The sequence below is a fragment of the Oncorhynchus gorbuscha genome, linkage group LG02 (assembly GCF_021184085.1).
Source record: "Oncorhynchus gorbuscha isolate QuinsamMale2020 ecotype Even-year linkage group LG02, OgorEven_v1.0, whole genome shotgun sequence".
Classification (NCBI taxonomy): domain Eukaryota; kingdom Metazoa; phylum Chordata; class Actinopteri; order Salmoniformes; family Salmonidae; genus Oncorhynchus; species Oncorhynchus gorbuscha.
In genome coordinates, this window is record NC_060174.1 from 83,772,590 (window position 1) to 84,017,736 (window position 245,147).

The following is a 245,147-nucleotide window of genomic DNA, read 5'->3' on the forward strand; positions in this document are numbered from 1 at the left end:
CTCCATGTGTAACTCTGTGTTGTTGTCTGTTCACACTGCTATGCTTTGTCTTGGCCAGGTCACAGTTGTAAATGAGAACTTGTTCTCAACTAGCCTACCTGGTTAAATAAAGGTGAAAAAAAGGGGAAAAAAAGAATGTCTGCAGCATTGAAGATACCCAAGAACACAGTCGTCTTCATCAATCTTAAATGGAAGAAGTTTGGAACCACCAAGACTCTTCCTAGAGGCGGCTGTCCGGCCAAACTGAGCAATCGAGGGAGAAGGGCCTTGGTCAGGCAGGTGACCAAGAACCCGATGGTCAGTCTGACAGAGCTCCAGAGTAACTCTGTGTAGATGGGAGAACCTTCCAGAAGGACAACCATCTCTGCAGCACTCCACCAATAAAGCCTTCATGGAAGCCACTCCTCAGTAAAAGACACATGACAGCCTGCTTTGAGTTTGCCAAAAAGCATCTAAAGGGCTCTCAGACCATGAGAAACAAGATTTTCTCATCTGATGAAACCAAGATGGAACTCTTTGGCCTGAATGCCAAGTGTCACGTCTGGAGGAAACATGGCACCATCCCTACGGTGAAGCATGGTGGTGGCAGCATCATGCTGTGGGGATGTTTTTTCACAGCAGGGAGACTAGTCAGGATCGAGGGAAAGAGGAACGGAGCAAAGTACAGAGAGATCTTTTATGAAAACCTGCTCCAGAGAGCTCAGGACCTCCGGTTGGGGCGATGGTTCACCTTCCAACAGGACAACAACCCTAAGCACACAGCCAAGACAATGCAGGAGTTGCTTCGGGACAAGTCTCTGAATGTCCTTGAGTGGCCCAGCCAGAGCCCATACTTGAACCCGATCAAACATCTCTGGAGAGAACTTTAAAATAGCTGTGCAGCGATGCTCCACATCCAACCTGAGAGAGCTTTAGAGGATCAACAGAGAAGAATGGGAGAAACACTCCAAATACAAGTGTGCCAAGCTTGTAGTGTCATACCTAAGACTTGAGGCTGTAATCACTGCCAAAGGTGCTTCAACAGAGTACTGAGTAAAGGGTCTGAATATTTACCTAAATGTAAAAAAATTGTAAATTATCATTATTTATTTATTTAAACTGTTTTTGCTTTGTCATTATGGGGTATTGTGTGTAGATTGATGGGGGGGGTATTTAATCAATTTTAGAATACGGCTGTAAAGTAACAAACTGTGAGAATAGTCAAGAGGTCTGATTATTTTCAGATGATCCATCAATGTAAAGGTATGGAAACTAGAAGTGCCCAGAGAGACAGGGCAAAGCAGGAGAAAAAGGAGAGGAAAGAAAGATGGAGAGATGTTGGATAAGAACAAAGTAAAAGAGCCGCTCAGAGCTAAAACAGCAGAGAGAATGGTAGAAGTGAGGAAAAATAAGGAGAGGGTGAAAGCCCACCTTGTGGGTGTGGCGATGAAATATAACGAAAGGAAACAGAGAAAGAAACAGAAAAGGTGTTGAAAAAGACAACAACGAACTTCTTGATGGATGAAAAGTACATGAAAGAAAAGGCGGTCTCATGTATACAAAATCTCACTCCCCCTTCATTCTATTCGCTGTAGAGACATACACGGACCAATCAAATATTGCCATTGTTTGTTCTACCATATGACAGGCTTGTGGTTCACTCAAACAAAATAAACAAACCAATGACAGATAACAGAAACTCACAAAAACTCCCCTTTATCACACCCTGTGATGACGTGTAAAGAAAGTGCCGGAAGCGTTCAGTTGTGCCAAAATGGCTTATCAGACTGTTCAACAGGAATATTTACAGATTCCTTTTGTGACTCGGGCATACACAACTGCCTGTGTCCTGACTACCGCTGCTGTGGTAAGATATTTTAATTTAATCTGAAACACGTTCTTATTGGAAATGTAGATGGGTTAAGGGCTTGGCCGTGGATGTCAGTCTGCTAAGGTTAGCTGGTAGCTAACGCCGTCTCGTTGGCAAAACACTAGGAACCAAACGGGGAGGGACCTACCTGGATTTGTCCAATAGAAACTTTAGTTTTCGTTGCGAAATCAAACGTTTGATACCTGCTTGGACTAATGATTACATCCCAACAGTGTACGTCAATTAGCTACTGTAGACAGCTGTGTTAGTGTCGCCAAATTAACGTTCTTGTTTGGACTGTAGTTAGGCTGTCACCGACCTTGATAGAATTGATCAAATTTGCAAGGGTCAGTAACTAGCGCAGGTCTCCAACCTTTTTCTAGCATGAATTATACTTTTAAAAAATGAAACACGTCGTGAGCTACTCATTTATTTTCTATCTTTCAAAAGGCATATTGTTCTCTTCACTCCCCTGCAACTCTGCATGTCTTTAGTGTACAAGAGAAAGGAGTGCACTGTTTGTCAATATACCTGTTAAAATAATGGTTAATGAAACAACTATAATGGGTGCCCTATAAAATCTGTTATATATTTTCCCAAATTGTTATCTTAGTTTTATCTGATCTGTTTTGAGATTTTTGAGGGTGGCTTCACTCTCAAAATTAGAATTGTTCATAGTGAAACAATGAGGGGGTTCGAATAAAATGAGCACATTTTCATTTGTGTAATTACTCTTTAATTGCACATCTTGTGTGCTTTCAAATGTGCCAGTCTAGTGATGGTACTGTACTGCTTCTGCTCATTTCATGGCAAAGTTTGCAAATAATATATACAAATTATATACTTTCTCATCATAGACTAATGCCAGGTAAGCCTACTTTGCAGTTAACATTCAATTGAAGTTTTTTTGTGAAAGTATTTCTGTCAACCCACCAGACTGTTATCCCGACAACTTGCTTCTAGTGATGAACATTCCGTGTATTTTCTGTGAGGCGGATCATTTGGCTCTGTTCACATAAAGGAAACCTTCATTTGGCTCCCAAACGGCTTAGTTCAGTAGATCTTAGAAGTTGTTATTTTTATTTAACTAGGAAAGTCAGTTAAGAACAAATTCTTATTTACAATGACAGCCTGCCCCGACCAATCCCGGACAACGCTGGGCCAATTGTGTGCCACCCTATGGGACTCCCAGTCACAGCCAGATGTTATACAGTCTGGATTTGAACCAGGGACTGTAGTGATGCCTCTTGCACTGAGATGCACTGCCTTAGACCGCTGCACCACTTGGGAGCCAGATTGACCTAAAACCATGAACAAAAAAAAGTACATTCTAATTGAAAGCCTACAGTTGCCTACCATTGTCAGATTGTGAAATGTGAGTAAAAATACATTAGATGACCTGCAAAAAAAAAGGACACAATTTAAAAGTGACTGGACCAGAATGAGGCTCTCCTCACCACAATGCATTCGGGAACTATTAAGAACCTTAACTTTTTCCACATTGTTACGTTAGACTTATTCTAAAATGGGTTACATTTTTTTTTATTCTTCTCATCAGTCCACACACAATACCCCATAATGACATAGCAAAAACAGGTAAGCATATTAAAAATAAACAGAAATTGCATTTACATGGCCTCCCGAGTGGCACGGTGGTTTAAGGCACTGCATCGCAGTTTTAGCTGTGCCACTAAAGATTCTGGGTTCGAGACCCGGTCGTGACCGGGAGACCCGGCGCACAATTGGCCCAGCCTCGTCCGGGTTAGGGGAGGGTTTGGCCGGCAGGGATGTCCTTGTCCCATCGCGCACTAGAGACTCCTGTGGTGGGCCGGGTGCAGTGACACGCTGACATGGTCGCCAGGTGTACGGTGTTTCTTCCAACACATTGGTGCGGCTGGCTTCTGGGTTAAGCAGGCATTGTGTCAAGAAGCAGTGCGACTTGTCTGGGTTGTTTCGGCGGATGCACAGCTCTCTGCCTTTGCCTCTCCCGAGTCCGTACGGGAGTTGCAGCGACGGGACGAGACTAACTACCAATTGGATACCACGAAAATGGGTAAAAATATATATACACACACATACACAGTGAGGGGAAAAAAGTATTTGATCCCCTGCTGATTTTGTACGTTTGCCCACTGACAAAAATGATCAGGTTAATGGTAGGTTTATTTGAACAGTGAGACAGAAAAACAAAAAAGCATGTCAAAAATGTTATAAATTGATTTGCATTTTAATGAGGGAAATAAGTATTTGACCCCCTTCAAATAAACCTACCATTAAAATTAGATGGATAAAATTATATAGACAGATTTCTTTGTCAGTGGGCAAACGTACAAAATCAGCAGGGGATCAAATAGTTTCCCCTCATAACAGCCTTGTGTCTTCTTGGGTATGACGTTACAAGCTTGGCACACCTGTATTTGGGGAGTGTCCCCCACTCTTCTCTGCAGATCCTCTTAAGGTTGGAAGGGAAGCATCGCTGCACAGCTGTTTTCAGGTCTCTCCAGAGATGTTAGATCGGGTTCAAGTCCGAGCTCTGGCTGGGCCAGTCAACAACATTCGGAGACTGGTCCTGAAGGCACTCCTGCGTTGTCTTGGCTGTGTGCTTATGGTTGTTTTCCTGTTGGAAGATGAACCGTCGCTCCAGTCTGAGGTACTGAGCGCTCTGGAGCAGGTTTTCATCAAGGATCTCAGTACTTTGTTCTGTTCATCTTTTCCTTGATGCTGACTAGTCTCCCAGTTCCTGTCGCTGAAAAACATCCCCACAGCATGATGCTGCCACCACCATGCTTCACTGTAGGGATAGTGCCAGGTTTCCTCCAGACGTGACACTTGGTATTCAGGCCACTGAGTTCAATCTTGGTTTCATCCGTTTCATTCATTCTCCTGGTCTGAGAGTCCTCCAAGAGGGCTGTCGTGCCTTTTTACAGAGGAGTCCACTCTACCATAAAGGCCTGATTTGGTGGAGTGCTGCAGAGAAGATTGTCCTTCTGGAAGGTTCTCCCACCTCCACAGAGGAACTCTGGAGCTCTTTCGGAGTGACCATTGGGTTCTTGGTCACCTCCCTGACCAGGGCCCTTCTCCACCGATTGCTCAGTTTGGCCAGGCGGCCAACTCTAGGACGAGTCTTGGTGGTTCCAAACTTCTTCCATTTCAGAACGATGGAGGCCACTGTGTTCTTGGGGACCTTCAATGCTGCAGACATTTTTTGGTCCCCTTTCCCAGATCTGTGCCTCGACACAATCCTGTCTGAACTCTACGGGCAATTCCTTCAACCTCATGGCTTGGTTTTTGCTCTGAGATGTACTGTCAACTGTGGGACCTTTTTGTATAGACAGGTGAGTGCCTTTCCAAATCATGTCCAATCAATTCAATTTACCACAGGTGGACTCCAATCAAGTTTTAAAAACCTCTCAAGGATCAATGGAAATGAGATAAACCTGAGCTCAATTTCAATTTGTCTTTATGGGGTATTGTGTGTAGATTAAGGATTTTTTATTTAATCAATTTTTAGAACAAGGCTTGTAACATGACTGTGGGGAAGGGTTCTGAATATTTCTGAATGCACTGAACATACATGATCTTTTCTACATACTTTTATAGCTGGTTTTAAGTTAACACTGAAAGTGTTTTTCTATCTCCAATGCATTAACATAATTGTAAAAAAATGCTATTGTTCTTTTACATTTTTTGGCCCGCCCAACGATTTCAGTGGCAGAAAAATTCTGATATAGCCTACCTTTTACCTAACTACCATTTTGTATGCCAGATATGTCTTAATTGTGCGTTACATGAAAGGTCTAGGTCTATACAAGGGCCCAAAAAATCTTTAAATGGTTTGCCTGATTCAGTTTAATAGAAAGAATATCCAATTTTTCTTAAGTCCACAACACTGCTTAAACCATGTCTGGAGGCCACGTTTGAAATTTCGGGGGGGGGGGTGAATTTAATTTGGATGTAGTTATTACCCTTTCAACTGAGCTGCACCGGGGTCGAAGCGCCATCATGGTTAGATTAAGACACTGGAGCCGGCGCAAGATATGGGTTTGAAAACGTTTAATTGAACAACAATTAAGACAATTGATTGGCTTACACTGCCATTCCAAAATGGCTGCGGTGTCTACTACTAGCTGGCATGAGGATGAGAAGGGCATTTTTCCAGATAAACTAGCAGTATTTCAATCTTCTCAATGTATCAGTTTGGATAAAGGTCAAATTTGGAGTACCGAGGCTATCCCATTGCTGCATCGAGGTACTTTTTCCGCCTCCTCCGTGGCGTCTTAATTTAACCATGATGGCATTCTGACCCCAGTGCAGCTAAGTAGCGGCAGGGTAGCCCCGAGCTGACAAGGTACAAATCTGTCGTTCTGCCCCTGAACAGGCAGTTAACCCACTGTTCCTAGGCCGTCATTGAAGATAAGAATTTGTTCTTAACTGACTTGCCTGGTTAAATAAAGGTAAAATAAATTTTAAAAAGTATAAACAAACGTAACGAGTTGGAATTTGCTGGCTATTGTAAGTGCGAAGTATGCAAATCATATCATTCTACCAGGTACTTTGTAGTTAGCATTTAATTGAAGGTTTTTGGGAAAGCCTTTCCATCTCTACCAGAAGGTTATCATAGGCATCATCGCTAACAGTTACACGAAGTGTAGACATACAGTACGCGCGCACCACACACACAGACAAGAGCATTCCTGTGCCGAAAATACGAATCACCGATGCATATCAAATCAAGTTTTATTTGTCACAAGCCGAATTCAACATGAGTATACCTTACCGTGAAATGCTTACTACATGCCCTTAAACAATGACACTTTGTTCTTTTCTTATGATTAATTTGGGCAAGTTAATGCATTTTTTAAATAAGTTCAATACGTGTAATTGATTTCCTACTAAATTCAATAGCAATTAAAAAATGTATCTATTGTTGTATTCCGTTTTAATGTTTGGGTTCTGTGATTCTGTCCGCGTTCTCTGCAACAGATTCTATAGGGCCCTACTATACAAAACACCACCATAGATTTTTCAACTACCTTGTTCTTGGCAATTGACTTTTTCTTTATTCACGATTCCTCGAAAAAAGTGTCTTTAGAAATGTCAGTGTGCAGGTGGGTCTACAAAAATCTGAAAACCCGAGAGATATTAAATCCATGTTTTGAGAGATTCCTCTTGAATGTGTGTAGATATTTGTTTTGGACGCACTGTGTGGTGCGCTGTCATCTACTGGCAGCTAAAATGACGAGGGAACTCTGAAACTTGGATTGAATATCTGAGTTTTTGTAGAGCCACCTACAACTTGAGACTTTTCTAATATACTTTCTTAGTTCTAGATTCAGTAAAACATTTATCGGCGACTACGGGTTTGTAGAAAAATCTATGGCAGTTTTTGTATAGGGCTTTCCAAGTACGGAAACATGGTTATCACATCAGGCGTACAAACTGGTAGCTACTTTTGACCTTATTTAACCTCAGCATGCTAACCATAAAGTTGCAGTTTATTAACTGCTATTAAAAGGAATGTCAATAATTCCAAGATTGGTGGTTCATGGTTGACTTTACTTTGAATTTTCAGACGAGGTGTATAATCAGACCAGGTGAACTACTGATTGATGTTTTCTTTGCTCCCACCCTCAGCAATTAGAACTCATCACACCTTTCCAACTATACTTCAATCCTGATTTGATACTAAGGAATTATCAGGTGAGTACATGCAATCATCTGCTGTTTAGCTACTGTATCAGGTATGATCTTTTTTTTGTTTAGAGTTTTTAATCTTCGGCCTTCTGTGTAAATGTAGCAGTTCTTTTTTTTTTTTTTTTTTACTATGAGATGCAAGGTTGACTGATTTCTATGTTCTGTCTTGTAGGTATGGAGACTCATAACCAACTTTTTATTTTTCGGTCCAGTTGGCTTCAACTTCCTTTTCAATATGATTTTTTTGTATCCTTTTTCCGCTGCACATGTCTTGCTCTGAGTTTATTTGTGAAATTGATGTTTGCATATTTTTTTTCTTCCCCTTTGATTGGAAGCACTATGCTACTCATAAAATGTTTGTCTTGAACAAGACTAGCCATGTTTCATCAATTTGTAACCTATAATTAGACAGATGCATCATGATTAAGTGTTTGCTTTGCACTTGCCAGATTTCCTTAACTGTTGGCTTCCAGGTACCGATACTGTCGTATGCTGGAGGAGGGCTCTTTCAGGGGCCGCACCGCTGACTTTGTCTTTATGTTCCTCTTTGGTGGCCTTTTGATGACTGTATCCTTGTTCTGTTACTGTCATGGTCTTAGTTGCTACTGCAGGAGTCGAGACAGAAGTTGAGTTCAATACCACACAGACTTCATTTATTTGTCACATTCTTAGCAAGCTTCTGATTGAGCTCTTACTTGGGCCTACTGTTGTACAATGCTGTATGTGTGTACATTAAATATCTACAGGTGCCCTTATGAGAAGCTCTTGAGAAACAGTCACACCTTGCCCGCTGATTTATTTTCAGCTGTGTTTAGGCTAGTTGTCATAATTATCATTAACTGGTTGGCTGCAGTTAATAGCAGCATAACCTAAGTAAAGAGAAAATCAACTAAAATAATTCTGACTGTTTATGGACTGCAAAACACCCACTGTATGCCAATTCCAGCCACCAATAACTTTTTTTTTCTCAGTAAGCACATAGATATTTGGCACCTTTGTGAGTCTGGTGTTCTTGGGCCAAGCCTTCACCATCATGCTGGTGTACGTGTGGAGCAGGCGCAACCCCAATGTTCGCATGAACTTCTTTGGTCTGCTGAACTTTCAGGCGCCCTTTCTCCCGTGGGTGCTCATGGGGTTCTCTCTGCTGCTGGGGAACTCTATCATTGTGGATTTACTAGGTACCAGTCACCCTAACCACCATGAATCATTTCTGTAATGCATCAACGTTATTAATGGCTTTAAGATCCAAAAGGGCATTGCCTTATTGACCATTGAGGAGTGGGACCGGTACGATACCAGTATTGCGATACTCGTAAGTATCGTGGCAAGGGAAAAAAACACACAGTGGATTTAACTCCTTCAGGAAAACAGCCCTAATGTTGTCATCCAGAGTCACATTTATTTATTTCCCAAGCTATAGCTGTAACGGCGTCCGTCTGTTGTAAGAAGAGTCGGACCGAAATGCAGCGTGTAGGTTACTCATGACTTTAATGAAAGAAATACGCGGTACATGAAATAGCTGAACTAAATACAAACACAACAGAACGGAACGTAAAACTAATTACAGCCTATCTGGTGACTACAACACAGAGATGGGTACAAACACCCACGAAATACAAAGCGACCTCAGGCTACCTAAATACGGTTCCCAATCAGAGACAACGATAAGCACCTGACTCTAATTGAGAATCGCCTCAGGCAGCCAAGCCTATACCACACCCCTAATCAGCCGCGATCCCAATTAATACAAACCCCAATACGAAACACAACATATAAACCCATGTCACACCCTGGCCTACCCAAACATATAACATAAAATACAATGACCAAGGCGTGACAGAACCCCCCCCCCCTAAGGTGCGGACTCCCGGACGCACCTCAAGAGCATAGGGAGGGTCCGGGTGGGCGTCTGTCCATGGTGGCGGTTCTGGCTCGGGACGTGGACCCCACTCCATTAATGTCCTATTTCCTCCCTTTCGCGTCCTGGGATAATCCACCTTCGCCGCCGACCATGGCCTAATAGTCCTCACCCAGATCCCCACATAACAGAGGGGCAGCTCGGGACAGAGGGGCAGCTCGGGCAGGTAGTAGGTTCCGGTAAATCCTGGCTGGCTGGTGGAACTGGAAGAGTCAGGTTGTCTGGCCGATCTAGAAGATCATGGCTGACTGGCACTTCTGGCGGATCTTGGCAGACTGGCACTTCTGGCGGCGCTGGGCAGACTGGCGGCGCTGGGCAGACTGGAGACTCCGGCAGCGCAGGAGAGGAGACAGGCTCTGGCTGCGCTAAACAGGCGGGAGACTCCGCCGGCGCAGGAGAGAAGAAAAAGCGCTGGCTGCGCTGAACAGGCGAGGCGCACTGGAGGCCTGGTGCGTGGTGCTGGAACTGGTGGTACTGGATCGAGGACACGCACAGGAAGCCTGGTGCGGGGAGCTGCTACTGGAGGACTGGTGTGTAGAGGTGGCTCTGGATAGACCGGACCGTGCAGGCGCACTGGAGCTCTTGAGCACCGAGCCTGCCCAAGCTTACCTGGCTCGATGCCCACTCTAGCCCGGCCAATAGGAAGAGCTGGTATGTGCCGCACCTGGCTCTGCACCCGCACTGGAAACACCGTGCGCTCCATAGCATAACACGGTGCCTGCCCGGTCTCTCTAGCCCAACGGTGAGCACAGGGAGTTTGTGCATGTCTCCTACCTGGCATAACCATTCTCCCTTCTAGCCCCCCCCAATAATTTTTTGGGGTTGCTTTTCCGGCTTCCAACCACGTCGCCGTGCTGCCTCCTCATACCAGCGCCTCTCCGCTTTATCCGCATCTATTTCTTCCTTGGGAAGGCGATATTCTCCCGGCTGCGCCCACGGTCCTTTTCCGTCTAATATCATCTCCCAAGACCAGAAGTCCTTATATTGCTGCTCCTCACAATTAACAGGGAGAGTAGGCTCAGGTCTGACTCCTGACTCAGCCACTCTCTCTCTGCGCTCTCCCCAAATAAATATTTGCGGGTTACTTTCGGTTTTCGCTCTGCGTCGCCGTGTTTTCCTTTTAGACTCCATAAGCCTGTAGCCCTCTTCGCACTGCTGAAGCGAATCCCAGGCGGGCGCCTGCACTCTCTCTGGGTCGGCCGCCCACCTGTCGATTTCTTCCCACGTCGTATACTCCATGCCTTTACCTTCCATAACGTCCTCCTTTAGCTCCTGCCAGTTATCTACATCGTTGCCAGTTACACACTGCTCGGTCCGTGAGAGGTGGGTGTTTCTGTAATGGTGTTCGTCTGTTGTAAGACCGAAATGCAGCGTGTAGGTTACTCATGACTTTAATGAAAGAAATACATGGTACATTAAATAACTGAACTAAATACAAAAACAACAGAACGGAACGTAAAACTAATTACAGCCTATCTGGTGACTACAACACAGAGACAGGTACAAACACCCACGAAATACAAAGCGAACTCAGGCTACCTAAATACGGTTCCCAATCAGAGACAACGATAAGCACCTGACTCTAATTGAGAATCGCCTCAGGCAGCCAAGCCTATACCACACCCCTAATCAGCCGCGATCCCAATTAATACAAACCCCAATACGAAACACAACATATAAACCCATGTCACACCCTGGCCTACCCAAACATATAACATAAAATACAATGACCAAGGCGTGACAGAACCCCCCCCCCCTAAGGTGCGGACTCCCGGACGCACCTCAAGAGCATAGGGAGGGTCCGGGTGGGCGTCTGTCCATGGTGGCGGTTCTGGCTCGGGACGTGGACCCCACTCCATTAATGTCCTATTTCCTCCCTTTCGCGTCCTGGGATAATCCACCTTCGCCGCCGACCATGGCCTAATAGTCCTCACCCAGATCCCCACATAACAGAGGGGCAGCTCGGGACAGAGGGGCAGCTCGGGCAGGTAGTAGGTTCCGGTAAATCCTGGCTGGCTGGTGGAACTGGAAGAGTCAGGTTGTCTGGCCGATCTAGAAGATCATGGCTGACTGGCACTTCTGGCGGATCTTGGCAGACTGGCACTTCTGGCGGCGCTGGGCAGACTGGCGGCGCTGGGCAGACTGGAGACTCCGGCAGCGCAGGAGAGGAGACAGGCTCTGGCTGCGCTAAACAGGCGGGAGACTCCGCCGGCGCAGGAGAGAAGAAAAGCGCTGGCTGCGCTGAACAGGCGAGGCGCACTGGAGGCCTGGTGCGTGGTGCTGGAACTGGTGGTACTGGATCGAGGACACGCACAGGAAGCCTGGTGCGGGGAGCTGCTACTGGAGGACTGGTGTGTAGAGGTGGCTCTGGATAGACCGGACCGTGCAGGCGCACTGGAGCTCTTGAGCACCGAGCCTGCCCAAGCTTACCTGGCTCGATGCCCACTCTAGCCCGGCCAATAGGAAGAGCTGGTATGTGCCGCACCTGGCTCTGCACCCGCACTGGAAACACCGTGCGCTCCATAGCATAACACGGTGCCTGCCCGGTCTCTCTAGCCCAACGGTGAGCACAGGGAGTTTGTGCATGTCTCCTACCTGGCATAACCATTCTCCCTTCTAGCCCCCCCCAATAATTTTTTGGGGTTGCTTTTCCGGCTTCCAACCACGTCGCCGTGCTGCCTCCTCATACCAGCGCCTCTCCGCTTTATCCGCATCTATTTCTTCCTTGGGAAGGCGATATTCTCCCGGCTGCGCCCACGGTCCTTTTCCGTCTAATATCATCTCCCAAGACCAGAAGTCCTTATATTGCTGCTCCTCACAATTAACAGGGAGAGTAGGCTCAGGTCTGACTCCTGACTCAGCCACTCTCTCTCTGCGCTCTCCCCAAATAAATATTTGCGGGTTACTTTCGGTTTTCGCTCTGCGTCGCCGTGTTTTCCTTTTAGACTCCATAAGCCTGTAGCCCTCTTCGCACTGCTGAAGCGAATCCCAGGCGGGCGCCTGCACTCTCTCTGGGTCGGCCGCCCACCTGTCGATTTCTTCCCACGTCGTATACTCCATGCCTTTACCTTCCATAACGTCCTCCTTTAGCTCCTGCCAGTTATCTACATCGTTGCCAGTTACACACTGCTCGGTCCGTGAGAGGTGGGTGTTTCTGTAATGGTGTTCGTCTGTTGTAAGACCGAAATGCAGCGTGTAGGTTACTCATGACTTTAATGAAAGAAATACATGGTACATTAAATAACTGAACTAAATACAAAAACAACAGAACGGAACGTAAAACTAATTACAGCCTATCTGGTGACTACAACACAGAGACGGGTACAAACACCCACGAAATACAAAGCGAACTCAGGCTACCTAAATACGGTTCCCAATCAGAGACAACGATAAGCACCTGACTCTAATTGAGAATCGCCTCAGGCAGCCAAGCCTATACCACACCCCTAATCAGCCGCGATCCCAAATAATACAAACCCCAATACGAAACACAACATATAAACCCATGTCACACCCTGGCCTACCCAAACATATAACAAAAAACACAAAATACAATGACCAAGGCGTGACAATAGCACACTATTTTACATACAGCAGATTTTTTTTAAAGCACCAAAGAGTTTGATTTGCTTTGTCTTTTCATTTTTGCCAAAGAAAGAATATCGCGATACTGATGTAGTCACATCCCTAGTGAATTAACTGGTCAATGTACTCCCTTCCCTAAGGTATCGCTGTGGGTCATGTCTACTTCTTTCTTGAGGATGTATTCCCAAACCAGCCAGGTGGTGGCAGATGGCTCAAGACTCCTTTTTTTCTGTAAGTTTGGCCATTTAGAAGTCTATGGTTCTAGTACAGTCCAGGAATTAATGTATTATTGTCTTGCGTTTGAAACTGCAGTATTTAGGCCATGAGTCTGCCGAGAGATGGTAATGTTGCTGGAGAGACAGGGGGCATGTTAGAGTAAGCAATAGTTATTCTTATATGGATATTGCCAACATTAACAATGTTATAATAACCAATGTTTTGGCATGGTTTTAAGGTAAGCTGTCCTTGGAAAAGGCCATAAAAAATGGTTTGTTGATTGGTATGATGATTCTAGAAAAGGAAAGGCACATCAATAGCTAAAAGTAGAAATATACCATTCATTTATCAGATCAGCAATAGCGATGGGGGAAAAAATTGCTAGGTATCTGTCGCAATATTATTTGGATGATTATTTTGGAGGATTGGACGATGAAGTATTGATACTTTCACTCCAAGTATTGATTTGTAATAAATCTTATTTTTAAATAGTGAGCCAACATGTTTTCAGCCCTTTTATTTCCATGACTGATCAAAACTAATTTCTCATGCTCTCTCTGCAGCAGACATGGTGAGCAAAATGTTTGGAATTTCAAAACACAACAAAATCACAGGATAGAATCGTGATACAAATTGTATTGGCACCTAAGTATCGTGATAATATCATATCGTGATGTCCATGGCAATTCCCAGCCCTTATAAGCAACATACAGTGCATTTGGAAAGTATACAGACCCCTTGACGTTTCCACATTTTCCACACAGCCTTATTCTGAAATTGATTAAATTGTTTTACTTCCTCATCAATCTACACACAATACCCTAAAATGACAAGGCAAAAACAGGTTTTTAGAAACTGAAATATCACATTTACGTAAGTATTCAGACCCTTTATGCAGTACTTTGTTGAAGCGTCTTTGACAGTGATTACAGCTTTGAGTCTCTTTGGGTATGACACTACAAGCTTGGCACACCTGTATTTGTGGAGTGTCTCCCATTCTTTTCTGCAGATCTTCTCAAGCTCTCTCAGGTTGGATGTGGAGCGACTCTGCACAGCTATTTTCGGGTCTCTCCAGAGATGTTCGATCGGGTTCAAGTCCGGGCTCTGGCTGGGCCACTCAATGACATTCAGACTTCTCCCGAGCCACTTCTGCTTGTCCTGTTGGAAGGTGAACCTTCATTCCATTCTGAGAACCTGCCCCAGAGTGCTCAGGACTTCAAGGCTTTTACTGTAATTTTCTCTGTCCTGACTGCTTTAACGTAGGGATGGTGCCAGATTTCCTCCAGACGTGACGCTTGGCTTCATCAGACCAGAGAATCTTGTTTCTCATGGTCTGAGAGTCCTTTAGGTGCCTTTTGGCAAACACCAAATGGGATGTCATATGCCTTCTACTGAGGAGTGTCTTCTGTCAGACCACTCTACCATAAAGGCCTGATTGGTGGAGTGCTGCAGGGATGATTGCTGTCCCACTGGATGTCATAAGGTGATTGCACCAATTTGTAAGTCGCTCTGGATAAGAGCGTCTGCTAAATGACTTAAATGTAAATGTAAATGATTGTCCTTCTGGGAGCTTCTCTGATCTCCACAGAGGAACTCTGGAACTCTGTCAGAGTGACCATTGGGTTCTTGGTCACCTTCCTGACCAGGGCCCTTCTCCACCGATTGCTCAGTTTGGCCGAGTGGCCAACTCTAGGACGAGTCTTGGTGTTTCCAAACGTCTTCCATTTCAGAATGATGGAGGCCACTGTGTTCTTGGGGACCTTCAATGCTGCAGACATTTTTTGGTCCCCTTTCCCAGATCTGTGCCTCGACACAATCCTGTCTAGGAGCTCTACGGACAATTCCTTCGACCTCATGGCTTGGTTTTTGCTCTGAGATGCACTGTCAACTGTGGGATCCTTTTGTATAGACAGGTGAGTGCCTTTCCAAATCATGTCCAATCAATTGAATTTACCACAAGTGGACTCCAAGTTGTAGAAACATCTCAAGGATGATAATTGGAAACGGGATGCACCTCGGCTCAATTTCGAATCTCATAGCAAAGGGTCTGAATACTTATGCAACTTATGTCACTTGTTAAGCAACATTTTACCCCTGTTTAGGCTTGCCATAAGGGTTTAATATTTATTGAATCAAGACATTTCAGCTGTTTATTTTGGATAAATTAGCAAACATGTCTAAACTTCATAATTGTGGTATTTTGTGTAAAATTATGTATTTAATCAATTTTAGAATAAGAAACGTTTTTTTTGTGTGGAAAAAGTCAAGGGAGACCCCTTGATTTTTTTCCCCCACATTTTGTCACAGCCTGAATTTAAAATGGATGAAATTGAGATTTTGTGACATTATGTTTTTTAGAAATGTTTACAAATTAATAAAAAATGAAAAGCTGAAATGTCTTGACTTTGTTATGGCAAGACTAAATACAGTAAATACAGGGCACCCCTGACAATTTCCATGATTTCCATTTATAAATAATTGGGTGTTTGGATCAGCAATTTCATGTTGATCTATCAAATAACTGATGGACACAGTAATATTTCAGTAGTGAAATGAGGTTTATTGGATAAACAGAAAGTGCAATATGCATCAAAACAAAATTAGACCAGTGCATAAATTGGGCACCCCAATAGAAAAATCACATTAATATTTAGTAGAGCCTCCTTTTGCTAAAATAACAGCCTCTAGACGCTTCCCATAGCCTCTAATGAGTTTCTGGATGAAAGTATTTTGGACCATTCCTCCTTACAAAACATCTCCAGTTGAGTTCGGTTTGATGGTTGCCGAGCATGGACAGCCCGCTTCAAATCATCCCACAGATTCTCAATGATATTCAGATCTGGGGACTGGGATGGCCATTCCAGAACATTGTACTTGTTCCTCTGCATAAATGCACGGGTAGATTTTTGAGCAGTGTTTTGGGTCGTTGTCTTGTTGAAATGTCCAGCCCCGGCGTAACTTCAACTTTGTGACTGATTCTTCAACATTATTCCCAAGAATCTGCTGATATTGAGTGGAATCCATGCGACCCTCAACTTTAACAAGATTCCCAGTACTGGCACTGGTCACAGCCCCACAGCATGATGGAACCCCCACCAAATTTTACTGTGGGTAGCAAGTGTTTTTCTTGGAACGCTGTGTTCTTTTGCCGCCATGCATAACGTCCTTTGTTATGACCAAATAACAAAATCTTTGTTTCATCAGTCCACAGCACCTTATTCCAAAATTAAGCTGGCTTGTCCAAATGTGCGTTTGCATACCTGAAGCGACTATGTTTGTGGCGTGTGTACAGAAAAGGCTTTTTCCGCATCACTCTCCCATACAGCTTCTCCTTGTGCAAAGTGCGCTGAATTGTTGAACGATGCACAGTGACACCATCTGCAGCAAGATGATGTTGTCGGTCTTTGGAGGTGGTCTGTGGGCTGTTTGACTGTTCTCACCATCCTTCGCCTTTGCCTCCGATATTTTACTTGGCCTGCCACTTCTGCCCTTAACAAGAACTGTGCCTGTGGTCTTTCATTTCCTCACAGTGGACACTGACAGCTTAAATCTCTGCGATAGATTTTTGTAGCCTTCCTCTAAACTCTAATGTTGGACAATATTTGTTTTCAGGTCATTTGAGTTGTTTTGAGGCCCCCATGTTGCCACTCTTCAGAGGAGAGTCAAAGAGAACAACTTGCAATTGGCCTTAAATACCTTTTCTCATGATTGGATGCGCTTGTCTATGTTCAAGGCTTAATGAGCTCACCAAACCAATTGTGTGTTCCAATTAATCAGTGCTAAGTAGTTACAGGTATTCAAATCAACAGAATGACAAGGGTGCCCACATTTTTGCATAGCCTATTTTTCACATCTTGATTTAATTTCATAACTTAATGTTGCTACACTAAAAATCTTTGTCTGGACAATACCCCAGTACTCAGCTTTTATTAGAAAATGAATGGCATGCCACTGGTCATTTTCTGTGACGACAGAGTAAATTATTATGCAGCCTCAGGGGTGCCCAAACTTTTTCATACGACTAAGTTTAGGAGTGAAAATGTGCTTAAGTCACAAGTTGCATGGACTCACCGTGTGCAATAATGGTGTTTAACATGATTTGTAAATGAGTACCCCATCTCTGTACCCAACACATCAAATAAAATGGTATTTGTTACATGTTCCGAATAGAACAGGTGTAGACCTTACTGTGAAATGCTTACTACAAGCCCTTAACCAACAATGCAGTTCAAGAAAGAGTTAAGAAAAGATTTCCTAAATAAAGTAACACAATAACGAGGCTATATACAGGGGTTACTGGTACCGAATCAATGTGAGGGGGTACAGGTTAGTCAAGTTATTTTGTACATATAGGTAGGGGTAAAGTGACTATGCATAGATGATAACCAGCGACTAGCAGCTGTGTAAAATCAAAGGGAGGGAGGGCATGTCAATGTAAATAGTCCGGGTGGCCATTACATTCATTGTTCAGCAGTCATATGGCTTGGGGGTAGAAGCTGTTGAGGAGCCTTTTGGTCCTAGACTTGGCGCTCTGGTACTGCTTGCCATGCGATAGCATAGAGAACTGCCTATGACTTGGGAAACTGGAGTCTTTGACAACTTTTGGGCCTTCCTCTGACACTGCCTAGTATATAGGTCCTGGATTAGAGGTTGACCGATTATGATTTTTCAACGCCGATACCGATTTATTGGAGGACCAAAAAAGCAAATTGGTTTAAATAATGCAAAAACAAAGTGTAGGAGAGGAAAGTAGAAGTGCAACATGTGCCATGTAAGAAAGCTAACGTTTCAGTTCCTTGCTCAGAACATGAGAACATATGAAAGCTGGTGGTTCCTTTTAATATGAGACTTCAAGGTAAGAAGTTTTAGGTTGTAGTTATTATAGGACTATTTCTCTCTATACCATTTATTTCATATACCTTTGACTATTGGATGTTCTTATAGGCACTTTAGTATTGCCAGTGTAACAGTATAGATTCCGTCCCTCTCCTCGGTCTTACCTGGGCTCGAACCAGGAACGCATCAACAGCCTACCTCGAAGCAGCATTACCCATGCAGAGCAAGGGGAACAACTACTCCAAGTCTCAGAGCGAGTGATGTTTGAAACGCTATTAGTGCGCAACCCGCTAACTAGCTAGCCATTTCACATTGGTCACACGAGCCTAATCTCGGGAGTTGCTAGGCTTTAAGTCAAAAACAGCTGCTAGCAAACGCACAAAAGTGCTGTTTGAATGAATGCTTACGAGCCTGCTGCTGCCTACCATCGCTCAGTCAGATTGCTCTATCAAGTCATGGACTTAATTATAACATAATAACACACAGAAATATGAGCCTTAGGTCATTAATATGGTAGAATCCGGAAACTATCATTTCGAAAACAAAACGTTTATTCTTTCAGTGAAATACGGAACCGTTCCATATTTTATCTAACAGGTGGCATCCATAAGTCTTAATATTCCTGTTACATTGCACAACCTTCAATGTTATGTCATAATTACGTAAAATTCTGGCAAATTAGGCGGCCTGAACTGTTGCATATACCCTGACTCTGCATGCAATGAACGCAAGAGAAGTGACACAATTTCACCTGGTTAATATTGCCTGCTAACCTGGATTTCTTTTTAGCTAAATATGCAGGTTTAAACATATACTACTGTGTATTGATTTTAAGAAAGGCGATTATGTTTATGGTTAGGTACACATTGGAGCAACGATACGCACCGCATCGATTATATGCAACGCAGGACACGCTAGATTAACTAGTAATATCATCAACCATGTGTAGTTAACTAGTGATTATGATTGTTTTTTACAAGATACGTTTAATGCTAGCTAGCAACTTACCTTGGCTTAGTGCATTTGCATAACAGGCAGTCTCCTCGTGGAGTGCAATGTAATCAGGTGGTTAGAGCATTGGACTAGTTAACTGTAAGGTTGAAAGATTGAATCCCCCGAGCTGACAAGGCAGTTAACCCACCGTTCCTAGGCAGTCATTGAACATAAGAATGTGTTCTTAACTTATTTGCCTAGTTAAATAAAGATTAAATAAACGTTTTTAACATTTTTTTAAATCTGTGTCCAAAAATACAGATTTCCGATTGTTATGAAAAGTTGAAATCGGCCCTAATTAATCGGCCATTCCGTTTAATCAGTCGACCTCTATCCTGGATAGTAAGAATCTTGGCCCCAGTGATGTATTTGGCTGTACGCACTACCCTCTGTAGCTCCTTACGGTCAGATGCCGAACAGTTGCCATACCAGGCGGTGCTGCAACCAGTCAGGATGCTCTTGATGGTGCTGCTAGGTGTAGAACCTTTTGAGGATATGGGGACCCATGCCAAATCTCCTGAGGGTGGAAAAGGTGTTGTCGTGCTCTCTTCATGACTGTCTTGGTGTGTTTGGACCATGATAGTTTGATGTGGACACCAAGGAACTGAACTCTCAACCCGCTCCACTACAGCTCCGACGATGTTAATGGGGGCCTGTTTGGCCCACCTTTTCCTGTCGTCCACGATCAGTTCCCTTTGTCTTGCTCACATTGAGGGAGAGGTTGTTGTCCCGACACCACACTGCCAGGTCTCTGACGACCTCCCTTAGGCTGTCTCAATTTGTTGGTGATCAGGCCTACCACTGTTGTCGTCAGCAAACTTAATGATGGTGTTGGAGTCATGCTTGGCCACGCAGTCGTGGGTGAACAAGGAGTACAGGAGGGGGCTAAGCACTCACCCCTGAGGGGGCCCCAGTGTTGAGGATCAGTGTAGCAGATGCGTTGTTGCCTACCCTTACCACCTGAGGGCGGCCCGTCCGGAGTCCAGGATCCAGTTGCAGAGGGAGGTGTTTAGTCCCAGGATCCTTAGCTTAGTGATGAGCTTTGAGGATACTATGTTGTTCAACGCTGAGCTGTAGTCAATGAACAGCATTCTCTCACATAGGTGTTCCTTTTGTCCAGGTGGGAAAGGGCAGTGTGGAGTGTTTTACTCACATCGGCTACGGAGCGCGTGATCACACAAACCAACTCTCTTCCAGGGTCGTTGCGCCATCACCTCGGCTGTTTTACACCTAGGCCTATATCATTAGGATCAATAATTTCAAAGGTAGCATAAGTAGCTTATATAATATACCTTTCTCTCGCTTAGAGAAGTGCTTCTGTAAATTTTAATCACTTTCTCCCAGTGTCAACCAGCCCACGACACACTAGACAACCCTGTGACAACACCTAATCCAGCCATTGTGTATTGGAAGAATAATCATCCTTTTACATTTTTTATATTGAGATGAATTTTTTTAAATGTAAAAGGTTAATAACACTATTTTAGGATCATATAGGCCTGTTCCAATAGAGAACCTAGGCAGGTATTTAATTATATAATTGTTTATCCTAGCCCCATAAATCTAAGTTTTATCTTAAAAGGTAATCGTTCCGATTCACATCGGAGAACAAGGGCCGCACTCTTAACAGCTTTTAAGTCATATTAAACTTTAAAAAACAACCGTGGTATTTATAATGTACAATCTTCAAATTAAATAAAGAAAAAATCATAAAGAAAAAAGGTCAGCCTTACCTATCTTCTCCTTCCCCTAAATCAAAACATGATATTACGTCCATATAGTCCAAAGTTCCATGTTGCCTAAAAAGCATACATTCATCATACCCATTCTGCATTACCATAAGTCTAACCTCTACCATAAGTCTGACGACATGAATATAAAATGTAAAAGTTGTTAGTGCAACAAAAAAATTAAGTACAAAACAATGTTTTTGTAAAAAACAAATGGATCCATGTTTGTAGTGCGGTATATATATGTATATGTGTGTGTGTGTGTGTGTGTGTGTGTATATATATATATGTATATATATATGTGTGTGTGTGTATATATATATGTGTGTGTGTATATATATATGTGTGTGTGTATATATATATATGTGTGTGTATATATATATGTGTGTGTGTATATATATATATGTGTGTGTATATATATATATATATGTGTGTTCAAATTGATTTATATAGCCCTTTGTACGTCAGCTGATATCTCAAAGTACTGTACAGAAACCCAGCCTAAAACCCCAAATAGCAAGCTGTGTTGAATGTGTTGAAGCACATTGGCTAGGAAAAACTCTCTAGAAAGGCCAAAACCTAGAGAGAAACCAGGCTATGAGGGGTGGCCAGTCCTCTTCTGGCTGTGCCAGGTGGATATTATAACAGAACATGGCCAAGATGTTGAAATGTTCATAAATGACCAGCATGGTCAAATAATAGGTCTGGGACAGGTAGCACGTCCGGTGAACAGGTCAGGATTCCATAGCCGCAAGCAGAACAGTTGAAACTGGAGCAGCAGCACGGCCAGGTGGACTGGGGACAGCAAGGAGTCATCATGCCAGGTAGTCCTGAGGCATGCTCCTAGGGCTCCGGTACTCCGAGAAAGAGAGAATTAGAGAGGGCATACTTAAATTCACACAGGACACCGGATAAGACAGGAGAAGCACTTTAGATATAACAAACTGACCCTAGCCCCCCGACACAAACTACTGCAGCATAAATACTGGAGGCTGAGATGGGAGGGGTCAGGAGACACTGTGGCCCCATCCGATGATACCCCCGGACAGGGCCAAACAGGAAGGATTACCCCACCCACTTTGCCAAAGCACAGCCCCCACACCACTAGAGTGATATCTTCAACCACCAACTTACCATCCTGAGACAAGGCCGAGTATAGCCCACAAAGATCTCCGCCACAACACAAGGGGGGGCGCCAACCCAAACAGGAAGATCACATCAGTGACTCAACCCACTCAAGTGACGTACCCCAAATCAGAGAGATAGGTAGGAGCAAGCCCATGTAATGCTTTGTAGGTTAGCAGTAAAACCTTGAAATCAGCCCTTGCCTTGACAGGAAGCCAGTGTAGGGAGGCTAGCACTGGAGTAATATGATCAAATATTTTGGTTCTAGTCAGGATTCTAGCACTAACTGAAGTTTATTTAGTGCTTTATCCGGGTAGCCGGAAAGTAGAGCATTGCAGTAGTCTAACCTAGAAGTGACAAAAGCATGGATTCATTTTTCTGCATCATTTTTGGACAAAGTTTCTGATTTTTGTTACGTAGATGGGGAAAAAAGCGGTCCTTGAAACAGAGTAACGTAACGCAGAGTAACGCAGAGGTCCTTCAGTTTTATTTGAGACGACTGTACAACCATTAAGATTAATTGTCAGATTCAACAGAAGATCTCTTTGGGACCTAGAACAAGCGTCTCTGTTTTGTCAGAGTTTAAAAGTAGAACGTTTGCAGCCATCCACTTCCTTGTGTCTGAAACACAGGCTTCTAGCGAGGGCAATTTTGGGGCTTCACCATGTTTCATTGAAATGTACAGCTGTGTGTCATCTGCAAAGCAGTAGAAGTAAACATTATGTTTTTGAATGACATCCCCAAGAGGTCAAATATATAGTGAAAACAATAGTGGTCCTAAAACGGAACCTTGAGGAACACCGAAATTTACAGTTGATTTGTCAGAGGACAAACCATCCACAGAGGCAAACGGTTATCTTTCCGACGGATAAGCTCTAAACCAGGCCAGAACTTGTCCGTGTAGACCAATTTGGGTTTCCAATCTCTCCAAAAGAATGTGGTGATCGATGGTATCAAAAGCAGCACTAAGGTCTAGGAGCACGAGGACAGATGCAGAGCCTAGGTCTGATGCCAATAAAAGTTAATTTACCACCTTCACAAGTGCAGTCTCAGTGCTATGATGGGGTCTAAAACGAGACTGAAGCATTTAGCGTATACATTGTTTGTCTTAAGGAAGACAGTGAGTTGCTGCGCAACAGCCTTTTCTAAAATTGAGAGGAATGGAAGATTCGATATAGGCCGATAGTTTTTGAAAGATTTTCTGGGTCAAGGTTTGGTTTTTTCAAGAGAGGCTTTATTACACATCTGGTGAATAGAGAGCCGTTTATTATGTTCAACATAGGAGGGCCAAGCACAGGAAGCAGCTCTTTCAGTAGTTTAGTTGGAATAGGGTCCAATGTGCAGCTTGAAGGTTTATATAATAATAATAATAATAATATAATAATATATGCCATTTAGCAGACGCTTTTATCCAAAGTGACTTACAGTCATGCGTGCATACATTCTACGTATGGGTGGTCCCGGGGATCGAACCCACTACCCTGGTGTTACAAGCGCCATGCTCTACCAACTGAGCTACAGAAGGACCACATTTAGAGGCCATGATTATTTTCATCATTGTGTCAAGAGATATAGTCCTAAAACACTTGAGTGTCTCTCTTGATCCTAGGTCCTGGCAGAGTTGTGCATACTCGGGACAACTGAGCTTTGATGGAATACGCAGATTTAAAGAGGAGTCCGTAATTTTCTTTCTAATAAACATGATCTTTTCCTCAAAGAAGTTAATGAATTTACTACTGCTGAAGTGAATGCCATCCTCACTTGGGGAATGCTGCTTTTTAGTTAGCTTTGCTACAGTATCAAAAATACATTTCGGATTGTTCTTATTTTCCTCAATTAAGTTGGAAAATAGGATGATGGAGTAGCAGTAAGGGCTCTTCGATACTGCACCGTACTGTCTTTCCAAGCTAGTCGGAAGACTTCCAGTTTGGTGTGGCGCCATTTCCGTTCCAATTTTCTGGAGCTTGCTGCAGAGCTTGGGTTTTTTCTGTATACCAGGGAGCTAATTTCTTATGAGAAATGTTTTTAGGGGTGCAACTGCATCTAGGTTATTGCGCAAGGTTAAATTTAGTTCCTCAGTGAGGTGGCTAACTGATTTTTGTCCTCTGACGTCCTTGGGTAGGCATTGGGAGTCTGGAAGGGCATCAAGGAATCTTTGTTGTCTGTGAATTTATAGCACGACTTTTGATGCTCCTTGGTCGGGGTCTGAGCAGATTATTTGTTGCAATTGCAAACGTAATAAAATGGTGGTCCGATAGTCCAGGATTATGAGGAAAAACATTAAGATCCACAACATTTATTCCATGGGACAAAACTAGGTCCAGAGTATGATTGTGACAGTGAGTAGGTCCAGAGACATGTTGGACAAAACCCACTGAGTCAATGATGGCTCCGAAAGCCTTTTGGAGTGGGTCTGTGGACTTTTCCATGTGAATATTAAAGTCACCAAAAAGTAGAATATTATCTGCTATGACTACAAGGTCCGATAAGAATTCCGGGAACTCAATGAAAAACGTTTTATATGGCCCAGGAGGCCTGTAAACAGTAGCTATAAAAAGTGATTGAGCAGGCTACATAGATTTCATGACTAGAAGCTCAAAAAACAAAAACGTCTTCTTTTTTTTTGTAAATTGAAATTTGCTATCGTAAATACCTCCGCCTTTGCAGGATGCACGGGGGATATGGTCACTAGTGTAGCCAGGAGGTGAGGCCTCATTTAACACAGTAAATTCATCAGGCTTAAGCCATGTTTCAGTCAGGCCAATCACATCAAGATTATGATCATTGATTAGTTAATTGACTATAATTGCCTTTGAAGTAAGGGATCTAACATTAAGTAGCCCTATTTTGAGATGTGAGGTATCACGATCTCTTTCAATAATGACAGGAATGGAGGAGGTCTTTATCCTAGTGAGATTGCTAAGGCGAACACCGCCATGTTTAGTTTTGCCCAACCCAGGTTGAGGCACCGACACGGTCTCAATGGGGATAGCTGAGCTGGCTACACGGACTGTGCTAGTGGCAGACTCCACTAAGCTGGCAGGCTGGCTAACAGCCTGCTGCCTGGCCTGCACCCTATTTCATTGTGGAGCTAGAGGAGTTAGAGCCCTGTCTATGTTGGTAGATAAGATGAGAGCACCCCTCCAGCTAGGATGGAGTCCGTAACTCCTCAAAGGCCAGGCTTGGTCCGGTTTGTGGGTGAGTCCCAGAGAGGGCCAATTATCTACAAATTCTATCTTTTGGGAGGGGCAGAAAATGGTTTTCAACCAGCGATTGAGTTGAGACTCTGCTGTAGAGCTCATCACTCCCCCTAACTGGGAGGGGGCCAGAGACAATTACTTGATGCCGACACATCTTTCTAGCTGATTTACACGCTGAGGCTATGTTGAGCTTGGTGACCTCTATTTCATCCTAACATCGTTGGTGCCGACGTGGACAACAATATCTCTCTACACTCGCCAGTTTTAGCTTTAGCCAGCACCATCTTCAGATTAGCCTTAACGTCGGTAGCCCTGCCCCCTGGTAAACAGTGTGTTCGCTGGATGATTCGTTTTAAGTCTAATACTGCGGGTAATGGAGTCGCCAACAATCGTTCTCCTGTATATTGGGAGTACAGCGACTGCAATTAGAAGGCATCATGTTAATGTTACTACTTAGCTTCGGCTGTTGGAGGTCCTGACGAACCATGACCAGATAAAGCGTCCGGAGTGAAAAAGTTAAATGAAAAAAAGTTGAGTGAGGGAAAAACTTTACGGTTTTTACTTTTTAATTACCGTTTATATTTTTGGTTATCAGGTAGCAAAGTAAGGTTGGCAACAAAACGCACAGCAACACGTAAACAAGTCTGCAAGTTGTGACCTGAAATGGCGTCAGCAATGCAGCAGCAATATATTGGGGACTACTTCAACAGGAGGTAGCTATCACTCACCGCCACGTTGTAATCTTCGAGTCCTTGAACATTTGGTTGTTTACATATAATTTATCAACCACTAGATGAATGTTCTGTTACTCTGCTCGGAGCCTTTTGAAACTGGAGTACAGGGCACGTCGTCTCTCCACTATTTCACGAGGAAATTGTTCATTAATAGAGAATGGGGTGTTCAATTCCCTACCCTGTTGTAACAAGGCAATTTTCATTATGTAGTGGGTTAGCATGACTACGATCTGACGGGGCCATCCCTCTGCTCTGCCACCGAAACGGCGAGCTCTTTGAAAATCAATTGTTTCCACATGTTCGTCTGACATCTTGATTACGTTTCATGAACACCTTGACTTTTTCCCTCTGTTGACTGATAGTTTTTGTTCTCCTTTATTCCCATTTATACATTTTTTCATAATTATGCACGTTAGATATAGTAATTCAGCTTTCATTGTTTTATCATCATACCGTAGCCTCTCTGAAGTGTCTTTAAGGGAGTCCACGGTAGTTTTCAATATCTTATTTTCAACTCTTATTTCTCCCATTTTATTCCTGTAATCCATTCCTGTTTGAGGCCTCAACCTCCCCCAGTACCCCAGGCAATAGATCCAGTTTAACTGCTCGCTCATGCTTGTAAGTAATGCTCTATCTTCTGGAGACCGTTATAAAAACATCCCCTCCAATGTTAAATTTAGAATTTTAGACTGCGGCTTCCTTCCGGTTTCGCTCGCAAAACTCGAGGAAAGGTCTTCCCTTGTTCGCTTTGATGTATCGGTTTTATTTTTCAAAATTCTGATCAATAAATGGTTCCAGATTCTCTATATTATCCATAATGTTTGTTTTGTAGTTATCAACTAATCATTTTTTGTGTGATTAATTCATGGAACAAGCTGTGCTAGTTTACCACGCTACCACGTTATCAACACCTGTTTTAGTACTTAAGCTTCCCCTCCTACCCGATAGTCTCCAGATTTCCATCTAACTAAAGGCAATTTTAAAGTAAAGTATCATTTAACTTGGCATTTCAGCGGTGGTGCGCACAACAACAACGAGACATGCACTTAAATCCCATACATTAATCTGGAAATATAAAAATGTATTTTGTTTATTCTCGAAATATTGACACTTTTTAAAGTACTATCATGCAAAAAATAATAATCCAAGTACCACCTGTTTACAATTCAAGCTATTGTAATGTCACTTTGTTATGCATTAAAATTTGGAAAAAGTCCAGGGGTGTGAATACTTTCTGAAGGTACTGTATTATTAAAAGTATCTTAAGCATATTGTACCTCGTTTTGGTTTGTGCATATATAACCTGTCTGTTATTTTGTCTCTACCACAGTAAGATGCTGTTTGACACTCCAGAAGAAGATGCCAACTACAACCCCCTTCCCGAGGAGCGTCCAGGGGGGTTCGCATGGGGAGAGGGACAGCGCCTTGGGGGTTAACCTAGCCCCCCACCACAGGATCACTTTATTATGGACATTCCCTTAGCGAGACAGAGGGACAAACTTGGTCTTTAAAAAAAACGTATTTCTCTAGTTCTGATTGGAGAACGCCAGTATCCAACCAGAGCTTTTCTGAGATTGGTGTGTGGCTTACATCTCCCTCAAACTATTCTATAAGCCAGACTGTCACTTTAAGACCACATGAGGACGTAACAACAGCAAGGAACTTTTGATGGGGAACCTTTGGTTGTGTTGATGTTTGGCTTTATCTCTGGGGGAATATTGTCAATATGGGAAACTGAGGCAAAAATCTGAATGAATTCAGATCTGGGTTTTTTTCTTCTTCCATTTTACTTCAATAAATATATATAATTAACGTGTGGCATATATTGCTGGATATATTTTCTTTGTCAGTTTTTTGTAAGGTTTTCCATATTTGATTTAATTCATTAATGTGATTTCAGTCCCAAAAGAGTGCTTGGATGCACTAGGCATCAACCATGTGAACTCTTGCATAACTTACATATTGAATAAAAACACACATTGTTTATTGCAACTGTAGAAACAATTATTACTGTAACTGCAAACAAATCAAACTGCATACATTGCTTACCCTCCTCTGGTAGAAGACATTGCAGTGTATGGAAGGTTTCAGAACTTTAGTTCAAAGGGGCAATCTGCAATTGGTACACCCATTTTGGACTTTATATTCTAATTGATTCTTAAATAATATAACTTGTAAATCCCTCATGAGCATAGTTCAACTGTCAGAACCTAAAATATAGTCTACATTTTATACTCTATGGTCAATATTCATATTGAAACTACACAGCTTCTCTTTTTCTATACCTTCTAACTACAGCACAATAAGAGTTTCAATTACAATGTATACCCTGAAACACACCTAAATTGCGTTGAATTCTTGGTTGTAAGAAAGTAGACATTGTAACGAGATCTTCTTGGTAAATACCAGGCAGCTATACCAGTTGGCAGAGGGCTGAAGTAAAGCATTACCAAATAAATTAGTAAACATTAAAGCTGTATCAGATGAGGATAGTTGTACAGAACATCTATTTTGGTCTAGCAGGAGTATACATTATGTGCCACCACAGTGTCTTTTTAAAATAGGCTCTGTTGCCTCTGGCCTTATCCCACATCATCATAGTCCTCCTCACTCTGACAGTCTGCTCCGATGTCATCGTAATCCTCTGAGATGCTGTCATGACACACGTCCTGACACACCTCTGTCCCTGTGTGATGGTACGGCGGAGGAGGGGCCTCGTTATCTACTTTCACATTGTAGGGTAGCTCTGCAAGGTTCTCACAGTTTTTGATCTCTGGAAAGCAAAGACACATTGACAGTTGAAGCTGCCCAAAATATGTTTTCTTACTGTGGGCTTAAAGGTTCCTATTGTGAATGTTATACACAACAGCTTTATCCTTGTGTAATATTACTCACATTGTGTGCTCATGATTGCATTTCAATGCTCATCCCATGAAACCTGATGCTTACCGGGATAAGATGTGAGACACTGTGTCCTGGGTGGTAAAGGAGTCAAATCATCCTTCAGATCTTTGGGATGATATTTGCTGCTCCTGGATAAGGGAGAAACCCAAGAAATTAGGTGTCCACCTTGGAAAATGCTTTTGACAAGCCCCCTCTCATGTCCCCGGACTACTGAAAATCCTTAAAACAAATGGCCCTATATTGTTGATTAAAAGGTTTGAGGGGAATACAGGACCAAAATGTGGTTTTGTGTTAATGATGAGTCAACAAAATCACTCTATAAATATTCATTGAAATGTTAAATTACATCAACTGAATAGTGCAAGACACTTACTGGGCATAATACTCAGACATTGTGTGACTTGGCGAATTTGTATTATATTGTTCAGCAGCTGTAAAAAAAGATGATAGTTGTTGAGACAATGTGCACAGACTTTGAAAAAGATAGTTCATATCAACAGTGTCTAGTATAGTCTCTGTTGCCTCTGGCCTTATCCCACATCATCATAGTCCTCCTCACTCTGACAGTCTGCTCCGATGTCATCATAGTCCTCTGAAATGCTGTCATGACACACGTCCTGACACACCTCTGTCTCTGTGTGATGGTACGGCGGAGGAGGGGCCTCGTTATCTACTTTCACATTGTAGGGTATCTCTGCAAGGTTCTCATAGCTTTCGATCTCTGGAGAGCAGACACACACATTAACCATTGAAGCTGACATTGAACACACAAAAGGTGTTTTCTTACTGTGGGCTTAAAGGTTCCTATTGTGAATATTATAACACAACAGCTTTATCCTTGTGTAATATTAATCTCATTGTGTGCTTATGATTGCATTTCAATGCTCATCCCATGAAACCTGATGCTCACCGGGGTAGGATGTGAGAAACTGTGTCCTGGGTGGTAAAGGAGGCAAATCATTCTCCAGATCTTTGGGATGATATTTGCTGCTCCTGGATAAGGGAGAAACCATTGGGAGAAACCTGAGAAATTAGGTGTCCACCTTGGAAAATGCTTTTGACAAGCACCCTCTCCCTCCCCCGGACTACTGAGAATTCCTAAAACAACTGGCCATATATTGATTTTAAGGTTTGAGGGGAATTGAGGACCAAAGGTATGGTTTTAATTGTGTTAATGAACAACAAAACCAATCTCTATATAATGTCAATAAAATGTAGGTTACATTTTCATCAGCTGAAAACGGAATAGTGCAAGAGACTTACTGGGCATAAGACTCAGGGATTGTGTGACTTGGCCTATTTGTATTGTATTGTTCAGCAGCTGTAAAAAATATGATAGTTGTTGAGACAATGCACAGACTTTTAAATAGACTGTTCATATAAGTAGTGATGAAAATGGACCTGGAATTCTAACAACAGTGCTTTTAGTGATGTACACTGAACAAAAATATAAACCCAACATGCAACAATTTCAAGATTTTTTTTAGTTACAGTTCATGTAAGGAAATCAGTCGATTGCAATAAATTGATTAGGCCCTAATCTATGGCTTTCACATGACGGGGAATACTGGTATGCATATGTTGGTCACAGATACCTTAAAGAAAAGGTCGCGGCATGGATCAGAAAACCAGTCAGTATCTGGTGTGACCACCATTTGCCTCAAGCAGCATGACACATCTCCTTCACATAGAGTTGATCAGGCTGTTGATTGTGGCCTGTGGAATGTTGTCCCACTCCTCTTCAATGGATGTGCGAAGTTGCTGGATATTGGCGTAAACTGGAACACGCAGTTGTGCGTGTCGATTCAGAGCATCCCAAACATGCTCAATTAGTGACATGTCTAGTGAGTATGCAGTCCATAGAAGAACTTGGACATTTTCAGCTTCCAGGAATTGTGTACAGATCCTTGCTACATGGGGCTGTGCATTATCATGCTGAAACATGAGTTGATGGAGGTGGATGAGTGGCATGACAATGGGTCTTATCACGATATCTCTGTGCATTCAAATTGTCATCGATAAAATGCAGTTGTGTTCGTTGTCCGTAGCTTATGTCTGCCCATACCATAACCCCACTCCCACCATGGGGAACTTTGTTCACAAAGTTGACATCAGCAAACTCCTCACCCACATGATGCCAGACACGCTGTCTGCCATTGGCCTGGTACAGCTGAAACAGGGATTCATCCATGGCCATCGAAGGTGAGCATTTGCCCACTGTAGTTGGTTACAACACCGAACTGCAGTCAGGTCAAGACCCTGAAGAGGATGACAAGCGCGTAGATGAGCTTCCCTGAGAAGGTTTCTGAAAGTCTGACAGTCAGAAATTCTTAATTTGTGCAAATCCGGCCTCCCGGGTAGCGCAGTTGTTAAGGGCGCTGTACTGCAGCGCCAGCTGTGCCATCAGAGACTCTGGGTTCGCGCCCAGGCTCTGTCGTAACCGGCCGTGAGCGGGAGGTCCGTGGGGCGACGCACAATTGGCCTAGCGTCGCCCGGGTTAGGGAGGACTTGGTCGGTAGGGATGTCCTTGCCTCATCGCGCACCAGCGACTCCTGTGGCAGGCCGGGCGCAGTGCGCGCTAACCAAGGTTGCCAGGTGCACGGTGTTTCCTCCGACACATTGGTGCGGCTGGCTTCCGGGTTGGATGCGCGCTGTGTTAAGAAGCAGTGCGGCTTGGTTGGGTTGTGTATCGGAGGACGCATGAATTTCAACCTTCGTCTCTCCCGAGCCTGTACGGGAGTTGTAGCGATGAGACAAGATAGTAGCTACTAAAACAATTGGATCTCATGAAATTGGGGAGAAAAAAGGGTAAAATTTAAATTAAAAAAATTGTGCAAACCCACAATTTCATCAGCTGTCCGGGTGGCTGGTCTCAGACAATCATGCAGGTGAAGAAGCCAGGTGTGGAGGTCCTGGGCTGGTGGGGTTACACGTGGTCTGCGGTTGTGAGACCGTTTGTACGTACGGACACATTTTCTAAAATGACGTTGGAGGAGGCTTATTGTAGTGAAATTAACATTAAATTATTGGTAACAGCTCTAGTGTACATTCCTATCGTCAGCATGCCAATTGCACTCCCCTCAACTTGAGACATCTGTGGTGGCATTGTGTTGTGTGACAAAACTGCACATTTTAAAGTAGCCTTTTATTGCCCACAGCACAAGGTGCACCTGGGTAATGAGCATGCTGTTTAATCAGCTTATTGATATGCCACACCTGTCACTAACAGGGATGTAAACAAATGTGTGCACAAAATTTGAGAGAAATAAACATTTTGTTTGAATGGAACATTTCTGGGATCTTTTATTTACATGTTGCATTTATATTTTTGTTCAGTGTAATAGCATCATTGAAAAAACCTACCTTTCTTGGAGATACACTTGTTGATAAAGACAAAGATGAGGCCTATTACCAAGGATACAAAAATCATTCCAAGAACCACCCACAGCAAGAACTCTCGTAAAAGTGCCATTGGTGATCTAGTCCACTGCAAACAAAAGTGCCAAAATATACATGTAAGTAACTGATTATGAACTTCAGATGAATTTGAGGACCTCATGAATTCCAGAGAAATGGCTACTTGAAAATTTTTGCAAGGAATGTAAATCAACATTGTTCTGAATTTCAACTTTTCAATTCAGTTGTTCAGTGCTTTATTGGAAACATGAGGACTTTGAACATTTAAGTTTTGTTCTGAATCTCCATGGCATGTCACTTCCCCTTTTCTGAGCTGACCAAGTCATGTGGTTATTTTAGACTGCACTGTATATGAGCAGACAATTGTACTACATCAAAGGTGTAAGGCAAAAAGTGATTAGATTTTTCTCATAATATATCTCTGATTCTTCAGCTTTTTTGACTGTCAAGCTCAACCCTGAGCACCCTTACATATACACTACTGTTCAAAAGTTTGAGGTCACTTAGAAATGTCCTTGTTTTTGAAAGAAAAGCTTTTTTTGTCCATTACAATAACAACAAATTGATCAGAAATACAGTGTAGACATAGTTAATGTTATAAATGACTATTGTAACTTAAAACGGCATATTTTTTCATGGAATATCTACATAGGCGTACAGAGGCCCATTATCAGCAACCATCACTCCTGTGTTCCAATTGCACTTTGTTAGCTAATCAAGTGTGTTTAAAATGTTATCATTTTAAAAGGCTAATTGATCTGTCACGAGTCCGACCGAGGGTGGCTCCCTTTCCCGGTCGGGTGGCGCTCGGCGGTCGTCGTCGCCGGCCTATTAGCTACCACTGATTGTTTTTTCCTCCCCCTCCTTGTAATGTTTATTGTTAGCACCTGTTAGGGAGTCATTAGTTGGGCTTTATTAGACAGCCGGCCCGCCTGGTTCTTTGTGCGGGATTAATTATTGTGACCTTCGGTTATGTACTAGAGGAACGTGTTTGTTCCCGGTCGTGTTTCTGTTGTGCTGTTTTCGTCCCCGTGTTTGGGTCATTTGGTTTTGTAACACCCCGTGTTGCGTGAGTGCATTAAAGAGCACAGTATTGTAATCTCTGTTTCCTATGTCTGACTCCACCCACACCCACGACACCCGGAGCGTTAGATGATCATTACAAAACCCTTTCGCGTCGTGCCTAAGAACAGTCCTAGTCGTGGTATATTGGCCATATACACAATCCTCGGGCCTTAATGCTTAATTATATAATTGACAAATAATTTACATATAATTTACATATAATACAAATTCACATTTTAACTATAATGAATGTTAAGTTTTAAAATGTCTCATTAACCGTGTTAGCCACAGACACAGCTGGTAAATGGTACTAATTCACACTTATCTCTGTGACCAGAGCTTGATGTAAATTACCTCAGTTTATCAGACAACATTACATTTACATTTAAGTCATTTAGCAGACGCTCTTATCCAGAGCAACTTACAAATCCTTTCACAGCTGCATATGATTTTATAGAACAATGTGTCTAAATAACTTTCAACAATATCATTTTTATACACAATACAAAGATGTTGCAGGGTAGGCTATTGTTAAATGTGTATATTTATTATACTTTAACAGTAGATCTCAGCATACATGATAAATTAGTCCTTTATTTATTATAAACTACCATCACCAACAGTAATTATCATACAAAATAAACCTCAGCTTGCGTCTGTAGTTTATTCTTGTCATTTCAGTTATTTCATCAACACTAATAAAATAACAACAATATCACCTATTGTATTTATTTTACAATAATGTTCTATGGTCAGCACAGTTTTATAGTACGCTAGAATAAAATATTTTGAATACAAAGACGCATTTTCTTGTTCTTATGACAATAGAATACACTCAAAATGATAGCATATGCCTTACCTTACAAGGAAAGTCGAACAGCTGAAAACTAGGGTTGTGTGGGTCAATGATATTCTCACTTCTAAGCTGTGTACAGAAGATAGGGGAACTCTTATGGTGGCATAATGCATTTCTGAGATCTGCAGCCGACTCATTTCCTCTCAATCATATTTAAGGAACTCCCAGCTACTTCCCCCACCCATCACTCCGCTCCACTGGTTCAGATACTTTTATAGACCCTTTTGAGCTGTTGAGACCATGCAGAGTGTGAGGATGGGGGAGAAGGGGGGGGGGTGAGTGTATGTGTATGTGGCTGTTAATATTGTCTAATTTGTTAGCTAGTTTGTATGGATAGTTCAACAAGTAGTTTGAGTCAAAGTAATATTGTCTTGGGTGAAAGCACCACATACTGAATGGCATCACGACATCTAGGATGTGATCTCTCGACTTGTGCTGCGCTCGACTGGTGGTGCGTAGAAATGGCGCATTGACGTCAATTTGGCAACTCGTAAATACGACCTTCCTACTGGGAAAAATGCATGTGAACGCCCCTCCAATCTGTAATTATGACTAGGAAAATTGGGAATGATCTCTTGACCCCGATCTTTCCCACATGCTGAACTTTGACATCATGCACCACTGAAAATGGCAACAAACACAGTGGTCAATGGTGAGAATGGTTATTGCGTTCCTTCCAAGCTCTGAGCATGTGAATGCCCAAATCGTTCCTCTGTAGTAGGCAAGACGTTCCTCCGATCACTCCGACATGATATGAATGCGGAAAAAGAGTTTCCCCACTTGGAAATGATCAGAAGCAGCCAATAGGAAGCTCCATGCCAGGGGTGTCAAATGCCTTCGGTCTTCAATATATGGTTTATTTTATAAAATAGAAGTTTCGTAAGGCTTTGATTGTTAAGAGTGTACTGATACGAGTAGGACACGTGACATCCTAGCAAAATTGAGAAAGTCATAAACCCCGCCTATTTCTACATTGTATCTTCTTAAAATGTGATTTTAAACCTAACCACACGGTTAACCTTATGCCTAACCCTAATCTTGAATAAAAATAATATTTTTTACTATAGCCAAATATTTATTTTGTGGCTATGGTAACTAGTGAAAACCATTGTGTGTGTGTTGTTCACACGCGTATCTGCCCTCATGATCCCACTTGTTGATCTTGCCTCCTACCGACTGCCTTCCATTTTTGAATAAATGCATTTTCGTTGTTAGAGCGGCCACTAGAGTATGTTGTCAATATAATGGATAATCTGGGATATAGCCATTTGTGACTGTGGTAACTAGTGGAACCCCCCGATATTTATGTGGTAGTGTTCACACATGCGTAGTGTGCTGTTTCCCCCAATGACGTTGTCTTCCATGTAGCAAGCACTTTCAAGCAGGCTGTTTTCTTGGACACGCCTAGCTAGCTAGCTTTCCTCCAACACCGCGCCGGTTATTGCAATTCCATCCCCTGGAAACCATGGCCGACCAGGCCTCGGGATCCGCCCGGCAGCCCCAGCATGACGGTAAAGATTTGTTCTTTTTTGATAGTCTTTATGTGGTATAGTCTCGATTTAATACAGATAATTAAACGGCCTGTGAATAATCGGGCTCCGTAAGCACCATCACCCGACGTGTCACTCCCTCTCCCTGGACATTATTTCAATGTTCTCTCTGCTGGATATATTCATACATAGCGAGCTACACAGGCCCAAAACTAGATTTCCATACGTTGTTGGAAAATAAATAGACCCATGTTGGCGTTAGCTAGCTAGTCGAACGGTGTTGATGTTAGCTAACTAGCTAGTTAGCTACCACTATACCTGTCATTGTTGTTTTGAAGCCATTGACAGTAGGCGAGACCATCGACGCAGTGGAAACTGGAAAGGGATAATGCTGGCAGTCACATTTGTACAAGTATCAAACGTTTTCGAACAGTGTTTATTTAAACATTAATATTGTAACATTTAGCTAACGTTAGTTTTCCATCCCCTTGTTTGCTAAATGTAGTTAGCTGCATAGCTTTTGTCTACTCTAACTAACAGGGGACTATCCCATTCATAGATTCTAAGTGCTATAGCTCCTATTGCCCGAGGGAGTTTTCATTAGAGCCCGACGCTTGCTCTAAACGTTATTAACTCACATCGCTTGAGAAATAATTTTCAAAAAACACAAAAGGTTAAATTACCTCACACCTTTTTGTTAGGGTTAGTGTTCCTATGTCAACAATAGACTAATGAATACCAAAATATAGTTTTCGGATGGAATTTTTCTTTAACAACGTTTGATTATGGAAGAAACTGGGGAGGAAGTGTGTCTCCATCAACTGGAGGCACACACAACTTGTTGATCTGTGCAAAACGGCTACAGTAAGTGTTTTTTATTTTTAATATTTCTCGCAGATATGAAAGATAAGGGGCATATGTTTTAAAAAACGGTTTGAGTATTGACTATTCTACATGTTAAAATACCTTGTCTGAATTTGTAGTTAACCAAATGCGGGCGAATGTACATGGAGAAGGATTTTCGAGAGCGAGCAGGGGACATGGACCAATTTTGAGTTTCAGGCCCTAGCTAGTTTGCTAGAAGTAGCCACGCAGATACATCGTTGGCCAAAATGTATTGATAAATTCAGCCTATGACTGAATTCAATTTACAGGATTCTTGCAGATTTTGTCGAACTATCTACACCAGATCTTGCAATGGAGATAATGAGTTGTGTCAAAGGTTGTAATGTTACTGATGTCATCCCACTCTGAAATATGTCATGCTCTGCAATATGCACAAGCTGACATTGTCACACCTCTGTTCATTTTCACAGCCTCTGACTTGTATGCCATTTCTAGGAGTTGTCCAAAGTAGAGGTGCTCCATATCCGTCCTCAGTTTAGCACAATGTTTTTGGTTCAGTGTGTGTTTATAGCGACTTTGAGATTCTACTTCTAATGAAAAGTGCTATCTATATAAAATACTATTATTGAGGCTACATTCACCAGGTGCTAAATGAGTGCAATAACACATTTAATTGACTAAAGACAGGCTTTGCAAAAGGCAACACTGATCTGACGATTTTACCGCTTAGTATGGAAAATGCGCCGCAAAGCGCTACAGAGGTTTGTGTGGACAGCCCGGTACATCACTGGGGCAGAGCTCCCTGCCATCCAGGACCTCTATATCAGGCGGTGTCAGGAAGGCCTGAAAAATTGCCAAAGACTTCAGCCACCCATGCCATAGACTGTTCTCTCTGCTATCGTCTGGCAAACGGTACTGGAGCATCGGCTTTCGAACCAACAGGCTCCGAGATAGCTTCTACCCCAAGCCATAAGACTGCTAAATAGTTAATTACCTGGACAATCTGCATTGACCTTATCTTGCACTGATTCTATGCACACTCACAAGACTATATTCTGTTTATACACATTTACATACACGACTGTACAGACAAACACACACGCATACACACATGCAGACACATTCACACTCATCCTATGCTGCTACGCTATTCTTTATTTTAATTTTACTATTATCTATCCTGATTCCTTGTCACTTGACCCTGCCATTATGTACATAGCTACCTTAAATACCCCATCACCTTGTTATGGTACTGGTACTCCCTGCATATAGCTTAATTATTGTCTATTTTTATTCCGCTTGTGTTTCTATTTGTCTTAACTCTGCATTATTGGGAAGGCCTCATAACAAGAATTTCAATGTAAAGTCTACACCCGTTGTATTCGGTGCATGTGACAAATACATGCTGCCAAACATACCCTCGTAAAACTGACTATCCTACTGATCCTTGACTTCGGCGATATCATTTACAAAATAGACTGCATCCAATTTGCTGAGTAGTGTGTAGGAGGCTATCACAGTGCCATCCGTTTTGTCACCAATGCCCCATATACCACCCACCATTGCGACCTGAATGCTCTCGTTGGCTGGCCCTCGCTTCATATTTGTCACCAAACCCACTGGCTCCAGGTCATCTATAAGGTAAAGCCCCGCCTTATGTCAGCTCACTGGTCACCATAGCGGTAGCGGTACCCACCTGTAGCACACTCCAGCAGGTACAGTTGAAGTCGGAAGTTTACATACACTTATGTTGGAGTCATTAAAACTAGTTTTTAAACCACTCCACATATATATTGTTAACAAACTATAGTTTTGGCACGTCTGTTAGGACACCTACTTTGTGCATGACACAAGTAATTTTTCCTACAATTGTTTACACCCAGATTATTTCACTTATAATTTACTGTATCACAATTTTACTGGGTCAGAAGTTTATATACAGTAAGTTGACTGTGCCTTTTTAAACAGCTTGAAAAATTCCGTTAAATTATGTCATGGCTTTAGAAGCTTCTGTTAAGCTAATTGACATAATTTGAGTCAATTGGAAGTGTAAATCCTTGGGAGCAATTTCCAAACGCCTGAAGGTACCATGTTCCTCTACAATTGTACACAAGTATATACACCATGGGACCACGCAGCTGTCATACCACTCAGTAAGGAGATGCGTTCTGTCTCCTAGAGATGAATGTACTTTGGTGCGAAAAGTTCAAATCAATCCCAGAACAACAGCAAAGGACCTTGTGAAGATGCTGGAGGAAACGGGTACAAAAGTATCTATATCCACAGTAAAACAAGTCCTGTATCGACATAACCTGAAAGGCCGCTCTGCAAGGAAGAAGCCACTGCTCCAAAACCGCCATAAAAAGCCAGACTACGGTTTGCAAATGGGGACAAAGATTATACTTTTTGGAGAAATGTCCTCTAGTCTGATGAAACAAAAATAGAACTATTTGGCCATAATGACCACCGTTATGTTTGGAGGAAATAGGGGGAAGGCTGCAAGTTGAAGAACACCATCCCAACCGTGATGCATGGGGGTGGCAGTATCGTGTTGTGGTGGTGCTTTGCTGCAGGAGGGACTGGTGCACTTCACAAAATAGATGGCATCATGAGGCAGGAATATTATGTGGATATATTGAAGCAACATCTCAAGACATCAGTCAGGAAGTTAAAGCTTGGTCTAAATGGGTCATCCAAATGGACAATGACCCCAAGCATACTTCCAAAGTTGTGGCAAAATGGCTTAAGGACAACAAAGTAAAGGTATTGGAGTGGCCATCACAATGCCCTGACCTCAATCCTATAGAACATTTGTGGGCAGAACTGAAAAAGCGTGTGTGAACAAGGAGGCCTACAATCCTGCCTCAGTTACACCAGCTCTGTCAGGAGGAATGGTTCAACATTCACCAACTTATTGTGGGAAGCTACCATGTGGAAGGCTACCAAAGTATGTTTGACCCAAGTTAAACAATATAAAGGTAATGCTACCAAATACTAATTGAGTGTATGACCCACTGGGAATGTGATGAAAGACATAAAATAGTGATTTATTTCAGCTCTACTATTATTCTGACATTTCACATTCTTAAAATAAAGTGGTGATCCTAACTGACCTAAGACATGGAATTTTTACAAGGATTAAATGTCAGCAATTGTGAACAATTGAGTTTAAATGTAGTTGGCTAAGGTGTATGCAAACTTCCGTCTTCAACTGTACATTTCACTGGTACCTCCCCCAAAGATAATTCCTCCTTTGGCTGGCTTTCCTTCTAGTTCTCTGCTACCAGTGACTGGAACGAATTGCAAAAATCACTGAAGCTAGACACTCATATCTCCCTCACTAACTTTAAGCATCAGTTATCAGAGCAGCTTACAGATCATTGAACCTGTACATAGCCCATCCAACTACCTCATTCCCATATTTTTATTTAAATATATATTTTTGCTCCTTTGCATCTCTACTTGTGCAGAAGATTAATGTACATCTATCACTCAGGTTTATTTGCGAAATTGTAATTATTTTGCCACTATGGCCTATTTATTACCTTACCTCCCTAATCTTACTTCATTTGCACACACTGTATATAGACTTTTCTATTGTGTTATTGACTGTACGTTTGTTTATTCCATGTGTAACTCTGTTTATCTTGGCCAGGTCGCAGTTGTAAATGAGAACTTTTTCTCAACTGGCCAACCTGGTGAAATAATAATCTGTCCACCAGTTAGACCTCCATTTATTATATTATAAACAACACCAACAGGGATTATTGTTGAAGTGAAAACCAAGTGACCCTCAAATTGAGTCCTGCCTTGGCAATACCAAAAATGTAGTTATGGATTGCCCCTCGCAAAGCTCTGACCAAGTCCTTGAGGCCGATACGTAAAGCTTATTAAAGAGCAGTGATACTATCAAGAATAGTGCAGGTTTCTTCTTTTTTTCTTATCTTATTCAACTGTTACCATGCACCTGCAACAAAGATGGCTTAGATGTGCGAGTGCCTTTTGACTTTTCCCTTGAAATAAATGAAATCGCTGCTTTCAGGCTGGTTGTATTGCAGTGTGTAGACGAATACCCTTTTTTCCCCCTGGAAGTTTCTTTAGTGTTCTTGTTTTATAATTTCCCTTAGCGGTGCTCCAGCAGCGAGTGGCAGCCCTGGAGCAGGAGAGAGCTGACTTTGTCAAGCGCAAACAGCAACTGGAGTCTGAGTTCAACCAGAAACGGGCCAAGTTCAAAGAGCTCTACCTGTCCAAAGAAGGTGACTGTTCAATCTGCTGTCCGCATTATGCCATGTTGCTAATGGTAAACTTGTGTAGTTAGCTTCATGATTATGGACCCTGGTCTCCTGGAACATATCCAACCTTATCATGGGTTACCTCCTATATTTTCCTCACCGTTCCTCTCTTTCCTCACAGAGGAACTGAAGTGCCAGGCAGCGTCTCTGGAGGGGGCCCAGTCGGAGCTGAGCCGTGTACAGGCCCAGCTGGAACAGGCCCAAGCTGACATGGAGAACATCAAGGCGGTGGCCACTGTGTCAGAGAGCACCAAGCAGGAGGCCATTGACCAGGTCAAGGGACAGTGGCAGGAGGAGGTGGCCTCCCTACAGGCCATCATGAAAGGTACTGTAGCTAGGCTAACTCTACATTGCCTCCTCTGGCCCTAATTTTGCCATTCAGTATCTAGTTGGTGACTCTGTTGGAAGGATTCCAGTAGCTGTAAATAACCCATGTAACATTTCCTCTAGACTAGGCCTGCATGAAAGGCAGTCATTTTGATCCCATGTCATTGCCATGCTTCTGTTATAGAAGTAGCATCTTAGCTTGATACGCAGAATTGAACATAGAATAAAAAATGGTTAGCAAATAAAGTTTGTTAAATTGAGTTGAGTAGGTATCTATTAATGAGCCTGATTTGAAAATCCACTTCTACTCTTTACACTGAGGATCAGTTATGAGCACATTGACTGGTACTGTGTTATCTCCCCTCCCCCCTCAGACACAGTGCGTGAGTATGAGGTGCAGTTCCACCAGCGCCTTGAGCAGGAGCGTGCCCAATGGAACCAGTACAGGGAGGTGGTGGAGAGGGAGATGGGCGAGCTGAGACACCGCCTCTCTGAGGGCGGCCAGGAGGAGGAGAACCTGGAGAACGACATGAAGAAGGTTGGCTGGTTTCACACCGGGGGGGGGTGGTGTCATCAAAGTACATTCATCCTTTCATCAGTGTTGGGGTCACTTCCATTGCAATTCAATCAATTTAATAAAAACAGAAAATCTCCATAGAGAAGCCTTGAAGAGAATTGGAATGTGACTCGATTTGAATGTGTTTTCCCCAAGGCCCAGGAAGATGCAGAGAAGCTACGGTCAGTGGTAATGCCTATGGAGCAGGAGATAGCAGCTCTGAAAGTCAAACTGACTGTGGCAGAGGACAGGGTGAAGGAGCTGGAGGCCTCGAAGGTTAGTCAAAAGGGTCTGGAAAGGAAAACAAAGACTTTTACAACACAGACAAGATCGCCATGCTTATTTTATTAACAAAACAATCTTATCCATCCAAGATGTCAATTGCAGTATGGGTTATATCTAGACGACGGTAGGCTAGATTCAGCCGTGGGTCGATTTGACGGAGTGGATGGTCAGGGGGCGGTAACCTAATTATAATTTGTACACTGCAAATTGACCACAACTCAGCCTAAAAATAGATTTGTATTTGAAAATTACAATGAGACACGATCACATGTGTCTATAGGGAACAGATTTCCTAAATTAAACACATTTTTTTGCTGAATTCCTGGTTATTTTTTTATTTATTTTTTGCCCAAAACTAAAATAATAAAAATATCCCTTGCGGGCCGGTTTTGGCTCGCAGGCCACCTTTTGCTGACCCCTAATTTAGACCATTTGCAGAGGACCATGAATTTAGGATCATTATTTATGACATTTATAGACAAATAATCTAGGCAAAACTGTCTGAAGTGATACAGTGGAAGAAATACTTCCTAAAAATGGCTTTCATTTTAAATATGTCATTTGAGTTACTGATAAATGACTTGTTTTCATTCTGTAGGTAAAGGAGCTCAATCATGTCCTGGAAGCAGAGAAATCCTGCCGCACAGACCTGGAGATGTACGTGGCGGTGCTCAACACTCAGAAGTCAGTCCTTCAGGAGGATGCAGAGAAACTACGAAAAGAGCTCCACGAAGGTGACACACTCGTAAAGCTTTTTTTTTTTTAAGCAAGCTGTTAGCAGTTGATGTTATTCTTTAATAACACAGACCCCAAAGCAAATCAAGGGGATGAAAATAGGTTTTCAAGTAGGACAAATCATGTTTGGATGTAGATTGCCATTCTCCCCACAGAACAAAGGGACAGCATGTAGTTTTATAACCCAGCCCTTGCCTGTGGTTGACCAATTAGAATTCCTTGCAGTAAAACTGGGCCAATGGCCAAATACAAGTATCCTATTTCAGGCTCACTGTATAGACAAATTCCTCCCATTAATCCCATATTACAGAAAAAACACTATTTCCATTCATCTTTAGTACTCTATTGACTTTTAATCCTCTGTCTCTCGTATTCTAATGACCTCTTGTCCTCTCTCTGCGTTGTGTATTTCTTTCAAATTTTCTTGTACTGTCAAACATAAGGATAAGAGATGTAAGACATTTCAATACAGAAGTACAGCACATAATTGTCCCTTTTTTTCCCCTCTATCTCTCGCTATATATATATCTGTCATGTTATTTTCTTCCATGGTCAGTGTGTCACCTCTTGGAGCTGGAGCGGCAGCAGCACAACCAGCTGAAGCACACTTGGCAGCGGGCCAACGACCAGTTCCTGGAGTCACAGAGGCTGCTGATGAGGGACATGCAGAGGATCGAGAACGTGCTCTCTTCTGAGCAGCTCCGGCAGGTGGAAGAGATTAAGAAGAGGGACCAGGTACGCACACCTGGAGTCTGAAGGGGTGTGGGGGGGTTTAGTGGCCTGGGGTGTGTCTGGCCGTGCAAGATTGTATGAGACAATATATGAGGAATAGAGTAAATACTGACAGTGTAATGACAGACAATTTGACGTGATATTGTGTGTGCATGTGCTCTTATGGGAATGCCAGTCAGTTAAAAAGGCGTAAATACCCTGTCAAAGTGTAGTCCATTTATTGACATTGTTTCCCTCAGGAGGAGGATGAGAAGGAAAGGATCAGCCAGGCCAAGGAGCAGAACGAGGAAGACAGGACAGAAACCGAACCTTTAGAAGACTCATTCCTTGGGCTCAGTATTGAAGAGGTATGGATATGAGGTCACCAACACCTTACAGAGAGCACATGCCTCAGACACATGTGACCTTCTCTCTTTAAAACATTATCTCTTCAGTTCACATTGAATATGAAATAGCCATAAAATCTGGACATTAACTCTACATCTTTACAATGACTTTGGGTCTCGTTGAATGTATAAGGTAACCTCTCCACCTAATCCGCTGTGACAAGCATGGTCAATTGTAGTCTAAAATGCCATCTCCTTAAATATCTTGGAGAATTTCTTTAATGACACCAACATAAGTATTCCAGAAATTGGTCTAAAGCATGTGATTTTGTTCAAAGCACTATTCTCTGACAATGTACCTCTCATTTCCAGTTTTGACATCGCACTCACAACAAAAGCACATCCCCACACATTTTCTTTCTTTTGCTCTCTGCCATTCTGAGTCTCTGAGGCTGTGTTTATACAGCCACCCTAAGAACCCAAATCTGATTTTCTTTCTATATCAATTTTTCTTTTCTGACTCGCACTGTTTTGCATGTGACCCATATTAGATTTGCACACTGATGCAATGCTTATTTCCTGTCACTGGAAAAGATCCGATGGGAATGGGATATGTAAATAATTGGCAAAAGATCTGAATGGGCTGACTGTGAACGCAGCCTGAAGTGCTACTCCTCTACTTCTGATCATTACAACCATTCTCTCCCTCCCTCTCTTCTCTCCACCAGCCCCACAGTGCCCACGGCTCCATGCACTCCTTAGACTCTGACCTGGTGGCAGGGGGCCCTATGGACCTCTACAAAGACGGCCTTCGGAGGGTTCAGTCCACAGACAGCCTGGGTTCCTCTCCTGGTCTCCAGGGCCTGGGTGGCTACAACCATAAGGCCAAGTCGGCCAGCCACCTAGATGAGTCCGACTTCGGACCCCTGGTGGGGGCGGACTGCGGGGCCTCTGAGGGCCTGGCGGGCTTTGGGGACACGCTATCGGTCAGCTCCATCCAGCTGACGGCCGGCCACTTCCTACTCACCAAGGTCTTAAGTCAACTTTTTATTAGACTTTCATGTATTGAGTCTGTAAAACGATTGATCTTTTTAAATGCAGTTTTAAATAATGATTTGTTATGATCCAGGACCAGGAGAAGGCTATAAAGGCCATGACGCCGGAGCAGGAGGAGACTGCATCACTGATGTCCAGCATCTCCCACGCCCACGACACCACCTTCCTGACCCCGTCAGGCTACCGCCTGGTCAGTGACCAGGAGTGGAACCTGCTTCAGCAAGAGGTCAGACAGTTTCATACAGTGTTTTGGTTCATTTAAATTGTTTGATGTTTTGGTTGGGTTTTGTTTTGCAGTACAATATTGTCCACTATATGTTGATTGCATGGTAACCGTTGTTGGCTTGTAATCAATCCCTTAACCACTTTGGTTCAAAAGCACCAATAAGTATAATTTAGTACTAAGTACTGTATTTGTTACTATTAGGAAAATACAATGTAGCCTAGGTGTTGAAATAAAGTAAACAATAAAGTAAACATTCTTTACACTGCTATGAATTGTGTAAAGTTTAGTCTGCACACATGGACAGCCTGGGGTTTCCATATAAATATTTTGTAATTACCATGTGGTATTCCTCCTAACTTCATTCTTGGCTGTCTGTCACTAGGTGAAGAACGCAGGAAGGAAGTTGGGACGGCGGTGTGACATGTGCTCTAACTACGAAAAACAGCTGCAGGTCATCCAGGGCCAGGAGGCAGAGACACGCGATCAGGTAATGCCCTCTCTCATTCCCTGTGACACTCTATTACAGCTTAACTTTCTGTGATGTATACACCTGTCAAGGATACTTAAAGGGAAAGTTCCTCCCAAGATCAAAGTCATCTTTAGTGATATTTAGTCTTTCTGTATTCCATGTCATATGTTTGGCTCCCACTAAGCTACATGCATTAGAAGAAATCTGACCACAAGAATCCTAAATTAATGGGGTGAAAGAAAAAGTGCAAGTTCTGGTGCCAATCTTTCTCATTAATTTGTCTCCGTCTCTTTGATCTCTCAGGTAAAGAAGCTCCAGGTGATGCTGCGGCAGGCCAACGACCAGCTAGAGAGAACCATGAGTGAAAAACAGGAGTTGGAGGACTCTGTGAAACAGGGCAACGAGGAAACCACTGCAAAGGTCTGTCCTCCTTCAGCGCCAGCTGTGTCACCAGAGACTCTGGGTTCACGCCCAGGCTCTGTCATAACCGGCCGCGACCGTGAGGTCCGTGAGGCGACGCACAATTGGCCTAGCGTCACCCGGGTTAGGGAGGGTTTGGCCGGTAGGGAAATCCTTGTCTCATCGCGCACCAGTGACTCCTGTGGCGGGCTGGGCGCAGTGCACGCTAACCAAGGTTGCCAGGTGCACTGTGTTTCCTCCTACACATTGGTGCGGCTGGCTTCCGGGTTGGATGGCGCTGTGTTAAGAAGCAGTGCGGCTTGGTTGGGTTGTGTATCGGAGGACGCATGACTCTCGACCTTTGTCTCTCCTGAGCCCGTACGGGAGTTGTAGCGATGAGACAAGATAGTAGCTACTACAACAATTGGATACCACGAAAAATTGGTAAAATAAAAAAATAAAGGTCTTACACATTAATCACACTTCAGAATCCAAAAAGTGTCAAGGATAATAAAGCGTCAGGTAATCTTTATGCTTAGCTCTTTTGTTGTTTTGAGGAGTTATTTCTAATCTTTAAAGAATGTACAGTCGTGGCCAAAAGTTTTGATAATGACACAAATATTAATTTCCACAAAGTTTGCTGCTTCGGTGTCTTTAGATATTTTTGTCAGATGTTACTATGGAATACTGAAGTATAATTACAATTTCAGAAGTGTCAAAGGATTTTATTGACAATTACATGAAGTTGATGCAAAGAGTCAATATTTCCAGTGTTGACCCTTCTTTTTCAAGACCTCTGCAATCCTCCCTGGCATGCTGTAAATTAACTTCTGGGCCATATCCTGACTGATGGCAGCCCATTCTTGCATAATCAATGTTTGGAGTTTGTCAGAATTGGTTTTTTTTTTTTTCCCCCAGACTGATGGTAGCTGATGGTAGCGCACATCAGGACTGATGGTAGCTGATGGTAGCGCACATCAGGACTGATGGTAGCTGATGGTAGCGCACATCAGGACTGATGGTAGCGCACATCAGGACTGATGGTAGCTGATGGTAGCACATCAGGACTGATGGTAGCTGATGGTAGCGCACATCAGGACTGATGGTAGCTGATGGTAGCGCACATCAGGACTGATGGTAGCTGATGGTAGCGCACATCAGGACTGATGGTAGCGCACACTGACTTCTCCAGACAAGCTTTTTTCCGGATGCCCCAAACAATTGGAAAGGGGATTCATCAGAGAAAATTACTTTACCCCTATCCCCTTTGCAGAATATCAGTCTGTCCCTGATGTTTTTCCTGGAGAGAAGTGGCTTCTTTGCTGCCCTTCTTGACACCAGGCCATCCTCCACAAGTCTTCGCCTCACTGTGCGTGCAGATGCACTCACACCTGCCTGCTGCCATTCCTGAGCAAGCTCTGTACTGGTGGTACCCCGATCCCGCAGCTGAATCAACTTTAGGTGACAGTCCTGGCACTTGCTGGACTTTCTTGGGCGCCCTGAAGCCTTCTTCACATAATTTGAACCGCTCTCCTTGAAGTTCTTGATGTTCCGATAAATGGTTGATTTAGGTGCAGTCTTACTGGCAGCAATTTCCTTGCCTGTGAAGCCCTTTTTGTGCAAAGCAATGATGACTGCATGTGTTTCCTTGCATGTAACCATGTTTGACAGAGGAAGAATAATGATTCCAAGCACCACCCTCCTTTTGAAGCTTCCAGTCTGTTATTCAAAGTCAATCAGCATGACAGAGTGCTCTCCAGCCTTATCCTCGTCAACACTCGCACCTGTGTTGAGAGAATTGCCCTCATACAAACTGAGGCAGCAGACTTAATTCATATTTGTGTCATTCTCAACTTTTGTCCACGACTGTACAATGCTTACGGTTGGAATGTGGATAAATCAGGATACGTCATTCTTTTTCTGTGGATTGTATGTTCAGTTATCCTCTGGAGCATGTGGATTTCTTGCTTTTTCCCAGGTCGCTGCTCTCATGCACAGAGTCCAGGAGTCAGAGTCACTGCTTAAAACACTACAAGAGGCCTTCAATCAGGCCAAGAGGAACACACAGGAACAGATGGTGAGCAGCACTTTTCTGCTACAGCCTCTCAATACAGCCTCTGTTTGGGCCTCCGGTGTCTCAATAGTGTCAGTCTGTGCCAGAAGGCCTGTGTAAATAAAGTTAGCAGCAAAAGCATTTGAACATGCCATCGCTGCGTGTGCCTTTTTTTGATTTGGTGATTCAACCAGCTTCTTACTGTAATTACGAAGGATGTGTATCTTGCTGAAGAGGGAGCTAGTGGAAATGTGATGGAATGTTCTGCCTGATAGACGTTTGACCTCTAATCACACTTGTGGTCTCTGTCCTTCAGTCTGTGTCCGGCAGTTCCATTTGACAGTACATTGAAACACCAGGAGGAAACAGGATGATGCCACATGATTTGACTGAGTGCTGTTTTTGCCATAATCAGGCTGTGCTGATGCAGTCCAGGGAGCAGGTTGCGGAGGAACTGAGCAGACTGCAGAGGGACAACGACAGCTTAACAGGCAAACACCGACTCCACTTATCTCTCCAGCAGCAGGAGGACTTCAAACTACCCACCATGGTGCAAGTACGAGACAATCATTCACAGCCACCATTTTGAGAATTGCTCTCAGGTGCATCTCAATAGTCTAAAGGAGAGCCCTCTTCTTTTTTTCACACTAATTCATAGATTTACAGAAGAATGTCTCTTGACATCTGAATAATAAACAAGAGTTCATTGCAAGGACCATCCAGGCTCTTCATTTTTTCCCCCTGTGCTTACATGGCATTGACAAAGATGAAAACATCAGTAATATTCCACATTTAAATCCAAGGGGATAAGGTGATATGTATTTTATTCCTAGATTTAGTCAAGTCATTTTCTAACACTTTGTGTTCCAAATACATAGATTCTGCATAAATTATAGGAGTGTCATGTTAATGTTGTAGAAAAACAAAACACCTGGAATTGTAAAGATCTAGTAACGTTAGCAGACCTGCACAGAATCTGTCGTTCAGAACTGAAACCATCACCTTGACTGACCACGTATTATTTCACTGACTGGTTAATGAACTGGCAGGGAGAACATACTAGGGCCCTTCAGGGTGTTAAGGATTCTATAGTGTACTTGTTGACTGCTTTAACATGAACAAGTCTTTAGAGTGAAACCAAAACTTGATGAAAATGCAGTGTCTAAACTCTCGTAACCACCTTAATGGTTATTGGCGTCTTTTCCTTCCATATAAACTCGTATCTCAGTATTCAATGACATTTTTTTTTAATGAGGTATTGAAATAGGAATACGTTGGAGTAAATGAAGAAAACAATTAAATCTTGGAAGAACTGATAGTAACAAGTATGAAAGGGATGGAACAACTTGGTCTGAAATGTATGAGTAAGTCACCATACACATCTCCAAGTGCACGGTCCCCAGAAGCAGACGGCCGTCTGGTTCACACCATCGAGCTATTTACATGTTCATCAGGTACTTCTTTCACCATTCATATACCCATTGTGACTCACTTAAATTGGTACGTGCAACTATTTCTGCTCCCCTCTAGGAACTACAAGCCCTGGTGCTGCAGTTGCGGGAGGACATAGTTGTGGTGCGCACGGCTGCAGACCACCTGGAAGAGAAGCTGAAGGCGGAGATCCTGTTCCTGAAGGAGCAGCTCCAGGCAGAGCAGTGCCTCAAAGAGAACCTGGAGGACACACTACAGCTGGAGATAGATGGCTGCAAGGAGGAGATAGGTGAGGCTCACCTTCTCATTCCTTAGGCTTGACACATAAGGATAGATAGAGAAGAACCATAGATGTATATTTGACATACAGCTCTGGGAAAGATTAAGAGACCACTGCAAAATTATTCGTTTTTGTTGTTTTACAATTTATAGATATGTGTTTGGGTAAAAATGTTAATTATAGTTTTATTCTATAAACTACTGACATTTCTCCCAAATTCTAAATAAAAATATTGTTATTTAGAGCATTTATTTGCAGAAAATGACAACTGGTCAAAATAATGAAGATGCAGTGTTGTCAGACCTCGAATAATGCAAAGAAAATAAAGTTAATATTCATTTTTAAACATCAATACTAATGTTTTAACAGTGTTCAGAAATAAATATTTGGCAAAACTCTGGGTAATTCATGCGTCTTGGCACGATCTCCACCAGTTTTTCACATTGATGTTGGATGACTTTATGCCACCCCTGGCACAAAAAAAACATTTGTTTAATGGCTCGTGACCATCCATCTTCCTCTTGATCACATTCCAGAGGTTTTCAATGGAGTTCAGGTTTGGAGATTGGGCTGGCCATGACAGGGTCTTGATCTGGTGGTCCTCCATCCACACCTAGATTGTTTTGGCTGTGTGGCATGGAGCATTGTCCTGCTGGAAAAAACAATCCTCAGAGTTGGGGAACATTGTCAGGGCAGAAGGAAGCAGGTTTTCTTTCAGGACAATCTTATACGTGGCTTGATTCATGCATCCTTCACAAAGACAAATCTGCCTGATTCCAGCCTTGCTGAAGCACTCCCAGATCATCACCAATCCTCCACAAAATTTCACAAGACCTGGAGAACCCTACAAGCTACAGTGTCTCACACCTGCTGTGTGAGACACTGTCACTTTGTTGTGCTATAATCCTCATGCTCATTAATCAAGATATCTATTGATTAATGTACCAGATTTACTGAAAGTTTACATTTCATGTGTATGTCCTGGGCAGGTGTAGATGTTTATCTATGGCTCTGAGTTGAGCTATCTGGATACCTGTTGATTAACTGCTGGTGCAGAGTGAATATGAGCAATAAAGAATCTTGAGTTGTATTTAGTAAGAGCCAGAGATGCTAAATATGATGCTTAGCCGTCAGTTCAAACTTGTATGGCTTACAGTAGTTTCAGCGGTACAAATTACAGTGGAGTTAAGGGATAAAACATGTGCTGAGCAAGTGTTCAGCTTCACGGTCACATACTGAACCCATCAGCGCAACTGAACTCAGCTTCTCCACCATGAAATTGCCTGTCTTTTCCTTTGAATTTCATCAAAGACCCTCGTTCTCTGTTTTTCTCCTTTCCTTGTTTCTTGGTTGGTGACTGTTGTTCAGACATCTTGGAAGTTATGAAACACACTGACAAATCTTCTTTAGGCTGTTTGTGTGTTAAGGCTGTACATGTTGGATTAATGACCGTATGACACGGAAACTCACTCACTGCAGTAATGTTTATGAAAATGTGGCATGCCAGATTGGTATGGGAATGAGAGGATTATGGACATAGCACCTGTTATATGCTAGCATAGTCCAGTCATAGCCATTCACTTCAGTTAGCATGGTTATGACTAACCATGTAATACCATTAATATGGCATAACATCATAGCTTTCTTTTTTGTTTGTCTTCAGAAATGTTAATCAAACACACTGCTTAAAGTGCGGAAAAGTTGTTGAATTCTGGCCCAAGTTATGTACACTTGATTGCTCTGTGTGTTAGTCTAATAGCATGGAGGAGTATTTTGTTTGCTTGCTTAGAAACACACACCTCACACACCACTCTCCTTGGCAGAGGAGATTCGCACCCTTTAAGACAAGCCACACAGCACTAATGCATTATTCATGATTTGACAACTCATTTTCCAGGACCTGCATTAGAATTCTAGAACGCATGTCTTGGGTTGATGTTTTGATTACCATCATAATGACACTTTATGAATCTGTTTTTTTCTTTTCCCCAGCGTCATTATCCAGTCTGAAAACTGAGCTGGAGCGAGTGAAAGCTGAGAAAGAACAGGTACATGAACTGTAGGGAGACTGCATGAGTCACGCCTCTGAATGTGAAGTCAGCTTGTCTTGAGTGGCTGCCTTCAATAATGTAATCCCAGCTAAGGCCTAAAACCACTAGCTTGTTGGATTAGTAGTTGCTGTTTGAACTGTATGGAACAATATGTACAAATGTAGGTGTGAATGATTTATTTACCATCACCAATGTGTTATGTGAAAGCTGTTGTAAATTAATGAGGTTATTAATGAGCTACAGGAGGTGCAGGCTTTTGCTCAAGCCTCGCACGTACACACCTGAATTAACCAAGGTCTTGATGTTTAGTTGATTACTTGAATTGGGTGTTTGAGTACTGAGCTGGAACAAAGGCCTGTGCATCTAACCTTCTACCAGGACCAGGGTTGGAGACCATTGGCTTAACCTAATTGTTTTGCTCTGCATCGTAGTCTGTCTGTAGCGTAGCTGACGCACAGATCACGTGAAACAGCGAGAGCTGAGTCCCACTGGTCTGGGCAGGAGGCTGTTATAATTCCATATTCCGCTCTTATCAAGAGCTGACACATTGATTGTTTTTTTCCCCCATGGGGGTTTGAGACCTCTAGTTTGGGTTTGTAAATCAAACAGTTGTAATGGAAGGAGGTGACACTCCATGTTTGAGTGAGAAAGACACAGAGAACCTACTAGTAAGGCACAGCCCCCTTCATTATCAACACATCGTCCAAACAACATCAAACAGCCTCCCCAGACTGTGAAATCAGGACTTTGAGTTTGGTAGTAGACTGTTTATGCCAGTCGTTGATAATAACTGTGATGTACTCATTTCCCAGCTGGAGAGCAGCCTGGCAGAAAAGAGGAAGACATTAGCGAGTGTCCAGGGTCTGAAGAGCAGTCTGGAGGAGCAGCTCAGAGAGCTCACCACAACCAAGGTCAGAGGTCATTCACTGCTCAGACATATCACAGGAGGTTGGTGGCACTTTAATTGGGGAGGACGGGCTTGTGGTAATGGCTGGAGTGGAATAGGTGGAATGGTATTAAATACACAAACATGTTTCAGTGTGTTTGATGCCATTCCATTGGCTCTGTTCCAGCAATTATTAGTCATCTTCCCCACAGCAGACTCCACTGGCCTGTATGTTACAACTGGCCACTGCTGCTGTTTCTTTCTCAACTATCTGTGATAAGTCTCAGCATCGAGTGGGAGTAGTGATACTCAGTGTGCTGTGTGTGGTGACAGACGGCCCTGGAGGCTCAGGCATTGGATGAGAAGGACAAAGCCCTGCGGTTGCAGACGGAGCTGGATGTTAGTGAGCAGGTGCAGAGGGACTTTGTCAAGCTCTCCCAGACACTCCAGGTAGGGACAGTACTGCTGCTGGGTTACCATGGCCACTAGGCTCTCTGAGATCACAAACGGTGGTTACTCTTTAGCTTGGGGTGTTTAACATTCATAGAAAATGCGCCTCCAAAATATGTGTCCTAGGTTATATATGACTGTGCCTCTGTCTATTGGTAGGCAATGCATGCCTTCCCCTAGAATTGGAGGAACACTTACTTGCTTGTAAAATGCATAATAGTATTAAATCAACATTTGTGATGTAGATCTTAGCCATACCTTTCTCTTTGACAAATGGATCTGTACCTTGTCTGACCCATAGAAATAGAGTGAATTCATTCTATTTCTACAGTATGACCTTACACTTGATAGGGGGAGTCTGCATGATCGTGGTGTTACTATGGCAACATTACTCCAACTCTTATAGTATACCTCTTACCATGGCAACCATATACAGCACCTCATCAGTGCTCATTACACTATTTGATAGTGACTTATTTTACTGTATCTGATGTGCGCCATCTACATGGCTGTATGTGTATTTCTAGATCTAGTAAATTCAATATAAATAATTCACTCTTCCCCCTCAGGTCCAATTGGAGCGGATCAGACAGGCTGACTCTTTAGACCGTATCCGAGCCATCCTCAACAACACCAACTTGACTGACATCAGCCAGCTCCCAGAGACATGATACCCTTGGCTGAAACTCCATTCTCCCTCCTGCCCCTCATTTCCCTTTATCTCATTGGCCTAATGACATTCTCCCACCTTTCCAGGCCACTCCCCCACTTCTACCACCCAATTGAAGGGCTCCGGAGGGATAAGAAGGGTGTGGGTGTTTTTAAATGAAGTCTAAATCCAAGATGGAGGATATCTATCATTACAGGAGAAAAGGCCTTTTCTGTATAGGATTTGAAGCACACAAGGCAAGAGTGAAGGTGAACACTACTACTAAGAGGTTGTAAATAACTAAATGACTGTTTCCTGCAGAGTGGTAATTCTTGTATCTTTCCTGTGGTTCTACTGTAGACATTGGACTGGCCATATTAGCCCAACCAAAGGAGGAGTTTGTAGTCTTCTTCTAAGTCACTTTCATCTACAACTTCTCTTTCAGGTAAAGGGAACAAATGGATCCATACAATTTCTGCAAGTGGTTAATACAATGTTCTCGCTCCACTTAGTTTCTTACTTAGTCTTGCCCCCTTATGTTTACTGTTAATCTCCTTTTCTCTCTCCATGCAAGGGTTTTTCTGTATTTTTACTATTTAGACTTCAATTTTCCGATTGACTGACCTTCATGTCTTAAAGTAATGATGGACTGTCATTTCTCTTTGCTTATTTGAGCTGTTCTTGCCATAATATGGACTTGGTCTTTTTCCAAATAGGGCTATCTTCTGTATACCACCCCTACCTTGTCACAACACAACTGATTGGCTCAAACACATTAAGGAAAGAAAGAAATTCTACAAATGAACTTTTAACAAGGGAAAGGGGATACCTAGTCAGTTGTACATCTGAAGGACACCTGTTAATTGAAAGGCATTCCAGGTGACTATGTCAATGGAATGGATAATCTATAGAACTAACTAATTGACTAATTCTTCTGAAGGGTGGATTTTTCATGGTCTGGGATCACCGTTGACAATGTTCCTGTGATTACATTTTCAGTGTCATGCCTGAATGTTAATGGTAACTCATTGATGAAGTTTCTCTGACTTTTGTCCCTCTCTTGCTGAGAAAATGCACTCTTGTCTCTTTTTCTATTTCACTTGTATAGTTTTGTTTCTGGCTGCACCACAAATATTATTTTGAAATGAGGGGGCTTTGACCAGGATATGTCATTTGTAAAGTATGTCCACATTGAACACTACCTGATTCATCAACACTGTCCCTAGTGTCATGGAGTTTCTGTCACAACTTCTTGAGCATATTCTGAAGTTGCTTAAAGGCCCAGTGTTGTTAAATGTGATTTCTGCCCTGTTTTTATGTCATATTGTACAACAGCTGATGAAACTAACACTGTGAAAAGTGTTGTTTCCTGATAGTTGCTGGTTGAAAATACAATCTACACAGGACCTTCTAATCAGCAGGCTTGCATGGGTGGGGGTTTTGGCTTTCTGTAGTGACATCAGCATGTGTTAAATTGGTCAATAGACCAATAAAGAGTTGCAAACCTCTGTCAACTACAGCTGGTATTCAGTTTTCCCCTCCCCACTCAGACCACTGCCAGACAGTCCTAACAAAATTATTGCTAGAGTTTTTCCTAAAGTCATTTTTACCAATTTGAATGGAAATCTATTATAGTAAGGTACCTTATTGTTACCCAGAAATGATTTGATATGAATATAAAAATGGTTCATTTGAGCCTTAAGTGTAGGTGTCATGTTTCATTGGAAATGATGAATAATGTGAAATCTGACTCATGGTCAGGTTTTACTAGGTTTCCATGGAACTGGTTGAGTACTCTTCCTGTTAAATTAGATCCATGTTGGTTTCATGTCCCTTTTTTCTTGGACAGAACTGTCAAATCATCCTGACAGATAATCACTGAACCCTAAGTGGGCACTAGGAGATGGAATTATTGAATCAGAATTAATATGGTTTTGGCTATGATCATTACTAATAGCAAGAGCTGTACAAAATAGAGGTCGCTAGGATCAGAAAAGTTCACCAATATAATAACACACATTTCAATATGGTTTGTCACTCAAGCAATCGCATCAGGCAGTTCATATGAAAGAGAATGGTTGGCTTTGGGGAGAAACTTTCCACATTTGAATAATCTACTTAATACAGCCTTTTAGAAACACGTAATGCACCGTGAAGTATTTGCATTTTAATTTCTCTAAAGGAATGAACCTCTAGGCAAGGATTTTAAATGGTGGTAGTGATGGACTTAACAGTTTGTGGATTTAATTGTGTGTGTGGTGGGTAAAATGCGTTTTCATTCATTAGCTGAGGTGACCGTGGTGCTTACAGCACTTAGGGTTGCTCTATTGAAAATGTTTAGACATGACCGCATGATTTATTGCTTTTAACTGTTGTAAAACAATCATCCTTATAGGAAATGTTTCCATAACACTGAACATAATTCGACAATGTGATTTTTAAGGATACATTGAGATCATTGAATCTTTGACTTGCATGTACGACATCTGTATCAATTGGATAAATCTGTAAATGTCTTGAGTTTATCAGAATCTTGCTATGTTTTGAGAGGATATGAGTAAGGAAGTCAGATGAACTTGCGCTGAAAGAAATGAATGTTTATGGCTTGTAAAATGATTGATTCTGTGTAATATTGTGAATTCGGTTTAGACCTGGGTTCAAATACATGTGTATTTTAAGTATCAAAGCTCTATCATTATAGTGATAATCACTAGTCACTACATGTTCACCATACCCCATTCATTTCGAAGGAGTTGAATATCTGTCTATTACAAATTGAATTCGTAACAGTCAGCATTAACAAGGCTTTTTGGTTCTATCATTTCTATGGAATAATTTGTCTACCCTTCCCTTGAATAGTGCTGCTGTGTGTAATTGTCTTAAGGTCCTCAAACAACCCCTTTTATTTGGGCTTTGCATAAACAAATTTCTTGTGCTCCTACAGTTACTGAAATTCCAATGAAAAATGAGTGGCTTTCAGTTAAGACGTTTTAATTTAGGATTTCACTGTGGCGTAATGTTTCCTGCAGAACAGTCATTCTGATAATGGTGAGAGGAATCTTTGCAAAAAAGTTATTTTTGCATGCTTTGATTCTTCTGCTAGGGCCTCTTGCAAATGTATATACAGTACTGTGTACATTTCTGTATATACCTAATAAACCAAATTGTACTTTATAGAATGTGTGACTGTCTCTCAAACTCAATGGACCATTGGAGGGCAATCCTGTAAAAGGCTCTTAGTAGAACCCATAAAACACACTGGACAGCACAGCCTGTGAATTCCAGATACTTAGTGACTAAAATAAAATGGGAAATGCATCTTGTTCAGAAAACTCATGTTTGCTATGGAAAACTATTACTTGCAACAAATGAAATTACCTTTTTTTATAAACATTTCCCAACTTTTATTGTCCAGGTACCTGACTGTCAAGATTTGATTTAGTTATTTCTCAGATGGGATTAAATATTTTCAGCATGCTTTCTGGTTTTTGTTTAAGTTGACACCGAAGCACTTTTTTCCAACCTGAAAATGACCACTACCGGAAAAAGCTGGCATGCTAACCGGCTGTCAATGTTATTGCGCTAACGTTAATTAGCATTGGCTCGTGAAACTACCTCAAACTTTCTTCATACTGAATACAGAGACAATGGTATCCACGATGGTGGTGTTGCAAAAATACCCCAAAATATTTTGTGTACCCCCAGTTTTAAAAGATGAGTTTGCTACAGTTGATGTAAACTCAATGCATCAGAATGTATGGAGATTAAAAACTGCTGTCACCATGAGACCAACTCCCCTCCAAGGTGACAGCCCTGTAAATCGGCGAAGCTGAAGAAAAGATCTCCACCCAGACCAGTATGTGGGGCTAACAGTTCATGCGGGGTTAAAATGAACAGGTTTGAAAAATAGGTAGTACTGTACATGCATTACTTTTATTCTCCATATACCATTCATGTATATTTGTCTGTGTATAAAACCTTATGAAGACTCATTTATACAACATTTTCCCATTTCAATGACTGGTTCCAAAAATCTGACATTATGGCTGACAATGCCTTATGAGTCAGAGTTGACATGTCATGAGACAGACTATTTTAGCAAGTGTTGACTAACTATTCACAATAGCACTTCATTATTATTTTGGTTGTTTGGAAAGCAGTGGGATAGCTGTATATGAAGGATGGCTCCCTTAACGGTCTCAGAAACTGAAATGGTTCTTGATGTCCTTGATCTGTTTCATAATTTCTCCTATGTGCTCTCCCCTGGAAGAGAGGGAAATTACACTGCTGGATCATATTAAACAAGACTGAGGACCAACATTAAACAGTAGGGACAACGTAAAACATTTGGGACCATATCCAAACAACGGGTCAATGGGTATCATACAGCCAGCAGGCTGGCATAACACCCAGGGAAGAGCTGCTCATACTCACTGTTCTTTTATAACCTCCTGGACACACTTCCTCTGGTGCAAGTTGAGGGCAACAGTAGCCCTGGCTGGAGACACCCCTTTATCCATCTGTTTCTTCTTGGTACTCCTTCATATTTACCTGGGAGAAGATAAGACACTAGCCCAGTTATTACTGTGAACCAGTACGAGGCTCCATGAGTATGACGGAGACCCAAATAGGGCAGCTCACCTGTTTGATGCCGTTGCCCAGGTGACGCAGCTGGTCGTTGATAGTCTGGAGCTCTTTCTTCATGTCTTTCTCACTGTCAGACAGAACAGGCAGTTGACTGTGCAGACTGCCCAGAACCTGCTTCACCCTGGAATAGTTGATGTAATAGAAGCTCTGAAGCAGATAAGCCTTTTTTGAGAGAGAGTTAGTCAGTTCTTATGTTGCTTGGATGTCTGACTGTTTTGAAGACTTTAAAAACAAAATGTATAAACAAATGTAGACTTCTGAAACAAGCCATGAAGATTAGATTAGATTTGAAAGAGGAGTGTAGAGTGACTGGTGTATCTAGCTACCTGTTCATGGTGGCCTCCTGGCGATACTTGGCATACCCGTACTTATCAGCCAGACGTTCTGCAGACTCTCGCAGTCTTTTCCTATTGATAGAAAAAGAAACACAAGATGAAGAATAGCTCCAAAGTATATGAAATGCATGGTAAAGCTCATGAAGCCTCAGTACTTCCATCAATGTAATTCAAAGAGTTATGTTTGGCCTCTAATTGCATTATCAACCCCAGACTGCCAGTCAAACCAAATCAGTCACATCACATTAAATTACATATGAATGTGACCTCATTGAATAATCATATTATATGTACACTGGGAGTAAACAGGATAACAAATACACGTGAGCACATTTCTACCAATGCTGATATCTGATGCACTGTAAGACACACTGTAAGAATCCTTTTCCAAATCTGCAGCTACCACTACCTATTCTTCATGCAATACATGTCCCTGTCTTTACCTCAATCTGTAAATAGAAAAAGCATAGCATAAGTAAATATGCATTAGTATTACAATGTTTCATTATTTTAAGTGCTTTCATTAGCACAACTCTGAGTTGCTGTAAGCCTTGGGAGTGCATAGCTATGGCCATCAAGCACTAAGTTTATTTGGAAACTCTATTTACCTCTCCTCTCTGCACAAGGCCAGGTCCTCAAGCTGCTTGTTCCTCTGTCCTGTCAGCAATTTCACCCTGAAGAAGAAAAACCCATCAGCAACATGCTTCCTGACATGGCCGTGTCCATGGCCGTGTCCAATTACCCATACTTCAGTTCTAAATAGTACGCTTTTTGGGTATGCCTGAAATGTTTAATAGTATGTGACATTTTGAAAGTTTTGTATGCTTTAAATGACAGGATGTCATACTCAGCATACTTTTCATCAAGTAGAATTCACTGAACACATTGAGGAAGAGAATAGTATTTTCACGTTCACGTGTTTGACACAGCTGATAATTAGAATAGGGGAAGCGCTCTACAAAAATGTACGATTGGCGGGGAACTAACACGATTAAAATTTAGATGACGCCTTCTCAGTGTGGATGAGTAGTATGTTGATATGTGTTGCTTACTGCATACGTTTTTACACAAAGTACGTTCTAAATAGTATGTAATAATATTAGTACACAGTATTGAGTTTTAGTAAAAAGTAAGCAAGAAAGATTTTGTACACGGCATGTGTGTGTGTGTGTGTGCGTGTGTATCAGAACTACAACTACAAGTGATCATGTGTGTTGTTAATTAAATGTGTGTGTATTTATCTGTTAATGAGTGACATTGACCTTCTCTGCATCTCCTCGCGGGCCATATCCTGTTTGAGGATGTACTCCTCTCTGAACACCTGAGTGGCTCTGCTCAGCAGCTGGAGACACTGGAGGAGGGGACGATGTGTCCTTGTCCCCTGCTCTAAAAGCACAGGACAACACGACTGAGTCCACACAATAAACTAAGCATAATAGTGGTCTTTTTGTTTATCGTGGAAGCTGGGAATTCTGTAAAATGTGATCTAACCGTTATCAAGCCAGTTCATTGAGAATAAATTGTCATTCCAAAAACAGCCACAAGGGAGGATACTACATGTCAAAATGGCTCAGCATGATGCCAAAGCATGTTGCTATGGAGTCTAAATAAGATTCTGTACAAATCCAAGATCATCCTACAGGGGTGTTTTCAATGTACTGTGGTGCGTGTGTTACCTCAGCATGAGAGTATTGGTGGAGCTTCGGGCTAGGATGTTTCAAATGTGCTGCTCAAAGTAGTCGTTGTGCAATCCACGCAAAGGAGCGCTAGCTGAGCCTACCCCTGGGTAGAAACACAGCAGGAGAGGAGAGGAAGGCCGGATGGAACTCCTAGGACACACATAGACATGCACCATCAGCCTGTGACACACTTTCCTATCTATATATATTTTTTAATGTTTGGACTGATAATGCTCCCTATATAGGGTTGCACATTTTGGGGAATATTCAGAGGCGGAAACTTTCTGTGGGAATTAACGGGAATATATGCAAATTAACATGAATACCATTTAAACGTAGATGTTTTTTGCATTGGATATATTTACCATATCATATGGACAGAAACAAACCTTTTACCTTATCATAAGTAGACATAATTGCAAATGATTAAATCCTTCCAATATAATTAAAAACATGTTTTAGTTATGAATTGAACTTGAATTAAATGAGTTGACTCTTCACATGGGATGATTTCACTAAACAACAAAAGGGAATATTGAATGATCCATCGCATCTCCCAAAAACATTTTTAACATACATCAGTAAAATTATAGTCTAGAAACAAAAGCTTTGGTTATCTTCCTCTCAGGCTTCAATGTCTTATCCCTGGACATCCTCAATGTCCACCCCTTGAACATCAGACTCTGAGGCCTCATCTTCACTGTCACTTTCCAACCTTGTTGAGGATGGCTCGTTGTCAGGCTCAAAAAGCCTCAAATTTGCTCAGATGGCCACCAATTTTTCAACCCTTGGTCAGCCTGTTGCATGCTTTTGTGAGTGTGCTCCCAAACAAGGACTAGTTGCGCTCTGATGTGGCTGATGTTGGAGGGATTTTGAGGATGATGGAGGTAACAGGGGAAAGAGCCTCAGATCCACAAAGTCCTTTCCACCAGGTGGCTGATGAGATATGTTGGCACGACTGCCATATTGCATCTCCATCCCAAAGCCCTTGCTTGGAAATGTACTTCGCCAGACCTCCAAGAACCATGCATTCATCCAGGCCAAGGTGGCGAGACATGGTAGTGATAACACCATAGGCCTTGTTGATCTCTGCACTAGACAGGATACTCTTGCCAGCATACTTGGGGTCCAACATGTACGTTGCGGTATGTATGGGCTTCAGGCAGAAGTTTTCACGCTTTTTTGATGCATTTCAGAATTGCAGTTTCCTCTGCTTGGAGCAACAGTGAAGTTGGCAGGGCAGTACGGATTTCTTCTCTGTCATCTGCAAGCAGAGTCTGAACATCAGACAGGATGGCATTGTCTCCCTCAATCTGTGAAATGGCTACTGCTATAGGTTTCAGGAGTTTCAGGCTGCTTACCGCTCTCTCCCAAAATACATCATCCAGGAGGATCCTCTTGATGGAGCTGTCCATATCGGCAGACTGTGATATGGTAATTTCTTGGAAAGACTCCTTCCCCTCCAGGAGACTGTGAAACATGATGACAACACCACCCCAACGGGTGTTGCTGGGCAGCTTCATTGTGGTGCTCTTATTCTCACTTTGCTTGGTGAGATAGATTGCTGCTATAACTGGATGACCCTTCACAGACATAACCATTTCCTTGGCTCTCTTGTAGAGTATATCCATTGTTTTCAGTGCCATGATGTCCTTGAGGAGCAGATTCAATACATGAGCAGCACAGCCAATGGGTGTGATGTGAGGGTAGGACTCCCCCACTTTAGATCAAGCAGCCTTCATGTTCGCAGCATTGTCTGTCACCAGTGCAAATACCTTCTGTGGTCCAAGGTCATTGATGACTGCCTTCAGCTCATCTGCAATGTAGAGACCGGTGTGTCTGTGCTCTTGTAGAATACTGGTTGAGGGGTAGAGATGATGTAGTTAATTATTCCTTGCCCACAAACATTCGACCACCCATCACAGATGCTTGCAATACAGTCTGCTTTCTCTATGAATTGCTTGACCTTCACTTGAACTCTGCATCCAGCAAATGAGTAGATAAAGCATGCTGGTTGGAGGGGTGTATGCTGGGCGAAGAACATTCAGAAATCTCTTCCAATACACATTGCCTGTGAACATCAGAGGTGAACCAGCTGCATACACAGCTCGAGCAAGACATTCATCCGCATTTCTCTGACTACGTTCCTCCATTGAGTCAAAAACACTTCTGATTCCAGGAGGACCATGAGCTGTTGCTATCGATAAGGTGTCTGATTCATCATTTTCACCTTGAATAGAAGTAGAGGGACTTTTGTCAGAGGTTGCTTGTTGTGAGCACTGAGGGAACTGTATGAACTTGGCCAGATGATTCTGCACCTTTGTTGCATTCTTCACATATGATTTGGCACAGTATTTGCAAATGTACACAGCTTTTCCTTCTACATTAGCTGCACTGAAATGCCTCCACACATCATAGTGCTCGTGGCATTTTCCTGTAAAGATTAGGAAAAAATGAGTAAAAAAACAACAAATACAATTCCATGTACAGATAGATAGTTAAGCAGTTAGATTAAACAACTCTTTTGTAAGATAAATGTTTTTAAATGAAACATGTATGGAAACAGGTGAATTAACACTCCTCAGTTAGCAGGCTCAGGCAAGCTAAAACCCACATGGTAGCAAAACTAACTAGCAGAAAGTGTTAACAAGTTAGAAATGATTAAACACACTTTGCTGTAGGCTACTAGGATTTACTAATTAACAAAAAATAATGTATGTCATATAAAATATATTCACCCGTCACGACTTCCGCCGAAGTTGGCTCCCCTGCCTGTTCGGGCGGTGCTCGCCGGTTGTCGTCACCGTCCTACTAGCCGCTACCATCCCTTTTTCGTTTGTCTTATTAGTTTCACCTGTGTGTATTTTGGTTTAATTAGCTTCCCTATATGTAGTAGTTTGACCCGCCCTTGTTTTGTGCGGGATTGTTTTTTGTTACTCTGTTGGTTGTGGTTTCATGTGTGTATTCTCCGGACTGTTTGGTCCTGTGTTTGGGCTGGTCTGTTTTATGTGCCCTGTATGTTTGCGTGACCGTTTTTTTGCCAGAGAATAAATTACGATTTACCGAACCCTGCTCCCTGCGCCTGATTCCAACCCACCACTCCTAGTAGGCTGTGACAACCCCACCCAGTATTGTCATCAAAACTTCCCGGAAAGCATGCAGTCCTTGGCTCAGACAGTGTAGTAGTGTGGGCTCAATAGCATCTCATTAGTGTGCAAGATCTTGAGAATCAGCTGTACATGGGATAGAGGAGTGCACTGTACATGCCGAGGGTTGTAATTCCATTGAATTGGGGATAGTTTACCAAAATATGCCACAAGACCTAGAATTGCCTTATGTGTATCCCACAAAAAAGGTTCACTGTTATAAGCTAACTTTTTTGATGAATTTAAGCAAAAATTCCAGGCTTAACTTCCCATGGAAAACTTCCGGAAATTTAGTGGAAAGTTCCCGACCCTTTGCAACCCTACCCCTATATAATGAAATAAAAAAGAATAGTCTTTTGAACCGTACAGGAATCGTACAGGAGAGGCAGTAGTAGACACTCATAGGCGCTTGTAATGCAGATTATGGTGGCACCCAAAGACAGGTCAGACACAATCCAGAAGCCCCGTACTGGAGCTGACAAACTGTGGCCAAAGAGCGATAGAGAGATGTTTTTTTACATTTTGAGAAAACAACATTTACTGCCACGTTGACAATCTATGACAACAGTCCCAAGTTGATACTTATGACTAAGGAGTGCCAAGCAGAATCTCAATCTATTCAATGATGTCATATTAATATCTGGTGCCTTGATAGTTGTAGTGCTACCTTCTACTGAGAGGCCTGGTACAGAGGATGTGCTCTACGACGCAGCGGTGTTCAGCAGCCAGCTCCTGAAGACTATCCTTGTCCTCCTCATCTGTGGAGAGAGCATTATGGCACATCAGGCAAATTAATGCACTAACATGCACTAACCATCTCCGATTTACGTGGTAAACAACACATTTGAATTGACACCCCATATGGACATGAAGGCCTCACCTGACTGGAGGAACTTGTGCAGTTTGTTGAACCAAGTGAGGCCTACACTGTGCACTCCTGTCTCATGCCTGCAGTGGTATCTGTGCTGGCACAGGGGGTCTGCAATAGGGCATGAAGCAAGTTTCAATGAAACATAAAGAACACCACAGAAGAAAAAAGATCACATTCAAAGTACATTTGACAAACATGATGATGGGGTGTGGACTTTGATACACCGAGACCTGGTGAGAAGCATCAATGGATCCCATTACAGAATTAAACTATGTCAACCAATCAGCATGACTCACTCACCACTGTGCAGTCTGATTGGGCAGGTGAAGTCAGACTCCACAGGCGCCTCATCATCCCCAGCGGCCAGTTTGAGGGTAAGCTCCAGCTCCACACACTCAAACACATAGAAAGAGGGCACCACCTCCCAGCCCCGCATCCACCTCTCCACTGCCTGTCAATCACACACAGAGAAGAAAATTCCTCCATGGACATAGCGTGAGGTGAAATGTTCAAAATTGTACAGATATATGTAACGAATAGAGCCAACACAATTCCCTGTTCTACTGGATAGACAATCATATATGTTTATCACAGAACATTTCTATCTAAATATTCTGTAACGTTGTACTGTCTGTACTTACTCCTGTCTCCTCCTCCTCTGCTTCCAGCACCGCGCAGTGATACAGTGTGCCCATTTCCGTGGCGATGACCATGGTGTTGGGCACGCAGGGCAGGCAGAGCACGGCACAGTTATCCTCTGCCGCGGGGTACATGGGTAAGGGCCCACTGGGCTTACTGAGGCTACCTGAACTGAAAGACAGAAAAATAGGGTCTAGGAATGAGATTCAAATGAGATTCCTATTATGGATGATATTTTATTACATTTTCCTCAAACAGTAGTATAATATACTGAACAAAAATATAAATGCAACATATAAAATCTCCCATCAGCACAACAGGCGTATTTCTCTCAAATGTGCACAAATTTGTTTACATCCCTGTTAGTGAGCATTTCTCCTTAATAATCCCTCCACCTGACAGGTGTGGCATATCAAAAAACTGATTGAACAGCATGATAATTACACAGTTGCACCTTGTGCTGGGGACAATAAAATGCCACTAAAATGTGCAATTTTGTCACAACGCAATGCCACAGATGTCTCAAGCTGAGGAAGCGTACAATTGGCATGCTCACTGCAGGAATGTCCACCAGAGCTGTTGCCATAGAATTTAATGTGAATTTCTCTACCATAAGCCGCCTCCAACTTCGTTTGAGAGAATTTGGCAGTACGTCCAAACGGCCTCACAACCGCAGACCACGTGTAACCACGCCAGCCCAGGACTCCACATCCGGCTTCTTCACCTGCCGGATCATCAGGGAACAGCCACCTGGACAGCTGATGAAACTGAGGGGTATTTATGTCTGTAATAAAGCGCTTTTGTGAGGAAAAACTCATTCTGATTGGCTGAGCCTGGCTCCCATGTGGGTGGGCCTAAGCCCTCCCAGGCCCAACCATAGCTGCGCCCCTGCCCAGTCATGTTGAAATCCATAGAATAGGGCCTAATTCATTTATTTAAAAAGACTGATTTCCATATATGAACTGTAATTCAGTAAAATTGTTGAAATTGTTGCATGTTGTGTTTATATTTTTGTTCAGTATATATTTATAAGGTCAACTGAATAAGCCTCACCCTGTTTTATTCATTGGAATTCAATCAGACCAAGCCAGAGAACACAACTAACTGGAAGCCGACTCTGGCTTTCCCAGCCTCATACAAATCTTGGTCGACCGAGTCATCTGTTCTTTCAACCAATTGTCACGCCTTGGTCTTAGTATTTTGTGTTTTCTTTAATTATTTGTTCAGGCCAGGGTGTGACATGGGTTTATTGTATTGTTGTATTGGGGTTTTTGTAGGCATTGGGATTGTAGTTGATTAGGGGTGTGTCTAGTATAGGCTTGGCTGCCTGAGGCGGTTCTCAATCAGAGTCAGGTGATTCTTGTTGTCTCTGATGGGGAACCGTATTTAGGTAGCCTGGGTTTCACTTTGTATTTCGTGGGTGATTGTTCCTGTCTCTGTGTAGTTTCACCAGATAGGCTGTAATTAGGTTTTCACGTTCCGTTTGTTGTTTTGCTTTTGTATAAGTTATTTCATGTATCGCTCTTCATTTATTAAAGACATGAGTAACCACCACGCTGCATTTCGGTCCGACTCTCTTTCTACAAACGAAGAACGCCGTTACACCAATTGATTGTTCGAAATGTTAAAACGTGCATATCTCCATACATACAGTGCATTCGGAAAGTTTTCAGACCCCTTGACTTTTTCCACATTTTGTTACTTTACAGCCTTACTCTAAAACCGTTTTAAACATGATTATTTTTTTTACATTACATTTACATTTAAGTCATTTAGCAGACGCTCTTATCCAGAGCGACTTACAAATTGGTGCATTCACCTTATGACATCCAGTGGGACAGTCACTTAACAATAGTGCATCTAAAACTTAGGGGGGGTGGGGTGAGAGGGATTACTTAACCTATCCTAGGTATTCCTTAAAGAGGTGGGGTTTCAGGTGTCTCCGGAAGGTGGTGATTGACTCCGCTGTCCTGGCGTCGTGAGGGAGTTTGTTCCACCATTGGGGGGCCAGGGCAGCGAACAGTTTTGACTGGGCTGAGCGGGAGCTGTACTTCCTCAGTGGTAGGGAGGCGAGCAGGCCAGAGGTGGATGAACGCAGTGCCCTTGTTTGGGTGTAGGGCCTGATCAGAGCCTGGAGGTACTGGGGTGCCGTTCCCCTCACAGCTCCGTAGGCAAGCACCATGGTCTTGTAGCGGATGCGAGCTTCAACTGGAAGCCAGTGGAGAGAACGGAGGAGCGGGGTGACGTGAGAGAACTTGGGAAGGTTGAACACCAGACGGGCTGCGGCGTTCTGGATGAGTTGAAGGGTTTTAATGGCACAGGCAGGGAGCCCAGCCAACAGCGAGTTGCAGTAATCCAGACGGGAGATGACAAGTGCCTGGATTAGGACCTGCGCCGCTTCCTGTGTGAGGCAGGGTCGTACTCTGCGGATGTTGTAGAGCATGAACCTACAGGAACGGGCCACCGCCTTGATGTTAGTTGAGAACGACAGGGTGTTGTCCAGGATCACACCAAGGTTCTTGGCGCTCTGGGAGGAGGACACAGTGGAGTTGTCAACCGTGATGGCGAGATCATGGAACGGGCAGTCCTTCCCGGGAGGAAGAGCAGCTCCGTCTTGCCGAGGTTCAGCTTGAGGTGGTGATCCGTCATCCACACTGATATGTCTGCCAGACATGCAGAGATGCGATTAAAACCTGGTCATCAGAAGGGGAAAGGAGAAGATTAATTGTGTGTCGTCTGCATAGCAATGATAAGAGAGACCATGTGAGGTTATGACAGAGCCAAGTGACTTGGTGTATAGCGAGAATAGGAGAGGGCCAAGAACAGAGCCCTGGGGGACACCAGTGGTGAGAGCGCGTGGTGAGGAGACAGATTCTCGCCACGCCACCTGGTAGGAGCGACCTGTCAGGTAGGACGCAATCCAAGCGTGGGCCGCGCCGGAGATGCCCAACTCGGAGAGGGTGGAGAGGAGGATCTGATGGTTCACAGTATCGAAGGCAGCCGATAGATCTAGAAGGATGAGAGCAGAGGAGAGAGAGTTAGCTTTAGCAGTGCGGAGCGCCTCCGTGATACAGAGGAGAGCAGTCTCAGTTGAATGACTAGTCTTGAAACCTGACTGATTTGGATCAAGAAGGTCATTCAGAGAGAGATAGCGGGAGAGCTGGCCAAGGACGGCACGTTCAAGAGTTTTGGAGAGAAAAGAAAGAAGGGATACTGGTCTGTAATTGTTGACATCGGAGGGATCGAGTGTAGGTTTTTCAGAAGGGTGCAACTCTCGCTCTCTTGAAGACGGAAGGGACGTAGCCAACGGTCAGGGATGAGTTGATGAGCGAGGTGAGGTAAGGGAGAAGGTCTCCGGAAATGGTCTGGAGAAGAGAGGAGGGGATAGGGTCAAGCGGGCAGGTTGTTGGGCGGCCGGCCGTCACAAGACGCGAGATTTCATCTGGAGAGAGAGGGGAGAAAGAGGTCAGAGCATAGGGTAGGGCAGTGTGAGCAGAACCAGCGGTGTCGTTTGACTTAGCAAACGAGGATCGGATGTCGTCGACCTTCTTTTCAAAATGGTTGACGAAGTCATCTGCAGAGAGGGAGGAGGGGGGCGGAGGATTCAGGAGGGAGGAGAAGGTGGCAAAGAGCTTCCTAGGGTTAGAGGCAGAAGCTTGGAATTTAGCGTGGTAGAAAGTGGCTTTAGCAGCAGAGACAGAGGAGGAAAATGTAGAGAGGAGGGAGTGAAAGGATGCCAGGTCCGCAGGGAGGCGAGTTTTCCTCCATTTCCGCTCGGCTGCCCGGAGCCCTGTTCTGTGAGCTCGCAATGAGTCATCGAGCCACGGAGCGGGAGGGAGGACCGAGCCGGCCTGGAGGATAGGGGACATAGAGAGTCAAGGGATGCAGAGAGGGAGGAGAGGAGGGTTGAGGAGGCAGAATCAGGAGATAGGTGGGAGAAGGTTTGAGCGGAGGGAAGAGATGATAGGATGGAAGAGGAGAGAGTAGCGGGGGAGAGAGAGCGAAGGTTGGGACGGCGCGATACCATCCGAGTAGGGGCAGTGTGGGAGGTGTTGGATGAGAGCGAGAGGGAAAAGGATACAAGGCAGTGGTCGGAGACTTGGAGGGGAGTTGCAATGAGGTTAGTGGAAGAACAGCATCTAGTAAAGATGAGGTCGAGCGTATTGCCTGCCTTGTGAGTAGGGGGGAAGGTGAGAGGGTGAGGTCAAAAGAGGAGAGGAGTGGAAAGAAGGAGGCAGAGAGGAAAGAGTCAAAGGTAGACGTGGGGAGGTTAAAGTCGCCCAGAACTGTGAGAGGTGAGCCGTCCTCAGGAAAGGAGCTTATCAAGGCATCAAGCTCATTGATGAACTCTCCGAGGGAACCTGGAGGGCGATAAATGATAAGGATGTTAAGCTTGAAAGGGCTAGTGACTGTGACAGCATGGAATTCAAAGGAGGCGATAGACAGATGGGTAAGGGGAGAAAGAGAGAATGACCACTTGGGAGAGATGAGGATCCCGGTGCCACCACCCCGCTGACCAGACGCTCTCGGGGTGTGCGAGAACACGTGGGCGGACGAAGAGAGAGCAGTAGGAGTAGCAGTGTTGTCTGTGGTGATCCATGTTTCCGTCAGGGCCAAGAAGTCGAGGGACTGGAGGGAGGCATGGGCTGAGATGAACTCTGCCTTGTTGACCGCAGATTGGCAGTTCCAGAGGCTACCGGAGACCTGGAACTCCACGTGGGTCGTGCGCGCTGGGACCACCAGAGTAGGGTGGCCGCGGCCACGCGGTGAGGAGCGTTTGTATGGTCTGTGCAGAGAGGAGAGAACAGGGATAAACCGACACATAGTTGACAGGCTACAGAAGAGGCTACGCTAATGCAAAGGAGATTGGAATGACAAGTGGACTACACGTCTCGAATGTTCAGAAAGTTAAGCTACGTAGCAGGAATCTTAATGACCAAAATGATTAAAATGATACAGTACTGCTGAAGTAGGCCAGCTGGCAGTGGGTGCGTTGTTGACACTACACTAATCAAGTCGTTCCGTTGAGTGTAATAGTTTCTGCAGTGTTGCTATTCGGGGGCTAGCAGGCTAGCTAGCAGTGTTGTTTACGTTACGTTGCGTTAAAAGAACGACAATAGATGGCTAGCGAACCTAGAAAATCGCTCTAGACTACACAATTATCTTTGATACAAAGACGGCTATGTAGCTAGCTAAGTAGCTAGCTACGATCAAACAAATCAAACCGTTGTACTGTAATGAAAATGAAGTGAAAATGTGATACAACCTGTGAATGCGACCGGGTAGTTGAGTTCTATACAGAAGACGTTGGCTAGCGTTGGCTAGCTGTTGGCTAGCTAGCAGAGTCACCTACGTTAAGGACGACAAATAGCTGGCTAGCTAACCTCGGTAAATTAAGATAATCACTCTAAGACTACACACTCTAAACCTAAACAACACAATTATCTTGGATACGATGATACGATGATACGAAGACAGCAAAGACAGCTATGTAGCTAGCTGACACTAAACTAATCAAGTCGTTCAGTTGAGTGTAACAGTTTCTCCAGTGCAGCTAATCAGTGGACGTTAGCTAGCTGGCTAGTGAAGACTAGTGAAGACTACGTTAGGACGGCGAAATACGATAATTACGCAATTATCTTTTGATACAAAGACGGCTATGTAGCTAGCTGAGAAGAAATTGCTAAGATAAGACAAATCAAACCGTTGTGATATAATGAAATATAATGAAAAAGTTATACTACCCGTTGGAGCGACGTGCAGATGCGACCACTCGCTCCAACTTATACACAATACCCAATAACAACAAACTGAAAACAGGTTTATACATTTTTGCAAACTGAAATAGCTTATTTACATAAGTATTCAGACCCATTGCTATGAGACTCAAAATTGAGCTCAGGTGCATCCTGTTTCCATTGATCATCCTTGATGTTTCTACAACTTGATTGGAGTCCAACTGTGGTCAATTCAATTGAATGGAAATGATTTGGAAAGGCAGTCACCAGTCTAAATAAGGTCCCACAGAACAAAAACCAAGCCATAATGTCAAAGGAATTGTCTGTAGAGCTCCAAGACAGGATTGTGTCGAGGCACAGATCTGGGGAAGGGTACAAAAAAAAGTCTGCATCATTGAAGGTCCCCAAGAACACAGCCTCCATAATTGTTAAATGGTAGAAGTTTGGAACCACCAAGACTCTTCCTAGAGCTTGGGGGGAGAAGGGCCTTGGGGGAGCAGGGCTTAGGTCAGGGAGGTGACCAAGAACCCAATGGTCACTCTGACAGAGCTCCAGAGTTCCTCTGTGGAGATGGGAGAACCATCCAGAAGGACAACCTTCTCTGTAGCACTCCAATCAGGCCTTTATGGTAGAGTGACCAGACGGAAGCCACTCCCCAGTAAAAGGCACATGACAGCCCGCTTGGAGTTTGCCAAAAGGCACCTAAAGGACTCTCAGACCATGAGAAGCAAGACACTCTGGTCTGATGAAACCAAGATGGAACTCTTTGGCCTGAATGACAAGTTTCACATCTGGAGGAAACCTGGCACCATCCCTACGGTGAAGCACTGTGGTGGCAGCATCATGCTGTGGGGATGTTTTTCCAAATGCCAGTGACTGGGAGACTAGTCATGATTGAGGAAAAGAAAGGTGCAAAGTACAGAGAGATCCTTGATGAAAACCTGCTCCAGAGTGATCAGACTGAGGTGAAAGTTCACCTTCCAACAGGACAACAATCCTAAGCGCACAGCCAAGACAAAGCAGGAGTGCCTTTGGGACAAGTCTCTGAATTCCCTTGAGTGGCCCAGCCAGAGCCCGGTCTTGAACCCTATCGAAGACCTGAAAATAGATGTGCAGCAACACTCCCCATCCAACCTGACAGCGCTTGAGAGGATCTACAGAGAATAATGGAGAAACTCCCCAAATATAGGTGGGCCTCGTTTATTATGTTATTGGCTTGTTTATTGTTTACTCCATGTCTAACTCTGTGTTGTTGTCTGTGTCACACTGCTTTTCTTCATCTTGGCCAGGTCGCAGTTGCAAATTAGAACTTGTTCTCAACTAGCCTACCTGGTTGAATAAAGGTGAAATAAAAATAATTAAAAAATCCTCTTTTGGACTGCTCATTGGCCAGCTCATCCTCCACGGGAGTAGGGCATCATACTTTATGAATAAATGGCAAGTATTTTATAGTTTAAGGAGGAGTTTAAGTAGTTTTTCCCTATTTATGATTTGGCCACAAATACGAGTACAGGACGAGTCAACAGCATTATTTGGGTAGGAGTTAACGGAACATGAACTTTCAAAAGTTAGATTTTCACTGGACAGTTACTTTAAAAAATAAAATCTAATTTCTATGACGAAATGTGTAGAATTGCGACTCTAAATGCATTCTGCTAACTTTGCCACCGCTGCTGGAAAAAAAATATAGGAAACATTGGGTTCAGACAAGGCCAACGTGAAAGTGATTGCATATTGTGCCAGGAATTAATGGGAGTGGCAACTGACTGTAATTACACTGCAAAGACTATTCTATCTAATATAATTCGTTAAAAAAAACTTGTCAGAAAGTAGCTAGCTAGATGAACAACCAACCTTTAAACACGTTATCTAGTAATTTAACGTTACTCACCTGGTATATCACACTCTCAAAGCTGTCCTCTGAATTGAGCTGCCTCAGGTTTGTCGTGTAAAAAACACTGTCTGCGTCATCCCACAAGAATATGTCGCCATTGAAGTAAAATGTAAGACTCTTTGCAGTTCTTCTGCAATTAGCTTTGGGTTCCAAATCGAGTTCCTCTCGTAATTTATAACAAATATCATGACTTGGTAGCTCGCTTCGCCATCGCTCTCCAGCAAACGCAGCCATTGTTCCTGTCGTTTGAATATTACGATTTTAGAATCCTACCAATGAAAACCAACGAAAACTTCAGGATTCATTCAACTCAATAATCCAATCAGATCCAGAGGCAAGCTGAATGTGTAAAACTATTGGGAATTGGAGTTTTTACAACCACTGATATTGAAACGAAAGTTAGCTCAAGAGTTGATACATAGTAACAGCATAGTTGCTACAAAATGATGCTATGTAAAAACAGTCAAGGAAGTGAAAATGGTTGCAATATTCCATTTGCCAGACTCACACAGCATAACTGCACACTTGCCTACATACATTGAAAATGCTTTCAAATGTAAGGTACACCATGCATTTTTATTATTATTACTACTACACATTTTGGGGTATTTGGGAAATACAGGACTTCAGTAGGTAATTATAAAATACTGCCAAACAAAATTGTGGTAGAGGTTTATTACTGTTTATAACATTTGCTTATAAACGACAATGCCTTCCTGTGGTTGTCAGTGGCATTACATTAGCTGCAGACGTGTTAAGCATGTGTCCCTGCATCTTGTATTGTCTCCGCCAACAGAAACGTTCCGTTCTCGCTACACCGTCTGCTTCAACACAACACGCGCGTGCGGCTGTGCTATTCACTGCGAACGACATGGAACCAAATGGGCTTACAAACGAAGTCGTCTGAACTGCTTGTGAATGAATACAATGTCCAATTTTAAGGACACGAACTCTATCCCAGATGGGTACAGGGCTCTAAACACCAGTGAATTGCAGGAGCTTTTACAAGATGAAGAAAAAATGGACCAGATCGTCCGACTCAATGAGAAGGTATTTGGTTCTACAATGTGATAACTATCGAATAAAACCACAGTTTTTTCTAAATGTATCTGTCAGTTACATGTGGTTGATATTACATTTTCCAGACTATTAGGCTACATTCAAACTCAAATAGGTCTCAACATTATGCTCTCTGCTGTTTTCTATAGAGCGCGAAATAATTGCTTTGATGCCTCATCGTATGGCACATCGTGTAGGCTATAGGCAATGCATGCTTTATTATCCTCCTATGACACTATATTATTGTGCGTGGCTTCCAATGGGAAAAGCCTTTAATGTTTTCCCCCACGTTCTCCTTCAATCCGATAGAGTTTACGTGAATGTAAATAGTATGTACAATTGACATTGTTCACATTCCACTCGTTTTTTTACAGAATGTTTTTCCATACCAATCGACCTGAACAGGGAATTCCTGCTTGCCATACAGGACATGTTCAGTGAGCAGCAGGATCAACCTATTCAAAATGCTATAAAAGCACTAAAATGTTCATTTGAAAACATATAATCGGTCTCTCTGTCCCACACACATGCACATTTAAATGCAAATGCACCTCATTCTGTCATTCTGTCTTATTCCTCACTAGAACATCTATTCCTAAATATAATGTTAAATTACGAGGGCAGTTTGTTCTTGTTTTGTGATTGTGATTCATGGTACATAGCCCTCTGCTTGAACTCATCAGGTGTGGCATTCATTCTTGGACAGAGAGAAAATCGTTATTCATTTGGGACTGGATGTGCATGTGTCCAATTCAGATCAAGACATGACATTTGAAACCTGCCTCACTGCTGCAGCGAATGAATTAGAGAGATGTTTCCAAAGTGGTTGCATCTCACTGAGAGAGGCTATGGAATGCTCCCAGGGACTGGATAAGAATTACTTAGCTAGAGGCATGTAAGGGATTTCAGTAATGGTTGTAGTAGCAGCTGCATTCAACTTGACCAAGACATTTGATTGAACATACATTTACATGCAAGTGTTACATGCCAGTAATAAGCTAGGCAATATGATACTGTTGGTTAGTTGAGACATTCACACACAATTCTCATTTACAGTTTGTGTAACTAAACATCAGTAGGGTGTCTGGGTATGCCCCCCTCCCATTGTTTTTCTTGCAGTTGCCATTGTTAGTTTAATAAAGCCCACATATGCATGGTTGGCTGACATGTGAGCATGTGGTAGTGGTAGTTGAACTTATTGTAGGGGCTGGCTGCACAGCCCCTACGATCCACTGGTGAGCAGCGCTCCAATTCATTAACACTTTAGGGTATCCAAGGGCAACCGCTCTGAAAGCATCATTAATGGCACAATAAGATGGACGCTTGTGTATATAGCCCACCTCTCACTAGCTACTGGCTAGCTCCCTCTAGAGAATGTTCTCAGCCTCCTGACTGGCATAATTGCTATCCTCTACTGGCTCCATGGGATTTGACATGGGTAGGAAGCACTAAATGGGGAAATTAAATTACAGTCATCTGGACACTGTGACTGCTCCATTTGAAGACACTCAGACACTGAGCACCTCAGCTTACCACAAATGGCAGTGAAGGAGCAGAGCAACACTCAAGCCCTTTTCCCCCAAGATAAATCTAGCTGGTAAATTCTTGCAGATTGTACAGACTTGATGGAAAAGGAGCCAGTATCCTCACGCTGGCATATTAAATCATAACACATTCATCATGTTTGTATAATATATTTCCCAATATCAAATGTCAAACAATAATATTTTATACTTGGTTCACATACATTTTTATTGTATATCCAGTTTTTGTGTCTTCACAGAAACTGCCACATCAGTACATTTTCAGCTCGAGAAGTTCACACAACATTGTACTTCTTTCCAAATCTGAAGTGCCCTTCAAGTGTTTTTTGTCAGTGCCGGTGAATACTGTCTGGTGGTTTGCTTTACAACCAGTGCATCATCACAACCACAGTCCCAGGGGCTCCTGAACCTCCCGCTTGCTAAACAGGGGTAGGAGCAGCCACAGTAGGAAATGGAAGGTCTGATGCTATTCCTGTTTAGGGAAAACGCTGGTGATTATGAATAGCCATGGATGGCAGGGATTTGGAGTGAAATAAGCTATACAGTGTCCTTGTAGTCACAGGAAATTCAAGGGAGAACAGTGGAGATGCAGCGTCTTTGTGTACACCGTGCTTATTTTGACTCTGGGCCAAATGCTCCAGATTCTACAGAACATGGGGCTCTGATTGCCTTGCAAATGATCATTATACAAACCACAAGTGTGAGAGAGATGAACAGTAAGACACTTGTGAAGGGACTGAAGTAGCCCAGTGTTGAGGGAGACTTTTGAAAAACACTTGGAGCTAAATTACACTTTAGCAAAATCACAGGAACTGTTAGACACTGCTAGAATCTTTAGAGCACTTTCAAATGGGCTGCAAAGATTTGTGGTTTCTCTAAATTGCATGCGGGCCCACACAGTGTGGCGTCATAGAAGTAGTTTAATACCCTGTAGACTTTGCCATCTTGCCTGCTGTGATGTGACAATGCAGATATTTCAAGCTGTTCCGATGACAAGAATTAAGTATGCACAAAGAGGTGTGACAAGCATAAGAGACAGGATATTGGCCCAGATACAAAAACTAGAGGGGCTCAGTTTAGAAAGTTCGAATGCATTTGGGAATGGAAAATATACTCCATAAACCTACAATGAATAACTAGACAAAATGTTAACATTCAGATTATTTTACTACATGGAATGAGTGTTTTAAATATTTAATTCTCAATTCAAATGAATACAGAAGTGGAATGCAAGAAGCAAATACCTCACATTTGGAGGATTCGTAACACAGAAAGGAAATCCAACCTCAAAGCAAACACACACAAGTCAAAATGTGTTTAAACCTAACCCTAACCCTAACCCCCTAACCCTAACCCTAACCCTAACCCCCCCTAACCCTAATCCTAACCCCCTAACCCTAACCCTAAATCTATATATTTTCATTTGAACACATTTTAAAGTTACAATATTCTTAAAAGCAATCAACAAGTAATCCCAAAAAATGTAGCCTGTTGGGCATATACTTGTTCAGATTAAGTTGTCAATGAAATGGTATTGAAATCATTTATCACTCCACTAGATAATCCACATAAAGTAAATCTTGACCTGACAAAGAAAAATTGGTCAAGAAACAGTTCCAGGGAAAAGTGTTGGCACAGTATCTTGGGTAACATCTGTGGAATAAGTCACACATTTTCCTGATGACTTTCACCGTCAATGGTTGCTTTGAAAATTGTCACCTGGCCGGCAGTAAAACAGCAGATGAGATGTTTCTCGGGGTTGAATTGTAACCTCTCTGCATCAGATGGTCAAGGTAATCCCAGAGAGCTGTCTAAAACAAGATCACATATGCAGCTGTGATGTCCAGAGCCATGATCCAATTGAAGCCACAGTCTTTTATTCCCTGTGGCTTCCTAGTGGGCAAAAACTGGTTGAATCAACGTTGTTTCCACGTCTTTTCAATGTGATGACATTAAATCAATGTGGAAAACTGATTGGATTTGCAAAACGTCATCAACATAAGGGCATTGTGTTTTGTTCACCCAACTTTAATCCTAAATTCAATAACATGGTGAATTTGTTTGTTGATTTCACATTGAATTCACATTAGTTGACAACTCAACCAAATGTAAATCAAAAGACGTTTAACTGACATCTATGCCCAGTTGGTTGTGACTGAGATCAGTGGAAATCATATTTCAAGCTATCACTACTTCATTAGATTATGCATTTATCATGTTGTACAGTACATCCTCCACAGCGTATTTTTAGTAATTGTAACACACAGACATACTTCTCATTTGTGTATACAGTCAGTCAGTTACTGGTCTGAAACATTTGTATGTCCTTACATACCCAATCCTCCAGATGATGCTGAGGGAGAAGGCTGGGGGGCCCTAAGCAGTTCTGAGAAGGCCCCAAGCAGTTCTGAGAAGGCCCCTTCATTCATTTGAGAATGGGAGCCCTTGATAAAAAAGTCCCTAAGACTTTTTGTTCTTTTCCTCGATTTGATTAATCATTTAAAAAAACACAGATTAAAGCCTTGCTTATACATTGCACACTCCCCTCTCCTTTCAGCCTATCATAGCTAAATGAAATACTTTTTTCAAAGTGATTCTTCAACCTCGAAGTCTGAGACGATTAGGGGTTTAAGTATCGAAGGGGATATAAATGTATTTTGGACCCGCAAAGCTTCTTTGATTATTACAGTGCAAGGTTTGTAAAAAGCCTGATATGTCCAGCCAGACACATTCCACTGAACTGGATTCCTGGGAGCGATTACATAGTTTTGTAGTTGGCCAAAGTTAGAAACAGCCTCCTTCAGGCTGACTGCCAAGTGAAGCTTTTAATTAGCAATTGATTATCACCCTGAGCCAGAAGTCTTGAACTCAACCCTCTTCTCAGATAAGGTGGGCAATTTGAAATGTTCTCTCATTCCCTGTACATAGAACTTGCTCCAATTAAAGAAGAAGTCTTATCTAGCATCTTGCTCTGCAGTTTCAGCTTACAGGAATGGAAATATTTAATCAAAAGAAGACTTTGTTCTCTCCATTTTGGGAGGTGTGAGGTATACAATGTGCCTTTGCTTGGAGACCACTATGATTGGATCAGTGGTTTCTGACTTTCTCTGGCTGGGGGGTGGCATTCGCTTTGGTTTCCTGTTGCAAGAAACTCATGTGGTTTCAGTCGAGAAGTGAGGGTTATACGTAAACTCTGAAGTCGAAAGAAACCACTGTTGAGGAGCCATTGACTGAGCATTTAAAAACTGCTGCAAGGAAAGTCAGTGCTACACAGCTGCATCAATAGCAAAGATTACTATCAGTGATTGTGACTCAGTAACTTGGGAAACATGCCAATACAAGCTGTAGATAATAATCCTCCCACCTAATTCCCTTTGGCCACTCTGCAACAGTACGCCCTCTCAGTCTCATTAATTTTACCTCACTTAACTCCACTTTCTGATGTCACTGAGAAGCTCTTCCTCCTTGGCTCGTTTTCAGTCTAAAGCACTTTCAACTGACCCACTTTGTTGTGTGTTTGTTCATGATGCAATGAACATAAATTCTCACATTCCTGTAAGCAAATAAATTTCAAGTGGAGGCATGCCCCATGAGAGCCAAACTGCTTTGGTCATGAGCAGAGTATTAAGTGAGGCAAAAATCTCATTATCATTTAACAAAATAAACCATTTATCCTTGGTATACTTTGGTGAGCTCAGCCAGAGTTAACAATATCCCTGAGGTTTTAAACAGTGCAATTGGCAGCTAAAGAATTCATAATTTTACTTCAGGCAGAATAGCAAATCTCAATAAAAGCCTCCACGCTCTTTTGACTTCAGATAATTTGAGTTAACAGTGGGGTTTGTGGTTTGCCATCCTGTCTGTGCTATGCCAATGTCGTTTTAGGAACAAGATGGACGGAGCTACAGATGACAAGCCACAGAATCCCTTCATCATGCAAATGTGTTTTTCTCATTGGGTCTAAAGCGATGCATAAAATGCCACCGGACTCACCATTAGTCCTGACCGCTGGAATACTTTGCAATACATTTTCTAATTGTCCTTTCGTTTGGGGATTATTTCCATATATTGACACTTACTTAAATGCAAAATACATTTTTGTTTAATTGAAACCTTTCACCTCGATCAAACCGACAGCGCCATTGTGTTTTGGTTCACCAGAAGTACATACATTTCCAATGGAATGTTGCGTTTGCCTTGCACCATTGCATTGCAGGCAAACACAACCACCATTTATCCAATTTATGCATCAAATTGTATGCGTAGACTTGACAGAAATAGAAGCAAAAGGTAAATGTTGAACTTTTGTTGCACATACATTACTAGTCAAATGTTTGGACTCACCTACTCATTCCAGGGTTTTTCTTTGTTTTTACTATTTTCTACATTGTAGAATAATAATGAAGACATCAAAACAATGAAATAGCACATATAGAAACATATAGTAACCAAAAAAAGTGTTAAACAAATCAAAATATATTTTAGATTCTTCAAAGTAGCTACCCTTTGCCTTGATGACAGTTTTTCACATTATTGGCATTCTCTCAACCAGCTTCATGAGGTAGTCACCTGGGATGTAATTTCAATTAACAGTTGTGCCTTGTTAAAAGTTCATTCATGCATTTGAGACAATCAGTTGTGTTGTGACAAGGTAGGGTGGGTATACAGAAGATAGGCCTATTTGGTAAAATACCAAGTCCATATTATGGCAAGAACAACTCAAATAAGCAAAGAGTGTCAGATGTGTGCGTACTGGTAGCGAAGTCAGGTGCAGGAGAGCAGAGATTTGTGAACAGACGCACACTTTATTTAGGCAAAAGTGCAAAACGCGCAAAACAGTCACAAGTAATTATGTTTCACAATAAACATCTTTGTGAAAAAATAACATGGAAAAAACAAGCCAGTCTGGCGCGCGTCAACAATACACACGTAACACAAACAATCTTACACAAAGACATGATGGGGAACAGAGGAATAAATACATGTAGGTTGATTGGGGAATGAAAACCAGGTGTGCAGTGAACAAGACAAAAAAACAAATGGATACATGAAAAATGGAGCAGTGATGGCTAGAAAGCCGGTGACGTCGACCACCGAACGCCGTCCGAACAAGGAGAGGAGCCGACTTCGGCGGAAGTCGTGACAAAGAGAAACGACTGTCTATCATTATGTTAAGTCATGTAGGTCAGTCAATATGAAAAATTTGTGAACTTTTATTTTTGCAGTCGCAAAAACCATCCAGCGCTATGATGAAACTGGCTCTCATGAGGACCACCACAGAAAAGGAAGACCCAGAGTTACCTCTGCTGCAGAGGATAAGTTCATTAGAGTTAACTGCACCTCAGATTGCAGCCCAAATAAATGCTTCACAGATTTAAAGTCACAGACACATCTCAACATCAACTGTTCAGAGGAGACAGCGGGAATCAGGCCTTCATGGTCGAATTGCTGCAAAGAAACCACTACTAAAGACACCAATAATAAGAAGAGACTTGCTTGAGCCACAAGCAATGGACACTAGACCGGTGGAAATCTGTCCTTTGGTCTGATGAGTCCAAATTTGAGTTTTTTGGTTCCAACTGGCTTGTCCTGGTGAGACAGAGTAGGGGAACGGAGGATCTCTGCATGTGTTGTTCCCACCGTGAAACATGGATGAGGAGGTGTGATGGTGCTTTGCTGGTGGCACTGTCTGTGATGTATTTAGAATTCAAGGTACACTTAACCAGCATGGCTACCACAGCATTCTGCAGCGATACGCCATCCCATCTGGTTTGCACTTAGTGGAATTATCATTTGTTTTTCAACACGACAATGACACCTCCAGGCTGTGTAAGGGCTATTTTGCCAAGCATCAGATGACCTGAACTCCACAATCACCCGACCTCAACCTAAATGAGATGGTTTGGGTTGAGTTGGACTGCAGAGTGAAGGAAAAGCAGCCAACAAGTGCTCAGCATATGTGGGAACTCCTTCAAGACAGTTGGAAAAGCATTAAATACATTCCAGGTGACTACCTCATGAAGCTGGTTGAGAGAATGCCAATAGTGTGCAAAGCTGTCATCAAGGCAAAGGGTGGCTACTTTGAAGAATCTCAAATATAGAATATATTTGAATTTGTTTAACACTTTTTTGATTACTACATGATTCCATATGTGTTATTTCATATTTTTGATGTCTTCACTACTATTCTACAGTGTAGAAAATAGTGAAAATTAAGAAAAACCCTTGAATGAGTATGTGTGTCAAAACTTTTGACTGGTACAATATATCCACAAAATTTTGGATTAGATCATGGAAAAGTATGACTGAAGAATTTATTACGCACTATTGATGCAATGATGCTGTCGGTCTGATCGAGGCGTTAGTCTGTGGAACTGTCACTATTAATGACTCTACATGTATACATTTTCTTGCTGTGGTATGAAGATTCTTGAAAGTGTAAGCAATAGCCTTACTTTAGTCTTGAGTTTGGTTTTTGAACAACTTTAAAGGGCTGATATGTGAAGTAAGTAAAATGTTACTTCGCTAGTGCCAAGTCATCAACTGAATCCTCCCAGTGTGTATGCCAAAGCCACAAGCGTATCATGCGGTCCATGTGTAACATGAGTGAGGCTCTTGACTAGGAATTCAAAGTCCGCTATTTGCCAGAGGTGGAAAGTCACATTGGTTTGGGAATTTGGCCTGTAAGTTGTTTTTTTAACATCAATTTTTATTGATCTTGTTTAACACATCTTGACTTAACCTTCACATGAAATTAAGTATCAAATGCCCTCAGTTTTATTAACCCTGACTGGGAAAGTCATTTGATATATTCAATATTTAGTATAGACCTACTGGTTGAAGTTCACACCTTGGAACAGGTTTTTGTTCTTAAGTAACTCACCATCAAACATTCATGTATATACAGTACACCCTTGTTCCTTCCTGTGTTTCTGGCCCTCAATGACCCTGCTGTTTCTCACAGTTTCATACTTTCCACATTGACTAACCCCTTTGCTGTTGCTTTCTCTGCTGAAACCCTTTGAGAAAACATTTTCCAGCTCAATACATTTCAAACTCAGTGTGTAGAGCATTTCCTGCAGAGTGAGGTTAACCTTGAAGATATATTGTAGCTTGACACATTTTTTATTTAACTATGAATTCTGTGAAGGCTCAGTTGAGCAGATTTGTAAACATCAATCTTTAAATAGCTAAATAAATATGTACATTTCCAACTGTTATGCCAACTTTAAACTCCTATTTATCAAGATGCTATAAGTAGGTTGATACACATACACCTGTATTACTGGAATACTATTTTAAACATGGCACCCTACCATCACAGTCTGCTATTGATTCAGTTAATCCATTTACCTTTTCTTTGTGTGTGCTGAGCTGTACATTCTCAGGGTTCTGACTCCATGCCTGTCTCCAGTTTCAGGAGCTGCAGGTGGACAGAGAGATTCTGCTGACCTCCAACCGGAGCTTGGCCGAGGAGAGCCTCGCCAGGCGACCCCGCCTCAACAACGGCAAACTCCAGCTGGCTGAGAAATATAGGGATCTGACCAATCTGGCAACCGCCTGCTGGGAAAAACAGAGTCGGCTCGGTGAGTCTACATGTGACCAAGAGAGGCAGAGGAGAAAGGAAGATTGTCTCTGTTTCTGGGTGTACATGGAATATTGCTGTCAGCCATGAGTCAGGATTAAGAATATAAAAATACAACTGGATAAGAATTTATGGAAATATAATGTCTGTGTGCGGAGTGATCATAGACCAGGGAACGAGATTTTGATGAGCTGTTGTAGCTGACTATTTTTGAGGTAAGCTGCAAAATCTACAATGGTTTATTAATAACATCTAAACAACCCCAGGGTGTGTGCCTTTGTGTCTGTGGAAACACATCACAGAGAAACACTGTTCCATAACAACGCCCTAATGACGGCTATTTAATTTATGAGGCCCGCGCTGATCAGTGTCGCGACCTCTTGTGTGGATTGTTATTACATTTGACAGGTTGGTGGGTGAAATCTGCTGGCACTGTTGGGATCCAAACTCTGGACCTGGTCCATGCCCCTCCCCTCCAGTCCCGCTCATGGGTGTGAGGGGTGGAGGTGGGGTCTTGCAGAACTATCGTGTCCCCATGGGTGAGTTCAGGCAAAGGGGTTCCCACCTGGCTGTTCCATCTCTCTTTCAACACTAGCCAAGAGTAACCACTGGAGCATGTATGAAATAGGACTCCTGCTCCACATGAGCCTGTTTCATTTCCCAAACAGTTAACAGGGGCGCTCCTCTGCTAAGGGAGCTGTTTATTAAAATGTTTATTCTATTTGGCCAAAATGACTGAATATTTTGTTTCTCCTGGTTTCCTTCTTGGCAGTGTAAGAAGCTGAGTGTCTCACGGTCAGACAGACTCACACATCTCAGGGTCATCTTTGACTCGCTGAATCAAAGAACATGTTATATAAACAGACAAACAAATAAACAGAATAACATATTTTTTCTTATGGTACTGTTCATGCAACTTGCTGAGCTACCCTTAAGGCCAAAGTAAACTAGGCAGAAACCTCAGTACCCAAAGGAGCGCCATCACGCTAACCTCCTCGGGCTGAGTAATTGCATGGTTTAGTCTGCGGTGGCCCTCATTGCCTTACCTCGTGTTTTCTAAGAGACAAAGGGGCCCCTTTTTGGGGTAGTCCTTCCAAGACTTGAGAGAGAACTTCAGTCTCGCTGTCTTATCGTAGCCCTTTACATTCAGTAGAAAATGGCAGATTTGGGCACTAATACTGTAAGTGCTTAAAGTGAAACATAGTGGCTGTACAGTAACATGCTATACATGACGCCAGAGTTCTGGCTCTGCACTTCACAGCACTGTATGGGTTTTGACTGATAGAACTGCGCCCGACAAGAAGTTGTCCCTATCCCTCCCAGTAATTGGAGACATTTTAAAATGTTTTGGGTTGGCTGAGTGAGGGAAATGCTGTAAATTAAGTTTTGGAAAGACAAGACATTGAGGATTATAATAAAAAATACCACTTGGATGTCATAAAAGGAAGCCAAACACCCGTTTGTCCAAATGTACACTTCACATTTCCAAATCATAAAACTCATGTCATATACAGTGTCAAAGTTTATGATCACTATGTTTGATGTACAGCTACAAGATGACATAGCGGCATACCCTGGGTTGTTCTGAATTGAATGAGCCTATGTTTGTTTATTGTGAAGAAAATTTGCCGTGTCACACTTCACCTGAATGCATTCATGACCTATGTTCCCTCAAAAATGTTTATCACTGAGCAAATTTCAGGTCTGCTGAGCGCAAACATGAACGATGTGAAAACTTCCGGGACACATTTACTGTGGACACAGGCTGTACCCGCTTTAAGTGACAGTTTTAAGTAGGCTACTATGGCTATTTGATCATAATGTAGGACTATCAGAGTGGGCCACAATCAAAAACAATGGACAAAATGCATCCCATATCATTTTAACATGGAAATAGCTGTTCAATCTTCAGCCTACAGTAGCAGCCAATGTGTGTTCATTGTAGCTCTACATTCTATGAGACCTTTGAAAAGAAACATGCAGCGCTTGACGTTAACTTGTTTAACCACTTGTCCTTCAAATCATGCTACCCTCTGCCAATTGGCTACTTAGCTTATTCAAGCTTATTCAAGTCTCAAAATACAACACTGCACCTTTAAGACAAAAAAGCTCTTTACCTGACTTTCTTTTGAAAGATGAAATGCACACGTTTTGTAGGAAGCAATCACTCACCCATTGCTGACTACAACTTATCTGTAACTGGGTTAATAACTCAGTAACTAGCAAAGGATATGAACAAATGCACAACTGTGCATACTTCACTACATGTAGCTCCGACTTTGATCTCAAAACAAGCACATCCACTCAGGACCGCTCATGCTGTAAACACAGTCCAGCTCAACGTGAATGGCACAGATCATATATGGCAATCATCTATTTGTATATAGGCCTGCTGTAGCTCTGATTGGTTATGGCGTACCGGTCTGTGTAGAGTATCGGCCTGAGTGATGCCTGTCAATGCAATACAATCCTACTCAGATGCATTTCTCCCTACAACAAAATCTCTTGCATAGTTAGTTTTGTATACCAAGTCTTGCATAGTTCATTTTGTTTCGGTATGTTGCATTGAAAACGGCTAATATTGTGTTAATTTGATCACAATTCCCACAGTAAAGGGAAAAGTTGATAGTGTTAACTAACGGGAAAACTCTAGAAAGTTGAGTGAAGTTCAATCTCGTGTTTCTCTGTGCAGGTTTATATTTATTCTGCATTGCAGTCCCGTGGAACTGCGTACCCACACACAGTTTAGAGGGAACATTTCTCATGTCTCCTTTCTATGCACACCAAAATTATGATCTGTTTCTCTGATTTGCCTTGTGAAACCTAACACTGTAAGATCATATTGTATAACATAGCTAGTTATGTTGGCAATAGAACAAGCTTTCAAATCATGCCTACCTGTCCCAGATTGCCATTTATAATGGACAGTTTTTGGGATTGTGTAAACAACAGTAAATGTGTGATGGTGGGTTGTGTTCCAAAGGAAATGACTACAAGTGTGCTTGCTCTAGTTCCTCAATGGCACAGCTAGGAGAGCAAAAAAAAAGATTATTCTTTGAGTCATAAAAGTGAATTGACATTGCTTAGGAACTGTGCGCATTTGGAGACACCAGTTCGTCCTCTCATTCAAACCCTTGTAATGCTTTTGTCTTATGTTGCACCTATATAGACCAATTCCCACGAGTGTAAAGAGTTAAACGGTCATCTCTGTTTGAACTCCACTCGGCTCTTCAACAACCCGTGCTCAGCGCATTGCGAATGAATTATTTAGATTATGGAAATTTAGGGGATCACCAAACAAAGTCTAGATTAGCTATAAATCTCCCAGGTGCCCCAAATCATGCACTAGATATGAGGACAATTATAGGAATGAGATTGCAACACCTTCTAACACTACTTCCATTCAATCCTCACTCCCAACCTGCATTTCCCTACAGCCTCAGCCAGTGTTCTAGCATTCAAATCAACAAGGAGATATGAATTATTTGTTGACTTTAACACCCCCCCCCCAACTGTTGTACAGTCCAGGTGGTGCTGCTGGTGCTGCAAATCTACACTACAGGTCAGTTTTAGAATACCTACTCATTCAAGGGTTTTTCTTTATTTTTACTATTTTCTACATTGTAGAATACTAGTGAAGACATCAAAACTTTGAAATGTGTTATTTTATGTCAAATTCTTATTTACAATGACAGCCTACCAGGGAACAGTAGGTTAACTGCCTTGTTCAGGGGCAGAATGACAGATTTGAACTTGTCAGCTTGGGGATTAGATCCAGCAACCTTTTTTGGTTACTACATGATTCCATGTGTCATTTCATAGTTTTGACATCTTCACTATTAGTCTATAATGTAGAAAATAGTAAAAAAAACAACAAAAAAACTTTTGACCGGTAGTGTATATGAAAGGCTTTTGTCTGCTGCTCTCCCACTAGCTGGTAGTTCAAAGACAATGGCACATGACTGTGTAGATAGTTGCTTCGAAAAGCCTCTTAAGACAGACGGCCCACCCCTCAGGCTGGGTTTCTGCTGCTGTAACTGTGTGCAAACTCACCAGCTAATGGTCATGGGAAAGATTGGGCGCATCAATGCCAGCAGGAAACTGAGCAGTTGTCAGGGGATTTGGGGGTGGAAAGGGGCCTTGTCTTTGCTTAGCAGAGGCATGATGTTGACAGGGTGACAGTAGAGCTGCAACAGTGGGGTATGTTAGAGCTCTTAAATGCTTTAGCAGAGCAGCAGCCACTCGGTAGAGGAAGCCGTAAAACCCCTCTTCTTGAGCCTAATGGGTGAAACTCAGAAATATGTTACTTTTTCCTCAATTGGGGATAAAGCAGGTGCTGCTCAGATCCACAGATGTTTAAATCAGTTAAATTGGCGAACACCAATTTAGATTTTTTGACTAATTTATCCATATTATTTACAGAGGAAATCTCAAAAGCACCCGATTTAAATGAACCCTCATGTACAACAGGCATGTTTTGAAGTCAATCGTTCCTCCCCTTTTATCCCCATCTACAGCCGTAGCAGCTGTCCAATGATGGAAGGAGGGTGGAATGTTCACCTTCTTGTCAACACACACACATACTGTACCAACACTCCAGCTGCACCAACAAAGCAGGATGGTTGGGAGTCCGTCCTTCCTCCACAAAACATCTGATTCTCATTTGGCCAGAGGAGAGGGAAAAATGTGAAAAAAAGGAAGAATTCCTGAGGCAAGAAATCGCAGAAGAGTTACATTGTGTTCTGGCTCAAAGTATTGTGTGTATTGCGTAATGCAGCTTGCTTAGGGATGGAAGACATCAAGTGCGGAATGTGGTCAAGGTTGCTGTGGTCACAGGTGGACCTGCAGCCTTTGTCTGTTTGTCTGTCACTTGTCACATCAACTTCCCACCACCAGCTCACATTCTATTCTTTTCAGCATTACAATTGATAATTAGTATGTAATAACCTTATTAAAACCAGGTATAGAGTTTATTTGTTATAATTAATTGGTATTAGATTTAAAAAGTGATCGAATTGCTCCTGAATTGTAATGTTGTTAATGCATTTCTTCTGAATAAATATTTATTTAATGTACAAGTGAATAGGTTGGTTTCCTTTTAAGTTAAAATTTTGACCAATAAGGTAGATTGTTAAGCTGTGGCCAATGGGAGAGTTGACCTCGTTTAACAGGAGGCCTGGGGCCTGGGTGTTGGTGAAGAAAAACTATAAAAGATGATGATAAAAGTATAACAAAACCCACATCTACTGAGTTTTGAAGGGAAATACTGATATGATTTTATAATAGAGTTATTATTTTGTTAAGAAAGACTTAGTAGAGACTGAAGCTACTGACGTGCCGGCTCATCGTGGAGGTATTTGACAGTTCGAGGTTAGCCTAGCAACGTGCGAGACTTGGAGAGAATTGCTTGTGGAAGATTAACGAGTTCATGTTTCTATGGGATACGCTGCTAAGGAGTACTGTCTGCATTGATAGCTGTGCTTGCTGTGGATCTTGTGACACCTGCACGGAACTGCTATAAGTTACTTCACTGAGGAAATGTCTACAAGTAGTGAGTAACCACAACAGTGGGGTGCTTCAGGGACTTTGTGTGCAGTCATTTTTTTATAGCTCCAACACGCTCCAACGGGTTTAAGCAAGCTTGCAAGTAATTTGGACATGGGTAGTGCACAACTCATTGGGGTTCATTATTTGTATTTATGTTGATGTGGTACATTGAAAAGGTGGTAATATACATCTTGAACCTTATATCTGTTGCATCGGTGGAGTCATTTACTGTTTGTGTCATTTAATGCATCGGAAAGCATATCCTTATATAATAACATACATCTATAATCAGTCTATCTGAAGTTAATACCCTAATTGTCATCACCCTTGTCACGTGAGCTCCCTCTGCTCGTTATGGCGCACACCTGTCACCATCGTTCCTCGCACCTGCGCGACATCAGACTTACCTAGACTCCATCACCTCCCTAATTACCGTCCTTATATATATATATATATATATATATATATACCAAAGGGAGTGACATATATATATATGTGTCACTCCCTTTGGTTCCTTCCCCAGGTGTTATTGTTTCTGTTCCAGTGTCATGTCTGTGTGCTGTTAGTGTTTCTTGTTTTGTATTATATTCTGTTTGTTTTATTAAAACACACACCTCCTGAACCTGCTTCCTGACTGTCATCGCACATCGTTACAACCCTAGCGAGTTTACAATAGGGATTCTTATTGGAGATGTCCTTCTCACCTAATGTCCCATGCTGTTCAGATATTTTAAGTAATGCCGTGAGAGTCAAATTCGAGCTTGGTGAGAGGGTAACAGTAGTATTGACTTCCAAGTTTAGATATATTTCTCCCCCTCGTTTCAAATTACTGTCAGCACCTGAGGCTTAGGCTTATTTGTGGGATTCAAAATACCCAGAAGGTGAATTCAGAGTTGTTTTCCTTTGAGTTGTGAATTTTGTTTGCACACATTTGGGCTCTAAATTCTGACAGAAAGTAGGCAACAAATCTGATCTATGTATTTAGAGTATCTTATTTTTCTCTATAGACGACATTTGTTTCCGACCTCTGCAGAAAAGTATGCCCCTCTGATCTATCTACAATGTGGGCTCTTCCCACCCACAGATATCTTTCAGTGTGACTTGAGATACATCTGAAACTATTACAATAAATCAGGTCATTATACATGCAAACGTGAAAAGAAGCACCAAGACAAACAAAGCCCACTTCTCTGAGTGACCATGAAGCGCAAGGATTTTATTGGCCGCTTACACTCCTACGGCTTCAGACTGATTGGAAGCCAGCCACTTTAGTGCTAGGGTGTGAGATTGCACTGTGACTGGTGGGAGTCAGTAATTAAGTCAGTTTCATTTCGTTATGTGTGTTGGTGGGGGTAGTTATCAAAGTTGGATTAAGGCTACTGAACTCCCCTTACACAGACCTTACCACATGGGGGGCGAATGGGGCCCTTTGCAGGCTTTTGTACTCAATCCCCCTGGGAATCAAACCACAACTGCCAGATAGACAAAGACAGCCCTCACTTATGTGTAACAAATGATACATAAAGTAGTTATGTAACAAATGAAAACAGTTTTTCTCAACATTGCACATTCCAATGGGAATTGTGTACCCATAGTTTCACACACACACACACACACACACACACACACACGCACACACACGCACACGCACACGCACACACACACGCACACACACAGCTTTGTACAAGAGAGAGTAATCTCTGCAGCATGAGGAGACCTTCAGTGGTCTGAACAAGGATTTTTTTTTGCCCGCACCCATATTTAACTAAATTCTTCCCATGACCTTGACCTTTTCAAGATCTGTTAAATCTGACGGTGGTGGTGGTGGGGGGGGGGCTAATTAAACATGTTAGCATTGGCCTAATTAAATATGTTAGCATTGGCCTAATTAAACATGTTAGCATTGGCCTAATTAAACATGTTAGCATTGGCCTAATTAAACATGTTAGCATTGGCCTATGTAAGGAGCTTTACCTCCATTACCTCACACAGTGTAGGCCTGCTGTATACTGCCAAGTTGTCATAAAGACATTGCGAAATTATTTGCTCGATGTCAAACTTTTGGGGGAGCTGTAAGTAGAAAATAAAAATGCCCAACAAATGTGATATAGTGGTGAGCTGTGAAAGCACACATTGTTGGAAGATATCTAGAGACAAAATCCTTCACCTTTCAACTCGCCTGAAGTTGTAATCAATCTTGCTGGATTTGTGTTTTGAATTCTCATGTTATTTTTTGCTGATGTAGAGAAACAGTTATCGTTAGCTGCTGAAGGCACTAGAAGATGCTAACGGTGTTGCTATTGTCAGACTGTGGTAAAGTAAAGATGAAGCCAATCGGCTCCAATCCGGAGTGCTAGCACTGCTCTAACCTCCTCTGCGCACACACAGTCTTCTTGGATTAGAGGAGAGCTGAGAAACCATTCTGTACAAATCTCATTACACAAGATGCTGGGGCCTCATTTATAACCGTTTCGTAAGTTTCACACTAAATATCTGCGTGCGCCATTTCTGAAAAGAATACGTACATCTAAAAATATTGAGATTTATAAATTTGGCGCATGCCATACATAGGCTACGCATGTTTTCCGTTCTAAATCAGACCTGTTGTAAAACTGCTGTGCGTGTGTGTAACATGGTGGGTTATGTGTCCACTTGACACCACCAATTGTGCAAGTTCTCCCACTTTAAAAGATGAGAGAGGCCTGTAATTTTCATCATCGGTACACTTCAACTATGACAGACAAAATGAGAAAAAATCCAGAAAATCACATTGTAGGATTTTTTTATTAATTAATTTGCAAATTATGGTGGATAATAAGTATTTGGTCAATAACAAAAGTTTATCTCAATACTTTGTTATATACCCTTTGTTGGCAATGAGAGGTCAAATGTTTTCTGTAAGTCTTCACAATTAATTTGATCTATATTTCTGCTTTTTGTGACTCCTATCTTTGGCTGTAAAAATGGCTGTGTGTTTTTTTGACTTGGCTATGACCTAACATAATCATATGTTGTGCTTTCGCTGTAAAGCATTTTTGAAATTGGACACAATGGGTAGATTAACAAGATGTTTATCTTTCATTTGCTGTATTGGACTTGTTAATGTGTGAAAGTTACATTTCAAAAAAATATGTTTGAATTTCGTGCGCTGCCTTTTCACCTGAATGTTGTCGAGGTGTTCCACTAGCCTGCCTTAGAAAGGTTAATAAAACCAAAAGTTTACCTTTACTTGGAAGAGTTATAGTGTTGAATGGCCATAACAACCTAGCAAACATAGCATCACTTTCTGTTTGAGCTGGGTGTTTGAGTAGGGTGAACTAGTTAGCTGCATAGCTAAGTGAAAGTTTTAAAAAACAACCAAATAGCTCTCTCTCTCTGGTTTCTTATTCATTTTTAAATGAATACATTTGTTCAAAACTGTTCAACTATTAACTACTCCCCACATTTTATGCACTGCATAAATGTACTAAATTAAACTAGATTAAATGTAAATGTACTTCAGTACTAGATTCATTCTCTGATTCTTTGATTGGGTGGACAACATTTCAGTTCATGCTGCAAGAACTCTGATAGGTTAGAGGACATCCTCCAGAAGTTGTCATAATTACTGTGTAAGTCTAAGGAAGGGGGTGAGAACCATGAGCCTCCTAGGTTTTGTATTGAAGTCAGTGTACCCAGAGGGAGGACGGATAATATACACATAGAGTAATGAGGGGATGTAAATCAGGTGTAAATCAGAACGCCACCCGAACAAGGAGAGGGACCGACTTCGGCGGGAGTCGTGACAGGAGCCTCCACTGATTTAGATTTTTTTTTGTCACTGGCCTACACACAATACCCCATAATTTGTACAAATTAATTTGAAATGAAAAGCTGAAATGTCTTGAGTCAATAAGTATTCAACTCATTTGTTATGGTAAGCCTAAACACGTTCAGGAGTAAAACATTTGCTTAACAATTCACATAATAAGTTGCATGGACTATGTGTTAAATAATAGTTTTTAACATGCTTTTTGAATGACTGCCTCATCTCTGTACCCCACACATACCATTATCTGTAAGGTCCGTCAGTCGAGCAGTGAATTTCAAACACAGATTCAACCACAAAGACCAGGGAGGTTTTCCAATCCCGTGCAAAGAAGGGCACCTATTAGTCGATGGGTAAAATAAAAAAAAGCAGACATTGCTTATTCCTTTGAACATGGTGAAATTACACTTTGGATGGTGTATCAATACACCCAGTCACTGCTAAGATACAGGCGTCCCTCCTAACTCAGTTATCGGAGAGGAAGGAAACCGCTCAGGGATTTCACCATGAGGCCAATGGTGACTAAAACAGATACAGAGTTTAATGGCTGGAAAACCTGGTTCAGTTTGCTTTCCACTGGGAGATAAATTCACCTTTCAGCAGGACAATAACCTAAAACACAAGGCCAAATCTACACTGGAGTTGGTTACCAACTGAGTGACTGAGTTAACGTTTTGACTTAAATCTGATTGAAAATCTATGGCAAGACCGGAAAATAGTTGTTTAGCAATGATCAACAAGCAAATTGACAGAGCATGAAAAATTATAAAATGGGCAAATGTTGCGCAATCCGGGTGTGGAAAGCTCTTACCCAGAAAGACTCACAGCTGTAATCTCTGCCAATGGTGATTCTAACCTGTATTCACTCAGGGGGTTAATCTAATCAAGATATAATAAATAAATAAATAATGCAAATAAATGTTAGAATTTTTCTTCCACTTTGACATGACTGAATATTTCGCTTGCATGTTCTAATTGTAATGGCCGCAATAACTCCCTGCTAATTCACAATGATTTTCACACTATATTTCATATATAGTCATTTAACAGACGCTCTTATCCACAGCGACTTACAGGTGCAATTAGAGTTAAGTGCCTTGCTCAAGGGCACATTTTTCCTTCGAGTCTGCTCTGGGATTTGAACCAACAAACTTTCTGTTTCTGGCCCAACACCCTTAACCACTAGGCTACCTGCCAAATCAAGAATATACAGCCATCAACATACTGTTCTCCTGCACATCTAATGTGCTTCCTTGTGTCCATCGTCAGAATAAACACCCAATCAACTGGGATCGCTGGCTGGACAATCCTTTCTTTAAAAACATAACGCAAGAGTTACACTGGTGCCGAGACCAGTCTTCTTGTCTTTGCTGGACATCTGTTACATGTGAACAAGCATTAAAACTTTGCCTGGAAAACACCCTCCATTCACCTTTTATGGTGACAATAACACCCTCTATTTTCTGTATAATTTGGCACTATTGGAATTGGACCACTGCAGTTTGTAAAAGAAAGAGCAATGGCATATTTGATCACATTTCTGCAGAGGTTTGGGTGAACATTTATATATTTTACTGTGAACCTTTCCAACTAAACATGCATGCTGCCTATAGCGAGTGCCTGTCCATGCATTCTGAAAGATTGATTGCATATTGGAAACAATTTAAAAGTAGGCTACAGCCCACACTTCTATGCAAGAGGATGAATTGTTGTTCAATATTTTGTTCATCAATAGATTGTTGTGTTTCTATATCCTGCTTTGGTATAGGCTCTGAGATAAACATTTACATTTACATTTAAGTCATTTAGCAGACGCTCTTATCCAGAGCGACTTACAAATTGGTGCATTCACCTTATGACATCCAGTGGAACAGCCACTTTACAATAGTACATCTAAATATTTTAAGGGGGGTGAGAAGGATTACTTTATCCTATCCTAAGTATTCCTTAAAGAGGTGGGGTTTCAGGTGTCTCCGGAAGGTGGTGATTGACTCCGCTGTCCTGGCGTTGTGAGGGAGTTTGTTCCACCATTGGGGAGCCAGAGCAGCGAACAGTTTTGACTGGGCTGAGCGGGAACTGTACTTCCTCAGTGGTAGGGAGACGAGCAGGCCAGAGGTGGATGAACGCAGTGCCCTTATTTGGGTGTAGGGCCTGATCAGAGCCTGGAGGTACTGAGGTGCCGTTCCCCTCACAGCTCCGTAGGCAAGCACCATGGTCTTGTAGCATATGCGAGCTTCAACTGGAAGACAGTGGAGAGAGCGGAGGAGCGGGGTGACGTGAGAGAACTTGGGAAGGTTGAACACTAGACGGGCTGCGGCGTTCTGGATGAGTTGTAGGGGTTTAATGGCACAGGCAGGGAGCCCAGCCAACAGCGAGTTGCAGTAATCCAGACGGGAGATGACAAGTGCCTGGATTAGAACCTGCGCCGCTTCCTGTGTGAGGCAGGGTCGTACTCTGCGGATGTTGTAGAGCATGAACCTACAGGAACGGGCCACCGCCTTGATGTTAGTTGAGAACGACAGGGTGTTGTCCAGGATCACGCCAAGGTTCTTAGCGCTCTGGGAGGAGGACACAATGGAGTTGTCAACCGTGATGGCGAGATCATGGAACGGGCAGTCCTTCCCCGGGAGGAAGAGCAGCTCCGTCTTGCCGAGGTTCAGCTTGAGGTGGTGATCCGTCATCCACACTGATATGTCTGCCAGACATGCAGAGATGCGATTCGCCACCTGGTCATCAGAAGGGGGAAAGGAGAAGATTAATTGTGTGTCGTCTGCATAGCAATGATAGGAGAGACCATGTGAGGTTATGACAGAGCCAAGTGACTTGGTGTATAGCGAGAATAGGAGAGGGCCTAGAACAGAGCCCTGGGGGACACCAGTGGTGAGAGCGCGTGGTGAGGAGACAGATTCTCGCCACGCCACCTGGTAGGAGCGAGTAATTGCAGTAATTGATGCTGTATTTGGCAAAGGTATGTGACAGTTAATGAAAGAGAAAACAATAGCAAACCTGTCAGCAGAACGTTTGAATTCAACAATGTTTTGCTTTGACTTTCCCTCTTTTCCCCCTGCGAATTATGAAACATTGTCTAGGCTAGTCAAAACAAATTTCAATTACAGTAAGCTACAGTAGTAACATACATACTTTTGGTCATGTAGTGTATGTGGACACCTGCAACTCATTCCAAAATCATAGGCATTAATATGGAGTTGGTCCCACCATTGCTGCTATAACAGCCTCAACTATTCTGGGAAGGTTTTCCACTAGATGTTATAACATTGCTATGGGGACTTGATTCTATTCAACCACAAGAGCATTGGTGAGGTCAGGCACTGATGTTGGGTGATTAGGCCTGGCTCGCAGTCGGTGTTCCAATTTATCCCAAAGGTATTTCGTTGAGGTTGAGGTCAGGGCTCTGAAGGCCAGTCAAGTTCTTCCACACCGATCTCGACAAACCATTTCTGTATGGACCTCACTTGTGCACAGGGCATTGTGATGCTGAAACAGTAAACAGGAAAGACTGCGTGAATCATCACTCCAGAGAACGTGTTTCAACTGCTCCAGAGTCCAAAAGGTTAAATAAAATAAAATGTTATTGATCACATACACATGGTTAGCAGATGTGGTGGTGAGCTTTACACCACTCCAGCCGACGCTTGGCATTGCGCATGGTGATCTTAGGCTTGTGTGTGGCTGCTCGGCCATGGAAACTAATATCATGAAGCTCCCGACGAACAGTTCTAGTGCTGACGTTGCTTCCAGAGGCAGTTTGGAACTCGGTAATAAGTGTTGCAACCGAGGACAGACAATTTTGGTGGTCCTGTCCTGTGAGCTTGTGTGGCCTACCACTTCATGGCTGAGCCGTTGTTGCTCCTAGATGTTTTCACTTCACAATAACAGCACTTACATTTGACCAGGGCAGCTCTAGCAAGTCAGAATTTTGACGAACTCACTTGTATGTTATTTTTTTAAGGGGGTGGATCAGCTTTAATATTGCTGTCACGCCCTGACCTAAGTTATCTTTGTTTTCTTTATTATTTTGGTTAGGTCAGGGTGTGACGAGGGTGGTATGTGTGTTTTTGTCTTGTCTATGGTTTTTTGTATATCTATGGGCTTTGGTATTGTCTAGGTAAATGTAGGTCTATGGTGGCCTGAATTGGTTCCCAATCAGGGACAGAAGTTTATCGTTGTCTCTGATTGGGGATCCTATTTATGTTGCCATTTTCCATTTTGGTTTTGTGGGTTATTGTCTATGTGTAGTTGCATGTCAGCACTCATTATTATTAGCGTCACGTTCATTTTGTTAGTTTGTTTAGTGTTCTTCGTATATAAAGAAGAATGTATTCAAATCACGCTGCGCCTTGGTCTCATCGTTACGAACGTGACAATTGCGGATAGATTGTTGCTTCCATCAATGTAATTGTCTGCATCCTGTCCAATCCCCCATATATTTTGGGGATATATATATATATATATTAGTTGGAAGATTACATACACTTAGGTTGGAGTCATTAAAACTAGTTTTTCAAACACGCCACAAATTTCTTGTTAACAAACTATAGTTTTGGCAAGTCGGTCTACTTTCTGCATGACACAAGTAATCTTTCCAACTATTGTTTACAGACAAATTATTTCACTTATAATTCACTGTATCACAATTCCAGTGGGTCAGAAGTTTACATACACTAAGTTGACTGTGCCTGTAAACAACTTGTAAAATTCCAGAAAATGATGTCTTGGCTTTAGAAGCTTCTGATAGGCTAATTGACATCATTTGAGTCAAGTGGAGGTGTACCTGTGGATGTATTTCAAGGCCTACGTTCAAACTCCATGCCTCTTTGCTTGACATCATGGGAAAATCAAAAGAAATCAGCCAAGACCTCAGGAAAAAATTGTAAACCTCCACAAGTATGGTTCATCCTTTGGAGCATTTTCTAAACACCTGAAGGTACCACGTTCATCTGTACAAACAATAGTACGCAAGAATAAACACCATGGGACCACGCAGCCGCCATGCCGCTGAGGAAGGAGACGCGTTCTGTCCCCTAGAGATGAATGTACTTTGGTGCGAAAAGTGCAAATAAATTCCAGAACATCAGCAAAGGACCTTGTGAAGATGCTGGAGGAAACAGGCCCAAAAGTATCTATATCCACAGTAAAACAGGTCCTATATCGACATAACCTGAAAGGCCACTCAGCAAGGAAGAAGCCACAGCTCCAAAACCGGCATAAAAAATCTAGACTACGGTTTGCAACTGCACATGGGTACAAAGATTGTACTCTTTGGAACCAGCTCTACGTAAACAAAATAATTAGCATAGTCGGCGCTACACAAACCGCACAAATAAAATATAAAACATTCATTACCTTTGACCTTCTTCTTTGTTGGCACTCCTAGATGTCCCATAATCACTATTGGGTCTTTTTTTCCGATTAAATCGGTCCATATATAGCCTAGATATCGATCTATGAAGACTGTGATAAATGGAAACAAATAGCGTTTCATAACGTAACGTAATTTTTTTAAATTCAAAAAGTCGACGATAAACTTTCACAAAACACTTCAAAATACTTTTGTAATGCAACTTTAGGTATTAGTAAACGTTAATAAGCGATCAAATTAATCACGCAACGTAGTGTTTTCTATAGGGGTCCGTCTTGAAATACTGTCCGTGTATTTCTCAACCAAAATATCCGGTCGGAGACCGGAAGAAATGGGCTGTCTCTTGTTCGTTTGACCAAGAAACAAATCCTAGGCAAATGACAAGACTGTTGACATCGTGTGGAAGCTGTAGGTACTGCAACCTCAGCCATATTTAATGTCTTTCGCCCATAACAATGGGTTGAAGCGGCGGATGGATATATTTTTCCACTTTCAGTGATCAGATTTTCCTGCACTTTGCAATGAAACGCACGTTCTGTTAAAGTCACACCTGTGATTTAACCAGTTTTATAAACGTCTGAGTGTTTTCTATCCACACATACTAATCATATGCATATACTATATTCCTGGCATGAGTAGCAGGGCGCTGAAATGTTGCGCGATTTTTAACAGAATGTTCGAAACAGTAGAGTGTAGACTGAAGAGGTTAAAGATCATGAACACTTACCACGCTGCACCTTGGTCTACTTCTTCAGACGATCGTCACACTGGGAATGTGATGAAAGAAACAAAAGCTGAAATAAATAATTCTCTCTATTATTATTCATTTTTTTACATTCTTAAAATTAAGTGGTGATCCTAACTGACCTAAGATAGGGAATTTTTACTAGGATTAAATGTCAGGAATTGTGAAAAACTGAATTCACTTGTATTTGGCTAAGGTATATGTAAACTTCTGACTTCAACTGTACGTACTGTTTATAAATGAGACCCCAGGTATGCATTTTATCTGCCTCATCTACATCCTAAAATATTTCTGGGAACTCTACCAAACTTGTCAGAGGGAGGCATAGCAGATGTCAGCACAGTGCCTTTATGTTATAAAAAGCTTGAAACATTGCAAAGAGACAGGGTGACACATTCAGGAAACGTCACTGTGTGTCTCTTTGTGTGAAGCCCATCAAGCTCATTTTATCATCCCCATTCAAGAGGAGCAGCAGCAGACTGCAGTATTTACAGTATCTCCACATACCAAAGAGAACACCCACTGTTATGACAGGAAGAGTGTGTGCGTGTGTCTGGGGGAAGAGGGCTTTCATTTCGCTGAATAAAATGGTCTAGGAGCTTGCGTGCTTTGTCTTTTTCATCCTGACCTAATTTGAGAGAGAAGACATGTTGTGCTATGTAGGCATCCAAACCAGGCCAGGGTCCTGCAGAGTTATAATTTACTGCTGACCCACTGGCTAATTTGAGGGCTCTAATACACCAAGGCCTGCGACACCCCATCTGTGATACTATGACCTATTTGCGTAGCATCAGTATACAACAGTATGAACTTCCACGTTAGACGTCTTAATATGAATTCCCATATTAATTTGATAGGACACTACCATTGGAAAAAGTTAATTCCTGTGGACACATGTCCTTTTATTTTGATTTAACTAGGCAAGAACACATACTTATTTACAATGACGGCCTACTCCGGCCAAACCAGGACGACGCTGGGCAAATTGTGCACCGCACTATGGAACTCCCAATTACAGCCAAATGTGATACAGCCTGGTCCTTGCATTGGTGTCTATATGCAGTGCTGCAGGCATACCAGTCAGCAGTAATGCTATCTAATAGCCATTGACAAGAGACAATGTCAGCTGCAGTTCAATCATAAAATCGGTCTTCTTTCTGTTGGCTTGCTTGGAGAACAGACCTTTATACTGTATGTTTTACTGAAGGAGTCCAAGGAAGTGTTTATAATGTACTACATACTATTTTTCAAATGTGGTGTTGCCCCCCCATTTCCCACAGAGGTGGACCCGCTACCGCTAGTGCTATTGTGTTAGCCAGTTAGCCTTCAGGCCTGCTGAATTATTTCTGCCCTCAATGTAGGTCACATGCAGCTGCTCCTGTAGTGTTTGGATGTCTGTCTCCTCCCATTACACCCCAACATCTGTAGCACAGGTCATGCACGTGACACGCCTCACCATTTCCTACATGCATGGTTCTCACGTATTTATACTTCCGGCGCCGACAGAGATGGCCGCCTCGCTTCGCGTTCCTAGGAAACTATGCAGTTTTTTGTTTTTTTTTACGTGTTATTTCTTACATTAGTACCCCAGGTCATTATAGGTTTCATTACATACAGTCGAGAAGAACTACTGAATATAAGATCAGCGTCAACTCACCATCAGTACGACCAAGAATATGTTTTCCGCGACGCGGATCCTGTGTTCTGCCTTACAAACAGGCCAACGGAATTGATTCCATGCAGCGACCCCCCAAAAAAATGACTTCGTAAAAGAGGGAAACGTAGCGGTCTTCTGGTCAGACTCCGGACACGGGCACATCACGCACCACTCCCTAGCATTCTTCTTGCCAATGTCCAGTCTCTTGACAACCAGGTTGATGAAATCCGAGCAAGGGTAGCATTCCAGAGGGACATCAGAGACTGCAACGTTCTCTGCTTCACGGAAACATGGCTCACTGGGAAGACTCTATCCGGGGCGGTGCAGCCAACGGGTTTCTCCACACATCGCGCCGACAGAAACAAACATCTTTCTGGTAAGAAGAGTGGCGGGGCGTATGCCTCATGACTAACGAGACATGGTGTGATGAAAGAAACATACAGGAACTCAAATCCTTCTGTTCACCTGATTTAGAATTTCTCACAATCAAATGTAGACCGCATTATCTACCAAGAGAATTCTTTTCGATTATAATCACAGCCGTATATATCCACCCCCAAGCAGACACATCGATGGCTCTGAACGAACTTTATTTAACTCTTTGCAAACTGGAAACCATTTATCCGGAGGCTGCATTCATTGTAGCTGGGGATTTTAACAAAGCTAATCTGAAAACAAGACTCCCTAAATTTTATCAGCATATCGATTGCGCAACCAGGGGTGGTAAAACCTTGGATCATTGTTACTCTAACTTCCGCGACGCATATAAGGCCCTGCCCCGCCCCCCTTTCGGAAAAGCTGACCACGACTACATTTTGTTGATCCCTGCCTACAGACAGAAACTCAAACAAGAGGCTCCCACACTGAGGTCTGTCCAACGCTGGTCCGACCAAGCTGACTCCACACTCCAAGACTGCTTCCATCACGTGGACTGGGACATGTTTCGTATTGCGTCAGATAAAAATATTGATGAATACGCTGATTCGGTGTGCGTCTGGCAACATGACCGAATACAAACAGTGCAGCTATTCCCTCCGCAAGGCTATTAAACAAGCTAAGCGTCAGTACAGAGACAAAGTAGAATCTCAATTCAACGGCTCAGACACAAGAGGCATGTGGCAGGGTCTACAGTCAATCACGGACTACAAGAAGAAACCCAGCCCAGTCACGGACCAGGATGTCTTGCTCCCAGGCAGACTAAATAACTTTTTTGCCCGCTTTGAGGACAATACAGTGCCACTGACACGGCCTGCAACCAAAACATGCGGTCTCTCCTTCACTGCAGCCGAGGTGAGTAAAACATTTAAACGTGTTAACCCTCGCAAGGCTGCAGGCCCAGACGGCATCCCCAGCCGCGCCCTCAGAGCATGCGCAGACCAGCTCGCCGGTGTGTTTACAGACATATTCAATCAATCCCTATACCAGTCTGCTGTTCCCACATGCTTCAAGAGGGCCACCATTGTTCCTGTTCCCAAGAAAGCTAAGGTAACTGAGCTAAACGACTACCGCCCCGTAGCACTCACTTCCGTCATCATGAAGTGCTTTGAGAGACTAGTCAAGGACCATATCACCTCCACCCTACCTGACACCCTAGACCCACTCAAATTTGCTTACCGCCCAAATAGGTCCACAGACGATGCAATCTCAACCACACTGCACACTGCCCTAACCCACCTGGACAAGAGGAATACCTATGTGAGAATGCTGTTCATCGACTACAGCTCGGCATTCAACACCATAGTACCCTCCAAGCTCGTCATCAAGCTCGAGACCCTGGGTCTCGACCCCGCCCTGTGCAACTGGGTACTGGACTTCCTGACGGGCCGCCCCCAGGTGTTGAGGGTAGGCAACCACATCTCCTCCCCGCTGATCCTCAACACGGGGGCCCCACAAGGGTGCATTCTGAGCCCTCTCCTGTACTCCCTGTTCACCCACGACTGCGTGGCCACGCACGCCTCCAACTCAATCATCAAGTTTGCGGACGACACAACAGTGGTAGGCTTGATTACCAACAACGACGAGACGGCCTACAGGGAGGAGGTGAGGGCCCTCGGAGTGTGGTGTCAGGAAAATAACCTCACACTCAACGTCAACAAAACTAAGGAGATGATTGTGGACTTCAGGAAACAGCAGAGGGAACACCCCCCTATCCACATCGATGGAACAGTAGTGGAGAGGGTAGCAAGTTTTAAGTTCCTCGGCATACACATCACAGACAAACTGAACTGGTCCACTCACACTGACAGCGTCGTGAAGAAGGCGCAGGAGCGCCTCTTCAACCTCAGGAGGCTGAAGAAATTCGGCTTGTCACCAAAAGCACTCACAAACTTCTACAGATGCACAATCGAGAGCATCCTGGCGGGCTGTATCACCGCCTGGTACGGCAACTGCTCCGCCCTCAACCGTAAGGCTCTCCAGAGGGTAGTGAGGTCTGCACAACGCATCACCGGGGGCAAACTACCTACCCTCCAGGACACCAACACCACCCTATGTTACAGGAAGGCCATAAAGATCATCAAGGACATCAACCACCCGAGCCACTGCCTGTTCACCCCGCTATCATCCAGAAGGCGAGGTCAGTACAGGTGCATCAAAGCTGGGACCGAGAGACTGAAAAACAGCTTCTATCTCAAGGCCATCAGACAGTTAAACAGCCACCACTAACATTGAGTGGCTGCTGCCAACACACTGTCATTGACACTGACCCAACTCCAGCCACTTTAATAATGGGAATTGATGGGAAATTATGTAAATATATCACTAGCCACTTTAAACAATGCTACCTTATATAATGTTACTTACCCTACATTATTCATCTCATATGCATACGTATATACTGTACTCTATATCATCTACTGCATCCTTATGTAATACATGTATCACTAGCCACTAACTATGCCACTTTGTTTACTTTGTCTACATACTCATCTCATATGTATATACTGTACTCGATACCATCTACTGTATGCTGCCCTATACCATCACTCATTCATATATCCTTATGTACATATTCTTTATCCCCTTATACTGTGTATAAGACAGTAGTTGTGAAATTGTTAGTTAGATTACTTGTTGGTTATCACTGCATTGTCGGAACTAGAAGCACAAGCATTTCGCTACTCGCATTAACATCTGCTAACCATGTGTATGTGACAAATACAATTTGATTTGATTTATTTGAAGGTACATGTTCACACAGCTCTTGCCAGAAGAGGCTTTAATGTTGGTTTGGATTATTCATGTTCAGGCAATGGAGACATGAACGGAGGCGTAGGTGCAGAGTTGTCATGGGCTTGTTATTGGAATGTTTACTATGGTTTGTTGTTTTTGTGTGAACACGGCCTGTGGTGCTCTGTATAAATCATTAGCATGCTAAATCCATTATCATAGGTCAACTGAAGTGACATGTTAAAGGGAACATCTTGTGGAGACATGTTCAACTAAAACTATGCTGAAAACACCACTAATTGGCTGGACAAACAAGGAGATCTGTGTACAATTAGCTATTATGCATTTGTTGAATAATAGTAGGCCTGTTTGCCACAGCTGTTGGGCTGGTCTTTGCATATCCTGCATTTTTAGCTCCATCTGTCCAGAAAGATAGTGTCATCGTCCTTTCTCTGCTCCACGGTTACGCTGGCCAACTTGCCTGGGCGACTTACTACCCTGCGGCCGTAAACAAATGAGGGCACGTTAATATGATGACACGTTTCCATAGTAACAGCAAAGCTACACTTCAAGGGACAAGCCCCCATTTTTCATCAGCTGGGTTGAGCTTATAGATTGTGTTTGCCTTATTCCCCTGCCCCGGGGCCTACCGATGACACTGCAAACATTATTCAATGGAAGTGGAGCCTTGCTGTATGAGGATGCCTCTTTCTTGTGTTGACAGGCTGAGAGAAAAGCTAGAGGTTTTTCTTCATTTGAGCAAACCTCAATGTTTTTAAATGTTTAAAAATGGGACAACGGGACGTAGCGCAGTGTTGCAGTGTCGTTTTTCACCACAAAAGAGGCAGTTCCTTGTAATACCTGGAAATTGAGACACGGCGTATCATTCCTTGCGAATACTGAGGGGCAGTATTAAGTTAGTTTTGCAATGTAAGTCTTCCCTGTGTCTACGTCATATATTTTCCGGTATCCCTTCTGGTGTAAACACAGAAGAGATGGTCTGCTACTTCACTTCTACTACTTGCAAGCTTCCTTTTTTATGTTTTTTAATTTGAGATTTGCTTAGTGCAATTTTGTCTATGTCCAGTTTGGAGGAGCGTCTGTGCGAGTCGATGAGGCAATACAAGAACCTTTACAACCCTTCGATGCGGTTATATTCGGACAAGCCAGCAAAAGTCAACAGCTGGTGGATATCACGGAATTTGAACACCGATACTGATATCAAAGAAACATGTAGAAAGATTCAGAACTGGTATGTTCAGTCTGAAAAGTGAATTTGGCAAGAGGAGTGGGGCTGCTGGTGGTGTATGTCCCACCGATTCTCAGACAACTAGATTGTGTTCACGTGAAACATCGTCAGACAGACACCGATATGCCAGATACAGTATGTAGTCGTTATGCAGTGAGTCCTTTTGTACATTATGTGTGTGGGTGTTTGTGATCTTATGTTTAGCAGACCTAGTTAGAACATATGACATCAGCTTTTTTCTGGATGGGGTAAACTATGAGTGGGATATATTCAATGCTTGTGTTATAATAATGATGGCAAGTTCAAACATCAGAAAACAGATGGTGTGTTGTGTGTGTTAATTAGATTGAGATGTTTATCAAATCAAATGTATTTATATAGCCCTTCAGCTGATATCTCAAAGTGCTGTACAGAAACTCAGCCTAAAACCCCAAACAGCAAGCATTGCAGGTGTAGAAGCACGGTGGCTAGGAAAAACTCCAGAGAAAGGCCAAAACCTAGGAAGAAACCGAGAGAGGAACCAGGCTATGTGGGGTGGCCAGTCCTCTTCTGACTGTGCCGGGTGGAGATTATAACAGAACATGGCCAAGATGTTCAAATGTTCATAAATGACCAGAATGGTCAAATAATAATAATCACAGGCAGAACAGTTGAAACTGGAGCAGCAGCATGGCCAGGTGGACTGGGGACAGCAAGGAGTCATCATGCCAGATAGTCCTGAGGCATGGTCCTAGGGCTCAGGTCCTCCAAGAGAGAGAAAGAAAGAGAGAATTAGAGAGAGCATACTTAAATTCACACAGGACACCGGATAGGACAGGAGAAGTACTCCAGATATAACAAACTGACCCTAGCCCCCGGACACATAAACTACTGCAGCATAAATACTGGAGGCTGAGACAGGAGGAGTCAGGAGAAATCCATTTTATGAAATATATTTTAACTACATGGAGCCCATGGAGATATTTTAAGATTGCTTGCATTGTATTCTAATGTATTCACCATGTGCTTGTACTTGTTGGATGGCGGTGATGTTTTGGACAGTCCAGAGATGGAGATGAGGGCCCAACTACAGGTGGTTCATCGCCCCTTGATTCATCACCCCCCCCCCAGCCTGGTTCATCACCTGTCCGGCACCTCTCTCCAACACCTAGGCCCTTCTCACCAACACCCAACCCACTGTCCCGGCGCATCTGTGCCCTCTGCCATGCAACTCCATCAAATCTCCCCGACCCATCTCCCCGAGAAAGACAGCTGAGGATCCTTTGGACACTGACATTATGCAGTGGGTGGATGACTTAAAGAAACTGCACCAGGAGTTACAGAAACAGCAACAGAGTCCAGCAAAGGCCGTCTATGATGTCATGGTAAAATGGATGTCGTCTATTCCTGATCAACGTCTCCTGTTTGTCTCACTGCAAAAACGGTTTCTTTCTCATTCATACATACATTAGGGTGGTGGGTAATTTACTGGGGATTTGTTGTGCAGTACAAGTTTACTGTACATGAAATCAAATCCAAATCCATTTTATTGGTCACATACACATGGTTAGCAGATGTTAATGCGAGTGTAGCGAAATGCTTGTGCTTCTAGTTCCAACCATGCAGTAAAATCTAACAAGTAATCGAACAATTTCACAACAACTACCTGATACACACCGGTGTAAAGGAATTAATAAAAATATGTACATATAAATATATGGATGAACAATGGCCGTACAGCATAGGCAATAGATGGTATAGAGTACAGTATATACAGTTGAAGTTGGAAGTTTACATACACCTTACATGGAACCAAAATCGGTTGCGCGTGTGCGCCATTGTGCATAAATGTATTTTGTCCCCCTACACCAAACGCGATCTCGACACACAGGTTAAAATATCAAAACAAACTCTGAACCAATTACATTCATTTGGGGACAGGTCGAAAAGCATTAAACATGTATGGCTAGTTAACATGCACTTGCTAGCTAATTTGTCCTATTTAGCTAGCTTGCTGTTGCTAGCTAATTTGTCCTGGGATATAAACATTGAGTTGTTATTTTACCTGAAATGCACAAGGTCTTCTACTCCGACAATTAATCCACACATAAAACGGCCAACCGAATCCTTTCTAGTCATCTCTCCTCCTTCCAGGCCTTTTCATTTTTGAACTTATATGGTGATTGGCATCTACATTTTACCACGACAACCGGTAAAACATTTCATCTTTCAATCACCCACGTGGGTATAACCAATGAGGAAATGGCACCTGCTTCTATAAACCAATGAGATGGGAGAGGCAGGACTTTCAGTGCGATCTGCATCAGAAATAAGATGACTTCTATTTTAGCCCTTGGCAACGCAGATGCTCGTTGACGCCCGCGAGCAGTGTGGGTGCAATAATCAAATAATTGAATAACATGGATTTCTCAATTTATTTTGCGATGCTCGCGCACACGATGTATCCGGTCTAGTCAGCATTTTAGCCAAATACATTTAAACTCAGTTTTTTACAATTCCTGACATTTAATCATAGTAAAAATACCCTGTTTTAGGTCAGTTAGGATCAACACTTTATTTTAAGAATGTGAAATGTCAGAAAAATAGTAGAGAGAATGATATTTCAGCTTTTATTTCTTTCATCACATTCCCAGTGGGTCAGAAGTTTACATACACTCAATTAGTATTTGGTAGCATTGCCTTTAAATGGTTTAACTTGGGTCAAACGTTTCAGGTAGCCTTCCACAAGCTTCCCACAATAAGTTGGGCGAATTTTGGCCCATTCCTCCTGGCAGAGCTGGTGTAACTGAGTCAGGTTTGTAGGCCTTCTTGCTCGCACACGCTTTTTCTGTTCTGCCCACACGTTTTCTATGGGATTGAGGTCAGGGCTTTGTGATGGCCACTCCAGTACCTTGAATTTGTTGTCCTTAAGACATTTTGCCACAACTTTGGAAGTATGCTTGGGGTCATTATCCATTTGGAAGACCCATTTGCAACCAAGCTTTTGTTTCCTGATTGATGTCTTGAGATGTTGCTTCAATATATCTACATAAGTTTCCTACCTCATGATGCCATCTATTTTGTGAAGTGCACCAGTCCCTCCTGCAGCAAAGCACCCCCACAACACGATACTGCCACCCCCATGCATCACGGTTGGGATGGTGTTCTTCGGCTTGCAAGCCTCCCCCTTTTTCCTCCAAACATTAGGATGGTCACTATGGCGAAACTGTTCTATTTTTGTTTCATCAGACCAGAGTACATTTCTCCAAAAAGTACGATCTTTGTCTCCGTGTGCAGTTGCAAACCAGTCTGTCTTTTTTATGGCAGTTTTGGAGCAGTGGCTTCTTCTTTGCTGATCATGCTTTCAGGTTATGTCGATATAGGACTTGTTTACTGTGGATATAGATACTTTTGTGCCTGTTTCCTCCAGCATCTTCACAATGTCCTTGGCTGTTGTTCTGGGATTTATTTGCACTTCTGCACAGAAGTACATTGATCTCTAGGCGACAGAACGCATCTCCTTCCTGACCGGTATGACGGCTGCGTGGTCCTATGGTGTTTATACTTGCTAGGAGACAGAACGCGTCTCCTTCCTGACCGGTATGACGGCTGCGTGGTCCTATGGTGTTTATACTTGCTAGGAGACAGAACGCGTCTCCTTCCTGACCAGTATGACGGCTGCGTGGTCCTATGGTGTTTATACTTGCGTACTATTGTTTGTACAGATGAACGTAGTACCTTCAGGTGTTTGGAAATTGCTCCCAAGGATGAACCATACTTGTGGAGGTCTACAATTGTTTTTGGCTGATTTCCTTTGATTTTCCCATGATGTCAAGCAAAAAGGCACAGAGTTAGAAAGTAAGCCTTGAAATACATCCACATGTACACCTCCAATTGACTCAAATTATGTCAATTAGCCTATCAGAAGCTTCTAAAGCCATGACATCATTTTCTGGACTTTTCTAACCTGTTTGAAGGCACAGTCAACTTAGTGTATGTAAACTTCTGACCCACTAGAATTGCGGTACAGTGAATTATAAGTGAAATAATCTTGTATGTAAACTATTGACGGAAAAATTACTTGTGTCATGCACAAAGTAGATGTCCTAACAGACTTGCCAAAACTATAATTTGTTAACAAGAAATTTGTGGAGTGGTTGAAAAACTAGTTTTAATGACTCGATCCTAAGTGTATATAAACTTCCGACTTCAACTGTACATATGTGATGAGTAATGCAGGGTATGTAAACATTATATAAAGTGGCATTGTTTAAAGTGACTAGTGATACATTTATTACATCCGATTTTTTATTATTAAAGTGGCTAAAGATTTGAGTCCGTATGGTGGCAGCAGCCACTCAATGATAGTGATGGCTGTTTAACAGTCTGATGGCCTTGAGATAGAAGCTGTTTTTCAGTTACTCAGGTCCAAGCTTTGATTCACTTGTACTGAACTCACCTTCTGGATGATAGCAGGGTGAACAGGCAGTGGCTTGGGTGGTTGTTGTCCTTGATGATCTTTTTGGCCTTCCTGTGTCTTCGGGTGGTGTAGGTGTCCTGGAGGGCAGGTAGTTTGCCCTCGGTGATGCGTTGTGCAGACCTCACTACTATCTGGAGAGGTTTACAGTTGTGGTTGTGTACCAGGCGGTGATAAAGTTTGTGTGTTTTTGGTGACAAGACAAATTTCTTTAGCCTCCTGAGGTTGATGAGGCGCTGTTGTGCCTTCTTCACCACGCTGTCTGTGTGGGTGGACCATTACAGTTTGTCCGTGATGTGTACACCGAGGAACTTAAAAATGTACACCTTCTCCACTACTGTCCTGTCAATGTGGATAGGGGGGTGCTCCCTCTGCTGTTTCCTGAAGTCCACGATCATGTCAAACCTACCACCGTCGTCTGCAAACTTGATGATTGAGTTAGAGGCGTGCATGGCCAAGCAGTGATGGGTGAACAGGGAGTACAGGAGAGGGCTGACAACGCACCCTTGTGGGGCCCCAGTGTTGAGGATCAGCGGGGTGGAGATGTTGTTACCTACCCTCACCACCTGAGGGCGGCCCGTCAAAGTCCAGGACCCAGTTGCACAGGGCGGGGTCGAGACCTAGGGTCTCGAGCTTGATGACGAGTTTGGAGGGTACTATGGTGTTAAATGCTGAGCTGTAATCGATGAACAGCATCCTTACATAGGTTTTCCTCTTGTCCAGATGGGTTAGGGCAGTGTGCAGTGTGATTGCGATTGCGTCGTCTGTGGACCTATTGGGGTGGTAATCAAATTGGAGTGGGTCTAGGGTGTCAGGTAGGGTGGTGATATGATCCTTGACTAGTCTCTCAAAGAACTTCATGATGATGGAAGTGAGTGCTACGGAGCGGTAGTCATTTAGCTCAGTTACCTTAGCTTTCTTAGCCGAGGGTTAACACATTTAAATGTTTTACTCACGTTGGCTGCGGTGAAGGAGAGCCCGCAAGTTTTGGTGGAGGCTGTGTCAGTGGCACTGTATTGTCCTCAAAGTGAGCAAAGAAGTTGTTTAGTTTGTTTGGGAGCAAGACATCGATGTCCGCGACGGGGCTGGTTTTCTTTTTGTTTTTTATTTTCTTTTACCTTTATTTAACCAGGTAGGCTAGTTGAGAACAAGTTCTCATTTGCAACTGCGACCTGGCCAAGATAAAGCATAGCAATTCGACACATACAACAACACAGAGTTACACATGGAATAAACAAAACATAGTCAATAATACAGCGGAACAAAAAAAAATGTCTATGAACAGTGAGTTGAAATGAGGTCAAATAAGGGAGTTAAGGCAATAAATAGGCCATGGTGGAGAAGTAATTACAATATAGCATTTGAAACACTGGAATGGTAGATGTGCAGAAGATGAATGTGCAAGTAGAGATACTGGGGTGCAAAGGAGCAAGATAAATAAATACTGTATGGGGATGAGGTAGATAGCCAGTCTGTGAAAAGCCCATCTATGTACAGGTGCAGTGATCTGTGAGCTGCTCTGACAGCTGGTGCTTATTTTATATATATTTTTTTATTTAACCTTTATTTAACCAGGTAGGCTAGTTGAGAACAAGTTCTCATTTGCAACTGCGACCTGGCCAAGATAAAGCATAGCAGTGTGAACAGACAACACAGAGTTACACATGGAGTAAACAATTAACAAGTCAATAACACAGTAGGAAAAAAGGGGAGTCTATATACACTGTGTGCAAAAGGCATGAGGAGGTAGGCGAATAATTACAATATTGCAGATTAACACTGGAGTGATAAATGATCAGATGATCATGTACAGGTAGAGATATTGGTGTGCAAAAGAGCAGAAAAGTAAATCAATTACTGTGGGGATGAGGTAGGTGAAAATGGGTGGGCTATTTACCAATAGATTATGTACAGCTGCAGCGATCGGTTAGCTGCTCAGATAGCCAATTTGTAAGTCGCTCTGGATAAGAGCGTCTGCTAAATGACTTAAATGTAAATGTAATGTAAATGTAATGATGTTTGAAGTTGGTGAGGGAGATAAGTCTCCAACTTCAGCGATTTCTGCAATTCGTTCCAGTCACAGGCAGCAGAGTACTGGAACGAAAGGCTCGGAGACAGAACGGTGTTAGCTTTAGGGATGATTAGTGAAATACACCTGCTGGAGCGCGTGCTACGGATGGGTGTTGCCATCGTGACCAGTGAACTGAGATAAGGCGGAGCTTTACCTAGCATAGCCTTGTAGATGACCTGGAGCCAGTGGGTCTGGCGACGAATATGTAGCGAGGGCCAGCCGACTAGAGCATACAAGTCGCAGTGGTGGGTAGTATAAGGTGCTTTAGTGACAAAACGGATGGCACTGTGATAAACTGCATCCAGTTTGCTGAGTAGAGTGTTGGAAGCAATTTTGTAGATGACATTGCCGAAGTCGAGGATTGGTAGGATAGTCAGTTTTACTAGGGCTTGGCGGCGTGAGTGAAGGAGGATTTGTTGCGGAATAGAAAGCCGACTCTTGATTTGATTTTCGTTTGGAGATGCTTGATATGGGTCTGGAAGGAGAGTTTGCAGTCTAGCCAGACACCTAGGTACTTATAGATGTCCACATATTCAAGGTCGGAACCATCCAGGGTGGTGATGCTAGTCGGGCATGCGGGTGCAGGCAGCGATCGGTTGAAAAGCATGCATTTGGTTTTACTAGCGTTTAAGAGCAGTTGGAGGCCACGGAAGGAGTGTTGTATGGCATTGAAGCTCGTTTGGAGGTTAGATAGCACAGTGTCCAATGACGGGCCGAAAGTATATAGAATGGTGTCGTCTGCGTAGAGGTGGATCAGGGAATCGCCCGCAGCAAGAGCAACATGGTTGATATATACAGAGAAAAGAGTCAGCCCGAGAATTGAACCCTGTGGCACCCCCATAGAGACTGCCAGAGGACCGGACAGCATGCCCTCCGATTTGACACACTGAACTCTGTCTGCAATGTAATTGGTGAACCAGGCAAGGCAGTCATCCAAAAAACCGAGGCTACTGAGTCTGCCGATAAGAATACGGTGATTGACAGAGTCAAAAGCCTTGGCCTGGTCGACGAATACGGCTGCACAGTACTGTCTTTTATCGATGGCGGTTATGATATCGTTTAGTACCTTGAGTGTGGCTGAAGTGCACCCGTGACCAGCTCGGAAACCAGATTGCATAGTGGAGAAGGTACAGTGGGATTCGAGATGGTCAGTGACCTGTTTGTTGACTTGGCTTTCGAAGACCTTTGATAGGCAGGGCAGGATGGATATAGGTCTGTAACAGTTTGGGTCCAGGGTGTCTCCCCCTTTGAAGAGGGGGATGACTGCGGCAGCTTTCCAATCCTTGGGGATCTCAGACTATATGAAAGAGAGGTTGAACAGGCTGGTAATAGGGGTTGCGACAATGGTGGCGGATAGTTTCAGAAATAGAGGGTCCAGATTGTCAAGCCCAGCTGATTTATACGGGTCCAGATTTTGCAGCTCTTTCAGAACATCTGCTATCTGGATTTGGGTAAAGAAGAACCTGGAGAGGCTTGGGTGAGGAGCTGCGGGGGGGGGGGGGGGAGCTGTTGGCCGAGGTTGGAGTAGCCAGGCGGAAGGCATGGCCAGCAGTTGAGAAATGCTTGTTGAAGTTTTCGATAATCATGGATTTATCGGTGGTGACCGTGTTACCTAGCCTCAGTGCAGTGGGCAGCTGGGAGGAGGTGCTCTTGTTTTCCATGGACTTCAGTGTCCCAGAACGTTTTGGAGTTGGAGCTACAGGATGCAAACTTCTGCCTGAAGAAGCTGGCCTTAGCTTTCCTGACTGACTGCGTGTATTGGTTCCTGACTTCCCTGAACAGTTGCATATCGCGGGGACTATTCGATGCTATTGCAGTCCGCCACAGAATGTTTTTGTGCTGGTCAAGGGCAGTCAGGTCTGGAGTGAACCAAGGGCTGTATCTGTTCTTAGTTCTGCATTTTTTGAACGGAGCATAATTATCTAAAATGGTGAGGAAGTTACTTTTAAAGAATGACCAGGCATCCTCAACTGACGGGATGAGGTCAATGTCCTTCCAGGATATCCGGGCCAGGTCGATTAGAAAGGCCTGCTCACAGAAGTGTTTTAGGGAGCGTTTGACAGTGATGAGGGGTGGTCGTTTGACTGCGGCTCCGTAGCGGATACAGGCAATGAGGCAGTGATCGCTGAGATCCTGGTTGAAGCTTAAAGCTAGTGAGGGAGATATGAGTCTCCAACTTCAGAGATTCTTTTTTTTCAGGTTGCAATGGTGGGTTGTGTATGGGGCTTTGCTGACAAAACAGATGGCACTGTGATAGACTGCATCCGGTTTGTTGAGTAGAGTGTTGGAGGCTATTTTGTAGATGACATCACCGAAGTCGAGGATCGGTAGGATGGTCAGTTTTACGAGGGTATGTTTGGCAGCATGAGTGAAGGATGCTTTGTTGCGATATAGGAAGCCAATTCTAGATTTAATTTTGGGTTGGATGCTGAATGTGAGTCTACAGTCTAACCAGACACCTAGTTATTTGTAGTTGTCCACGTATTCTAAGTCAGAGCCGTCCAGAGTAGTGATGCTGGTCGGGTGAGCAGGTGCGGCAGGGATCGGTTGAATAGCATGCATTTAGTTTCCCCTGTGTTTAAGAGCAGTTGGAGGCCACAGAAGGAGAGTTGTTTGGCATTGAAGCTCGTCTGGAGGCTAGTTAACACAGTGTCCAAAGAGGGGCCAGAAGTATACAGAATGGTGTCGTCTGCGTAGAGGTGTACCAGAGAATCACCAGCAGCAAGAGCAACATCACTGATGTATACAGAGAAGAGAGTCGGCCAGAGGATTGAACCCTGTTGCACCCCCATAGAGACTGCCAGAGGTCCGGACAACAGGCCCTCTGATTTGACACACTGAATTCTATCAGAGAAGTATTTGATAAACCAGGCGAGGCAATCATTTTAGAAACCAAGGCTACCTATTGCGAATCTTTGGGAATCTCAGACGATACGAAAGAGAGGTTGAACAGGCTAGTAATAGGGTTTGTAACAATTTTGGCAGATAATTTTAGAAAGAGAGGGTCCAGATCGTCTAGCTCGGCTGATTTGTAGGGGTCCAGATTTTGCAGCTCTTTCAGAACATCAGCTATCTGGATTTGGGTAAAGGAGAAATGATAGGGTGGGTTGCTGTGGAGGGTGCCGGGCAGTTGACCGGGTAGGGGTAGCCAGGTGGAAAGCATGCCCAGCCGTAGAGGAATGCTTATTGAAATTCTCAATTATAGTGGATTTATCGGTGGTGACAGTGTTTCCTAGCCTCAGAGCAGTGGGCAGCTGGGAGGAGTTGCTCTTATTCTCCAATCCGTGATTGACTGAAGACCCTGTCACATACAGTGGGGCAAAAAAGTATTTAGTCAGCCACCAATTGTGCAAGTTCTCCCACTTAAAAAGATGAGAGGCCTGTAATTTCCATCATAGGTACACTTTAACTATGACCGACAAAATGAGGAAAACAATCCAGAAAATCACATTGTAGGATTTTTAATGAATTTATTTGCAAATTATGGTGGAAAATAAGTATTTGGTCAATAACAAAAGTTTATCTCAATACTTTGTTATATACCCTTTGTTGGTAATGACAGAGGTCAAACGTTTTCTGTAAGTCTTCACAAGGTGTTCACACACTGTTGCTGGTATTTTGGCCCATTCCTCCATGCAGATCTCCTCTAGAGCAGTGATGTTTTGGGGCTGTTGCTGGGCAACATGGACTTTCAACTCCCTCCAAAGATTTTCTATGGGGTTGAGATCTGGAGACAGGCTAGGCCACCCCAGGACCTTGAAATGCTTCTTACGAAGCCACTCCTTCGTTGCCCGGGCGGTGTGTTTGGGATCATTGTCATGCTGAAAGACCCAGCCACTTTTCATCTTCAATGCCCTTGCTGATGAAAGGAGGTTTTCACTCAAAATCTCATGATAAATGGCCCCATTCATTCTTTCCTTTACACGGATCAGTCGTCCTGGTCCCTTTGCAGAGAAACAGCCCCAAAGCATGATGTTTCCACCCCCATGCTTCACAGTAGGTATGGTGTTCTTTGGATGCAACTCAGCATTCTTTGTCCTCCAAACACGACGAGTTGAGTTTTTACCAAAAAGTTATATTTTGGTTTCATCTGACCATATGATATTCTCCCAATCTTCTTCTGGATCATCCAAATGCTCTCTAGCAAACAACAGACGGGCCTGGACATGTACTGGCTTAAGCAGGGGGACACGTCTAGCACTGCAGGATTTGAGTCCCTGACGGCGTAGTGTGTTACTGATGGTAGGCTTTGTTACTTTGGTCCCAGCTCTCTGCAGGTCATTCACTAGGTCCCCCCGTGTGGTTCTGGGATTTTTGCTCACCGTTCTTGTGATTATTTTGACCCCAAGGGGTGAGATCTTGCGTGGAGCCCCAGATCGAGGGAGATTATCAGTGGTCTTGTATGTCTTCCATTTCCTAATAATTGCTCCCACAGTTGATTTCTTCAAACCAAGCTGCTTACCTATTGCAGATTCAGTCTTCCCAGCCTGGTGCAGGTCTACAATTTTGTTTCTGGTGTCCTTTGACAGCTCTTTGGTCTTGGCCATAGTGGAGTTTGGAGTGTGACTGTTTGAGGTTGTGGACAGGTGTCTTTTATACTGATAACAAGTTCAAACAGGTGCCATTAATACAGGTAACGAGTGGAGGACAGAGGAGCCTCTTAAAGAAGAAGTTACAGGTCTGTGAGAGCCAGAAATCTAGCTTGTTTGTAGGTGACCAAATACTTATTTTCCACCATAATTTGCAAATAAATTCATTAAAATCCTACAATGTGATTTTCTGGATTTCTTTCTCTCATTTTGTCTGTCATAGTTGAAGTGTACCTATGATGAAAATTACAGGCCTCTCTCATATTTTTAAGTGGGAGAACTTGCACAATTGGTGTCTGACTAAATACTTTTTTTGCCCCACTGTAAATGTGATTGATTGACTTCCTGTACAATAGAAGAGGTTTAAACCCAGATAGCTTTTAGGGAATCACTTTTGACCTTCTCTCATTGGGTTAAGGTAGGCATAACTTTTCAAAATACCATTCCCAGATTCCTAATGATGTCTCAGATTTAATCAATCGACAGCCCATGCATCTCGTAAAAAACCGGGGAGCCACAATAGAGCAGGAGTCATGTGACAGCCCTCAGTTGTCTCTCTCCAGAATGAAAGGCCTCCCCCAACCCCCCATAGCCTAGCCTATACTGTATGTCCACATCACATTTCATTAATAACGCTCTATATTCCACACAGCCTGCTCAAGGATTTTTACCATGAGCCACAACCTTCTGGCCTGCAGCCCTGTGTATCAGAATTCCTGCGTTGCCATATAATGCTTACAGTACGAAGTACAGTTTCTAAAACTGCATATTTAAGGCTCTGGTCTTTTCAACAAGTGAGGGTAAACGGTAGACATGTTCTCTGCAATCCCTTTTGTTTTAATTATTATTTTGGGGTATAAAAGGACGGTCACTTGTTTGTTTTATCAAGCATTCAGAGAAGGTTTAGGTCAAATATATTTTGCTGAAGACATGTCCAACTATTTTCATTTCAGAGGTCTGATTTTGAAATGTTCATTCCCTGAAAGGTTATTTGTTTTTAAATGATTTAATCTCTCCTGGTTTCTCAGTGACTAAACCACCCTCAGTCTTGAGCTAGTCATAAGTCACTCTTTTGGTAGGCTCTTTTTCTTAACTGTTCCCTCTGTCACTGTCATTCCCTGTGAATAAATTATGTTTCTTTGTCCTTGCAGAGGCCGACATACAGAAGCACAGCCTCCAGACAGCACAGAATCTTCTCCAGGAAGATGTGGCGCGTGCTGAGGAACAGTCTGAGGTAAATCCAAAGCCTGAACTCTAATGTTTAGTCTTAGCATAAACCACTGAGTGTGTTCTTTGCATTGTCAGCACTAGTGTAGTATAATTGAAATGCCTCCATGCCAGTCAACAGCCAGGCCACTTTTGTTCATTCTGCACTCCGGTAAAGACGGACAGATTACTGCTTGTTCTAGGAATAGTCCATGAAACTCATGCACACTTGAGTATTCAAGAATGCAGGAGTTATGATCCACACTGTACTGGTTGCCTTATTCAAGTGAGATAAAAAAAAAATTTAAAAGTGTTTTCTGTGCACTATACTACATCTATCTGGTCACGATTTCAATAGAAATGTCTACAGTTTGAAAGAGAGCATTTGCCTCATCCTTTATATTTCAAAAGAACACGTTCTTTCAAATGTAAATTTGCGCATTAAACACACAATGTTATTGACAACCAGACAGTTAACAGAAATCCATACATGGGGATGATCCGCTCCATTTCCAAAAATGTCCACCTAGACTGCGCAATAGTGTAATCACTGTTCAAATCAATCGACAGCCCATGTATCCCAAGAGAAACCGGGTAGCCACAATGGAGCAGGAGTCATGTGACAGCCCTCAGTTGTCTCTCTCCAGAATGAAAGGCCTCCCCCAACCCCCCATAGCCTAGCCTATACTGTATGTCCACATCACATTTCATTAATAGCACTCTGTATTCCACACAGCCTGCTAAAGGGTCTTTACCATGAGCCATAGCACAGAACCCCCGCTATAACACTTCATCTTACTACGTGTGATATTCCGCAAATACCTGTGCGTGAAGGAAGACAGGGAATATTGATCATGTTTACAGTGCTGGGAATTGTAACACTCAAACACTGACATGGTTGAGTGGATTTACAGATATAGGCCTACCTTTGATGAATTATAGCATGTGCCTCCATTTACATAGATGTGTATATGTATATTCAGCTACTTTTTAATACGTACTGCAGGTTAACCGTCACGGTTTACTGAAAAATGTAAATACCTCAGTAACCTAAAGCTTCAATTTAATATAACTAGACTTAACAAAAATATAAATGCAATATGTAAAGTGTTGGTCCCATGTTTCACAAGCTAAAATAACAGATCCCAGAATTATTCAGTAAAAGCTTATTTCTCTCAAATTTTGTGCACTAAGTTGTTTACATCCCTGTTAGAGCTTTTCTCCTTTGCCAAGATAATCCATTCACTTGACAGGTGTGGCATATCAAGAATCTGATTAAACAGCATGATCATTACATAGATGCACCTTGTGCTGGGGACAATAAAGCACTACTCTAACATGTGCGGTTTTATCACACAACACAGTGCCACAGATGTCTCAAGTTTTAAGGGAGTGTGCAATTGGCATGCTGACTGCTGGAACATTCACCAGAACTTGCCAGAGAATTGAAGGTTAATTTCTCTACCATAAACCACCTCCAACATCATTTTAGAGAATTTGGCAGTACGTCCAACCAGCCTCACAACCACAGACCAAGTCCATAAACCGTCTCAGGGAAGCTCATCTGGGTCCTTGTCGTCCTCACCAGGGCCTTGACCTGACTGCAGTTCGGTGTCATAACCAACTTCAGTGGGCAAATGCCCACCTTCGATGGCCACTGGCACACTTGAGAAAGGTGCTCTTCCCAGATTAAACCCGGATTCAACTGTGCCGGGCAGATGGCAGACAGCGTAGCGTGTATGGCATCGTGTGGGTGAGCGGTTTGCTGATGTCAAGGTTGTGAACAGCATAAGCATAAGCTACGGACAACGAACACAATTTATAGATGGCAATTTGAATGCACAGAGATACCGTGATGAGATCCTGAAGCCCATTGTCATAAAATCAAATCAAATGTATTTGTCACATTGTAACTGTTTTCTTCCATTGAAGGAGAGGACCAAAGCGCAGGGTGGTTAGTGTTCATCTTATTTAATAATAAATCCAAACTGAACACTTCAATTTACAAAAACAACAAATGTGATAACCGAAAACAGTACCATGTGGTGTAAAACACAGACACGGAAACAATCACCCACAAAAACCCAGTGAAACCCAGGCTACCTAAGTATGATTCTCAATCAGAGACAACTAAGGACACCTGCCTCTGATTGAGAACCATACTAGGCCAAACACAGAAAAAACAACCTAGACACACAACATAGAATGCCCACCCAGCTTACGTCCTGACCAACACTAAAACAAGGAAAACACAAAATAACTATGGTCAGAACGTAGCAGATGTTAATGCGAGTGTAGCAAAATGCTTGTGCTTCTAGTTAAAGAATTTGTACAAAAAGATATATGAATGAGTGATGGTACAGAACGGCATAGGCAAGATGCAGTAGATGGTTTCGAGTACAGTATATACATGTCAGATGAGTAATGTAGGGTATGTAAACAAAGTGGCATAGTTTAAAGTGACTAGTGATACATGTATTACATAAAGATGCAGTAGATGAGTACAGTATATACATAGAGTACAGTGCATACATATACATATGAGATGAGTAATGTAGGGTATGTAAACATAATATTAAGTAGCATTGTTTAAAGTGGCTAGTGATATAATCTTTCCATCAATTTCCATTATTAAAGTGGCTGGAGTTGAGTCAGTTGAGTCAGTGTGTTGGCAGCAGCCACTCAATGTTAAGGGTGGCTGTTTAACAGTCTGATGGCCTTGAGATAGAAGCTGTTTTTCAGTCTCTCGGTCCCTGCTTTGATGCACCTGTACTGACATCGCCTTCTGGATGATAGCGGGGTGAACAGGCAGTGGCTCAGGTGGTTGTTGTCCTTGATGATCTTTATGGTCTTCCTGTGACATCGGGTGGTGTAGGTGTCCTGGAGGGCAGGTAGTTTGCCCCCGGTGATGCGTTGTGCAGACCTCGCTACCCTCTGGAGAGCCTTACGGTTGTGGGCAGAGCAGTTGCCGCACCAGGCGGTGATACAGCCCGACAGGATGCTCTCGATTGTGCATCTGTAGAAGTTTGTGAGTGCTTTTGGTGACAAGCCAAATGTCTTCAGCCTCCTGAGGTTGAAGAGGCGCTGCGGCGCCTTCTTCACGACACTGTCTGTGTGGGTGGACCAATTCAGTTTGTCTGTGATGTGTACCCCGAGGAACTTAAAACTTACTACGCTCTCCACTACTGTCCCGTCGATGTGGATAGGGGGGATGCTCCCTCTGTGGACTTCAGGAAACAGCAATCATCTCCTTTGTTTTGTTGACGTTGAGTGTGAGGTTTTTTTCCTGACACTACACTCCGAGGGCCCTCTCCTCCTCCCTGTAGGCCGTCTCGTCATTGTTGGTAATCAAGCCTACCACTGTAGTGTCGTCCGCAAACTTGATGATTGAGTTGGAGGCGTGCATGACCACGCAGTCGTGGGTGAACAGGGAGTACAGGAGAGGGCTCAGAACGCACCCTTGAGGGGCCCCAGTGTTGAGGATCAGCGGGGTGGAGATGTTACCTACCCTCACCACCTGAGGGCGGCCCGTCAGGAAGTCCAGTACCCAGTTGCACAGGGCGGGGTCGAGACCCAGGGTCTCGAGCTTGGTGACGAGTTTGGAGGGTACTATGGTGTTAAATGCTGAGCTGTAGTCGATGAACAGTATTCTTACATAGGTATTCCTCTTGTCCAGATGGGTTAGGGCAGTGTGCAGTGTGGTTGCGATTGCGTCGTCTGTGGACCTATTTGGGCGGTAAGCAAATTGGAGTGGGTGTCAGGTAGGGTGGAGGTGATATGGTCCTTGACTAGTCTCTCAAAGCACTTCATGATGATGGAAGTGAGTGCTACGGGGCGGTAGTCGTTTATCTCAGTTACCTTAGCTTTCTTAGGAACAGGGACAATGATGGCCCCCTTGAAGCATGTGGGAACAGCAGACTGGGATAAGGATGATTGAATATGTCCGTAAACACACCAGCTAGCTGGTCTGCGCATGCTCTGAGGACGCGGCTGGGGATGCTGTCTGGGCCTGCAGCCTTGCGAGGGTTAACACGTTTAAATGATTTACTCATGTCGGCTGCAGTGAAGGAGAGTCCGTAGGTTTTGGTTGCGGGCCGTGTCAGTGGCACTGTATTGTCCTCAAAGCGGGCAAAAAAGTGCTTTAGTCTGTCTGGGAGCAAGACATCCTGGTCCCCGACGGGACTGGTTTTCTTTTTGTAATCCGTGATTGACTGTAGACCCTGCCACATACCTCTTGTGTCTGAGCCGTTGAATTGCGACTCTACTTTGTCTCTATACTGACACTTAGCTTGTTTGATTGCCTTGCGGAGGGAATAGCTACACTGTTTGTATTCGGTCATGTTTCCGGTCACCTTGCCCTGGTTAAAAGCAGTGGTTCGCTCTTTCAGTTTCCCGCGAATGCTGCCATCAATCCACGGTTTCTGGTTTGGGAATGTTTTAATCGTTTCTATGGGTACGACATTGTCAATGCACTTTCTAATGAACTTGCTCACCGAATCAGCGTATTCGTCAATGTTGTTGTTGGGTGCAATGCGGAACATATCCCAATCCACGTGATCGAAGCAGTCTTGAAGCGTGGAATCAGATTGGTCGGACCAGCGTTGAACAGACCTGAGCACGGGAGCTTCTTGTTTTAGTTTCTGTCTGTAGGCTGGGAGCAACAAAATGGAGTCGTGGTCAGCTTTTCCGAAAGGAGGGAGGGGGAGGGCCTTATCTGCGTCACGGAAGTTAGAATAACAATGATCTAGGGTTTTACCCGGCCTGGTTGCGCAATCGATATGCTGATACAATTTAGGGAGTCTTGTTTTCAGATTAGCTTTGTTAAAATCCCCTGCTACAATGAATGCAGCCTCAGGATATGTGGTTTCCAGTTTGCATAGAGTCAAATAAAGTTTGTTCAGGACCATCGATGTATCTGCTTGGGGGGGGGATATATACTGCTGTGATTATAATCGAAGAGAATTCCCTTGGTAGATAATGCGGTCGACATTTGATTGTGAGGAATTCAGGTGAACAGAAGGACTTGAGTTCCTGTATGTTGTTATGATCACACCACGTCTAGTTAAATCATAAGGCATAACCCCTGCCCCTTTTCTTACACCTTCTTTACCCCTCTTCTTACCGGAAAGATGGTTGTTTCTGTTGGCGCGATGCGTGAAGAAACCAGCTGGCTGCACCGACTCCGATAGAGTCTCTCAGACAGCGTAGCGTATATGGCATCATGTGGGTGAGCGGTTTGCTGATCAAGGTTGTGAACAGAATGCCCCATGGTGGAGGTGGGGTTATGGTATGGGCAGGCATAAGCTACGGACAAGGAACACAATTTATAGATGGTAATTTGAATGCACAGAGATACTGTTATGAGACCCTGAGGCCCATTGTCATACCATTCATCTGCCGCCATCGCCTCGTGTTTCAGCATGATAATGCATGGCCCCCTGTCGGAAGGATCTGTACACAATTCCTGGAAGCTGAAAATGTTCCTGTTCTTCCATGGCCTGCATATTTACCAGACATGTCACATGTTTGGGATGCTCTGGATCAACGTGTATGACACCATGTTCCGGTTTCCAACAATATCCAGCAACTTCACACAGCCATTGAAAGAGGAGTCAGACAACATTCCACATGACACAATCAACAGCCTGATCAAGTCTATGTGAACGAGATGTGTCACGCTGCATGAGGCAAACTGTGGTCACACCAGATACTAACAGGTTTTCTGATCCACGCCCCTACCTTTAAAAAAAAAAGAAGGTAGCTGTGACCAATAGATGCATATCTGTATTCCCATTCATGTGAAATCCATAGATTAGGGACTAATGAATAGGTGGATCTGTCTCTCAAGTTTAGGGGCCTATGCCCACCCATGGCTGCGACCCTGCCCAGGCCATAGATGAATGAATTGATTTCAATTGACTGATTTCCTTATATGACTGTAACGCAGTAAAATCTTTTAAATTGTTGCATGTTGCATTTATATTTTTGTTCAGTGTACTTTCAGCTCGATACTACAACCTATACACTACCCAGCAAACATGCCCACATTGGCACGACATGGGCCCAATGTGGTCTGAAATATATATATAGGCTGGCTACATTTGGCTGAGGCAAATTTGTTTATCGGCTCCACATTGGCTCCAATGTGCGTGCATTGCAATGATGTCCAAGGGGGAAAACGATGGCAATGTCTGAATACCCATATTTGCATCCTAAATAGGAGGCCGTTTGAGTATGTGGAAAAATAAAGTTTAATAGTATGTGACATTTCGAAAATCTAGTATACTTTAAAATGCACGGATGTCATAATACTTTTGGCTTTGACAACAGCTGATCAATTAGATATGGGGATGCGCTACCGAAATTAATGAATAGCAGGAAACAACGCCATCACGCATGACGTATTTTCAGTATGCGAAAATAAAAATGTTGCATAGTATGTGAATTTTCTAAAAGCGAGTATGCTTAAATGCCAGGATGTTATGCTAATTTTGGCTCTTCATCTGGCATATCGGCATTGGAAGAGGTGGGCTGCGAGTAATAGTCCCTAGTTCTCTTCAAGTAGCCAAACAATACAACTGGGCTACTTAAATGGTGCCGAATAGCGATGTTTCTGCGTGGTGTTCAATAGTAGGCCAAGTAGTTTTTGTTCTCCTTCAAATTAACAAGATAATTGCATCGTACGTTTTTTGTTTTCTCATTGAAAAGTGTTTCTTGTTAGCTTGGCCTTTGTCAGAGCTTTAAAACAAAATAATAAACCATCTTTTGATTTCTGAATGTGTCAGCAGCGGGGACTCAGGATGTGGCTGCATTATTGATGTTAATCAATATAAAAATATAACATACACCATGATTTTAATATTGTTAGTTTTAGTTTTGTAGGCTAGGCTACGTATTTAATTATTTAAGAATGGATCAAGCTTCAGCAGTTAGTCTGATCTCGTTTCCAATTATCAGTGCTTTACATGCTGACCAGACCGGACACGTCGGGTGCACAGGCGTCGCGAAATAAATGTAGAAATCCATGTTATTCAATTATTGCACCCACACTGCTTGCGCGCCGCCAACGAGCATCTGCGATGCCAAGGGTTAAGATAGAACTCCTTTCTATTTCTGATGCAGATCGAGCTGAAAGTCCTGCCTCTCCCATCTCCTCGTTGGTTTATTGAAGCAGGTACCCACGTGCCATCTCCTCAATGGTTATAACCACGTGGGTGATTGAAAGACGAACTGTGTTGCCAGTGGTCGTGGTAATACTATGAAAGTTTAGATGCGATCACATATAAGTTCAAAGATGAAAAAGCCTGGAAGGAGGAGAGATGACTAGAAAGGATTCCGTTGGCCGTTTTATGTGTGGATTAATTGTCAAAGTAGAGGACCTTGTGCATTTCAGGTAAAATAACTCAATGTTTATATTCCAGGACAAATTAGCTAGCAACAGCAAGCTAGTTAAATAGAACAAATTAGCTAGCAAGTGCAAGCTAACTAGCTAAATTGCCATACATGTTTAATGCATTTCGACCTGTCCCCAAATTAATGTAATTGGTTCAGAGTTTGTTTTGATATTTTAACCTGCATGTCGTGATCACGTTTGGTATAGGGGGACAAAGTTTTATGTTGCTGTCTGGCGTTTCTGAATATGCGATGCAGCCGACTGTCTACGTTTTTCTGTGCAATAGCCTTTCGTTTTTAACATTAAAATGTTTTATGTGTACTAGGATATTTGATTTAATTTATATATAGTACCAGTCAAAAGTTTGGACACCTACTCATTCCAGGGGTATTCTTAATTTTTTTACTATTGAGATAAAGACAAGAGTGTGCAAAGCTGTCATCAAGACAAAGGATGGCTACTTTGAAGAATCTAAAATCAAAAAGATATTTTTATTTAACACTTTTTTTTCATTACATGATTCCATATATGTTATTTCATAGTTTTGATGTCCACTAGAATATAGTAAAATATAAAGAAAAACCTTGGAATGAGTTGGTGTCCAAACATTTGACTGGTACTGTATGTTACAGAACTATGGTTTCACTAATAAATATTGAAATTGAAACCAAATTCTGTTTCTGTCGTCAGTCCATTTTAAATAGGATAGATGGGCTACGGTTTATGTCGAATGTGATAGTCTGCCTATAACCAGCCTGAGTAGGGCCTATAACTACATTCCTATTCTATTCAGAGTTTAGATAAATTAATTGAATTGAAAATGAGCTATTATCAGGCTGGTTAATGCGATGCACGTCTGGAATTCTGACAAATCCACCCGCACTCCGCCACACACCTACTCAGCCAGTCAGGAGCCGCTACTGCGTTGTTTGCAGCCGTGGCATACTGCATACTTTTTACTAAATGGTACGTGCTAAATAGTATGCGACAATGACTACATATTATGCAGTTTAAGTATGTAGTACGCTAGTATGGGTATTCAGATATGGCCAATGTTGTTTTCAGTAACTTATTTGTTCTTGTAATATCGCACAGATGTGGCTAGCCCATCCATGAATGATTCCAGCTTTAAGGTATTTAGCAAAGACGACCAAGTTGTTGCTTTCATCCATACATTTTATTAGAGAAAATGTTAAGTCTAATATGTCACATGTACTTAAAGCTGGAATCCTTAAATGGTGAAACTGCCACATCCATTTGCGATATTACAAGAACAAAGAAAGTTACTGCAAACAACACTTTTTTTCCACCTCGGACATCATTGCACGTGTGCTAGAAGAGCACAATATGTACTGTATTTTTTTTTACCATGCTGCACGATGCTCCTCAGCTTGACAACAACAAAAAAACAATTACAGAGGTGGCGCGGCCAGTGGCACAATTTCACCCTACTGCGGATTCCATCTTTGTCTTTATAAAGACTTCAATGTTGACAGTGTACAAGATCAAATATTTTTGGCGTCACACAACAGAACACTCTCAGTAATGGTTGCACAAAAAGAACTGTGTGCAAACCACACCCCAAAATATTCTAATGAGCCTCTGCCTCTATATTATGAAGTAGCTAGGCTTGGTGTGGGATAGCCCATATTGGGCTTGGTGTGGGCTAGCCTGTGCACACCTTGCCAACTGCACAGGGCCAATGGAAATAGAGTCATGGGGTCAGTTTGCTGGGCATATATCGGTATGTTTTTACCCTTGTGAGAGAGGTTATTTTTTACCAGACAATTTGTGCGACCTCGACACTGTCCTAGGTGATAAAACATTTTTATTTGGCGAGGAACACATGGCGCAACACATTTATTGAGCATGATCCATTAGCAAGTGGTCCTTATAATCCTTAATTTCACAAACCCTTTAAGTAGGTGACCGAATGCATAACTGTGAACAGACTAGTCCTATACAGCACGTTCCCATCAAGAGAAAGGCTTACTTCCAGAGACTACCCCCCACACACAATCCTTCCTTCAGGTTTTGATTTATCCATGCAAGGCCGTCCAGCACAAAGACTTAAATAAACTGTGCTTCCTCCACCTCACACAACCCCGATTGATGGCTCCATGACTCAAAGTTGTTAGGTCAGCAGTCAGCCTGATTGATTGGGTGACCCTCATCATAATAGGACTGTGTTGAGTGATGGCTCTTAGCCAGCACTGAAAAAACATGGGTCTCTCAAAAATAGACGACCCTCAGGCCATTTGTTTATTAGATGGATTTCACACAATCTATTTCTCTAACGTATGGCAGTAAGGGTGGGTCCTTTTGTGTGTTCCAGCCTTCTAACACCATTTGGTTTTATGTATCGCCACACTATCTTTAGCGGCTCCCTGTTGAAGACGCCATATTTCAGCCCCAGAGGCTGAAGGTAATATCATAGTGTTGATTATGTCAAGCCCTCTACAGCTGGCAACTGTGAAGAAAGAAACAGTGTCCAGGGCAATTATGGGGGTACTGTGGGGACCATTTGCGCTGCTCCGATATGGAAGAGACACAGTAATGACCCAAGCCTTTTTCGTGTGCGTAGCTAGTAGCCTGTTAATTTAGTAATTTCCATTGGCTGTGCTCAGACAGAGGTTAGAGTGTTTGGGGAGGTGGGCTGTGCAGACTAGACTGTCATGAATTATTCACTCCCCCCATACTGGGCTAGATGGGTCTTCCATCTGCTCCCCATGACTGGGGGCACAGTTGCCGGTCAGACTGATTACAATCATTCTAGGGCTGTGCCAGTGGAAGTGTGGTGGACACTGTATTAATGGAAAAACACAAGTTATTGTGAAATCTACTTTTACATGTGGGGCTGTGTTTGAACTGTTCCCAGGGGTTGGGAATCCTTTTGATTTGAATTCTTGTCTCCTGATACCCATTTATTTGTGGGCCTCTGCTTTGCAGGACCTCCTGGAGAAGTTCATGGAGGGGAACGTGCCCCTGGAGGGGTTTCTGGACTCCTTCCAAAGCTCCAGGAAGAGCTACCACATCCGCCGTGCTCAGGCCGAGAAAATCCAGGAGCTCAACCGAGCCAAACGGAATTCCAGCAAACCCAAAAAGCCAGAGGAGCGAGAGGACAAGATGCGGGATGAGAAGCCGGAACCCCAGAGGACCAACGGCTTCATGGCCCAGGGCCCGCCCCGGGTCTTCCAGCTCCGCTACGGCCTCACCCCCGCCATCCTGCTTCCCCACTTCCCCCTACCATCCTCCTCCACCACCTCGGCATCTGCCCTGACCCACACCAGTCTACCTCCGCTGGACTCCCAGCCGGGCCAGACCCAAATCCTGAGCCCCAGTGCCCCGCTCCCTGGACATGGGCATCCTGTGAACCTACGGGTCATTGGACAGTTACCGGGAGGCTGGTCAACCAGACCGATGCGGTTACAGCAGCTCTATAGGCCCGCCCCTCACCAGCCTGAGCCTCCATACCGATAACTGAGGCATGGGCCCTAGAGGTCTCTCGACATGGAACCAAACAGTGGCTACCAGACTCATGCACGCAAAGATGGCTTTTGAAGCTTTTGTGGAATTGATCTGAAACATATGTTCGCCATCCATGACACAAAACGTAAACATACCTAAAATGGGATATAACCAGAAGCCATACAGCACGGAATAAGAGTAGTTGAAAGCAAGGGAGTAAATGAAACAGGGCATGGTTTTCATTTTTATTTGAATGTTACACTTCCAGGGCGTCACAGGGTTGTAAAGCACAGCTATGATAAGGAAATGTCACAAATGGACTAGTGTCTCCAGCTTGTCATAAAGGACCCCATTGTCCATCCATCCGACTGAGAATTGCAAGGCTTCTATGAAATGGCCTGGTGTCGTTTTGCTGATGATCAATAAAGTCCAAATCATGGTTTTTATTATTAACCTAAATCCTTGTTGTTACTTGTTTTATAGTGCGATCCAAGCAATACAGTCATATTTATGCATCTTTGGAACCATTTCCAAGCCATCTTTCTGAAATTGCAACACAAAGATTAACCAAGAACACGATATGTGGCAGTGTTTATGCAGCTTCCCTTTTCAAATGCATATTTAGTGTAGATGGTCTTCAAAAAATGGTGTTGTCACATGGATTTTTATTATTAATAAGAGTGGAGTGGATATGGGGAAACACAGTCATTGTGATCTTTGGCCCGACTCCCAAATAGGGCTACATTTTCTAAAAGGTCACCAAGATTCCGCCAGGACAGCGGAGTCAATCACCACCTTCCGGAGACACCTGAAACCCCACCTCTTTAAGGAATACCTAGGATAGGTCACCAAAATATGAGATTCTGTTCCACTGGATGTCATAAGGTGAATGCACCAATTTGATTCTGGATAAGAGCGTCTGCTAAATGACTTAAATGTAAATGTAATTCTCAGACGAAGTTGATTACCGTCACAAATAAACATTGAAGAGCACCAAACTCTGTGTTATTTCACAAACAGTGTGTGTTATTTCACAAACAAATGATTTACTATTTGAAATGACCAGCAACAAAGGCTGTTTATTTATTCTGATAAATGAGAAACTACATTTACATTTTAGTAATTTAGCAATGTTTTTATCCAGAGTGTGTACAGACATTTTTTTGTACTTTTTCCATGGGATTTGAACCCACAACCCTGGTGTTGTAAGCACCATGCTCTACCAACTGAGCCACACAGGATCTTTCATGATGTTTTTTTCTCCTCCCAACTGAGAGCATGTACATTTTATCTCAGTGAGAAAGCCAACCTTCTGCAGGCTGATCTTAGACAGCACATACTGTTATGATGTAATATGAAACAATTTATTTCCTTACTACCAGTCCAGCATATACTGTAAGTGCACTTTGGGGAAAATAGGATAATTAAGCAATAAGGTCCGATGGGGTGTGGTGTATGGCCAATATACCACGTCTAACGGCTGTTCTTATTCACGACACAACGCTGAGTGCCTGGATACAGCCCTTAGCCGTGGTATATTGGCCATATACCACACCCCATCGGGCCTTATTGCTTAAGGCTCCAAGGTGAGGGTGAACTTTATAGCTCAGATCTTGTGCCCTCTCATAGGAGAAGCCTGCCAGGGCAAGCCAGAGCGAAACCACCATGGCTTCACTGTGGTCACGAACAAGTCTTCCCCTATGTCCTCAATATGTTATTATGGCAATAAGATTGTACAGAGCTCATAAGTGACTTAAGGGCCTAGAATTAGGGGACTTTATTTAGCCCACATTAATTGTTTACCAGGCCTTTCAGCTCATGTTGGGAGTACTGAAGTTACTCGTGTTTTAACACTTGTGACAGTGTGGATTTGAATTCTAACCCAGATATTAGGCCTAATGATAATAAACAGCAGCTATCACAGAAAGTCTTTGTGAAAGGGAATGGTGTACATATCAATGTGGGGTTTCCATTCTGTTTCAGAATCACAACTAAAGCTTTTAGCATTTTGTCCAGTATAGTATCTTTCTCTTCCCTCCAAGGTAACTGAATACTCATGCATCTTTCCTGAAAATGGATGGGAATGTGAATTACAGTACATCTAATTGAATGTGGTGGTTTTTCACTAGCCAAAAACAATACTATTGACATGAAAAGCCTACAGCTTTTCATATCAGTGGATTGTGGTGGCAAGCGCCTCTACAAAATACCCAGTGTATGTCAAAATGTATCCGTGTGTATTCCATTGAAAATGAGCACTATATAACACTCAAGTCAAGTCAATTTCTCCTTTCTGCCTGTTGTGTATTTCACTGCAATGTCTCAGTACGAATGCGTGTGGCGTATGAAGATGACTGGGGCAGGCCGCTCCGAATAAGATCATGGCGTCTCAGTAGGTAAATGTCTACTTGTATGGATGTCTGGACACTGAACTGCCAGTGACCTGATTGCGTGAGGAGAAAAAAAACAGAGTCGGCGCTGTGTGTGGTGAAGCAAACTAAATGAGAGACAACATTGATTCGTTACAATACTTACATCACTTACTATGAATTCATTGACCTCATTATTTAAGCTTGGCCTACATCATTCAACATGATAAAATCTTAACACAAAGTAGAAATACACACAATGCTAAGCCTACAGTATATTGTAAATTAAAGACGTTGGCCTTGTACTCCCTGCAGGCGACACGCAGAAAGCCTGGTCATCTCTCGGTTGACTCACCCCCTCCATGGGTCATCTGGAGTCTCATCAGCCTCCTGTGCTCTCTCTAACAGGCCCCAGGGGCAACACAGTGGCTGGACAGAGTGGGCAAGGCTTGACAATGGGTAGTAGAACCACAGGCCTTGTCAAAAAAAGGAATGTTTCCTGCGCTCTTCAGCAACATTTTATGTCAACAACAGCTTTTGTCACTGGTGGTTTATCTGACAAAATTGCCCTCTGTCAATAGCTAATTTCTAACCTTTAGCTCTATGTCTTTGGGCAAGGAGTTTTATTTTAGAAGTACCCATGCGCTGGGCCTCCCGAGTGGCACAGCGGTCTAAGGCATCGCAGTGCTAGGGACGTCCCTACAGATCCGTGTGCAATCCCAGGATGGGTCACGACCGGGAGAATCGGCGCTCAATTGGGCCAGCATAGTCCGGGTTAGGGGAGGGTTTGGCCAGCTAAGATGTCCTTGTACCATCGTGCTCTAGCGACTCCTTGTGGCAGCCGGGCGCAAGCACTCTGACATGGGTTGGCAGCTGTACGGTGTTTCCTCTGACACAATGGTGTGGCTAGCTTCTGTGTTAAAAGAGCAGTGTGTCAAGATGCACTGCGGCTTGGCGGGACGCAACATTTGCCTCTCCCAAGTCTGTGCAGGAGTTGTGGCGATGGGACAAGACTGTAACTACCATTAGTGGAGAAAACGGGGTAAAAATAATAACATTTAAAAAGATAAGTACCCATGCTCACTTTCTCCCAGTGTTTTTTGTCCCTGCCAATTTAATCTAAACTCATCTAAAAGAAACGTCCTCCCACTGTCAACTGCATTTATTTTCAGCAAACTTAACGTGTAAATATTTGTATGAACATAACAGGATTCAACAACTAAGACAAACTGAACAAGTTCCACAGACATGTCAAAATCAAAAGTAATAGTCAGTATCTGGTGTGGCCACCAGCTGCATTAAGTACTGCAGTGCATCTCCTCATGGACTGCACCAGATTTGCCAGTTTTTACTGTTACTGTTACACCACTCTTCCACCAAGGGTAAGTTCCCTGACATTTCTGGGGGGAATGGCCCTAGCCCTCACCCTCCGGGCCAACAGGTCCCAGAGGTGCTCAATGGGATTGAGATCCGGGCTCGTCGCTGGCCATGGCAGAACAGTGAGATTACGGTCTTGCAGGAAATCATGCACAGAACGAGCAGTATGGCATTGTCATGCTGGAGGGTCATGTCAAGATGAGCCTGCAGGAAGGGTAGCACTTGAGGGAGGAGGATGTCTTCCCTGTAATGCACAGCATTGAGATTGCCTGCAATGACAACAAGCTCAGGCCGACGATGCTGTGACACCCTCCACCTCCAAATCAATCCCGCTCCAGAGTACAGGCCTCGGTGTAACGGTCAGTCCGACGATAAAAGAGAATCTGACCATCTCCCCTGTTGAGACAAAACCGCGAATCGTCAGTGAAGAGCACTTTCTGCCAGTACTGTCTGGTCCAGCGACTGTGGGTTTGTGCCCATAGGCAACGTTGTTGCTGGTGATGTCTGGTGAGGACCTGCCTTACAACAGGCCAACAAGCCCTCAGTCCAGCCTCTCTCAGCCTATTGTGGACAGTCTGTGCACTGATGGAGGGATTGTGCATTCCTGTCCCGCAGGTTTTTAAAATTTTATTTCACATTTATTTAACCGTGTGACAATAAACAACACAAGTGGGATAAACAAGCGTACAGTCAGTAACACAATAGAAAAATCTATATACAATGTGTGCAAATGGAGTAAGGAGGTAAGGTAATAAATAGGCCATAGTGCGAAGTAATTATAATTCAGCAAATTAACACTGGAGTGATAGATGTGCAGATGATGATGGGCAAGTAGAAATACTGGTGTGCAAAAGAGCAACAACAAAACAATATGGGGATAAGGTAGGTAGTTGGATGGGCTATTTACCGGTTGTCCTTTGTACAGCTGAAGCGATCGGTAAGCTGCTCAGATGGCTGATACTTAAAGTTAGTGAGGGAGATAAGTCTCCAGCTTCAGTGATTTTTGAAATTCGTTCCAGTCATTGGCAGCAGAGAATTGGACGGAAAGGCGGCCAAAGGGAGTGTTGGCTTTGGGGATGACCAGTGAGATATACCTGTTGGACCGCGTGCTACGGGCGGGTGTTGTTATAGTGACCAGTGAGCTGAGATAAGGCAGAGCTTTATCTAGCAAAGACTTGTAGATGACCTAGAGCCAGTGGGTCTGGTGACAAATATGTAGTCAGGGCCAGCTAATGAGAGCATTCATGTCGCAGTGGTGGGTGGTATATGGGGCTTTGGTGACAAAACGGATGGCACTATGATAGACTGCATCCAAATTGCTGAGTAGAGTGTTGGAGGCTATTCTGTAAATGACATCGCTGAAGTCGAGGATCGGTAGGATAGTCAGTTTTACGACAGTACGTTTGGCAGCGTGAGGAGGCATTGTTGCAAAATAGGAAGCCGATTCTATATTTATTTTTGGATTGGAGATGCTTAATATGAGTCTGGAAGGAGAGTTTGCAGTCTAGCCAGACACCTAGGTATTTGTAGTTGTCCACATATTGTAAGTCGTGCAGGCGGGTGCTGGCAGCGATCAGTTGAAGAGCATGCATTTAGTTTTACTAGCATTTAAGAGCAGTTGGAGGCCACGGAAGGAGTGTTGTATTGCATTTAAGCTCGTTTGGAGGTTTGTTAACACAGTGTCCAAATAAGGGCCAGATGTATACAGAATGGTGTCGTCTGCGTAGAGGTGGATCAAGGAATCACCCGCAGCAAGAGCGACATCATTGATATATACAGAGCAAGAGTCTGCCCGAGAATTGAACCCTGTGGTACCCCCATAGAGACTGTCAGAGGTCCGGACAACAGAACCTCCAATTTGGCACACTGAACTCTGAGAAGTAGTTGGTGAACCAGGCGAGGCAGTCACTTGAGAAACCAAGGCTGTTGAGTCTGCCGATAAGAATACTGTGATTGACAGAGTTGAAAGCCTTGGCTAGGTCTATGAAGACGGCTGCACAGTACTGTCTTTTATCGATGGCGGTTATGATATCGTTTAGTACCTTGAGCGTGGCTGAGGTGAACCCATGACCAGCTCGGAAACCGGATTGCACAGCGGAGAAGTTGGGATTTGAAATGGTCAGTGATCTGTTTGTTAAATTGGTTTTTGAAGACTTTAGAAAGGCAGGTCAGGATGGATATACAGTTGAAGTCGGAAGTTTATATACACAGGCTGGAGTCAGTAAAACTCGTTTTTCAACCACTCCACACATTTCTTGTTAACAAACTGTAGTTTTGGCAAGTTCGTTAGGACATCTACTTTGTGCATGACACAAGTAATTTTTCCAACAATTGTTCACAGACAGATTATTTCACTTATAAATCACCGTATCACAATTCCAGTGGGTCAGAAGTTTACTACATACACTAAGTTGACTGTGCCTTTAAACAGCTTGGAAAATTCCAGAAAATGATGTCATGGCTTTAGAAGATTCTGATAGGCTAATTGACATAATTTGAGTCAATTGGAGGTGTACCTGTGGATGTATTTCAAGGTCTACCTTCAAACTCAGTGCCTCTTTGCTTGACATCATGAGAAAATCAAAAGAAATCAGCCAAGAACTCTGAAAATGTTTATTGTATACCTCCACACGCCTGGCTAATCCTTGGGAGCAATTTCCAAATTGAAGGTACGACATTCATCTGTACAAACAATAGTACGCAAGTATAAACACCATGAGACCAAGCAGCCAACATACCGCTCAGGAAGGAGATGTGTTCTGTCTCCTAGAGATGAAAGTACTTTGGTGCGAAAAGTGCAAATCAATCCCAGAACAACAGCAAAGGACCTTGTGAGGATGCTGGAGGAAACAGGTACAAAAGTATCTATATCCACAGTAAATGAGTCCTATATCGACATAACCTGAAAGCCCGCTCAGCAAGGAAGAAGCCACTGCTCCAAAACTATCATAAAAAAGCCAGACTACGGTTTGCAACTGCACATGGGAACAAAGATCATACCTTTTGGAGAAATAGAACTGTTTGGCCATAATGAACATTGTTACGTTTGGAGGAAAAGGAGGGATGCTTGCAAGCCGAAGAACACCATCCCAATCGTGAAGCACCGGGTTGGCAGCATCATGTTGTGGTGGCAGCATCATGTTGTGGTGGTGCTTTGCTGCATGAGGGACTGGATTTGGGTGAAGGAGAAGCTGGGGAGGCTTGGGAAAATAGCTGTGGGGGTTGCAGAGCTGTTGGCCGGGGTTGGGGTAGCCAGGAGGAAAGCATGGCCAGCTGTAGAGAAATTGAAATTCTTGATTATCGTGGATTTATCGGTGGTGACACAGTTCCCTAGCCTCAGTGCAGCAGCCAGCTGGGAGGAGGTTCTCTTATTCTCCATGGACTTTACTTTTTGGAATTAGTGCTACAGGATGCCAATTTATTTATTTTTGAAAAAGATAGCCTTAGCTATCCTAACTGACTGTGTGTATTGGTTCCTGACTTCCCTGAAAAGTTGCATATCGCGGGGACTATTGGATGCTAGTGCAGTAGGCCACAGGATGCTTTTGTGCTGGTCGAGGGCAGTCAGATCTGGCGTGAACCAAGGGCTATATTTGTTCTTAGTTCTACATTTTTTTGAATGGGGCATGCTTATTTAAGATAGTGAGGAAATTACTTTTATAGAACAACCAGGCGTCCTCTACTGATGGGATGAGGTCAATATCCTCCCAGGATACCTGGGCTTGCTCGCAAAAGTGTTTTAGGGAGCGTTTGACAGTGATGAGGGGTGGTCGTTTGACCGCGGACCCATAACGGTTGCAGACAATGAGGCAGTGATCGCTGAGATCCTGATTGAAAACAGTAGAGACGTATTTGGAGGGTAAGTTGGTCAGAATGATATCTATGAGGGTGCCCATGTTTACGGATTTAGGGTTGTACCTGGTGGGTTCCTTGATGATTTGTGTGAAATTGAGGGCATGTAGCTTAGATTGTAGGACGGCCGGGGTGTTAAGCACATCCCAGTTTAGGTCACCTAAGAGAATGATCTCTGAAGAAAGATGGGGGGGAAATCAATTAACATATGGTGTCCAGGGCACAGCTGGGAGCTGAGGGGGGTATATAACAGGCGGCAACAGTGAGAGACTTTTCTGGAGAGATTAATTTTTTAAATTAGAAGCTCGAACTGTTTGGGCATAGACCTGGAAAGTATGACAGAACTTTTCAGGCTAACTCCTCCTCCTTTGGCAGTTCTATCTTGATGGAAAATGTTGTAGTTGTGGATGGAAATGGAAATCTCAGAATGTTTGGTGGCTTTCCTAAGCCAGGATTCAGACACGGCAGGGACATCAGGGTTGGCGGAGTGTGCTAAAGCAGTGCGTAAAACAAACTTAGGCAGGAGGCTTCTGATGTTAACATGCATGAAACCAAGGCATTTATGGTTACAGAATTCAACAAATGAGAGCGCCTGGGGACACACAGGGCCTGTGTTAGCCATTACATCACCCGAGGAACAGAGGAGGAGTAGGATGAGGGCACAGCTAAAGGCTATTAAAACTGGTTGTCTAGTGCGATATGGATAGAGAATAAAAGGAGCAGATTTCTGGGCATGGTAGGATAGATTCAAAGCATAATGTACAGACGGGTATGGTAGGGTGCGGGTACAGTGGAGGTAAACCTAGGCATTGAGTGACAATGAGAGGTTGCATCTCTGGAGGCACTAGTTATGCTAAATGAGGTCACCGTATTGTAACGGTTTTGACTTGAGGTTATTATTTATAGGGGTGCCAGGTAGGTTGTGCCTACCAGAGAAAACATTGGTTTCTCCTTTTAGTTTGGGTGGGAATGAGTCCCATCTGGTCCGTCAAGTCTACACCAATACAAAGGACTTATGTAAAAGTCAGGATGGAAATAAACTTTTCATAAACCCTTAAAACATTGGAAAGAACTTCAAAAACAACTATACTCTTTTGCGTGGGTTGTATTAACAACATCAATGATTACACACACATAATAATATAACACAATGAGTTCTGGTTCCTCCAGAAATGTCCTGTACATCGGGCCTAAAAAGAGTCCTGCCCGGTAGAGTTCAGGGAACTCAAGTGACTTCTGGCACGCAATGTTTGTCCGTTCATTCCGTGTAGCATAAACCCAGTATTAATCATACCATCAATAGAACAATAAGTTTACCACAGAACTTTAAAGCGTATCACTCTTAATAAGTCCTCAACTACAACTACACAAATCACAGTATACATCACATCCAAACAAATGAAATACCGTATACAAAAAGGTGGTAGTCAGTCGGTCAGTCAGACAATCCAATCCGCCAATAGATCTCCAGCGGAGAAAGGCCACGAAGAACGGAGAGGTGTAGTCCAGGGACGCAAAGAGTGGATCCGATCCTGGGTAAACTCTCTTAGGCTACAAAACACACGTTTAACGGCAACAAAACAAACGGAATAGGGGAACTGAGGGTTGAACACATCCTCAGTCACGTCTCCATCACAAAACCCCCACTTTTGCGCAGCTGATACTGGCTATTTAATTGGGAATTAAAGGGAAAGCGCCCTATTGGAAGGAGCTGCACTGAGACGGTTCAGAAAAATTCAGGGCCGTCACAGTATGTGTGGGAGATAGGACAAAAGAGGTATCCGAGGCATGTTGAGTGGGACTTGGGGCTCCGCAGTAAAATTAAACAATGATAACTACCCTAAATAACAGTATACAAGGCATATTGACATTAGAGAGACATAAAGCGAGGCATAAAGCAATCACAGGTGTTGATTGGGAGAACTAACTAAGACAACGGGTAAGACAACAACAGCTAATCAGCTAAGACAACAACAGGTAAAATGGCATTGAATGGGCAGAGAGGGTCAGTTAACTACACACAGGGCCCGAGTTCTGGGCTGGGGCCGACAGATATATAAAATAAACAAAATGGAGTACAGTGATTAAATGAACAGTCCAGCAGGCATCAGCTATGTAGCCAAGTGATCATAGTGATTTTCAGATGTACCGATCCTGTGCAGGTGTTGTTACACGTGGTCTGCCACTGCGAGGACGATCAGCTGTCCGTCCTGTCTCCCTGTAGCACTGTCTTAGGCGTCTCACAGTACAGACACTGCAGTCCTCATGCCTCCTTGCAGCATGCCTAAGGCACGTCCACGCAGATGAGCAGGAACACTGGGCATCTTTCTTTTGGTGTTTTTCAGAGTCAGTAGAAAGGCTTTCGTGTCCTAAGTTTTCATAACTGTGACCTTAATTGCCTACCGTCTGTAAGCTGTTAGTGTCTTAACGACTGTTCCACGTGTGCATGTTCATTCATTGTTTATGGTTCATTGAACAAGCATGGGAAACTGTGTTCAAACCCTTTACAATGAATATCTATAAAGTTATTTGGATTTTTACAAATTATCTTTGAAAGACAGGGTCCTGAAAAAGGGATTTTTCTTTTTTTGCTAAGTTTATTAGGAAGAAATACTCTTTTTTGAATTCATGAAAGCAGCATTGATAATGTTAGAAATATGGACTGATCAGGAACAGCAAATACTTCAGGTTTGAGATATTGACTTACATTAGAGCACAATGAATGCAGCATTTTGCTCTAGTCTTAACCTACCACACCCTAACATTGATGTGATCTTATAAAACGTGGTCATGTGTGGAATAATTACCATTTTCACCATAGTAACCCAGTCAATGCAAATGAAATGTTTTGGCACAGTGATTAGGTGGGCTTTCAATTTCCTTGAAGCTTAACTCCAGCTCCAATCCTTTGCATACACACCATAAAAATCATCAGCTATATTTCATAGTTGAATGATAAATTTGATCTATGAAAGCAGATTTGCCTTTTTCCTATGTACAGTATAGAGATTTAAGTCAGGTGGATGTTTGATGTTTAATGAAGGCAGAAATATTTATTTTCCCTTCAACTATTCACAGTATGGGATCAGGTGAAAACAATGTGTGCGCGTGCGATTGTTTATGTTGCTTATTAGCCCTATCAAATGCCCCTGTAGGGGTTGATGGGGGAGGGGAGTTCAGTCAAGTGAAGACCCAACGAAAGACAGGGTCAGTTGAAAGGCAACACAGGGAGAAGCTGTGATGTTCTGTCCAGACAGTTATCCGCCTTTGATCTTTTAGCAGGGTCTATCTGGTGAGTGGTTTGAGTTAGAACTGAATTTGAGGAGAGGAAGGGGCAGGGCCGATCAATGTCAAATTCACGAGAGCCGTATCAAATTAACATAAGCCCCTGTACCCCAAAGACAGGGGGCTGTAGAACAACATATAGTCCAACTCACTCAGTCTCCCTTTCTCTGGCTGATGTTCTCTTGCTTGCTAATCCCCAATTTGGCACCCATCTGCATGTTTTAAACATCCCATCGTGAGTGTGCTACATGTTACATAACTGGCACATCCCTGCTGACATTAAGATGCTGTGGGTGTAATAGGGAAAATGAAATCATTTTGACTAGAGCCCACACAACGCCTCCAGAGAATGCCACGCAGAGCGAGTGGCATAAACAAGTCCTGTACCCTAGAGAGAAACTCTATGGGAGGTTGGGGGGTCTGAGGGGTAACCGAGCAAGGGGTGAGTACAGTGTCCACTTTAGTCAGGGAGCTGTTGTGAGAGCTGCCACAGCCTATTAAAATATGGGCTGACATTAATTGAGGGGGTCTTCGAGTGCATTCACAAACCAGCTCAGACAGAGTTTACTGGGAGAAACCACCCCTGTTGCTTCCGGACCTCCCTCAACCTGTTAAGCATACATGTATACACAAACGCAGGAATGAACAAACACACACACACACAGTAAGTGTGTATGGTGTATGTGTGCCTATTGGGAGTTCAAATGTGTTTATATCTGCCTGGTTGACTCGACATAAACATTCTCCCTACGGTTGATGTGTAAAGGGGGGAAATATCCCTATTGCTCTCTGTTTAGGATGTAACCAGTCTAATTAATTCAGATGCAACGAGTTGATGCATTTTGAGTGTGTATCATATTTGCCTTGCGTAATTGCCGCTCTTGGAGGGACTGAAAGTAAGCCTAATTGAAACTCTGTAACACTGTGGCTTCGAGCATTCAGAGTATTTTGCATGAGAGTTGTTATATGCTTATTGTCATAACAGAGACCATCGATTGTGTGTTGGCTTTGGTATCGATAGGTGAGGGTGCTCTGTACTGAACAACGTGCATGATGTTGATGTTCAAAGTCTGACTAGGAAAACAACACTAAATATAACAAAATATTGCTATTATGGAAAGGAATGGCGTTATTTTTTTAAGGCTAACCTTACGCTCGCTCCTCTCCTGGGTGATGCTAATGCATCATCTTATGCCAACATGCCCAACAAGCATTAGTTGTTGAACAATGGCCAACAAAGAAATCATGCGTCAAGTAGGGGAGTTGGTTACATTGTCACAATAAATGGGATGTCATTTTTAAGGTGAAAGGGTTGTGGAATATCTTTTTCAAGGCAGGATCAAGCCAAGTCTCCCAAGCTTTTGCCTTTAAAGGGGCAAAACCACTGTTGAAACAATAACAAAGCGTTGCCCCCACCACTGTTTCTGTAAAAAGCTGAGGGATGGGGCTGGAGTAATGCAACCACTCAAATTCATAGACAGAGCTATGGATGTAAGTACTGTAAGTAATTTTGTTCACAAACATTGGAGTAAAACAAGCTTAGGCTATATTTTGGGTTCTATTTGGGTATGACTGTTGAACTAAAGCTCATGAGGCTAAAGCTCACTAAAGCTCATTGCCATCCTTGCACCTTTCTTAAATAATTCCCAACTTCTTCTAAAAAAATGAGTTGAAATAATAATGAATAACACCTTGTTATTGGAGTTTCTACATTGCAGAACAAATTGTATTTTTTGTAAACTTAAGTTGTAATGGAGACAAATGGCATGGACAAAATTATAATTATTGGCACCCCGGAGCTAGTACTTGGTTACACAGCCTTTTCCCATGATAACTGCAAACAAACACTTGTTTGTAGCCATCAATGAGCTTGCTACACCTTTGTGATTTGGCCCCCTTTTTTTTACCAGCAAACTGTTTTAATTCTTCAATGTTTGAGGAGTGCTCTCCATCAACTGCTGTTTTATGATCTCACCGTAGATAATCTGCTGACTTCATGATGCCTTGCATGTTTAAGTTCCACAGTACCAGAGGCAGAAAAGCAACCCCACAACATTATCAAAACTTCCCATGTTTGATTGTTTGAGAATTTCAATAAATGTTTTACAAAAATATATTTATTTCTGTAATGTTAAAAATCCAATAACAAGAAAATCCAATAATCAATTTCAATTTATTTTAGAATATTTTTTTTTTTACAATTAAGTGCAAGGGTGCCAATATATATGGCCGCAATTAGATATTATTCAAAAATCAGTGGGTACATATCATTAATTTATGTCCACAAATGGTAGTAGAAACTGAAGATTGGCCGATTAAACTAGGGCAGGGTTCCCCAACTGGCGGCCCGCGTGCCTAATTTGGTCTGTGGGTCATTTTACTTGGTCCCCAAGTTTTCTGAGCTGACATTTATTTTTAATTACATTTTTGTAAATTGTTGGACATAAAATACTCTAAAAACACCAGCTCCAAGTATTCACATGCACAATCAAGAGATATGGGGCAATAGGGTCATCTAGTGGTTAAAGTGTTGGACTAGTAACCCAAAGGTTGCAAGTTTGAATCCCTGAGCTGACAAGATACACATCTCTCGTTCTGCCCCTGAACAGGCAGCTAACCCACTGTTCCTGTTGAGATATTAGGCAGGCACTAATTGACTTGCCTAGGTTAAATAAAAATATGTGATTGTATACAAATATAAGCAAGTCTACAAATTATTTTTAATTATGTTCCGGCCCCCTGACCATCCGCTCAATAAATTTTAAAAAATCGGCCACGTGAATGTATTTGATGATCCCTGAACTAGGGGGAGGAGTGCCCCCTGTTGGCCTATCAAGACTTCTGCATTACAACTTTCTCAAGGAAGTGCTACTTTAGAATAACATTCTGCAAGGTAAATCAACTACCTTACTTTGAAAGAACATCGTTCATTGTGTTTTTCTATGAGTGCCTGCCTAATATACCAACAGTAAAATAATAACCAATTTAGCACAATACTAATGTATCGTTTCCAGGAATGCACCCACCAGTACGCTAGGCGGTGCTAAACCTTGTACTTACAAATCAATGTAGAAGAAGACAAACATCATATTCGAAAGATGGCGGTGATCAAGGAAAAAGATGGGAGACCAGGGAAACAGCCAGGAAAGGAATCGCAGCCTTTGATTATAGCCAAAACTCCAGCAGAGGAGCAACGCCTGAAATTGGAGAGATTGATGAGAAACCCTGTAAGTGGCTGGGGAGGTTTGGGCCTTTGAGGATATCTTCAAATGGCACATGTTTATCTCCACAGCTAGCCAGGCTAACGACATTAGCACCAGCGAATATGTGCTTAACGTTACGGTAGATAGAACAGTGTGACTATAGCAAGTATTTAGTTAATTTATCGTAAAAATCTATGAATACTCACGTATGTTTGCAGGATAAACCTGCTCCTATCCCAGACCGACCGAAAGAATGGAACCCCCGGGCTCCTCCGGAGTTTGTGCGGGATGTGATGGGTAAGCCTGCAATTTGGCGGATGAATTTGTGAATTCTCAGGTAGCGGCAAGGGCATGTACGATTCCCTTGTTTTGCTGTCCAAATAGTAGAGCGAACCCTTGCAAGAGAGGCGTATGGACGCATTTATCAAAAACACTAAAGCCTAAGCAATATGTTTTAAACCCACTGATGAGATATGTAATGAATCTTCTCCAGGCTCCAGTGCAGGAGCTGGCAGTGGAGAATTCCATGTGTACAGACACCTTCGCAGGCGAGAGTATCAGAGACAGGACTTCCTGGACAAGATGACTGAGAAGGTGGGCATTTTTTATTACGGGCTCCCCAAGGACACCCGACCACATCGTTTCTCATGGGAACCAATTTCTTTCAAGCGGTGGGGGTAACCACTAAGATTTTTAATAATAAAATGTTCTTGCAGCAAAAGATGGATTTGGACTATCTTGACAAGGTGTCAGATAACCAACAGGCAGCTGATGAAAGAACAGCCAAACGCAGGAAGAAAAGGTTGGTGCAGTAATCATGGACCCGCTAAATAAAATAAAAATGTATAGAGCATACATGGCCTTTATTCTTTGATTCTCTGCTGTAATCTGTATACCTGATGATGGTTTATGTTACACATATGTATGTGTATTTCAGGGAAAAGCTGAAGCAGAAGAAGCTTATGGCAAAAAAAGCCAAGCAGGATGCCAACAAAGGTGAAGGTAAAAGGAAAAAATGACATTTAAGTGATGGATTTTATTGAAACATGTTCCCCTCAGATGTTCAGAAGTGTGACAAAGAGCAAGTCCACAACTCGTCTTGCTATGGCCACCCTTACAAAAAAAAAACTTTTGAAACCACAGTAAAAGTGCAGTAACTGCTGTCGACTGTGGTATTTTGGACACAGTAATTGCAGTAGTAATTAAAACGTAGTAGTAAACGTATTTTGGATGCGGTATTTGCAGCATACTGCAGTTATACTACACTCTGACTGCAATATTTTTTGTAAGGGCAGTGCAAGAGCCAAATTGTACTTGCATATTGTGCTACAGAACAGGGCTAGGTTTCCCAATAGCATGGAATTTAAGCCTATGAGTGTTTTAATGATGCATTGTTTTGTTTTTTACAGACAAATATGTAACATGCGTTTCCCAAAAAATATTTTAATTTTAGTAATTTAGCAGAAGCTCTTATCCAGAGTGACTTACAGGAGCAATTAGGGTTAAGTGCCTTGCTCAAGGGCGCATTGACAGATGTGTCGGCCTTTTGGTTACTGGCCCAATGCTCTTAACTGCTAGGCTAGCACGTAGAGAATGCTCACTAAAGCCTTGTTCACACTGGCAGTGTGAAGTGACTCAAATTCTATTTTTGCATATTTAAATCTGATCTTTTTTCCTATAGTCTGAATAGCCAAAGAGCACTTGGAATCAGATATTTCCAGCCAAATTTCAAACCACTCATAAATAAATCTGTTTCCTGGCCATGCAACTCTTCTGAACAGTCAACTAGGTTGTTAAAACTTTACAAACAAATGAGTGATTTCTCGTCAGTTATCGTCACAGCTGTGTACATTCCCCCTCAAGCAGACACCAAGACGGCCCTTAAGGAACTTCACTGGACTCTATGTAAACTGGAAACCATATATCCTGAGGCTGCATTCATTGTAGCTGGCGATTTTAACAAAGCAAATTTGAGGACAAGGCTACCTAAATTCTATCAGCATATTGATTGCACTACGCTTGGGTGTCATACACTTGATCATTGCTACTCTAACTTCCGCTATGCATACAAAGCCCTCCCTTCGGCAAATCCGAACACGACCCCATCTTGCTCCTACTGTCTTATAGGCAGAAACTCAAATAGGATGTACCGGTGACTAGCACCATTCAACGCTGGTCTGACCAATTGGAACCCACGCTTCAAGATTCTTTTGATCACGTTGGCCGCGATATGGTCCGGTCAGCCTCAAATAACATTGATCTATATGCTGACTCAGTGAGTGAGTGAGTTTATAAAGAAGTGCATTGGAGATGTAGTTCCTCGGCATACACACCACGGACAAACTGAAATGGTCCACCCACACAAAGTGTGGTGAAGAAAGCTTAACAGCGCTTATCACCCAAAAGTCTGACAAACTTTTAGATGCACAATCGAGAGCATCCTGTCAGGCTGTATCACAGTTTGGTACGGCAACTGCACTTCCCTCAACCGCAAGGCTATCCAGAGGGTAGTGAGGTCTGCACAACGTATCACTGGGGGCAAACTACCTGCCCTCCATGACCCCTACAGCACCCATTGTCACAGGAAGGCCAAAAAGATCACCAAGGACAACAACCACCGCCTGTTCACACAGCTACCATCCAGAAAGCGAGGTTAGTACAGGTGCATCAAAGCTTGGACCGAGAGACTGAAACAGCTTCTATCTCAAGGCCATCAGACTGCTAAACAACAATCACTAACTCAGAGAAGCTGCTGCTGACATTGAGACCCAATCACTGGACACTTTTTAATGAATGGATCACTAGTCACTTTAAACAATGCCACTTTAATAATGTTTACATATCTTACATTACTCGTCATATTTTATACACGATGATTTTTGAACGTTCAAAGCAACTGGGATACTTCCAATGGCAGGCAATGACATCTTAGCTTACCACACAACTTTTGAGTGAGAAGCACTACCACCAATGACCCTATGCCACTGCATACATACCTGCCATTACCATGACAACTAGCGTAGCAATGTCCGCAAATGACTACAGTCTGAACACACAAATCCAATGTCTTTTCTGTTCGGACAGTCAGTATTCCAAAAGGGATTTGAAAAACAAAACTGTTTTGAGCATTAAGGCCTGCAGTGTGAACAAGGTTTAAGTGTGTTGTTGTATACAGAGTGAACAAAACATTAGGAACACCTTCCTAATATTGAGTTGCACTACATCCCCTTTTGCCATTAAAACTGTTGAGCATGATAAACCCAGCAGTGTTGCAGTTCTTGACACACTCAAACTGGTGCGACTGGCACCCACCATGCCCCCTTCAAAGGAGCTTAAATCTAGTGTCTTGCCGGTTCACCCTCTGAATGGCACCCATACACAATCCATGTCTCAAAGCTTAAAAATCCTTCTTTAACATGTCTCCTCCCCTTCATCTACCCTGATTGAAGTGAATTTAACAGGTGTAATCAATAAGGAATCATAGCATTCACCTGGTCAGTCTGTCATGGAAATAAGTGTTCCTAATTTTTTTCTGTGTATGTTAATATCGATAGGATCGAAAGAAGTCGACACTGCCTTCGGATCAGCTTTCTCTATTCACATTCTTACCCTCACATTAGAATGATTACACAATGCTGACAAATATTGGAAAAATAACTAAATGAAAATGATTTTAATATGATTGAAATATGTAGCCTATAAAAGCTATCTTGTAACATTAATGCAGTCATTGGTTTTCATTAGATCCTTTTTACATTTTTTTAACCTTGATTTGCTTGTTTATAACATTGCCATCTTCATATTTGTATTAAACTATGACGTTATCGACGGTCACAAAGAGACAGATATACAATTTGATCTGTGTTTGGCTGAGATCTTGTGTGTAAAGCATAGAGATACAAAGAGAAGTTCACTTTCTATCTGCCATTATGGTATCTGTGACAGCATGGATAGCACCATTGAGGCCATCTCAATTTTAAAGCAGTACATTTTCTTCAGTTGTATTTATTATGGATCCCCATTTTTTTTTTCTGGTGTCCAGCAACATAAGACAGTTACATACAGTTTAAAATACTACATCGCATTACATTTCATAATTTCCACCACCGCATATTTACAGATTGACATGCATATTATTAATGTTAACTCTCTATGTATATCCAAGGGCCAGCTGTGCTGCCCTGTTCTGGGCAAATTGCAATTTTCCTAATTCCCTCTTTGTGGCACCTGACCACCCGACTGAACAGTAGTCCAGGTGCAACACAACTAGGGCCTGTAGGACCTGCCTTGTTGATAGTGCTGTTAAGAATGCAGAGCAATGCTTTATTATGGACAGACTTCTCCCCATCGTAGCTACTGTTGTATCAATATGTTTTGACCATGACAGTTTACCTATTTGAACAAACATTAAAAAGGGATGGCTTAATGTCATTTCAACCATGATATTGAGACAAAGTCCTTCGGCGAAGCCTGTACAGCCAACTACACTTTTAATCGTACACAAAACCAAGGAGAAAAGCCAAACGTGTTGACTGTTTCTGGAGATACGTGAAAAACAAAGTAGGGAGTTAACATATTAAAGTGATAATAATGCATTTATTAATTAAACAGTAGCCCCAGTAGCAAATGTTAAAGGTGAGAGACCTGCCCTATGAACATGGGTCGTATTCATTAGGCACCAACCGGGGTAAAAACAAACTAAAACATGGAGGGACTAGGCCTCCCGAGTGTCGTCGCGGTCTAAGGCGCTGCATCGCAGTGCTAGAGGCGTCAATACAGACCTTGGTTCGATCCCAGGCTGTGTCGCAGCCGGCCGCGACCGAGAGACCCATGAGGCAGCGCACAATTGGCCCAGCATCGTCCGGCTTAGGGAAGGGTTTGGCCTTGTCCGATCGCGCTCTAGCAACCCTGGCGGGCCGGGCGCATGCATGCTGACTTCGGTCGCCAGTTGTACGGTGTTTCCGCCGACGCGTTGGTGAGGCTGGCTTTCGGGTTTAAAAAAAATTTTCAACCTTTATTTAACTAGGCAAGACAGTTAAGAACAAATTCTTATTTTCAATGACTGCCTAGGAACAGTGGGTTAACTGCCTGTTCAGGGGCAGAACGACAGATTTGTACCTTATCAGCTCGGGGATTCGAACTTGCAACCTTTCGGTTGGCTTGGCAGGGTTGTGTTTCGGAGGTCACATGGCTCTCAAACTTCGCCTCTTCTGAGTCCGTACAGGAGTTGCAGCGATGGGAAAAGACTAACTACCAATTAGATACCGTAAAAAATTGTCCAATAACAAACAGCCACCCAATTTGTTGCAGAGCATTTTGCTGTGGTGTGCTCTATTGAATAGAACCCTGTAGTTGCTGGCATGTGATGCCTAAGTTGCTAATCTTACTAATGGAAAAAATAATTTAAAGTAGTTGGCAATATCAGTGGGTTTTGTGATGAACGAGCCAGCTAATTCAATGAATGATGGAGCTTTTTGCCCAAAATGTCATTTTAGGGTGCTCCAAAGCTTTTTACTATCATTTGTCATTTATCTTTATTTCATAGTGTAGATTTAATCACATGATTTCTCAAATTGCAGTACAGTTGCCAATCAGTTGTGCAGACACTTATTTGCTATTCCTTTTTCCTCATCCCGCTCAGACAAACAATTTTTCAATTAAAATGTGGATTTAAGTTTTTACAGTATTTTTCTTAATGGGTGCATGCTTATTAGTAACTGGGATAAGCAATTTCATAAATGTGTCAAGTGCAGTGTCTGATTTCTGACCTGCCTATGCCTGACTGCCTCTCGCTTTCGCAAGATGCAAGAGTTTTTAATGTTTGAAGTAGCCTACGGCCACTATTCGGTCTCCTCTGTTGCAAAAATGCTGACTAGGAGTCGATTCTTAGGGAAATCTAAGCTTTACACCCAGAAATGGGAGTCGACACCGGGAGTCAAAGGGCAAGGAGTCGAGGAATCAATTATTTTTGGAGTCGACTCTCCACTTTTAGGTAGTGGTGAATGACTCCGGCTCCTGCTCTGACTGAAATTTGACAAAAACGGACCAAAATTAGCACAAGTGCTACAGCTGCAATGTCAGATGTGCGCACACACTAATTAACTGGGTGATTGATTATGAATGCATATGGAGCCGTCTGACAATGTATACTAACCTAAATATACAAGGCTAATTGGTAGGCTACGTCAGCCAAGCTGCCTAGGCAAATTGTATTTATTTTTGGAGTCTACTCTCCCACTACGGGGCGGCAGCGTAGCCTAGTGGTTAGTGTTGGATTAGTAACCGAAAGGTTGCAAGTTCAAATCCCTGAGCTGACAAGGAACATCTGTTGTTCTGCCCCTGAACAAGGCAGTTAACCCACTGTTTATGGCCGTCATTTAAAATAAGAATTTGCTCTTAACTGATTTGCCTAGTTAAATAAAGTTTTTATTTATTTATTTTTTTATAAATACACGTTGCTCACATACTTGATGTTTGCTAGCCTAGCATGGCTCTCGACTTGGTTTTTATAACGTCATTGATGACTTTAGCTTATAAATGTCCACATTCACCAAGATGATATTTGGTAGCTCATTTTAGCATAGTGGTGATTTTTAAGGGTGTATTTTACCATCTTTACAAACCAGAGAACGTGCAGAGTTATGCTCACTGTAGTACAGATAATGGGGGCATTTTGAAGGAGAGTGTGTGCGTTGGGAGGAGATGGAGACAGTTTGATATAAATGCATTCAGGTAGCAAAACGATTATCAATTTGCACTACTGAAATTGGGATAGTATATCTACTACTTGAATCAAGTTGATAACACATTAATTTGAGCAAATATATTTTGACGGCTTTTTTTCCATTCACGTCGGTTACACAATTGTACAATTAGCGTGCCAGCCCTAGTGCTGATCATTGCCTGATTGCTCCCAACCCATAGAAATCCCCACCCTCTTGACTACTTTTTAAATGGTGGAAGCCATCAATGGCAATCTCTATGCTAAAAGGAGTTACAGTCATCTAGAGCCCGCTTTCTACCTCATGTTGTCAAGTGACTTGGGAATGCAAAATATAATCTAACGACACACTTGGCTGTTCTACGAGTGGTCTGATGCATTTGTTAGATTACAAGTGCAATGTTATTAACGATGGTTTTGGGAAACCGATCAGAGATGTTAACGTTTCTAAACCCGTTCCAGTACAGTTTCTTAGTGGAAAATGGTCATGGTAAAAAGTTATGGCAGAAGAGACTGATTTTGACTATTTTTGGTGCCCCCTTTCTTTAGATTCTGAGAAGTCCTCCTCCAGCAGTGAAGAGGACGACCAGGAGAGGGAGGCTGAGGATGATGCAGAAGCGCCCAGTTTCGTCATGGGGAAGAGATGAATTCATGGCTCCGGGTCATGAGACATGCTCCAAGACGAAATTGAACGGTTGGACAACATCTAATACCAGTTCAGAAGTCAACACAGCCAAGCAACACAGCCTAGCTTTGATCAATGTCATGGATTTGAGACATTATCTGAGAGCGAACCAAGGGAGATAAGCCTCTGTTAGGTAACTGCTGTTCTTCCCAACTTGTGGTTATAGTTAGATTCTTTGAATTGAGGATGACAAAGCTGGGTTGTATTCATTAGGCACCAAATGGTCTGTAACAGGGAGGGACTACCTGAACTTGAAATAAGACTTGCTCGTTTTTGTTTTTCGTTGCAAAAACCTTTTGCTACAGTGTGCCCTGATGAATATGATTATCAAGGTGTTAATTTCATGCATGTCTCTACTTTGAAACTTGTGGTGTGATAGTGTCATTTCTCACATTTTATTTTATACTATGCTTGTGTATATATTTTTCATAAACATCTGGGAAGAATTGGGCCTATATTTGCTGTATTTTACCCCAATATAATCTTCTGGAATGTATTACTAAATGATAACCCAATTTCACTAGATATACAATTACTTTAGGTAGCACTTTCAAGCTATTTCCACAATGCTGAGCAGGACATAATACTCATAGGGGTCACTCCAATCATTCCACCCTCCATGTGAAATTAATTTGGGGAAGGATAATAGAATTGGTCTAGTATTTGTAACAAGAGTAGTCTAGTACTAGTATTTGTAGTCTTTAATGGAATGAGTTTTGAGCTAGTTTGCTGGTATGGCATACCTTTTGACCTTGACTTGCAAATCGGCGGTTCCATTGAACAACAAGATTGGTGTAATGCTTTATTTTCCTTCCTCAAATATGTGTATTGTTGGTTGCCAACAATCACCCACAGGACTATCACCCACAGTTACTCAGTTTTCACACCTGCCAGACCAGTTCGGTGACTATTGTCAAGGGTCCTCCAGTGACTTATCTCTACAGTTTTACATAGATGAGGAATCAGGTTTTGTCCTAATTTGAAAAACACATCCTAAACCGTTTAATCTCTGTATCAAGTCCTACAGTAAGTGTTTGACCTGAATAGGATAACTTACTTTTTTCCCCTACTGAACTTATGTGAAGGTTGAGTATACACTATATATACATAAGTATGTGGACACTTCAAATGAGTGGATTCGGCTATTTCAGCCACACCTGTTGCTGACAGGTGTATAAAATCAAGCACACAGCCATGCAATCTCAGTAGACAAACATTGGCAGTAGAATGGCCTTACTGAAGAGCTTAGTGACTTTCAACATGGCACAGTCATAGGATGCCACCTTTCTAACAAGTCAGTTTGTTAAATTACTGTCCTGCTAGAGCTGCCCCGGTCAACTGTAAGTGCTGTTATTGTGAAGTGGAAAAATCTAGACACAACGGCCCTGCCGCGAAGTCGTAGGCCACACAAGCTCACAGAACTCTGTCCTCGGTTGCAACACTCCTTACCTCTGGAAGCAACGTCAGCACAAGCACTGTTTGTCAGGAGCTTAATGAAATGGGTTTTCATGGCCGAGCAGCAGCACACAAGCCTAAGGTACCATGTGCAGTGGCAAGCGTTGATTGGAGTGGTGTCAAGCTTGCCGCCATTGGACTCTGGAGCAGTGGAACGTGTTCTCTGTAGTGATGAACCACGCTGCACCATCTGGCAGTCCGACGGACGAATCTGGGTTTGGCGGATGCCAGGAGAACGCTACCTGCCCAATGCATTGAGCCAACTGTATAGTTTGGTGGAAGAGGAATAATGGTCATTGTTTGGGCTAGGCCCCTTAGTCCTGTTGAAAAACAAATGATAGTCCCATTAAGCACAAACCAGATGGGATGGTGTATCGCTGCAGAATGCTGTTGTAGCCATGCTGGTTACGTGTGCCTTTGAATTCTATATAAATCACAGACTCCAGCAAGCATCATCACACCACCACACCACCTCCTCCATGCTTCACGGTGGGAATCACTAGGCTACCCTGGGGCGGCAGGGTTGCAAGTTCAAACCCCTGAGCTGACAAGGTACAAATCTGTCGTTCTGCCCCTGAACAGGCAGTTAACCCACTGTTCCTAGTCCGTCATTGAAATTAAGAATTTGTTCTTAACTGACTTGCCTGGTTAAATAAAGGTAAAATAATATAAACATGTGGAGATCATCCGTTCACCTACTCTGCATCTCACAAAGACAGAGGTTCGATCCAAAAATCTCAAATTTGGACTCAGAAAAAAGGACAGATTTCCACTGGTCTAATGTCCGTTGCTTGTGTTTCTTGGCCCAAGCAAGACTCTTCTTCTTATTGGTGTCCTTATTTTGTGGTTTCTTTGCGGCAATTCAACCATGAAGGCCCGGTTCACTCAGTCTCCTCTGAACAGTTGATGTTGAGATGTGTCTGTGACTTGAACTCTGAAACATTTATTTGGGCTGCAATTTCTGAGGCTGGTAACTCTAATGAACTTATCCTCTGCAGTGGATGTAACTCTGGGTCTTCCTTTACTGTGGCGGTCCTCATGACATCCAGTTTAATCAGCGCTTGGTTTTTGCGACTGCACTTAAAGAAACTTTCAAAATGTTTCGCATTGACTTACCTTCATGTCTTAAAGTAATGATGGACTGTCGTTTCTCTTTGCTTATTTTAGCTGTTCTTGCCACAATATGGACTTAGCCCTATTTGGTAAAAGACTATCTTCTGTATACCACCCCTACCATGTCACAACACAACTTATTGACTCAAACACAGTAAGGAGGAAATAAATTCTACAAATTAACTTTTAACAAGGCACACCTGTTAATTTAAATGCATTCCAGGTGGCTACCTCATGAAGCTGGTTGAGAGAATGCCAAGAGTGTGCAAATCTGTCAAGGCAAAGTCATCAAGGCATTCTTCTTTGAAGAATCTAAAATATATTGTGATTTGTTTAACACTTTTTTGGTTACTACATGATTCCATGTGTTTTGTCTTCACTGTTATTCTACAATGTAAAAATAAAAACCCTTGAATGAGTAGATGTGTGAACTTTTGACTGGTATTGTGTGTATGTGTGTGTATGTATATATATATATATATATATATGTGTGTGTGTATATATATATATATATATATAAAATTATTTTTTTTAACAAATTTAACCCCTTTCAGGGGGTTGGCACAAAACTACACTGACTTTTCCATTTAGTTACTTTACAGCCTTTTTCTAAAATTGATTAAATAAAAAATCCTCATTCATCTACACACAATACTCTCATGGAACAGGTTTTAAATATGTTATCAAATTGATAAAAACAATAGTATTCAGACCCTTTTGCTATGAGAATCTAAATTGAGCTCCGGTTTCCATTGATCATCCTTGAGCTGTTTCTACAACTTGATTGGAGTCCACCTGTGGTAAATTCAATGGATTGGTCATGATTTGGAAAGGCTGACACCTGTCTATATAAGTTCCCACAGTTGACTGCATATCAGAGCAAAAACCAAGCCATGAGGTTGAAGGAAGTGTTCGTAGAGCTCCGAGGTGGGATTGTCAAGGCACAGATCTGGGGAAGAATACCAAAAACATTCTGCAGCATTGAAGGTCCCCAAGAACACGGTGGCCTCCATCATTCTTAGATGGAAGAAGTTTGGAAACGCAAAGACTCATCCTAGAGCTGGCCGACTGGCCAAACTGAGCAATCGGGGGAGAAGGACTTTGGTCAGGCAGGTGACCAAGAACCTGATTGTCAGTCTGACAGAGCTCCAGAGTAACTCTGTGGAGATGGGAAAACCTTCCAGAAGGACAACCATCTCTGCAGCACTCCACCAGTCAGGTTTTTATGGTCGAGGTGCCAGACGGAAGCCATTCCTCAGTAAAAGGCATATGACAGCCCACTTGGAGTTTGCCAAAAGGCAGTTAAAGGACTCACAGAGCAGGAGAAACAAGATTCTCTGGTCTGATGAAACCAAGATTGAACTCTTTGGCCTGAATGCCAAGCGTCACATCTTGAGGAAACCTGGCGGTAAAGCATGATGGTGGTAGACGTTTTTCAACGGCAGGGACTGGGAGACTAGTCAGGATCGAGGACATGAATGGAGCAAAGTACAGAGATCCTTGATGAAAACCTGTTTCAGAGTTCTCAGAACCTCAGACTGGGGTGAAGGTTCACCTTCCAACAGGACAACGACCCTAACACAGCCAAGACAACGCAGGAGTGGCTTCGGGACAAGTCTCTGAATGTCCTTGAGGGGCCCAGCCAGAGTCCAGACTTGACCATCTCTGGAGAGACCTGAAAATAGCTGTGCAGCGACGCTACCCATCCAACCTGACAGAGCTTGAGAGGATCTGCAGAGAATAATGGGAGAAACTCCCCAAATACGTTGTGCCAAGCTTGTAGCGTCATACCCAAGAAGACTCGAGGCTGTAATCGCTGCAAAGGTGCTTCAACTAAGTACTGAATAAATGGTCTGAAAACTTATGTAAATGTAATATTTCAGTTATTTATTTTTAATAAATCTGCTAGATTGAGGTGGGGGAATGTAATCAATTTTAGAATAAGGCTGTAACGTAACAAAATGTGGAAAACGGAGAACACCATCGTGTTCGTGAGGGTCAAACATATTAGTTTGGTAGTCCAAATCATACCGATGTTTTCGTGAGAAGACCAAAAAATATTTTCACGGAATGTCTCATGGTCTGACAAATACCGCTGTAGCTTCCACAGCAGATGTATTTTTACTTCTGTAGCTCAGTTGGTAGAGCATGGCGCTTGTAACGCCAGGGTAGTGGGTTCGATCCCCGGGACCACCCATACGTAGAATGTATGCACACATGACTGTAAGTATTCATATGCTTTACAATCTGGATAAAAGCGTCTGCTAAATGGCATATATTATATTATTATTACTTTTTTTTATTTTACTAGGCAAGTCAGTTAAGAACAAATTCTTATTTTCAATGACGGCCTAGGAACAGTGGGTTAACTGCCTGTTCAGGGGCAGAACGACAGATTGGTACCTTGTCAGCTCGGGGATTTGAACTTGCAACCTTTCGGTTACTAGTCCAACGCTCTAACCACTAGGCTACCATGCCGCCCCAGATGCAGGAGGCAGCCATAGGTGGATGCAGTGGATTGAGACGTTTATCTCTAGTTTAAACTGACAGATTTAACCCCCTAAATACAGGTTGGAAAACCTGTATTCATATGGAAAATATTTTTACTTCACCTACAATCTGAGAGGAGAATCAATTACTACCCACTATGCACAGACGTCAATTCAACGTCTATTCCACATTGGTTCAACGTCATTTCATTGAAATGATGTGGAAACAACGTTGATTCAACCAGTGTGTGGTCAGTTGGTAGGTATAGTGTTCAGATCCAATTGGCATGACTGAACATGAATAGTGTGACCTCTCATACAGTTTGTTGCACAATAACATGACCTCACTGGTTTAGCCAGTATTAAGAAATCGGGCCATTATTTAATAAGTGCAACATGATCAAGATGACGTGTCTCTATTTAAAAATATATTGCTGCGAAGTTGGATAGAAGGTCCATAACAGTGGGCCTTGCTTTTATACAACCTTCTAGTTCCACTCAACACACCCTAAAGGTGAGTGTTGGAACGTTTCAGGGAAAAGCAGTATCTGTAAAACAAAGAGGATTTTAGATAAGAACCTTTTCTATGTCATTCTAATGATCAAATGCGCTTTTCTATGTATTTATCTTTGTCCTTTCACAGTTTTATCAGTCAACAACACTCCTGCAATAACACCTTCCAGCTTGGCTGGGAAACTAACATCCAATTCAGTGATACTGATGCCTCCAAGGTGTTACTTCGACAGTCTGAAAAATGTGTCCTGCTCTTCTGCTACCTGTGAAATATGGCTGGTACCGGCAATAGGTACAGGTATTGGAATTCTCTTTTTTCAAAGGAAATATAAAACCATATGGCACACAGGAAGAGCAATTGAACATTCTTACATCTTTGATTTATAAATAAAAAGACATGCAATGTCAACATTTTAGAAAGTTTGGGTGCACCGAAGTTACTACAGTATGAAGTACTTCACATACAGAAAGAACAAATAAAAAGGACAGAATTGAATTTGAGTTATTTCTTATTCTACATCCTTGTTACTGTTCAACAGGAGGCAGCACTTTTGACAACAAGAATTCCAACATTGACAATTGACAGCCTCTCATGATCTGACCACCTCTTCCAATGCCTCAAATAACTACCCCCCCTTGTAACAGTATACTCCAGGGCTGGCTCGGATGGGAACTGTTCCACTATTAACTGTAATGGAGTATTGCCTGTTGATTCCATTGCCAGATCAGAACCCCTCCTTCACCCCAATGCATTCATTGACTTTAGATCTAAGTTGAAGTACCATTTTGTGGATTCAATGCAACCAACCTTGTCATTGTACCTCTGCTTAACTTAAAAACAATACCATTGTCTATTCCTCCAGTGAAAAACCCTGACAGCATTAATGATGTTCTTGCGGGAAGGTCGGCGGCCATGACTGTCATAACATCTATTCTGTGTGCCTTCTTGGCCTTGCTGCTGCTGCTCATCATGATTATCTACATAACCTTTCCCAGTTGAATTTCATAGACATCGGGACCATTGTTGGGAAGTTCTATGTTCTGCCACATTATGCCCAAAACAGGTCCAGGAGTTGTGCTTGTTGGTTCATAATGGTTTAAAATAGGGATGGAGATGGTCCAGCTGCTGACGTGTGGATCTAAACTCAGCAAAAAAAGAAACATCCTCTCACTGTCAACTGCGTTTATTTTCAGCAAACTTAACATGTGTAAATATTTGTATGAACATAACAAGATTCAACAACTGAGCCATAAACTGAACAAGTTCCACAGACATGTGACTAACAAAAATTGAATGTGTCCTTGAACAAAGGGGGTGTCAAAATCAAAAGTAACAGTCTCTGGTGTGGCCACCAGCTGCATTAAGTACTGCAGTGCATCTCCTCCTCGTGGACTGCACCAGATGACCTTAGAGATTCCAAACAATGAGAGAAACTGAGTCAAAGCTTTTAACACCGATTTAGTCGTGATAGATCGGAGAGGATAGGCAGCAGGAAACCTAGTGGTCTGACACATCACAGTGAACAGGTAACTGCTACCCTTTTTAGAACGAGGCAGAGGACCCACACAGTCAATAATCAGATACTCAAAAAAGTTGGCTGAGTACAGGAATAGGAAACAATGGTACTGGTTTAATAGCTTGATTAGGCTTACCAGTTAATTGACAGGTGTGACAAGTTTTGATAAAATCAGAAACATCCCTCTTTAATCTAGGCCAAAAGAAATGTCTTAATATGCAATTGTAGGTTTTCCTCACCCCCATATGTCCAGTAACGTCGCTGTGAGAAGTTTCCAACACCAACTCACGAAGCTTAACTGGTACAACAACCTGACTAATTGCCTCCCCCAGAAAAACACTATCATGAGACACCCACTTTCTCATCAGGACATCCTCTTGGAGGAAATAGCCATGGGCGACATCTCCCAACTGTTCTACAGGCACAATTTGATCACGCAACTCTTCCAACGTGGGGTCATCCCGTTGCGCATTGATTAGATCTGAGCGGGTTACAGATAACGGGATAACAGGGAAAACAGTGACATACTTTGTATTATTATCATTAGTCGGCGCCGTGACCAGTTCGCCACGGCTCATAGAACGTGTCACTGCACACGCAGAGAACACCTCTGTGAAACTCTGTACACTCATCAGGAATCCCAACAAATGACGGCTTAGTGGAAACCACTAGAGATGGAAACACGACAGGCCATACACGCTCACCAGCCAAGTTATTCCCAAGGATAACATCGATACCCTCAATAGGCAACGAAGGACGCACACCCACAATAACTTCACCCTTCACCAGCCCACAATCCAACATCAGTTTATGCAATGGAACTGACAGAGTGTTCAAACCTATTCCCCTAATTAGAACACTATTCCCCGAATCAGTCTCAGCAGAAAAGGGTAACACAGACTCCAACACAAATGAGTCAGAGGCACCTGTGTCTCTCAGGATCTTCACTGGCACTAGGTCTTTACTTCCTAACATAGACACAAAACCTTCCATAATGAAAGGTAAATAGTCTGGATCAATATGGACTTTCACATTCTCCTGGGCCTGAGGAAATGAGTCATGAATGAACTGATGTGGAACAGGTGCAGCTAACGCAGTAGGCTTAGATTTAGCGTAAGCACCCTTTGACCTGAGAAGTGGACATTCGTTTTTCCAATAACCTGAACCTTGACAGTAGTGACACTCCTGCCCAAAGTCAGCTTTACCATGAGAGTCAGGTTCAACCCTAGTTGAATAGAACTCTGCCCGAGAACCAAAGTATCTCGGTGAGCGAAGCCCAAATCTATCCGAACGCCCCCACTCTTTCCGAATATGGGGCTCTGCAAAGACACTTTTGTGAGTCAACACATACTCGTCCGCCAAAACCGCAGCTTCAGCAACATTCTTTACTTTCTGTTCATTATTATACGTGGCAATACGATCAGGAATTGTGTCCTTAAATTGCTCTAACATAATCAGATCACACAGCCCTTGGAAAGTCACAACTGCAGAGGCGGAACACCAGCGATTAAACTGTAAAGATAACTGTCGCGCAAACTCAACATGAGTCTGGTTATCATCCCTTTTTAAAGTTCTAAATCGTTGGCGGTAAGCCTCAGGGACAAATTCATAAATCTGTAACACATCTGTTTTAACTTTATCATAACTGGCACTGTCGTGTACACTAAGAGCTGAATATGCTTTCTGCGCTTTACCAGTCAGCACACACTGCAACATTAAAGTGCGGTCAGAATCAGGCCAACTGCTAGCGTCAGCAACCCGCTCAAACAACGAAAAGAATGTCTCGGGGTCCCTTTCATTAAACCGAGGCAATAACCGTAAATTCCCAACAATATCAAATGTCTCTGGGGCACGACCAAAAGCGGAACTACCCCTAGGTAAATCTGGGTCACCTTCCCAAAACAAACTCCCCTGAGATTTTTCCTTCCCTAACAAACTCTATACGTTCTTGTTGCAACTTGATTTTAGCGCGCTCCATATCTTGTTTAAATGCCAATTCCTTTTCATATTTTACACGATCATGCTCTAGCTTCTCACGATCATGCTCCAGCTGTAACAAAAGCAGTTCTTTCTGCTGTTCAAAAAGAAGGCTACTAGGACTAACCGATGGAATGGCCATTGTAACGTTATGGGGAGACGACAAATCCTCAGCAGAGGCTGGCCCGGTGGTAACTTCAAGAACACCACTCTCCATCAGATTGGCCTTCAATATCAACCTAATAGAATTCTGTAGACGTTTATCACTAATTTCAACCTTGTAGTGTTCCGCGACCTTTAACAGCTGTTCTTTCGTACCTAAATCTAACAATTCCTCTGATGGAGAGCGAATGAACTCATCTACATAAGACGCCATAATCACACAAAAAAAAAATTCTCGCTCTTCCCTTCTGCTGAGCACACCAGACCACAACCCAGAATTGACAATCACCCTGAGCACCACAGAAGAGAGATGAGATACGGAGCTTCCCCAAAACCTACAATAACTCAACCCTAGTCTTCGTGCAGATTTGCGGTGGGAATTTATGCACTGTAGCCAGCTGGCAAGGAAATAGAACTCCCCAGTATACTGGCAAATTCCACCAAGCCACGGATGTGCCCCCGAGACAACTGCTCAGTCCACAGACACCACACAAAAATAACAAACATTAACCATGCCCAACATATTCCAAAATTGAAACACGTCGCTAAGCCTATCAGGGGAAAAAGGCTATAGCTCCGGGTAGCAAGTTCCACTACCGTACCCAAATCTCCCACCGAGGTATACAGCAGATTACTCACCTCAGACTGACGTCCCAACAGAAAGTAGAACAAGAGTTCAGGCTAGGCAGGGCCTGGAAACTAACCATTATACTCTCCAACACAGCACACAAACCAAACAACAAAGGCAATACTGGGCCTATCAAACTCAAACAAAATATGCAAACCAAACACGTACCTTCACGGTCTCCCAAACCAATAGTTCAAATATCCCGGATGAGCCCCCACTTGTCACGAACCGGCTCAAAGCCCGTAACAAAGGGAGACAACGTGGAGATAAGGAGTAACAAAATATATATTTAACTAAAGCAACCAAGGAAAATATACAATGGTGTGTGTAATCAGTAGTGTAAGTGAGTGTTTTGCATGCATGAACGTGAGAATGCAGGGTTTTGAAAGGTGCCAACACAAGCAAACAAGCAAGCAAACAAGCAAACAAGCAAACAAGCAAGCAAGCAAGCAAGCAAACAAGCAAGCAAACAAGCAAGCAAGCAACACAACAAACAAACACAACACAACACAACACAACACAACACAACACAACACAACAAACACAACACAACACAACACAACACAACACAACACAACACAACACAACACAACACAACACAACACAACACAACACAACACAACACAACACAACACAACACAACACAACACAACACAACACAACACAACACAACACAACACAACACAACACAACACAACACAACACAACACAACACAACACAACACAACACAACACAATCTACAAAGGTGTCAGCATGGAGAGAGTCTCTCCCATGAATGTGGAAAAGGTCCATTTATCCTGGGAGACACCTGGCCCAGGTGTTTCCCATGAAGCTGACGACCCTCTCAACTCCGCCCACCGGCATCCTAATAAGGAAACAAGAACAAAGACAGAATACGGCAGACAGAGTGGGAGGGTCTTCACAGTGCCCATAGCCAACGTTGTTGCTGGTGATGTCTGGTGAGGACCTGCCTTACAACAGGCCTACAAGCCCTCAGTCCAGCCTCTCTCAACCTATTGTGGACAGTCTGAGCACTGATGGAGGGATTGTGCGTTCCTGGTGTAACTCGGGCAATTGTTGCCATCCTGTACCTGTCCCGCAGGTGTGATGTTCAGATGTACCCATCCTATGCAGGTGTTACACATGGTCTACCACTGCGAGGACGATCAGTTGTCCGTCCTGTCTCCCCGTAGGTCTGTTTCAGGTGTCTCACAGTACAGACATCGCAATTTATTGTACTGGCCATGTTTGCAGTCCTCATGCCTCCTTGCGGCATGCCTAAGGCACATTCACGCAGATGAGCAGGGACCCTGGGCATCTTTCTTTTGGTGTTTTTCAGAGTCAGTAGAAATGCTTTTGTGTCCTAAGTTTTCATAACTGTGACCTTAATTGCCTACCGTCTGTAAGCTGTTAGTGTCTTAACGACTGTTCCACGTGTGCATGTTCATTGTTTATGGGTCATTGAACAAGCATGGGAAACAGTGTTTAAACCCTTTACAATGAAGATCTGTGAAGTTATTTGGATTTTTACAAATTATCTTTGAAAGACGGTCCTGAAAAGGGGAAGTATCTTTTTTTGCTGTTTATCTGGATTTGACTGTCCATTTCCATAGTCTGCTGTGTAGCATGTATCTAATATGCTACCTGACATGAATTGATTTTTCCAACCCTCTATGTCCTCTGCAGTTGCTTTCGGATGGAGAAATAGACCATCCAATTTCCATTATCATTGCGCATGTATGCCACTCACAGCTTAAAGGATCCGTCCCCCTATGTAAACCCTGCTTATGAGGATGAGCCACAGAGAACCACAGCCTCTCGTGTCCAAAATTCCACTAACCCAATTAGGCTCAAGAGCTACACTGACTATGATTTGCCAAAACCAGCCACAGAATTGTAGTGAGGGTTTGAAAGAGGAAAATGTTGCATTTAGTGGTCCATTCATGATCAATATGTTTGTGATATTACGGCTGGGGGAGAATGCAAATTAATAACTAGTTTGATGGCTATTTAGAGGTCTACTTTTGTTGTTTCATTAAAAATAACTTGAGTTGAGCCATGTTTAAAATACAATGCTGAATGTCACATATTATAGGCTACATGTATTTGGAGGCAATGATTGGGTGCACCAAGTGAATCAAGCTTATTTAACCTCATATTAGTTGTATTTTAATATTTTTACAATAATTAAAATAGAAAGGGAAGAACATAATAATAACAACCCATTTCTCTCATGTCCCCTATATGGCGTCATCATTACTGTGTAATGTGTAAACACACCTGGTGTGTTCAGATTTGCAGCATTCATGTACAGTAAGCCCCCAAGCCCTTTTGGGGCCGTAAGCAAAATGTTGTTCCCCATGGGAGAACCCTTTGAAAAACTATTTTTGGTTCCAGGTAGAACCCTTTTGGGTTCCATGTAAAACCCTTCCCACAGAGGGTTCTATATGGAACCCAAAAGGGTTATATATGGAACCCAGAAGGGTTATACCTGGAACCAAAAAGCGTTCTCCTATGGAGACAGCTGAAGAACCCTTCTTGTATACAAGTTTTAGATAGCTGGCTAGACTAACCTACCAACTGAATTTTTTTTAGCTGATATGGGCTACTTGATTGACTGTCAGTGACTGACATAACAAAGGGGGAAACTGTTGATGCACGAGAGGTCTTCTCTGGTCCAAAAAGTTGGTCCCGAATGGACCCAAGGACAATCAGACCCGCACCCTTACTGACTCAATCAATAAAAAAGGGGGGGGGACTCGGGCCCAAACAGAACAATCAGACCCAAACCCGAATGGACCCTAGGACAACCAGTCCTAGATCCCGTACCCTAACAAGTCCGGCTCTAGACCAGACCCGATTGGACCAAAGTGACAAAATTATGTTTTTCAGCCAAATTCTAACTTTCAGCACTTTGTGACATCGGCTGATGTAAAAAGGGCTTGATAAATACATTTGATTGGTTGATTGATTGCCCTTCTGGTTAACAATAGATATTTAAATTTTGGCTAGGCCTTCTATAACTCAATAAATTCACCTTATTAGCATAAAATAAATATGCTATAGGCAATGTAGAGCCATGGTCGGGTCCACTCGGGTCTGTCAGCTGTAGTTACATAGACCCAAGACCCGATGACAATCAAACAGGACCTGATCCAGACAGAGGGACAAGTTAGAATTCTGGACCTGGACCCGCTCGGGTCTCAGGCATTCTGGTTCAGGTAGACCTTTATGATGCAGAAACACATTTTGAAACATCACCTTGTGTATTCTACTATTCTAACTCTCAACACTAAGTTTTGTATATATTTTTGGTGGCGGGACCCAAATTGGCCGCCTATATCGCTTATGCATAGGTCTGGCCCTGAGTAAAAGTATGGAAGTATATTTTGTAGGAATGTATTAATCTTCTATTATGATTAGAGGTTTACGATTTTGTGGTTATAATTTAGCAAATTTAATTATACTTTTCAAGTTTTGTCCTTGACAAATGTTTGATAGCGTTTCTCTGGGATCTCCCACAGACTACTAATGTAACACCTACAGTTTTAGGGTACTGTACATACTTATACTCATACTGGCATTTATTTATTTTGTAGGAATTTATTAATCTTATATTATGATTGGACACTTACGATTTAGTGGTTATAATTTAGCAAATGTAATTATACTTTAAAAGTTTTGTCCTTGACAAACGTTTGATAGCGTTTCCCTGGGAACTGTTAACTCCCACAGACTACTAACGTAACACCTACAGTTTTAGTTCACCTGCACACACCACAGAGAAGGCACGGTAACTTACTGGAAAATATATTTTGTCAAGCGAAATACTAATAGTAGAAACATCGGGGGCACATTTTTGACAGTATCAACCCCAAAATATCTGCGATGTCTTGGACGTACATGTTATCATATACATCTATCTTAAGTGTAGTTATGTTCGGAGTCCGACCGCAAAGTAAGTGTTACAGCCAAGCCTATATGTTTCGGGAGAGGTAGTGATAACAAACATTGTCCAAGTTAATCTTTTAAATCTTTTAATATGCCGAATTTTTTTGAATAGACCTAATACTTTATTTTATTCTAACCACCCTTCACGTATAAACAGGCTATCATGTTGAAAGAATGCTCTTAATTTAGTTTTTATTATATTTAAGTTATTGAAAATAGGCTATCACTAATAAAGATCAAAGTGTTACAAGACCCAAATCAATGTTTGATGATCGTAAACAGAATACTTAACAATACTTTATAGCTTTATGTAGCCATACTGGTTAGCGTTTTTTATTAGCAGATTGAATGATTCGATTTGGTCTTATTGCTAAGCTAAAATTGATAAATGCTGTTGATGTAGAACAGGTCATAGAATCGTTTTTAGGGCAGTTTTACTCCATAAATTATGCTTTTGGGCAACATTAAAAGAGCCCGAACAGGTGAAGGATGGTTACTTGAATATAAGTGTTTGTTTTTAGTTGGATGTGAAATGTGTCCTTATTCCAAACATGCCCTTCAATTTTTTTCGAAAGGAAAAATTCCTCTTGGATGATAAATAATAGGATAGACTGGTTTTTCAGGGAAATGGACATGGTGCTTTCTCCTGCTCAGGGTGCTTACCCCCACATGTTTTACTTTTCAACCTTAAGAGATGTTTGCAGTGCAAATGTTGTCTGTATACACCATGGCCTAGCTCCTCATTGAGCCACTTCATGTGTGTGGGATTTTCACTATCCAAAACAAGAAATTAGATTTCTATGCACTTTTACTGCAGCATCAGAGATCAGTACAGCTAGTTATGATATTAATAGTCACTGTAGTGAATACAATTATCCATATGAAAGTAATGACAATCTGAGAAAACATAATTAGGCCTTTCTACAGTAATTATCATTTGAGCATGTATTGTCCTCCCATTGTCTGAGACTAGGGACAGATTCAATAATTTTGTAACATGACAAGACTGGGAGGAAAAACAAGAGTCATGTTTCTTATGCTCTCCCACAGATAGCATCCAAACCCTGTAGTAAAAAGTAGAACATCGTTTTCCTGTTCTGTTTGTGTAGTTGTGTCTCTGGATCATATTCCTGAGATTCTCCCCTATGAGGCAAGCGGCAGGGTAACCAGCACTACCATTGTGCTGGGCCAGCCTCTGTGCTACTTCAACACACTGACCCAGCTCAAATGCAGTCAAAGCACCTGTCAAGTATGGGCTGCCATCGCCTCTGGACCAGGTAGGTCTCAACTGGATGTGGCAAAGTATTTAAAGACATCGAGGGACCGTATCTTAACTTTGATACAATCATTAATAATGATTCATCCATCAGATTACAATTCCAGTGCAGCTAAATCAAAATCAAATCAGATACTAGATAGATGTACGATTGTCCAGCCCATTGATCATTTTGTCTTTTCTCATGGCCCTTTTGCACATCAGGCATCAACAACTTTGACATTGACAAGCTGGTAGCAGTACAGATCGTCAGTGCCTCTCCATACCCTATTGCCTTCAGCAGCCAGACTAATAGAATGTACTTTGTCACCAAATTGGGTCGCCCTAAGGACTTCCCCTGTGGCCAGTTGCCTGGCATCAAGTACTTCAGAGTAGGTGCGGAGGGCAACTGCACCAACACCAACTGCAATGGGATCCTACCTCCGGGTTCCACTGTCAGGTATCAATACCATAGCAATATACATCAAGGATGCTTTTGTCATTGACAGTCTTGAAAGCAACCGACTTTTAACAGCTCGGAATGTCTAAATCCCAACTAATTGAAAAGTATAATTGATGGATTTGTTGTGGTCTTTTTAAGGTCTGTCGTGTAAATGTGTATTTTCTTATTGTTCAGGGTGAAGTACATCCTCATTGATCCAGTCTCCAGAGGAGTGGTCTCAGAGTCTAAATGGTCATATCCCATTTTTCTAACATCAAGTAAGATAAAACCACTAAAATAAATTATGAACATTATTATTACACAGATATAGCCTATAATCAGCACAAGATGTTTAACGGTTGTTACACTTGGGGGAGTTAATAGCCCTGGCCTGAATTGAAAATGGTTTATTGTGTTCCCTCTTAAAGGCTAATTTTAGTCAGAGGTTAAAAAAAAACATTTTTTAAAGTATTCTCTGTCTGTGCAGCGAGGTCCTGGTCCTCCATAGATGAGTGGACAGGGAAGCGCTCTGGGGGAATGGTGGTCATCACAGTGATCTCTTCCTGTCTGCTGGCTGTCCTGCTACTGCTGCTGGGAGCTGTGCTGCTACTGGATGGGTGAGGCACACACGTATTTGACATTTTAGTCATTTAGCAGATGCTCTGATTGAGAGCGACTTAAAATTCATGCCATACAATACAATACCATATCCAGAGTTTACCCTGGGATGTTTTTCAGCAGCGGGGGCAAAGCTAGTAGGGGGATATTTGTTTTTGTAGAATGACTGTGAGAAGGTCAGTTCTGGTTACTTTTTGCAAAGGATATTCTATTCCAAAATGCATTAAAATGTAATTATTTTGTTGAACCAAACTGAAATATAATTTACACTTTAAAAGCATTATAACCTGTAGCCCAAGTGATGCAGCATATATGTTTTAAATAATTAGGCTGCAGCATATGGTTGCCCATCTAAATTTACCTAATTGAAAACCACCAAAGGACTCTGAATGCATCAAAAGCTTTTAAAATGTCTTTAATTGCCACTGCTCACTCTGTTTGCTACAAATATACATTGTAACTTGTCACTCTGAACTTAAAAGTGTGTGTGTGTGTGTGTGTAGTACATGCATGCATACATACATACATACATACATACATACATACATACATACATACATACATACATACATACATACATACATACATACATACATACATACATACATACATACATACATACATACATACATACATACATACATACATACATACATACATACATACATACATACATACATACATACATACATACATACATACATACATACATACATACATACATACATACATACATACATACATACATACATACATACATACATACATACATACATACATACATACATACATACATACATACATACATACATACATACATACATACATACATACATACATACATACATACATACATACATACATACAGTTAGTTGAAGTTGGAAGTTTACATCCACTTAGGTTGGAGTCCATTAAAACTTGTTTTTCAACCACTCCTTCTTATTTACAAACTATAGTTTTGGCATGTCAGTTAGGACATCTACTTTGTGCATGACACAAGTAATTTTTCCAACAATTGTTTACAGACAGATTATTTCACTTATAATTCACTGTATCACAATTCCAGTGGGTCAGACATTTACATACACTAAGTTGACTGTGCTTTTAAACAGCTTGGAAAATTCCAGAAAATTATCTAATTGCTTTAGAAGCTTCTGATAGGCTAATTGCCATCATTTGAGTCAATAGGAGGTGTACCTGTGGATGTATTTCTAGGCCTACCTTCAAACTCAGTGCCTCTGCTTGACAAACAATAGTACGCAAGTATAAAACCATGGGACCACGCAGCCGTCATAACACTCAGGAAGGAGACGCGTTCTGTCTCCTAGAGATGAAAGTACTTTGGTGCGAAAAGTTCAAATCAATCCCAGAACAAAAGCAAAGGACCTTGTGAAGATGCTGGAGGAAACACTCAGCAAGGAAGAAGCCACTGCTCCAAAACTGCCATAAAAAATCCAGACTATGGTTTGCAACTGCACATAGAGACAAAGATTGTACTTTTTGGAGAAATGTCTTCTGGTCTGATGAAACAAAAATAGAACTGTTTGGCCATAATGACCATCGTTATGTTTGGAGGAAAACGGGGGAGGCTTGCAAAGAACACCATTCCAACCGTGAAGAACGGGGATGGCAGAATCATGTTGTGGGTTGCTTTGCTGCAAGAAGGACAGGTGCACTTTACAAAATAGATGGCATCATGAGGTAGGAAAATTATGTGGATATATTGAAGCAACATCTCAAGACATCAGTCAGGAAGTTAAAGCTTGGTCGCAAATGGGTCTTCCAAATGGGCAATGACCCCAAGCATACTTCCAAAGTTGTGGCAAAATGGCTTAAGGACAACAGTCAAGGTATTGGAGTGGCCATCACAAAGCCCTGACCTCAATCCCATAGAAAATTTGTGGGCAGAGCTGAAAAAGCGTGTGCGAGCAAGGAGGCCTACAAACCTGACTCCGTTACACCAGCTCTGTCAGGAGGAATGGGCCGAAATTCACACCACTTATTGTGGGAAGCTTGTGGAAGGCTACCCAAAAGGTTTGACCCAAGTTAAACAATTTAAAGGCAATGCTACAAAATACTAATTGAGTGTATGTAAACTTCTGACCCACTGGGAATGTGATTAAAGAAATAAAAGCTTAAATAAATAATTCTCTCTACTATTATTCTGACATTTCACCTTCTTAAAATAAAGTGGTGATCCTAACTGACCTAAAACACTGACTTTTTACTGGGATTAAATGTCAGGAATTGTGAAAAACTGAGTTTAAATGTACTTGGCTAAGGTGTATGTAAACTTCTGACTTCAACAGTACATACAGAGTCAAATGTTTTCACACACCTAATCATTCAAGGGTTTCTTTACTTTTACTATTTTTTACATTGTAGAATAAAAGTGAAGACATCAAAACTATGAAATAGCACATGGAATCATGCAGTAACCAAAAAAGTGTTAAACAAATCAAAATACATTTTACAGTCTTCAAAGTAGTCACCCTTTGCCTTGATGACAGCTTTGCACACTATTGTTATTCTGTCAACCAGTTTCATGGGGAATGCTTTTCCGACAATCTTGAAGGAGTTCCCACATATGCTGAGCAATTGTTGGCTGCTTTTCCTTCACTCTGTGGTCCAACTCATCCCAAACCATCTCAATTGGGTTCAGGTCGGGTGATTGTGGAAGACATCATCTGATGCTGCACACCATCACTCTCCTTCTCGTGACACAGCCCTTACACAGCCTCTAGGTGTGTTTTGGGTCATTGTCCTGTTGAAAAACAAATGATATTCCCACTAAGCGCAAACCAGATGGGATGGCGTATCGCTGCAGAATGCTGTGGTAGCGATGCTGGTTAAGAGTGCCTTGAATTCTAAATAAATCACTGACAGTGTCACCAGCAAAGCACCATCACACCTCCTCCATGCTTCACATGGGGAGGTCATCCGTTCACCTATTCTGCGTCTCACAAAGACACAGCGGTTGGAACCAACAATCTCAAATTTGGACTCATCAGACCGAAGGACAGATTTCCACTGGTCTAATGTCCATTGCTCGTGTCTCTTGGCACAAGCAAGTCTCTTATTATTATTGGTGTCCTTTAGAAGGCCTGATTCAATCAGTCTCTGAACAGTTGATGTTGAGATGTGTCTCTGACTTGAACTCCGTGAAGCATTTATTTGGGCTGCAATTTCTGAGGCTGGTAACTCTAATGAACTTATCCTCTGCAGTGGAGGTAACTCTGTGTCTTCCTTTCCTGTGGCGGTCCTCATAGCGCTTGATAGTTTCTTCAAGTGCAGTCAGAAAAACCTTCAAAGTTCTTGAAATGTTCCGCATTGACTTACCTTCATGTCTTAAAGTAATGATGGACGGTCGTTTGTCTTTGCTTATTTTAGATGTACTTCTGTATACTACCCCTACCTTGTCACAACACAACTGATTGGCGCAAACGCAGTAAGGAGGAAAGAAATTCCACAAATTAACATTTAACAAGGCACACCTTTTAATTGAAATGCATTTCAGGTGACTACCTCATGAAGCTGGTTGATGCTGGTGCAAAGCTTTCATCAAGGCAAAGGGTGGCAACTTTGAAGAATCTTAGATATAAAATATATTTAGATTTGTTTAACAGTTTTTTGTTTACTACATGATTCCATATGTGTTATTTCATAGATTTGATGTCTTCACTATTATTCTACAATGTAGAAAATAGTAAAAAATAAAGACAAACCCTGTAATGAGTAGGTGTGCCAAACTTTTTAATGGTAATGTATATATTGAATTTTTTAAATATTTATTAGATTTTGGGGAGTGGCGTCAACATGCTAAATTATTATTGGGGATACACTGCTATACCATAGTAGCACATATCCTAGGAAATAGAATCTTCACCCTTCCTTGCTCAACACAAAAATGACTTCAAGGCACTGGCAGCATTGGGGTTAGAAATGACAAAAATGTTGTACTGACCTGAGAATGTGGTTGCATATAAACATGTCAGCCTTATGAGAAACGTTGTGCTTCCTGCCTTTCCCTTAACACAGTTTGGGATCATTCCGTGGAGGCCATGACATCACCACTGGACCTGGGATACTGGGACAATACTCATACTAACTTCCTCCACTCTCAGACCAGTACAGCACTCCTCAAGACATTTCTGTGACCATTGATGTGGACACTTCACTGTGCATCTAGCAGAGACCTAGGATGGAAAGATACATATGGTTAAACCTTATGTTAATGTTGTGATGCCATTTCTACATGAACATTGCCTTGCAAAAGTTTTCAGACCCCTTGGATTTCCTCACATAATTTTTGTGTTACAAAGTGGGATTAAAATAGATGTAATTGTCATTTTTTGTTAACAATCTACACAAAATACTCTGTCAAAGTCAAAGAAAAATGCAAACATTTCTTAATTAATCAAATGTAGATAGACGTTGCATCAGTATCCACCTCCCTGAGTCCATACACATTAGAAACACATTTGACAACGATAAAAGCTGTGAGTCTTCTTGGGTAAGTCTCTAAGAGCTTTGCACACCTGGAATGTGCAATATTTGCATATTATTATTTTCAAAATTCTTCAAGCTCTGTCAGAATAGTGGCTAAACAGCAATTTTCTTTCCATAGTATTTCAAGCAGATCTATGTCAAAACTGTAACTTGGCCACTTAGGAATATTCACTGACTTCTTAGTAAGCAACTCAAGTGTAGATTTGGCTTTGTGTTGTAGTTTATTGTCCTGCTGAAAGGTGAAATCCTCTCACAGCTTAACTCCATCCTGTTTAATTTTATCCTGAAAAACTCCCCAATATTTGCCGATGCAACCACCAAAATGCTTGAAAATAAGGAGGCAGTTACTCAGTGATGTGTTGCATTTAGGCCAGAAAGTGTATTCCTTTACCAGGTTAATGTCCTTGTCCCATCGTGCTCTAGCGACTCCCGTGGCGGGCTGTGCGCATGCACGCTGACACGGTTAGCAGTTGGACGGTGTTTCCTCCGACACATTGGGGCGACTGGCTTCCGGGTTAAGCAAGCAGTGTGTCAAGAAGCAGTGCGGCTTGGCAGAGTCGTGCTTCGGGAGGACGCATGGCTCTCGACCTTCACCTCTCCCGAGTCCGTACGGGAGTTGCAGCAATGGGACAAGACTGTATCTACCAATTTTGGGGTAAAAAGTCAAATAAATTAAATAATAATATTGGTCTGATCTAAGGGTAAGCTTTTCACCCACAGTAAGCAAATGGATTTTATATTATCTAATCTACCTATAAGACAGATGGGTTCCAGCAGAGCTATAATGCCTATTGAAAGTCTACACGCTCCTTGCACAGTTGTCACATTTCGCAGCCTTGAAAAAATATAGAAACTTTTCCTAATTAATTAAAAATCGTAGGTGAAGTCGGAGTTCATCATGTGGGAGCTCAGAAATGATAGACTAGTTTACCACTAGTAATTACGAGTTGGAGGGGTGTTTAAGTGAATTTTTCCCAGTCGTATGCTCGTATTTAAGAATTGACTAGACATTATGAACACAGCAAAAATATCCTCTGGAACCCTCTTCCCAATAGGTAATGGTCTGAAATTTCTGTGCATGTGTGAGATTCTCTACATTACGCAAAGATTTGAATAAGATTCTATCTACTTTGCACTACTGTTCGGGCAACATACAGTATATCATAAATGTTTTGTTGTGTATTTTACCCCCTTTTTTCTCCCCAATTTCGTGATCTCCAATTGCCTCAAGCACAGCGATGCAGTGCCTTAGAATGCTGCGCCTCTCAGGAGGCATTCCATTGTTTTTGTCAAAATTGCTCAAGCTCAGTGGTTGGGAATCATTGATGTACAGAAATATTCAAAACTTTTCTCTGATTTTCAAGCAGATTTAAATCAGGACTGAGTCTGAACCACTCAGGAACACTCAACAGCACTTGGAAAACCATTCGGGTGTGTCTTTGGCATTAAAATGTGTATTGTCTCGCTGAAAAATAAAACTCCACCCAAGGGTATATTCAGAAGTCTGAGGCAGGTTTTCCTCTAACTTTTTACTTGGGTTTTGCTTCTTTCATATTTCTTTTGATCCTAACAAACTCCCTTGTCCCTGCTGGTAACACGCATACCAATAACAAATCACCATCGCCCACTAATAAACGTGTAATTTTTGCAGATTTAAGTGTTTGAACAATATTTTAGCGTTTATAAATTAGGTATTGCTTAGACAATGAATATAGAACTTTGGATTTCAGCCCATCTCCAAGGAGACTGAGACTGATGACAGCGGAGTCAATCACCCTTCCGGAGACACCTGAAACCCCACCTCTTTAAGGAATACCTAGGATAGGATAAGTAATCCCTCTCACCCCCCCTTTAAGATTTAGATGCACTATTGTAAAGTGGCTGTTCCACTGGATGTCATAAGGTGAATGCACCAATTTGTAAGTCGCTCTGGATAAGAGCGTCTGCTAAATGACTTAAATGTAAATGTAATGATGCTGCTACCACAATAATTGAAAATACAGAGTATCAACAACATTACATTCACTCCGCATTACTGGACTGTATGAAAATATGTGAAAAGATGGAAGTTTGTGTTGAAAAAAATTACACTCCAAATAATATATTCTGTTTGCAACAAGGCTGTTAAGTAATACTAAAAGACAACATGGAGGAAGTGAACATTTAGGTCTAAATTTAAAAACTTCAGATGTGATGGGTTAAATCCAATACAACACAGAGTGAAACCTGTATTTTTAAGTATTGTGGTGGCAGCATCATGTTTTGGGTATGCTTGCCACCGGCAGGGACTGAGGAGTCTGAATATCTAACCCTGGGATAGAGCGGGACAATTGCACACATTTTTCTTCCAAAAACAGACCAGAATGGCTTTCCAAGTTGTGTTGCTTAGTGCTCCAGTCTCAGTCCTGACTTAAATTTGCTTGAAAATCACAGACAATGTTTGAATATTGCAGTCCATCAATGATTCCTAACCAAATTCAGCCTACTGAGCTTGAGCAATGTTGACAAAACCAATCGATATACAGTATTTTTTACTCTAAAAGTTGTGCAAAGTTAGAATCTTATTCAAAATGATTCACAGCTGTAATGGCATTCACAGCTGTAATGGCTGCCTGAGGTGCTTCCACCATCACAAAATATTAATGATTGGGTGAGAGAACATACACAATCAAGACATCATAGTTAAAAAAATAATAATAACAATTGGAAAATGCTCTATAATTTTCTTTCACTTTGAAAATGTCAAGTAGTCTGTGTAGATCGGTAGCAAAAGCTTTACCCGTTTTAGATCCCGTTTTAGATTTAAATTAAGGCAGCAAAATGTGACTGCACTAGCGACTGTATATTTTGTTACACTCCAGCACGATAGGCGGTGATAGGGGTACCTGTCGCGTTGAACTCAAGGGAAAAACTGAGAAAAAGAAAACGAAGGAAGTACACACGAGGAATCGTCAACGTTACCTCCTCGGGTGTTCTCTCCTCCATTGATGCCAATTTAGCAATTTTGATGCTATATTTAGCAACTTTTCAGTCTACCCTGACAACTTTTTTTCAAACAGCACCTAGTAACAAATTTAGCTACTTTTAAAAATGTATTTGGAACTTTTAGCAACTTTTGAAAAGTGACTCAAACGCTAAAATGCATTTCCCCCCTAAATGACACAAAAACGATTTTCTGTCACACACTCAGTCACATCACACGTTCCATTTGAAAATATATTTATTTTTTATTAACAACAAATCAATACATAAAGCACATGAGGGAACACAAGCATACATAGATTACAGACAATGTACATTCGAGCTAGGGCGTACAATAGCACATTACAATTACACAAGGACCTTAAGGGACATGCATATACTTACAATTCTAACAGCTTTTTTGTTAGTAGAGCATTTAACCGTCTTAAAATACAGTTCAATTTATTTTTGTAGGGCACGAAAATGTGGTTTTCTGTTTGTAAATTTGGCCAAAAGAATAATGAAATGAATTACATAAAAATGTTTCAGCTTATTTCTATTGTATCCAAGAATCCAAACAGTACATCTCTCCACAATAGTGTAAAATCTTCATAAATGTGTTCAATTATAAACCTACTGATGTCTTGCCAGTTTTCTTACATGCATATAATGCCAAAAAAAGATGCAACACTGTTTCTGGGTGGTCATTACAAAAGGAGCAATTTGAGTTGATGTTTTCCTTAAACTTCTTCATATAGTGGTTGGCAGGATAATATTTATGAATAATTTTAAAGGAAACTTCCTTAATTGTGTTAACAAGTATGTATGTGTGTGGCAACATCCAAACTTTTTTCAGTCAATTTGAGTAACGTTATTGTGTATTCCGCTCAATGATCACAACGTCATTTAGCAACTTTTAGCAACAAATCGACCTGCCTCCAGCAACTTCCCCTGAAAATCAGTTGGCAACACTGCTCTCCTCGCCTCTTTCTCAAAACCCATTGGATGAGAAAACCAGCTGGTCCAGACCTTCTGACCTGCTCCTCCAATGGGTTTTGAGAAGGAGGAGAGAGGACGCGAGGAGAGACAATTGAGATTCTCCCATTTTTTTTGTCAGTACAGTCATCTAGCTAGCTACAGTCATACAATATACGATGGCAACGTTTTTCGGAGAGGTTTTATCTGTTTACTCGCGTGCAGTCGAAGAAGACGACGATGATCTGGATGATGAAAACGAAGATGAGCGAATTCACAGAGAGATAGAAGAAAAGAGGTAGCTAAGCTAGCTAACGACTCACAAAGCTTGCTAACGACTCACAAACTGCACGCTATTGAGCTTTCAGTTTCAATTGGCAACACGTTAGCGAATGCTTTGAAATGGTTCGCGTTTGTAGCTTATGCAGTAGATGGCTTTTTTTTAAATAGCCATCGCTTGTCAATAAAATAACATGTCCTCTGTTCTCAACTGTACACAACTCATTTTATTATTTCAATACGTTAGTACACGGTGACTAAAGTGTAAAGTTTTTGACTGACTGGTGTTCTGGTTCAACAGGGAGGTCCATATTGTGTGGTGTCCTGAAGTCGCACAATCACTTGAGGACTCTGGCAGCAACAAATTGCAATGCTCAGACCTCATCATTGCCGTGGGCACTAATGCTGCAGGTAAGCTCTCGAGTGGCGCCGCGGACAAAAGCATGGCATCTGCATCTCGGTGCTAGAGGCGTCACTACAGACCATGTTTCGATTCCAAGCTGTATCACAACTGGTCGTGATTGGAAGACCCGTAGGGTGGCGCACAATTTGCCCAGAGTCGTCCGGGTTAGGCCGTTATTGTAAATAAGAATTTGTTCTTTACTGACTTGCCTAGTTAAATAAAAGCTCACCTGTGACGACTGGGGTGTATCCATTAGTCGGATTCCGTTGTAAAACGTTTTTACAACAGTTTACTCAACGCTCTTCAAAATGAAAAGCTGTTGAGTCCTGTTTTGTTCTTAAACGGAAGTTGTAGTTCAGTCACCTCTCTTAAAAAACAAAGTGACTGGCGGAAGGAACCCTATGGATTTCACTTTGGAGTATGGAAGATTTGGTCATTTATAGATGTGCAGCTTGTGCCAAGCGTTCTGCATACTATTGGGATGGACATGGCAACGCATGAAAACCATACTTTTAAAATGAACTACAACTTCCGTTTAAGAACTAAATGCAACCAAACAGCTTTCTGTCAAGTTTTGCAACAGAATCCGTCTAATGAATACACTCCTGGTCTAACTCTCTCAAGGAATGAAAATTCTCTCCTATTTTCAGGATTTCTGTCTGCATATGTGTTGAACACTGAAAGCTGGGATGCAGTGGGCCATGTGTCACTATGGAATGAGAGGAGTAGGGGCTCCAGTAGACAGAGCATTGCCCCACTGCCTGGAGAGCCAGCCTGTCTCTTCTACCGACACAGGGACAACCCAGCAGTGAGTGGCTGATCAAACACAATGCACACCAACAATTGCACATAGGATACACTTAAAGGTCTAAGCCTTGTCCAAATCACAACGGCCCATCGTTCAGAAGCCTGTGTTTGGACACTAGTCTGTTGCAGCATTAATCCATCTGCTCAGTGCCAAGCAGAGAGGCATATGGTCCTGTTCGTTGGTATGACTCAACCAGGGATCGATCTTCCAATTTCATAATGGACACTAACCACAAGGCCACTGAGTTGGTATACAAATTTAACTGAGACGCAGTGATGTGACGTTGCAACGAGCAGTAGGATGAACCGCAAATATTGCAGATGAGCGCTATGTCAGACGTTGTACTTTCCAAAAATAAAGACACGTGCGCTTCACACTGCTGCAATATTATAGCTGCGGGATAAAAACAGAAGTTAAGCCTTGCGCTTCACCTTCATAAATGTTTCTAGATTGCTGACTCTACCTTTAAAGGTGTGTTCCAGCAATATTTTCATTGCTACTGTAGTCAGTGACTCAGCGATTATAGCAGGTTCTGTAAAGCAGTGGTCACCAACCTTTCATGAGCTGCGATCACTTTGTCAAAATGCAGGCTGTGATAAAAAAAAATCACGACTTCATCCTAAGCCTATGCAACATTAACCTATCAAAATCAATTCTGTAGCAGTGAGGTTTGTGCATAGGCTATAAGCTCAATACATTCTCAATGCATATAGACTATTCTTGAATTGCCCAGCCAATGTCGTGCTTCTCAGACCATTTAAAAATATATATATTTCAAAACCTGAGGTATATGATCCCACTGGTAATATATAATTTGTAGCATTACTAATTGAAATAGTTTATTTTACTGGACTGATGGTGCCTGCATCTGATGGTTCAGTCTCAGCAGAGGGTGGGTTTTGTGAGAGGCTACCTCTGGTTTTCTGACTCATGCACCAATTCATGTTACTCGTATGATCAGAGAACGTGAAATAGGCTACTCCTCGATATTAGAAAGGCAAGCCGCTAATAGCGACACAAGTCTCGATACATTTTGTAGTGCGAGTGGATCAAATAAAATGTTATTCGTCACATGCGCCGAATGCAACAGGTGTGTAGACCTTACAGTGAAATGCATACTTACAAGCCCTTAACCAACAATGCAGTTTTAAGAAAAAATACCTCTGTAGTGGCTTGCGGTCGGAGGCCGAGCAGTTGTCATTCCAGGCAGTGATGCAACCATGGTGCAGCTGTAGAACCATTTAATGACCCATGCCAAATCTTTTCAGTCTTTTTAGGGGGAATATGTTTTGTTGTGCCCTCTTCACGACTGTCTTGGTGTGCCTGGACCATGTTAGTTTGTTGGTGATGTGGACACCAAGGAACTTGAAGTTCTCAACCTGCTCCACTACAGCCCGTCGATGAAAATGGGGGAGTGCTCGGCCCACTTTTTCCTGTAGTCCACATTCTCCTTTGTCTTGATCACGTTGAGGGAGAGGTTGGTGGCACCACACGGCCAGGTCTCTAACCTCCTCCCTATAGGTTGTCTCGTTGTTGTCGGTGATCAGCAAACTTAATGATGGTGTTGGAGTGGTGCTTGGCCATGCAGTCATGAGTGAACAGGGAGTATAGGAGGGGACTGAGCACGCACCCATGAGTGGCCCCCGTGTTCAGGATCAGCATGGCGGCTGTGTTGTTACCTACCCTTACCACCTGGTGCGGCCCGTCAGGAAGTCCAGGATCCAGGTGCAGTGGGGGGTGTTTAGTCCCAGGATCCTTAGCTTAGTGATGAGCTTTGAGGGCACTATGGTGTACACTGAGCTGTAGTCAATGAAGAGCATTCTCACATAGGTCTTCCTTTTGTCTAGGGGTGAAAGGGCAGTGTGGAGTGCAATGGAGATTGTATCATCAGTGGATCTGTTGGGGCGGTATGCAAATTGGAGTGGATGTAGGGTTTCTGGCATAATGGTGTTGATGTAAACCATGACCAGCCTTTCAAAGCACTTCATGGCTACAGACGTGAGTGCTACGGGTCAGTAGTCATTTAGGCAGGTTACCTTAGTGTTCTTGGACACAGAGACTATGGCGGTCAGCTTGAAACATGTTGGTATTACAGACTCAGACAGGGAGAGGTTGAAAATGTCAGTGAAGACACATGCAAGCTGGTCAGCGCATGCTATGAGTAAGCATGATCAGACAGTCGTCCGGAACAGCTCATGCTCTCATGCATACTTCAGTGTTACTTGCCTCGAAGCGAGCATAGAACTAAATTAGCTCGTCTGGTATTCTCGTGTCACTGGGCAGCTTTCGGCTGTGCTTCCCTTTGTAGTCTGTAATAGTTTGCAAGCCCTGCCACATGCGACGAGCGTCTGAGCCGGTTTAGTACGATTCGATCTTAGTCCTGTGTTGACGCTTTGCCTGTTTGATGGTTTTGTCGGAGGGTGTAGCGGGATTTCTTATAAGCTTCTGGGTTAGAGTCCCACTCCTTGAAACTGTCAGCTCTACCCTTTAGCTCAGTGCGAATGTTGCCTGTAATCTATAGCTTCTGGTTGAGGTATATACGTACAGTCACTGTGGGAACGACGTCATCAATGGCCTTATTGATGAAGCCAGTGTCTGATGTGTTGTACTCCTCAATGCATCGGAAGAATCCCGGAACATTTTCCAGTCCGTGCTAGCAAAACAGTCCTATAGCTTAGCAAAACAGTCCTGTAGCTTAGCATCTGCTTCATCTGACCACTTTCTTATTGACCGATGCACTGGTGCTTCACTGGGAGGTTTCTTTTATGGCTTGTAAATGTGACAGCGCTGAATAAAACAGCAGCTCTTTGCTGTATTTTTTGACAGGTTCTAGTCATGATTGCTAATGTTTTGAAATCTCACACCGAGTCAACTATCAGCTTCACTGTGGGCTTGTGGAAGCTCCAGACACGGTGATTTGAGCTATCTGATTGGCCAGTGGTAGACCTATGGGGGTACTTAATTTGCTCCCCGGGCGAGTAGAGTTTGTACCGTCAGACATGAAATGGTTCAAATGGGAACACTACGATACCCGGTGTGAAGGGCAGTTGAATCAAGTGCACCTACCACAAGCAGTGCAAAACTAATTTAAAAAATAGTAACTTGATGCTTTATTGTTGGGCTTCTTTTTTTAATGCCAGCTGTACAGTGTCAACTCTGACACATTGGTGCTACTGGCTTCCGGGTTAAGCGATTAAGCGAGCAGTGTCAAGCAGTGCGGGTTGTGTTTTGGAGGACGCATGGCTCTCAACCATTGCCCCTCCTGAGCCTCTATGGGGGTTGCAGCTATTGGACAAGACTGTAACTACCAATTGGATATCTTAAAAGTGGGGAGAAAAAGGGGTAAAAAGTGTTTAAAAAAACAAGGAAAGCCTTGGAGGAAGGGAAAAACTAGGAAAGCCTTGGAGGAAGGGAAAAACTAGGAAAGCCTTGGAGGAAGGAAAAACTAGGAAAGCCTTGGAGGAAGGAAAAAACTAGGAAAGCCTTGGAGGAAGGAAAAAACTAGGAAAGCCTTGCGATCGACTCGTTGGTGACAACTGCTTTAAAGTATATTCTTGTGTTGCTTTTGAAGGTCCTGGTCTGCCAAAGCACTTGTTACATTGCGGAGGACCAACTGTTTCAATGGACAGAAAAGGTAATGCTCTTATGATTTTATAGATGCCTTAGAGGTTCAGGTTGCCCACTGCTTGATATGACTATAAGTAGATGTGACTGTAAAAGTACTGGTCAACAATGACTACGGCCTCTTATCTTTCTCCCTCCTTCCCTCTGGTTCTAGGTGTTTGGCTGCCTCCAGAAGAGAGGGCTCAGTGTGATGGTGCTGTCGGACAGCCCTGTGGCTGAGTACAAAACGCCAGACTACCTCTACGGTAGCGCTGTCCCTTTCCTACGCTCCCTCAAGAGCAGTGCCTCCAAGGGCCAGGCCCTCTGCCCTGCACTAGAGCAGCCAAACATCCTCATTGGACTGCCAGCTGCAGGTACCACCATACTGATGTCTTTGATTCCCTGGGTTGAAGTCTTCCATTTAATTCCACGTAATTAAATAATGGACTATTTTCAATTCATTAAATTGATCGACTTTGAAATGGAATTTGCCCCCAACCATGTTCAGGCATATATTATTTGCGTAAAAGTACTTGCATTAACGGAACATGATTTAATTTGTCAAAGATTCTTGCCATATCATGCATATTAGCCAACTTGCTGAATTTGTCATTATTTCTCCTTAGGACCTTTCTATGGATTACATTATGGTTATTTTTGGTTAATTTCTGCTTCCTTTTCACACAGAATAACCCAAATACTAAAATGGATCTCTATTCTTTCCTCAGTACTGAGCCACTGCCAAGTCCATCAGATTCCAGCTGTTCTGTACCAATGCTACACTGATGTCATCAGCCCAGACTCTATCACCATGGAAACCTACAAACCTGCCCTGTTGTGTCTAAGCAAGTTGGTCAAGGTGAGCGAATACATTGTAGAGCAGGGAGCAGAACATTTTTGCGCTTTAAATTTGAATTCCTAAAATTCTGCCCATTTTGCCGTAGGGTGGAAAGAAGACTTTGCAGTTTTATAACTAATTTCCTGCAGTTCTAGACATTTTGCCATAAGATAGAGGCAAATGTTAGCAGTTTTCAATATAACTGATGAACAATGGGGCCTATCCCAGTCAGTAATTCGACCATGCTTACTACAAGTCTAGCGGCCAGCTATCAAAACTAACTTACCGATCAAACAAATGTAGCTTACAACCACATTTCGAAATTGCAGCTTTTGTATTCTAACTCAACGTTAAGTTGCAACCCCGACTAAGTCATCCCAGTATCAGTATCAATGTCCTAATGGTAGCTATTCATCACTGTTCAGGCTTCTCAAAAGCTTTGTCTTTTGCTGATCTCTCTTTCTCTCTCCCCCTCTCTCTCCCCACATTTTACCTCCAGTTGGAGCCTTGTCTGAGCGCTGACGTCCTCCGAAAGTTTGCCATAATCACTGAGGCTCAGAGTAATCTGTATACTTAAATGTAGAAGATGTATTTGTATTGAACAGGCTCTGTATTTGTCTTTTACCTAATGAACAGGTTCACTTTATTTTAACCAAATCTGTATTTTGGATGTATATGGCATTTTATAGAAGTGTCCAGACACTTTTTTTTGCAATTTCACTTGGTTTTGAGAAACTTACCCCACCAGCCATAGACTTCCTCATGCTCGTTCTGCTGTTGCAGGCGCACAGATATAACATGAACAAAAGCTCCAAAAACACCCAAATAAGTCCTTTTTAAAAACAGCATTGCTCTCAGTATAACGATGCAGGTCTTTAGACGTCATTCCAAACTTTAAATTCTAATTTGTTGACTCAAGCGATACTTCTCCGTGTAGGCCTTTTCCGGGCATTGCTCAAGACCTGCATTGCTATACTGAGAGCATTACTGTTTCTAAAATGATGTATTTGGGTGTTTTTGAAGGGTTTGTTCATGTTTTATCTGTGACCCTGCAACTGCAGAACAAGCATGATGTAGTTTATCACCAGTGGGGTAAGTTTGTCAAAACCAAGTGAAATACAAAGTTTGGACACTTCCATAACATTCCGTTTACAAAAAGAGTTAACCTTTTCATTTAAACTGTAAAATAATATGTAAGTAATGTTTTAATTTGGAAGAAGTGAAGGGCACTTTCATTGAAAATAAAAAGGTGCAACACTCAGCATTTAAAAACTCCTTGTTTTATTTAAGCAAAGTTAAAAAGCTTGATGTTTCTGCCATCAACCTAGTTCTGAGGAAGGCCATTGATGGCTGAAAAATCAAGCATTTTTACTTAGGATGTTAAGTCTCCTATATGGGGCACTTTACGTGTCTCTGGAGCAATTCCGACTGACAGTTTGGTGTACGAGGCGCTGTTTGAATGTCATAGGGACCTGTGCCTCATAGTGCCCACTCTCGCTCAGTGGACCCGACATTTGCAAAGGGAGCAACATGTCACATTTTCTGCCCTATCCAGACAGAATCGATTTGCTCTTCCTCTGAGTAACTGATACATATATAAAAGGGGACAGTCTAGCGAATCCTGCAGTTGTGGTTTCATCTCTGTGATATTCTCAGCCGGATTTAGAGCTCTTAACATGAAATAATACTAATTAATTTCTTAAAATTTAAACAAGACCACTTTTTCTTGGTCACAGATTGATGAAATCACGTTGTGCTTAAAGCTGAAGTAACGAGTCTGCACACATTTGAATTGTCTCTGTGCTGCTCAGTGGACATTTAGAAGAAAATTCTGTCAGTTATATGAAATAGTGACCATATTGATTGTACTGTAACGAAGTATGATCATGTTTATTTTAAAGAAAGGTGCAATTTTATAGTAAGTCATTTATAATTTGATTGTTACTATATTTACAAAGCATCAGTCATTTCAAACCCTATTTCTCCATTTTTGTTGGATTGAAAGAAAAACATTTTAGATTTTTTTCCCATTTCATATTTTCACTATGTACTTGAGCTTGTGTCCTCTAAAGTGAGTACACCTTGGCAATTTGAAACATTTTTTTCTCAGAAAGGTGAGTTCCAGACATTTCTAAAACTATGCAACATTACCTGTTATTGTTTATGGCCATCATGAAAAATTGTAACTTTTGGGTATGTCTATTTAGGCGGAAATCTTCAGTTTGCCCTATCATTCAAGAGGTAAAAAAGAACATTTTAATGTTGAGCGAGCGTTATGCCTTTTTACTTTTTCAAGTAATGTTACATTTAAAATGTAAATGAACACCCTGAAATTCTGTATTTTCATTCATCTTAACACTTTGAAAATGAACTGGTATTATTATAACTTTTTAGATGTTTCTAAATAAATACTATCCCCAAATCTTTGTCTCAAATATGCCTTAAAAGGTCAGACTGTACACTGACTATACAAAACATTAAGAACACTTGCTCTTTCCATGACAGACTGACCCAGATGAACGCTATGATCCCTTATTGATGTCACTTTGTAAATTCGCATAAATCTGTGTAGATGAAAGTGAGAAGAGGTTAAAGAAGGATTTTTAAACCTTGAGACAATTGAAACATTGATTGTGTATATGTGCCATTCAGAGGGTGAATGGGCAAGACAAAAATATTTAAATGCCTTTGAATGGGGTATGGTAGTTGGTGCCAGGCACACCGGTTTGTGTCAAGAACTGCACTGCTGCTGAGTTTTTCATGCTCAACAGTTTCCCATGTCTTATCAAGAATGGTCCACCACCCAAATGACATCCAGCCAACTTGACACAACTGTGGGAAGCATTGGAGTCGGCATGGGCCAGCATATCTGTGGAACGCTTTCAATACCTTTGAGTCCATGCCCTGGCCAATTTAGGCTGTTCTGAATGTGAAAGGGGGTGCAACTCCATATTAGGAAGGTGCGCCTAATGTTTGGTACTGTATACTCCGTGTATATGGCCCTGTCCGGTCCCAGTCAGCCGAGCGCCATACACTCTGTCCCGATAACAAGGTCTGTCTCCCAAATGGCATCCTATTCGCTGCATAGTGCAGAACCCTATGGGCCCTGGTCAAAAGTAGTGCACTATAAAGGAAATGGGGTGCCATTAGGGACTCCTCCCTGGTTACACTTGAGCCACTCACACATCTAATCCATAAGTGGTCATTGATGATAAAGTGGTCTGGATCTTTGTCATGGAAGTCATGTGGTTCACATATACTTTAAAATGCATTCGGAAAGTATTCAAACCCCTTGACCTTTTCCACATTTTGTTACTTTACAGCTTTATTTTAAAATGGATTAAATACATTCTTTCCCTCATCAATCTATGCACAATACCCCATAATGACAAAGCGAAAATAGGTTTGTGGAAATTTTTGCTGATTTACAAATAAAAACAGATACCTTTATTTACATAAGTATTCAGACCCTTTGCTATGAGACTTGAAATTGAGCTCAGGTGCATCCCGTTTCCATTGATCATCCTTGATGTTTCTACAACTTGATTGGAGTCCACCTGTGGTCAATTCAATTGATTGGACATGATTTGCAAAGGCACACACCTATCTATGTAGGGTCCCACAGTTGACAGTGCATGTCAGAGCAAAAACCAAGCCATGAGGTTGAAGGAATTGTCCGTAGATCTCCGAGACAGGATTGTGTCTAGGCACAGATCTGGGGAAGGGTACCGAAAAATGACTGCTGCATTGAAGGTCCCCGAGAACACAGTGGCCTCCATCATTCTTAAATGGAATAAGTTTGGAGCTACAAAGACTCTTGCTAGAGCTGGCCACTTGTACAAACTGCAATCGGGGGAGAAGGGCCTTGGTCAGGGAGGTGACCAAGAACTCGATGGTCAGTCTGACAGAGCTCCAGAGTAACTCTGGAGATGGGAGAACCTTCCAGAAGGACAACCATTTCTGCAGCACTCCACCAATCAGGCCTTTATGGTAGAGTGGCCAGATGGAAGCCAATCCCCAGTAAAAGGCACAGAACGGCCTGCTTGGAGTTTGCCAAAAGGCACCTAAAGGACTCTCAGACCATGAGAAACAAGATTCTCTTGTCTGATGAAACCAGGATTGAACGCTTTGCCCTGAATTCCAAACGTCCCGTCTGGAGGAAACCTGGCACCATCCCTATGATGAAGCATGGTGGGGGCAGCATCATGCAGTGGGGATGTTTTTCAGTGGCAGGGACTGGGAGACTAGTCAGAATTCAGGGAAAGATGAACGGAGTAAGTACAGAGATCCCTTGATGAAAACCTGCTCAGGACCTCAGAGTGGGGCGGAGGTTCACCTTCCAACAGGACAACGACCCTAAGCACACAGCCAAGACAACACAAGAGTAGCTTTTGGGACCAGTCTCTGAATGTCCTTGTGGCCTAGCCAGAGCCCAGACTTGAACATCTCTGGAGAGACCTGAAAATAGCTGTGCAGCAATGCTGCCCATCCAATCTGACAGAGCTTGAGAGGTTCTGCAGAGAAGAATGGGAGAAACTCCCCAAATACATGTGTACCAAGCTTGTACCTTACCCAAGAAGACTTGAGGCTGTAATCGCTGCCAAAGGTGCTTCAACAAAGTACTGAGTTAAAGGGTCTGATTACTTATGTAAATGTGATATTTCAGTTTTACATTTTTTTATACATTTGCAAATAAACTGTTTTTGGCTTTGTCATTATGGGTTATTTGTGTAGATTTAGGGGGAAAACGATTTAATACATTTTAGAATAAGGCTGTAACATAACAAAATGTGGAAATAGTCAAGGGGTCTGAACTTTCTGAATGCACTATATATACAAATATTTGGATACCCCTTCAAATGAGTGGATTTGGCTATTTCAGGCACACCCGTTGCTGACAGGTGTATAAAACCGAGCAAACCGCCATGCAATCTCTAATCTCTACAACATTGGCAGTAGAATGGCCTTACTGAAGAGCTAAGTGACTTTTAACTTGGCACCGTCATAGGATGCCACCTTTCCAACAAGTCAGTTCGTCAAATTTCTGCTTTGCAAGAGCTACCCCGGTCAACTACTGTTATTGTGAAGTGGAAACGTCTTGGTGCAATAACGGCTCAGCCGTGAAGTGATTGGCCACATGCTTACAGCACAGGACCGCCTAGTGCTGAAGCGCGGATAGGGCTGCTGTGCTTCAAGCTCTTAGGAAACTTTGCAGTATTTTATTTGTGTTATTTCTTACATTAATAGCCCAGGAAACGTTTTGTGTTATTACATACAGCCGGGAAGAACTTTTGCATATCAGAGCGGTGGTAACTCGCCAGCATTACAACCAGGAATACAACTGTCCCGAAACGGATCCTTTGTTCGTACCCCCCAGTGCAATTGAACTGATCCCAGAGCCTGTTCCAAAGCTCGGAGTGGATTTTTAGTCCGACTCAGGAGGCGTGCACACCACGCTGATGTTCAGTTTCTGGATAATTAAGTTGAGAAGCTCAGGGCAAGGATTTCCTTCAGGGATTGTAACATATTCTTTGACGGAAACATGGCTCTCTCGGGATATACTGTCTGAGTCTGTTCAGCCATTTGGGTTCTCAGTTCATCGTGCAGACAGGAATAAATATCTCTCCGGGAAGAACAAGGGGGGGTGGTGTATGTTTCATGATTAACTACTCATGGTGTGATTGTAATAACATACAGGAACTCCAGTTCTTCTGTTCACTAGACTTAGAATACTTCACAATCAAATGCTGACTGTATTACCTCCCAAGAAAATTATCTTCGGTTATAGTCACAGCTGTGTATATTCCCACTCAAGCCAATACCACGATGGCCCTCTAATTTCACTGGACTTTACGCAAACTGGAAAACACATATCCTGGGGCCACATTTATTGTAGTTGGGAATTTTAACAAAGCAAATTTGAGGAAAATGTTACCGAAGTTCTATCAACACGTTGACTGTAGTACTCGCACTGCTAAAACACTCGACCACTCCAACTTCCGGGATGCCTACAAGGCCTTCGCCTGCCCTCCCTTCGGCAAATCTGATCACGACTCCATTTTGCTGCTCCCTTCCTATAGGCAGAAACTCAAACAGGAAGAACCCGTGCTAAGGACTATTCAAGTCTGACCAATTTAGTATCCATGCTTCAAGATTGTTTTGATCACGCGGACTGGGATATGTTCTGGGTAGCCTCTGAGAACAACAGACGAATACACTGATACGGTGACGGATGTTTATCAGGAAGTGTATAGGAGATGTTGTACCCACTGTGATTATTAAAACCTACCTTAACCAGAAACCGTGGATAGATGGCAGCATTTGCGCAAAACTGAAAGCGTGAACCATCGCATTTAACCATGTCAAGGTGACTGGGAATATGGCCAAATACTAACCGTGTAGTTATTCCTTCCGTAAGGTAATCAAACAGGAAAACCATCAGTATAGAGACAAAGTGGAGTCGAAATTCAATGGCACGGACATGAGACGTATGTGGCAGGGTCTACAGACAATCATGGACTACAAAGTGAAAACCAGCCATGTGGCGGACACTGATGTCTTGCTTCCGGACAAGCTAAAAACCTTTGCCCGCTTTGAGAATAAAACAGTGCCACGGACGCAGCCTGCTACCAAGGACTGTGGGCTCTCCTTCGTGGCCGACGTAAGTATGACATTTAAGCGTGTTAACCCTTGCAAGGCTGCCGGTCCAGATGGCATCCCAAGCTGCGTCCTCAGAGCATGCGCAGACCAGCTGGTTGGAGTGTTTACGGACATATTTAATCTCTCCCTATCCCAGTCTGATGTCCCTACATGCTTCAATATGTCCACCATTGTTTCTGTACCCAAGAAAGCAAAGGTAATTCAAGTAAATGACTATCTCCCTGTAGTACTCACTTCTGTCATCATGAAGTGCTTTGAGAGACTAGTGATATGATCCTTGACCTCTACCTTACCTGACACCCTAGACCCACTTCAATTTGCTTACCGCCCCAATACATCCACAGATGATGCAATTGCCATCGCACCACACACCGCCTTATCTCATCTGGACAAGAGGAATACCTATGTAAGAACGCTGTTCATTGACAATAGCTCAGCATTCAACACCATAGTACCCTCCAAGCTCATCATTAAGTTTGAGGCCCAGGGTCTGAACCACGCCCTGTGCAACTGGGTCCTGAACTTCCTGAAGGGCCACTTCCAGGTGGTGAAGGTAGGAAACAACGCCTCCACTTTGCTGATCCTCAACACTGTGGCCCCACAAGGATGCATGCTCAGCCCCCTCCTGTACTCCCTTTTCACCCATGACTGCGTGGCCACGCACTCCTCCAACTCAATCATCAAGTTTGCAGACGACACAACAGTAGTAGGCCTGACTTCCAACAATGACGAGACCGCCTACAAAGAGGAGGTGAGGGCCCTGGGAGTGTGGTGCCAACCTCTCACCCAACGTCAACAAATTCTGGAAACAGCAGAGGGAGCACCCCCCCCCATCCACATCCACATCTACAGGACCGCAGTGGAGAAGGTGGAAAGCTTCATGTTCCTCGGTGTACCCATCACAGCGCCTCTTCATTTGGCTTGGCACCTAAAATCCTCACAAACTTTTACAGATGCACAATTGAGAGCATCCTAATGGGCTATATCACCGCCTGGTATGGTAACTGTACCGCCTGCAACCGCAGGGATCTCCAGAGGGTGGCGCGGTCTACCCAACGCATCATTGGGGGCAAACTACCTGCCCTCCAGGACACCTACAGCACCTGATGTCACAGGAAGGCCAAGATAATCAAGGACAACAACCACCCGAGCCACTGCCTATTCACCCTGCTATCATCCAGAAGGCATGGTCCGCATCAAAGCAGGGACCGAGAGACTGAAAAACAGCTTCTATCTCAAGGCCATCAGACTGTTTAAATAGCCATCACTAGCACATAAGAGGCAGCTGCCCTATACACTACCAGTCAAAAGTTTTAGAACACTTACTCATTCAAGGGTTTTCCTTTATTTTTTACAATTTTTTACATTGTAGAATAATACTGAAGACATCAAAACTATGAAATAACACATGGAACCATGTAGTAACCAAACGTGTTAAAAAAACTCAGATTCTTCAAATAGCTACCCTTTACCTTGATTACAGCTTTTCCCACTTTCCATTCTCTCAACCAGCTTCACCTGGAATGCTTTTCCAACAGTCTTGAAGGAGTTTCCACATATGCTGAGTACTTGTTGGCTGCTTTTCCTTCACTCTGTGGTCCGACACATCCCCAAACAATCTAAAAATAAATGTTTTTGAGGTCGGGGGATTGTGTAAATCAGGTCATTTGACGCAGCACTCCATCACTCTCCTTCTTGGTAAAATAGCCCGTACACAGCCTGGAAGTGTGATGGGTCATTGTCCTGTTTGAAAAACAAATGATGCTCCCACTAAGCCCAAACCAGATGGGATGGTGTATCGCTGCAGGATGCTGTGGTAGCCATGCTGGTTAAGTGTGTCATGAATTGTAAATACATCATTGGCAGTGTCACCAGCAAAGCACCATCACACCATAACACAACCTTCTCCATGATTTAAAGTGGGATATACACATTAGGAGATAATCCTTTCACACACACCGTGTCTCACGAAGACACCGCGGTTGGATCCAAAAAGCTCAAATTTGGACTACAGACGAAAGGACAAATTTCCACCGGTTTAATGTTCATTGCTCGTGTTGCTTGGCACAACAAAGTTTTTTCTTATTGGTGTCCTTTAGTAGTGGTTTCTTTGCTGCAATTCGACCATGAAGGCCTGATTCGCAGTCTCCCCTGAACGGTTGATGTTGAGATGTCTGTTACTTGAACTCTGTGAAGAATTTATTTGGGCCGCAATTTCGGGGTGCTGTTAACTTTAATGAACGTATCCTCTGCCGCAGAGAACTATGGGTCTTCCGTTCCTGTTCCGGTCCTCATGAGAGCCAGTTTCATCATAGCGCTTGATGGGTTTTGCGACTGCACTTGAAGAAGTTCTTGAAATGTTCCGTATTGACTTACATTCATGTCTTAAAGTAATGGACTGTCTTTTCCCTTTGCTTTTTTGAGCCACTCTTCTGTATACCCTCCCCCACCTTGTCACAACTCAACTGATTGGCTCAAACACATCAAGAAGGAAATAAATTCCACAAATTAACTTTTAAGAAGGTACACCTGTTAATTGAACAGCATTCCAGGTGACTACCTCATGAAGCTGGTTGAGAGAATGCCAAGAGAGTGCAAAGTTGACAACAAGGCAAAGGGTGGCTATTTGAAGAATCTCAAATATAAAATATATTTTGATTTATTTAGCACTTTTTTTGGTTACGACATGATTCCATACGTGTTATTTCATAGTTTTGATGTACTAATATTCTACAATGTAGAAAATGGTAAAAAAATAAAGAAAAACCCTTGAATGTGTAGGTGTGCTAAAACTTTGGACCGGTAGTGTACATAGACTTGAAATCACTGGCAGCTTTAATAATGTTTACATATTTTGCATGACTCATCTCATTATATCCTATTCTACTATATTCTATCCTAATCTACTGTATTCCATTCTACTGTATGTGTCTATACCTCTGACATTGCGCGTCCCCAAATATTTATATATTTTTAATTCCATTACGTTATTTTATATTTGTGTGTATTGTTAGATATTAGTTGTTAGATATTACGACACTGTTGGAGCTAGAAACACAAGCATTTCGCTGCACCTGCAATAACATATGATAAGCACATGTATGTGACATATGTATTTGGTCCTCATTTGATTTCCAAGAATCAGCCTAACTGTCCTCATTTGCACACTTTCGCAATGCTGCAGGAGTGGTGTAAAGTTTGCCACCATTGGATTCTGGAGCAGTGGAAACGTTTTCACTGCACAATCATCTGGCAGTCTCTGGGTTTGTTGGGAAATGACCTAATGCATAAAGTTTGGGGTTGTTTTTTCAAATTTAGTTCCTGTGAAGGGAATTCTTAACTCTACAGCATACAATGACATTCTAGATCTGTGTTTGGAAAGAACTCCATGAAATGGCCTGCAGATCTGTGTGGAAGAACTTGCCCTGCACCTCAACCCCTTCGAACACCTTTGGGATGAATTGGAACGCCGACTACGAGCCAGGCATAATCGCCCAACATCAGTGCCCAACCTCACTAATGCTCTTGTGGCTGACTGGAAGCAAGTAATATTCCAACATCTAGTGGAAAACCTTCCCAGAAGAGTGGAGGCTGTTATCGCAGCAAAGGGGGGACCAACTTCATATTAATGCCCATGATTTTAGAATGAGTTGTACGACGAGCATTTGTCCAGATACTTTTGGTTATGTAGTTTATATAAACCATTAGTAAGTAGTCTTCTCTTTAACTGATAAATTAACCTGAGCGGGGGGTGTTTTTTTTCTTTCTTTGATTGTGCCTATTTCTCTGAATTTGCCATTTTTATTTTCAAATTTGCAATATTATATTTGTCCAGAAGATGGAGCAGGTCACCATACTTTCAATAAGCAAAGTCAGCCCTCTGTCTGACTAAACTGCAACACCTTTGTCACACCCTCAATGTATTCATTTTTTTCTCTTTCATTCTTATTTCATTCATTCTTCATAGTTTGGCACTGGTGGTTTGCACTAATAAGGGAAAGTGATAGAGGACTGGTATTGTTTAGTCTGAAAAATGTACGTTTGTACTGCAATGAAACATCAATAGTTCTAAGCAGCTCTAATTTGAATGCAAGTAATCTATTTTATAATACATACGATTAAGGCATCTTACATTGCATCTTGGTGAACAAACCTTGCACAAAGATTATGACCAGTCAGGTTATCCGGAATTGAATGAATCTTTTAATCTTGAGGTCTACCGAATTCTGATCAATGTTATGTATGCACACATGACTGTAAGTCGCTTTGGATAAAAGCGTCTGCTAAATGGCATATTTTTTTTTGTTTTTTTTGTTTTTTTGCATACATCCTGTAATGTGAAAAGGAGAAAAATGACAGTCCCAAATGAATATGATTACATGCCAGATAGCTTAATATGGGCATGCAATTCATTTGGTTTACATGGAGATTTGTTGAAGTGTGATGGTCCGTAGAGTTAGCATGAGAGAAATCAACACTTTGCTGCAATGAGTAAAGATTTTCCTTACAAGTCTTCAGTGATCACTTCACATTGAGAAGTTCACAGTTTTTGCTTTAGCCTGGTTCTGGTGCTCATCTGTGGTTTTCAAAGAACTCTTTGTACTCACACTCCCTCCATCCTTCCACAGCCAGGGTGTTGGGGTGCTAATGATCGCTCCCTCCCCCTGACATACTGTATGTGATCATTACTCATCATTGAGCCAACATGGTGGCTCGTTGCCCAGTTGCCATCCTGTGCCTTTTGGATGGGTGATGTGTTAGTGCTCAAGACTATCTCCACTGATATTCTGCTTCTGCTATTGCCTTTATGAGTTACTCTTGTCCCTGAGGGGGTTTTGTATAGCATGGAACACAGCGTCCTAGTGTTATTCACAGGCACTTTAGTTAAGATTCCTCAAGCATTATTTGCTGTTGTATTTATTATGGATCCCCATTAGCTGCTGACAAGGCAAAATTAAGGCAGTTATACAATTTAAAAAACATTACAATACATTCATTACAGAATTCACAACACACTGTGTTCCCTCAGGCCCATACTCCTCTACCACATGTCCAACGCAAAAAACATATATATGTGTGTGTATGTTATGTGTGTGTATACATGTGTCTGTGCCTATGTTTGTATTACTTCACAGTCCCGCTGTTTCATAAGGTCTATTTTTACCTGCTTTTTGAATCTGATTCTACTGCTAGCATCAGTTACCTGATGTGGAATAGAGTTCAATGTAGTCATGGCTCTATGTAGTACTTCGCGCCTCTCATAGTCTGTTCTGGACTTGGGGACTGTGAAGAGACCTCTGGTGGCATGTCTTGTGGGGTATGCATGGGTGTCCGAGCTGTGTGCTAGTATTTTAAATAGACAGCTCGGTACCTTCAGCTTATCAACACCTCTTACAAAAACAAGGAATGAGGAAGTCAATCTCTCTTCCAATTTGAGCCATGAGAGATTGACATGCATGTCATTAATGTTAGCTCTCTGTGTACTTTTAAGAGCCATCCTTGCTGCCCGGATCTGAATCCAAGGTAGAAGCCACCGGAGAGGAAGACAGAACAGAGGAAGAAGACGCAGGAACCTCCGGAGCCGATCTTGAATGGGAAGCCCCCAAGGAAGGCGCGGGAACTTCTGGATCAAGGGCGGCAAAGCTGTTTCTGGTCTGTCCGGGCTCAACATCTCCAACGACCCCCTCAGTTTTTAAATACATTTGCAAAAATGTCACTGTTTTAGAATACGGATGTAACATATATAAGTCTGAGTACTTTCCGAATGCACTGTATGTCATGTTTCTTTCTTAAATCAAATCAAATCAAATCCAATTTTATTTGTCACATACACATGGTTAGCAGATGTTAATGCGAGTGTAGCGAAATGCTTGTGCTTCTAGTTCCGACAATGCAGTGATAACCAACAAGTAATCTAACTAACAATTCCAAAACTACTGTCTTATACACAGTGTAAGGGGATAAGGAACATGTACATAAGGATATATGAATGAGTGATGGTACAGAGCAGCATACAGTAGATGGTATCGAGTACAGTATATACATATGAGATGAGTGTGTAGACAAAGTAAACAAAGTGGCATAGTTAAAGTGGCTAGTGATACATGTGTTACATAAGGATGCAGTCGATGTTGTAGAGTACAGTATATACATATGCATATGAGATGAATAATGTAGGGTAAGTAACATTATATAAGGTAGCATTGTTTAAAGTGGCTAGTGATATATTTACATCATTTCCCATCAATTTCCATTATTAAAATGGCTGGAGTTGGGTCAGTGTCAATGACAGTGTGTTGGCAGCAGCCACTCAATGTTAGTGGTGGCTATTTAACAGTCTGATGGCCTTGAGATAGAAGCTGTTTTTCAGTCTCTCGGTCCCAGCTTTGATGCACCTGTACTGACCTCGCCTTCTGGATGATAGCGGGGTGAACAGGCAGTGGTTCGGGTGGTTGATGTCCTTGATGATCTTTATGGCCTTCCTGTAACAACGGGTGGTGTAGGTGTCCTGGAGGGCAGGTAGTTTGCCCCCGGTGATGCGTTGTGCAGTCCTCACTACCCTCTGGAGAGCCTTACGGTTGAGGGCGGAGCAGTTGCCGTACCAGGCGGTGATACAGCCCGCCAGGATGCTCTCGATTGTGCATCTGTAGAAGTTTGTGAGTGCTTTTGGTGACAAGCCGAATTTCTTCAGCCTCCTGAGGTTGAATAGGCGCTGCTGCGCCTTCTTCACGACGCTGTCAGTGTGAGTGGACCAATTCAGTTTGTCTGTGATGTGTATGCCGAGGAACTTAAAACTAGCTACCCTCTCCACTACTGTTCCATCGATGTGGATAGGGGGTGTTCCCTCTGCTGTTTCCTGAAGTCCACAATCATCTCCTTAGTTTTGTTGACGTTGAGTGTGAGGTTATTTTCCTGACACCACACTCCAAGGGCCCTCACCTCCTCCCTGTAGGCCGTCTCGTCGTTGTTGGTAATCAAGCCTACCACTGTTGTGTCGTCCGCAAACTTGATGATTGAGTTGGAGGCGTGCGTGGCCACGCAGTCGTGGGTGAACAGGGAGTACAGGAGAGGGCTCAGAACGCACCCTTGTGGGGCCCCGTGTTGAGGATCAGCGGGGAGGAGATGTTGTTGCCTACCCTCACCACCTGGGGGCGGCCCGTCAGGAAGTCCAGTACCCAGTTGCACAGGGCGGGGTCGAGACCCAGGGTCTCGAGCTTGATGACGAGCTTGGAGGGTACTATGGTGTTGAATGCCGAGCTGTAGTCGATGAACAGCATTCTCACATAGGTATTCCTCTTGTCCAGGTGGGTTAGGGCAGTGTGCAGTGTGGTTGAGATTGCATCGTCTGTGGACCTATTTGGGCGGTAAGCAAATTGGAGTGGGTCTAGGGTGTCAGGTAGGGTGGAGGTGATATGGTCCTTGACTAGTCTCTCAAAGCACTTCATGATGACGGAAGTGAGTGCTACGGGCGGTAGTCGTTTAGCTCAGTTACCTTAGCTTTCTTGGGAACAGGAACAATGGTGGCCCTCTTGAAGCATGTGGGAACAGCAGACTGGTATAGGGATTGATTGAATATGTCCGTAAACACACCGGCCAGCTGGTCTGCGCATGCTCGGAGGGCGCGGCTGGGGATGCCGTCTGGGCCTGCAGCCTTGCGAGGGTTAACACGTTTAAATGTCTTACTCACCTCGGCTGCAGTGAAGGAGAGACTGCATGTTTCCGTTGCAGGCCGTGTCAGTGGCACTGTATTGTCCTCAAAGCGGGCAAAAAGTTATTTAGTCTGCCTGGGAGCAAGACATCCTGGTCCGTGACTGGGCTGGATTTCATCTTGTAGTCCGTGATTGACTGTAGACCCTGCCACATGCCTCTTGTGTCTGAGCCATTGAATTGAGATTCCACTTTGTCTCTGTACTGACGCTTAGCTTGTTTGATAGCCTTACGGAGGGAATAGCTGCACTGTTTGTATTCAGTCATGTTGCCAGACACCTTGCCCTGATTAAAAGCAGTGGTTCGCGCTTTCAGTTTCACGCGAATGCTGCCATCAATCCACGGTTTCTGGTTAGGGAATGTTTTTATCGTTGCTATGGGAACGACATCTTCGACGCACGTTCTAATGAACTCGCACACCGAATCTATAGATGTTTATGGTGTTGAGCACAGCAGAAAATATGGAAAGATTGGGGTTTACACAAGAAACCACATTACATCACTGATGACCCTGTCAGTATAATTTGGAATTCCCGAGATGACATCTTTAAAACATATATTCAGTAAAGAACAATGATGGAAAATTATACTACGAATAGTCTATTCTGCTGTTAAACATAACTTTCCAGTGACATACAGTGCCTTCAGAAAGTATTCACACCACTTGACTTTTTCCACATTTTGTTGTGTTACAGCCTGAATTTAAAATGGAATAAATATAAATTTTTCTTTCACTGTCCTACGCACAATACACCATAATGTCAAAGTGGAATTATGTTTTTGAAAGTTTTACAAATGAATTAAAAATGAAAAGCTGAAATGTCTTGAGTTAATAAGTATTCAACCTTTTTGTTATGGCAAAAGCCTGAAGTAAAAATAAAATAGTAAATATGTGCTTAACAAGTTACATGGACTCAGTGCGCAATAATAGTAAAAATAAAATAAAAACTCAGCTCTGTTCCGCACACATACAATGATCTGTCAGGTCCCTCAGTCGAGCAGTGAATTTCAAACACAGATTCAACCACAAAGCCAGGGAGGTTTTCCAATGACTCGTAAAGGACACCTATTGGTAGATGAAAAAAACACACCCAGTCACTACAAAGATACAGGCTTCCTTCCTAACACAGTTGCTGGAGAGGATGGAAACCAATCAGGGATGTCACCATGGGACCATTAGTGACTTTTAAAACAGTTTAATGGCTGTGATAGAAAACTGAGGATGGATCAGTAACATTGTAGTTACTCCACAATAACCTAATTGACAGTGAAAAGCCTGTACAGAATAAAAATATTTTAACAGATGCATCCTGTTTGCAATAAGGCACATGCTATACTGCAAAAAAATGTGGCAAAGCATTTCACTTTGTTCTGAATACAGAGTGTTATGTTTGGGGCAAATCCAATAACACATTACTGAGTACCATTCTCCATATTTTTAAGCATAGTGGTGGCTTCATGTTATGGGTATGGTTGTAATCATTATGGACTTGAGTTTTTTTAGGATAAAAGTAAATGGAATGGAGGCAAAATCTTAGAGGAAAACCTGGTTCAGTATGCTTTCCACCAGACACAGGGAGATGAATTGACCTTTCTGCAGGACAATAACCTAAAATAGTGAATGTTCCTGAGTGGCCTAGTCAGAGTTTTGAATCTGCTTGAAAATATGTCAAGACTTAAATGTTTTTCTATTTATGATCAACATCCAACTTGACAGAGTTTGAATAATTTTGAAAAGAATAATGGGCAAATGTTGTACAATCCAGGTATGTAAAGCTCTTCGAGCTCTTTGGGTTTAATGGAATGATCCCGGATGAGCCCCCATTATGTTACGCATGCCTCTATGAAGAGGGAACGCAACACCCTACTACAACTCAGCTCTCCGTGAAGTGAAAGAGGTATGGACTGTAGGTGTGAGGAAGGATGACAAAAGGCAGAGAATTTAGCATTTACTAGGAATTTATTCCTTCACATGGTAATATGGGGAAAAGGGGCTGGACGGAACCAAAGCAAAGAAAGTAAATATCAAAGCTACCTCTCCTAGCTTACCTGCCTAACCACTACTTACCTAATTTAGCACCACCTGGTGCCTTAACCAAAATACAGGGGGTGGTCCACCCAGGTCTTACTTAGTGTACCTAGACAGTGAATATATTACAGGTATATGTATGCCCGCGGGCCTCTTGCCTAAGCACTCCCTAGGTGCCTTCCCCCCTGGGAACAAATTAAACAGAATAACACAAACAATTTCAATAATCAAAACAGTGCATCCTATTGACACATAGACATACCCAATCAGCTCCCTCAGCAACAACTAACATAGTACATACCAAATCACTTTCTGAGAAACAACCAACGCTATATAACCCTCAGCTCCCTGAAAAGCAACCAACACTGCTATCAGCAATTTAATTCTCTATATCACGATCAATCTCTCCAACAATGATCTCTCTCCTGAACAACAGAACACTGGCTTTTATAACTGGAGAAGGAGTCTAATGGGATACAGCTGTAACTTGACGAGGGGGCGGGATCAGCTCCAATTAGCCATAGAGTCGACCAATCAGCTGCTTGAGGGATTTCAGGAAGCCATTTCCTGAAATATACACATGCAAATACACAAACTTCAACACAGAAACTGGGGAACGGATCACTTACCCAGAAAGACACACAGCTGTATTTTCTGCCAAAGGTCATTCTAACATGTATTGACTCAGGGTGTGAACACTTATCTAAATGAGATATCTCTGTTTTCAATACATTTACAAAAAATTCTGAAAACATGTTTTCACTTTGGCATTATGGGATAATAAATAATATTGTGTGTGGTGAATGAATAATGAATTCAGGCTGTAACAAAATGTGTAATAAGTCAAGGGGTATAAATACTTTTTGAAGGCACTGTAGTTGCCTAAAGTACTCTACGTCCATAGATTAGACTGTAACGGTTAAATGATTCGAGGTATTATCAAAGTTTCCAAAGCATCACAATTCTTGGGAAGAGCTGAAGGTTTGGAATGTTAGATGGGGCACTGATTCTGTTGTCACTTACACTGCAGTGTTAATCATGAATAGAAGTATGAAATTGCAGCTATTTGTCAGACTACTATCCTACCTACCATTAGGGAGCAGGGAGTGAGCACTGAGTAATCGGTCGTGTGTGTGTTTGTGTGAATGTGCTGATAGGATGCATCATGCCACCCTGTTGGTTGCTTCACAAGTACACTGGATACAATATGGGCTGGAGTCTGTGGGCATTTCCCTTGACAGATTCAAAGTTATTTCCTGACGTGTCACTACTAAGTGGGAAGAAAAATGTAAAAGTATGTTAAAGAAACAATTTTGGGCATTTCGTCTTTCAGTGGCATGTCAAGTGTCAGTTGATTTTTTGTTGTTGTTTTGTAATGTGTTAATCATAACAATCTATCCTTTCATTCATATTGTCCACCCTAAATTCAAAACATTCAGTATGTTTCATGCTACACACTTCATTGAGTAAAAACTTAATGATAATGTTGAGATGGAGTAGGAGTTTTTACAACTAAGCATCCATCTGAAAGAAGCCCTGCATTTTCTTCTGAAGATGTAACTGAACTGGACCCATACTAGCTTGTTGCTATAGGGAAGCTTGGTGTGATTATCATAGCCCACACTAACAGAGAGTCAACTCAAAAGCCTGCGTTAACTAAAGCGTCCACCATGTTCCCTCTGCAAGTACAGGGGAAATCCCTGGTGTAATGCAATACATCCCGTTATGCATGCACGCACCCACGCACGCACACACACACACACACACACACACACACACACACACACACACACACACACACACACACACACACACACACACACACACACACACACACACACACACATCAGCCTCCTGCCTCTTACCAGCCAGCCTTACATGGTAATCACTCTGTGTCTGTACTGGTGCTATTTTTTAAATAAAGGAGGAATTACAGATTTGATACAAACAGGCTGTCTTGAGTTCACATGTGAACTGTGATGATGCGATGACATTCATAACACAGTTCTGATTAAGTGAATGATAGTTACAATTTCTATGTTACTTGTTTTTAATGTCTGTACACATACTCGTTATGCCAGTCCCCAGCATAATCTGTTGTTAAAAGGTTATCTAATTTGACCCCGGAGAGTTTCATATGCCTTTCCTTTCAAGGTTAGGATGTGATGACGTTAACCGCTTTAAAAAGCGTTCAATAAAAGCCTGATTTTGTTTGAGGACAGTTGATGTTCCAGGTGAGGATCTGTTTTACTGTTCCTCTGGGTCGTATACAAGCTGATAGACTATCAATGTTCGGTGTCATAAAACTATAAAGGTGTGGCAGTGTCTATGTTGACACCGGTACAGACTACACTGAGTCACTCTGACACATTAACAGACCCCCACCCTACAGGTCAAACATTAGCTGTTGTCCTTGCTGAATGAGACTGTGATGACTTGGTTTCTTTCATATCTATATTGCTATATGACGTCAAAATATGCACCTCCTTTTGTGCTGCGGTTTCACTTTGAATCATTGATGGTATGCTGCCGCCATGCGTCATATAAGCTTCCCTGTAAACCACAATGTACAAATCGTTCAGTTCAATGTGCACACTCAGCACATCTTCCAACACAAAGAGAGAAGTAGAGAGAATGTGTACTTTTCTTCTTGTAGGGCATAAGGTTTGGAGCACCAAGGAGTGTACATATGAATCAGAGCTTTGAGATTTGGCTTGAGCTGTGTTCAAGGGAATCTTGTCTAGGTATTTCTGCAAATTTTTAATTTAATCTGATATGTGCACATCTCCACTTCCGGGTGAGTCAACTGGCCCCAGCAGCACAATGTTCATCAAGCAAATGTTTGTTATATCCTGCTCTGTATATTAGCTACAGAAAACTCATAAGAACACACAGTTATTTCTTAATGGGACAAGGGCTTACCGGTTGTAATGCAATAATGGGGCTGCCTAATCCATCATACAGTAGCCATTTCCTCTTTATGGTGAGGTTGTTGATGTTGCGAATGGTGATGTTGATAATGTTGCGAATAAGTGGGAGTCGTTGAAATTTGGCAACGCCAACAAGTGCAAGTGAGAACATTTTGAAATGGTGAAGCAATCAGAAGATGACACGTGCCCTACCCGGGTGTTTCATGCTGATAGTGGTACATTATGTGTGCTATGCTCTGTATCATCACTGTTACTGTGTTTCACTCATGGGAACCACAGCAAACTTTTGATAATGCATAATTCTTAAACATTACACATTTTTCACCTTGTTGTTTTTGCTGGGTTTTACAGATGGATACTATGAAATGCTCAAGCCGTCAAAATGAATTGACGTAATAAATTAAATATGGAGTTGACAAATCTGTTCAAATTTTGCTTATCACTTGTTTTCATTGTGGGAGTTTGGTCTTTAAAAGAGCAATCTGTGATTGCTAGATATCATTTTTTTGACTTATACCCATTAATTCTTGAAGAATTTAACTTAGAAATGCCTCATGAGCTTAGTTCAACTGTCATACCCCATCAGAACCCAAAATATAATTGTCAGTACAGTTGAAAGTATGGATTATATCCCTCTCGCTCTGCGCAGGTCGAGTAATAATAACAACAAAGTCACACCAGTGACGTGACAGCAGGGAGGACATGCCCCACAGTGCATGTAAAACCATGCACTGTCTCCTATTTCTTCTCGCAAAGTTAGCTTAGCCAATTGCTCTGCGGCTCCTGTTTTTCTGATTGGTATTCCCAAGGTACCGGTTGGGTAATCTAAAGCTATTGTGTATACTGTCAGTCTGTAACCAACAGCCTGTGACCTGTGGGTCGGAGTGTGAAATTCGCCCTCCAAGGCTGTGACAGCTCTCTCCTACCTATCCCTTTTATATCGGAGGATATCGGGCTTCCTTGTCTTGTGCTGACTTGAATCAAATCAAATGTTATTTGTCACATGCGCCGAATACAGCAGGTATAGTAGACCTTACAGTGAAATACTTACTTACAAGCCCTTAACCAACAATGCAGTTTTAAGAAAATAGAGTTAAGAAAATGTTGACTAAATAAACGGGAAAAAAAGAAAAAAAAAACTAATAACACAGTAAAACAACAATGAGGCTATATACAGGTGGTAAGGTACCGAGTCAATGTGTTGGGATACAGGTTAATCAAGGTAATTTGTACATGTAGGTAAGGGTAAAGTGACTATACCTTTGTTAATAAACACTGAGTAGCAGCAGTGTAAAAACAAAGGGGGAAGGGGGGGGGGGGGGGTGGTATAGTCCAGGTGACTATTTGATTAATTGTTTGATTATTTATGGCTTGGGGTTAGAAGCTGTTAAGGAGCCTTTTGGACCTAGACTTGACATTCCGGTACTGCTTTCTGTGTGGTAGCAGAGAGAACAGTGTCACGCCTTGGTCATTGTATCTTGTGTTTTTGTTATATGTTTGTGTAGGCCAGGGTGTGACATGGGTTTATATGTTGTATTTCGTATTGGGGTTTGTATTAATTAGGAGTGTGTATTAGTAGGGGTGTGTCTAGTTAGGCTTGGCTGCCTGAGGCGATTCCTAATTGGAGTCAGCTGATTCTCGTTGTCTCGGATTGGGAACCGTATTTAGGCAGCCTGAGTGCGCGTTGTATTTCGTGGGTGATTGTACCTGTCTCTGTGTTAGTCACCAGATAGGCTGTATTTAGTTTCACTCGTTTGTTGTTTTCATATTTTCAGTTATTTCATGTACTGCATTAGCTTCATTAAAAGTCATGAGTAACCTACACGCTGCTTTTCGGTCTGACTCTCTTCAAACAGCAGACGAATATCATTACAAACAGTCTATGACTTGGGTGACTGGAGTCTTTGTAAATTTTTTGTCTGACACCGCCTAGTATATAGGTCCAGGATTAGTCCACCAGGTAGTGTGTGTGTTGGCCACCATACTCAGGTGCTAACAATGTCAAGATATCCTCCACTGCCATGCTCGTTATCGAGGCCACCGGGCACTAGTCATCCTTCGACTATTTAAAACTCGAACAGGTCACTTTCCCTAGATAACAGTGTCTCAGCACGCACTCCGTCTAGGAAGATTGTTAGCCTAGCCAGCTATACTAAGTGAGATTCGGACTACCTCACCCAGGCATCCCTCTCCCCTGGTATTACTAGAACGCTACAAGCTAGCTAGCTTACCAACTCAACCTAGCTGCCACTATGTGTCGTCAGCTTGGCTTACCAAATGATGGCCATTCGTGGGCGTTTCGCATGAATACTCATACATTGGAGGGCCAGTAGGAGGCACTCTTTCCTCTGGTCTAAAACAAATATCCCAATGCCACAGGGCAGTGATTGGGGACACTGCCCTGTGTAGGGTGCTGTCTGAGGTCATTAAAAGATCCCATGGCACTTATCGTAAGAGTATGGGTGTTATCCCCGGTGTCCTGGCTAAATTCCCAATCTGGCCCTCAAAACCATCACGGTCACCTAATAATCCCCAGTTTACAATTGGCTCATTCATCCCCCTCCTCTCCCCTGTAACTATTCCCCAGGTCGTTGCTGTAAATGAGAACGTGTTCTCAGTCAACTTACCTGATAAAATTATGGTAAAAAAAAAATGTTTTAAATGAATGCCTGATTCACTCAGTCTCTGAACAGTTGATGTTGAGATGAGTCTGTTACTTGAACTCTGTGAAGAATTTATTTGGGCTGTAATCTGAGGTGCAGTTAATTCTAATGAACTCTGCAGCAGAGGTAACTCTGGGTCTTCCTTTCCTGTGGCGGTCCTCATGAGAGCTAGTTTTTATCATAGCCCTTGATGGTTTTTGCGACTGCAGTAATTATGGACTGTTGTTTCTCTTTGCTCATTTGAGCTGTTCTTGCCATAATATGGACTTGGTCTTTTACCAAATAAGGCTATCTTCTGAATACCACCCCTATCTTGTAACAACACAACTGATTGGCTCAAACGCATTGAGAAGGAAATAAATTCCACAAATTAACTTTAAAAAAAGGCACACCTGTTAATTTAAATGCATAATGCCCTGGGGTTGTACTGAACGCCGTCTTCCACTCGTCTCCCTCCCGGATACGCACCAGGTTGTAAGTGCTCCTGAGATGTAGTTTGGTGAAGAAGCGCCCCCTGTGCATTGACTCAATCGCAGTGTCGATAAGAATGGCCCCACAAACTGTACCTCACCGGCGGGTGAAGTGAAGGACCGAATGTACCCCTGACGCAGGGATTTGGAGACATATGTTTCCATTGCCGCAGTCTCCGCCTGTGAAAGGGGATACATGTGACTCCTGGGAAGTGCGGCGTCTACCAGGAGATTTATCGCACAATCTCCCCGTCGATGGGGTGGTAATTGAGTCGCCTTCTTTTTGGAGAAGGCGAGAGCCAAATCGGCATATTCGGGGGGAATGAGACCTGGTCTGGACTTTCCACCGTAGTAGCACCAACGGAAACCCCTAAACACCTCCCTGAGCACTCTCGCGACCACCCCTTTGAGAGCCCTCTGTTGCCATGAAATGGTGGGATCATGACGAGCTAACCAGGGAAGGCCTAGTACCACGGGAAACACAGGAGAGTCAACGAGGGTAGAGACTGATTCTCTCCTCGTGACCCCCCTCCCTTCCTGAGGGAGCCGAGTAAACGTTACCCAGGATTATGTCCAGCTGTAGCAGGAAACCCTGGCACCGTGCCGCCGTCCCATCATACTCCCTGGGAAGGGCGAGACGCATCCGACTGGGACCGGGTACAGGATGGACGAGTAGTGGTAACCCCAGTTGTGCTGGTGGAGGCGCTGGATGGACTCTCTGTCTCTCCCAGCGGTCCATGGTCTGAACGACGCGGTCCATCGCGACGCCGAGATGTTGTAGAATCGCCACGTGTTAACCGGGGTACCTGCTACTGCTGACTCCAGGGTCGGGTGTGGAATTCTGTTAGGTATGCTTAACTGGCTGTAAGGGAGTAAGGCGCAGGAGAGCCAAAGTTGGGTAGCCAAAGGTGCATTTTATTTCTGCGAACAAAAACACACGGCACTAAGAACACTAAGCACAATATGGGTTGACATAACCCAGCGCAAACCAGTCTAGCGTGCACATACACGAAACAACAAACAATTCCACACACAGACATGGGGGGGAACAGAGGGTTATATACACGTCTAATACCGAGGGAATTGAAACCAGGTGTGTAGGAAAACAAATGGAAAAATGAAAGGTGGATCGGCGATGGCTAGATAGCCGGTGACGTCGACCGCCACCCGAACAAGGAGAGGAACCGACTTCGGCGGAAGTCGTGACACTGCAACCTGTGGAGGAAGAGAACCTACCTGACTACAAGTGTCCTTGCTGTCTGTCAAGGCAGGAAGTAGTGACAAACAATGTTTCACTAACAGGTTGAAGAGCAGTGTGACAATACAGGACTGTATGTGGAGAGTGGTGCCCCAGCTGGAGGAATGAGCACATCAACAGTTCACCTAGCCCTGAAACACTTTCTGCCTGTTCTCAAACAAACACGTCCTGATACAATCAGACAATAAATTGACAGTGTTCTACATCAACCATCAAGGGGGAATGAGGTCTTTACGGTCCCTACAGGTGGCCCAATTACTTCTGACATGGGCCCTACCACATCTGGCCTTCCTAAGAGCCATTCATCACCCAGGCAAGGGGAACGAGGTAGCAGATTTCTTGATATGGCAGCGGTTTGGAACAGCACATGTGGACCTGTTTGCCTCAGAGCAAACATCCCACTGCTCCCTCTGGTTCTCTCTGGCAGAGACAAACAGCCCCCTGGGCATGGATGCCTTAGCCCACACATGGCCAGGGGGCCTACTATATGCTTATCTCCCAACCGCCCTTATCTTAGCAACGCTGCATAGTGTCGCTCAGGCTCAGCACAGGCTGCTGCTTGTAGCCCCCAGATGGCCAGCGAGACCCTGGTTTCCAACCCTTCTCAGTCTTCTGGAGGGAGAAACATGGCAGCTCCCTCACAGATAGGACCTGCTCTCACAGTTGGACGGCAGGATATGGCATCCGAGTCCAGACCAACTACGGCTATGGGTGTGGCCTCTGAAGAGCCAGACCCTTTACAGGTCCGATGCGATGCGATCATTCTATTATCGAGACGTTACTGAACGCCAGACCCCATCAACCAGGATGATGTATGCGGATCACTGGAAAGTGTTTACTGAATGGTGCTTTACCAGGGCAGAAGAACCTTTGTCTTTCTCCATGCCTGTCATACTGAGCTTCCTTCAGTCACTATTAGACAGGTGTATGCCTCAGCCATATCGGCAAATTTCCACATCGATTGTAAATCATCAGGGGCCTACTACCTCATCTGCCAATTCTTACAAGGTGTCCAGCGGCTGCATCCCCCCAGGGCCACCCGCACGACATCCTGGGATCTGCCACTAGTGTTGGCGGCTTATACATTGCTTATATATTTCCTCTTAGCTCTTTGGTCAGCGAAATGTGTAAGTGATCTCCACACACTGTCTATGAGTCCTGTCTGCCTAGAGACAGACGACCTAGGTGTGACCTTATGACCCATTCCAGCTTTTTTGCCTAAGGTTTTATCACCCCTTCACATCAACCAAGCCATCAAGCTGGCAACCTACTGCCCCCTCTTTTCCAGAGTGCTGAGGAGTGAGAAAATCTCCTCAGTCCGTTCCCTCAAACGCTATGGGTTGTGGATGACATCGCTCAGGCCTACAAGGGTGTAGGTCTGCCTGTTCCAGAAGGTGTGATGTCCCTCTACCTGAAGTGTCGCCACATTCCGTTAATATATTTACCCAGATCATTAAGCTCTTTTCATCATCTGAAAAGGACGTCTGCTCTCGTATCCTCACCATGAGTCCATGATTCAGCTTGCCTGAATTTTAACACTCCTGTGTGGTTAATGTAGAAACAAACATTCCACAGTGTCAAGGGTCATTACAGATACCTTGAATTAGAGAAAAGCAAGTTGGTGAAATGTTGGAGTTAACATGTTATGGAATAAACCTGTACCCTCTCTGTTTGAGCCCCCTGAATACATTGTGTTTGAGAGCCTGCAGTGTGATTGGAGTGTTGCTGCAGACTCCGCCTCCAGCCTTAGGGTGGAGGGCTCACTTACTGGAAGTGGAAGTGGGTGGAATACTTCCCACTTCCAGGCACAGACCTACCTTGACACAGAGAAGCCTTTGCACTACTGTTTTGTCTTGGCCTCTACTGTCAAAGACAGCTGGCAGCCTGCCACTTTAAACAAACAGCCAAGCCTAATTTGCTCTGATCAGATATGGGGCGATAAACTTCCCACAAGTTAGCACTGGCGGAGGCGTCAGTGTGTGGGCAGCATGCATAGTCTGCCCAAGGTTCCAAATACCTAAGAAATTTAGGGCCTCTCTCCTTTCACTTTGACTAAGGCATAGATTCAATCAGATCACATGCTAACCGCCGACAGCCGAAATCTGCATAGCTGATGTTTTTCCACTGTGGGAGGTGTAACTGCATTGGAGCTGTCAAATAGTTGAGCAGCTGCTCTTGATCATTGCCACGAAGCCACATCGGACTCAGTCGAGTTAGAAGTATAGAACAAGAAAATGTAGGCTATCTATGCAATATGGCCCGAGGGGGTGTGGTAAATGGCCAATGTACCATGGCTAAGGGCTGTTCTTACATGGACTGCCTGGACACTCCCCTTAGCTGTGGTATACTGGCCATATATCACAACCCCGAGGTGCCTTATTGCTATTATAAACTGATTACCAACGTAATTAGAACAGAAAAATAGCTGTTTTGTCATACCCGTGGAAAACGGTCTGATATGCCATGGCTGTCAGCCTATCAGCATCAGGCCTCAAACCACCAATCAGCATTCAGGCCTCAAAACACCCACTTTATAAATAGAAATAATGACACTCAAATAAAAAAGAATTAAACTTAATAATGAGCATTTATATCAGCCTAATAGAGGTGAAGATTACATCTCACATTCCAGTGTTCAAACTTCTAAAAAAGGCTGCATGGGATTTCTCTTTTCGCGACTCCATATAGCCAATGGCAGTGTCTGCTTTAAGTGTAATGCCAGGAGCAGCTTGTGGATTTGACAGATCTAATGCGGTTCCACCACCGCCACCCCCAAACCAACCCCTCGCCTCTGTCTCCTTCCCTATATCTACCACCTCCCTCTCCTCTGTCCACCTTCCCTCTACTACCTCCCACTCTCCTCTGTCACCTTCTCTCTACCACCTCCCACTCTCCTCTGTCCCCTTCCCTCTACCATCTCCCACTCTCCTCTGTCCCCTTCCCTCTACCACCTCCCATTCTCCTCTGTCCCCTTCCCTCTACCACCTCCCACTCTCCTCTGTCCCCATCCCTCTACCACCTCCCTCTCCTCTGTCCCCATCCCTCTACCATATCCCACTCTCCTCTGTCCCCTTCCCTCTACCACCTCCCACTCTCCTCTGTCCCCTTCCCTCTACCACCTCCCACTCTCCTCTGTCTCCTTCCCTCTGTCTACCACCTCCCACTCTCCTCTGTCCCCATCCCTCTACCACCTCCCTCTCTCCTCTGTCCCCTTCCCTCTACCACCTCCCACTCCTCTGTCCCCTTCCCTCTGTCTACCACCTCCCACTCTCCTCTGTCCCCTTTCCTCTGTCTACCACCTCCCACTCTCCTCTGTCCCCTTCCCTCTACCACGTCCCACTCTCCTCTGTCCCCATCCCTCTACCATCTCCCACTATCCTCTGTCCCCATCGCTCTACCACCTCCCACTCTCCTCTGTCCCCATCCCTCTACCACCTCCCTCTCCTCTGTCTCCTTCCCTCTGTCTACCACCTCCCACTCTCCTCTGTCCCCTTCCCTCTGTCTACCACCTCCCACTCTCCTCTGTCCCCTTCCCTCTGTCTACCACCTCCCACTCTCATCTGTCCCCTTCCCTCTACCACCTCCCTCTCCCCTCTGTCCCCATCCCTCTACCATCTCCCACTCTCCCCTTTCCCCATCCCTCTACCACCTCCCTCTCCTCTGTCCCGTTCCCTCTTCCACCTCCCACTCTCCTCTGTCCCTTTTCCTCCACCTCCCTTGCTCCTCTGTCCCCATCCCTCGACCACCTCCCACTCTCCTCTGTCCCCTTCCCTCTACCACCTCCCACTCTCCTCTGTCCCCTTCCCTCTACCACCTCCCTCTCTCCTCTGTCCCCATCCCTCTACCATCTCCCACTCTCCTCTGTCCCCATCCCTCTACCACCTCACTCTCCTCTGTCCCCTTCCCTCTTCCACCTCCCTCTCCTCTGTCCCCTTCCCTCTGTCTACCACCTCCCCCTCTCCTCTGTCCCTTTTCCTCCACCTCCCTTGCTCCTCTGTCCCCATCCCTCGACCACCTCCCACTCTCCTCTGTCCCCTTCCCTCTACCACCTCCCACTCTCCTCTGTCCCCTTCCCTCTACCATCTCCCACTCTCCTCTGTCCCCATCCCTCTACCACCTCACTCTCCTCTGTCCCCTTCCCTCTTCCACCTCCCTCTCCTCTGTCCCCTTCCCTCTGTCTACCACCTCCCCCTCTCCTCTATCCCTTTTGCTCCATCTCCCTTGCTCCTCTGTCCCCTTCCCTCGACCACCTCCCCCTCTCCTCTGTCCCCTTCCCTCCATCTCCCTTGCTCCTCTGTCCCTTCCCTCTACCATCTTCCACTCTCCTCTGCCCCCTTCCCTCTACTACCACCAATCAAATGTGTTTTTCCACAACACTCTACTCAGCAAACTGGATGCAGTCTATCACAGTGCCATCCGTTTTGTCACTAAAGCACCTGCGACTTGTATGCTCTAGTCGGCTGGCCCTCACTACATATTCGTCGCCAGACCCACTGGCTCCAGGTCATCTACAAGTCCATGCTAGGTAAAGCTCCGCCTTATCTCAGTTCACTGGTCACGATGGCAACACCCATCCGTAGCACGCGCTCCAGCAGGTGTATCTCACTGATCATCCCTAAAGCCAACACATCATTTGGCCGCCTTTCGTTCCAGTACTCTGCTGCCTGTGACTGGAACGAATTGCAAAAATCGCTGAAGTTGGAGACTTTTATCTCTCTCACCAACTTCAAACATCAGCTATCCGAGCAGCTAACCGATCGCTGCAGCTGTACATAGTCTATAGGAAAATAGCCCACCCATTTTCACCTACCTCATTCCCATACTGTTTTTATACTGTTTTTATTTATTTATTTTTCTGCTCTTTTGCACACCAATATCTCTACCTGTACATGACCATCTGATCATTTATCACTCCAGTGTTAATCTGCAAAATTGTATTATTCGCCTACCTCCTCATGCCTTTTGCACACATTTTATATAGACTGCCCATTTTTTTCTACTGTGTTATTGACTTGTTAATTGTTTATTCCATGTGTAACTCTGTGTTGTCTGTTCACACTGCTATGCTTTATCTTGGCCAGGTCGCAGTTGCAAATGAGAACTTGTTCTCAACTAGCCTACCTGGTTAAATAAAGGTGAAATAAAAATAAAAAAAATAATAATTTATAAAGCCCTTTTTACATCAGCCGATATCACAAAGTGCTATACAGAAACCCAGCCTAAAACCCCAAACACCAAGCAATGCAGGTGTAGAAGCACGGTGGCTAGGAAAAACTCCAGAGAAAGGCAGGAACCTAGGAAGAAACCTAGAGAGGAACCAGGCTCTGAGGGGCATGGTCAAATAATAATAATAATCACAGTGGTTGTAGTGGGTGCAACAGGTCAGCACCTCAGGAGTAAATGTCAATTGGCTTTTCATAGCCGAGCATTCAGAGTTAGAGACAGCAGGTGCAGTAGAGAGAGAGAGTCAAAAACAGCAGGCCCGGGACAATGTAGCTCGTCCGGTGTATCAGGTCAGGGTTCCATAGCTGCAGGCGGAACAGTTGAAACTGGAGCAGTAGCATGACCAGGTGGATTGGGGACAGCAAGATGTCATCAGGCCAGGAAGTCCTAAAGGGGAGAGAGGTCCTCCGGGAGGGGAGGGAGAGAATTCGAGGGAGCATACTTAAATTCACACAGGACACTGGATAAGACAGGATAAATACTCCAGATATAACAGACTGACCCTAGCCCCCCGACACATAAACTATTGCAGAATAAATACTGGAGGCTGAGACAGTAGGGGGCGGGAGATACTGTGGACCTGTCCAATGATACCGCCGGACAGGGCCAATCAGGCAGGTTATAACCCCACCCACTTTGCCAAAGCACAGCCCCCACACCACTAGAGGGATATCTTCAAACCACCAACTTACTACCCTGAGAAAAAGCTGAGTATAGCCCACGAAGATCTCCCCCACGGCATGAACCCGAGGGGGGTGCTAGCCAGTATTCGCGCTGTAGCATTCTATATGTTTTGCAGTTGACCAATGGCTTTCTTGGGTAGGCCAGACAGGAGCGCATTAGGCAAGCCTGATAGTAATAAAAGCATGGATGAGTCGCTCTGTATCAGCCTGAGAGAGAAACGGCCGCACCTTGGCAATGTTCCTCGGGTGGTATAAAGCTATTTTGGTCACATTCCTAGTGTGTGATGCCAAATTGAATTCATAATCTAAAATAACACCTAGTTTTTTTATCTGGTGTTTTATCTTTATTGCCCGTGAATTAATATGTGCGGCCAGATTCTCTCCTTGTGCTTTGTCTCCAACAAGTACCTCGGTGTCACGGTCTTCCAAAATCAAACCTTGTGGAACGCAACATGTGATATGTATTTATCATTCAGTTTGAAGTGTGCTGTGTGCTGCCTTATCAACTCCTTTACAGTGCCTTCATTGTAAGAGTGACATGAGGCTGACCGTGACAGCTACAATGACTACCCGTCATTCTCTAATGACCACATAAATCTGTAATGACACATGAAACTGACAGTGTGGTATGTTTGGCAGGCACTGTGTAAACATGCCATCACCTAATGCTCTACTATCATACTATTCAACTAATGAGAGAGATATGATGATGAGTATGGTGACTGATGAGTCTATGAAAGGTACAGTATGTTTCCCAGGGTAAGCCTAAAGCCAATTTCCTCTTGTTTGTAGGCCATGCTTCGCCTGTGTAATGAAACCATGTTGCAATGATTCACTTGAGCATTTTAATGAACCTCTTAATTAACACTGGGGATGGTTACCATAGAAGCCAGACGTCACAGCCCAGTCTGATGATAGGGAGAGGTTTTTGGTTTCTGACAACCTGACTACTCATAGTGTTTTGGTTAGAGCTACTGTGTAGTCTACGATGTAGTGTCACAATGATTTTAAGCACACCCAACTTAAACTTGAATAGACATGAAGAGACATTTTAAGATCCATGAAAATTATACATTTTGTAAATATTAGGGTATATGTTTCTTGTCAAGTTTTTAAGAAACCACTTTCAAGCAGCTAATTTTTCTGAGCACTAAATTGGACATTTTCATATTTACTTCAATGCTGATACGTGGTAAGGATGGCCTAAAGGGTGACACTGGGAGACCTTCTGTTGAAGTCCACATAAATAATACATCCTTTTTCATTTTTGTAAATGTCTGCATCCGAAGAGGCTGGTGGGAGGAGCTATAGGAGGACAGGATCATTGTAATGGATGGAATGGAATAAATGGAACAGTATCAAACGTATGGAAACCGCATATTTGACACCGTTCTGTTTATTCCATTCCAATAATTACAACAATCCCATCCTATAGCTCCTCCCACCAGCCTCCAGAGAGCTCCAGTCCAGAGAAAGCACTTGTGTAACAGTACCTCTGACTCAGGCTGCAATGTAGTGCCGTTTTCCCCCATAATGTGTAGCTCTCTGTAAAGACAGTGCTGACTTATGTAATGTTCTTCCAGATGTCCTCAGTTACTGCTGCATTCCATATTCTAAGATAAAGCACACCTACCCAACCAACATGCCAGCCCACTCCATAACAACGTAAACAACTGAAAGCAGTGGGTTTTGCTAGGTGGAAGTTGTGGTCTGAACGTAATCTACAACTACAATATATGGCACTTCCCCATACCTCTAGTGGCTGTGTGTACATACTAGAGGTCGACCGATTATGATTTTTCAACGCGATACCGATTATTGGAGGAACTTAAAAGCCGATACCGTTTAATCGGCCGATTACAACAATACTGAATGAACACTTATTTTCACTTAATATAATACATCAATAAAATCAATTTAGCCTCAAGTAAATAAGTAAACATGTTCAATTTGGTTTAAATAATGCAAAAACAAAGTGTTGGAGAAGAAAGTAAAAGTGCAATATGTGCTATGTAAAAAAGCTATTGTTTCAGTTCCTTGCTCAGAACATGAGACCACATGAGACCATAAGCTGGTGGTTCCTTTTAACACTCAGTCAGATACTTAGATACTTGTATGCTCAGTCAGATTATATGCAACGCAGGACACGCTAGATAATATCTAGTAATATCATCAACCATGTGTAGTTAACTAGTGATTATGATTGATTGTTTTTTATAAGATAAGTTTCATGCTAGCTCGCAACTTACCTTGGCTTACTGCATTTGCGTAACAGGCAGTCTCCTTGTGGAGTGCAATGGGAGAGAGGCAGGTCATTATTGCGTTGGACTAGTTAACTGTAAGTCTGCAAGATTGGATCCCCCGAGCTGACAAGGTGAAAATATCTACCTCCATCAACACAGTATTTCATATTTTCCCATCTTATTTCTCGTGTGTTTTTTTATAATAATAATATAATATAATAATAATAATAATAGTAATACATTGCTACTGTTGGGTTTTGAGTTTGCGAGAAAGGCATTTCACTGTACTTGTGTATGTGACATTAAAGCTTGAAACTTGAAATACCTTTGTCAGATAACACTGTGAAACTAAGAATTGGTGCTATAGCTAGGTATCAAGAGGAAACTGACCGAACAACTCAAAAACTCCCCACCTTATGCTCTCCAATTGGACGTTAGTTGTGAGGCCCGAGATGCATTGACTTTTGTTCATTACATGTCGGGGAATGCAATTCACAAAGACATATTGTTCAGTCTCACGATTCCCGAGCATGAATCGGGACAGGGGATGTTCAGTACGCTGCGTGGCTATATTGACGATAAACAGATTCCATGGGATCGAATGGTGGGCTTTTGCACAGATGGGGCTCCATTTATCACATTTATGCACTCTAGTTATGAATGTGTCTCCCTCTGCCAGATGAACACATTGTATGAACGCACTGAGCTATTATGGATACCATTTGTTTCCATTTGTTTTGGACACTGCTGTTACTCGCTGTTTATTATCTATGCATAGTCACTTCACCCCTACCTACATGTACAAATTACCTCAACTAACCTGTACCTCCGCACACTGACTCGGGAATGGTACCCCCTGTATATAGCCTCGTTATTGTTATGCTATTGTGTTACTTTTTGTTATTTTATAGTTTAGTTTATTTGGTAAATATTTTCATAACTCTCCTTGAATGGCACTGTTGGTTAAGGGCTTGTAAGTACGCATTTCACAGTAAGGTCTACACTTGCTGTATTCGGCGCATGTGACCAATAAAGTTTGATTTGATACACCGAGAACAACTGGTAGCAAAAGAGCTGAGCGCAGAACTTTGAGATGTGCAGCAGGTAACTTCAACATGCATCAAGCACACCCATCTCATTAGTGGTTGTGAGATAAAATAAATGATGTCAGATGATGGTGAGTTGAGATTACAATCAGAAATTGACTGCCATAGCCCCAACGAAAAAAAAACTAAACATTGGCTGTTAAATTACACCATTTTTTGTTTACATGGTTGGGTCCGCACAAATGTTCAGATGTCAAAATGGGGTCGTGGGCCAAAAAAGTTTAGGAAACCCTGACGTATGTGTATATATTTCCCTGTGTTTTTAGTACCAAAGTGTGCATTGGAGTGGGGCAGAGTATTTTGTCTGTATGTAAATCTTTGAATGTTTGAGGTGGGGAGATTGTCTCTGAGTGTACATGAGTGAACAAGCGCAAGCGGGTGGTGTGTGGCTGGGGATCTGCTCCAACCTCTATTGATTGGAGGCCAGCAGCACATTGCCTTATTCTCATTTCGGGTGTGACGTCCATGGCAGTGCCAGAGGCAGTTTCTCAGGAAACGACTTGCAGATGCAACTGGCTAGCTGGGCCTCCCATAACTCTGTTCCTGGAACTGAACAGCCGCCGGGTTCCCTGAAAACAACACAGCACACAGTTTAGTACAGTACACAGCACTGTTTGGTCAGAGGGAGTTTTTACTGTGTTTGTGAGCATTTTACTTCGTCTAACTAGCATATTATGTTGTAGCATGTCTGCCATGCCATAACATGTTTTGCATGAGAATTGTAGCTGTGCGTAATGAAGGTGATGAAGTGTCCTACTGTAGTGTACAGTAACGCACCTTTCATTACATGGTATGCGTGTGTTGTATTATCTGTCTGTCATCTCTCCCTGAGGCAAAAACATAGTCTGTGAGTAAACGTCTGACAATTCCATATGCTCATTGTAAGTAGGCTTACTCATTGTGTCAATGTTTCCTAAGAATCCGTTATCAAAGATAGTATAGGGTAATAAAGGGATATTTAAGATTGTGCTATCTGGTGTGTTGTAAAGCCTATTGTCACAGTCCATGAATAATCAGTTGTGTTGCCCATTGAAGGTAACATTCCAGATATGAAAAGGAGTTTCCAGAAAAAGGCTATGACAGTGTTATTGGAGTACGCAGTGGAATCCTCTGGTTGCTTGTTTGAATTTGCCATGTGGTAGAAACAGGCATGCTGGTTCCATTCATCTTTGTAGAGCAATTGAGACATGAGGTAGAAACTCAAAAACACCCCCTTTTAAAAAGCATACTGTCCGAGCATTTGTCAAATGTTAACTAACACTGTTATATAATAACAGCAATCGGGGGAGAAGGGCGAAGGGAGAAGGAACTTGGTCAGGGAGGTGACCAAGAACCCGATGGTCCCTCTGACAAAGCTCCAGAGTTCCTCTATGGAGATTTGAGAACCTTCTAGAAGGACAACCATCTCTGCAGCACTCCACCAATCAGGCCTTTATGGTAGAGTGGCCATACGGAAGCCACTCCTCAGTAAAAGGCACATGACAGCCAGCTTGGAGTTTGCCAAAAGGCACCTAAAGACTCTCAGACCATGAGAAACAAGATGCTAAGGTCTGATGAAACCAAGATTGAACTCTTTGGCCTGAATACCAAGTGTCACATCACATGAAGCATGGTGGGGGCAGCATCATGCTGTGGGGATGTTTTTCAGAGGCAGGGACTGGGAGACTAGTCAGGATTTAGGGAAAGAAAGATGAACAGAGCAAAGTACAGAGATCCTTCATGAAAACGTGTTCCAAAGCGCTTAGGACCTCAGACTGGGGCAAAGGTTCAACCCTAAGCACACAGCCAAGACAACGCAGGAGTGGCTTCGGGACAAGTCTCTGAATGTCCTTGAGTGGCCTAGCCAGAGCCCGGACTTGAACCCGATCAAACATCTCTGGAGAGACCTGAAAATAGCTGTGCAGCCACACTCCACATCCAACCTGACAGAGCTTGAGAGGATCTGCAGAGAATAATGGGATAAACTGTCATGTTTTGTCATATATTGTCATGTCTTGTCCCTGTGCTTTCTCTTCTATTCGTTTCCCCCTGCTGGTCTTATTAGGTTCTTTCCCTCTCTCTATCCCTCTCTCTCTCTATCGTTCCGTTCCTGCTCCCAGCTGTTCCTCATTCGTCCTAACTACATCGTTTACTCTTTCACACCTGTCCCCTATTTTGCCCTCTGATTAAGTCCCTATTTCTCTCTCTGTTTCTGCTTCTGTCCTTGTCGGATCCTTGTTTGATGTTTGCTGTTCGCTGTGTAGTTGTTCCGTTCTGTCGTGTTTTTGCCTTCATCAGATGCTGCGTGTGAGCAGGTGTCTCTGTCAGCTACGGCCTGCGCCTACCCGAAGCGACCTGCAGTCTGTGGCCGCTTCTCCTGTTATTCCCCTCTACAGACTAGAGGATTTCTGTTAGTCCCCGTTTGGACATTACCTGTTAAGAATTCAGGATTAGTCGTTTTCTGTTTGGACTGGAATAAACTCTGTTTCTGTTAAGTCGCTTTTGGGTCCTCATTCACCTGCATAACAGAAGGATCCGACCAAGAATGGACCCAGCGACTACGGATTCTCTCTACTCTGCTGTCGAGTTCCAGGGAGCGATGCTAGGCAGTCATGAACAGGAATTGTCTGCTGCTCGACATGCCGTTGAGACCCTGGCCGCCCAAGTCTCCGGCCTCTCGGAGGAGATTCACAATCTCCGCCTCGATCCACCGGTTACCTCCTGGGCTTCCGGGTCTCCGGAGCCCAGAATTAATAACCCACCGTGCTACTCTGGGGAGCCCACTGAATGTCGCTCGTTCCTTACCCAGTGTGATATAGTGTTCTCTCTCCAGCCCCACACGTACTCCAGGGGTATTGCTCGTATCGCCTATGTCATATCTCTCCTTACTGGACGGGCTCGGGAGTGGGGCACGGCTATCTGGGAGGCAAGGGCTGAGTGTACGAACCAGTATCAGAACTTTAAGGAGGAGATGATACGGGTTTTTGATCGTTCTGTTTTTGGGAAAGAAGCTTCCTGGTCCCTGTCTTCCCTACATCAAGGTAATCGATCCATAACGGATTACTCTATAGAGTTTCGCACTCTTGCTGCCTCCAGTAACTGGAACGAGCAGGCGTTGCTCGCTCGTTTTCTGGAGGGACTCCACGCTAAGGTTAAGGATGAGATTCTCTCCCGGGAGGTTCCATCCAGCGTGGATTCTTTGATTGAACTCGCTATTCGCATAGAACGACGGGTAGATCTTCGTCACCGAGCTCATGGAAGAGAGCTCGCGTTAACTGTGTCCCCCCTCTCCCGACACTACCATCTTCCCCCACTGGCTCAGGTGTTGAGCCCATGCAGCTGGGGGGTATTCTCATCTCGACTAAGGAGAGGGAACGGAGAATCACCAACTGCCTCTGTCTCTATTGCGGTTCCGCTGGTCATTTTGTCATTTCATGTCCAGTTAAAGGCCAGAGCTCATCAGTAAGCGGAGGGCTACTGGTAAGCGCTACTACTCTGTCCTCTCCGTCAAGTTCCTGTACTACCTTGCCGGTCCATCTACGCTGGACTGGTTCGGCAGCTTCCTGCAGTGCATTAATAGACTCTGGGGCGGAGGGCTGTTTTATGGACGAAGCCTGGGCTCGGGAACATGACATTCCTCTCAGACAGTTAGGGGAGCCCACGGCCATGTTCGCCTTGGATGGTAGTCCTCTCCCCAGTATATTATGTGAAACACTACCTTTAACCCTCACAGTATCTGGTAACCATAGTGAGACCATTTCTTTTTTGATTTTTCGTTCACCTTTTACACCTGTTGTTTTGGGTCATCCCTTGCTAGTGTGTCATAATCCTTCTTTTGATTGGTCTAGTAATTCTATCCTTTCCTGGAACGTTTCTTGTCATGTGAAATGTTTAATGTCTGCTATTCCTCCCGTTTCTTCTGCCCCCTCTTTACAGGAGGAGCCTGGTGATTTGACAGGAGTGCCGGAGGAATATCATGATCTGCGCACGGTCTTCAGTCGGTCCAGAGCCACCTCCCTTCCTCCTCACCGGTCGTATGATTGTTGTACTGATCTCCTCAAGAAGCGTTTTACGTCCGCTCCTATCCTTGTTACACCTGACGTCACTAAACAGTTCATTGTCGAGGTAGACGCGTCAGAGGTGGGCGTGGGAGCCATTCTGTCCCAGCGCTCCCATACTGACGATAAGGTCCATCCTTGCGCGTATTTTTCTCATCGCCTGTCGCCGTCGGAACGTAACTATGATGTGGCTAACCGCGAACTGCTCCCCATCCGTTTAGCCCTAGGCGAATGGCGACAGTGGTTGGAGGGGGCGACCGTTCCTTTTGTCGTTTGGACTGACCATAAGAACCTTGAGTACATCCGTTCTGCCAAACGACTTAATGCGCGTCAGGCTCGTTGGGCGCTGTATTTCGCTCATTTCGAGTTCGTTATTTCTTATCGTCCGGGCACTACGAACACCAAGCCTGATGCTTTATCCCGTCTCTTCAGTTCTTCTGTAGCCTCTACCGACCCCGAGGGAATTCTCCCTGAGGGGCGTGTTGTCGGGTTGAATGTCTGGGGAATTGAGAGACAGGTAAAGCAAGCACTCACTCACACTCCGTCACCGCGCGCTTGTCCTAGGAACCTTCTTTTCGTTCCCGTTTCTACTCGTCTGGCCGTTCTTCAGTGGGCTCACTCTGCCCAGTTAGCTGGCCACCCCGGCGTTCGGGGTACACTTGCTTCTATTCGCCAGCGTTTTTGGTGGCCTACTCTGGAGCGTGACACGCGCCGTTTCGTGGCTGCTTGTTCGGACTGCGCGCAGACTAAGTCCGGTAAGTTTCTTCCTGCTTCTGCTCCTGGCCTTGCTGGCCACCACATCTCTCCTGCCCTTGCTGTGTCTCAGTCTGTCCCCAGCCACCGCATCTCTCCTGGTCCTGTTCCTGCACTTGCTGTGTCTCAGTCTGTCCACAGCCACCGCCTCTCTCCTGTTCCTGGTCTTAGCCTTGCTGTGTCTCAGTCTGTCCCTAGTTGTTACTCTCCTGGCCTGTTTGGTCCTGATTGCTCAAACGCTTACGTGCGCCAGGAGGCACTCGGTGAGTGGGGGGGTACTGTCATGTTTTGTCATATATTGTCATGTCTTGTCCCTGTGCTTTCTCTTCTATTCGTTTCCCCCTGCTGGTCTTATTAGGTTCTTTCCCTCTCTCTATCCCTCTCTCTCTCTATCCTTCCGTTCCTGCTCCCAGCTGTTCCTCATTCGTCCTAACTACCTCGTTTACTCTTTCACACCTGTCCCCTATTTTGCCCTCTGATTAGAGTCCCTATTTCTCTCTCTGTTTCTGCTTCTGTCCTTGTCGGATCCTTGTTTGATGTTTGCTGTTCGCTGTTCGCTGTGTAGTTGTTCCGTTCTGTCGTGTTTTTGCCTTCATCAGATGCTGCGTGTGAGCAGGTGTCTCTGTCAGCTACGGCCTGCGCCTACCCGAAGCGACCTGCAGTCTGTGGCCGCTTCTCCTGTTATTCCCCTCTACAGACTAGAGGATTTCTGTTAGTCCCCGTTTGGACATTACCTGTTAAGAATTCAGGATTAGTCGTTTTCTGTTTGGACTGGAATAAATTCTGTTTCTGTTAAGTCGCTTTTGGGTCCTCATTCACCTGCATAACATAAACTCCCCAAATACAGGTGTACCAAGCTTGTAGCGTCATACCCAAGAAGACTCGAGGCTGTAATCGCTGCCAAAGGTGCTTCAACTAAGTACTGACTAAATGGTCTGAATACTTATGTAAATGTGATATTTCAGTTACTTATTTTTAATAAATCTGCAAAAATGTCTGAACCTGTTTTTGCTTTGTCATTGTGGGGTATGGTGTGTAGATTGAGGAGGGGGGAAAACTATTTCATCCATTTCAGAAGAAGGCTGCAACATAACAAAATGTAGAAAATTCAAGGGGTCTGAATACTTTGCCGAATGCACTGTATATCTATAGGTTACTTACTTGAGGACATACTCAGAGCTGCAGGCATCAGCCAATTTCAATTGACAGTTCACTATCTGAACATGAGCATGAATCACATTACAGAGGGTGAAGCAGCAGTTGCTTCAGTAATAATTGCTTGTAGATGACAGACCTGTACTCCTTCAAACCATACGACTTCCTTCCAGAGTATGTGAGCGGAGCTGGAGCGGAGCTAGGAGTGGACCATGTCCGATTTCACTGGAGCTCAGAGCGAGTTTCCTAAATGCTGGAATGTGATCCTTCTAGCTTGATCCAATTTCGCTCCAGTAGCACTCCAAGTCATGAGCTCATGGCATGCCCGGCCCAGCATGCAATTGTAGTATACTTGTGTACTGCTATAGGCTCCCGAGGAAGGCCCCTAAGATTCTTTGACCATTTTTAAGGCCTTCCTCTGACACCGCCGGGTATAGAGGTCCTGGATGGCAGGAAGCTTGGCCTCAGTGATGTACTGGGCCGTACGCTGGGCCGTTCCCTCTGTAGCGCCTTGCGGTCAGATGCAGTTGCCATACCAGGCAGTGATGCAACCAGTCAGGATGCTCTTGATGGTGCAGCTGTAGAACTTTTGAGGATCTGAGGACCAATGCCAAATCTTTTCAGTCTCCTGAGGGGGAATAGGCATTGTTGTGCCCTCTTCACAACTGTCTTGGTGTGTTTGGACTAGAGGTCGACCGATTATGATTTTTCAACGCCAATACGGATACCGATTATTGGAGGACAAAAAAAGCCGATAACAATTAATCGGATGATTTTTAAAAATGTATTTGTAATAATGACAATTACAACAATACTGAATGAACACTTATTTTCACTTAATATAATACATCAATAAAATCAATTAAGCCTCAAGTAAACAAGGAAACATGTTCAATTTGGCTTAAATAATGCAAAAACAAAGTGTTGGAGAAGAAAGTAAAAGTGCAACATGTGCTATGTAAGAAAGCTAACATTTCAGTTCCTTGCTCAGAACATGAACATATGAAAACTGGTGGTTCCTTTTAACATGAGTCTTCAATATTCGCAGGTAAGAAGTTTTAGGTTGTAGTTATTATATGAATTATAGGACTATTTCCTTCTATACCATTTGTATTTCATTAACCTTTGACTATTGGATGTTCTTATAGGCACTTTAGTATTGCCAGTATAACAGTATAGCTTCTGTCCCTCTCCTCGCTCCTCCCTGGGCTCGAACCAGCAACACAACGACAATTAGCGCGCGCTAACTAGCTAGCCATTTCACTTCGGTTACACCAGCCTCATCTCGGGAGTTGGTAGGCTTGAAGTCATAAACAGCCCAATGCTTGACGCACAAGGAAGAGTTGCTGGCAAAACGCACTAAAGTGCTGTTTGAATGAATGTTTACACGCCTGCTTCTGCCTACCACCGCTCAGTCAGATACTTAGATACTTGTATGCTCAGTCAGATTGTATGCAACGCAGGACACGCTAGATAATATCATCAACCATGTGTAGTTAACTAGTGATTATGATTATGATTGTTTTTTTATAAGATACGTGTAATGCTAGCTAGCAACTTACCTTGGCTTACTGCATTCGCGTAACAGGCAGTCTCCTTGTGGAGTGCAACGAGGGAGAGGCAGGTCGTTATTGCGTTGGACTAGTTCACTGTAAGGCTGCAAGATTGGATCCCCCGAGCTGACAAGGTGAAAATCTGTCGTTCTGCCCCTGAACAAGGCAGTTAACCAACCGTTCCTAGGCCATCATTGAAAATAAGAATGTGTTCTTAACTGACTTGCCGAGTTAAATAAAGGTATAACATTGTTTGTTTCTTAAAATCGGCAAATCGGCGCCCAAAAATTCAGATTTCCGGTTGTTATGAAAACTTGAAATCGGCCCTAAATAATCGGCCATTCTGATTAATCGGTTGACCTCTAGTTTGGACCTTGATAGTTTGTTGGTGATGTGGACACCAAGGAACTTGAAGCTCTCAACCTGCTCCACTACAGCCCTGTTATTGTGAATGGGGGCGTTCTTGGCCCTCCTTTTCATGTAGGCCACGATCACCTTTGTCTTGAGGAAGGGGTTGTTTTCCTGGCACCACACTGTCAGGTCTCTGACCTCCTCCCTATAGGCTGTCTCAGAATCCAGAATCCAGAAACCGTGGATTGATGGCAGCATTCGCGTGAAACTGAAAGCGCAAACCACTGCTTTTAATCAGGGCAAGGTGTCTGGCAACATGACTGAATACAAACAGTGCAGCTATTCCCTCCGTAAGGCTATCAAACAAGCTAAGCTTCAGTACAGAGACAAAGTGGAATCTCAATTCAATGGCTCAGACACAAGAGGCATGTGGCAGGGTCTACAGTCAATCACGGACTACAAGATGAAATCCAGCCCAGTCACGGACCAGGATGTCTTGCTCCCAGGCAGACTAAATAACTTTTTTGCCCGCTTTGAGGACAATACAGTGCCACTGACACGGCCTGCAACGGAAACATGCAGTCTCTCCTTCACTGCAGCCGAGGTGAGTAAGACATTTAAACGTGTTAACCCTCGCAAGGCTGCAGGCCCAGACGGCATCCCCAGCCGCGCCCTCCGAGCATGCGCAGACCAGCTGGCCGGTGTGTTTACGGACATATTCAATCAATCCCTATACCAGTCTGCTGTTCCCACATGCTTCAAGAGGGCCACCATTGTTCCTGTTCCCAAGAAAGCTAAGGTAACTGAGCTAAACGACTACCGCCCCGTAGCACTCACTTCCGTCATCATGGAGTGCTTTGAGAGACTAGTCAAGGACCATATCACCTCCACCCTACCTGACACCCTAGACCCACTCCAATTTGCTTACCGCCCAAATAGGTCCACAGACGATGCAATCTCAACCACACTGCACACTGCCCTAACCCACCTGGACAAGAGGAATACCTATGTGAGAATGCTGTTCATCGACTACAGCTCGGCATTCAACACCATAGTACCCTCCAAGCTCGTCATCAAGCTCGAGACCCTGGGTCTCGACCCCGCCCTGTGCAACTGGGTACTGGACTTCCTGACGGGCCGCCCCCAGGTGGTGAGGGTAGGCAACAACATCTCCTCCCCGCTGATCCTCAACACGGGGCCCCACAAGGGTGCGTTCTGAGCCCTCTCCTGTACTCCCTGTTCACCCACGACTGCGTGGCCACGCACGCCTCCAACTCAATCATCAAGTTTGCGGACGACACAACAGTGGTAGGCTTGATTACCAACAACGACGAGACGGCCTACAGGGAGGAGGTGAGGGCCCTTGGAGTGTGGTGTCAGGAAAATAACCTCACACTCAACGTCAACAAAACTAAGGAGATGATTGTGGACTTCAGGAAACAGCAGAGGGAACACCCCCTATCCACATCGATGGAACAGTAGTGGAGAGGGTAGCTAGTTTTAAGTTCCTCGGCATACACATCACAGACAAACTGAATTGGTCCACTCACACTGACAGCGTCGTGAAGAAGGCGCAGCAGCGCCTATTCAACCTCAGGAGGCTGAAAAAATTCGGCTTGTCACCAAAAGCACTCACAAACTTCTACAGATGCACAATCGAGAGCATCCTGGCGGGCTGTATCACCGCCTGGTACGGCAACTGCTCCGCCCTCAACCGTAAGGCTCTCCAGAGGGTAGTGAGGACTGCACAACGCATCACCGGGGGCAAACTACCTGCCCTCCAGGACACCTACACCACCCGTTGTTACAGGAAGGCCATAAAGATCATCAAGGACATCAACCACCCGAACCACTGCCTGTTCACCCCGCTATCATCCAGAAGGCGAGGTCAGTACAGGTGCATCAAAGCTGGGACCGAGAGACTGAAAAACAGCTTCTATCTCAAGGCCATCAGACTGTTAAATAGCCACCACTAACATTGAGTGGCTGCTGCCAACACACTGTCATTGACACTGACCCAACTCCAGCCATTTTAATAATGGGAATTTATGGAAATGATGTAAATATATCACTAGCCACTTTAAACAATGCTACCTTATATAATGTTACTTACCCTACATTATTCATCTCATATGCATATGTATATACTGTACTCTACAACATCGACTGCATCCTTATGTAACACATGTATCACTAGCCACTTTAACTATGCCACTTTGTTTACTTTGTCTACACACTCATCTCATATGTATATACTGTACTCGATACCATCTACTGTATGCTGCTCTGTACCATCACTCATTCATATATCCTTATGTACATGTTCCTTATCCCCTTACACTGTGTATAAGACAGTAGTTTTTTTTGGAATTGTTAGTTAGATTACTTGTTGGTTATCACTGCATTGTCGGAACTAGAAGCACAAGCATTTCGCTACACTCGCATTAACATCTGCTAACCATGTGTATGTGACAAATAAAATTTGATTTGATTTGATTTGATTTGATTCATAGTTGTTGGTAATCAGGCCTACCACCGTTGTCATCATGGAGCAGTGAGGAGCCGTTTTTACCAGAGAGGTTGGAAAGGACATGGAGCGCCCGCTGTGAGCGATGAGCAGGATTTTCTAAACACTCAACTGCACTCACATACTCTGCTTCCTCCACTCATTCCTTAGAAACCATATTCTGTACACTTCAGTGTTGCCCTTCACTGTAGAACACCATGTTCCACAAAAGATGAGTGTGTATTATTTGTTATGTCAGGCACACAATGCAGAGAGAAAGTCATGTGTTCGTCTTAGACTGCAGGATCAACACAATAGCTGAAGCATGTTAGGTTAAGGTTGTGTGTGGGTGCTGCTACTGTAGCAGCACTTGAGCTGAGTCTGTCATATGGAGGTTACTGCTTCCAGTAAACACTATGTTCACTTTTCATTTCCTTAGCAGTATTATCTCACTATCTTTTACCAATATTATTTGTAAGACTATAAGATCTGGGAGAGTTTGTGGAAATGATCAGAAATATAGTATTGTAATTCTTATGGCATGTATTTTGTTAACTCAACATAAAAATCCTAAGGGGTATGATCAGTCAAGCAAATGTACGTTTAGTTCCTGTCCTTTAGTTACTGTTCTTAAACACGGAACCCAAATGGCTGCGCACGTGCAGCATCTTGTGCCATCGTGCATAAATTAAATTTGTGCCCCCACACCAAACGCGATCACAACATGCAGGTTAAAATATCAAAACAAACTCTGAACCAATTACATTCATTTGGGGACAGGTCGAAAAGCATTAAACATTTATGGCAATTTAGCTAGTTAGCTTGCACTTGCTAGCTAATTTGTCCTATTTAGCTAGCTTGCTGTTGCTAGCTAATTTGTCCTGGGATATAAACATTGAGTTGTTATTTTACCTGAAATGCACAAGGTCCTCTACTCCGCCAATTAATCCACACATAAAACGGTCAACCGAATCGTTTCTAGTTATCTCTCTTCCATCTAGGCTTTTTCTTCTCTTGACTTTATATTGCAAATGGCAACTTTCATAAATTAGGTGCATTACCGCACTGACCTCATTAGTCTTTCAGTCACCCACGTGTGTATAACCAATGAGGAGATGGCACTTGTGTACCTGCTTCTATAAACCAATGAGGAGATGGGGGAGGCAGGAATGCAGCGCGATCTGCGTCAGAAATATTTTAGCCCTTGGCATCGCAGATGCTTGTTGGCGCGCGCAAGCAGTGTGGGTGCAGTAATTGAATAACATAGATTTCTAAATGTATTTTGCAACACTTATTTTGCAACACTCCATTGCAGCCGTTTATATCTCAAAACCAAAACATTTCTGGGTTACAATTTAGTACCTTACTGTGATTGTTTTCAATTAAAATGGTAAAAAAATAAACCAAAATAGCTTCTTAACAAAAAGCAATTTCTCAAGCAAGAATTTTGCTATGACTATCTATGACTGTCTAATATCACCAAGAATGCCAAAATTACATCCCACCAAAACAGGCTGAACTATCAGGCAATCTTTTCAAACAGCTCTTACACTAAAAGGGCATCATTATAATTTCACAGTATTATCCCAACCTCAGTGTGGAAATATATATAAAACACAGGAAAATCACAGTTTTGGCTGCACTGGGCCTTTAAATGGAACTTTGTTCCTGAGTTTGAATATGTATGAGTAGTGTTAGTTGTTAGTGTGCACAAAACAGAGTAGTCTACAATCAATTTGGAGCTGGATCAACTATGAACAGTATAAGGCAGTGGCATACTGTACAGTGTTCATTCTTGTTTGCATTGACAGACCTGCCTATTGTGTTGTGATCACACCAACTTGTGGTTTGTGTTTCTCAATAGAGGTTATTATACAGATAGAACTCATTGTTCTTATAGCATTGACAGTAAACCCTACTCATATATGTGTAGTCACGCACGCACGCAGGCACAGACACACACACTTTATTGCTGAGACAGATGTTGACAGTGAGTCTTTGAGTCATGTAGGTGAATAACCTGGACTACGACAGGGCCCAGTGTAGGCCATGTTGACACAGCTGTCGGAGACTCGCTGGGCTGTGTGTGGAGAGTGTGTTGTGTACAGTTGTGTACAGAGCCGGGACTGGGGAGCTGTCTGGACATATCAGATATGTGAGAGATCTCACTCCACATGCTCTCAAAAGGAAAGAGGCAGCACGTATCATGTAGCTAGAGCTTCACGTGACTATTTCATATTTCTGTTAATGATCATGAGATTATGTTCCAGCCATTATTATGAGCCGTTCTCTCCTCGCCAGCCTCAACTACTTAGTAAATAGAACGCCGAAAGTGCATAAAGATGTCGGCCCCCATGTACTTACCAAAAAGGCATTGTTTGCTAAGTTCACCGTATTGTACATTGCTCTCTATACATGATCCAAATTGTAGCTCCAAGACGCAGCAATTTGAAAAACCAAAAAAGGAGATTGTGTTGATTAACTGGAACATTGATGATTTACTGGCACATTGAACATGTCGCACACCGTAGTTTAAGAACTCTGTGGGTAGTACTTAAAACAATTACGTCATATCTGAATTCCTCCATCGTTATGCACCTTCCCTTTGGAATGTATCCTTTTACGTGGGTGTTTTTGCCTGGGTCAATCAACGCATAGGGCTGTGATGATTAAGGAATTTTGGATGACGGTAATTGGCCAGCCAAATGACCACGGTCACGTTACTAATAACTGTTCATTTTTTTTTTTTTTTTGTGCACATTTTCTCCTCTCCTCCACTCCTGCAGCTATTGAAGCCATATAAATAGTGAGCTGCTGCTGCATTGTGGGGTGCGTTGCTTAGGCAACTGAAGATTCCTTTGCTTGTTTCAGGAATTATTAAGAGTCCATGTTACGGCAGAAACGGACTCAAATTCACAAATATCGTCCCGTCTTCAGTCAACAGTTCCACACATGTTTTTTCTTCTGTAATTTTAAAACGGTTATGGCGGTTATTTATGATGGTCTTCATCCATAACCGTTGGTTGCACGGTTATACGGTCATTGTGCCAGCCCTAAAACTACACATATTGATCACTATAAATGACTGATAATGATATACAAAAGACAACATGATTATAGTGCATAAATACAATAAAGTGCATCATTCCCCAGCCTTGAACATTGCGAGCATCACAACGAAAAGTCTAACCTTCCTAAGCTGATCCATGGGCTTACATACAGTAGGTGTTTGATCATTGTTGGGCTCCTGAGTGAAGGCCATAAAGATCATCAAGGACATCAACCACCCGATCCACTGCCTGTTCACCCCGCTATCATCCAGAAGGTGAGGTCAGTACAGGTGCATCAAAGCTGGGACCGAGAGACTGAAAAACAGCTTCTATCTCAAGGCCATCAGACTGTTAAACAGCCACCACTAACATTGAGTGGCTGCTGCCAACACACTGACATTGACACTGACTCAACTCCAGCCACTTTAATAATGGGAATTGACGGGAAATTATGTAAATATATCACTAGCCACTTTAAACAATGCTACCTTATATAATGTTACTTACCCTACATTATTCATCTCATATGCATACGTATATACTGTACTCTATATCATCGACTGCATCCTTATGTAATACATGTATCACTAGCCACTTTAACTATGCCACTTTGTTTACTTTGTCTACATACTCATCTCATATGTATATACTGTACTCGATACCATCTACTGTATGCTGCCCTGTACCATCACTCATTCATATATCCTTATGTACATATTCTTTATCCCCTTACACTGTGTATAAGACAGTAGTTTTGGAATTGTTAGTTAGATTACTTGTTGGTTATCACTGCATTGTCGGAACTAGAAGCACAAGCATTTCGCTACACTCGCATTAACATCTGCTAACCATGTGTATGTGACAAATAAAATTTGATTTGATTTGAGTGGCACAGTGGTCTAAGGCACTGCATCTCAGTGCTAGAGGCGTCACTACAGACACTCTGGTTTGAATCCAGGCTGTATCACAACCGGACATGATTGGGAGTCCCATATCGTGGCGCGCAATCGACTCAGCGTTGTCTGGGTGTAGGCCGTCATTGTAAACTATAATTTGTTCTTAAAACTGACTTGCCTAGTTAAATAAATGTTAAATAAATTTGAAAAATTTAAAAATCCTGCACACATACACTATGAGGCATTGTATTTCATAAGACTATGCACTGGTGAGAAATTCATACCGTACATTGCATGGCATTTTTGTAAATGGCAAAGGTGCTGGAGATGGAAGTAGTATCCGGTAAGATAAAATGTTCAATGGTCTAATGTGCATTGAGACTAGCTGTGGATTGACAATAGATTTAACACAGAGAAACAAAGAAAAAACCCAGTACTTTGGCAATTTAAAAAAATCACTTCTTAATTCTTGGTGTGACCGATTTTTATCCTAAGGGCTTAAGAAACTCCCACACATTTTGGTACTTTAAAAACCATGGTTCTTTAATTAGCTACCCCTCCTTATATTAAGCTACCAAAAGTCAATAAAAGAAACATAATACCATATAAAAATAAAGCTTTTATTAAAATGTCAAAGCCATTTTCCATTTAAAAACCACTGAAATGCTGACAAAGTAATTTAAGTAAAGTCATTCTGATGAATAAGTTACACAGGTCTTTGGCATGCCGATGACATGCACATCTTTAGTTACAGCAAACAGCACAACATGTCACGCTGCCAATTATATATTCAGAGCTTAGATGTTGTAGCAAGACCAGCATTCTATTATAAAACAATAACCCTGTTGCTTCACATGTCAGTTCAAAATGTTCTATTTTATGAAGATTTCAACAACAGAATTCTTAAGATGATCTTACTTTTCATTGTGTTATACAATATCAATGAATAGAAGACGACTAAAATGATTAAGAGAACAGCATAAACACACATGGGCTAGGAAGGAATAAGATCGTACCCATGCCAAAATGATGCCATTTTTTTGTGTGTCTGTCATCTGTACAATAACTTCAAAAAGGCTGCTTTATCTTCTTCAGTAAAATACACAGTGAATATTCATCATATTTATAACAGGTACAGTAGTACCAATATAATATATACACAGGGACTTTGGTGCAGAATATAAAAACATACAACAAAATGCAACTATAGTTTAGAATAAACCATATACATTCACATGTCGCTTTGGTCACAAAAATAAATAATCAATTCACAAATTTATCCCTGATAAACCTGCTACAAAAATAAATTATGATAGCTGCTACACCGTTACATTCAACCTTTAAAGCCATATTCACATGTGAATTGTGTATAACTCGCAAAACATGACAAAATATTCATATTTATAGAACAATAATTAAATGATATCCTTTTTGATAGAGGAGAAATGCAATAGCCACAATGACTGGTATTCCAGTTGCGCTGCAAGCTTGTCAGCAGGATAATGCATTAGTAAAAGCACAACAGTAAAGGCAATCTTAGCTATTCCATAAAATCATGAATACATTCTCCAACAAAACTCCCATTTAAGGCGCTGGATCCGCCACCTCAAAAGCATTCTTGTTTGGTAACCTCAAGATCTTTAACAGTAAGTCTAAATGTCCACTGCTCAGACTCCGTAAACACCATACTTGCTGAGTATAAAGGAAGAATGAAAAAATTAGCTATGTTACATTGATCACCATTGTCATCTGTGCAATTAACAGCTCTCCACTTTGCAGATGGATACAGAGCTGATCCATTACAACTTGCACAATAACACTTTCACCCAGAGGGAATGCTTGATTTAAATACTGGCACCCCTCTCAACCAAAGCTTGCACAACGATGCACATTGATGGCGCAAGAGCCGAGACATGAGCTGCCTCTCCAAATTAGAGATGCTCACTGTCTGCCCACCAGTGTAGCCACTATCAGTGGACATCAATCAGTGCCACCTGTTCAATGACCAGAAATTACTTTCAGATGGCCTGTAACATTAGCAACTTTTGCTAAGTTGGGGTAGTGAAGCCCCACTGGCTACATCTCCAACCCCTTCCCTTTCGATAAAACACCAGTTTGTTCAATCCTCAGTGTCAGGCTGGACCCCTAGCATGATGTGGAGCTCTTCGGCCGAGTAGCCCAGAAGATTCTGCAGGTCACAGACGAAGCGGTAGACGTATCGCTTGCCCGAGGTCTTGTGGATGATGTTCTTGTCGTAGTAGTATCGCAGGCCACGGCTCAGCTTCTCGTAGTTCATCTTGGGCTTGTTCTTCCTGCGGCCCCAGCGTCTAGCCACCTGGAAGAGGAAGGAGAGAATGATAAACACCAATGGAAAACAGAGTCTTACACTACATCTTGATGTCTTCTGATGGCTCTTATGTTGAAGACTTTTTAGTCCTGTAAACTAGCGGTGTAGCCAATCTCGTCATACTCGTATTTGTAATTGTATTAATAATTATTTAAGCTACTCAGTAAGTACACAAACAAAAACAAACATATGTCCTCAGCAAAGTATAACTAATATAACTAGATTGATAGCTAGAACAACAATCACTAGCAATTCTGATTCACACACAATGTTTGTAGAAGTGGTGTAATGTGCCCTGAGATGAGTGAGAGAGACGGAGCGTCCTGTCTGTCTGTCTGGGGAAATAAGTGCAGAGGGAGAACGGCTTTTTCTAATCCAATCGTTGCAGCAGGCTCAAACGATATCCTGCGTGTTTCTTACAGATGGAAGAACTAGCCAATAGTTATTTAGAGCATAAAGGGCTTCACACTTTTTGAGGGACAGAGAGATGCATGCTGGCAGCTGACAATTACTATTTTAATTACAAAAAATACATAATCGCATTCCGAAAATTCTCCATATCCGTTGCAATACTCTTTTTGTCAGAGTACTCGGTACACCCCTACTGTAAACCCTTGTGGATATCTCCTCCACAACCTGATATACACATATTGTATGAGGCCAATTGACACTCACCTCATCTGGGTCAGTGAGTTTGAACTCCCAGCCGTCTCCGGTCCAGCTGATGATGGCCTGACAACTCTTATCAGTCAGGAGCTCCAGCAGGAACTGCCACAGCTGGATAGGACCGCTTCCTGTTAAGAGAAAAAAAAAGGCATAGGAGTCAGACGGCGATCAAAAGGCATAGTTTGTGTATACACAACTGTAGTGTACTGTTTTGAACTGGAGTTGAAACTGGGGTTGACAGAGAGATAGATAGTATTTCATACAAGATGAGCTGGGTTTGACTGTGTCAGCGGGTTCATAAACTCACCAGTGAAGCCAGCCAGCACGGCAGCAGGTATGACAGGCTTTCCCAGTTCCACAGGCTCGTTCCTCTCCTGGACGTAGTCCTTGAAGGATAGGCCCTGATTCCCCAGGCTCAGGGTGCTGCTGTTGCACTCGTCCTCAAAGCTGTCGTGTGACGGCACCCTCTGGTTGTCCGCCAGGGAAGACTGGCTACCCCAGGATTGCAGCATGGACTCTGGCCCCTCAAAGCTGTCCATGCTCTCCAATGAACACAAACTCTGGTCCTGGGACGAGACTGTAGATAAACAAAGCACAGAGATGGTTAGTTCAACTGAAACTGAATCAAGTTAAGGAAATATCACTGAATTCAAATATCTGTTGGGAATCGCTTACATGTGTTCCCTTGGAAAAAGAACAGTAATGAATGAACATTGATTAATAGCTTCTAGACAACAGTGAGTTGGCCTACTCACAGGCTTTGCAGAGTTGCCCTGCGTCTGGGTTGCTCCTGATGTAGCTGACATTGACCGTGCTCAGTTGGGGCTTAGAGAACACGGAGAACTCCTGATCTCGGGTCAGCAGGGTAGTCTTGTCCACAGTCTCAAACAGTTCTCTCAGCAGACTACCGCTGTTGTCAGGCACCTGCAGGGCACACTGGGTCTCCTCCAGACTGCAGCCTGTAAAGAAGAACATATGCCCACTTAGCTCATCTCATCTCATCAGAGACCTCTTTGGACAGCTTAAAGGCCCAGTGCGGTCAAAAGCGTGATTTTTCTATGTTTTAGATATATTTCCACACTGAGGTTGGAATAGTGATATCACTAGACAGTAAATTAGTTAATAGGTCAATAAGAACGGTTCTAACCTCTCTCTCTTTCCCCTCCCAACTCAGACCATTCCCAGACAGTTTATTTTTGACCATTTTAATTTAAAACAATCACAGTAAAGTACTTATTTATTAGCCAGAAATGATTTGATATTGAGATTTTTTTAAATGGCTGAATTGGGCCTTTAAGGCTTATGTTCAAATGAAGCTGAAGCCAAACTGTTTTGTCTATCTGATGTTTACTTGGATTTGAACCCTCTGGTGCTCAGTATGTTTTTCTAATGGACACTCACCGACAGAGCTCATCCAGTTGGTTACTGAGGGCACAACACTGCTGAGGCTTTTGGATTCTTCTCTCTCTCGACATTCTGGAAGAAAACGGAGGATAAAGTCAGGAACCGTCAGAAATACTGTTATTTGATTTTAGATTGTATCATTTAGCCAAAGGGTACAGTAATTCTATAGAATAAAGAAACCCTTTCCACCTGAATACAAAAAAAACTGACGACCCCACCTATTCTTTCCCCCATCTTCCTTCCACACAAATACCATCTGACTAAAAAATTCCACTGTTACCTTTCATCATCTGGTCCAGGTGCTCCCACAGGATGTCACCCACAAAGTCTGGTGCCAGGTCCAGGAAGCTCTCCTTGCCCAGGTCACACAGCTCCTGGCCGTTCATGTCAAACTTAAAGAAGTGGATATTGGCCAGGCTGAACTCACTGGCTGCCCAGTGGAGCCACTGCATCACATGCTGCTTGGTCCACTTATGGGGGTCTGTGAAAGCAAGAAAGAAAAAAGATATGGCTTAATATACAGCCATTTTAAATTACTAAAAAGTTCATTCACAATTCCATCGAAACGTCACCAAAATCCACCAGTCTTTGACTTGATTTTACTTAACTAGGCTTACTTTTTAATGATTAAGGGACAGGCAAAATGTTTTACTAAATCTCAACTTTTGATGTAAATGGCATGTTATAGAAGAGTCCAGACACAGTTTTTTTTCAGATTTCACTTGGTTTTGAGAAACTTACCCCACCAGCAATATACTTAATTATTGCTTGTTCTGCAGTATGGATAAACATGAATAAATGAGTCATTTCCGAAACGGGCGATACTTTTCTGTGTGCGAGCATTTATGTATTTTTTGGTTCCCATTGTGGTGACACGAGAAATGAGAAAGCATGTGCATGCTCGCACATGGAAAAGTATCGCCCGAGTCCAATAAAATGGAATATAAAGTTGTGTATAAAGTTCGGAATTACACAATTTCATGTGTATAACATCTAAAGACCTGCATCACTATGCTGAGGGCTTTGCCATTTCTAAAAGGCAATATTTGGGTATTTTTGGAGCCTTTGTTCATGTTTATCTGTGGCCCCCATATTGCAGAATGAGCAATGAGGAAGTCTATTGCTGGTGGGGAGATCTCTTTCTCCAAACCAAGTGAAATCGCAAAGAAAGTGTCTGGATACTTCTATAACATGCTATTTACATCAAAAATAGAGATTTGGTTAAAAAAGGTGAACCTGTCCTTTAAAGAGGGGAAGAAAAGTTAAATACTTAAATACTCAACAAGTGGGAAAATGTCATACAAACATGGTGTTAACGAGTAAGAATCAGGAGTTAATCTATTGTGGAAGCTGGAGTGAGTGCAAAGCTTTCGAAATGAGCCCAAAATGACTGACTTCCAAACCAGTTCAAAATTAGCTAGGAAATTAGCAAATTGTCATCCTTGTAGAAAACATTTCAATAGAAATTAAGAAAAAGGGAGGACAATGAGACTGAGCAGGTGTAGAAAGTGACTCACTGTTGGAGATGCCACAGCAGCGTTGGACCTTGGAGAAGCCACTGAAGCTGTCCTTCAAGGCCTGACTCATCACTGCCTTACTGCACGGGGTCAAAAGTGGAACAGAGCAAGGGCCCGTCTCTGGAGAGTTTACAAAAACAAATGTTTGATTACTCTATTAATCAACCTTTCTAGACCTTTCTTATGTAATAACATTGCTTTAACAGTGTGATAATTGTTTAAAGACCCAAATCAGTAAAAAATGCACATTTCCTTTGTGCCTGCGTATGTGATTACACATATATGAGCAGGGTTTACTGTCAATGCTATAAGAACAATGGCCTTTTAGAAATGGCAAAGCTCTCAGCATAGTGATCTGTATAATAACCTCCATTGCGCAACACAAACCACAAGTTGGTGTGATCTCAACACAATAGGCAGGTCTGTCAATGCAAACAAGAATGAACACTGTACAGTATGCCACATCCTAATACTGTTCATAGTTGATTCAGCTCCAAATTGGTTGTACACTACTCTGTTTTGTGCACACTAACAACAGCCTTAAAAACACTACTCATACACAAACTCAGAAATAAAGTTCCATTTAAAGGCCCAGTGCAGCTAAAACTATGATTTCCCTGTGTTTTATATACATTTACACACTACGAGGTTAGAATAATACTGTGCAATTTTGAAAATTATGGCGATTCCCTTTTAGTGAAAGAGCTATTTGAAAAGATTGCCTAAAATGTCAGACTGTTTAGGTAGAATGGAGTTTTGGCATGCCTGGTGACATCACCAGGTGTTTAATTAGTTAATAGACCAATAAGAAAGAGGTCCAGACCACTCTGCCAATAAAAGCTAGTTTTCAGTTTCCCCCTCCCCACTCAGACCACTCCCAGCTAAATTCTTGCTTGAGAAATTGCTCTTAGCAAAGAAGCTACTATTTTTGTTTCATTTTAATTCAAAACAATTACAGTAAGGAACCTAATTGTTACCCAGTAATGATTTAATATTGAGATTGAAAAAAAACCCAGCTGCATTGGGCCTTCAAAAAAAATATAAATAGGGTTCAGACAATTTAAGTGGGCTAGCTGCCATGCAACCGGATGAGATTGATTAACAAAGTTTGGGTTATGGATAATTGTTAACCACAAATAAACACCTGTTCATCTGTTAATCATTAATTAAAGCAGTTTGTATGCCAGCAATCACTACATTGTTAACTTTGTCACCTCATGTCTCGCAAATAATCTTCCTAATAGAGTTTGGTCTAACTTTGGCCTGGGGTGATTAGTTGGTATTGGTGTTATGAAAGTGTTTTGGTGTAAAGTAGAGGGCTAGAGTGATGTGGCACTCATTGGTAGGTTGTGGTGGTGGCGTACCATGTGAGACACAGTTGAGGCCAGAGGGCACCTCCTGAAAAGACTGCTCATCGTCTGAGGGGAGGAAGTATCCCGAGAACAGAGACATGGGATCTTCAAAAAGGTCAAACGCTGCCTGCCGCTGTGGAGGACAAACACATAATAAATAACATACTGTTAGTTTAAATTAAAAGACATAAAACATGTATTTTGCCTGATGATTTGAGAAAGCCCCATTCTACTGTATGTCTACATAATTGGATATATTAGGTGAGACAAGCATCGTCCTGAACGGATGACCAACACCTGATCACTCACAGATACTGTGAATGATTTAGGAAATACCTTATTCACTTCTTTAGACGGAGTCACATAAAGTGAGATAAAAGACAAAAGATAACAGAGCAGGCAGAAGTATTGACAGAAACAACTCTGTATGTGGGCACTCCCTGTCAGTAGAGCCAATCTGTCATCATTAGTCAAACACATCAGGCCTTTCTCATTCTCCCAGCTAAGCCTGGCCCTGAACCGCTGGGAGAGGATGACCATACATAGTCTTCCTGTTACGTAGCAGAACTAGAAACTCCCCTTGATGCAGCTGGGAGCAGTTCAACTCTGAGGGTTTATAACCCAGCGTAGGCTGTTGCTTTTTGAGAGAAAAAAACTCTACCCCCTCCTCCCTCTATCCTTCTCTCTCCCTTTTCACTCTCTCTCGTTCCCTCTCTTCAAATCAGGTTAGACAAACCAGGCTCTTCTTCACAATTCTATTAGGTAAAAACAAGCCCTTTTAAGATGAGCTGTGCTTGAATCTGCACTGTACCCATCTCAGCATTTTACAGATGCTGATGAGACTTCTTATGACGTTATACAACCAAGGCGCACATGAAACCTTAACAAATCATTAGGACATCTATAGTAAGGATGTACGCTAAAGTGCCATTTGTGCGCCTGTCTAATACTGTAAGGCACAATTATTTTTTATTCAAATAACTCCCCACAAAACATCATCCTTTTTTATCCATAAACTGTTTAATAGGCTGGCACAAACAGGTCCCTCAATGTCTCGAGGGCCTTTTTTCTTGCTAGTTACCAAGGGGACCAATTGAGTTAGTGGCCGTAGAGAAGGTGGAAAGACTGGGAGCCTCTCCTCCATCAGCTCCCCAATTATCTTCACATTTAATATGCCTGACTTTGTCCTCTTTCTTTTCATTTATTATATTATGGTTAAAGTTATGGGGAGAAGAATAGCAGACTCAAGTGTGCTGCAACACACAGGATTTAAAAATAAATCTCTGCTGATATTTGATATCTGGAATCCGTGCTTTCTTAACTCCCCAATAGCCTTGAGTGAATGGTGCTCCAATTCCAGTCCTGGAGAGCTATTGGGTGTGCAGGATTTTGATTCAGCCTTGCAGAATCAGTTGTGATACAGTGGTCCTATATCTACTATACACAACTCCATCTCCAGCACTACGATGTATGTGATTTTCCTACCTACGATGTATGTGATTTTCCTACCTATCTACTATATTAGTGGCACAGCCTTGTGAAGTCTCACCTTGAGGCTGGAGCGATAGCCAGTGGACATGGGGGCCACTTTGTTCATGCTGAGGTCACACATCAGTAATCTTCAGGTAAATTACAGAGAGAAACTTTATGAGCAACACTAATACACATCAGTAATGACATCACACTGAATGGAAATTTGTATGATACTGTATCTGTCTCTGAGGGTTGTAATACATTTCTCTACAATGACAATGAATTCACATGCAACCTATAGATCAACTGTTCTCCTAAATAGCAACAACAAAATATGCAATAAATATGAGTATATTACAATGTCTTATTTTATACCGAGCACATAATGGCTTAATAGTGCCTAGATTGTGTTAGTACATTATATAAATAAAGCCTGCACATTTAATTCAATATCCTAATGCATTGGCTCACTTTCCAAAGCAACCTGAACACAATTGAATAAATAGGCTATTGATTTGGCTAGTTTGGGGAATTACTTAAACATGTTAAAAATATATATGTTTTACATTAGGCCAACAATTACACACACACTATCATTATGACATCACGAATGTCTGAGACAGAACTATTGCATAATTCTCTCATTGGTCACAAGTTTAATCGTACCCGAAATGACTCAAGGCCCCTCACGGTAGGGGGGGGGGGGTCCTTCATATTAGATTATCGGCCACACATTCAATAGTGATTCTATTGACATAGCCATGTTGAATAATTCGTAAAGATATATTTAATATAAGTGATAAATTAATCATTACCCTAATTTAAATAATATGTTGCATAGACCACAAGGCATGGAATGAGATTTACCGTTGGTTATTATTCCACCGGAAACAATTATCGCAAATGTCGTGTAGAACAGAAACAAACTATTCAGGAAAGCAGTACAGAGTCAAATGGCACATTGTCTAGGAATAGATCAAAGAACGAGAGAAGAGACACAAATCAGGGACCTACCTGTTGAATTGATCGGCTGTTCTTCAAAACAGCAACAGTGTAACGTTAAATTGTATTCCTTTTCGATGTTGAATATTTATCCTATTCAGTGTTGTATGTGCGCAAGCCTATGCTGTATTTGAGTTTTTGTAACTCCCAGATACACTGACCAGTATAAAATCAAAACAATGCACAGCCTTGTTTCTTCGTGTGTGCTTGACGAGTGTATCTCGGCAATGAGGAAGTGCAGCTTTTTTTTTGCTGTTTTCGTAGCTCAGTGGGAGGAGCGTGTAGTAAGCAATGGAAAATGATCATAGTGGAACATATTCAACGCGCTTTACCGGATGTAAACAGTGTTGCAGTTCTGTCAAAATAAAACATTTATTAACGTTGAAAACGTGCAGAAGCCAAGCAACTCTGACGAACTTATCCAGAAATATTGTCAGGGATGAATGCTGATCGAAAACACACTCAGCTCAGTAATTCATATGAGCCAATTGTGGAATGGCCCTGTCAATCTTATACTTTTCAAAGGCAGTGCCACTTGAGAATAAATAAAAAATATGAGAAAAGTTTCCTCAAGGATATCAATCAATCAATTAACCAACAGCAATATTTTTGTTCACTGATATGTTTCAGCCTAGATCCAAAACATGGGCCAAAGAAAGATCAGGAAGTTAAAGAACAAGAACATTAAGTATGGCCTGATTATTTTGTGTTGGTCTATTTAAAACTTCTTAGGGCTGCAATCCCGTTAACAGAATCGATATGACAATAGTCAGTGAAAGTGCAGAGCGCCAAATTCAAAACAACAGAAATCTCATAATTAAAATTCCTCAAACATACATGTATTATATACCATTTTAAAGGTAATATTGTTGTTAATCCCACCACAGTGTCCGATTTCAAATAGGCTTTACAGCGAAAGCACCACAAATGATTATGTTAGGTGACCACCAACTCACAGAAAAGCACAGCCATTTTTCCAGCCAAAGAGAGGAGTCACAAAAAGCACAGATAGAGATAAAATTAATCACTAACCTTTGATGATCTTCATCGGATGACACTCATAGGACTTCATGTTACAAAATACATGTATGTTTTGTTTGATAAAGTTCATATTATATAAAAAAATCTCTGTATACATTGGCGCGTTACGTTCACTAGTTCCAAAAACATCCGGTGATATTGCAGAGAGCCATATAATTTGACAGAAATACTCATTATAAATGTCGATAAATACAATTGTTAGACATGGATATATACATATACCTCTCCTTAATGCAACCGCTGTGTCAGATTTTTAAAAAAACTTTACGGAAAAAGCAAACCATGCAATGATCTTAGACGATGCTCAGAAAATAAATACAATTATCCGCCATGTTCGAGTCAACAGAAATCAGAAATCACATTATAAAAATTCCCTTACCTTTGACGATCTTCATCAGAATGCACTCCCAGGAATCCTAGTTCCACAATAAATGCTTGATTTGTTCGATAATGTCCATTATTTATGTCCAAGTAGCTACTTTTGTTAGCACGTTTAGTACACAAATCCAAACGCTCATGTAGGTCCATCTGAATGGCGGACGAAAACTTCTAAAAGTTATATTACAGGTCGTAGAAACCCTATGTCAAATCAAATTTATTTATATAGCCCTTCGTACATCAGCTGATATCTCAAAGTGCTGTACAGAAACCCAGCCTAAAACCCCAAACAGCAAACAATGCAGGTGTAAAAGCACGGTGGCTAGGAAAAACTCCCTAGAAAGGCCAAAACCTAGGAAGAAACCTAGAGAGGAACCGGGCTATGTGGGGTGGCCAGTCCTCTTCTGGCTGTGCCGGGTAGAGATTATAACAGAACATGACCAAGATGTTCAAATGTTCATAAATGACCAGCATGGTCAAATAATAATAAGGCAGAACAGTTGAAACTGGAGCAGCAGCACAGTCAGGTGGACTGGGGACAGCAAGGAGCCATCATGTCAGGTAGTCCTGGGGCACGGTCCTAGGGCTCAGGTCCTCCGAGAGAGAGAAAGAAAGAGAGAATTAGAGAGAGCATATGTGGGGTGGCCAGTCCTCTTCTGGCTGTGCCGGGTGGAGATTATAACAGAACGTGGCCAAGATGTTCAAATGTTCATAAATGACCAGCATGGTTGAATAATAGTAAGGCAGAACAGTTGAAACTGGAGCAGGAGCATGGCCAGGTGGACTGGGGACAGCAAGGAGTCCTCATGTCAGGTAGTCCTGGGACATGGTCCTAGGGCCCAGGCCAGTTGACACTGGAGCAGCAGCATGGCCAGGTGGACTGGGGACAGCAAGGAGTCATCATGTCAGTTAGTCCTGGGGCATGGTCCTAGGGCTCAGGTCCTCCGAGAGAGAGAAAGAAAGAGAGAAGGAGAGAATTAGAGAACGCACACTTAGATTCACACAGGACACCGAATAAGACAGGAGAAGTACTCCAGATAAACAAACTGACCCTAGCCCCCTGACACATAAACTACTGCAGCATAAATACTGGAGGCTGAGACAGGAGGGGTCAGGAGACACTGTGGCCCCATCCGAGGACACCCCCGGACAGGGCCAAACAGGAAGGATATAACCCCACCCACTTTGCCAAAGCACAGCCCCCACACCACTACCAATGTCTGTAGAGAAGCCATGGAACGCAGGTCGCAGGAACGCAGGTCATGTCAAATAACCAGGACCTGGCTCTCTGCCAGACCACTGACTCAAAGAGCTCCCATCTGGCTCCACAACACAGTAGAACACAGTAGAAGCCTCATTCAAATTTCTAAAGACGGTTGACATCTAGTGGAAGCCCTAGGAAGTGCAACTTTATCCATATCCCACTGTGTATTCAATAGGGGCTGGGTTGAAACTCGATCAACCTCAGATTTCCCACTTCCTGTTTGGATTTCTTCTCAAGTTTTTTGCCTGCCATGTGAGTTCTGTTATACTCACAGACATCATTGAAACAGTTTTAGAAACTTCAGAGTGTTTTATATCCAATACTAATAATACTATGCATATATTAGCAACTGGGACTGAGGAGCAGGCAGTTTACTTTGGGCATCTTTCATCCAAGCAGTCCAATTCATCCAATTCAATACTGCCCCTTGCTGCCATAAGAAGTTTTAACATCTGTATGTCACAGCATTTCCCATCATGTCTGCATGAGTGGATACCTCCATCCCTAAATGATACAGTTGAAATGATATTGACTGTTGACACATCCTCCCAGACACACAACTGTGGGGGACAATGCCTGGACAATAGAGAGATGTACAGTGTGTGATGAAGTGTCACCCTTTATTCTCACCTCGACCACGAGAAAGACGGTAGGTATAGACCCCCTGTTACAAGTGAATCAGTGAATAGGGTGTATCCGTATTGTAAAAAGTGCCCTCCCCACTACTTTCAGTCACATGTAGTTGAGAACTCTTCCAGAGGTGTGGAATTTGGTAAACCTCGTTGTGATTGGTGGGGCTTTGCTCTTATGTTCTCTATTGCTCCTCTATTGTTCTTCAAGCAAAGGGGAGACCGATGACATCAGAAATTCCCATCAGACCAACTCTTTGAATGCACTTCACCTTGAAGTTTTTTGATGATAACATGTTTTTTTACCCTTTAGTGTGTGTAATTTACTGTATTTATACTTGGGATATCGCTTTTCAACAATAAACGTTTCAAAATCACTGGAGGATGTCTTTAAATGAAACCTTTGGGAGAGAAGTTTTAGATTAGTAAAGTTTCAATGTCCAAGCTTGGTTTAGAAGGTTGTGTTTTGATTTGTAACAATTAACCTCAAAATTTGCTGTAATTATTTTGAATCATGTAGTATTTGTACATGCCAGTCTGTTGGACACATGCAGTATCTAGCATAGTTCTACAGGCCATGGACCATTTTCATCAACATAAAGTATATCAGGTGTTTAGTCAGTTCTACCTCTATGTGTGGAATACTTTGACATATTTCAATCCATTTGGAGGATGGGGTTCATCTTTGGAATTGTACCCATGTTTCAGGTAGTAGAATAGTAGAGGGCCAGACTTTGGTAGCCTTCATTGAACATAACAGAGGGCTCAAATAAAGTGTTGCCATTTGTGTCTTAGTGAGATTGAGGTATTTCTTCTTATTATGAGGTCTGTAAGCCTGCAGTGACCACCTTTAAAAATCACACTTACATACAAACCAGGAAAGAATAAAAGGAAATCATTTCAGAATGCTGGCACTTAGCCTTGAAATTCATTGCTGATCTACAAAAGTTGTGGAGCACAGTACTAACCCTTAGCATGTCTACCTTGATATCACATTTACGCCATTTAGCAGACACTCTTATCTGGAGAAATTAGGGAAAGGGGATACCAGTTGCACAACTGAATGTATTTATCCAAAATGTGTCTACCGCATTTAACCCAACCCATCTGACTCAGAAAAATGCATTGGGGCTGCCTTAATCAACATCCACAGTGCTGTTGTTGGGGGTTAACTGCCTTGTTCAAGGGCAGAACGACAGACCTTCCACCTAGTCAGTTTGGGATTCAAACCAGCAACCTTTCGGTTACTGGTCCAATACTCTTAACCACTAGACTACCTACCACTGCTTATATTATAGACATAAAACCTCACTGAAGGACGCCATGCTCCGTTTCCCCTTTTCTCTTGTATTGAAATCAACCTGTTAATTCATACATACAGTATGATGAAGATGATGATAAAAATGACTATTGCTTAATTTCAATGGACAGCAGCCCTGTACTGAAACAGCCATGAGAGGTCAGATGACAATGAGAAATTATGTAAAGCACTCATTTTTATGTAACATCATTCAACCAATGAAAATATTAATCTGCCCTATTGAAAACATTGTTGGGTAGCAGGGCAAGTTGCCCAGGTCTGCAAAACATGATTTAGCTTTTCATTGCACTCATTGCATCTACTGTTGCTAAGCAACTCCCAACTCCTTCTCTGTCTGTTTCAGTGCTAAATGTGAAAAGAGAGGGAGAGAGATGAAAGAGAGAACAATGAGGGAGATAGAGATAAGGGGGAAAGAGAGATGAAGGAGAGAAAGGTATGGAGGAGGGAAATGAGATGGCGAAAGAACTAGGGATGGGTGTGTGCTGACTGCTGACAGGACATAGACCTGCTTTGAAAATAGTTTGTTTAAGGATGTTGATACCTGGCTGCCAATTAATCTACTGCAGATCTGGAGCCTATCACTGATTGATATAAAGAGCAGCATGTGGAAACAGTTATCTTGGAACCGTGAATCAAATTATCTTGTGAACGCTGGCCTCCGCCCTGGTCAGTTATGGATGTTGGGAAAGACTACAAAAACAGTGGCAATGAAAGGTTTCTCATACTCACAACCAACCATCACGACCCATCACTCATCTTCATTGTTTGGTACACATAATGTCTAACAAGAGGGCAATGTATTTAATGGTCGCCTACACAGAAGACCTCTCAAACTACTCCCCATAAGACATTCTATGTGTTTCCCAGATAAGCTTATCCTACAAAATCATGACACGTTCTAACATGACCAACATATCACACCCTGAGTGATGCTACTTTCTTTTCAGTGTTTTTCTTTTTCACGGCTTTGTTTTGGCCTCACCATTTTATTTTGCATGACTCATCAAGTTTTCTTCTTTTCTTTTCTTGGAGTATTCGCAAAGGCCTGAACGATTGAGCATCCAAGTTCAACAGAAATAAAAGCTGAGTACAGTGCACACACAGCAGTGAAATGTGCTCAGGCATCTGGATGGACAGATCCCTACCCCACCGTCAGGCCCCCCTGGAGTGAACCCACCATGAGAAAGTCCTCCATAAAATCATCTCCCAGAGTCAATCTGCTGCTTCGCTCAGAACACTGCCACTCACCGACAGAGAGTCTCTCAGCAGATGACTGCGCGGCATACCAAAATAGGAGTTTGCATATTTGTATTTTCACTGGAGTCTTTTTTCAGTCCTGAGTGCATGATGGCTTTTCCATAGAGAACGGCACATGTTGAAGCTGATACTCATTGTATAGTAACGTTTCCCCTTTTTTTGAAGTTTTACTGAAGCGTTTCACACTTAAGAGGCAGTCACTGTTACCATATCGACTCCTGGAAGGATTGGTGCCACTGTGTACCATTAAAACCATTGTGTATTACATGTGGTCATGACTTAGCTACTGTATGTTGGAATCAAATGTTCCTCTCCTTACCAAATATCTCCCCTGACGAGCACTAGCCTAGTTCTCTTTAAGATCCACTGGTCCACAGAAAAACAGAGACTCACCTGAACCCAAGGCTCAATCTGTGGAATGAATGTAAGCCTAATGGGCATTGTAAAAGGTAGAGTACCAAATACATTTGAATCTTGACACTAAATCTACCTGGTCATCTGTCCATATAAAACTTTTGTTATGACTGACATCATCAGTCTGTGATAGAATGACCCATTTCTACATCTCCATTCGATTGACAGTTCTGTGAAAAGTACATGCAGCCATTTGTTTTTATTGGCTGGGGTTTATTTGCTTGGCTATACCTCCCTCTGTTGGTCGAAATCAACTAAAAATAGACTTTGCAAATGTATACCAGAAAAAAATTGAAATGAGCTGAGGTTTTCATTTCATTTTATGGCTGAAATGTACATACCGGTTCACAGATTTATTAATACTTATTTATGCAATAATTTGATTATAATTTGCTAAAATCATAATACTGAACTAGTCTTCAATTACAAAAATACCACATTATAGTTTATATGGCCTTGTCTAGGGGCTTGTATGATTTGACACACTGGAGTTTACATTAAACATTTACATTAAATGTATCCAGAGATAACAATATATCCATACAGCATAAACAGTTATTTTTAAAAAGGCTATTGACAATGGGCACACAATTCAGCCTCTAACTATACTAATACTGATATCCCAAAACATGATCTGGGCACAACAGCTTATTCAGAGCCAGCTTCCCCCACCCAGTTTTGTGTGTAAAAAAAACAAGAAGCAAAGTGAAAAAATTATGTGACCATTTTTCATGTGTAATTAGGCAGTGAAATGCGATTCCTTTCTGCAGAGAGAGAGAGGCAACCCCGAGCACCGAGCTGGAGTCAATGGCTTCCAGATTTCAATCCCAACCTCCACTGTCTAGACTCAACGTTGCTCTTTTTCTCCCTCCCTCCCTCCCTCCCTCCCTCCCTCCCTCCCTCCCTCCCTCCCTCCCTCCCTCCCTCCCTCCCTCCCTCCCTCCCTCCCTCCCTCCCTCCCTCCCTCCCTCCCTGTTGAAAACAGATTCTACACAGAACAGACTACACAAAACACCAAGAAGCCGGGAGGTTCGGTTCTCTGCCCCCCACTCCTTCTCTCGCCCTCTCCCTCTCCCTATTTGGGGGGGAGAGAGGGATGTGAAACACATTGTGGCAGGCCAGATGTGGCAGGGTTGTCGCTCTCTCCTCACACACCACACGTGTCATCTAGGAGCGGCGAGAGTGGCGTGTCTTGGGTGCCATGGCGGGGTCACACAGACCCCCTTTTACACGGGACAGTCTAGCCCAGGTCCCTATCACTCAACACTAACCACTGGACCATTAGGCTGTACAACCTCAAAGTATCTACAGATGACATAGCTACTGAAAAATGACAGAAAGTGCAATAATGTCAGCAACATTCATGCTTGGTTTATTTGAACATTTCCTGATGACAAGACAATGGTTAATATTCCATTGAGCATAGATGTTTAATGTGGGGATGAAGCAGATATGGTGATGAATGACAACAGATCAACTGTTTTTTTCTCATTCAACAGATCATTTGATTGTCTTCATTCAACCCAAAAGAGCTCAGATCAAGGGTCCTGCTGGTTTATCCAATAAGACATTGTACATGGGTTGCCATTGTCAATCAGCACTGTTAGCTCTCTATGGTAAAGCCTATAAGTTGCAGGCAAGATTACACATCACAGTAGGCTAGCTCTGTGAACTAACTCTTCTACACAGGTACAGCAAAACTATCTCAGACAGCAAAGTGCCATTGAGCCATCAGGGTACATTTTCAGATAGCCAGTGTTCATTTTGCCATCTGGTAGTTGTCAATTGTGCACCACTGTGCTCTGTGTGCCTCAAGCTATCTAGGGGAGGATTTTAATTCCTCTAAATATTTCAATTTTGTTTGTTTAGAGGGAAGAATTCTGTCTGCATTATTTGTGTACTGTACATAAGGATTGATGTTTGCTTCCATGATTTGACTAAAGTGGAACGACCTCTGCTTGGCTGTCATAAGAAAGTAAATCCTGGCTCAGTCTGCCAATATTCTGTTTACTGACTTACTGGGACAATAGATACTTGAAGGAAGGGCACATAAGTGTATCAAGCACACCTTACCTGGATGCATTGCAGGCCTGGGGCAAATTAATGTAAAATGCTTTTAAATATGTCAGGTGCACTTGATTTAGCTTTCTCAGCACAATGGAACCAATAGAATAGTCTGCCGGTCAAGCTAAAACAAATGCACCACAAGTAATTGAAAGTACTGTATTTAAAAAAGGTGCAGTCATGCCCTAATATCAGATTACAATATACACTGAGTGTACAAA

The 245,147-nt window shown here is 42.8% G+C and overlaps 8 protein-coding genes and 1 pseudogene across 13 annotated transcripts; 6 read left to right on the top strand and 3 right to left on the bottom strand.

Moving 5' to 3' along the window:
• The first annotated feature begins 1,701 nt into the window (after positions 1-1,701).
• LOC124011407 (derlin-2-like) lies at positions 1,702-27,872 on the top strand. Of its 2 annotated transcripts, XM_046324750.1 has the most exons (7): positions 1,702-1,846; positions 7,484-7,549; positions 7,716-7,789; positions 8,017-8,110; positions 8,526-8,721; positions 13,187-13,277; positions 27,211-27,872. In XM_046324750.1, exons 1-7 carry the CDS (start codon positions 1,754-1,756, stop codon positions 27,314-27,316), a joined length of 720 nt encoding a protein of 239 aa, XP_046180706.1. In that variant the 5' UTR covers positions 1,702-1,753; the 3' UTR covers positions 27,317-27,872. The 2 variants fall into 2 exon arrangements, with proteins under 2 accessions (XP_046180706.1, XP_046180718.1); XM_046324762.1 differs by lacking the exon at positions 13,187-13,277 and having other exon boundaries at positions 1,718-1,846.
• On the bottom strand, positions 27,848-34,295 carry LOC124011393. Of its 3 annotated transcripts, none has more exons than XM_046324729.1 (8): positions 34,126-34,255; positions 32,148-32,271; positions 30,048-30,105; positions 29,695-29,777; positions 29,344-29,505; positions 29,158-29,215; positions 28,830-28,912; positions 27,848-28,653 (listed from the first exon to the last, which is right to left on the bottom strand). In XM_046324729.1, the coding sequence occupies exons 2-8, from the start codon at positions 32,254-32,256 to the stop codon at positions 28,463-28,465; spliced, it is 744 nt and encodes a 247-aa protein (XP_046180685.1). In that variant the 5' UTR covers positions 32,257-32,271; positions 34,126-34,255; the 3' UTR covers positions 27,848-28,462. The 3 variants fall into 3 exon arrangements, with proteins under 3 accessions (XP_046180685.1, XP_046180676.1, XP_046180694.1); XM_046324720.1 differs by having other exon boundaries at positions 29,695-29,807; XM_046324738.1 differs by lacking the exons at positions 30,048-30,105; positions 32,148-32,271 and having other exon boundaries at positions 34,126-34,295.
• A 1,119-nt stretch (positions 34,296-35,414) lies between these two features.
• On the top strand, positions 35,415-54,336 carry rabep1 (rabaptin, RAB GTPase binding effector protein 1). Of its 2 annotated transcripts, XM_046324774.1 has the most exons (19): positions 35,421-35,633; positions 40,586-40,714; positions 40,872-41,075; positions 41,452-41,615; positions 41,790-41,909; positions 42,517-42,652; positions 43,210-43,388; positions 43,625-43,732; positions 44,440-44,742; positions 44,841-44,993; positions 45,376-45,480; positions 45,766-45,882; positions 47,840-47,938; positions 48,330-48,470; positions 49,445-49,634; positions 51,618-51,673; positions 52,489-52,587; positions 52,896-53,012; positions 53,582-54,336. In XM_046324774.1, the coding sequence occupies exons 1-19, from the start codon at positions 35,588-35,590 to the stop codon at positions 53,681-53,683; spliced, it is 2,568 nt and encodes an 855-aa protein (XP_046180730.1). In that variant the 5' UTR covers positions 35,421-35,587; the 3' UTR covers positions 53,684-54,336. The 2 variants fall into 2 exon arrangements, with proteins under 2 accessions (XP_046180737.1, XP_046180730.1); XM_046324781.1 differs by lacking the exon at positions 47,840-47,938 and having other exon boundaries at positions 35,415-35,633.
• Positions 54,337-57,930: 3,594 nt separating this feature from the next.
• On the bottom strand, positions 57,931-73,050 carry LOC124011424 (annotated as a pseudogene).
• A 323-nt stretch (positions 73,051-73,373) lies between these two features.
• Positions 73,374-127,994, top strand: LOC124011433 (vacuolar protein sorting-associated protein 37D-like). Its single transcript, XM_046324805.1, has 4 exons — positions 73,374-73,660; positions 82,628-82,799; positions 116,620-116,702; positions 127,017-127,994. Exons 1-4 carry the CDS (start codon positions 73,529-73,531, stop codon positions 127,545-127,547), a joined length of 918 nt encoding a protein of 305 aa, XP_046180761.1. The 5' UTR covers positions 73,374-73,528; the 3' UTR covers positions 127,548-127,994.
• Positions 127,995-141,486: 13,492 nt separating this feature from the next.
• Positions 141,487-149,477, top strand: LOC124011439 (PRKR-interacting protein 1 homolog). Of its 2 annotated transcripts, none has more exons than XM_046324819.1 (6): positions 141,487-141,645; positions 141,840-141,918; positions 142,115-142,215; positions 142,338-142,423; positions 142,559-142,623; positions 148,892-149,477. In XM_046324819.1, exons 1-6 carry the CDS (start codon positions 141,517-141,519, stop codon positions 148,987-148,989), a joined length of 558 nt encoding a protein of 185 aa, XP_046180775.1. In that variant the 5' UTR covers positions 141,487-141,516; the 3' UTR covers positions 148,990-149,477. The 2 variants fall into 2 exon arrangements, with proteins under 2 accessions (XP_046180775.1, XP_046180786.1); XM_046324830.1 differs by having other exon boundaries at positions 142,559-142,617.
• Positions 149,478-162,628: 13,151 nt separating this feature from the next.
• Positions 162,629-169,426, top strand: LOC123994643 (uroplakin-3b-like). The gene is made up of 6 exons (XM_046297493.1): positions 162,629-162,840; positions 163,943-164,110; positions 164,314-164,548; positions 164,726-164,808; positions 165,018-165,147; positions 169,187-169,426. Exons 1-6 carry the CDS (start codon positions 162,771-162,773, stop codon positions 169,254-169,256), a joined length of 756 nt encoding a protein of 251 aa, XP_046153449.1. The 5' UTR covers positions 162,629-162,770; the 3' UTR covers positions 169,257-169,426.
• Positions 169,427-173,676: 4,250 nt separating this feature from the next.
• psmg1 (proteasome (prosome, macropain) assembly chaperone 1) lies at positions 173,677-180,788 on the top strand. The gene is made up of 7 exons (XM_046324842.1): positions 173,677-173,891; positions 174,174-174,283; positions 174,926-175,083; positions 178,655-178,717; positions 178,862-179,060; positions 179,415-179,545; positions 180,024-180,788. The coding sequence occupies exons 1-7, from the start codon at positions 173,773-173,775 to the stop codon at positions 180,099-180,101; spliced, it is 858 nt and encodes a 285-aa protein (XP_046180798.1). The 5' UTR covers positions 173,677-173,772; the 3' UTR covers positions 180,102-180,788.
• Positions 180,789-227,396: 46,608 nt separating this feature from the next.
• Positions 227,397-236,776, bottom strand: LOC124011451 (protein C-ets-2-like). The gene is made up of 10 exons (XM_046324853.1): positions 236,571-236,776; positions 235,633-235,702; positions 234,096-234,216; positions 232,732-232,851; positions 231,495-231,695; positions 231,212-231,286; positions 230,566-230,769; positions 230,118-230,387; positions 229,820-229,938; positions 227,397-229,132 (listed from the first exon to the last, which is right to left on the bottom strand). The coding sequence occupies exons 2-10, from the start codon at positions 235,693-235,695 to the stop codon at positions 228,917-228,919; spliced, it is 1,389 nt and encodes a 462-aa protein (XP_046180809.1). The 5' UTR covers positions 235,696-235,702; positions 236,571-236,776; the 3' UTR covers positions 227,397-228,916.
• Positions 236,777-245,147: the final 8,371 nt, after the last annotated feature.

Excerpts from the sequence above, each read along its gene's own strand:
- LOC124011407 (XM_046324750.1), top strand. The coding sequence starts at position 1,754 with ATGGCTTATCAGACTGTTCAACAGGAATATTTACAGATTCCTTTTGTG. Across the intron at positions 8,111-8,525 it reads TTGGTGGCCTTTTGATGACT|ATATTTGGCACCTTTGTGAG; the intron begins GTATCCTTGTTC and ends GTAAGCACATAG. Across the intron at positions 8,722-13,186 it reads TATCATTGTGGATTTACTAG|GTATCGCTGTGGGTCATGTC; the intron begins GTACCAGTCACC and ends CCCTTCCCTAAG.
- LOC124011393 (XM_046324720.1), bottom strand. The coding sequence starts at position 32,256 with ATGGCACTTTTACGAGAGTTCTTGCTGTGGGTGGTTCTTGGAATGATT. Across the intron at positions 29,808-30,047 it reads ATCCCTGAGTCTTATGCCCA|GTTTCTCCCAATGGTTTCTC; the intron begins GTAAGTCTCTTG and ends CTAATTTCTCAG. Across the intron at positions 28,654-28,829 it reads GTGTCTCACATCTTATCCCG|AGATCAAAAACTGTGAGAAC; the intron begins GTAAGCATCAGG and ends TTTGCTTTCCAG.
- rabep1 (XM_046324774.1), top strand. The coding sequence starts at position 35,588 with ATGGCCGACCAGGCCTCGGGATCCGCCCGGCAGCCCCAGCATGACG. Across the intron at positions 42,653-43,209 it reads ACGAAAAGAGCTCCACGAAG|TGTGTCACCTCTTGGAGCTG; the intron begins GTGACACACTCG and ends TTCCATGGTCAG. Across the intron at positions 43,733-44,439 it reads TTGGGCTCAGTATTGAAGAG|CCCCACAGTGCCCACGGCTC; the intron begins GTATGGATATGA and ends TCTCTCCACCAG.
- LOC124011433 (XM_046324805.1), top strand. The coding sequence starts at position 73,529 with ATGAATACAATGTCCAATTTTAAGGACACGAACTCTATCCCAGATGGG. Across the intron at positions 73,661-82,627 it reads TCGTCCGACTCAATGAGAAG|TTTCAGGAGCTGCAGGTGGA; the intron begins GTATTTGGTTCT and ends GCCTGTCTCCAG. Across the intron at positions 116,703-127,016 it reads GTGCTGAGGAACAGTCTGAG|GACCTCCTGGAGAAGTTCAT; the intron begins GTAAATCCAAAG and ends TCTGCTTTGCAG.
- LOC124011439 (XM_046324819.1), top strand. The coding sequence starts at position 141,517 with ATGGCGGTGATCAAGGAAAAAGATGGGAGACCAGGGAAACAGCCAGGA. Across the intron at positions 141,919-142,114 it reads GTTTGTGCGGGATGTGATGG|GCTCCAGTGCAGGAGCTGGC; the intron begins GTAAGCCTGCAA and ends AATCTTCTCCAG. Across the intron at positions 142,624-148,891 it reads GGATGCCAACAAAGGTGAAG|ATTCTGAGAAGTCCTCCTCC; the intron begins GTAAAAGGAAAA and ends CCCTTTCTTTAG.
- LOC123994643 (XM_046297493.1), top strand. The coding sequence starts at position 162,771 with ATGTCTTGGACGTACATGTTATCATATACATCTATCTTAAGTGTAGTT. Across the intron at positions 162,841-163,942 it reads GTTCGGAGTCCGACCGCAAA|TTGTGTCTCTGGATCATATT; the intron begins GTAAGTGTTACA and ends CTGTTTGTGTAG. Across the intron at positions 165,148-169,186 it reads GCTGTGCTGCTACTGGATGG|TTTGGGATCATTCCGTGGAG; the intron begins GTGAGGCACACA and ends CCCTTAACACAG.
- psmg1 (XM_046324842.1), top strand. The coding sequence starts at position 173,773 with ATGGCAACGTTTTTCGGAGAGGTTTTATCTGTTTACTCGCGTGCAGTC. Across the intron at positions 178,718-178,861 it reads TGTTTCAATGGACAGAAAAG|GTGTTTGGCTGCCTCCAGAA; the intron begins GTAATGCTCTTA and ends CTCTGGTTCTAG. Across the intron at positions 179,061-179,414 it reads CATTGGACTGCCAGCTGCAG|TACTGAGCCACTGCCAAGTC; the intron begins GTACCACCATAC and ends TTCTTTCCTCAG.
- LOC124011451 (XM_046324853.1), bottom strand. The coding sequence starts at position 235,695 with ATGTGTGACCTCAGCATGAACAAAGTGGCCCCCATGTCCACTGGCTAT. Across the intron at positions 232,852-234,095 it reads CCTCAACTGTGTCTCACATG|AGACGGGCCCTTGCTCTGTT; the intron begins GTACGCCACCAC and ends TAAACTCTCCAG. Across the intron at positions 231,696-232,731 it reads CTGCTGTGGCATCTCCAACA|ACCCCCATAAGTGGACCAAG; the intron begins GTGAGTCACTTT and ends TTGCTTTCACAG.